The sequence below is a fragment of the Cryptomeria japonica genome, chromosome 10 (assembly GCF_030272615.1).
Source record: "Cryptomeria japonica chromosome 10, Sugi_1.0, whole genome shotgun sequence".
Taxonomy (NCBI): Eukaryota; Viridiplantae; Streptophyta; class Pinopsida; order Cupressales; family Cupressaceae; genus Cryptomeria; species Cryptomeria japonica.
Window position 1 is genome coordinate 264,766,361 of NC_081414.1, and position 288,358 is coordinate 265,054,718.

Sequence of the window (288,358 nt, forward strand, 5' to 3'; positions counted from 1 at the left end):
CTTTGCCCAGTATCGACATCATTGTAGATCTCACAGCAGGCCATGCAATGCTCTCACTAATGGATGGTTTCTCAGGCTATAACCAAATCAAAATCGCCCCAGAAGATCAAGATAAAACCGCGTTCACCTGTCCTTGGGGAACGTACTGTTGGAATGTTATGTCTTTCGGCTTAAAGAATGCAGGGGCCACTTATCAAAGAGCAATGACCACAATATTCCATGACATGATGCACACATTTATGGAAGACTATGTGGATGACTTACTAGCTAAATCCTTCACCAGAGTAGAACATCTTGGCATCCTAACAAAGATTTTTGATCGATTGAAGAAATTCCAAGTCAGGCTTAACCCTAAGAAGTGTGTCTTTGGGGTTACATCAAGCAAGTTACTAGGCTACATAGTCTCGGCTAAGGGTATTGAAGTAGATCCAGCAAAGGTACAAGCCATCATGGACATGCCACCACCAAAGAATATCAGTCAACTCAGATCTCTGCAAGGGTGACTTCAATCAATTAGGTAATTCATCGCTCAGCTAGCAGATAAAAGTCTACCATTTAACCATTTACTACACAAGAATGTACCATTCAAATGGGAGGCTAAGTGTGCAGAATCTTTTTACCAAATCAAACAGTACCTGATGAATCCACTAGTTCTAGTACCTCCAGTCGTAGGAAAGCCTCTTATTTTATATATCTCAACCACAGACATATCACTAGGGGCATTATTGGCACAAGAAGATCAACAAGGAAAGGAACGCGCCATATATTACATTAGTAGAACATTGAATGGCTATGAACTCAACTATACATTCATTGAAAAGGCTTGCTTAACAGTGGTTTTTGCATCTCATAAATTCTAACATTATATGCTAGCACACACCATCAAGCTAGTGGCAAAAATTGATCCTCTCAAATATCTACTCAACAAGGCAGCTCTTACAGGCTGATTGGCTAAATGGGTCATGATTCTCAGTGAATTTGACATCCAATACACAGAAAGACGAGCCATCAAAGGACAAGCAATTGCAGATCAGTTAGCCGAAGCACCCCTACCAAGAAAACACACCATGGAGGTTGAATTTCCAGACAGAGATGTTCTTGCTCTTTCTACCAAACAATGGACCTTATACTTTGACGGATCCTATACACAACATGGTTCCGGTGCTGGCATTTTGTTCATCACTCTTGAAGGAAACACTATACCAAGATCATACAGACTTATGTTTCCATGCACCAATAATGTGGCTGAATATGAGGCACTAGTCATAGGCATCAAAATGGCCATAGAATGGAAAATCACAGAGTTGAAAGTCTATGGGGACTCGCAACTGGTCATCCATCAAATCAACAATGACTATCAAACAAAGGACGACAAGCTCTTACCCTACAAGCGAATGGTGGATGACTTCAAACAGTATTTTGTGCACATCACCTTCGAGCAAATACCAAGGTTGAACAACAAAGCAGCCGATGCAATGGCTACTATCGCTTCATTACTACAAATTCCAGAGCAACAGAGTCGTTATGAGTTCCTGGTAGAGCAACTGTTCTCTCCCGCCTATGACCACTCTGAATCCCATGTTATCTATGCCTTGACTGGTTCAGATTCTCCGTTATATGGACCAATATACGACTACCTCAAACACAATATCTTACCCATTGACCAATCCCGCAACCAAAAACGTAACTTTATCCGACAAGCTACCCGTTACACCCTTACCGCTGATACTTTGTATCGTCGAGGTCTCGATGGCACTCTTCTTCGTTGTCTTGATCGTAATGATTCCGATTCTGCTTTACACGAGCTTCACGAAGGTATTTGTGGCACACATTCAAGCGGCACTACTCTTGCTAAAAAGCTTCTAAAGATGGGATACTACTGGCCTACAATGGAGAAAGACTCATATCACTTTGCCAAGAAATGTCCTAAATGCCAAATCCATGGTAATTTGATACATGCACCAGCACAAGAACTGCAGCCATTTACAACATCCTGGCCCTTTTGTCAGTGGGGATTGGACCTCGTTGGCAAAACTCATCCTTCATCTTCAAATGGACACAAGTACATTATCACAGCAACAGAGTACTTTACCAAATGGATAGAAGCAGTTCCCATGACCACAGTAACCGGGAAACAAATTGCCTCTTTTATCTTCAATTATCTGATTTGCAGATATGGTATTCCAAGTTCAATCATTACAGATAATGGACGACCCTTCAAGAATCAAGATGTACAGGAACTATGTGAAAAATTCAAAATCCAACATAGGTTCTCTACACCATATTACCCACAGGGAAATGGTCAAGCAAAAGCATCTAACAAGACAATACTAAAAATCCTCAAGAAAACTGTGAATGATGCAGGCAAAGATTGGCATGTACAACTCAATCCAGCACTTTGGGCATACAGGACCAGCATCCGCACACCTACAGGAGCAACACCATACTCATTGGTATATGGATCAGAGGCTATTTTACCCCTAGAGGTAGAGATTCCATCTCTTCGAATCTCTTTGAAAGGCTTAATCCCAGATGAAGAGTATCAAGTTAACCACCTGCAAGAACTTGAGCTATTAGATGAAAGACGTCAGCATGCTTATACTCATCTCAAAGCATATCAACAACGCATGTGCAGGAGCTACAATCACAAAGTCATTCCCCGCAACTTCAAGGTTGGTGACCTAGTCCTTAAAGAAAATCCAAGAAATCAGCAAGATCGAGAAAAGAAAGGGAAATTTGAGCTTAATTGGTTGGGTCCCTATGTTATCATATCAGTTTATGGATCAGGTGCTTATCAGCTAACAAATTCTGAAGGAGATGTGCTCAACGAACCAACTAACAACATCCATCTGAAAAGGTACTATACTTAAAGTAGCCTAGTGCACGGACAAAGCCCAAAACAAACAAAAAAAATCAAAAAATCCAGAAAAATAAAAAACAAAGTACAATAAAAACAAAGGGTGAAAACCTAGTAAACAGGCGGTCTTGTGAAGAATGGCTCCTCTATCTATTTCCATACCATGTTATCCATACAAACACTATCGACCATCGCTCGACACTTAGCAAATATCCATTCAGGACATACTTAGCATAGTCACTATCCTGATTTGTCTATATATATCCTCCTACCACTAATACACCATGACTTGGAATCATTGTATATATTCACATCAAGAAGCACACTCAGCTAGGGGCCTATAAATCATATCAATATTGCAAACACTTAAGACATCAAGACTAGATGCAAAACTCAACAGCATGACATCCAACAAATCACTACGCTTCATCGCCAAACAAAACCAAACAAATCAAAAATAACAAGGATGGATGATTTTCTGAAGTACTAGATGTTGCACTATAGCATAAAATCTTAACTAGTTTTGCATTTTGAACTTTTGGCATTATTGGATTCTCTTCCTTATCTCACTAAATGCTTCACAGCTAGAGGTCAAGGAGAACTTCCAATATTTTTTTAGTCTTCTGTTTGGGAGGCGATCACTTGTACTGTGTGAATACTTGCCTCGAGACGTGATACATCGAATATCATTGAAGGCCTGATTCCACTTCACACATACAAATAATCAAATCTTGTCTATTTACGCAATACGCACTCAGGTCATCCTGGTTTAATTATACCTTGACGCTTGTGCTATCTTGCAAAATTAAATATCATGTAAATTTTTTTCAGGTCATTATAGTTCAATTATACCATTATGCTTGTATAAATTTTCAACATATCCTAAACAAATCAATGCTCAATGATGATATTTACAAAGAAGCAAAAATATGGTTCTATCGGATGGCCAATATAGAATAAGGGATGCTCCAAAAATAATTAGTTGCACATCATTTTACAATTAATTGCATATCATTATTGCATGTCATTTTACAAATAATTTGCATATCATTTAACATCATTTACATATCACGATACATTTAGCAGCATATTAAAACATACATCTCATTTTCAAGATACATCTCACAGCATATAAAAAGCATACATCCTGCATCATGCATTACATCATATATTGCATCATCACATAAAATACCTCATATAACATGCATCCATATAAACACATCACATAGATAAAAAATGGTGTCGTATATATATCTCAAAAATGATCAAAATCTACAAAATGTGTCCAAACACTATGTCCAGTACAAAGTATAACAATGATCCAAAAATACAACAGAGACCCTGTCTCTCAAGTATGACTATCTCCTAACAGAGATGGTCTCGCTCCAGATACACCCGCCCCTGGATCTCCAGGAGGGTCCTGTCTCGATGGCCCCTACACACCTCGGCTCTCCGACCGTGACCCAGTGGCTCGAGATCAACTAGATCTCGACTGTGCAAAACTCTCCACTCGCCGATCCCTGGGTACTGCAGCCTCATAATGCCGCCTATAATACTCTGCCTCCTACACTCTCCGCGTTAGCTCTCTAAGGGTGTCTCTCAGCGAACCACCTGCCGCTGCTCTCAGTACACTCGCCACCACCTCCTTCGTTTGTCCTCGCCGCTCTATCTCAGTATCTCTCTCAGTGGTCAACTGAGAAATCTGCTGCTGATAGGTCAAAATCTGCGCCTGCAAATACATCATATTCTGATTAACAAAACACGTTGATATCTGTACATAACTTGGAAAATTGCAAATCAAAACAAGTTATACAAACACTCATATTGGATAAATTCATCAAAACATGACAGGCAAACAAAACAAATTTCCAAATCGGCAAATACTGCAAAATTTTTCTGATGCGCTAAAACAGATATTCAATGCGTTAAAACACCCCAATGCGCTAGGCTGCCTCTACTACGCACTATTGTATCTAACCTATGCGCTAGATTATGTCTACACGCTAATTTTTTCACCCAATGCGCTACCTAACCCACCCCATGCGCTAGACTCTTCCTACACGCTAATCTACCTCTCCTAGGTGCTAACCTTTTAGCCCTATGCGCTAGGTTAGTCCTACGCACTACACCCCCTTCCCTATGCGAACCCCTGCGGCCCCTATGCGCTAGGTTAGTCCTACGCGCTAACCTATTGACGCGACGCGCTACCCAACACTTTCCATGTGCTATTCTACATGCACGCGCTAACCTAATAAGTTTATGCGCTAACCTATCTTTTTCAGACGTGACCCCTAAAATTGACCTCGATGCACTACTCTACACTTCGTATGCGATACTCTAGACCTTATACGCGCTAAATCGTTAAACCTGAACTTTAAAATTCAAAAACTGACTAAAAACGACAAAACAAAAAATCAAAAAAGGGTCAAAAACATTGACTTACTGGTGGTCCACGCGCCACAGGTCTCCGGTACCTCCGGACGCGCTCGAAACGGTGTCGGTGATAAGGAATAGGCATTTTCTCTCCAGAGCAAATTCTCTTTCTCAAAAGTCAATAAAGCACAAATGAACCTAAATCAAGCCCTTTTCCCCTCTTATAGGAGGAAAATGAAATTAGGGTTAGCCGACTAGACCTGTAATATGGTCGCGGTCTCCCCTATACCATAAAATTTGTAACTTATCGGGAGATGAATCAATTCACACACATTTTACATGCATGAAATCATACACATCATACGCAACTCATCAACTTAAATAAAAAAAAATTATTTTTTTCAAAATATTGATTCATCTCCCGAGGGGGCCTCATCATCAAATATCGAATTTGGGGCATCACATCAAATCAAAGTCGGGGCACGATTGACAAATCAAAAGAACGACACAAAAATTGCATTTGATCATAAATCATGATAAGGCATCATTTTCTTTGAAATAACATGTGCACACACGTCACTTCACAGAGGGGCAAAATGTAGACATATAAAAATGACCATATTCCTAAATGAATATTTTATGTTCATTTCTCTATTTAATTAAATCCAATTTAATTAAATTATCCACATTCTTCTATTTAATTAAATAAATTACTCAATTTATTTAAATTAAATTCACTATACCATTTATTGAATAAATCATTTTATTCAATTAAATCCCCCCTATCCACTTTTAATTAAATTCAAAATTTAATTAAATAGTTATCCTAAATTGAATAAATCAAATTTATTTAATTGCAACCAAATTGAATGAATTAAATTATTTCAATTAAATCCTATTATCCCTCCATCCACTTGCAAAATCCCAAACCCCTTTCTAATCCCTTCTAGAATCTTCTAATCACTTCTAATTAACCTAACCCCTATTCTAAACTTTGTCACATCCCTAAGCAAAGGGAAGTCACTTCTCAAACCCACAAAGTCTTTGATAACCATTAAAGGCTTCAAGTCTTCAACCACTAAAATCCTCAAAGTCTTTGATAACCATTGAAGGCTTTCAACCTTCAACCACTTAATCCCCAAAGCCTCCAATAACCATTAATGGTTAACTCAAACCCTCCCACATGGTTAAAACATTTGTTTTGACTCAACCTCTACCCAACCCAAAGGTCTCATCAGGCCATTAATGCTTTGACCATAATTATCTCTTAATCATTTGCACAAAGGTTTATCCTTGGATTAAATCTTAATCCATTGGGTAAGCCTAATTTAGATTCGAACCTTAGCCTTTAGATAACCATGAGGTCTTCTCAGGCCTTTAATGCCTCCAACCTCTTCTCTCAACCCAATCCTATGTTGACACTTGTCACCATTTCATTGGTGACAATTGTGCACATGGATCCCCAACTTTCAAACTTGACCCTTGATTAAACCTTTCAATCTTGACCATCCATTGCCCTGTTTATGCTATAAATAGAGCTCTCATTCCTCCATTCTTAACAATCATCTTTCAAATTTGAAGCATCACACTTATGCTCAAATTCTTTCAAGCTTTCATATCATTTGTATGCTCATCATTTAACCTCTTTTAAATTAGAAATTAGACTAAATATGCATGCTTAGAATAATTTCTTTATCATTTAGCTCAATCATAGATTAAATATAGTATGCTAGGATATTATTCATACTAATCTCGTCAACTTATCATCTAGTTTATTGCATTTCTAGAGTCATACATAGCTTACAACACATCTCATATTGAAATCAATCAAAGCATCCCTCGTTCTTACATTTGCCATCCCTAAACCATTTTGCTCAATGATCTGAGAGCAAAAACATTGGTTTGAGGGACATTGTGAGATAGAGAACCATGAGACCCCCCTTGGGAAGTTGAGTAATACGTTATTACTCAATAGCTTGCACCAAGAAGTCTTGTGTGTGTGTGTGGACTAGTATTTTGAAATATTTTCACATATTTAATTTTATCAGCCCACTTTTCCCGCATACACTTATGACTGAGTTTTTTTTTTTACACAAAAAAAACTCATGGCAACATTGCATTTCCAACACATGTATTCAACCACTCAATTGGCCCTAACGTCAAGGGAATGGATCCAATTCAATCCACAAATAAAAATTTCATATATAATATCATCATTCCACATAATAATTTCACATTTAAAACATCAGATTCACATTTTTCCAAAAGTCTAAGGAGACCAATAACCATGTTTTGGAGGCCATCCACCATTGATGGATCTTCAAAAACTCAAAAAATTAAAACTTGCCAAATCAAAAATTCCTTAAAACCCATTGGTTGATGGGTGCACAATATCACACTTTTGAAATAAAATTCACTTTCTAGGTATACATAAAAATTTGGGCAACATTTCCCTAAAGCAACTCTCATTTAAAAAAAATGAAGCATACAAATTCAAATCTAAACTAAAATCCAAAATTCAAGTTGGAGAAAGGTTTCTAAATCCATTTTCTATGCATTTGCAATGAGAATTACACAATTTCATAAAGAATCAACGGAGAAATCAAATAAACTGTTAGGATTCCCAAAGATACTGAGAGGGGAGGGGGGGTGAATCAGTATCTAACCGGTTAATGAATTTACTTGATTTAAAATATGTAAAGCATATCAATACAGTGTACTGGTAAACCAGAAATAATGCAATAAACAAGAGTAACAACATCAACATGAAAAACACACCATAACACAAAAGTTTAACGAGGAAACTCGGTGTGGGAAAAACCTCGATGGGATTTGTGACCCACAATATTCACTTACTGACCAATAAGGGAATACTATTGTTTTATAAGAGGGGCTTGCACATACAGGAAGGCCAAGTGCCTAGAGCTCACTGTTCAATTACAAAGGAAGTCACACTGACTTACAAAAATGGATTATACAAATCCAATGTCTTGTACTATTTCAAATTAGCATCTACTATGCCAAATCCAGTACCGGTCTTAGCTTTGCTTCATGCATAAACCCTTAACCTATAATTCGCATATTAGGTCTACATAATTTCGCCTATTTCCTTATTACAAAATGTTCTACAATGATCTCATATATATATATATATATATAGTCATTCTACAACTCTCCATGTCGGCTTACAATGATTTTACAATTAATTACAAAATATATTATAAACAAAATTCTTGTCGGCCTGGGTGCCGGTATCCTTCCTTTCACTGTCGGTGTTCTGTGTGCCGGTGTAGAGTTTGTTGTTTTTGGTGCCGGTAATTGTCTTGTTGGTATCATATGATTTCAAGGTTTCCATCAATGACAAAACCTTCAATCACCTACAATTTCTCATTGGAGTGTGCATTTGCCAACAATCTCCCCCTTTGGCATTGATGGCAACACTCATGAGAAAAATCCAAAAAGTGTCGTCCAAAAAGAATCTGCCAAAATTTTCTTACCAAAAACTATGTGCCAAACATATGTGCTCCCCCTGAGCTGATGGTGTCTTCTACTAATCATTTTTCTCATTACCACTACTCCCCCTTTGGCATTAATGACAAAGGTTGTCAAAGTGTCAACTGAGTGTGGTTTCCAGCTTCATCCCTGTAACCGATTGGTTACAATCTCAAAAAAGTCTGCCAATACCAGATTCAGGCTCTCAGTAAACCGTTCACTGTCCTTTAATGTGGCCTCTGTCCTCTGAATTGTATCGGTGAGGTGTTGCATTTGTTGTTTCGGTGTCTTCTATCCTTGAACTAATGCCTCATATATCTCTTTTCTCAAGGAGGTGAGGTAGTCCAATTTTGGACTAAGTCTCCATTTCAGATCTTTTGTCTTTCCTTTTATTCTTTCCTTCTCTCTTTCAAATTTCTGAAGTTCCTCCTCAAAACCTGTTATTTTCTGCTCAAAAACTGATAATCGTTTAGATGAATTAATGAAATTGTCAGCTAATTTATTTATTTCTTCCTGTACCATACTGATCTTCTTGTCTATATCTACTGTCAAAAAGTTTGTTTTATATGTATCTCTGTACAACATTTTAAATTCTTTTAGTGTTTTACATAGTGTCGGTAAAAGAGTGTCAAATTGTCTCATGCACTTCTTTATTTCCTCTTCAAAGAATTTATGTTTTTCTTTCTCATTTTTCTCTTTGAATGCTTCCTCATTTATTTGTTCAACTGTCACAATGTTGTTAGTAATATACTTAGACAATGTGTCAAGTTGATTTAAAGAATCTTTATTATCCACATTACACTTGGGTGCTATCATTTTCAAAATTGGGATTGTATCATCAATAGCTTTGTATGCTTGTGCACTGCACTCTGTTATTTTCTTAATTGAATCCAATAGAACTTCTGTCACATTTGTTGGTCTGAATTCTGCCATGGAAGAAGCAACAATCTGTATTCCGCCGGTGTGAGTAACTTCTTTGCTTGTAGTGACCTCTGGTAGGTCAGTTTGTGTTTGCATTTCTCTAAGCAAAGGTTTGGGTTTCTTAGCTGTTGTCGGTGGCACTGTCTCTGCATGAACCTGTTCCTGTTAGAGAGCCTGTTTCTCAGTGTTGTCCACTGCCAGTTTTTCTTCTATGCTGCCTGTTGCCAGTGGCTTAGTTGCCACATCTGATTTCCCAGTTGATTCCTTATCTACCACAATATTGAAATTCTGAGTGTCAATGTTCATTGTATATAACACCTCAGAATCAGGATTTGTATCCTCATGTGGTATGTCCATACTTTCAGTAGCCGGTTGATTGTCAGTAGTAACTACCGGTGGAGTATCTAGAGGCAGTGGGGATAAGTTGTCTGTTATTTTTATACTGGGTGGTCCACCAACCTTACCTTTTCCCTTATCCTTTTGATATACCTTGATGGGTTTAGGGCTTCGATACTCTTCTTGCTTCTCCTTCTCTACAAGGAATATATCCCATGCATCAGTTGTTTCTTCTGTTACCTCATTCACTGTACCTACCATCAGTGCTACATGCTGGTGAGCAGTTGAAAATACTGACCGGTTAGCCTCAGAGATCAATTGATCTATCTCTTCAAGTGAGTTGACAGGATGTACAACAAGTAGTTTTTCAATCTTTATTTTCTTATCAAGCTCAACAATAGCTAGCCTTCTAGCTTCTAACCTTTTATACAGATCTGTTGGTATTTCATCAACAACTTGCATCAAAAATTTCTTGTAAATATCTAAGTGTAAGATTACATCGTTCTCTACTTTCTCCTTATCATTAGCTGACAGTGTGTCATATAATTTGTTAATATTTTTCAACTTTCCATCCTTTGTTATTTCATTGAGAAGTTTATCAATGGGAGCAATAGTTTGTTGAGTCTTCTTCTTAGGGGTCATCTTCTTCTTTGGAGTTAATTTCTTAGCTGGGGGCCTTACTGCCTGTTATTTTTGTCTTGTTTTTCTAAGAGAAGGTGAGGATACCGGTGAAGATTTTCTTTTCCTCTCAACTCTTTTGAATATAGCTGGTATGTCACTTTCTGAAGAAGTTCCAACTGGTGAAAGGTGAGTTTCCAGTTGAAGTGCTTCTAACTCATTTTTCAGTAATACCAGTTCATTTTAGTACATCTTCCTTAATAGCTTTTGCTTTCCTGGTTCCTTTTCTAACAGTTGCCTCAACCTTCTTACAATTTTTCTTGGATTGAATTTGTTTTTCTATAGTTTTAGCATTGCCAAATACTTTTTCTTCAGGTTCCTTAGGTGCTTCCAGGAGGGCTTTTGCATAAGTTTCTATTATGTTTTCATCAGTCTCATACCCTATTTGAATTACCCAGATGGTTCTAGGAATAACTGCCTCCATCCAAATTTCATCCTTCTTTATTACAAAACAGATTTCATCCTTATATTTGTCCACAATTGTTTGTGACAATCTAACTCTAGTTTTCATTCGAGCCTTCAATGCCTGAAAATACTCATTTATGTTCTTTTCCCTGTTCTCTCCCATGTTGTTCAGTAAATCTAACAATTGTTTGCCTACCGGTATATCAAAACCAAATTTTCTAATACCAATACTAGGTACTTGTTTGGTTATGTACAACATTAGACAAACAAGTAGGTTTCCAAATCTGAATGTTCCCTTTTTGTCTTTCTTTATCTTTCCCAAATTATCAATCAGTTTATCTTTAAGCCATTCACACACATCTATTCTTGCATTATCTTTTACCATATCATAGGAACTTTTAATCCATAGGCTAGAGACTGAGGTTAACCTGTTTGCATGTGTAGTTTTGTAGACTAAGATCATACTGATAAATTTGACATTGATATCCGTTACGTCATTTACCCTTAGTGATCTCTTATCAGATGTTGCACCGGTTAGGTTTATCACTAAGTCATTTGAGACCTTCTTAGTTTTGTCTGGTATGTTACCGGTGGAAGGTAACCCTATTACAGCTTTGGCAGCTTCCTTAGAAATCTTGTGAATAGAGTCCAACCAAAAGAATTCACCATGAACCCTGCTTAGCACAATTCTTATGATATCCTTGGGAAAATCTGGGATACTAAGAATTTTTGTAAAACCTAGGGTTTCTATTATCTTGTGTTCAGGTTTGATATTTCTGGATTCATCACAAATTATAGATTTATACATGTTTTTGATTTCATCATCACCCAATTCCTCTATATGATAATGTATATACATTCTAGGGTCTTAAACATAAACTACTCCCTTAGGGATTTTAGAGAATGCACCAATGTTATAATCTTTCTTAGCAATTTCGGGAACTAGTTTGAAGACGGGTCTAGGGTGCTTAACAACCTCAACAACAGTAGGGTTTGAAATGAATTCGGGAGTAGATGAAGGAGCCATGGTTATAAATACCTTTATCTGTCTTAAGGAATGATTGCTTGATTAATTTTCTTCGCTAAGGGTGCCTTCGCTCATAAATTTTCGCGCTCTCGAAAGTTTGAATGCTCAGTGAATGAAAATGGAGCCAAAACACTTGCTTTATAGTGTTATTTTTGCCATCTACCACATTTGATGCTTGTCAGTTAAGTAATGACTTAACTTATCTGCCGCTATAGAAGTAATTTCAACTTCTTACCTTCAATCGAGGGAATAATAGCATGTTTCTCATTTGGTTGCTAAACCCTCAAAGAATTTTCCTTCAGTTAGATGAAGAGTCTCTTGCCGGTGGAGTGTTACTCTGTTCTACCAGTGGAGGAGTATTCACATCAACATTTTGATCTAACTTTCTAATCCATTATTTTGAGAATTCTTGCTTTACCTCTTCAACCTTTTCTTTACCTTTTAAACTAGGACCTTTGTTATTTGTTGGTGGTGCCTTACTTCTACAAATTTTGCAATATGTCCAGTCTTGTTATAGGCATAACAAGTCACATTGTTTTTCTGAATAGCTTTCCCATATCCTATACCAGTATGTGTTCTGCATTGATTAGATAAATGTCCATATCTTTCGCAAACATAACATTTTACATTCATTATGCAATTCTCTGAATTATGACCAACTTTGTTGCATTTAGAACATTGACCGGTGGGTGTATTAGTGTTCTGATAATTTCTAGATCTACACTGATTTGCTCTATGACCATACTTGTTACAGTTAAAGCATTTGCCATTAAATTTATAAGCATTTGGTTGTCTTACCGGTTTGCTATGATCATGTGTGTTTGTAGTACCAGAGCTTTCACCAACTTCAAAGCCAAGGTCATTAGTGTCACCATTAGGTTTCTGATTCTTTAGCAAGTCACCAAGTTCTTCTGAGCTTTTCTTGAATTTCTCCTTGTGTTGATTTGCAGTAGCTAGTTCTTTTTCCAAGATACCTTTTTGTCTCATGAGTTCATTTGAGTCATTTTGTGCATGCATCAGATCTATCTTTAACATATCATTATCATAATTGAGTCTTGTGTTTTCATTTGCAGCATCATTCAGTCTTCTAGTCAAGTCTTCTTCATTTTTCTTCCTATCTTCAATTTCTTTACAAAATCTCATAGTCATATCCTGTATCTCATTCTTTGTTGTACTGTTTTCTTGTCTTAGCTCGTTTACTAGATCATTAAGAGTTTCATTTTCATCACTCTCATTCTGCATTTTTTCACAAAGTTCTATTCTTTTATTTCTTGCAATTGTAAGATTTTCTTGAAGCGCTTGAATAATATCCTGAGCAGCCTTTAGATCATCTTCAAGTTTGATATTTTTCAACTTTTTTGCATCATAGTCTGAAATGGCTATTTCCAATTGTTTCTTCAAGTTTTCCATCTCTACCGATGTCAAGATCTTCCTCAAGTTGTTAGGCTTCAGAAAATAGAGGACCAAGCTTTGATACTAATTGTTAGGATTCCCAAAGATACTAAGAGGGGGGGTGAATCAGTATCTAACTGATTAATGAATTTACTTGATTTAAAACATGTAAAGCATATCAATACAGTGTACCGGTAAACTAGAAATAATGCAATAAACAAGAGTAACAACATCAACATGAAAAGCACACCATAACACAGTAGTTTAATGAGAAAACCCGGTGTGGGAAAAACCTCAGTGGGATTTGTGACCCATAATATTCACTTACTAGCCAATAAGGGAATATTACTATTTTACAAGAGGGGCCTGCATATGCAAGAAGGCCAAGTGCCTAGAGCTCACTGCTCAATTACAAAGGAAGTCACACTGACTTACAAAAATGGATTATACAAATCCATTGTCTTGTACTACTTCAAATTAGCATCTGCTATGCCAGATTCAGTACCGGTCTTAGCTTTGCTTCATACATAAACCCTTAACCTATAATTCACATATTAGGTCTGCATAATTTTGCCTATTTCCTTATTACAAAATGTTCTACAATGATCTAATACATATATGAGTCATTTCACAACTCGCCATGTCGGCTTACAATGATTTTACAATTAATTACAAAATATATTATAAACAAAATTCCTGTCGGTCTGGGTGTCAGTATCCTTCCTTTCACTGTCGGTGTTCTGTGTGCCGGTGTAGAGTTTGTCGTTGTTGGTTCCGGTAAATTGTCTTGCCAATATCATATGATTGCAAGGTTGCCATCAATGACAAAACCTTCAATCACCTACAATTTCTCATTGGAGTGTGCATTTGCCAACATAAACTCACCTTCAAGTTGAAAATTTTCAAAATGAAACATGGAGCCAAAAACTCTGAAAGAACTCACGAAAACCAAGTAGCAACAAGAGTTTTCCCACTCGAATCCAACAAGATCCTACCCACAAAATCTCTCCAAGCAAATCCTTCCCAATCAAAATTTCAAAAATCCATTGTATGGTTGGAAATCTCCAAAATTTGAAAAATAATAATCCTTGTTTAAAAATGTGCATAACCCCCATTTTAATTCCACCATATGGTAATAAATAAATACTCTAATTTTGCTAGCTTAATAGAATTTGATGTATCAATTTATAAAAACAATGGTCTTATTATTATTATTTTTTAAACAATTACTCAAGCCAAATATAATTTAACTTTCACTAATAATTCAACATTCACTCTAACTTGGACAATTAAAAATAATCAATTAATTAATTAACCACAAAAATGATTCTAATATAATTTATTCTTAATTCCCTTTAATCAAAATGACGCATATTAAATTATCATTAACTACTCAATAAGAGAATAATTAAACACACAAAATGCATAACATGCAACACTCAACTCAAACCAAAATAAAACATGACACACATACCAACATTGGAAAAGTGGCCTACTTGGCGAACCGACAAGGCAAACAAAAGATTAATGACACTCACAATTGAGCAAGGCTATGGTTAACATTAGGACCTAAAAACTACCTCTTCCACTTCCATTAGGTTAATTAGGTACGCTTAGACCTGTGGAGCCAGGTGGAGACAATACCTCGTACCTATACGGTACTTGTACTTGCAATTTTCTGCATCAACGAACCACATATGCATATATATACAAACAAAGTAGACACATCGATGAAGGAGAATCGTGACGTTCGCTGTCTCACTGAAGTGAGTGAAGGAAAATCATCTCCTCACACCCCATACACTTTCACACAACACGCCAACGTGTACATAAAGCAACTCGCACATAAAGTAAATGTGTTAGTCCATCATTAAAAATGCATAAATAAACTTAACATTTCATCAACTATAAAGTACAATGCAGAAGCAAAGTTTACAACTACTCATCAAAAAGCAATAATGTAAATTCAATATCTATTCCTCAAAGTAAAATAATGTATAATCATATGCACCTAATCACATTCCAAAGCATAACACTAGAATAACACACCACGATCACAATAAATCAACCATCTACGTAAGCCACATAAAAGTCAACCTTGATCAACGAGGTCAACATGGATCTGAACAGGGTAGGGGTACTACAACACATATATGTATACATATATGTACACACACACACACACACACGTGTGTGTGTGTGTGTGTGTGTGTGTGTGTGTATGTATACACATGTATATTTATACACGCACACACACGCGCATATGTATACATAAACATATGTATATGTATACATATACATATACATATGTATATATGTATATATGTATGTATACATATATATACATATATCTGTATACATATATATGTATATATCTGTATATATACATGTGTGTGTGTGTGTGTGCTGTTGTTGTTGTACCCCTACCCTGTTCAAATCCATTTCGACCTCATTGACCAAGGTTGACTTTTATGTGGCTTCAGTGGATGGTTGATTTATTGTGATCGTGGTGTGTTATTCTAGTGTTATGCTTTGGAATGTGATTAGGTGCATGTGTGTGTGTGTGTGTGTGTGTGCACATACACATATGTACACATGTATACATATACATGTGTACATATATATGTATACGTATGTGTGTGTGTGTGTGTGTACATACCTCTATATATGTATATACATATCTATGTGTGTGTGTGTGTATACATATCTATATATATACGTATGTGTATATATATGTATATGTATACACATATATATAGATATGTATATACATGTATATATGAATGTATATACGTGTATGTATATATAGGTACACACACACACATATGTATATACACATGTATATACATATACATGTATACATATATATGTATACACATACACATACATATACATATGTATATGTATATGTATACATATATACATATGTATATATGTATACATGTATATGTATATGTATATACATATGTATATATATGTATATACATATATACATGTATAGATATAGATATATATAGATATAAAGTCACACACACACACACACACACACACACACACACACACACATATATATATGTATGTATGTATGTATACATGTGTATATATGCATATATATATGTATATATACATCTATATACATATGTATACATATATATATACATATATATACACATATGTATATATATACATATGTGTATATATATGTATATATACATCTATATACATCTATATACATGTATATACACATACACATATGTGTATATAAATGTATATAGATGTATATATACATATACATATATGTATATATACATGTGTATATACATATGTATGTATATACATATGTATATACACATATGTATATATACATATATGTATAGATATATGTATGTATAGATATATGTATGTATACATATATAACATATATGTATACATACATATATCTATAACATATATGTATGTATACATACATATATGTATATATACATGCATAGATACATATATGTATACATATATCTATAACATATATGTATGTATAGATACATATATGTATATATACATGTATATATATATACATGTATATATATATATAGACATGTATATATGTATATAATATATACATGTATGTGTGTGTGTATATATATATATATATATATATATATATATATATATATATATATATATATATATATATATATATAATATGCTAAAAGAATGAGACATTAAAACTAAATCTATAAAGGACAGTCATAACACCACAGGCATCTAAGGGGTAACAACTATATACCTATATGTCAACAAATGTAGGACTAATTATTTTTTAACACATGCTAGATTGATATTATATACTTATATGGGCGGAAATATGTTTTATAGTCAACATGGTTCAAAATGAATAGTATAAGAAAGCCTAAATGTTTGAGAAAATGTAAATGTATAAATGTATAAGCATTTAAAATGCTAGGATTCGTTACTACATAGGCCGAAGAAGGAGCACCCGAAGGTATGTATGGTTCCAGACCTGACAACTAGCTACAAGAAAGGAATAAGGAGGGGGAGGAGTCAACCTACGATTTGACCTTAGAGAATATACCTACAGGCTTCTAGGCAAAACCTACCAACGGACTACAAATTATCCAACACCTACTTTTTCTTCCCATATACCATCAGCTCCTTGGTTAGCCAGGGAGTCTGTTGTCATATTGCCTTCCATATAGATGTGATTGATCGTAGTATGCTTGAAGTAGTTTAGTAGTTTTGTGGCTCTAAACACCAAATTGTTTAATTTCAAATTTGGAGTCTTACCTATTCTGATTGCATTAATGGTTATAGCTAAATTGCCTTCAATCTCCAATCTTTTGATGCCTAAGTCTTTGCAAAGTAGGAGACCGGTAATGAGTGATTCTAATTTTGCCTCATTATTTGTGGCCAAACCTATAAGTTTTGAAAACGTTGCTACAATTGAGCTATCCCATAAATGAACCACACCCCTAATCCCTAGAACACCTGGGTTGCCTCTTGAAGCCCCATCAAAATTGAGTTTAAACCAACCTTTGCTTGGAGGGGACCATTTGCAGGCTTTCCTCAGGGGTGTTGATTTGTTACCCCCGAGGCCATAAAAGGGGGGGATAATAAGTCCAGACCAATTTTTCCTAATTTGTTCATCCCTAGAGGTAAATGACAGGTTATTGTTATTCCATTATTTAATCTTTCATTAGCTACTCCGATGATAGATGCTTCAATTTTGTTCTAGAGTTAGTTAGGGGACATAGCCTTATCTTTAAAAATCCTTCTATTGCTTTCCTTCCATATCTCCCATAAGAGGATCAAAGGAGAGATGATCCATAGCAGTCCATAAAGACTTGACTTAAGATGGGTTGGCCAACATAACATGAGTTCTACCAAATGATTGGGAAGGGTTGTAACCCAATTTAATCTGTTAATCAAATACATCCAACATTTGCTAGCAAAATTGCAACTGAGAAGCAAATGATCTACTATTTCCTCATCACTGAGGCAAAGGGGGCACCTGCTAGGACCGACATAGCCCAGCTTCTTAAACCACTCTGAGGTCAGAATCCTTTTCTGCATTGTTGTCCATAAGAAAAGGCATGCCTTTGGGAGACATAGTTTATCCCAACATAGTGATATAAGTAGCTCTATTTTGGAAGGGAAGAGCTTACTGCACAGGGAGATATATCCATCCTTGACCTTGTAATCTCTAGTAGTAGAGGTAGACCACATAAGGTGATCATCTTTATTAGTAAGTGTAATTTCCCTTTGTGCTAGGAATTCTATGATTTTATTACCATCCTCGATTGACAAACCCAAATCAGTAGATGATTTCCATCTCCATCCTAGTGATGGGTCTACCGGGTGACTGATGATATAATCCACCACAAATTTGCCAACTCTGGCTTCCATACTGTTTTTTATATTCTGATCATTTAGGATCGTGTGAATTGGTGGATACCCACCCCACAAGTCTTCCTAGAATACTGCTTGATCTCCTTTCCCTATATTCCAAGATAGTTCATGAATGAGGACCTCCCTACATTTGATAAAGAAATTATAGATTCTCGAGCCTTTGGGAGGGTTTAGAATTTTGAAGATGCTAGTGGGGTCTTGAGAGTCTAAATATTTACTGGACAAGACTTTCACCCATCTTCTATGAGGTCCCTGATAAATTTTCCATACTAACTTGGCCCATAGAGCCTTGTTTTGTAAATCCTAGTCTCTAAGCCCTAACCCACTCTATCTTTAGGTCTACAAATCTTGCTAAAAAAAGGTTCTAAGCTTTTGATCTAATTTCCATTTCACTCCCTTCGGCAAGGGAAAATAGGTCATCTAATATTGGGGAAGGGTAGATAGTACTGAATGTAACATAATTACTCTACCAGCCGCTGACAGCCATTTGCCCTTCCACTTTTGGAGTTTTTTTATCAAGCTTGGTTAGAATATGCCCCTAAAGATTGGAGGACCTTTTTCCTTTGTCCACTGGGAGACCTAGATATTTACAGGGTAAAGATCCTAACTGGAAGCCTAGAATATTAGCAATAGCTTTACTTATCTTTGCATCCGTGTTGAAAAGGAACAAATTTGATTTTTCCTTATTGACCACTTGTCCTGAAGCTTTGGAGAACCAGTCTAAAATAAGTTTAAAATTTCTAGCTTCTCCCAGATTGTTTTCCCCAAATAGTAAGGTGTCATCAGGAAATTATTAATGTGTGACAAGGGAGATACTACTAGAAATTTTAATTCCCGCAATGTAACCCAAATCCTGATATTTTTGAATGGTCCTACCTAAGGCTTCTGCCATGATGATGAAAAGAAAGGGAGATAATGGGTCACCCTGTCTCAAACCATGTGACATATCAAAGAAGCCTTTTGGCATTCCATTGACTAGGATTGAGACCTTGGGACTTGAAATGCATTCAAAGATTAAATTAATCCAAGCTCTATTAAAACCGAAGGCTCTAAACATTTGCAAAGGAATCTCCAATTTACCATATCATATGCCTTCCTTATGTCTAATTTAATGAACATAAAAGCTCAACGATTGTGCTGAATAGAGTGTATTACCTCGTGTGCAATGATGACTCCATCAAAGATGGATCTACCAGGTACAAATCTTGATTGTTCCCCCGAAATAATGTTCGAAAGAAAAGGCTTTAATCGATTAGCTAAAGCTTTTGAGAAAATCTTGTAGATAATATTACAAAGTGAGATAGGCCTAAGGTAGTTTATACTATCCACATTCTCCTTTTTGGGAATGAGGGCTAAGAAAGTGTGATTAATTTCCTTAAGAAATCTACCCAATCATCTTGCTCCTTCCAAAGCATCTACCAAATCATCACCTATAATATGCCAACAGGTCTGAAAGAAACATGCAGGGAATCCATTTGGACTAGGGGCCTTATCCGAATGAGGTTGGAATAAAGCCTCTTCTATCTCCTTCTTGGTAAAATTTTGATTGAAGAGTAGATTTTGACTGTCATCGATTATTTTGGGAATGTTGTTAATCAAATTGGTTTGAGTTGCTAGATCAGAGATCAGTTCTTTGCTTAGTAAATTGTGAAAGAAAGACACCACTTCTGATGCTATACTTTCAGGGTCATCAAGCATTACCCCTGCCTCGCTTCTAATGTGGGATGATTTGTTGATTCTACTTCTAGTTTTTGTTGTAGCATGAGTATTTTTGTCTCCTTCAGAGATCCAAGTCGCCCTAGACTTCTGCCTCCAAAAGCATTCCTCCTTTGTCAGAATTTCTTCATGCTTACAGAGTAACTCTTTTTCTAATAGGAAGCTATTTTGGTCCATACCTTCCCTAATAACTTTATCGTTTAGTTGGGCTAAGGCTATTTCTATGTCCCTATTAGAAGCAAAGATATCTCCAAACCAATCCTCGTTCCACTGGAGAAGTTTACTCTTAATATATTTAATTTTAGTAGCAAAACGATATAGTTTTGACCCCAAAACATCTACCTCTTTCCACCATTTTTCAATATTTTCCAAGAAAGACTCATTTTTTATCCACATTTTCTCAAACTTGAAAGGACAATTCTTAGGTTTAAAATCCTCCTAAATGGTGAATTGGACTGGAAAGTGGTCTGAACCTGAAATGGGAAGGATGGAGGCCCTGAAAAGATAGTTGAAGGCTAAGATATCTCCCTTAAATAGAAACCTATCTAATCTTTCCACGATATTGCTAAATCCCTGCCTTCTATTATTCCAAGTAAAGGTACCATTATCAGTTCTTATATCTATCATGTTGTGAGTATTAATCCTAATTCTGAAATATATCAGAGCTTGGGGTTCTCTTCTCATACCACTCACTTTCTCTGAGAGATCTGAGATGGCATTGAAATCCCCTCCTAAAAAATAGTTCCATTCCGGATAGGATGTTAGCACCAGTCCTACTTCATGCCACACGACTGCCTTCTCATGTGTCTGTATAGGACCATAAATATTAAAAAGAACAAAATTTAAGTTACAACTCAGATGCTTGACATAGACACACATCCAGGACTTGTTACTAGCAATTAGATTGATTAAAATCTGCCTAGGATCCCAGATGATGCCCAAACCCTCCGAGGCACCTACAGTAGGTATCGCTTCCCACTCTAAGCAACCTTGTTTCTTTTTAAAAATTCCAATCTCAGATGATTGAGTTTGGTTTATTAGATTAAGGTTAGTTCTTCTTTTGAGGCAAGGATGCAACACTTTAGTATGTGTTGCTTGTTAGGGGTGTTTAAGTCCCTAACATTCCACGTTAGGACCTTCGTGGCTGGGTGGGAAGGTACTTCCCCTTCCTCGCATTCATGATCAAGGTTATTTTCTCTTGCTCCGCTGCTTCTCCATCCATATTTCTAAGCTCAGATATGGATTTCCTACCTTTCTTTTTTTGGATTGAGCCACCATCTATTTTAGTCTTCCTCCCTAGACAAAAACCTAACCCTAGTTTGTTCTCACCTAAGGTTCCACCCTTAGCCTCAAGGGTTTGACTCCCTAACAAAACTACTTCACCTTCTTCCAGAGCTGTAAATTGGTCAAAAGGATAATCAACCCCAAAGGCAGGATCTAATTCATTCATAACCTGGTCATTAACAACATTCTTATTAATCTCTATCTGTTGTTCCAATAAATCGAACTTTTCTTGGACATCTGCTTTGAACTCCTCTGCACCGATTAGCAAATTTTGTAGCTCTGCTCTATTATTGAGGTCTTCTATCTTATTATCCCTATTCTTAGTAGAGTTTAGGCTTCTACTTGTACTACAAGCTCTGCCACCAGAGATTTCTTGAGTCAAGTCCCTATCTATTAAAGAGAGGGTGATTTAGCTAGCAAAAGAGAGGTTTCATTATTAGGGTTCTCAGTTGAATCTTTCTTGGTTTGTGAACTCCTTGAATTCCTATTTATTGGGTGAGACCTGCTTCGAGACTTGCTTTGATTTTCTACTGCCTTTTCAGTCTTTGAAGGAGCCCTAGGGGGCGACTTAATATCTACAAGATTCAAGCATGACTTTCCTTTCTTGTTTGGGATATTTGCATTTGAAATAGAGTCCCCATTATCAGAGACCTGTTCGTCCACAAGGGATTTGCCTAGGAAAATATTGGAAGCGTTGATTTCCCCTTCATAAAAGGAAGGATTAAAAGTCCACTTGGTTGCTTCTGTAACTAACTCAATCGGTCCCAGAAGTGGGTTTTGAGTGTCAAATTGTAGGAGAAGCTTAATATATTTTGCTAGGTCTTTATACAGACCTTCAACCCCTATAAAGACTCCTAATTGCATGCCTATAAACTTCATGATTGTAGGGCAATGGAATTCAACTGGTAGAGGACCTGTGTTGACCCATCTAACAATTTTCTTGGGTTAAAAATTTTTAGGATTAAAATTTGGCATCCATTCAAAACACTGAAATACATATCCTTCAATCAAATTCACTTCGCGTTTCAAAATTTCTTTTTTAATTTCATTATTAGCACAGGTAATAAGGAAGAAATTCAAACCTAGATTTTTTATCCATACTTGATTAGGAAATTCGTCTTTCCACCGTTCTTTCATGTCTTTGAAAAACTGAGGTTGCTCGTTCCATGATACAATGATGCCCTTATTATAGAAATAATCACAATATTCAAGCAATGGATTTGAGGGCATCCTGCTACTCTTCTTATTTAGCAACTTGTCTTGAAGAACTTCATAATCGGAAATCCTTGCCTTCATAGGAGTTGGATTATTTTTTGTATTAAACGAATGAGCAGAAAGGGGTTTTCTGCTAGGGTTGGAAAAAACCCCAGGGCTATTACGGTTGCCCTGCAAATGTTTATTCACCTACCAATGAGGGATTGGCTGACGTATGGAAAAGCCAACATTGTTTGACCTTGACCACCTATCATTCAAGATCTTTCTATAATTCCGGGCGTTCCTCACAGAGCTATTGACAATGCCAAATGAGTTGGGGAGAGATGATGGGAACCACACATACTTGGTGCCATACAGAAGAGGACTGTCCTTGTTTGCATTCGCAGTTAGATGGTCTCTCTGTGAATTCAATCTCCTCTTAGTTTTTTCCCCCATAACAACCCGCCACTCTCCTTCCTCATCGCTCTGCGTCAAAGCATGTTTGATAGCAGGAAAACTCGAAATTCACATGCTCACTTTTTTTAGTTATTAATATATTAATTAAATCTTTTAAATTTTTATATAAATAAATAAACATACATATAATATTAAAAAACATAAATTAATAATACTATTTAAGTCATCCTAATATACAATAAATTAATTATATAGTACTATTATATATAATAATAAATTAATAAAAAATAAAAATAAATTAAAAAACATATAAAAATTTATATAATAATATTATAATATAGTTATAATATATTAATAATATAATAATTAAAATACTATATTATAAGAATCCTAATGTTTGTCTATATGATTGTAATCCTAACTTAATCTTAAATCTAACAATATCTCTAAACGAGCCTTAACATATTTAACCTAAGTCTAATCTAACACCAACTTTAAACATAACTCTAATTTAATCATAATCCAAACTTAATTTTTGAATTGTATTTAATATATAATGTATTTATTATTATATAATTAACATATGTTAATAATATAATAATATAAGAATCCTAATGTTTATTTGCAAATTTTTTTTTCCTATTAAAATAAAATTATTTTTATTATTTAAAAATAATATAATATCTAGAATAACAATATATTATTTATTGTACCTAAAAAAATAAAAATGAAAAGTTGAAAAATACGTTATTCTCATTGGGTAGCTCAAAATAATAATTGCATGTAACAGATGCATTAGTAAAATAATATATTATTTTTATTTATTGTAATTTAATATTATTTCAATTATAAATGAAAAATAATTAGATAATATATCTTACTATTTCTATTTTTAAAATCTTATATACTTATCTTATTATTATTATATTTATTACACAAGTAACAAAGTTGATTTTATTCCAAATTAGTGATGGTGAATAAATATAAAAATTAAAATTTCATAATTAGCTTATTAGCTAGTAGACGTTATAAAAATTTCTATCCTGAGAGCACTTTTCTCATTTATGGGGTCAAAGTTAGTAACAGACCGAATGCCAAATGGCTGCCTCGTTCGTTAGAGGCGCTTACCTATATTTACCCACTCTTGTCACAAGCCGAACGTTCTTTTCTCCAAGGACGAACAGGTTAAGCTTCTGGGGTCAGCAGCAGAAGAGACGAACGACGAAAACAATAGTAAAAATGTCCTCAGCAGCAGAGAAATTTGAGGGGCGATCGGGGAAGACAACTGCGCCATATGGCTCATGGAAGTCGCCACTCTCAGCAGAGATTGTATCGGGAGCAGGCAAGCGCCTCGGAGATGTTGCCATCGATGGGGAATGCCGCCTCATTATACTCGAAGGTCGTCCTGCTGAAAACGGGCAAGTTTCCCACCCTAGTTTTGTTTCTTCGAAGTAAGCTTTGGATTGCTTCATGTTGTTAAACCCTGAACCATAATAACGAATTCCCTAAACTTTAAACCCTATATTCCAATTCTTGGGAGATGAAAATTAAATTGAAAACCAGTGTGAGTTGTTGCAATGTCCTTTGTGATCATCCGCTTAGTTGGATTAGGTTCGAACGTTTTGGTCTATCTATTGAACAATGCCGTTAGTGTTCGATAAAATGTTATTTAGCTGGAGAGGTTAAATAAACACTTTGTAATCAATGTTTAACAAAGGTACATAGATGCTCGTGTACTGCGGTCAGAAATGTGATGCCGGTATGAGCGTATTTAAGCTTTTTAACTGTAAAATAGGTACAATCAATTTTTTAAAAAGATTGCGTCAAAATGCATGGTGAATTCTATATGGACCGTCCAAAATGGCAAGGGCTTAAAATTAATATATATCTATCCTTTTTAAAGTTTTCATCTTTAACCATGAATCGTTTTGGCATCTGAAGGGCAATGCTGAATTGAGAACTGCAATAAAAAAGTTGCTCGATCGGGGGGCCAACTGCCAAATTTATCCTCTATCCGGGGCAGGTACGGTGTGGGTGCTCATGCCAATTTTTAAGGTAAGGGTGCAAAGGTAAGCATGGTACGGAGCACCACATTAAAATTAAAAATATTAAACGTAGACTGTGAAATTTGTAACATATAATTCTATTGTAAGTGGGATTCCATCTGGCTGAAGCAAATTTTCAACTTAAAAGTTGAAAGCTGAAACATAAATCACAATGAGAGGAATGGGTGTCTTCTGTAACTCAGTTTTAACATAAAAATTGAAATCTGAGACATACGATCATTATGAAAGAAGTAAGCGCAGGTGTAACCCAAGTTTAACTAAAAATTAAAACCTGCAACATAAGATCGTAATGATAGTGGCATATGTTTGGTGCAAACCAACTCTAAGTTGAAAATCGGAACATAAGATCCTTATGAAAATGGTGTGTGTCAGGTGTGTGCCATGACTTCTCTAAGAATTAAAGCCTGAAACATAAGATCCTTATTGAAGTGGTGTGTTGCTGGTCTAAGCCAACTTTGGTTAGGTACATGCACTTGGACAACCTTGGTTTAACATGAACATCCAATAGGATTTTTCATTTTTAATTCATTGGCCATTGATCAGGAGAAAATATGGAGTGTACTTGAGATGGATTGTGCAGGCCAACAAAATACTTGTAATGTCCCCTTTTGTTAATTACCCTAGTTTTTGCCCTAGATTACTATTCATAGTCAACAAGGCAGGGTTAGAGAGAGGGTACCTTTATCTTCTTATAGGGGAAACCTGCAAACAAGTTAGAAAAACAACCTACAATCATAGTACATAAAGTAAATGTTAAGTTCTTTCAAAATTCTGTGATTAAAATAGAAGAGATGGAGATATGATCTGAAAGTTGTATTTTATCTGCTATAGCGTGTTTTGAAGATGCACAACACTTATTAATTTCGGTGTGTCCATCCTCCTCAATGTAAGCATGCTATATAAGTGGATAAGGGGTTATGTAGTGAAGAGATAAGTCTTCCCACGTGGGAAGACACATCTCTTCCCTACGTACCTCTCACCACAGTATATAAACTAGTCACCATTTACTTACCCGATTGGAAGGAGTGCGACTTGTTTGAGAATCACTTTACCACCCGATACCATGAACAGTGTAAATATATATATATATATCGGAAGCATGAAATAGTACAACCAACGTTACAAAATTTAACAGTAAATACCATTTACAAATTAAACTATTCATGTAGAGATTGTGAACACAAATCACAACTTGCTATTTGATTGTAAGATCACCAAAGCTGATTAAAGCAACCTCTAATCATAGTAAGCTAGGATGGACAATATAATAGGGTGTCCTTGTTACCCTCTACCTGTTGTGACCATTTCACACATCGCCCCATCGCAAATGGGGACCCCCTCTTTTTGCTTGTTTTTGTTCGTTTTCGCTTTCGTTTTTAGGGTTTTGTTAGTTAGTTAATTGTCTGGATTTAGGGCCAAGCCTTAGGGTTTTAAATTTTGCCTTTTCAAGCCAAAATCCAATCGCTTTTGAGAGCTTTTTGAGCTTCTTTCCTAGAAGCAAATTTTTTGAATGCAATGAATTCGCCAAAATGGTCTAATTTTCAATTGGAATGTTCATGCAGAGCTTAAACTTGTCTAAAGGATGACCGTCAATGTGAATTTTTGTCTGATTGAATATTTTGACCAAATTTTGACTTTTTTGAAGTTTGATCCTGGGCATTGGAATTGATTTGTTTTCGCCTCGTGAAGTGTTAAAATGTGAAAAATCTTGTTATTTTGGCCTGTAGGAGCAAAATCGCTCCTGTCCCTCAGTGAAGGACGGGAGCTCAATTTCAAATATCTCATTGTCCTTGCAGAGCCCAGACAAATTTTACGTTTGAAGTGATGAAGAACGACGAGATCTTTTCATTGAATATAAATTGAAGATTTTCATGAGCACAGAAAGGTCTCCAGAAGGAAAATCGCTCCTGTCCCTCAGTGAAGGACCGGAGCTACAATTCAAATTTCGCCATGCCCATGCAAGATTTTGATAGCTCAGCAACTGGAGGACGTCCGAAGGAAGATACTTTGCCAAATGAATATAATTTGAGATGCAAAAAATGGAGAAAATGACCTATATTGACTAAATCGCTCCTGTCCCTCTCCAAGGGACCAGGGCGAGGTACCTAGTAGCTCTCGTCCCTCTCCCAGGGACCAGAGCGATTCCCTCCATTTTGCAAAAACCAGACAAGGGTCAAGACAAGTTTACGTTCAAAAACGAAGGAGAACATGGGATGAACGCATTGAATATAAATTGAAGATTTTTGGACGTCCATAACAGTGCTAAATGCCTAGTTCGCTCCTGTCCCTCAGGAAGGGACCAGAGCGATTTTTGATATAATTGCTCTTCTTGCAAAGTTACAAATGATGTCAAGGCATGAACGAATGGAGGGAAGAAGGACGAGTCCGTTGAATATAAACTTAGAGCATGGCAAAGTAAGATGAAAGCCACAGGGGAAAAATCGCTCCTGTCCCTCTCCAAGGGACCAGGGCGATACAAGGGTGAAGATACGTCCCTCTCAAGTTCAAGGTCGTCCCTCCAAGGTTCAAGACCGATCCAAGCCAGGACAAAAGGTGGCGAGGACATTTCAAGGCATTTCCACCAGGCGCAAACGTTACAAAGGTCATCACATGGAAGGATTTGTACTCTAAAGACCTAGATCGCTCCTGTCCTTTGGTAAGGGACCAGAGCGATATCTACATAATGGCGTAGATTTCAAAAGGCGAACAAAGTTTCGAGCAACCAAGAAGGTCGAAAGGACGTCATTTCACGCAATGAAGTTGATTGCAAGTTGGTACAAACAAGAACAAGCATATAATGATGAACTTCGCTCCTGTCCCTCAGGAAGGGACCAGGGCGATGTTAGATGCATTGCCCATTTTATGCAAAATTTACGTAAGGACAAAACATTGCAATGTTCTGGAGGGTCCATGGTATGACAACAAGGTGATAAACAAGAGAGTTGAACGTCCAAACATCGCCAAATGGTGTAAAGGCCCCACATCGCTCCTGTCCTTTGGACAAGGACCAGGGCGATCCTATCAAAAGCGCTCATATTCCTCCAAAATCGAAACAAGGCGAGGTTAAGCAAGACAAAGGAAGGCGTTTGGAAAACATCACAATGAAGGATCGAAGGTCAAAATGCATGTTGAACGTGAAAAAATCAAGATCGCTCCTGTCCTTTGGACAAGGACCAAGGCGATGCTATTAAAACACTCCCGTCCCTTCAAAGATCAAAGCGAAGCAAGGTTAGGTAAGGTGAAGGACGACGTTTGAAGGACATTACCATGAAGATCGAAGTACAAAGTTGACAAGGCCAAGGAAAACATGTGGATCGCTCCTGTCCCTCTTCAAGGGACAAGGGCGATGATCCTTATAACATCGAAAGTACCTTGCAAAAGCAAGTGGAAATAAGCGCAAAGGACACAAGCAATGATATTTCGAAGGTCAAAGGACGCAAGGTGAATGCGAGATGGACATGAAAACAAGAAGATCGCTCCAGTCCTTTGGACAAGGACCAGGGCGATATGCACTTAAAGGACACCCATATGCGCACACAAGGCGATCAAATTCGAAGGACCATCAAGGTGATCGATTTTTAACGTGGAGATGAAGGAGTTGGACGTAAGAAATGCAAGAATCATGCCAAAGATAGTGAATCGCTCCTGTCCCTCTCCAAGGGACCAGAGCGATGAGGTACGTCCCTTTGTTTTCCAATTTTGGCGCCAAACAAACAAATTTAAATTTCCTTAAATGCTAAATCGATTAAAAAATTGAAAATCCATTTTTATTTAGCATTTAATATGGCGTTATCTTTTATTAATTATATTTTGCCTTTATTAAAAATCGAAATTCTCATTTAAAAAAGCGCAAGGCATTAATAATTAATTATTTAATTAATATAAAAATCGGTTTGAAGCGCCCAATTAGGCAAGTCGGCCTTGTTATTTTATTGCAAATCATTTAAAAAATGGTTTTATTTGTCAAAGTCGGCCTAAGAGGTGAAAGGGTATGAGCGCTATTTATAAGGGGAGTGAAACGTTCATTTTTACATAATCATTTTTACCTTCCTTCATGCGAATCAAGAAGAGGCGAATATAGTGCGAAGTGTGTTCAAAGGTGGTGCGATTTCAAACCAAAGGTGGCGCTAGTATCATCTTGTGTGGAGTGCGAATTGCGTTGAAGGCCAAAGGTGGTGCGAATTTCATTCATCCAAGGGTGGCGCGTAGTTATCAAAAGGTGGTGCGAATTTGAAGACCACACCAAGGGCGAACTTGAAGATCCATCTAAGACCACACCGAGGGCGAATTTGGAGATCATTTAAGACCACGTCTAAGGCATTACTTGAAGATCACGTTCTCTCCAGAGGTGGCGAAGTCAATTTTGAGGGGATCATATTGAAGATTATCTTATACCTCAAATTTTGACTAGGCAAATTTTGTTTTTGCATTCTAGAGTTAGCTCTCTATCGAGGTATGGCGATTTAATTATTATTGTTTTATTCATTCATCGTCATATTTCAAATTTTGAAATTTTGATTCTTTAGATCTCTTAGCTCAATCGTTGTATTTTAGGAAATGATAACTCTAGGGACTTATCATGAGGTTTCCTAAAATCTATCTCTCTTATTTACGTTATTTATTGCAAAATCTATTTCTTATAGTGAAATGTTGTGTAGGTATGGCGACCCCAAAGGCGGGAGCATCCACCAGTCGCTCGGCCCTCATGAAAGAAGATCAGAAGACCGAAGAAGTGGAGACCAAGATCGTGTCCAAGTGGAGCAACATTGGAGATACAAACTTGGGGAACTTTAACACGAAGAAGTTCCGAGAGGTCCCTTACATCGGCAAGCCATCACCTGTCGCCCGGAGAATAATAGAAAGTGGCATCATTAAGGCGGCCGGTTTTCCTCCAGCCATTCAGTGTCACGAGTTGATGATCGAGTGTGCCCGTCATTACAATCCACAGTCCAGGACCATTGTGTCCAATGAGGGAAATATTTTGGCGTACCTTTCAGAGGAGGCCATCAGTGAAGCCTTCCATCTTCCAGAGCACAGGGACATGATATACAAGAGCATTGAAGGAGCCAGATCAGTGTACGATGATGATCCAGATGCTTGTCTAAGCATAATCAACAAGAACTGGCTACTCAAGAGTCGTCCCCGTCTGAGCAAAGTACCGAACACACCACACCGGATCGATTTCCAAGAGGAGTACAGAGATTTGATCACCATGCTCAACAGAGTCACAGGAGCACCTCATGCCTTCTATTTTGAGAAATGGATGTTTTATTTCATCCAGGTGATTGTTCAAGGGAAGGGTACAATACATTGGGCTAGGATAATTAGCCATTGCTTAGACGTACAGTTGAGAAGACTCAGGGCCACTAAGTCCTTCCACATGAGTTCATATGTCATCTATGCCTTAATCAGGAGCGTTGAGTACGCAGGACTACCTCACAGAGGAGTGATTGGAAGAGGACCCGGTGAGGTCAGAGTTTGTGAATCCTATACCTACTTGCATCATCCACCAGGGAAGAACTACAAGTTAATCAATGATACTTTCACGATGAATATCACCAGGACGTTGCAAGGAGGGATTCACAACAGATTATCTCAGGATGCCCAGGAGTTAATCAAGAGGTACGGTGCTTGGTTCATTCAGTTTCCTAAGTTCACTTACATTAGAGTGTATGGATGTCCTTTACCTCCATACATGTTGCCGAGGTACCCGACAGATAGAATTGTGTTACTTGAAGTAACAAGGCAGTTGGCAGCATATGTGAAGGCATTCAGACACAGACATCAGAATGGAGTTCAGGTACCTATTATTTTGGGTAACTCAGTTGAGGTATGTCCCAATGTCTCAGCCATGGATGACGCAGAGAAGGAGTTAGCCTTGTATCCTTTTTCATCTTTTGCTTGGAGGAATAGTTTTGATCCTCATGGACATTTAGAAGAGACAGTCGGTAGAAGATTTAGACATGAATACCAAATTGAAGATTTTATGATGAATCTCCTAGATGATCTTGAAGTGAAACGCAAAATACATTCTAGATTGCCTTTGGATTTCATCAGGAAATGTAAAATTTACAGAGTAGCCGACCAAGCTCAGGACAACGGCAGGCACATCCAATCTTCATATGATAGAGAAAGTAAAACAATTAGTTTGAATTGGAATGAGCCCGAGGCCGTGGATTTAGATGATTTGATGGCACCAGTCTTGTCTTGTACTCGCAGATGGGTAGACATTCAACATCAGAAGTTGAGAGAACAAGGCATAGCCATGTCTTTTACTTTGGAAGAAAAGCCAGCCGAAGGTGGAGCCAGTGTTAGTGAAGGCAATCCTAATCCTAGGAATTCAGGTGAAGGTAACCTTCGATGTGCCAGTGAGGGCAATCTCCATCCGAGAGGTTCAAAGAGAAAGGAAAGATCAGAAAAGAAAGAGCCTTCCAAGAAAAAGCAAGGTGCTAACAGAGATCAAACACCAGGTACTTCTTCCAGGCCAGAAGATAGAACAGTTCGAGTGGAAGAATCCATGGAATCGATGGTACAGAATGACAGGCAGGAGGAAGAACAGGCACAGCATGTTTCATCCGATGGATCTCTCCAAGACTATGATTTAGAAGAAGATAATGAAGTAACATCTCCTCCCAGACAAGAAGAAGTAGTACACAAAGAAATTCAAGTTCAAGAGACAAGATCAAATATCCCAGATTGGTTGAAGGAAAGATTGACTAAGGTGATCGTAATTGAGGACGAAGACAGTGCAATCGATCTAGAGAGCCTTGTTGGACGTTCACATATGACAACAGAGAAGAAAGAAGGCTACAAAGATGTCCAAGATGATTCGAGATGAGACTGGATCTAGAAAACTGCAGGTAGCTACACCGGCAGCAGACAAATATGAGGGTGAGATCCTAGCGGAGGACTATCATATACAGACTATTGAGTTAGGACCATCCACAGCAGAGCAGACTTTAGATGATGCCACCGACACATTTGAGGCATTGAAGGATAAGTTCAGAGAAGAAGTAGAAAAGAATAGAAAGCTTGAGAAAGAGGTCGGTGCATGGAGAACATATTTCAGTCACATCAATGAACCTTTGGGACGTCAGGATCCAGTTAGATCACCATTGCAGGCATTGCCCCTTCAATCAATCAATGAAGCGGAAAGATTCAGGAATATGGTCCAGCGTACATGTAATTGGATGGATAGATCTCACACGGTGGCCATTGAGTTTATTACAAGGATGTCGAAGATCACCCACCAGGCTATCCAAGTCCTTGAGATAATCCACAGACTGATGGCAACAGTAGCTGCATTTGCCCACACCAAGGACGTTGTCATTCCTGTCTTGAAAGTTATAAGACATACATCCAGAAGAATTTTAGCACAAGAGAAGATCTTGGAAGGCGATTCTCACAGTTTGTTTCAGTGGTCAACCTTACTCCATATAAAGAGTGTTCTCTTTGAGGACATCAGTGTTAGATGTGGTCAAGTTGAGGAGGTGATCAATCCGATCCAGGACAGAGTATTTGAGGTACTTCGTACCATTCTTGGCAGAAGGATCGAGGTCGAGACAGATGTGGATTTACAAGAATTTGAAGATAGAATCAAGATCATCTTTCGCAAGGACGCAGATGTTACAGATGAGCAGTATGATCAGATGTATGCCACCATGCTCCTAATTGATAGAACTAAGGAACTTGAACCTACCTGGGACACAGCTCTTCTAGATGCATTTGATCAAGTTATCCACTTAGAAGAGAGTATCAAGAATCTTCCCGAGATTCCAATCACAGAAATCGAAGGAATTGTGACAAAATTCATTGCATATGCTAAGAAGGAAAATTGGAAAGGGAATAAGATTCTAGATGAAAGGTTGTTACAGATGACATGACATCTTATTTCTCATTGGTTGATACCTCCTAGATTTTCGTGCCAAATTTAATATTTGGCTATGTATTTAATGTTGTTCAGTAAAAAGGAGGTCATTTGTAACAAACCCTAATTAGGGTTTAGGTGTCATGATCTTGTCCATTGATTTACTTTCAATCTGGACCTTTCATTGTAACTGGGGATGCTATTTATACCCCCATTTTTCATTTCATTTATATCAGAATAGTCAATAGAGAAATAGAGAATAGAGTTGTAAGCAATTTTTATGTTGTAGCAAGATTGAGTCTTGAAGAGAGAAGTTCAAGCAATTGTTGTATATGATGACTTGGAAATCAATAAAATATTGAAGTTATGGTGTTTTGTTGCAAGTTTCTTGAGTTATCTTCATGGTTGTTGGATGTACTTGAATCACGCTCAATCAAAGTAGTTTTGAAAGACTAAGTGTGAGATTTGATATTTGGTAGGATTCGCAATCCAAACCACTAGCTTCTTGCTGATTGTAGGAACGCCTTGCGTGGTCGACTGGAAAACATTTTGAGTCCTTAACCTTCAAGCATTTTCGCATCTAGGATATGTACCTTCGTAGTAGTGTCCTTGACCTTTGATGCATTGAACACCATTATTACCTTAGAAGATCGCACTAATTTCAGTTGAGTTGTTATCTTATGGCAAAATTGAAATTGGTTGAGTCTTGCCAAATCTCATTCATGCTAAGTCGTTCATAGGGTTAGACTAGATTAGACCTCTTAAGCCCTATCTTTTCCATTTTTTTTTTGAAAGTTCTTTTTAGATTAGTGAAATCTTCGAGCTATTGAATCCGTAAGAAGCCTTGAAGGAAACAGCAAATCACATCATACCACTAAAAAGCTTGTCCACACGTGGAGACCCCACTAAAAGAACCTTGGAGTCCACCTAACTGATCCTTTTTTGCAGATCTTCAGCAGTTAGAGACTATTTTCTCAAGAGAGGATAAGATGCCTAATGGTATTTTATTCTGTGTATGATTGTGTACAAAATACACGTCAACAGAATTGGCGCTAGAAGGAGGGCTCTTTAGTTTCAAAGTTCGAAGTCCGAAAATTTTGAAAAGAGAAAAATATTGCAAACATGATCATGAAGTACGATGGTGTTGCCGAATGAAGGACTGAATCAAATGGTGCAACCCAATTTGCAAGTAGGCAGTACCCAAGAAGACATCATTTCCCAATTGAATCAAGTAGCTTGGAACGCAAGGAGAAGCCAAGTCGAATATAACAGAGTCAGAATCATCTTAGAGCAAGAGGAAGATATAGCCGAAGAACATCAAAGGGTCATAGCTAGGAATCTTCGCAATCAAAGGAACGTACAATAATCCTTGCAAGACTTCACGCTGGATCGCATTGGTTCATTCTCGCCCGAGAAACATCAAAGGTTGTTGAGGTCCACACCAGGCATCAAAGATCTAAGTGAACTTCAGTTTACTTCCAAAGCAAAGCGAGCTAAGAGAGAGGACACTCCCAAAGAGTTCGAACTAAGATTGGAAGGATCTCCTGAGTCATCACAAGTTCTCCAAGAACAAGTCCAAGCGGCGATCCAATTTAGTATCCAAGCAATTTCACAAACAAAGAGCCAAGCTAGTTCATCAAGTTCAGTTTCAAGAAATACAATGGCTCATCGTGCTCCACCACCACCTCCTCCTCCTCATGTACTCAATGGCGCGACGTGGCTAGTCAACAATCCATCACCATTGGAATTTGCAGTTTATCATGATATGCCAAAGAATCCCGAACACTTTTGTTCCAAGTTCAACGTTAGTGATTTCCATCGCACAGCAGAAGATCACATCAAGATGTTCGAGGACCTTCTCCGTAACAGACAAATTGAATATGGAGATGTGGCATGTAGGCTTTTTCCCTACTCATTGGGAGAAGAGGCATACTTTTGGTTTATTCATTTGCCTACAGGGTCCATCAGGACTTGGGACGCGATGAAAGACGCATTCATTGCTAAATTTGGCATCCCAACTACACCAGCAGAGTTATATAGACAGTTCGTTGAGGTTCGAAGGAGAGAGCATGAACCTATTACTTCCTTCAACGACAGATTTCACCGAGCATACACAATGCTACGTCCTCCTTATCTTATTGCAGATCCAAGGGAAATTTACTATGGAGCCTTAGATCATCTCACGGCCATGTTCGTAAGGACACACCCAGCTCCGAATGATCTAAATGCGGCCTATACTAGAGCCATTGAAGTGAGTAAGCACATGGGACAAAACATCACTGGACCACTACTACACATGGGATCCGTCGCAGCACCTAACCAGATGCAAGCAGTTGGCACGGCTTTAGCCAACCAAACTCCAGTCATGAATCCAATCCCGCAAGCGACCTATCCAAACGTACAGCCGGCGAATCAGTTGGTCCTTCACCCAGGAGCTCCAATTTCTCAAGCTCCACCCGCTCAACCTGTGTTCCTGCAAAATGCTACAAATTCGTCAAGGACACAAGAAGAGAAAGATGAAATGAAAGAGCTGATTGAGCAAGTCAAGAAGTTATCAACTGAGGTCACCCATTTGAGGAACCAGAATAATCAACTCCAGAGCATGCAGAGGGCCAACCATGGCCAACACGCGAACAATCAGAATTTCCAAGGGAATAATAATCCAGGATTCAGAAACAATTATCAAGGAAATAACAATCAAGGTTTCCAAAGAAGACCATGGAATACAGCTCCCAACAATGGAAATGTGGTGACGCCCTTGGACAATCCACCAAATGCGCAAAGTCAAGAGAACCCCTCTTCGGGCAAAGTGTTTTTAGCCGAAGCAGCCTTGTCTAGTTGGTGTAGACTCCACAACACGAACCAACATTCCGAATTGCAATGTCCTGAGTTTAAAATTGCGGCCGATATTTTCCAACAAGAGATGCGCACCACCAATCCACCTGAAAATCCTCCCACCACAGGGTACGAAATTGTTCCAACCACGCAGTATGGTCAAGCCATGATCGTTGAAACCTGCAGATATTCACAAGAAGAAATTAGTCCAGTACAAAATGAGAGATTTCCTCCAGAATCAGCCAATGGACCAATGGTACCACCAGGATCTCAGTTTCCGCCAGCATCTGCAAATGGACCTGTAGAGGATTCAGAATACTATTTCCCACCATTGAACGACAGTGTTTTAGTAGAAGGAATCAAGGAAGTATTCCACCAATCGTCAGGAGGTGCAAACCAAAAAGTTTATCACAGGAATCAGAGAAATCCCGAACCATTGACAACATCGATTCCTCCAAACAATTTTTCAACTCCGCCAGATCCCCAAGCCAGCAACGTCCCTGAATATCCACAAAACACTCAAGAATACAGACAAAGAAGAAATATTTCACCTCCTGCGGGAAATGAAATGAAAAGATTGGCCGCCTTGGTGTTAGATGAACTCAAGAAAGTCAAAGTAAGTTTACCACTCTACGAGTTGCTCAAAGTGTCTGAAATTAAAGAGACAGTGATCAATAGTTTGAATGAACCTAGTGCAACGAGGTCAAATGTTCAAGCCACTATCAATGTGACTCAAGAGGAAGCCGATTCTCAAGAACAACCCGAGCAAAATGAGTGCATGGTTCAAACTATAACCTTCCCAGCTAAAAAGGAAGATATGTTAGAAGGAAAAGTATTACTCAAAAGAGGCGAAACCAAGAAAACTCAGCCTATAGTCAAAGAGAACCTCACTACTAACTTGGTTCTACCCGAGAAAGAAGTTACAATCAAGAAAGATGTGGTTAAAAAAGGAAAATCTGCAAACCAAGCCAGTCACTCGAAAGAGGAGAGCCTAGCGAAGGAAGATTACTCGAAGATTAATCAAGTTAAACATCAAGAACCAAGTGAAGAAAATTCAGTGCCTTCTCAAGGAAAGGACGAACCGGCCCCGTTCCTACTATCAGTCAGAATATTTGGAAAATTATTACACAATTGCCTTTATGATTCCGGAGCCTCAAGCAATGTCATGCCTTTAGCCGTTTGTCAAAGACTGGGAATAACTCCCGCACCTACCAAGAGAAAAGTCACTCAGCTTGACAAGACAGAAGTTCCAGTCATGGGAGAATTGAACAACATTCACATGCAATTGGCCGCAGACCCAAGAGTCCAGAATTTTATAGATATATCAGTAGTGGATATTCCAGATTCATATGGAATGCTCCTGAGTCGAGATTGGTCCCGAAAATTGAATGGATATGTATCGACCGATTTCGCACACATGTGGCTACCATGGAGAGGAGTCCCGAACCAGATTAAAATTGATAGCACCCCAAGGTTGAGATTGATGATAACTGAATATGGAGAGGACAATGAAGTTCTATTTTTAGAGTCCGACCTAGGAACATATAAACCCAAAGTAGAGGAGATCCTAATGATACAAGATATACAAGATAAAAATACCCAACAAGAGGTCATGGAGTCAACCGAGATCGTCATTGAAAGTGATCAAGGATCCGACCAAGAGGACGAAGGGATGTTTGAAAACTTCAGAAGGTTCGTACAAAGAAACATCCAGCAAAGTGTACAACTTGGCAATATAGCATCCGTCCGAGATCTGCTTCTTCCGAATTGGTGTAGAATCCACAATGCCGTCCACTCAGAATTATCTTGTGCTTTATGCCAGACCGCATTGGAGCAAGTGAACAAAAGAATCCCGCAGACACTAATTGTAGAGGAAATTCAAGATTCAGAGAATGAAAGCTCTACAGACACCGAGAGTTCTGTAGAAGATGAAGTCTCGTCCAATACATCAAATGAAAATCATGAAAGTCCAGAAACAGACAATCAAGAAAATCAAATATGGACCCTAAGGTTCGACGGATCTAAGTCCAAACAAGGATCCGGAGCTGGATATGAATTAATTAGTCCTAAGGGAGAAACATACCTTGCCGCTCACAGATTGCAGTTCCCTTGCACCAACAACGTAGCAGAGTATGAATCTTTGGTTCATGGATTACTGTTAGCCATCCAAAAAGGGGCAAAGATACTGCAAGTATACGGAGACTCAGAAATCGCAATAAGACAAATCAGGAAGCAATATGTCTGCCATGACAAAAGGCTAACTAAGTATAGAAATCGAGTCTGGGATCTAATTGAAAGTTTCGATGCTTTCAATATCAATTCAATTTATAGACATCAGAATCAAGTGGCCAATTCACTTGCACAGGCCGCGAGCTCATTGATTCCATTAGCAATGGAAGGATTAAAGAAGTTTACCATCGAGTTGATATCAGTTCCTTCAGTCCCAGATAACATCACCAATTTCCAGGTTTTCGAAGACGACAAGCGCATTCTAGACTTCCTAACCAGCACGGACGTCTTCTTAACACAGATCATAGATGAAGATGAAGTGGGTGAAGCTGAGTTCGATGCCGAAGGAGTCCTGAACTTAAAAACAAACACTATTCCGAAAGGAATGGTCGAATTAGAAAGGATTTTTGATCCTGACAAGTTGAAAGAAAAGAAGAATCACAGTGTAGAAGGCAATATGTGCGACGCGATCAATCTAGGTGACGAGACACAAGTTAAAAATGTTTTCATTGGAAAGTCTTGCACAGCACTTGAAAAGGATGGAATCCTAAAGAACATGAGGGACTTCCCAGATGTCATTGCATGGAGCTATGAAGATCTCAAGACCTACGACACTGCGATTATCACTCACACAATCCCGTTGAAACCAGGAAGCAAGCCATTCAGGCAAAGACAAAGACCCGTCAATCCTTTGTTAGAACCGCTGATATACCAAGAAGTGAAGAAGTTACTCACTGCTAAAATCATCTTCCCAGTAAGACATTCGACGTGGGTCGCCAACCTGGTACCTGTTAGAAAGAAAAATGGAGAGATCAGATTGTGTGTTGATTTTAGAAATCTCAACAGAGCATCAGAGAAAGATAACTATCCGCTTCCATCATTAGATGAAGTACTGCAGATCGTCAATGGATCACAAATGATGTCCTTCCTAGACGGATATTCAGGATACAATCAAGTCCTAGTCGAACCTGAAGATCGAATAAAGACTGCTTTCACCACCAAATGGGGAACATTTGCCTATAAGAGAATGCCTTTTGGACTCATAAACGCCGGAGCTACATTCCAGAGAGCTATGGATATCGCTTTCAGAGATTTAATTGGTAAAAGCATTATTATATATATGGATGATATCACAGTTTTCTCTAGACAGAGAGAAGATCATGTGGAAGATTTGAGAAGAGTTTTCCAAAGATGTAGAAGATACGGTGTCTCCCTTAATCCGAAGAAATGCATATTTGGAGTCACAGAAGGAAAGCTTTTAGGACATGTAATTTCAGAGAAAGGAATATCTATTGATCCTGAAAGGGTGAAGGCCATATCTACTATCAATTTGCCAGCAAGCAAGAAGGAGCTCAAATCATTTTTCGGCAAAATCAACTTCGTCCGAAAATTCATTACCGGATTTGCCGAGATTGTCAGGCCATTGAATGAAATGTTAAAGAAAGATGCAAAGGTCGAGTGGACTCCACAAGCCAGAAGAGCGTTTGAAGAAATAAAGACCGCAATTATGGAGGCGCCAGTCTTGATTAGTCCTGATTATCTCAAACCATTTTATTTATATTCCTTCGCCTCCGAATACACTTGTGCCGCCATTCTCACCCAAAGAAGTGAAGAGAGGGATGAAAATCCCATTGCTTTCATGAGCACCCCGTTGAAAGACGCAGAATTAAGATATCCAAATGTTGAAAAGCAAGCATACGCATTAGTAAAGGCAGTTAAGAAATTCAGACATTACCTCCTGAGAGCCAAGATTTATGCAATAGTGCCTGATGCGGCAGTCAAGACTCTTCTCATGCAAAATGAATTAGGAGAGAGAAGAGGAAAGTGGGTCGCCATCATCCAAGAATTTGATATTGAGATACAACCCATGAAACTTGTCCGAGGACAAGCTTTGGCACAGACATTAGCAATAGATGGGCCAGGATTAGTCCAACAAATTTATGAATTAGAAGATGTCACACCTGATGAATGGTACAAAGACATTGTGACATATTTGCTTAATCACAGATGTCCTGCTCACATGACACCTACACGAAAGAGAGCATTAAGGTTAAAGTGTCAACATTACGTGCTTCAAGGATCTGTTCTATACCGGAAAAATTATGAAGGAGTATACCTGAGGTGTGTTGGCAAAGACGAAGCAAAGCAGATAATTGAACATTTCCATTCCAAGTTTGGAACCGGACATGGAGCCAACCTCGCCACAGCTCACCAGATCCTAAGAGCAGGATATTACTGGCCTATGCTTTTTAAAGATACATTCAATCACATTAAGACTTGCCACACATGTCAAGTCGCAGCTATAAGAGAGAGAAATCCTGCCATGCCACTGAATCCCGTGATTGAAGCCAGACCATTTGCGAAATGGGGAATGGACTTTATTGGTGTCATCAACCCCGCATCCTCAGCACAACACAAGTACATCATTACAGCTACAGATTATTGTACCAGATGGTCAGAGGCACAGGCACTTAAGGTTTGTTCTACTGAAGTTGTAATCAAGTTTCTAGAAGAGAACATAATCACAAGGTTTGGATGTCCCTATGCGTTGGTTTGCGATAATGGATCGGCATTCACATCATTGAGATTCTCAAATTGGGCTTTTGAGTACGGGATAACCCTCAAGTTTTCATCAAATTATTATCCTCAGGGTAATGGATTAGCAGAATCTACAAACAAAAATTTGCTCAGCGTAATCAAGAAATTATTAGAGAGAAGTCCAAGAGAATGGCATACCCAGTTGAGATTTGCTTTATGGGCAGACAGAATCAGAACAAAGAACGCACTAGGCATTTCGCCTTATTTTCTAGTCTATGGTCAGGACCCAGTCTTCCCCATGCAACTCAGGATTCCAACCTTGAGATTCATTCAGGAGTACATAGAAGACACTGATGCAGTGCAGGCCAGGTTGACACAGTTGATGAACCTAGAAGAGAAAAGAGATCAAGCACTGGATAACTTTGCTAAACACCAAGGAGTGGTGAAGAGATGGTTTGATCGACAAGCAAGAGTCAAGGCGTTCCGAATTTCGGATCTCGTCCTGTATTGGGACAAAGCTCATGAGAAAAGAGGAGAACATGATAAGTTTGATAAGCTTTGGAAAGGTCCTTATCAAATTTCAGAGATATTGGGAGAAAATGCATTTAGGTTGCAGACTTTAACTGGAGAGGACATTCCGTTGCCTGTCAATGGGAGATATCTCAAACACTATTTCCAATCCTAAAATGCCGAGGCCTTCCCTTGTACATAGCTAGTTTAGTTTGCTTTCGTCGTTTTCCGTTTGTTTGTTTTTCTCGCGTTGGTTTGCCTTTTTTTTGTTTCTCTTAGTTTAGGTGCTTTTGTTTTTTTAGGTTAGTTGTTTTTGTCCTGAGGGGTATCCATTTGACATTGGGTGATTTTGTTATATAACGCTCTGACTTCCTGCTGGATTGTTGGATGCATTTGGAAAATCATGAGGTCTTTTGGAATTACTGAGGGAGTTTCTTTTAATGAAGCTTTGAGTCAGGACATATTTGCATTGAAGTAGATTAGCTTATTGAACTCACGTATTATTGTCCTCCAGTTATTATATTTCACACACTTATAATCTCCGAGTCATTATGGTTTACAGGCGAAGCTGTGATCAGTGAAAAATCTAAAGTCTAGCTTCAGCGCCACCGCAATCCTCAAACCCTAGTGAGTTTCGTTACTCACAAGCCAAAGAATTGACAGAACTGAAAAGCAGTATCAAAAGAAAAGTTGAAAAGATGAGAAAAAATCAAAAGAAAAGAAATAAGCTAAAAGGAAATATCAAATTGGCTAAAGGGAATATGCGAGTAACTCCATCGGGGCTATAGACGCCTGACTGGCAATGGAGCAATGTTCGTGAGCTTGCGGCGATAACCTCGTCGGGACTATGGACGTCTGACTGGCAGCGAGGCTCTATCCAGGATGCTTTTGGAGTTTAGACGAACCATGTAGCTTATCACAGGGGAACCTGAAGATCATGATTGTCTTGTCGAGGGGAATTAACGCATTTGCACACACATGGGTAACTGTGGACTTGATACTTTGTCTCAATATGATGGTCTCTTCTTGTAAGTGTTTCTTAACTCCTAGATTTGTTGAGGGAGGTTTTCTGAGTCTTCCTTTAGAAGGATTGATTCCCAAATGTTTTGCAACATTTCTCAGTGGTGTCGCCAGATGTTGTGACCATTTCACACATCGCCCCATCGCAAATGGGGACCCCCTCTTTTTGCTTGTTTTTGTTCGTTTTCGCTTTCGTTTTTAGGGTTTTGTTAGTTAGTTAATTGTCTGGATTTAGGGCCAAGCCTTAGGGTTTTAAATTTTGCCTTTTCAAGCCAAAATCCAATCGCTTTTGAGAGCTTTTTGAGCTTCTTTCCTAGAAGCAAATTTTTTGAATGCAATGAATTCGCCAAAATGGTCTAATTTTCAATTGGAATGTTCATGCAGAGCTTAAACTTGTCTAAAGGATGACCGTCAATGTGAATTTTTGTCTGATTGAATATTTTGACCAAATTTTGACTTTTTTGAAGTTTGATCCTGGGCATTGGAATTGATTTGTTTTCGCCTCGTGAAGTGTTAAAATGTGAAAAATCTTGTTATTTTGGCCTGTAGGAGCAAAATCGCTCCTGTCCCTCAGTGAAGGACGGGAGCTCAATTTCAAATATCTCATTGTCCTTGCAGAGCCCAGACAAATTTTACGTTTGAAGTGATGAAGAACGACGAGATCTTTTCATTGAATATAAATTGAAGATTTTCATGAGCACAGAAAGGTCTCCAGAAGGAAAATCGCTCCTGTCCCTCAGTGAAGGACCGGAGCTACAATTCAAATTTCGCCATGCCCATGCAAGATTTTGATAGCTCAGCAACTGGAGGACGTCCGAAGGAAGATACTTTGCCAAATGAATATAATTTGAGATGCAAAAAATGGAGAAAATGACCTATATTGACTAAATCGCTCCTGTCCCTCTCCAAGGGACCAGGGCGAGGTACCTAGTAGCTCTCGTCCCTCTCCCAGGGACCAGAGCGATTCCCTCCATTTTGCAAAAACCAGACAAGGGTCAAGACAAGTTTACGTTCAAAAACGAAGGAGAACATGGGATGAACGCATTGAATATAAATTGAAGATTTTTGGACGTCCATAACAGTGCTAAATGCCTAGTTCGCTCCTGTCCCTCAGGAAGGGACCAGAGCGATTTTTGATATAATTGCTCTTCTTGCAAAGTTACAAATGATGTCAAGGCATGAACGAATGGAGGGAAGAAGGACGAGTCCGTTGAATATAAACTTAGAGCATGGCAAAGTAAGATGAAAGCCACAGGGGAAAAATCGCTCCTGTCCCTCTCCAAGGGACCAGGGCGATACAAGGGTGAAGATACGTCCCTCTCAAGTTCAAGGTCGTCCCTCCAAGGTTCAAGACCGATCCAAGCCAGGACAAAAGGTGGCGAGGACATTTCAAGGCATTTCCACCAGGCGCAAACGTTACAAAGGTCATCACATGGAAGGATTTGTACTCTAAAGACCTAGATCGCTCCTGTCCTTTGGTAAGGGACCAGAGCGATATCTACATAATGGCGTAGATTTCAAAAGGCGAACAAAGTTTCGAGCAACCAAGAAGGTCGAAAGGACGTCATTTCACGCAATGAAGTTGATTGCAAGTTGGTACAAACAAGAACAAGCATATAATGATGAACTTCGCTCCTGTCCCTCAGGAAGGGACCAGGGCGATGTTAGATGCATTGCCCATTTTATGCAAAATTTACGTAAGGACAAAACATTGCAATGTTCTGGAGGGTCCATGGTATGACAACAAGGTGATAAACAAGAGAGTTGAACGTCCAAACATCGCCAAATGGTGTAAAGGCCCCACATCGCTCCTGTCCTTTGGACAAGGACCAGGGCGATCCTATCAAAAGCGCTCATATTCCTCCAAAATCGAAACAAGGCGAGGTTAAGCAAGACAAAGGAAGGCGTTTGGAAAACATCACAATGAAGGATCGAAGGTCAAAATGCATGTTGAACGTGAAAAAATCAAGATCGCTCCTGTCCTTTGGACAAGGACCAAGGCGATGCTATTAAAACACTCCCGTCCCTTCAAAGATCAAAGCGAAGCAAGGTTAGGTAAGGTGAAGGACGACGTTTGAAGGACATTACCATGAAGATCGAAGTACAAAGTTGACAAGGCCAAGGAAAACATGTGGATCGCTCCTGTCCCTCTTCAAGGGACAAGGGCGATGATCCTTATAACATCGAAAGTACCTTGCAAAAGCAAGTGGAAATAAGCGCAAAGGACACAAGCAATGATATTTCGAAGGTCAAAGGACGCAAGGTGAATGCGAGATGGACATGAAAACAAGAAGATCGCTCCAGTCCTTTGGACAAGGACCAGGGCGATATGCACTTAAAGGACACCCATATGCGCACACAAGGCGATCAAATTCGAAGGACCATCAAGGTGATCGATTTTTAACGTGGAGATGAAGGAGTTGGACGTAAGAAATGCAAGAATCATGCCAAAGATAGTGAATCGCTCCTGTCCCTCTCCAAGGGACCAGAGCGATGAGGTACGTCCCTTTGTTTTCCAATTTTGGCGCCAAACAAACAAATTTAAATTTCCTTAAATGCTAAATCGATTAAAAAATTGAAAATCCATTTTTATTTAGCATTTAATATGGCGTTATCTTTTATTAATTATATTTTGCCTTTATTAAAAATCGAAATTCTCATTTAAAAAAGCGCAAGGCATTAATAATTAATTATTTAATTAATATAAAAATCGGTTTGAAGCGCCCAATTAGGCAAGTCGGCCTTGTTATTTTATTGCAAATCATTTAAAAAATGGTTTTATTTGTCAAAGTCGGCCTAAGAGGTGAAAGGGTATGAGCGCTATTTATAAGGGGAGTGAAACGTTCATTTTTACATAATCATTTTTACCTTCCTTCATGCGAATCAAGAAGAGGCGAATATAGTGCGAAGTGTGTTCAAAGGTGGTGCGATTTCAAACCAAAGGTGGCGCTAGTATCATCTTGTGTGGAGTGCGAATTGCGTTGAAGGCCAAAGGTGGTGCGAATTTCATTCATCCAAGGGTGGCGCGTAGTTATCAAAAGGTGGTGCGAATTTGAAGACCACACCAAGGGCGAACTTGAAGATCCATCTAAGACCACACCGAGGGCGAATTTGGAGATCATTTAAGACCACGTCTAAGGCATTACTTGAAGATCACGTTCTCTCCAGAGGTGGCGAAGTCAATTTTGAGGGGATCATATTGAAGATTATCTTATACCTCAAATTTTGACTAGGCAAATTTTGTTTTTGCATTCTAGAGTTAGCTCTCTATCGAGGTATGGCGATTTAATTATTATTGTTTTATTCATTCATCGTCATATTTCAAATTTTGAAATTTTGATTCTTTAGATCTCTTAGCTCAATCGTTGTATTTTAGGAAATGATAACTCTAGGGACTTATCATGAGGTTTCCTAAAATCTATCTCTCTTATTTACGTTATTTATTGCAAAATCTATTTCTTATAGTGAAATGTTGTGTAGGTATGGCGACCCCAAAGGCGGGAGCATCCACCAGTCGCTCGGCCCTCATGAAAGAAGATCAGAAGACCGAAGAAGTGGAGACCAAGATCGTGTCCAAGTGGAGCAACATTGGAGATACAAACTTGGGGAACTTTAACACGAAGAAGTTCCGAGAGGTCCCTTACATCGGCAAGCCATCACCTGTCGCCCGGAGAATAATAGAAAGTGGCATCATTAAGGCGGCCGGTTTTCCTCCAGCCATTCAGTGTCACGAGTTGATGATCGAGTGTGCCCGTCATTACAATCCACAGTCCAGGACCATTGTGTCCAATGAGGGAAATATTTTGGCGTACCTTTCAGAGGAGGCCATCAGTGAAGCCTTCCATCTTCCAGAGCACAGGGACATGATATACAAGAGCATTGAAGGAGCCAGATCAGTGTACGATGATGATCCAGATGCTTGTCTAAGCATAATCAACAAGAACTGGCTACTCAAGAGTCGTCCCCGTCTGAGCAAAGTACCGAACACACCACACCGGATCGATTTCCAAGAGGAGTACAGAGATTTGATCACCATGCTCAACAGAGTCACAGGAGCACCTCATGCCTTCTATTTTGAGAAATGGATGTTTTATTTCATCCAGGTGATTGTTCAAGGGAAGGGTACAATACATTGGGCTAGGATAATTAGCCATTGCTTAGACGTACAGTTGAGAAGACTCAGGGCCACTAAGTCCTTCCACATGAGTTCATATGTCATCTATGCCTTAATCAGGAGCGTTGAGTACGCAGGACTACCTCACAGAGGAGTGATTGGAAGAGGACCCGGTGAGGTCAGAGTTTGTGAATCCTATACCTACTTGCATCATCCACCAGGGAAGAACTACAAGTTAATCAATGATACTTTCACGATGAATATCACCAGGACGTTGCAAGGAGGGATTCACAACAGATTATCTCAGGATGCCCAGGAGTTAATCAAGAGGTACGGTGCTTGGTTCATTCAGTTTCCTAAGTTCACTTACATTAGAGTGTATGGATGTCCTTTACCTCCATACATGTTGCCGAGGTACCCGACAGATAGAATTGTGTTACTTGAAGTAACAAGGCAGTTGGCAGCATATGTGAAGGCATTCAGACACAGACATCAGAATGGAGTTCAGGTACCTATTATTTTGGGTAACTCAGTTGAGGTATGTCCCAATGTCTCAGCCATGGATGACGCAGAGAAGGAGTTAGCCTTGTATCCTTTTTCATCTTTTGCTTGGAGGAATAGTTTTGATCCTCATGGACATTTAGAAGAGACAGTCGGTAGAAGATTTAGACATGAATACCAAATTGAAGATTTTATGATGAATCTCCTAGATGATCTTGAAGTGAAACGCAAAATACATTCTAGATTGCCTTTGGATTTCATCAGGAAATGTAAAATTTACAGAGTAGCCGACCAAGCTCAGGACAACGGCAGGCACATCCAATCTTCATATGATAGAGAAAGTAAAACAATTAGTTTGAATTGGAATGAGCCCGAGGCCGTGGATTTAGATGATTTGATGGCACCAGTCTTGTCTTGTACTCGCAGATGGGTAGACATTCAACATCAGAAGTTGAGAGAACAAGGCATAGCCATGTCTTTTACTTTGGAAGAAAAGCCAGCCGAAGGTGGAGCCAGTGTTAGTGAAGGCAATCCTAATCCTAGGAATTCAGGTGAAGGTAACCTTCGATGTGCCAGTGAGGGCAATCTCCATCCGAGAGGTTCAAAGAGAAAGGAAAGATCAGAAAAGAAAGAGCCTTCCAAGAAAAAGCAAGGTGCTAACAGAGATCAAACACCAGGTACTTCTTCCAGGCCAGAAGATAGAACAGTTCGAGTGGAAGAATCCATGGAATCGATGGTACAGAATGACAGGCAGGAGGAAGAACAGGCACAGCATGTTTCATCCGATGGATCTCTCCAAGACTATGATTTAGAAGAAGATAATGAAGTAACATCTCCTCCCAGACAAGAAGAAGTAGTACACAAAGAAATTCAAGTTCAAGAGACAAGATCAAATATCCCAGATTGGTTGAAGGAAAGATTGACTAAGGTGATCGTAATTGAGGACGAAGACAGTGCAATCGATCTAGAGAGCCTTGTTGGACGTTCACATATGACAACAGAGAAGAAGAAGGCTACAAAGATGTCCAAGATGATTCGAGATGAGACTGGATCTAGAAAACTGCAGGTAGCTACACCGGCAGCAGACAAATATGAGGGTGAGATCCTAGCGGAGGACTATCATATACAGACTATTGAGTTAGGACCATCCACAGCAGAGCAGACTTTAGATGATGCCACCGACACATTTGAGGCATTGAAGGATAAGTTCAGAGAAGAAGTAGAAAAGAATAGAAAGCTTGAGAAAGAGGTCGGTGCATGGAGAACATATTTCAGTCACATCAATGAACCTTTGGGACGTCAGGATCCAGTTAGATCACCATTGCAGGCATTGCCCCTTCAATCAATCAATGAAGCGGAAAGATTCAGGAATATGGTCCAGCGTACATGTAATTGGATGGATAGATCTCACACGGTGGCCATTGAGTTTATTACAAGGATGTCGAAGATCACCCACCAGGCTATCCAAGTCCTTGAGATAATCCACAGACTGATGGCAACAGTAGCTGCATTTGCCCACACCAAGGACGTTGTCATTCCTGTCTTGAAAGTTATAAGACATACATCCAGAAGAATTTTAGCACAAGAGAAGATCTTGGAAGGCGATTCTCACAGTTTGTTTCAGTGGTCAACCTTACTCCATATAAAGAGTGTTCTCTTTGAGGACATCAGTGTTAGATGTGGTCAAGTTGAGGAGGTGATCAATCCGATCCAGGACAGAGTATTTGAGGTACTTCGTACCATTCTTGGCAGAAGGATCGAGGTCGAGACAGATGTGGATTTACAAGAATTTGAAGATAGAATCAAGATCATCTTTCGCAAGGACGCAGATGTTACAGATGAGCAGTATGATCAGATGTATGCCACCATGCTCCTAATTGATAGAACTAAGGAACTTGAACCTACCTGGGACACAGCTCTTCTAGATGCATTTGATCAAGTTATCCACTTAGAAGAGAGTATCAAGAATCTTCCCGAGATTCCAATCACAGAAATCGAAGGAATTGTGACAAAATTCATTGCATATGCTAAGAAGGAAAATTGGAAAGGGAATAAGATTCTAGATGAAAGGTTGTTACAGATGACATGACATCTTATTTCTCATTGGTTGATACCTCCTAGATTTTCGTGCCAAATTTAATATTTGGCTATGTATTTAATGTTGTTCAGTAAAAAGGAGGTCATTTGTAACAAACCCTAATTAGGGTTTAGGTGTCATGATCTTGTCCATTGATTTACTTTCAATCTGGACCTTTCATTGTAACTGGGGATGCTATTTATACCCCCATTTTTCATTTCATTTATATCAGAATAGTCAATAGAGAAATAGAGAATAGAGTTGTAAGCAATTTTTATGTTGTAGCAAGATTGAGTCTTGAAGAGAGAAGTTCAAGCAATTGTTGTATATGATGACTTGGAAATCAATAAAATATTGAAGTTATGGTGTTTTGTTGCAAGTTTCTTGAGTTATCTTCATGGTTGTTGGATGTACTTGAATCACGCTCAATCAAAGTAGTTTTGAAAGACTAAGTGTGAGATTTGATATTTGGTAGGATTCGCAATCCAAACCACTAGCTTCTTGCTGATTGTAGGAACGCCTTGCGTGGTCGACTGGAAAACATTTTGAGTCCTTAACCTTCAAGCATTTTCGCATCTAGGATATGTACCTTCGTAGTAGTGTCCTTGACCTTTGATGCATTGAACACCATTATTACCTTAGAAGATCGCACTAATTTCAGTTGAGTTGTTATCTTATGGCAAAATTGAAATTGGTTGAGTCTTGCCAAATCTCATTCATGCTAAGTCGTTCATAGGGTTAGACTAGATTAGACCTCTTAAGCCCTATCTTTTCCATTTTTTTTTTGAAAGTTCTTTTTAGATTAGTGAAATCTTCGAGCTATTGAATCCGTAAGAAGCCTTGAAGGAAACAGCAAATCACATCATACCACTAAAAAGCTTGTCCACACGTGGAGACCCCACTAAAAGAACCTTGGAGTCCACCTAACTGATCCTTTTTTGCAGATCTTCAGCAGTTAGAGACTATTTTCTCAAGAGAGGATAAGATGCCTAATGGTATTTTATTCTGTGTATGATTGTGTACAAAATACACGTCAACACTACCCTAGGCCCAAATGCAGTGCACCTATGCCCCCCTTTGGCCCCATGTGGTCCATGCCATACATATGAGGTGGCATACCTAGTGAGGCATCCTTATAACCGTTCCCCCTCAATCATGTCACCTTCTCCTTCTCACATGATTCCATCCATCACCATGGTAGAGAGGATAAGGATTTACCCCAATAGTGTGCCCTAAGTCTAACCCTCCTAAGACCAAAGGCAGAGCACCTTCACCCTCCTTTGGCCTCATGTGGACTCCGCCATACATATGAGCTGGCATACTTAGGGGTGACCCCAACACTGTTCCCCCTATTTAGGATTCTTCCCTTCTCTTACCATGATTGAATACATATATAAATTATAGAGAGCCTTCTATCTTTACTCATTACAATTACTGGCAGCCATGTTCTAATAATTACAGAAATGTATTATTGATCTTTAATATCAATGCACTGCTTAACCATTATTCAGTGATTAATTATCTAACTATAGTTGATTACCCTAAAGATCAGATGCTCTGCATAACAAGGAAATGTGCCTGATTGGCCTATGTCTGTTAAAGCAGATAATGGAAAGTTATAACAGTTTTTGCCAGTCCCTGATCTGCTAAAGTATTTCACCTTTGATTCTATTCTTTTATTCAGACCCGAGTGTAGATTCTCCTAGCCTATTTTCTCTTCAAAATCCGGAGGCTATTTATTCCCCCCTCTACCCGTGGTGGAAGGCCACAAACAACAGTAACAACCTTTAGTGGCAGTGACCCCTTTAAAAGGTCATTGCCATTCCTCTATCGTTATTACTCATCAGCGGCAATCATTATTGGTTGCTTACAATTAAACATGAGTATCATACATATTGCAGTCTATATTAGTATCTGCATAAGAACATTATCAAGCTTCATATATCAAGCATACATATTAAGTACATCCCCATGCATACCACCAAGAACAAGGATGTCACTGCCTGTAACTTAATAACAGTTCTGATCTGATCTGATCGATGATGATCTCATTGAAGGCTTTTGATTCCTTTCCTTTATATCTCTATATATTTTTAGATAAACCACTATATATTTTTATATAGCTGCTTATATTATCTCGAAGTCAAATTGAAAAGAGCTATCATTTCACCAACTTGAACATACTTATTGCATAACTTTAAATACCTTTTCCTTGGTATTGGATCGTAGAGCCCAATACAACTTTCTGATGAAAAATTCTTCGGGACATTCTTTAGAAAAGTTGCTCATATCTTCCAATTTGGAGAAAGTCAGTAACTAACTTAAGTTGGTTGAGTCATACCAACAGATTGAAGTGATCTGTCTCTTGAGGTCAACTTCAAATCATTTGAAAAAATGTAGAGTTTCAGTTCATTGTGAATCCTGCTGTTTCTTATTGTCACTAATTGTACATTTACATGTGGCTTAGATGAGGTTAATCTAGCAATAGTTATAGAACTTTCATTAGTCTGGTTGGGTTTAGATAGAAATGACACTTCATGTAAGGATCTCCATAATATTAAAATACTAAATTTACATAAATACACTATATCACATACATAACTAAGCATAAATTAAAGCGGCACACTCAAATACACAAAAATAGAGACATTATATTAGATTTCAACATAATGTTTGAATACAAAGCCAATAACTAGGCAAAACATGAAGAAACTAATTCCTTTACATGAGACCATAAGGTCGAATACAAGAGTACATAGAGTGAAAGACTGAAGACAACCTTGATAGGTACCCCGGACATTTGACCCCCCTCAAGCACAGCACAAGCGAGAACATTGTTGGAGCCTTATCCACCCAATAATGAAGCTTTACGCTTCTTCAGAGTCTTTCCTAACATGAATCGAATCTGACTGGAGTAATTGAATTTGTGTAGCATGATCTATCTACATTCTAATGCTAATGTAATGATATCATGATATGACAGAGTTTGAGACAATGATCAAATTAACAACATAGACTAAAATTACTTGATCTAAAAGGCTTTGGCCAAAGCATCTTTTAAGTCATTTGTCAGCAAATAGATTAGGGTGGAAATCTATCCTTCTTTGTTCCTCCATATTTGGCATCGTCCGATCTCTCATAAAACACATTGATAACAGCACTTCCTTTGCTTAGCCAAGGCATTGACAACTCTTCCTTTGCCCTATGAGATCCACGGACTTCCTTTGCCACCTAAAGCCAATGCAAATCAGACATGAATCAGGCCTGAGACACAAAATCAGACTCAAGATGATGAAGAATTAAGTCAAAAGGAGAGAAATCAGAATTAAAATCAGATGTTTTTATGATCAGAAAATTCATTTTCAGATTTAGAGAAGGGAGTATGAAGCTTGAATAAGTACTTTTGCAATTTCTTGATTCAAATTATGTTTGTTTCTGTTGAAAATAATAGCTAGCTCGGATACCTGACTTTTGCATTTTAATGTTGTCAAAGACAATTAAAATCCACATGTATTATCTCTCATGTAATTCAAACTATTTTGGGCTGGACTCAAACACATGTAACGTGAAGGCAAATAAATGTAACTTAGGGCTGGGGCCAAACATATGTAACGTGTAGGCAATAAATGGAACTTAGGGCTAGGCCCAAACTCATGTAACGTGAAGGCAATAGATGGCAAATAAATAACTTAATTAAAATGCAAGCCGACTTGAGGGTTTGGTGCCAAAGGTTGGATATAAATCAAACATCAAATGAAGTCATTATTCATCATCTTACGCAATTGTTATCTGCTCTCCAAACAGCGATCTCTCCTCCACTTATGCGAACTTGTCCAAGCCTATTGTGCGAATTCATCAAGGCTGATTGTGTGGTGAAGTTGTCAAGATCACCATGCGAACTTGATAAGGACTCTTCTTGTGCGAATCTGGTCAAGTCTTCCTTAGACATCTGCTGCTGATCTTCCTTAGCCATCTGCTGTTGATAAGGACTGCAATCTTCATTGTTATGTAAAGTGAGATCGTGATCTGCTAACTTGCTGATTGGATAGCAATCTGAGATAAGTTCATTGTCTTGTAATTGCCTACATTTGAGATAATACATATTGTATTTTGAGGTTGGGGTTTTCACCTCCAAGAGGGAGGTTTTCCCAGGGTATTGGTGTCTTTTGTCTTGTGTTTTCATTGCTGTTACTGATCATTTACAGTCTGTTATAATCCGATTGCTTAAAATTAACAGTTTCCAGGTTTGATGAAAGTAGGATGAACATGCAAAGGAAGCTGATGAGGATCAGCTCCAATATGAGGACTTATCGGCTCACATACAACATCAAGATTTCATCACATAAGCAAAGACGAGCCCAAGGATGACATTGCAGCACTTCAAGCCTCAAGCTCGTGCAAGGTAGCTGATGGGATCATCATCCCAAACTATAAGTCAAGAGTGGGATTCATCTACATCAAGGGGAGAACAAGAAGACTCTAGGCTTGGAATGAAGGATTTCCACCGCATGAAGAAGATAACATTGTACAGGAAAGACTTCAAGATCAACATAAGAATACAAAGAACATGATCAGCATGATGATATGCTAGCACACTTCAATTGCAACACTTCAAGTCGCAGGCTTAGGCAAGTAAGCTGCTCGAAGGAAAGGATTTCACAAGATCACACAAGGAGGAGTAAGATCAATGCATTCAAGGCAAGAAAGAAGTATTAAGCAAAGCATCACAAGCAGCACTAAGGCAGAATTTCTAAACAAGAAGATGAAAGTGAGATGATCTATAAGAATTACAATCACACACTTGTGATGAGTTACAAGGATGAACAAGCTGAGGTGGCACCTAGTCATTATTCATCCAATTACATCATTTCAAGCTAAGGTGTCCAAATTCAATGCACCTAGCTCATTCATCAAAGAGATAACTACCACATGCGGGCACAACGTTCAATGCACCTACCGTCGTCATCTATTGGTTGAATTTTCAAAGGACATGTGTCCTACATTTTGTAAGTTTATCATTGGTCAAGTATTAAATGCTTTGTAATGGGTTTAACAAACCCTAATTAGGGTTTTTATCTTTCAATCTTGGCCATTGATTGTGAATCAATCTAAGCCACTCAATTGTAATGAGAGCACTATATAAGCTCCACTCTTTCATTTGTAAAGGTTAATAGAGAATATTTAGTAGTTGAAGAATAGTTCAATAGCAGATAGCAATTAGAGTAGAGTAGGAAAAGAAGGCAAAGATTGTTGCCAAGACATTGTTGTAAGAAGCATGTAAACTTCATTGAAGATATGGTGAATTCCATATGTTGACTCAACAATTTGCATGGTCTCTACTTCTCATTAATATTCATGTTGTTTAGATGAATAGAAGAACTTTGTGCATGATCAATGGTGAAATTCATACATACATACTACCAACACCTTGTTGATTGTAAAGTGTCTTGTGTAGTCAACTAGATTCATCTTAGCCAAGCTTAACTTCAATTGCTATTCCTTCATTGATATGCTTCACCTTGAAGGTATCTATGCTTGTGGTGGTGATTTGAAAATCATCAAGCTATCCTTAGAAGATCGCACTAGCCTTGTGGAGATGTTCGCTGCATGTCAAAGCAAAGCTTAGTTGGGTTTTACGAAAGATTGTCCTTTGCTTGTGCATTCCTAGGATTAGTTTAGCTTGCTCAACCCTTATCTCTTTTGCTATTTTTTCAAACCAAGTGAAATTTCCATGTTCTAGTGACATTCAAAGCATTCAAGCATTCAACGTAACTCTGCCTTGTGATTCCAACAATATCACATCAAACAATTGAGTCTATCCAAAAGCACGTCAAGACCTGACATTGAGAACCTTGGAGTTGTTCCATTTGATCATGCAACTTAGCATTTGAGGAGTCTTTGTTCAAGAGAGGATAGAATACTTAGTATTTTATTTTTTGTTGCATAGTGCGTGAAAACACCATCAATAGTATCCACACTACGTTCATTATCCTGCATCTCAAAAATATCTCGATAAAACACTATTTCATGGCATGTAGAAGGTGAAGGAGCTAACAAGCATGACATATGTGTTAAATGTTACCGTGGAAAGTGGTCCCTACTTTAAGTCATTATGCCTAGGCTTTTAGTAAGGGAGTTGTGGGCCCCTCGTCCATTAGTATATGAAACAATACTGATGATCATTCTTTTTTCTTATCTTGAGGTGCAAGTTTAAGATTTGAAAAGATGATAGAGTAGAGGTGGCAATGACATGTTATTCATGGTAGAGGCATATCATTGAAGAAGAGATAAGGGATACAACTTCTGTAAGAAATATAATGGTGGTTGTGAAGTGTCCTTGACAGCAGAAGGTTCAGAGCCTTAGGTTGAGCGATGTGTTGAGGATAGAGCTGCAACTTCTATTGACATAGTTGTAGGATGATTGCAGTGAACCAAGACTGGTGTTCAGATAGAGTGCAGTGAAGGCATTGGACTCTTTGAGAGGTATTTTGAATCACATGACCAAAGTCGACTATCAGAGCTAAGTAGTTCCGAGTCTTGTACAGGCTAATTCCACTGTTGTAATAATATTTCTGAAGATGTTTTCTAATAGAATCTCTCTTTTGGGTTTTCCCCTTTGGGGGTTTTATCCCTGAGCTTTAGCTCAAATGTTTGTGTTATCCATCTTTTTCTGTGGTATTTAAAATTTCTGTGTATGTGCTGAATATGTGGTTTCAGATTTATGTTCAAGATCTGTAGGAAATGTATCTGTGTTCATGTAGTTCATGTTTTTGAATTTCACTGTACATTCATTGCAAGTTGTATCATATCACAATGTTTTCTTTCTGAGCATGAAACTGTGAAAAACATGTGATAACATAGATCAGTTTAGTGTGAGACTATATAGTGCTGTTAAACACAACATTTCCCACACAAAAATCTGCAGGAGAGGCGATTTAGACTTTTGAAAACACGAGAGGTGTGAGAGAATGGCATGCATAAGTAATGCTTGACCTACATTCTTCTTGGCCATGCCAAATAGGTAATAAATAGTCTCACAATGAAGATTGTAAAAGGATTCAGTGTGATGTCCCCTTCTAGTCGACATCACTTGTCAGAGGACATTAGCCTATTATTTTGACCCTCGTAGGCTAATGAGGATGGTTAGAGGGTCTTTTGAGGCTTGTATCATCTCTGGTGTTCAGTGATTAGCAGTTTTGGCTTTTGTTTGAGATCTCCAGGACTCTGTATGCATTAAGTCAGAGTTACATAAAGGGGGACCCTTACTATTTTTAGTAAGGCGTGTGGTCATATGCAGATACCCTCAGCTTATTACCCAGTTCAGACGACATTCAGAGATATTGAGTATTAATGGAGTTATTAATGTTCTAATGGCTCATTTCATAATTAATTATTAAAAGAGGTCATTATAATGTTATAACTTGAGGGTCCTAGTGTCATTAAAGGGGGCCAATTATTAAATTAAAAGGTGGCGCACTTCCCAAGGTAAAATATTAAATGCTAAAGTTAAAGATGTTATATCATTAAATGACATTTAATATTATTAAATGTTTAAAGGTGAGAAATCGACCCTCTTTGTGGGATTTATATAAAGGGCTTTGGAAATCGAACCAAGGCATTATTATGCATTTTGACTTCATGAATTTCTCTCTGCAAGCAAAAGCCAGGGTTTTCAGCATGCAATCTGCCATTGGAGAACGGACAATCTTCATTGTGCCACCATTTGAAGGAGTGGAATATCTTCTGAATTTGGTATGCAAGAGGGCTTCACATTAGGAGCTCTAATTGTGCTCAAATTGCAAGGTATTTCTTCAAGACTATATCGATTGAAGGAGGGGAAAGTATTGAATCGATAGCACATTCAAAATACAAGGAATTTATCATCATTTACAGCTGCTACAGGCCATATAACTTCTTCTCAGCCCAACCATACTTCTTTCTCAGCCGTACCATCTAGGGCTTGGACGATTTTGTATAAGGAGGCATTCAAAAATTCTATAATAATCTTGGGGGCAGCGGCCTGCTATAGGAAATCAAATGCAGCATTTGGGAGTGTAAGAAAGTTTATTTAGCAGTTTGAATCAGCATTTTCAGGTTCCCATTATTCCATTTGTAATTGCTTTTTGCTTCCAATTAATTCAAAGGGTTTCAAGAGTCGGTTCTATGCGATATCTATGAAACTTTATGTAATTATATATGCATCCAGTTGAAATTTGATGTGTTTGAGCATTTGTCTATATTCTGCATTTATCATATCTGAAAATTCTCAAAAAGCAAATAAAAAAATCAGAAAATACAAAATCAAACAAACCATCGCAATAAACAAAACAACAGTGACCAGCATAGAGGACAAGGGGTCTTCATAGTGGTATTAGAGCCTTGATCCTGCCATCCCGAAGGGTTAAAGGCTTCGCATGCAGCCCCAAGAAGTTGGTCCTCATAGGTATTATACACGGAGAAGGGCATTACTACAGAGAGATCGGAATTTAGACATCCTACAGGATACCATGGGTGATGGAAGAGAGAATAATCCATCACGTGATGAGGCTAGAAGTGAGGGAAACCATGAGAGGATTATGAGATGGGTAGCAGTGTATAGCAGATACATTGCAACAACTCACGGCAGCTATACAATAGTTGGCTAATCCTAGAAGGCAGAATTGTGAGTAGGAAGATAACAGGAGTGTGGTTGTGTTGACGTGTATTTTGTACACTATCAAACACAGAATAAAATACCTAAGGGTACCTTATCCTCTCTTGAATAAAGCCTTTGATTGCTGAAGATATCGCGAAAAAGGATCAATCAGGATGACTCCAAGGTTCTTTGATGTAGGGTCTCTACGTGTGGATAAGCTCTCTGTGGTATGATGTGATTTGCTGGAATCACAAGGGGACTTACATTTGATGATTGAACTTTTGATTTGCCTTTGAATATTGCTGGAACACAGGATCTTACTGCCTTAGATTTGAAAAATGGAAAAAAGATGAGGGCGAAGAGAGGATCTAATCCTAATACTAAGAATGTAGGAGCAATGATTGATCTTTGATGAAACTCTAACTAGGTCTTGTTTTGACATCGCAGGACCATCTCCACAAGGCTAGTGCGATCTTCGAAGGGAAGCTTTATGATGTTCAAATCATCACTGCAGGCATAGACACCATCAGGTTGATGCATATCAATGAAGAAGCGACAATTGAAGTTAAGCTTAAGCTGAATGATTCTAGTTGACTACGCAAGGCAAGTCTGCAATCAACAAACTGCTAGTAGTATGGATATACGAATTTCACCATCAATCAAGCAGATTTCTTCCACTCATCTAATAACATGAAATCAAATATGAGAAGTATAAAGACCATGCAAATTGTCGAATCGACCCATAAATTTCACCATTTCTTCAATGAAGTTACAAGTCTTTTACAACAACATCTTGGCAACAATCTTTGCCTTCTCTCTCTACTCTACTCTAATTACTATTCTATCAACTAGCTAACTACTCTCTATTTGCTTTCTAACTCTCTCTCTATTCTATTCTCTCTAACTGCCTTTACAAAATGAAATGCCAGGGCTTATATAGTGCCCTCAGTACAATTCGATGGCTTAGATCAATTCGAGATCAATGGCCAAGATTCAACAATGAAAACCCTAATTAGGGTTTGTTACAACCATTACATAACATTTAATGCTTGACCAATGATAAAATTGTATTGCTTGGACACATTTCCTCTATGAAAAATTCGACCAATGGATAGCCGGGGTAGGTACATCGGAGTTTGTGCCACCTTCCATGAGTTAGGTACATTGAATCTGGACATGCTGAGATGGACCACACTGACTGGAGAAGTGATGACTAGGATGCCACTTCGTCTGACACTTGTAACTTGGTAAATATTCAACTTGATGTTGTTGAGAAGTTAGCTTTAATTAATTCTTCTGGAACTATTTGCTTCTTCAACGAACCCTTGCTCTAACTCCTTGTGTCCTTGATGTGCAGGATGATTGATGTACCTCGCCTTGGAACGCTAGATTGGAAGAGGTCGTCCTTGATGACGTTAGTCCAAAGAAGGCCGTCCTTGTCGATGCTAGGCTGGAGGAGGTCGCCCTTGTCCTTGCTTGATCGTCCTTGACCTGGCTTGATTTTCCTTGATGAGAGCCTTCCGACTTGTAAATCCTTTGAGCTTGGGAGTCGCCATCTTGATACCTACACAACATTTCAAAATTAGTAACATGTTTTGCAACGTGGAAATATAAACTAGAAAGAGGATTTAAGTTTTAAATTAGGAAACCTCATGATAAATCTTTGAATTATCATTTCCTAAATTTAACTAAGCCACTTGAGATTGAAAATTGAAAATTCAAAATTGAGACTAGGAGAATCTCGCCATACCTCCACTTGGAAATTAACTCTAAGAAAAGATGCAAAATTAAGCAAGTTTGCTAGGCAAAATGTGGATCGAAGTCTTCAAAATGTGCTTCTTCTATCAACTTCACCACTTCTAGCCTTCAACGTCTTGAGGAAAATTCGCTCCACCTCTAGCCTTCAACTTGCACTCCTTCATTGCTCCTTCAAAATCGTACTTGGACAAATGATTGAAAGATGGATTAACATGCTCAACACACCCCTCCTATATAGGCGCTCATCTTGATAATTGCCCCTAGGCCGACTTGGAAAATAGGCCCAAAAAACAAATAAAATTTAATAAAAGAGGGGGCCGACCTTGCAAAATAATACCCCAAGCGCTCCCTTTTTTAAAATTTTAATTTAATAATAATTAATTAAATGCCTTTGTAATTAAAAACTTCGATTTTTTAAAGGCTTTAAATTAATTATTGAATGTCCATATGCTATTTTTAAATACCAATTTAATTAAATCTTTCACATTTTATCGAATTTGGGATTTTAATGTAATTCGAAAATATTGGCGCCTAAGCATGGGAGGAATAAGGGACACTAACCACATCGCTCTGGTCCCTGGGAGAGGGACAGGAGCGCTCCTTCATTTTGGCCTCGTTTTTCTTGTTTTTCACGTTCAGAGTCTTGTCTTAGACGTCCAAAATAGCATTTTAATTGGGAATCTTGAGCTTAATTCGTCCCTTTTGTGGAAGGAGTGAGCTTTAAAGTACTTTCGCCCTGGTCCCTTGGTGAGGGACAGGAGCGAACTTGCCTTTTTCCTTGGGTCTTTGTCTCTTTAACCACCAATTTATATCGCAAGGCAAGTAACAATGTTATCCATTCATTCCATGCATACTTTACTCGTCCTTTACAATGCAAATTTGATATTTGTGTGAATATCGCCCTGGTCCCTTGGTGAGGGACAGGAGCGAACCTTTGTTCCTTGTGCTCATCCTTGTTTATATCAACTTGCAACTGTCTTCACGGTGCAAAATGATGTTCTTTACTCCCTTTCGAACACTTGAAATGTGAGTGGCAACTTAAATTTGGACACACTTGAACATTTCGCTCTGGTCCCTGGGAGAGGGACAGGAGCGAACTTGGGCATTTCCATCACCTTTGCGGTCTTTGATACTTTACTTTCTCTCCGAGGCGTTCCAAACATCATTGCCCCTTTGTGTCTTAGCTTGGAGTGATTTAAGCTTGGAGGGAATATTAAATAACCTTGAGTTCGCCCTGGTCCCTGGCTGAGGGACAGGAGCGAACTTTCACTTGTAGGCTCAATCATGCTTTGCTAACTTTTAAAACCATCTTCAGTGGATCCGCTATGCTCCCCTTCACTCATCCTTGACATGAAATTTGCTTCATCTTGGCGAGAGATTTGTCTAAGGAAGAAATCGCTTTGGTCCCTGGGAGAGGGACAGGAGCTATCACTTAAATTCGCCCTGGTCCCTGGCAGAGGGACAGGAGCGATTTTGCTTCTAGGGTCAATTTTCCTCATGATTGCGCTTTCAAATTATATTCAACTGATAAAATGTATCTCCTTTGATCTTCTCAATTCGCGAAATCGTTCAAATCTTTCAAGGACAAGGCAATTTTGGATTTCAAGCTCCAGTCCTTCAGTGAGGGACAGGAGCGATTTTTGTCCTCCAGGCCCAAATGCTTCACTTTTCACCATGAAATGTCTTTGCTAGGGAAGATATCATCCTGCTTCATGCTATGAATAAAAGTTAATGTCCAAAAAAAGGTCTAAAATTGTGCATATAAAGAAAATCGCTCTGGTCCTTCAGTGAGGGACAGGAGTGAATTTGACCTTCTAGGCAAAACCTTCATCATTTCATTGCTTTTGATCAATTTTGGATGCTCTATCATGCTTATTTCGTCCTTCACCATGCCTTTGATGTCTCAATTCGTCCAAACAAGGTCAGGAATGGCTCAAATAATTATTATCGCCCTGGTCCCTTGGTGAGGGACAGGAGCGCTTCGCCTTGGTCCTCCTGAGAGGGACAGGAGCGAAATTCGCTCTGGATCCTCAGTGAAGGACAGGAGCGAAATTTGACTTTTCGAACTCTCTATCAGGATAACTTTTATGGAATATAACATTTAAGTATAAGAAAGACTTTAAGTTATATTCCATATATACTTTCAGGATGTTTGAGAGTGGTTTCAGACCTCCAGGAGTTATATTGCAAAATCTAGTTTTTTGAGGTTTTTCAGTTTCCAGACTTAGTCAAATTTCAGGATCAGGACATTCCAGACTTAGCCAAATTTCAGGATCAGGACCTCACTCAAGCCGGACTTGCTTATCCATGTGATCCCCTGGGCGACACTCAAAATGCAAAGGCTAACTAACAAAACCCTAAAAGACCAAAAAAAAACAAACCCTAAAAAGCAAAAAAAAGCAAGGGTCCCCATTTGCAATGGGGCGATGTGTGAAATGTTCACAACAGGTTGGAACTCCCAGGGCCCGTAGAACTCCTACACATATGGTTGATCGTCCTACTAGGCCTACTTTCCTGATGAATGAGCCAGAAGGAGTAGTAGGGGAAGATGATGATGCTATGTTTGTGGACAATGTCATGACAATGCATGATGAGTGGAGCTTACTACCCCCTGATGTAAGAGAAAATTTGAACTTTGACAGGTTCCTGACTCAGAAGAGGGAGCATGCTAGAGCTAGGCAAGACAGGAGGCCACAAAATCAGAACAAGGATCTGGGATATGCTACCAGTAAATTGACCCTACCCCTATTTGATGGAAGTGGAAAGGTCACAACACGGTCATGGATACATAAGTTGGACACCTATTTCCATTTACAGCCTATGTCAGAAGGAGATGCAATCAAATTTGCTTCATTGCATCTTGATGGAGTGGCTAATGATTGGTGGCATAATGGAATGGTCACCCTGCAGCATAATCTCATCACTTCATATCAGGAGTTTGCTGATCGGTTGGTTGAACGTCTTGATAGAAGGGATCCATAATCATATTTTAGAGAACTTGCTTAGCTTAAGCAGGTTGGGAGCTTGGAGAGCTACATTGGAGATTTTCAGCGACTATCTGTTATGGTTTCCAATATCTCTGAGCAAAGATTAATTGTGTTGTTCATTGAGGGCCTTCTAGAACCTTTGAGAGGTTGGGTAAAAGTTTTTGATCCACCTACACTGCAAGAAGCCATGATGAAGGCTAGGAGCATGGAACATGTAGCATCACAAAGCAAGTTCACGTCTAAGGGATCTTCTTCATCTAGGGACAGCAAGTTCTTCCCTAAGAAGCAAGGAAAATCAGATTTTAAGGGAGATCAAAAAGGGAAATCAGCGGCTCCATTTGACAGGGAAACTATAAATGATTTACGAAAGAAAAAGTTGTGCTTTCACTGCAAGGGTCCTTACGATGCTAACCATGATTGTCCTTTGAGGCCTAAGGGCAAGGTTAACCGTGCTACGTGGGCTTTTTATGAGGATTCCGAATCTGAAAATTTCGACCAACAAATTGATCAAGAGGAATCCGATGCAGAGAAGGTTGAATATGAGCTTGAAAAATTGGAAAAAATGGATGCACATGAAGAGGATGTTAAACTTAAGGAGGCACGTCTCACTAGCGTTCAGCAGGAGGGCTCTTTCAGGATGCGTGGGGTGTTGGCTGGACAAAAGGTTATCACTTTGTTGGATACAAGGGCCACACAATTTCACTGATGCCAGATTGGTTGAGAGGTGTGGGATACAGACCGAAGAATTTGAAGGCATAAGGGTGAGAGTGGCAGATGGTTACACTCTTAAGTGTGACAGGATGATTTCAGGACACCCTATGCATATCACTAATTATGATTTCAAGGCAGATTTTTATGTTGTGACTATGGGAGATACAAATGTAGTTTTGGGAATGAGATGGCTTCATGACATAGGAATCTTCACTCTCAACCTTCGAGAAATGGAGATGAGGTTCACGGTAGATGGGAAAATCCATGTTTTGAAAGCCATCAAAGACAGTAGTTTTAGGATGATATCATTTAGGAGGATGGAGAGACTTATGTGCCATGACATGGTTGAGTGGGCAACAGAGTGTATGTTGATGCCATCACAGGGGGCGCAACAAAAACCAGTATACCATCCAAATATAAAGGAGTTGAGTGTTAAGCATTGGAAGGTATTTAGTGACATTCCACCTTGTAGACCTCCAGATAGGGGCATTGAGCACATCATAGAGTTGGAGGAGGGTGCAAAACCCGTGATGATTACCCCTTACCAGCACCCAAAGTGACTAAAAGATGAAATAGAGAAAACAATTAGGGAGCTGCTCGCTATGGGGCATATTAGGTTGAGTAAATCACCATTTGCCTCATCAGTCGTATTAGTGAAGAAAAAAGATGATACCTTACATTGTGCATTGATTATAGGGTCCTAAACAAGTGGACCATCAAAAATAGATACCCTATCCCACAGATTGATGAGATGATCAATGAGCTTTATGGTGCCTGCTATTTTTTGAAGATTGATTTGAGATCAGGCTATCACCAGATCAGAGTCAGAGAGCAGGATATAGAGAAGACTGCATTCAGATGCCACTGTGGACACTTTGAGTTTGTGGTTATGCCATTTGGGCTAACCAATGCCCCTGCTACATTTCAATCCACGATGAACAGGGTATTTCAGGCACAATTGAGGCAGTATGTATTGGTCTTCTTTGATGATATTTTGGTTTACAACAAATCGTGGGATGAGCACTTGGCACATTTGGACACAATGTTGGGCATTCTGGGTAAGGAGTCATTGTATGCCAAAGAATCAAAATGTGATTTGGGTAATGACAAAATTACTGCATTTGGGTCACATTATTAGTGCATAGGGTGTACGTATGGATCCTGAAAAGATCCGTACCATCATTGAGTGGCCTACTCCAGAGAACCTGACACAGTTGAGAGGGTTTCTTGGTTTGTGTGGCTTCTACCGTAGATTTTTTAATGGGTATTCACGTCATGCAACACCCTTGACGGATTTGATGAAGGGTGCATTTATATGGACTCTTGAGGCACGAGTGTTTTGATAAATTCAAACAGTTAATGACAACATGCCCAATCCTAGCTTTACCAGACTTTAATAAATTGTTTGAGCTCCAGTGCGATGCATTCGGTGAGGGAATTGGAGTAGTTCTTATGCAGGATAAGCACCCTATTGCATTCGAGAGCAGGAAGCTTAGAGGATCGAAGCGTAGTTTCAGTATTTATGACAAGGAAATGTTGGCCATAATGCACGCATTGGCCAAGTTCAAGGAGTATCTCATTGGCAGCAAGTTTTGCATCAAAAGTCAAAACTGATCATAATAGCTTACGACATTTCCTTGGATAGCGGGACCTTAATGACCGTCAACAGAAGTGGGTCAGTAAGTTGCAGTCATATGACTTTGACATTACTTATGTCAAAGGAACTCAGAATGTTGTTGCTAACACCCTATCTCGCCAACCAGATTTGAGCTCTATGGTTCAAATTTCAGAGGATTGGCGGCATCTGATTATAGCAGAGTATGCAAAAGATTCATGGGCTACTGTTGAGAGTACGATACAAGATGACAGATACTCCCTAGTGAATGATCTCATCATTTATAAAGGGAGGATTTATTTGACCCCAGGATCGGAGATGAATAGAGTTTTGAGATTCTTTCATGATGAGCCTATGGTAGACACCTTGGATATTTCAAAACTTATAGACAGGTTTGGGAGCGCTTTACTTGGAAAGGTCTCAAAGCGGATGTTCTTAGATATGTTAGAGAGTACCTTGTATGCTAGCAGAATAAACAAGAGCACATATGCCCTGCAGGATTACTCCAGCCACTATTGATTCCTGATAGGAAGTGGGAATGTTTATCTATGGATTTCATTACAGGCTTGCCGAAAGCCCAAGGCAAAGATTGTATTTATGTGGTTGTTGATCGGCTGACCAAATATGCTCACTTCTTTCCAATAGCAGCTACTTACATGGCTACACAAGTAGCAAAGTTGTTTTTTCGTGAGGTATTCAGCTTACATGGTTTACCTGGTTTACCTCAGAATATTGTTAGTGACAGAGATAGTTGGTTCATGAGCCACTTCTGGCAAGAGTTATTCAGACAGTGTGGAACCGAACTCACTCTGAGTACTAGGTACCACCCGCAAATAGACGAACAGACAAAAATTGTAAACAAATGGGTGGAAGGATACCTTAGAAATTACAGTGCAAGGTAACAAAAGGCTTGGGTAAAGTGGATTTACCTATGTGAATATTGTTATAACACCACTTTCCATATGTCAATACAATTACAGATGACACCATTTTTGGCGTTGTATGGATATGAGGCACCTAGCCTTCTGGATTTACTGCCGAGTGACAGTAGAGTGCCTAGTGCTGGCGATTTGTTGCAGGAGAGTCAGGACATCATGAGGGCTCTCAAGGAAAATATTCAAAAGGCACAGAATTAGTAGAAGCAGTATGCAGACCAGAAAAGGACCGAGCGTTCTTTTGAGGTAGGGGATATGGTGTATATGATGCTACAACCTTATCGTCAGTCCACTCTCAGGAAGAGTGATGCAGAAAAGCTTAAGCCACGCTACTATGGTCCCTTTAGGATTATCAGGCGAGTAGGTGAGGTGGCTTATGAGCTAGAGCTACTGACGGATAGCACAGTACATAATGTATTTCATGTATTGTGCCTCAAGAAGGCGTTAGGCCATCGAGTTATTCCTTTTGCCGTGTTACCACCCTTGGATGATGATGGGAAATTGATTCTGATACCTGAGGCCATATTGGATGTCAGGGAGAGGCAATTGAGGAGGCGAGTTATCAGGGAATATTTAATTAAGTGGAAGGACCTACTGGTTGAGGATGCTACTTGGGAGAGTGAAGACATATTACAGCATCCAGAGTTGATATTGCTTGGGGACAAGCAATTTCAGGGAGGGCGGACTGTGATGTCCCCTTCTAGTTGACATCACTTGTCAGAGGAGATTAGCCTATTATTTTGACCCTCGTAGGCTAACGAGGATGGTTAGAGGGTCTTCTGAGGCTTGTATCATCTCCGGTGTTCAGTGATCAGCACTTTTGGCTTTCATTTGATGTCTTCAGGACTCCATATGCATTATTACTATTTATAGCAAGTCAGAGTTACATAGAGGGGGACCCTTACTATTTTTAGTAAGGCGTGTGGTCGTATGCAAATGCCTCAGCTTAGTACCCAGTTTAGACAACATTAAGAGATGTTGAGTATTAATGGAGTTATTAATGTTTTAATGGCTCATATCATAATTAAATATTAAAAGGGGTCATTATAATGTTATAACTTGAGGGTCCTAGTGTCATTAAAGGGGGCCAATTATTAAATTAAAAGGTGGTGCACTTTCCAAGGTAAAATATTTAATGCTAAAGTTAAAGATGTTATATCATTAAATGGCATTTAATATTGTTAAATTATTAAAGGAGAGAAATCGACCCTCTTTGTGGGATTTCTGTAAAGGGCTTTGGAAATTGAACCAAGGCATTATTATGCATTTTGACTTCATGAATTTCTCTCTGCAAGCGAAAGCCAGGGTTTTCAGCGTGCAATCTGTCATTGGAGAACGCACAATCTTCATTGTGCCACCATTTGAAGGAGTGGAATATCTTCTGAATTTGGTATGCAAGAGGGCTTCACATCAGGAGCTCTAATCGTGCTCAAATTGCAAGGTATTTCTTCAAGACTATATCGATTGAAGGAGGGGAAAGTATTGAATCGATAGCACATTCAAAATACAAGGAATTTATCATCATTTACAGCTGCTACATGCCATATAACTTCTTCTCAGCCCAACCATACTTCTTTCTCAGCCGTACCATCTAGGGCTTGGACGATTTTGTATAAGGAGGCATTCAAAAATTCTGTAATAATCTTGGGGGCAGCGGCCTGCTATAGGAAATCAAATGCAGCCTTTGGGGGTGTAAGAAAGTTTATGCAGCAGTTCGAATCAGCATTTTCAGGTTCCCATTATTCCATATGTAATTGCTTTTTGCTTCCAATTAATTTAAAGGGTTTCAAGAGTTGGTTCTATGCTATATCTATGAAACTTTATGTAATTATATATGCATCCAGTTGAAATTTGATGTGTTTGAGCATTTGTCTATATTCTGCATTTATCATATCTGAATATTCTCAAAAAGCAAATAAAAAATCAGAAAATACAAAACCAAACAAACCATCGCAAATAAACAAAACAACAGTGACCAGCATAGAGGCTAAGGGGTCTTCGCATTCAGTGCATGCAGGTTCGATTATCGATAATCATATATATGCAATGAATCATATTCATGGATTTTGCTTGTAAAAAATTCTAAAGGACTTGTTGAATTGGCTCATCATTTTTGGTCACAAGGTAAACACAATGGGCTTATTTTCACAAAGGATTCTAAATCTGTCATCTATTACAAAAAGATCTAATAACATATGAACTGAAATATCACATGCTAGAGCGATGAATGTTTAGACCATAGCTTTACTGGGACCGTCTCCTCCCTCCTTACCATTCTCTCTTTTTTTTCCAATACATTTTTCCAATACATAGCTACATAGGAAATAAAACAAAAGATCCTTGATAAAAAATTCCCCCTCTATTCATAAAACTAACATATTTTCTTCCTTCACTGGTTTTGAAAAATGATCTCATAGCTAGGAGGAGATTGATATTTTTGTGGGTGTTCATTGGAGGTGCAAATTTTGCAATGTGAAAGGTGCAGCTTCATTCCCTAGGGCTTGGACTTCATGAAACCATGTCGTACCAAACTTTCCCTTGCTCTATATAATTCCCACTAACTAATGTGCCATTATGGCTCAAAGAGTAACTCTCAAATTACAATCCACTATTCTTTAATAAATATTTGGCCTTTAATTTAAAATTGCCAACTTGTTCAAATTCTCTATTAGTTACAAATCAATAAATAATGCTCATTATCTTTCAATGTTGTACATGTTTTCACATACATGCAAACATGTATAATTTATATGTTTATAATAGAGCAATAAATAATTCATAAATACAATATCGCTGAAATTGAATTCATTTTATAAAGGTCAAATATTGCAGTTCCATTTTAACAAGAAAATATTAAAAACATGGATTAGGGTCATGACACTTCATCTTCTTGGAATAGTTGATAGCTTCTTTCAAAATGTTATATGGTCTTTACTATTAATACTTGGAAATGTAGATCTTGACATTCGTTATATAGGCATAAGGACAATAGTGCAATTTGAACTGGTGTCCATGTGCATGACATCAAATCAAATATCATTCCATCATTTGTATTTACATTTCGACTTGTGTCAATCCAAGCAAAATGTAATGTCCCCCTTTTAGCAGAGATGAATTTTTGGAGGATTAGCCTATTGTATGGCCCTCCTAGGCTAATGAGGTTGGTTAGAGGGTCTCTTGAGGATTGTTTCATCTCCAACATTCAAAGATTTATGGATTTGGCCTTTGTTCGATATCATTTGGACTCCGTTTGCCATACTTACTATTTGTAGTAAGTCGGAAGTAATAGAGATGAACCCTTTCCATTTTTAGATAGTGTATTTGGTCACATGGGGAATTAAGAGGAGAGACTACTACTTCAGATGACACGTTAATAAATGGTGTATTTAAGGAGATATTGATATTATTGTGACCAAATTAATATTAATTCATTAAATGGTTAATTATAAAGTTATAAATAACTTTATAATAAATCACTTAAGTTGAGGGTCTAAGCATCTTGAAGAGGGGGACCAAATATTAATTAATTTAAGAGCTCATTTTCCAAAGTTTGGCGACATGATTATTAATTGCAAGTTATATCATTTAATATCATTAAATGCTTTATTGAGGAATTCGAACTTATTGGGAGAATATAAAAGGACTTCATTGGTGAAAATCGATTATTCTTGACTTGGCATTTTGATGAAATTGATTGAAGTTCTTGAGCTTTGGAAAGAAGGCTAGGGTTCTTGCAGATTTCAGAGTTTTGGCATTGGAGAACAAGCAATCTTCAGTGTAACAGCCTTATGAATTGGTGGAAGACCCACTGAGTTTGGCTTAAGAGGAATGGCTTCATCCAGGAGTCATTGTTGAGCATATTGATATAAGAATTGCAGGGTTTATTCAGTTTTACTTCAGATTTTCATTGTAGTTTTTTAAGGCAGTGAATTTTTTTTTTTGAATAAAGGGGTAAAAACTTTATTGAAATAAAACCAGAAGAATTACAAAGAGAGTCAGAGCCCAGAGGCCCCAGCCCGAGGCCACAAGACCAGCCCCATCTTAACCAACTTCAAAACCATCCCTGTCCTCTGTAAGAATCTTCTGCAAGTCCTGACTGTAATCCCCGGAGAGAAGCTCCCAACCATCAACTTTCTAGTCACTATCGTGATCCGAAGCCCATTTGGCCAAGCAATCCGCAGCTCTGTTCCACTCCCGAGGGATGTGGATGAAAGACACCTGTTCCATTAAAGTACTGAATTGGAGAATCTGTTGGACAATCCCAGCCAACTGCCACTGAATCCCACTAAGCTTCTGATCACAAATCACTTTCCTTTGACCCCTCTCCCAAGCCCTCTCTAGTGCATAGAGAATCGCCAATCCCTCCATAATGTTATTGAACTGCCACCCTCTGTGCACCAAAAAGAGGAACACAACCTCCCCCCTGTTGTTCCTGCCAACACCACCAACTCCAGCCGGGCCTGGGTTCCCCCTTGAGGAACCATCAGTATTAATCTTGAGAATCCCCTCCGAGGGTGGAATCCACCTTCCCACCCTTTGCACCTTCTTCATAGCCCCTCTACCTCTCCTGACACAAGCTGAACCAGAAGACATCTCCTGTAGACCAAGCCTACTCACCAAATCATTCTCCTCTCTACTCAGTGGAAAATTCACCTCACATTTAGCTTCCACTGTCTCCCGGACCATAGCAACGATCCTATTCCAAACTTGTTGAACAAACAATCTGTCCTCCCAAAAGATCCTCCTGTTTCTCTCAAGCCATATCTGCCACAGAATGAAGATGGGCCCAATATACCAGACAGTCTGGAGGAAGGGGGACAGGATAGGAGGTCTTCCCAACCTGTTCCAGAACTCTACCAGAGAATCTGCATGGACACAAGGATGCTTCCATGCCCCCCACCAGTAATGCCAAATAAGCTGGGAGAAAGGGCATCTAAAGAACAGATGTGAGGAATCTTCTTCCCCATAACCACACAAAGCACAGATAGAGGGTCCCGAAAATCCCCGCTTGCGGATATTGTCCCAAGTTAGACATCTGTTCCAAGCCAAAGTCCAAGCGAAACAATTACACTTCGGCCAAGAAACCTTATTCCACACCTGTTTCCACCAGACCACCTCTCTTCCCTTTAATCTTCGTTTCACCAATTCCCGGTAGCCACTAGCCATAGTAAAAATGCCCTTAGGATTTGGAAGCCAAGCCAGCCCATCCCTACTCTTAAGGGAGCTACAATGTCTACTCACCAAAATGCCCTGCAGCTCAGCGCACTCTTCCTCCATCTCAACAACCGGCCACTCAGTAGGAACCTTCCACCTCTCCAACTCCAGCTGACCACACCTATAAGTAACCTTAAAGTCACTCACCCTAGACCAACCTGCCTCCAAAAACCTCAGGCAAAGATTCCCAAGGTTAGGAAACTGGTCCAGAATGGGAGGATAACCATCCCAAGAGTCGTACCAGAAAAGGGCCTCTTCCCCCCTTCTGCATATCCAAAAGAGTCCATCCTTAATGAGAGAGGCCCCCCTTTTGAGAGTATTCTAGATTGAAGAGCCCTTTCCCTCTAGCGGATATCTAGGGATTTCCTCCCTTGGGATCCTCTGCATATACTTGTTAGCCAGAATCCTGGCCCACCCTTGATCCTGCTCCACACACCACCTCTAGTAAAGTTTAGCCGCCAACGCTTCCCCAAAAAGAACTGACTGCCTTAAACCAAGCCCCTCTACCTGCTTCGGGCTACACACCAAATCCCAATTGACCAGACTCCATTTGGAAGTGGAGAGATTGCCTGCCCATAAAAATTGCCTAGCCAGAGAATCCAGTCCCTTTGGAACCACTTAGGAGCCACATGAAGCATACAGTGGTAAATCGGAAGAGCCTGAACCACTGACTCAATCAACTGAACCCTTCCAGCGAAGGATAGCCATCTATGAGTCCCATGTTCAACCTTCGTGCGAAATTTATCCAAGAAACCCTGCCAAGTCTCCCTAGGAGGGTTGCCAGGAGAAATAGGAATACCCAAATAAATCAGGGGAGCAACACCAACTTGGTATCTCAAGATAAGGGCAATCCTTCTCTGAATAGCTTCAGGAGTGTTGAAAAATAGGATTGAAGATTTATCCTCATTGATCAACTGGCCTGAGGGCGCAAGATAAACATCCAAGACCTTACGCAGATTAGTAGCTTCCCTGATTTGAGCAGGCCCCATCAGGGCCGTATCATCCACAAACTGCAAATGAGATTGCGGTTGCAAGTCATTACCCCAATTCCATCCCTGAATAACACCTAGCCCCACATTATGCTTGATCAACCTTCCCAAACCCTCAGCCATAAGAATGAATAAATAGGGGGATAGGGGGTCCCCTTGGCGAAGATCCCTAGAAGCCCCAAATAACTCCGTATGGTCACCATTGATAAGCATGGAGAATGAGGTCGACTTAACACAACTCATAACCCACTGGACCCATTCATCAGCAAAACCAAAAGCCCTAAGGATCTTCTGAAGAAAGGACCACCGAACTCTATCATACGCTTTAGCCATATCCAGCTTGATGAACATAGCTTTTTCCTTGGATGATGCCATAGAGTGAATGGTCTCCATAGCAATAACCACACCATCCAAAATTTGTCGCCCTTCCACAAAACCACTCTGCTCCTCAGAGATAACAATCCCCAAACACTGCTTCAATCTATCTGCAATCACTTTAGATATGATCTTATACGTCACATTGCAGAGAGAGATAGGTCGGAATTGGCCTAACTGGTCAGCCCCCTCACATTTGGGGATAAGTGCAATGAAGGTTGCATTCAACGCCCTAAGCATCTGCTTATTTCTTTGAGACTCCTGGACAACCTCCAACAGATCAACTTTGATGATATCCCAGAATTCTTGGAAGAATTCAACTGGGAACCCATCCGGTCCAGGAGCTTTTCCTTTCCTCATGTGAAAGACAACCCTTTCCAGCTCTTCCATCAAAATAGGACACAAAAGCTTCTCATTCATCTCCCCTGTGACCAGAGAGGGAATGCAAGCAAGAACCTGATTCTCCGCCACCACTTCCCTTTGTGAGTCCTCCCTGAAGAGGGTCTGGAAAAAATGAAGCGACTCCCTCGAAATCTCTTGCAGGGATAGGCACTGCTCACCTCTGTCGTTAACCAGAACAGGGATGGAGTTTCCATGTCTTCTTGCTTTCACTAAGTTGAAGAAGAAAGCAGTGTTCTTGTCCCCCTCCTTCAGCCAATCAATACGAGCTCTCTGCTTCCAATAAATTTCTTCCCTATGCTCCCATTCCTCAACCACCTTGAGAGCCCTGTCCTCCTCCCTAAGCAAGTCCTCGGACAACCCATGCTCTCTGATTTCACTGGTGATCCCATTCAGCCTGCTCTGAGCAGCTTCCTTAGCATGAAAGATGTTCTCGAAACCCTGACGGTTCCATTGCTTAAGCTGAAGCTTAACAAATTGCAGCTGCTTGGCAAAAGAGTACATAGCTGTGCCAAAGGCCGGCCTCCCTTTCCTCCACCAACCCGCTACCAGATCCTGCAAGGTAGGATCCCGAAGCCACATAAGTTGGAATTTGAAAGAAGGTGAGCGAGCAAGACACCAACTTGATGGGCCAATGATTTGACCCTCTCCAGTCTAGAATCTCAGAACTAGTGGACCAACCCCTCCCAATCCAAAAATTAGAGACCAAAAAGTGATCCAACCTCTCTGCTATCCAAAAATCTCCCACCCTCCTATTGTTCCAAGTGAACAACCCATTACCAGGCTTAATGTCAACAAGGTGCAACAAAGATATATTATCTTGAAATAGGTAGGAAGAGGGTTCCAACCTCATAACCCCCCCCTTCTTTTCACTCAACTCGAGGATTGCATTAAAATCTCCTGCCATAATCCAAGGATGAAAGGGGGCCAATCTTCGCACACCTGAAATATGGGCCCATAAGTTTTGCTTACCCTGATAGTCTGTAGGGGCATAGATGTTAGAAAACAAGATAAGTTCCCCAGTCTCCAGATTAGACATAACTCCGGATACCAAGGATCTAGATGCAACCCACCAGATCGGGCGGACTCTTAATGGGTTCCAAAGGCAGGCCACTCCTCCAGAAGCACCATTTGCCCCAACACATTGACACTCGCCTCGCCCCCATAGCTTTGGCACCTGACCCATCATACTTTCCACTGAAAGTTTAGTTTCTTGCAAAAATAGGACATCAGGAGAATGATTCCTAATCAAATCCCGAACAGCTTTTTGTCTAGGGCCACTGTTCAAGCCCCTCACATTCCATGAAAGCACAATCATTTAGGAGGGTTGGAAAAGTGAGTATCCAAAGTCTTCACTGACCCTGATTCAACCAGGTTCTCCCCCATCAATTTGATCTTCTCCAGATCTTTCTTTCTGCCCACCTTTGAACTCTTCTCTGAAGCACTTTTCTTAATATCCTTCTGATGCAGCCCCAGGTGAACAGAGGGCTTATTACTTCTAGCTCCAGCCGGTTCCATTTTCAGAGCTAGTGGAGACCCCTCCCCTGCGATCGAGTTCACCTCAAGGCCTGGAGAGATTTCCAACTGGGCCTCTACAGGCTGATCCATCTCCATCTGCTGACTTCCAGCCACAAGCAAGGCCTGGGAAGGATTCTCAATTACTCTTTCCGGAGCCCCCCCCTGAAGCACCTTGATCCAAAGGGGTAAACCCCAGATTTACTTCCTGATGGCTAAGGTCATCCAGGACTTCAAATCTGTTGAATGAGTCCCCCTCTTGACGCTCCTGTAATGGCCTCTTCTGTCCTCGGTTCTTGTTCTTTGTCTTAACTGGGACAAACCCATCAGCACCCTCACCCTCGACCATCATTTGAGCTTTCCCCTTCTCAACCCTATCTAGGCTCGGGTCAGACTGCTGAGGTTGGCGTGCAACTAGCTTATATCTATTACATTTACGCTGTAGATGACCATACTCGTGACATAGCCGACATCGGAAAGGTAGAGTCTCATAATCTAACTGCTGAACCCAAGAATAAGAGCCTGCGCACATATCTATAGCATCTGGCAATGGCTTACTAAGATCGATTTCAACACAGATGAGAGCATAGGTCATTACCTTTCTCCCAAGGGTTTGTGTTGGTGAGCCCACAGGCCTCCCGAGTAGAGCGGCAAGCATTCGCAGCACATCCTCCTGGCAGCATTCCATCGGAAAACGTGGTAGCCGAACCCACACTGGAACTTGATTTGGTAGCTCCTTAGAGGGATTAAACCCCGCATGCCAAGGCTTGATGAATAATCCCACCTGGTTGTAAAAATACGGGCCCCCTTCAAAGACCCTATTGCGATCCTCCATGCAATTGAAAGTAACCATGAAGTAGTTATTGGCTAACAACATGATTTCCATTTCCCCTTCCGGTGCCCAAGTCCTCCGCGCCCAGTTTTCCAAAAACTACAAGGAAACCCTCATTCCCAAAAACTTGCAGTACAGCGAGTGTTTTGAAAAATACTCAATATCTTCCGCTATCAACTCTGGAGGGATAACTAACTTTGGCCGCTCGCTACATCTCTCCAGACAACCATTAATCTTCGTCATGCGAGATTTTGCACCACCGCCCAACCCAGAATTTGATGCATACATATTATTGTTAAAGGTCTTCATTCCTTGAGGTGGGGGTTTTGATCCCACCGTTGCACGAAAATCCAAAGTAGGCGCAACCTGTGAGGCCTCACCCCCAGAACTCGACATCGCAGCGACAAATAGGATGAGGATGTCTAAAAAACCACACCCCAACCAACTGTTCCAAAGCGGCTCGGATCCCAAGACCCCACCTTGCCCTAGCACCACCGGAGGTAAAAGCCAGCTGGCCCCCCAAGCACACGGGGGACCCACAAGCCACCCCTATCCGGATCCCCACCCGCAGGCCACCTAAACCCCACCCCTGCACCACTTCAACACCACCCCCACGTAGCCAAGGCTCCACCCCCGCGCAGCCTCTGCCTCACCCCGCAACCCCGAAACCCTCCCCACTGCTTCTGCTCCCCGCCCAGCACTTCCACCCCTGCCAGACCCCCGACACCTGCAACTCCCTCCCCTGCCGCACCAGAGCCGATCACCACGCGCGAGCTATGGCCGTGAAGCCCTAGCTCGGCCGCACGCAATCGCCCAAACAACCATTCTCTATCTAAGATTATGTTAATGACCTTTTAAGGCAGTGAATTGAGAAGGGTTTCTTGGTTCCATTCCCAGCTGGTGCAATCTGATTCTAGGCTGTTCATAGCTGCAGCAAAGGAGGAGTTCATTAAGGGGTTCGATTCTTAGCAAGGGGTTGCATAAAAATTTTGGTCGTCATAGAAGAAGGCGGCTAGCAGCATTTGAGGCTTTGGCATGCATGATCATCACCCATCAACACTTGATGATTTCAGATCAAATCTATGTTGCGTTTTGGGCTGGGAAGTCATAGAGACAACAACTGGTTGCATATCGGGTATGCTTGTGACTATCATTGTAATAGTAATTAATAAAATAGAGGTCCTATATTATTTCTGCTTTATACTCCTATAAAATCAGATTAGTTTCAGATTTCAGACTTTCTTTGAAGTTTACGTGCATTGCTTTTTCATTATTATATAGCCCCAAAACACAAAAAAATTACAAAACTCTAACAACAAACCAAAAACAATCAGCGATACCATCATCCTTCATTGAAAATGGTGTTTGGAGGACAAGGGGTCTTTACACAAAATTAGTCTAGTTAGCATGATTACTAGGTAGTAGTATCCTCCGATTGCCTCTATGTTGTGTTCATTACATTATTATTTTCGGTGTTGAGTAGAATCTTAGGAATGGTCAGAACTCCTTGACGTGTGAATTCTTTGTGTCCTATAAACCCATCATAGAACTTATTGAGGTGTTTTTGTGATTGGGCATTGGTCAATTTGCTTGCTTCATTATGTGTGTTCGAAAAATACTTTTTAAGTGGCTTTTCACTTGACATCTTCCTACTCCTAGTCAGTATTATATCAAAGTTGATTCTCTTTAGGGGAGGTACTCATACTCGAACCTGAAGGTTTTTGCTAATTGCTTCACCTTTTAGACAAAATTCTTGAGGTCATGTCCAAAGCAGACAGATCAAAATGGAAACAGACATCTTCAGTTATGCATTGAAAAGTGAATATAACCAAACAAAACATTATAATACTTAACTAAATGATCAAGTCACAAGTTCCCATTTAATGCACGAACTCCTAAAGATATGAAAAAATTATCACTTTGACTATTAAAATGAGATAATACTTGTAAACATCATTGGGCTTAATATTTTTGAATTAATTGAAAATTTCCTTTGGAAGAACAGATCAAAGCTTTTTATTACCAATGAAATGAAAGACAAATACTATTTTGATTTATTTTTCCTTTCACTACAAATATGAGGAACAACAACGAAGCATTTCCAAACAGCTTTGAAATTCTGAATATTGGTAAGCCTTTCTACTTCAAATTGACTGTGGTACTAATTTAGGAAGGCAATCCAGAATTCTTAGAAGTTAGAAGTTTGTACTTATGATGGTTGAACCTGAAACAGTTTCCTTTCTTATTCCTGATCGTTCAACTCATGTTTTTTTCCAAATTTGATAGTCACAAATTCATGTAATGCTCAGGAAAAAAGTGTGTATGTGTGAGAGAGAGAGAGAGATTCCCTTGGGCATTTCCAATTAGTGCAAGTATGGTCCTAATGTCTTTCATTGTTGAAGTACGGTAATTCTGTCATATTGTATTCTTGAAGTAGTTTCTTGAAGTATGATTCTCATATCATTAGATTGCATATGTTGTTGGTTATCAGCAATTTATGTTGTGCTAACAGATTCATATAACTGATTTGAACTGTATGTTATCCTTGACGGTTCTTGCTTGGTCCTAGATAAATACATGATTAAAGAGTCTCCTAGGTTAATTTTCAACATTTATTTCAAATAGCCTGCAAAATAAATCCAAGTTTTCAGAAATAGAAAAGCTAATCAAGCACCATGTACAGAGTTCATATTGGATGGTGAGCAGCTTCCCTAGATTTCTGGAGAGTACCCATTATGGGATGGCAGAGCAAAGGGCATGCTATTTTCTGGATTTATGCAAGTTTCTTGATGGTGTCAAATATTATTATTGCTTAGATATTTTGAAATATGTTAGTAAGCTGTCTCAAGATTTGTTTTTAGCAAACAGTGTGTTGATTGGAAGCAGATATTCATAATTAATATTTTGCAATTTTGCATCCAGGCGGTCAGTTTTAGTAAGGGAGGCTGCAGTCAAGGGAGGTCCAACAGAAGTTATTACGCCTGATGGATTTAATGTCCGTACGCTGGTCCATGAATATGGCGGAGGTGCATTTACTGTCTCAGGAAATATTATTGTATTCTCCAACTACAAGGATCAAAGACTTTATAAGCAGTCTGTCAAAGGAGGCATGTGTTTCCCCCCTCTTATTCATTTTTGTTCGATATGAGATTAATGTATGAAACAATTTTTTTAGTTTTGATTGGCATGACTTTTGATTGGAAGGCTTGTGAAGGGGATGATAAAGCATTTGGAAAACAAACAGTTTTTAGAAGGTGCTATAATTCTTAGTGGATGACAAACATTTTGAAAACAAAACGTTTTTAGAAGGGGCTGTAAATCAACAGCTGTAGACTGGCATTAGCTTATATACCTCTTGTTAAAATGAATAACATGAGAAGAAAAATAATTCCTTTTTTGATCTTATAACAACTATATTTTGAATTTTGTAACCAGTTCGTACCTATACTAATGCAACTACTTATCTAAAAATGGTATAAAATATATTTTCCATACTCCATACTAATAAAGGTAGCTTCAATAATTGAAACTGGCATTAGGTGTTAATGCATGATATCTTCGGTAAGATAAATGATTGAATGAGAGATAAATGAAGACTCTCATTCAATCATTTATCATATCGATAACCATGATAAAACCTTCAAGCAATTAATTCCTCTTTGATAGCCATTCTACATTTGCATATAAACAACCTATTGATAATCATACTATGTATTTTGTTTATATTCATCGATCTAATAAATCTTGTATTTAGATGTATATCGATTAACATAAATAATGATAACTAAATGATTAATGAAAACACCGATTAATATATATCGGGTTGCATATAATATATCGGGTGGCAATATAACAAAGGTCACCGATAGTTATCGGGTGTTAGTCTACACCGATAGTTATCGGTTGTTAAGGCTAACACATCGATAACTATCGGCTGTTAGCATTAAGCAAACACCGATAGACATTGGCTGTAATACTACTCCCACACCAATTGGCATTAACGTTGAACATGCATTTGTTTAGTATAAACAAAGAGGCATGATCAAGTAATGTCTTGATCGGTCACGACCGATCAAGGCATTGCTTGACCGTGCCCCATTTGTTATATACTTATATTGAGTGGCATTCGTGAGATAGGACATAGAAAATATTAAATGCTCCTCTCACCTGCCACAAACAAGAAGATAGTTAGATATATACATTAAGGCAATAATAAATAGAACAAAATTATTTAAGAGAATATAACTTGCATATTGAATATAAATTGAACATCATTTACATGGTATCAGAGCTATAGTTAAATCGAACCTGAGGCTTAGATAGAGATCCTACTCCTGAGCTTCAAAGGGAGAATCCTGAGGAAACTATGAGTGAAACTCTAAGTCCACCTAGAGAAAACCTCAAGAAAAGACCACTATGGGCCACCAAAACTGTAGAAGAAGCTCAAAAGTTTGCTGCTCCCTTAAGAACCTTTAGAGAAAGCAAAAGGCCTAATAAATTCACTAGCTATGTTGCCCTTATGAATGACCTCTCTAAAGCTGAACCAAACAATGTATCAGATGCACTTGAACATCAAGTATGGAAGGATGCCATGTTTGAAGAGTATCAGTCCATTATGAAAAATGATGTTTGGGAGATTGTTCCTAGGCCAACCAAGAAATCTGTGGTTTCATCTAAATGGTTGTTCAAAATCAAACATGCTGCAGGCGGTAGTATTGAAAAACACAAGGCCAGATTTGTAGCCAGAGGCTTCTCACAAAGGGAGGGAATAGATTATGAAGAAACGTTTGCACTTGTTGCCAGGTATACATCAGTAAGAGCTGTATTAGCCATTGCAGCAGCAAAAAGATGGAAGGTACACCAAATGGACGTTAAGACAACTTTTCTAAATGGTGAGATCTCAGAAGAAGTCTACCTAGAGCAACCTGAAGGTTTTGAAATTCATGATGCAGAGTCTCATGTGTGTAGACTCAAGAAAGCTCTCTATGGGCTTAAACAGGCTCCCAGGGTCTGGTATGAAAGAATTGACAGCTATCTCTAAGGACTAGGCTTCTCTAAGAATGATGCAGATCCTAATCTCTACTACAAAAGAGATAAAGGTGATATGCTAATGTTGATTTTATATGTTGATGACTTATTAATCAGAGGAAATGATCATCTTATAGATCAATGCAAGAAAGATCTATCCAAAGAATTTGATATGAAGGACTTGGGACTCCTTCATTACTTCCTAGGATTGGAAGTATGACAGAATTCTGACAACATTATACTAAACCAAGGAAAGTATACCTTGGATATTTTGAAGAGATTCAGAATGCTTAACTGTAGGCCCATGACCTCTCCTATGGAAACCAATTTACACAAACTTAAAGAAGCAGTAGTAGAGTCACAACCCACTGACTCTACTCAATACAGACAGATGATTGGGTCCTTGATGTATTTGGTGAATACAAGGCTAGATATTTGTTATGCAGTTAATGCCTTAAGTCAGTTTATGTGTGAACCTAAGGAGATACACCTGGTTGCAGTAAAACACATCATGAGATACCTACAAGGTGCCCTAAACCTTGGTCTCAAATATGAGAAAGTTGATATAGACCTACATGGATTTACAGATATGAAGGACTTAGGACTCCTTCATTACTTCCTAGGATTGGAAGTATGGCAGAATTCTGACAACATTATACTAAACCAAGGAAAGTACACCTTGGATATTTTGAAGAGATTTAGAATGCTAAATTGTAGACCCATGACCTCTCCTATGGAAACCGACTTAAATAAACTTAAAGAAGCAGCAGCAGAGTCACAACCCAGTGATCCTACTCAATACAGACAGATGATTGGGTCTCTGATGTACCTGGTAAATACAAGACCAGATATCTGTTATGTAGTTAATGCTCTAAGTCAGTTTATGTGTGAACCGAAGGAGATACACCTGGTTGCAGTGAAACACATTATGAGGTACCTACAAGGTACTCTAAACCTTGGTCTCAAATACGAGAAGGTTGATATAGACCTACATGGATTTACAGATTCAGATTGGGCTGGAAGTGTGACAGATAGGAAAAGCACTTCAGGGTGTTGCTTCAGTCTAGGTTCAGCTATGATATCTTGGATCAGCAGGAAGCAATCTTCTGTAGCCTTTCCAGAGTGAAGGTTGATCACTTCAGAAAAGGCTTAGGTATGTGTTGTGACCATTTCACACATCGCCCCATTAAAATGGGGACCCCCTCTTTTTGCTCGGTTTTGCCTTGTTCTTCTCTCTGCTTTTTAGGGTTTTGGGTAAGTGAGCGAGTCGTCTAGACTAGGGTTAAGCCTTAGGGTTTCCATTTTGATGTTTTCAAGCCAAGGCCCAATCCAATTTTGAATTATTGAGCATCCTCGCGTAGGTTGCAATTTTGAAATAGGGTAAATCTGTCAGGATGTCATATGAGTCTGTCTAGGTTCAGTCGGAATTTTGAAAGCAAGTCCAAATTTTGCCTAAGTGTTAATGATGGAATTGTGAATTTTTGTCCGGGTGATTTTTGGCCAAATTTTGGAAATTTTGATAATTGATCCTAGGCATTGGAAATAGCCTAATTATGCCTTGTGAAGTAACTAAAGTCCTAAAACCTTGATATTTTGGCCTATGGAAGCAAAATCGCTCCTGTCCCTCTGTCAGGGACCAGGGCGAAAATGATATTTTATACATCTTGGTCAGTGACTTCTTTCATTTGTCTTGTGCAGGGTCGCCAGGAGATGCAGTTGAACATGAATTGAAAGTTTTGAAGATTTTGACACTTAAAATTGGCAAGTTTTTCAAAGTTTAAGGTCAAATCGCTCCTGTCCCTCAGCTAGGGACCAGGGCGAAATGACTTACTTAGACCATTTTGGACCTCATTTTGATCAAGTTAAAGTATCAAGGACGCAATGGAAGGTGAAATAAACATGATGGAGCGCCAGGATTTAGTCGTTTGCAATAAAAAGTTGAACTTTTGACCTCAGGGACAAAAATCGCTCCTGTCCCTCACTGAAGGACCGGAGCTTGTTTCTCAAAGTTGCACTGTCCTTGCAGGACCAAGACGATTTTTGGATTGGAAGAGATAAAGGAGGGCATCTTTTGTCCATTGAATATAATTTGAAGTAATTTGCAAGCAAAAAACATGCTATGATGACAAGTTCGCTCCTGTCCCTCGCTGAAGGACTGGAGCTTGAAATCCAAGATCACCTTGTCCTTGCAAGATTTTAATGATTTCGCGATTTGAGGAGAACAAAGAAAGTGTGTTTTATCAGTTGAATATAACTTGAAAGTGCCATCATGGAGAAAATCGACCCAAGAAGTAAAATCGCTCCTGTCCCTCAGTTAGGGACCAGGGCGAATTTTAGAGATAGCTCCTGTCCCTCTCCCAGGGACCAGAGCGATTTGCTTAAAGGACATGTTTGTGGCGAAGGTGAAGAAAGTTTTAAGTTGGAGGCAAATAAAGGAAAGCATAATGAATCCATTGAAGACAAATTTGAAAGTTGGTAAAACGCAGATGAGCTTATAAGTGCAAGTTCGCTCCTGTCCTTCAGTTAAGGACCAGGGCGAAATCTTGGTTATTTAGCCTTCCCCTCTGAATTTTAATGAATCCAGGCCAAGGTGCGTGATGGAGATGATGTTGAAGGTGCTTCGAGGGAAAGTAAAGTGTCAAAGACCATGAAAAGTGATGAGAATCGCCAAAGCGCTCCTGTCCCTCACCAAGGGACCAGAGCGCAATGTCCAAGTATGCTTAATTTTGAGAAGCCACTTCCGTTTCAAACGTTCAAGGAGTAAGAGACACCATTTTATACTTTGAAGGCAATTGAAAGTTGATATGAACAAGGATTAGCCCAAGGAACAAAAGTTCGCTCTTGTCCTTCAGTCAAGGACCAGGGCGATTTCTATTAAAACAATCATTTTCTTCCTAGACCACATCAAAGCAAGGTTACACAAGGTCCGAAATGTCTTTAGGAGGATAATAAACAAGAAGTTAACGTCAAAATTTGACTAATTTGAGCTCAAATACAAAGTTCGCTCTTGTCCTTCAGTCAAGGACCAGGGCGAAAATCCTGAGAAGGGCTCATTTGGTCTTGAAGAGATAAGTTTGGCATGCGTAGAGCAAACAAAGGTGATCATTACCTACCTTACGACTCGATTTGGCAACTTGGAAAACAAGGACCAAGGAGTAAAAGCAAAAATCGCTCCTGTCCCTCACCAAGGGACTAGGGCGAAAATGGTCTAAAAGGCATTCCTTCCAAAGATGAAATAAGTCACACTCAAAATACATAGCGAGAACCTCATTTTGGACGCTGGGGATGAAGTTTCAAATGTGAAAAATGAAAGATGGAGAACCTAAAATCAAAGTTCGCTCCTATCCCTCTCCTAGGGACCAGAGCGATGTGGTTTGTATCCCTTACATCTCTCATGTTTTGGCGCCAATAAATGTTGAAATACATTAAATGCTAAAATTCGATAAAAACTTTGAATTATTTGATTAAAATGGCATTTGAAAAATAGCGCATAAGGCATTTAATAGTTGATTGGGCCTTTTAAAAAATCGAAATTATTAAATACAAAGGCACTTAATTTAATTAATTATTAAATTAAATAAAATTGGAGCGCTTGGGATTTTATATTTCCATATTTTTACAAAGTCGGCCTCCATTTTATTTAAAATTTATTTATTATTTGCCTTATTTCCAAAAGTCGGCCTAGAGGTAATTAAAGAGGTGAGCGCCTATAAAGGAGAGGTATGATATCGCATTTCAAATCATCATTTAATCATCCTTTCACATGCGATTTTGGAGAAGAACACAAGGTGCGAAATCTCATCAAGAGGAGTGCGAATTTGGTTAGAAGTGGAACGAATTCTCTATCAAGATGTTGAAGACCCCAAGGGTGGTGGAATTGACAAGGAAGGCGCCTTTGCTAGAGGAGGATCACGTTGAATACTTCAATCTTCGTTTTTGCCTAGGCGAATTTCATAATTTTGCATCTTTTTAGAGTTAGCTCTCAAGAAAGGTATGGCAAGATCTCCTTTGTTCAAGTTTTGAATTTCAAAAGTCGTCCTAGTCTCAATCTTGAAATTTTGAATTTTGAAATTCTAAATTTCCAGTAGCTCAATCGTATTTAGGAAATGATAATTCAAAGACTTATCATGAAGTTTCCTAAATTCAATCTTTAATCTAATCTATATTTATACATTGCAAAACCTATTACTTATTATGAAATGTTGTGTAGGTGTTACAATGGCGACCTCGAAGGCGGGAGCATCCACCAGTCGTCCAGCCCTCATGAAGGAAGATCAAAAGAATGAAGAATTGGAGACCAAGATCGTGTCTAAGTGGAGCAACATTGGAGATACCAACTTGGGAAACTTCAGTACGAAGAAGTTTCGAGAGGCCCCTTACATTGGCAAGCCATCACCTGTCGCCAGGAGAATAATTGAAAGTGGCACCATTAAGGCGGCCGGCTTCCCTCCAGCAATCCAGTGCAATGAGTTGATGATCGAATGTGCTCGCCATTATGATCCACAATCAAGATCGATCGTGTCCAAGGAGGGAAACACTTTAGCTTACCTTTCAGAGGAGGCTATAAGTGAGGCTTTCCATCTTCCAAAGCACAGAGATATGATCTACAAAAGCATAGAAGGAGCCAGATCCATGTACGAAGATGATCCAGACACTTGCCTAAGCATCATCAATAAGAATTGGCTACTTAAGAGTCGTCCTCGCCTGAGCAAGATTCCGAACACACCACATAGGATCGACTTCCAGGAGGAGTACAGAGATTTGATAACACTACTCAACCAAGTCACAGGAGCCCCTCAAGCCTTCTATTTTGAGAAATGGATGTTCTACTTCATCCAAGTGATAGTTCAGGGAAAAGGAACAATTCATTGGGCTAGAATGATTAGCCATTGCTTGGACGTACAGTTAAGGAGATTGAAGGCTACCAAGTCCTTCTACATGAGTTCATACATCATATATGCCTTGATCAGGAGCTTTGAATATGCAGGACTACCTCACAGAGGAGTGATTGGAAGAGGACCCGGCGAGGTCAGAGTTTGTGATTCCTATGTTCACTTGCATCATCCGCCAGGAAGTAACTACAAGTTAGTCAATGATACCTTCACGATGAACATCACCAGGACGTTGCAAGGCGGAATTCACAATAGGATGCACAAGAGCTTGTAAAGAGGTACGGTGCTTGGTTTATCCAATTTCCGAAATTTACATATATTAGAGTCCATGGATGTCCTTCACCTCCATACATGTTGCCGAGATATCCGACAGACAAAATAGTGTTACTTGAGGTAACTAGACAGTTGGCAGCTTGTGCGAAGGCATTCAGACACAGACATGGAAATGGAGTTCCTGTGCCTATCATATTAGGGAATTCAGTTGAGGTATGTCCTAATGCTCTAGCCATGGATGATGCAGAGAAGGAGTTAGCTTTATATTCATTTTCATTCTTTGCCTTGAGAGAGAGCTTTGATCCTTACGGGTACATAGAGGAGACAGTCGGAAGAAAATATAAGCATGAGTTTCAGATAGAAGATTTTGTGATGAATCTCTTAGATGATCTTGAAGTGAAAAGAAAAATGCATTCTAGATTGCCTTTAGACTTCATCAGGAAATGCAAGATTTACAGAGTGGCCGACCAAGCTCAGGACAGTGGCAGACATCTCCAATCATCTTATGATCGAGAAAGCAAATCAGTGAGGCTAGATTGGAATGAACCTGAGGTTGTGGATCTAGATGCTTTGATGGCTCCAGTCTTGTCTTGTACTCGCAGATGGGTTGATGTGCAACATCAGAAGTTGAGAGAGCAAGGCATATCTATGACTTTTACTTTAGAGGAAAGACCAGCTGAAGGTGGGGCAAGTGTAAGTGAAGGTAATCCTAATCCCAGAAGTGCAAGCGAAGGCAACTTCAGAAGCGTAAGTGAAGGCAATCCCCATCCTAGAGGCTTGAAGAGGAAAGAGAGACCTGAGAAAAGAGAGTCCTCCAAGAAGAAGCAAGATGCTAATCGAGATCGTTCATCTGGCACATCTTCTCGGCAAGAGAAGAGGACACTTGAAATAGAGGAGTCTATGGAATCGATGGTACATAATGATAAACAGGAAGAAGGACAGGCACCTCGAAGGTCACCAAGTGGATCTCTACAAGCTAACGAGCTACATGAAGACAAGAACGATAACGAAGTAACATCTCCTCTCAGAGAAGAAGAAACATTGCCTAAGGAGATACAGGTTAAAGAAACAAGATCTGCCATCCCAGATTGGTTAAAGGAGAGACTAACAAGGGTGATTGTGATCGAGGACGAAGACAATGTGATTGATTTAGAGAGCCTTGTCGGAACTTCTTAGGAAGTGACAGAAAGGAGGAAGGCTACTAAGATGTCCAAGATGATCAGAGATGAGACAGGATCCAGGAAATTGCAGATAGCTACACCAGCAGTGGACAAGTATGAAGGTGAGATCCTCGCAGAGGAATATGATGTAGAGACATTTGAGCTTGGTCCACTCACAGCCGAGCAGACACTAGATGAGGCCACCGATTCATTTGAAGCATTGAAAGACAAGCTTAGGGAAGAAATGGAGAAAAATAGAAAGCTTGAGAGAGAGGTCGGTGCATGGAGAAGCTACTTCAACCATCTTAATCAGTCTTTGGGACGTCAGGATCCAACAGTATCTCCTGTGCAGGCACTTCCCCTTCAATTAGTTGGTGAGGCAGAGAGAGTCAGGAGTTTGGTCCAGCTTATGAGCTCTTGGATTGACAAATCTCATACAGTTGCTATGGAATTTGCAACAAGGATGATGCAGACTATTCACCGAGCTATCCAGGTTCTTGAGATCATCCACAACTTAATGATAACGGTAGCCACCTTTGCTTATACTAAAGATGTTATCATTCCTGTCCTGCAAGTAATCAGACAAACATCAAGGAAGGTCCTAGTGCAAGAAAAGTTAATGGATGGAGGACCTCATAGTTTACTCCAGTGGTCAACCTTACTCCAGATGAAGGAAGTTCTCTTCGAGGACATTAGTACCAAATGCAATCATGTTGAGGATGTCATCCACCCGATCCAAGACAGAGTGTTTGAGGTTTTATGTACTATTCTTGGCAGGAGGATCGAAGTTGAGACAGATGTGGATTCCCAGGAATTGGAAGAAAGGGTCAAGGTTATCTTTTGCAAAGATGCGAATATTACCACAGATGAGCAACGGGACCAGATGTTTGCTACCATGCTCCTGATTGAGAAGACCAAAGAACTTGAACCTGCATGGGACGCTGCTCTCCTCAAGGCTTTTGATCAGGTCATCCACTTGGAGGAACGAATGAGGAATCTTCCCGAGATTCCAATTGCTGAGATCGAAGGAATCGTATCCAGATTCATTGCATATGCTAAAAAGGAGCATTGGAAAGGGAATAAGATTCTAGAAGAAAGGTTGTTATAGATGACATGGCACCTTAATTGTCATTGCTCTATGTCTCCTAGATTTTTGTGCCAAATTTAATATTTGGCTATGCATTTAATATTGTTCAGTAAAAAGGGGACTATTTGTAATAAACCCTAATTAGGGTTTAGGTGTCATAATCTTGGCCATTGATCTTCTTTTTGATCTGGACCGTTCATTGTAATTGAGGATGCTATATATACCCTCATTTCTTTTCATTTTGTAACTAGAGATTTAGATATCAGCATTAGTGATTAGAGATTAGCAATTTGATAGAAGCAAGTTACTTTGTAGCAAGATTGAGCTTTGAGGAAGGAATTTCAAACAATTGTTATTCATGATGGCTTTGAGATCAATAAAATATTGAAGTTATGGTGTTTTATTGCAATTCTTGTGGTTATCTTCATGGTTGTTCACTTTCTTGAATCATTCTCAATCCAAGTAGTGTTTTAATTTGAAGGACAAAGTGTTGGGCTTGATCTTTGGTAAGATTCACTTTCCAAACCACTAGCTTCTTGCTGATTGTAGGAACGCCTTGCGTGGTCAACTGGAGAAACTTGAATCACCTAAACCTTCAATCGTCTTTGAATTTTGGATATGTGCCTTTCTGGTAGTGTCCATGATCCTTGATGAATTGAAAGATCATTTGTTACCTTAGAAGATCGCATCAATTTCAGTTGAGTTGTTATTTTATGGCAATATTGAAGTTGGTAGAATCTTGCCAAGTCTCGTCCACATTGAGTCATTCTTAGTCTTAGATTAGAATTAATCTCTTGTAAGCCCTCCTCTTTTGATCTTTTTCGAGAACTTGTTAGTATAGGAAATTCTATTTCGGAACGTAAGGCCCCTTGATGACACAGCAATCACAATGACCACTGGTGCTTATCCACACGTAGAGACCCTACTTAAAAGAACATTGGAGTCACCCTGATTGATCCTTCTTGCGATATCTTCAGCAATCAGAGACTTTATTCAAGAGAGGATAAGGTACCCTTGGGTATTTTATTCTGTGTATGATTGTGTACAAAATACACGTCAACAGTATGATAGAAAGGTAATGTGCTTTGTAATCTATATTTGTATACCTATAAGATGTTTAATGTGTAAACCTCTTTGTCATGTTAGGACAATTTTTGGATTCTATCCCCTAGGTTCACATCTAAGAGGTGACGATCTCTCAAGATAGTGAACACTTTAATGGGGACATTATAAGGTGACGATCTTATAATGTCCAAACCAGTTATCATGTTGGATCTCTGGTGTGTCATGGATGTGCCATGATTGTGTTGTGATAAAACATTTGTATAAAGTGTTAGTGCACATATCACAACTAGGATAAGGTGAGAAATTAATCTTTCTCATATGATTATCCTTAAGTATTGCGCGTGTAGGCAATACTGATATCACATGCTTAGGTGATATCCTGTCAATCACAAGATTTATGTGATGAACTTCAGTATCACGTGTTTAGGTGATACTTCATTCCAAATGATTAGGTGGTATGATTTCCCATGAATGTCTAAAATGATTACTATCAATTTAATTGTGATGCTTGAATATATTGTCTACATTCATCTTACCTAGCTAAGAGGGAGTGTTAATGCATGATAGCTTCGGTAAGATAAATGATTGAATGAGAGATAAATGAAGTCTCTCATTCAATCATTTATCATATCGATAACCATGATAAAACCTTCAAGCAATTAATTCCTCTTTGATAGCCATTCTACATTTGCATATAAACAACCTATTGATAATCATACTATGTATTTTGTTTATATTCATCGGTCTAATAAATCTTGTATCTAGATGTATATCGATTAACATAAATAAAGATAACTAAATGATTAATGAAAACACTGATTAATATATATCGGGTTGCATATAATATATCGGGTTGCATATGATATATCGGGTGGCAATATAACAAAGGTCACCGATAGTTATCGGGTGTTAGTCTACATTGATAGTTATCGGTTGTTAAGGCTAACACATCGATAACTATCGGCTGTTAGCATTAAGCAAACACCGATAGACATCGGTTGTAATACTACTCCCACACCGATTGGCATTAACGTTGAACATGTATTTGTTTAGTATAAACAAAGAGGCACGATCAAGTAATGTCTTGATCGGTCATGACCAATCAAGGCATTGCTTGACCGTGCCCCATTTGTTATATACTTATATTGAGTGGCATTCGTGAGATAGGACATAGAAAATATTAAATGCTCCTCTCACCTGCCACAAACAAGAAGATAGTTAGATATATACATTAAGGCAATAATAAATACAACAAAATTAGTTAATAGAATATAACTTGCATATTGAATGTAAATTGAACATCATTTACATTAGGAACTATATTTTAAGTGTATTTCACAATTAATGAGGATTGATCTTAAGAACTCATTGTAATTATCACTAGTTGATCAATAAACAAAATAAAACATGTAAATAGATAATATGTAAACATAGTTACAAGACTTGGACTAAGGGCAGACTCGGCAAGCTGATTTTTGATGTGGACTTGGACTTGGCAAATTGAGAAAACAATGAATATTAGAGACTTGTAAGGATTTACAACTTGTATTATGCACCCTTCAGTAAATAAACTTTAAAGACATAATAAACTAATCAAATAGAAGCTACTTTGATCAAATACGCAAGTATATATTGATCATGAGTATAAAAATGGATCTTAGCTAAAGGAAACAGCAATTTTAGATAAATAATTGTTTAAGGTGTAGGAAACTCATGTATTATGATATCAATGGCATCAAAAACAAAATTCACAATATGGAGTCATGAGCTATGGTGGAAAGGTGTTCGTATCCCTCAACCCAGTATTGCCATTTCTATGTGGAGTAATACGTATCTTAGACAAGTTTGCAAATGTTACTATAACCTTAGGAGCATTACTTAGGATAGGGTTTGACTTAGCAAATTAGAAGTATAAATGTAATTTAATTTCTAGGAATTTATTTGGGAAAAAAATGGAAAAAAAATGTTGCTTTTTCATCCGACATGACCTAAAATATATCATTTCTTTGTTTTTTAAACTTGAATAGGGATTCATAAGTAGTGCCTATTGTGACGTTTTCACACATCGCCCCATTGCAAATGGAGACCCCCACTTTTTGCTTGTTAGCTTAGTTGTCTTGGTTAGGTGTCAGTCTGGAGGTTAGATTGAGTTGTTATGGTAAGTCAGGGTCAAAGTTGAGCTTAGGTAGCTAACGTTTTCGGCATTTTGCTTAGGTTTCACATGGTTAGTAAGTCTAGATGAGACCAAATGATCCAACGACCATTGAGAGCTTAACGGGCAAAATTGCCTTGGAGAGCATGTCATTTAACATTTTGTGCAAACTAGGCTAGATGTTGCGCCCTGGGGAGTGAAGTGTTAGGCTTTCAAGGTTGCCTTCTGATGTTGAGATACATCCAAATAGCAAAGAATAAAGGCAATGGACTCATGGAAGTTTGAAGAGAGAAAATTGGACTAAGTCAAAATCTTGTTTAAGTCGTGGTCTTAATCTTAGCTTGCTCACCAAGAGCAGCTTGTGTAATCGAGCCTCAGTTTCGCACCTTCACCATTGGAGTATCAAGGAACACCATATTGTGCAATTGAGCATTAGATATGCGCTCATGCTAACAATCAAAGAAAAAGGTTAGTAAGGTGGTAAAATTGATAAATGTGGATGTAAATTCCAAATTTGACTAAGTTCAAATTTTGCCCAAGTCATGCCCCCTTTCAGTTCTTGCTCACCAAGGGCATTTTGTGCAAATCAACCTAAGATTTGTGCCCAATCTAGAAGGGGTATCAAAGCCTCTAAGTCACCTAGAACTTCACAAGAACTTAACAATTTAACTAAGTATGAGTCTTGACAAGGACCACCTAACTCTCAAAGTTTTGCAAATAGGCATGAACAATGCACCCAAGCAAGAGTTGTGCAAATGGAAGTAGGAAATATGCCCTAAGTTGTACAAATGACCCCCAAAATTGTGTCCTTTAAATCTTGTGCAAATGGACCCTCAATTTGCACCTTCATTAGTATAGTTGAACATGAAAAATGACACCCTCACTTGTGCAAACGACCATCAAAAGGCTGCCCTAGCAAGAAAGTTTTGTGCAAATTCATGGTAAGAATGTGCCCTAGTTTGTGCAATTAAAGATGGAAAACCTGCTCAAGCAAATAGGGCAGGTCTAATGCAACAAAGAGGTCCTAGTTTGAGGCATGTGAAGGATCACAAGAAGAAACGCATGGACTTGAAAGTGGTAGCGAGGAGATAGGGTAGGTCTAGACAAAGCGTGTGGACCCAAATTCTAACACATAAAACATCAAAACGCGTGGTCCTATCTTTAAACAAGGTGTGTGAAGCAAAGTGTAATGTGTTGAAGAGCAAGGTAGGCGCAAGGGGATAGGGTAGACCTAGATGAAACGTGTATAGTGAAGATCCGCCCAAGCAAAGAGGTAAAACATGTGAAGGATCACAAGTTAAAACGTATGAAAACCTAAATCAAACGTGTGGACTCAAACATAAAGGTGGACCTAAATCATAGAATGCAAATCAATCACAAAACATGTGGACCTAAAGAAGAAATGTGAGGATCTAAACATTAAACGTGTGGAGACCTTAGTAACATAAGGTCTTGACTAACAATTTTGAGGGAGGGATTTTGAAATGACGGAGTGTAGTGGAGGAAGCGGCGATGGGGTTTATAGAGAGGACAAAGACGAAGATGGGGATGGGGAGACGGTTGTGCTTGATGCTCCTGCTGCTACGATGGAAGGAGATCTTGTGAATGGGGGTGTTTTGACCCTCCTTTGTCCTCATTTTGCCCGGTTGGTTGCTGTTTTGACTGCAACGAAAGCCTTTTTGGTTGCTTCGAGAGCAATTGTGAGGGTTTTCTCCTTTTTGGAGCTTGAGTGCGGAGGAAAGGCTAGGGCCTTGAGTGGCGATGCATATGCTGGGGAAGATGGAGTTCTTAATAGACTTCTTGCTTTTGTGGACTCTGTTTTTTCTTCAGTGTGTGTTTTTGTTGGTGACCCTTTCTTCATGTTCCGGGTTGTGGCTCAGGAGGGGTCTTTTTTTACACTTGTTTGCTGGGAAAGGTGGATGCAACTTCGTGACTTTTGGCGGAATCTTGGTGGCTGTTGGTACTATTTCCTTTCCTTGCTTGGCCTTTGCTTTGTGGAGGGTTTTGTGCCGTTTGCACTTGGCTTATCCTTGGTTCCCCAGGGGGTTGGATTCTTTCTAGTTTTGAGATCCTTGTGCTTCTCTATCTCCTTGTGGCTTTGGCTCTTTTATTCTTGTTTATGTTTGAGAGCCTGTTGTGGGGGTCTGTTAGGGTTTGGTTCTCTACCCATCTCACTCTAAGATTCCGTATTGCTGGTTGTGGGTATGGCTCCCCTTTCTAGAGCATTGTCTTATGGATATCAATGTTTTTATCTTTTGGGGTAGCAACATGGTGCTTGCTAAGGTCTCTTCTTTTGGTCTTCCTATGGAGGTGGTCCTGTTTCTCTTCGTGGAGGTGACAGGTTTGGCTGGAGAAGATGTGTCTTATGGATCTGGGGTTGCTGATCCTCTTTGTTTTAGTGGTGCTCTTACTGTTGTCTCCGAGGGTACTTTTGAGGTGGAGATTTGGGAAGTTGGAGATCTTGTTCTAATTCCCAAAGCTTTTGTTTTGTCTTTGGAGGGTGTTGTTCGTTATTGCTTCTTTCATTTCATCACCCTTTCTTGCTTATTGTTCTTTATGTGGGGACGGTTGAGGGGATTGGTCCCCTTTGTGCCATTTGAAGTACCTTCTCTATGGGTAGTAATGGATGTATCTATCTTTTTTGGCTCTTTTGTTGGCTTATCCCTTATTTCTTGGCTTCTGCCTCAGCATCTGTGGTTCTTCCTATAGAGGTGGCCCTATCTTCTTTAGAGGTGAAGATGGATGGTGTTGGAGATGACCTATCTTCTATTGAGGTGGAGGTGGATGTTGTAGTTGATGCTGGGAAATACTGTTGGGGAGCTGATGTTGTGCTGACTTTTGGCTGGTTGGGAATTGAGATTGGTCTTTCTACTGATTTCTTTCCTTTATCTCCTATTGAGGTGGAGAGATTGGAGAGTATGATATTCTCAGTGTTGTTAATCCTCAAGATTAAGGTTATGGGAGCCTTGTTAAAACCCATTATTAAGGTTATGGGGGCCTGGAAAACCTCTATGGTCATGGTTATCTGAGTTTTTAGGAGAATGGCTTCGGCCTTCTTTTTTATTCAGCTAGTACTTCCATGATTTCTATTTTGATGCTAGGCTGATGGTGGGTTGCTGGTTGTTTATGTTGTATTCTATAGCGGCTTTCTTTTTTGGGTTCCGGATCCGTGAAAAATCCGAGGGTTTCAGGTCCGTTGAAAACTTGTTGCAAGGGGTTTTGGGTTCCCTCAAAACCTGTTTGTTCCTTAATCAAAAACATAAGGTCTTGACTAAGTCAAGCGTGTGGTATAGGGGAGATCCTAATCCAAGCGTGTAAGGGCTAGACCCAAATGAGGTACGTGGATTCCAATTTGAGCCTTGACCTAATTCAAACATTTTAAGGGAATGGATAAAGGTCTTCACAGAGTGTGTGAACCTAAATTGAGGTCCTAATCTAAATTAAATGTGTAAAGGCAAGGCCAGACCTAACAAGAAAGCATGTGGGGACTCAACATGTAACATGCAGATCTTAAGGATGAAGCATAAGGAGGACTAAACATAAGGTCAGACCTAAATGAGACATGAAGGCGTAAAAATGAAACATATTGGCTCATAGGGATTGACCTTAAGGTTAAAAGACCCAACAAACAAGGCATATGAAAGGAGAAATAGGGTCTACTTGAGGCATTGGAGTCAAGAAGGCATGTGGGGACTTAGGATGTAAAATGAAACATTAAGCAAATTGCACCAGCAAATTGATCAATATTAAAGGATTTCACATGAAGATAAGAAGCGGGCTATAAAGGGAAAAGAGTTGGTTGACAATACAAGCAATAGCAACAGCAGTCACAGCTGTGATGAAGTTAATACCAGCACGGGAGCATTTCAAATCAGAAGCAAAATATAGAAACCAAACTCTAATCAGAGTCTTATCAGGCCTTGAACATCACATAATCAGACATAAAAATAAGAAGTAAGAGTACTCAGAGTAGAATCAGATATATTAAGTATGTTTAATTGCATCTTTGTTTGTTTTGCCGGTCACTAAGGAAGATATGAATGAGTAAACTATAGATGACATTATGAACATCACAGCATGAATATGTGAAACAAGAATTCGAGTACAAGAGGACTTCATCACACAGCTAGCGCGAAGCAGTCCAACAGGGCTACATCTCAAGAACAACAGTCATACAAGCAAGATGACAGACTTTACAGTTTCAGCTAGGCAATTGCAGCAGGGTGATCGGCACACTGAAGTCTAACGTCTGCAAATGATCAACACTTCAAGGTACAGCAGGGTGGATCGCTCAAGGCAAAGGACAAAGCTCTCAATATCATGAAGGAGTTAGGGAGGACAATATCAGGACCTGCCCATGAAGAGGAAAATGTTTAGTACTTCAGGTGAAGGACTTCAAAGTGAAGGAGATTCATGATCAAACATCATCAAGAAGTCAGCTAGCACAAAGGCAAGTTGTTAAAGACATGTTAATCAAGGCAAGATAGGCAAGCAAGGGTAAAGGGTTGACTCGACCAAGATGATGCTTCCCCATCATCATCACACCAAGCTTGGAGATGTTGAGTATCAAGAGATATTGCTCAACTATTTACACGTGATGAGGTACCAAGTCTACGGAGCAAATTGAGGTGGCATCCTAGTTATGTTTCCACCAACCAGAGGACTCCAAGTTAGCACATCCAGGTTCAATGTATCTAACTCATTCAAAGGAAGAGTGCAGTTTCTGGATTTGATTGTGTGTAAGATTTTTGCATCAACGTTTCGTATCACACTCCGTGATCCATCATCAGGATGAAGAGAGTCAGTCAAATCCAGAAACTGCACTCTTGTATATGGTGGATTGTGGAAATCTCTTAGAACTCATTCAAAGGAGGCAAAAAATTCAAGATACCCAACCCTAGTTTCTATTGGTTCACATTCAATGTTGGACCTAAATGTAATTTTCTTTGGCCAAAAGGGAATTGTTGCAACAAACCCTAATTAGGGTTTTATTGTAAGATCTTGGCCATGATTTGTGAATCAATCGGAGCCATTGTATTGTAAAGAGCTCTCTATGTAAGGCTCAAATCTCTCATTGTAAAAGGGAATAGTTAGTAGTGGATCGATACTTGGTTAATAGATAATAGTTAGTAGCAGAAGCAATCGATAGTTAGCAATTAGAGTAGAGTAGGAGAAGGCATAGATTGATTCTAAGATCTTGTTGTAAGAGACATTGTTTTCATTGAAGTTATGGTGAATTCTCTATGTTAATTCAACAAGTTGCATGGTCTCTACTTCTCATTTGCTTAAAAGTTGGAGATGAATGGAAGATATCATTGTTGATGAATGGTGTACCTAATGTTCATACTATTTGTAATTTGTTGATTGCAAATTGCAGTGCGTAGTTGACTAAACTTGTGTGAAATCTTAACTTCTATTACTTCATGCTCATTGTTCGTGTGGCTGATGTGCATTGGTGACATGAAAATCATTCGTTTATCCTTAGGAGATTGCTCTAGTTTTGTGTAGTTGTTCCTTGATGGTGAAACAAAGCTTGGCTTGGTTACACCTAATCAACAGTCAGATTCTATATTCTTAGGATTAGATTAGCTTTCTTAACCCTTAATTCCTTTTTCTATTTGTTTTCCAAGTTAAGTAAGTCTTCATGTTCCAGTAACATTCATGTTCAACGTAAGTTCCCTTGGATTACTAGCAATCGCATCAACCATTGAGCTATCTACAAGTCAAGACCTGACTATAGAAACCTTGGAGTCATCTTGGTTGATCACATAATTTAGCATATGAGGAGATTTTGATCAAGAGAGGATAGAGTGCCTTTGATGTTTTATTTTTTGTTGCATAGTGCATAAAAACACATCAACAGGGCCCTAGTTGGGTCAAGAGACAGTGCCTCTTGTAGGGGTTTGGAGGGTTTTGCTTAGCTTGCTTGGATCTAAGATCTTGTGTTCTCATCTCCAATGTAGGTGAATCGTATATGTTAGTCATAGTGTGAGAAGAAGCTTATTCAAACACAAAAGAACACGGGTTTCAATAGAGCTTGTGTTTTGAAAGCTTTGTCTTCAAAGTCAAAATGGATAGTACCATTGTGTTACAAGTGCAGCAGAACCCCTAGAATGATTCTCCATTTGCCAAATTTTAATATTGTGAGAGAAAGCAAGATAAATGATCCTAGGCATGCACCTTGAGGTTGTATAGACATTGTAGCAATACTTTGTAATTTAAATTTTGTTTTTTTGAAGCAATACTCTACAATTTTTTTGATTTCGTTGTTTTCAAGAAGCATAAAAAATATATATTAAAGGCTATTTATAGAGTGCTGGTCAAATGCTGGTAGTAACGCTTTCGATTCAAAGTTTTTGGGGCTAGGAGGGCCTTACCTTGTACCTTGCTTAGTTTAGTTGACATACCATCATATTTGTGTTTGCATAGACTTTATTGGTGGTACAAGTATAGCCTTGCACTCAATGGCTTTGTAGATATCACATTCTATATGCGACATACAAGAGACATGTGCTTATTGAATGCAACCTCTGTGTGGTGTATCAAAGCTAGGTCGTAGCCTTCAAAGCACATCCACCTCCAATCTTCGCATTACCAAAATTTAGCAATTTGTTATGTGTTCCCAATTTGTTATCCTCTTTTTCAATTTAGAAAATTGAAAACTTTTTGGGCTTCTCAAGATGACATGCATCAATCGATTTTTCTTCTTGAAAGTTGCTTTAATATTTTAAGTTGTTTGTGAAAGTTCCTCATCATTTAAGTTTAATTGAGTTGAAGATTGTTAATTTTCAGCTAGTGTTGTAAGTGACTTGGGGTCATACACATTAATCTGAAAGTGTCACAAGATTGTCTAATTTGAGTTGTTACTCCCTATCAACCTGGTGATTTGTGCAAAGGTGATGAAATGTTTGATCAAATCATTAGTGGTAGAAATGCAGGGTTCACATGTAGTTTCATAGGTTTGTAGTTTTGGGTTTTCTCTTCCACAATTCATAGTTTTGTGAAGTTGTGAGATGCCTCAGATAGTTTGACAATAGTTATCTAGAGTTTCTGCACATGGTCACAAATTCTCACACAATACATGTTCTTCTCAGCAATCTTGACAAAGGGTTAGGCCGTGGTCACAATTCACAAATTGCATTTGGAGATTAATTGGTCAGTAGGAATATGGAGCTGTAATATGAATTGACGTATGCCATGAAGTTTGAGCAGATTGGATTGACATCATTGGCAAAGAATTGGGTTTTAAATGCTCGACTGCAAGGCAAAATATTAAGAAACATGAAAAGGCAGAAATATGGGCTTGATTTACACAATCATACACAAGTTGCAAATGTGCATCAGGGTTCCACAATCTTGCAAAAATGCAAAGAGATGTAAGATACGCTTGTAGGTTTGAAATTGTTAATTTTAAATGTTTGAAAAGAGTTTTGGGTTTGATGCACAGTTTTTTGTACAATTTTGTGAGCATGTGCTTGATTCCCATCACTTCGCATGCAATGGAAGATATAATCAAATTGACTCTTTATATATGGTAATGTGGAAATGGGAAGAGAATTTGCCTAAGTTACCTGGGGACATGTCCCCGGTTTTTTTTCCAGCCGTCCCCGTCTCGGGGACAAGGGACTCCTAGGGGACGTCCCCATAAATTCTGCATATAGACAATGAATTTTGACAATGAATTCTATAAGCAATTTGACTTTGACTCTCAATTTAACACAAATTTGCCATAAGAACTTTACTAGTTCTTATATGTTAAGGTTCTATAATGGATATGTGCATGTTTTATCCATGTTTTCATATGAATATTTAAAATTTCCCTCTATATTTTAATTTTCCCTACTTTTATATAGCCATCCCCTTTGCCGTCCCCAAAATTGGCAAAAAAAATCACCATCGCGGAAACACGTACATAGGAATTTGCAACTTGCATTTGCAAAATAGCAAATACGTGGTCTGGTAGAAGTATTAAATTGACAAAAAAGTTATATGCCCACACAACTAAGAAGCCCACAAACTTAGCTTAAATTGTGGAAGTGCGGACTTAGCATTCAACCATGCGCAAATTTCAATATGCTATTGTGTGGAAGGGAAGAATTCAATGCATATTTGCAAATAATTGCTTATTGTAATTGTGCTTACCATTTGCACATTCCCACCACTATACACAAAGGAAAGCTAAAGGGCTATGTTGATTGGTAGAGGTGTGGAGTCACAGTGCAAAAATGCAAAGATTGCAGATTGCTTTAAACTCCTAGTTCTTGCATACATTAAAAAGAAAATATGGAGTTCAAAAAGCTCTTATTTATTATTGCAGCAAAGTGGAGGCCCAATGTGCTCAAGCAAATTTACAAATTGCATTATTTGCTCTTATATTTTGAAGTGGAAAAGCGGAGTTTCAAAGCACTTTTGGAAATTTGCACGCTAGGTTGGCTTATCTGCCATGTGAACACAAGGCTATGCTTCATCACAACCTGCACAAGGAAATTTGATTTCAGAGAGCATGCTGATTGTAGTAATCTGTGCCTTTATGGATGCATAGGTATGCATGCAAGCTATGTGACAGAATGCCACAAAGAAACGTGGTCTCATTGCTGCATATACAGAGACTAGGCTTATAAAAAATTCCTTAGAAAATTGAAGTGAATGCTACAAATGGCTAGAAAGCCCAATTCCATTCACTTTGAAAACACTCTATTTGTCTATACCAAAATGGACAGTTTGGAACAAGTTATGGACAGCTGTTGAAGCATAATGGAATGGAAATGTTTAATAATGCGTTTGACAGAAATGTAGAAGGCATTTGAACTGGTTTATGTAATGTAAATGTCTCAAAGAGATGTCATGTCATGGAACTCCATGATCATAGAAAATGTATGCAAAACATGGAAAACATAGATAAGGTGCATTGGCTGTTTGACAGCATGGAATACAATGATTTTTACAAAATGAATTTGTTGAAAAGGTTTTAGAAACTTTCATGCAAATGGCATGTGAAACCAGCTTCCACAACCATTGCTAGCATCCTCTTTACCTGTATGAATTCAAATACATATAAATTGTGGAAGCATAGACAAGGCATGTAACAATTTTATAGAGTGCCGCAAAGAAGTGCAGCCTCATGAAACACAATGCCTACAGAAATGCATAAAATGGATTTTAAGTGCTGATAATAACAAACTGTTGTAACACCCCACAATAAAGCCAAGTACCATGAACCAAACACCCTAACAATGAAATAACAATGTGATACCTTGTTTGAATGATGAAGAATGCTCGTGCAGGTCTGATAGTGCTTGAAACCTACTGCAATAGGTCTGGACAGCTAGGTAATTCACCCAGAAAACTCACCTACTCACAAAGCACCAACTCCTAACTCACCCAAACTTAACCACAACGAACTAATAAGATGCCATAACAATCTGATAACTAATTTTAGGTTTAATCAGGTTAGTAACAGCATACAATGTCACTGTAAGTGCAAGTATAGGAGTTAGAAAACATCACCAAACTCATAAAAAACCTATGAAGTTTGCCTAAGTAATTATTGGCACTTATTTGCAAATCCTAGTCGCCTCCATCCAAGGTGGGAATAGCTCAAAACCCTAAGCACCTCACTCCATTTCCTACACCCCTTCCATAGGCACAAACCATCATAAGGTGTGGCTCACCATCTCTATCTTGCCCATTTCTTGGATTGTATGTCCTGCAAGAATGGAAGAGTGGCTCAAAAACCTAAGCACCTCACTCCATTACCCACACACCTTCCATAGGCACAAACCATCATAAGGTACGGCTCACCATCTCTATCTTGCCCTTTTCTTGGATTGTATATCCTGCAAGAATGGAAGAGTGGCATCCAATATAGCATTTAAAGGAGATAAAAACTTAGAAATTATATCCACAAAGGCAGCCAGCAAGGAGGTGCGGCCCAACTACAAACAACTCCTTCAATCACCCTTTAAACACAACAAAATCCCTAGTAAATATCTTCACACCAGCAACAAACTATTAGAGTTTCAAAAGACATCAAAAACCTCCATGATTGCAATAAACTTGAAAACTCTTCTCTGCAGCAATTTTCGAGAGATATTTTGCCCTCGAGAAATTATGGAAGAGCTCAAGTTCTCTCTAACAACAAAGAAAATATCATTTGAAGCCTAACCTTGCAAATGAGCCCTTGACCTCTTTTTATAACTTTTGTAGTGGGAAATAACAATAGTTTGAAATGTTAGAATAATAATTTCTTATATCGTTAATTGTCAACTTAGGTTGTTAGATTTCATTAATGTATCTATAGTATTAGGTAGATAGAGGTAGGTAATATCATTAATTTCTACAGTGTTTTGTATTTCTATAAATTGTAATCTTTACCAGTTAATATGAACTAAGATATTTTACCAGTGAATCTGATTTTCACATGGTATCGGAGCTAGGGCACGGAACTTGTTTTTCTTAGAAAATCTGCATGGTTTTTAACAACCTAGGGTTTCTGCAACTTTGCCTAGGGTTTGACCCTTTGTTTCAAGGCGATTTTTTTTTCGATCGCAGATTCTTGGTGGGTTTTCCAAAACATCAACTGGGTCACCATTAGATTTTTTTTGGTCTGCAAATTTTTTTTCGCCTAGGGTTTTGACCCTTTGTTTCAAGGCAAAATATTTTTCCGGTTGCATAATCGTTGTGGGTTTTTCGAGAGCTCAACTGGGTTGTCGTCGGATTTTTCTGGGTGCATCGTTTTTCGTGTGTCGTTTTTTGAGCCCGTGGATTTGACCCTTCATTTTCAGAAAAATTATTGTGATTGCAGATTCTTTCTGAGTTTTTCGCAAGGATTTCTGGGTCATCATCGGATTTTTTTGGGTCAGTTGAAAATTTTACCTCGAAAATTTCCTTTGTTTCAAGCCAATTTTTTTTTTTTTGGCATAATCTTTGTGGGTTTTTCGAGATCTGAACTGGGTTGTCATCAAATTTTTCCGGGTCTTCTGAAAATTTTTTGCCTCAAAAACCATGCCAGGGTTTCAGTTTCCGCCTCTGAATCTGACTTGCAAAATTTGTTTCTAAAAACCCTCTGTTTTCATTTTTTCGTGCATTTGTGCCTTCACCAGTTCGACCTTGGGGTATGTGATGGCATCGCTGACAAACATTATGCTCGAAAGTAGCTTGAAGTTCAATGGTCGCAACTACAACTCTTGGAAGCAGCATGCAGTTGTTCTAGGCACGTCTCAATGTCCAGACACTGCGAGAAAAAGATTAGGACAAGTGTGATGAGCGCAATCGGAAGCAGTCGTGGTCATCAAACTCTCTGTTATCGATGAGCAGCTACCTTAGGTACCGTCCAACAAAACTGTGAAGGAAATATGGGATCATTTGAAGAGTCTTCATGAAACCTCTGACAAGAGCAGAGTGTTCTTTCTTAAGAATATGCTCTTCATGATCATGATGGATGAGAAAACATCTCTTTACGAGCATCTGACCAAGATCAAGGATATTTGCAACCAGCTGGAAGCCATTGGTCAAAAAATGGAGGAAGAAGATATGGTAGTCATTACTCTGAAGAGTCTCCCATGCTCGTATGAGCATTTCATTGAAACACTCAATATCGCTTACACTGATGTCGATTTGAAGTTTTTCGATCTTTGTAACAAGCTTTTACAGCAAGATCGGTGGGGACAACAGTTTGGAAGCAAATACCAGTTCTCCCTCCACCGAGCAAGCATTCTCTGTCAAATCTTTTGCTAAGAACAAAGGGAAGGCTCAATCTTCTCAGCAAAAAGGCTCTGGTTCTTCTCAGGACAAGAAGAAGAAGAAGAACGTTCAGTGCAATTATTGTCACAAGCTTGGTCACATGAAGGTCGAGTGTCGAATTCGATTGGCTTATGAATAAAAGAAGCAGGGAGGGCCCAACAAAAGGCAAACGTCGCAGAGCACTCTTAGCGGAAAGAATCTGCATTTATTTTATGCTTTTATGGCCAAGAGAACATGAGATCCAGTACACTCTTCTGCCTGGTATATTGATTCAGGGGCTTCGCGGCATTTTACTCATCCTCGAGATTGGTTCACGAAATTTGAACCATTCTCGGATTCAATAATCTTCGGAGGAGAAGAAGAGTACACAGTTGCTTGTAAGGGCATTGTCCAGATTCACTCAGGAGGTAGAAATTTAATTTTTCTTGATGTCTCCTATGTTCCAGGCATGTAACATAATCTCCTCTCCGTCAATCAGATCATAGGCATTCTCCTCAATTAGATGTCTTCAGTTCGTCCATCTGCAACATCGTTGATAGGGAGACTCGTACTACAATTGCTATGGGACTTGAAGATCATGATTTGTATAGACTTGCTCATTCTGGTGATTCTCAAGAGCATGCTTTGGTTGCTAGGAGTACATCCATCAAAAAACTTTGGCATCAGCGTTATGGGCACTTAAACGTGCACTATCTCTCTCAGTTATATCGGGAGGGTTTGGTTGCTGGTCTACTTGAGATCCAACCTCAAAATCGTGGAGTTTGTGCAGCCTGTCAAGCTGGGAAGCAACATCGGACACCATTCTCTGATGGTGATTCTTGGCGAGCGAGCCTCCAAGGTTTCAATTGGTTCACACTAATGTATGTGGGCCAATGAACACTCCATTTGTTACTGGTTGCAGGTACTTCTGAAAAATAAATCAGATGTGTTTAGTACATTTCAGCAGTGTAAGGCCTTAGTTGAAAAAGAATCCGGTTCTCAGATTGTCACTCTAAGGTCAGATAATGGGGGGGAGTTTTGTTCCAATGACTTCTCTACATTTTGTGCTACACATGGCATTAAGTGCCAACTCACCACACCATACACCCCTCAGCAGAATGGTGTCATTGAACGTAGGAATCGCACCATTATTGAAATGGCTCGTTCTATGATAGAGCATCGCAATGTTCCTAAGAAATACTGGGCTGAAGTAGTTTACACTATAGTCTACCTCTTGAATCGCTCACCTACACATGCCATTAAGAAGATGACTCCTGAAGAAGCCTGGTTAGGGCGCAAGCCTAAAGTGGGCCATTTGAAAGTCTTCGGTTCTACAACTCATGTATGGATTCCAGACGCTAAGCGTGCTAAGCTAGATTCAAAGAGCCAAACACTTATGTTTACTGGTTATAGCAACAACCATAAAGCCTATAGGTTAATTGATGTGGAGACAAATCGTCTCATTTTCAGTCGTGATGTTGTGGTTGATGAGACTACTGGTCCATTCATGCCTTCTACTACTCCTAGTCCCACGACACCATCTACGAAGACTCCTGATGTTGGTTTTCATCTTCCTCTTGGCTCCCATGATGGGAGGCCTTCAGAGCATTCTGACTCTGAAGATGAGGAATCTACCGGTCCGGCACCACCTGATTTTCCACAGGATTTACATCCAGATGACTTTGTTCCAGAAACTCCAAGGGATGTTGTTCCTCCAATGCCACATGTTGGTACTTCTACCCTTAGGCCTAAGTGGTGGGCCAAGACTATTGGAGATCTTCATGATGATGAGCTTATTGAGGGCAGATCCGCTCGCAGAAAGAGAAAGCAACAAAGTACAATCAACTTTGCACTTATGGCCAACATCCACAGCATCCACGAGCCCCAAATGTATTTCGAGGATAAAGGCATTCCTGAGTGGGAAAAAGGTTATGGAGACACAATACCATAGTCTTCTGAAGAATAACACTTAGGTTCTTTGTGATTTGCCTCTTGGGTAGAAACCTATCAGCTGTAAATGGGTTTACAAAGTCAAGTATCATGCAGATGGTACTTTCGATAAGTACAAGGCCAGATTGGTTGCTCGGGGCTTTACACAGCGAGAGGGCATTGACTACGAGGAGACTTTTGCTCCTACTGCCAAGATGAGTACCATTCGTCTTCTTCTCGCCATTGCAGCTCAATTTGGATGGAAACTTCACCAAATGGATGTTAAGAGTGCATTCCTCAACGGTGAGTTGCTGGAAGAAGTTTATATGACCCAACCCCCTAGCTTCAAGGTTCCTGGTAAGGAACATTAGGTTTGTAGATTGGTAAAAGCCCTATATGGCTTGAAGCAAGCCCCTTGAGCTTGGTACTTCAAGATTGATCAGTATTTGGTTGAACATGGTTTTCAATGCAGTCCCTTTGACACTAATCTATACGTCAAACTTTTTAGTGATGAGATCCTTTTTCTTGTTGTCTACGTGGATGACTTGATCATTACTGGAAATTCAGTACATTTGATTGCCGCAATCAAACAAGACTTGTGCCAAGCTTTTGATATGACAGATTTGGGGCTTCTCCATTATTGCTTATGTGTCGAAGTGTGGCAGACTGGTGACAGTATCTTTATTTCACAGTCCAAGTATGCCCACATTTTACTTGACAAGTTTCGAATGCAGGATTGTAAACTTGCTTCCACACCTATGGAGAAAGGGTTGAAGTTATCAGCCAAGTCTAGTTCATCTGCAGTAGATGAAACCAAATTCAGGCAACTAGTAGGCAGCCTCATCTATCTCACTGCCACTAGACCTGACATCAATTTTTTTGTCAGCTACACCTCTCGCTTCATGATAGCCCCAAAAGCTGATCATTGGATTGCAGCGAAGTGAGTGCTGCGATATGTGAAAGGCACTTCCGACTATTGCATTCTGTATGGTAGGTGCAACGATCCAAAGCTGATTGGTTATACTGACTTAGATTGGGCAGGATTAGTGGATGACAAAAAATCCTCTTCTGGGTATGTATTCAGTTTGGGTACTAGTGCCGTCACTTGGAGCAACAAGAAGCAATAGGCCGGGGCTATTTCCTCGATTGAAGCCGAATATCGGGGAACAATCAAGGCCGCATCTAAGGCAGTTTGGCTCCGAAGGATTCTCTCTTACATATAGATGCCACAGACATGACCTTCTCCCTTGTATACTGATAGTCAAGGGGTGCTCAAACTGGCCAAAAATCTAGTCTTCCATGAACATACCAAGCATGCCGAACTTCATTGTCACTACCATTAAAATAATAATTTCTTATACTGTTAATGGTGAAATTAGGTTGTTAGATTTCATTAATGTATCTACAATATTAGGTAGATAGAGGTAGGTAATATCAATAATTTCTATAGTGGTTTGTATTTCTATAAATTGTAATCTTTACGAGTTAATATGAACTAAGATATTTTACTAGTGAATATGATTTTCACATGAAAATCATAATTTCATTATCCTTCAAAATGACCTTTTTGAAAAATAACAATATTATCATGTGCAAAAAGCTACTTTCCCTAGTCCAACTTGAAACAAAAATCCTTTCTAACGGGCTATTACACTACGTTGTCTATTTTAAATATTTCAACATTAGACAACTAAGTGAACAATTAATTAAATTCTCAATAATTTACCCAAGTTGAAGAAAGGACCAAAATGATGTAACTATGCAATTCTGATCATGCTAAAGTGATCTTGAAGTCCTAGGATAATAATGATATAAAGCAGCTGACCGACTTACCAAAAATAGCATGCTCCTTTAAGAAGTTCGGAGAGCTTCTAAGAGGTCAGAAATCAATTTTGGAATTGACACATGGTTCACCAAGTGTTGTAATGTCCCCTACTAGGAGGCTGCCTGTTTCTCGGTAATTAACATTCATCATTCTACATCATTATGCCATGAATTAGATTATCAATACTAAGGAACAATTGATAATCTTCATACAAGTGATAATTACCATATTTTAGCTCCCAATCCTTACTCCCTTCCTAATTGTTCATCCTAATAGAGAATGGGGAATTACTTGCTAGGGCGGAAGGAAACTTCCTCCACCAATAGGCCCAAGGGTTTCAGGATTACCCGTCCATTCCACTACTTGGAATCCCTAAGGGTTTCAGGAAACCCGTCTATACCACCTCTTGGGGTTCACCTATTTTGGGATGGAATTACTCTGCCTTGCCCTCAATAAAACCAACCTACCTTCATGAGGGCAATATATGAATGACTAAGGAGTAGGTCATTATTATGATAATTTCTCTGGTATTATGATTTTATCAGTAGATTAATGAAATTAAATATAATTGTTATATATAGATCTGGTTACACTATATAAATCTATTGAATTTATAGATATACAAACAAATGAAATATGTAGTATCATAGGCTATGTATATGCCATTATTCCTAACTAAATTCTAATGTAATATGACTAAAGTAAGTCCTTAATGCATAAGTAAGACACAACATGCCAATTTGCTGTCTCAATTTTGATAGCAATAATCTGCTTGTAGATGAATACGATCTGCAGAGAGCCTGTTCAGCCAGTACCTAAGTCATGAATCTCTCCCCTTTTCCGATCTGCCTTATATACCCTTCGTTGGTGTAGAGGGTGACGTCTCTTCAAGTGGCATCTGTTTGTAAGGGCAATGCCCCTAGGTTCATCACATCCTTTCCCCATAACTAATCCGTATCTTTTCTATTATTATTATCATCAATGCTAACTAATACTGTCTTATCGACCCAACTAATATGAGATATTATTATTAATTCAAACATTTAAATAATCAATTATTATTATTGATTGAACACTTATTGACTAATATCAAGTATTGATTTGCTATGCTTCTGTTGCTGAAGGTAGGGGATGGTAATCAATGAAATTGCTGATTCATCTGTTGACTGGATGATCACGGGGTCATGGCAGTCCGCCCCTCCCAAGATTGCTTGTCCACAACAAATTTCAAGTTTGGATGATTGAAGATTTCTTCTCCTTCCCATGTAGCATCTTCCTCTAGTAGGCCCTTCCATTTGATCAAGGATTCGAGAATAGTCTTATTCCTCAATCACTTTTCCCTCATATTGAGAATTGTTTCCAGTTCTAAGATCAGCTTACCCTCGCCATCAAGTGGAGGTTGCTCTACACATGGAGTAATCTGCTGTTTAAGGACCTTTTTTTAAGTTCAGATATGTGAAAAACATTGTGAATTTTGCTACTCTGTGGCAACTCCAATTCATAAGCTACCTCGCCTATCTTTCTTAGGATTTTGTCTTATGCTTTTTTGCTCCACTAATTTTGATTGAAGACTGTTTATATGGTTGTAGCCTTAAGAAAACCAAATTTCCAGCTTTAAATGTTCTTTCTGTGCGTTTTTGATCGACATAGATCTTTTGCTGGTTTTGGGCATGGTGAAGATTGTCCTTGAGAATGTTCATGATATCCATACTTTGCTGCACGAAATCCTTGGCTCTTGGTACTCGGTTTTCTTGGAGAGTCAAACTTCCAAAGAGGTTTCCGCATAACTGTATAAAATTTTAAATGGACTCATCCCAATTGACAAGTGGTGAGTTGTATTGTAGCAATATTCACCAAGGTGCAACCATTTTGTCCATGCGTCTTGTTGGCTGGTGACAATTCTTCAAGTATCCCTTGATCCACATGTTAACAATCTCTGTTTGACCATCGGTTTGAGGATGGTAACTAGTGTTGGGTGTCAGTTCAGTTCACGCTAATCGGAAGAGCTCTTGCAAAATAGGCTAAGAAATTGGCTCTCTATCATTAATGATGTTTCTTGGTAGTCCATATAATCTGAACACTTCGTTGAAGTAGACTTCAGTCACTTGAGGTGCCCTATATTCTGCATATACAATCTTTCCTTTGAACTTTTAGAAGCCCTATCATGAAATCCATAGAGATACTATCCCACTTGTGATCCGGTATAGGAAGAGGTTGGAGGAGGCTGACTGGATGAGTTTGGTAAGTTATGTAACTTTGGCATGTAATACACTCTTGGACATGTTTATCTTTCTTAAGGCCCTTCCACGAATACTTTTCCCTCACTTGTTTTTAAGTCTTGAAGTAACCTTGGTGTCCGGCTAGGGGATTATCATGGTATTCCTTAATGATTTTTGTTTTCATCTTTGAACCTGGTATAAGATATATCCTGTCTTTATAAAGGATAAGTTCTTCTACTACTTTATATTCTTCATCTTGTATGTTCCCCTCAAGGATATCATTTGCATATGGGTCTTTAGCATATTCAGCAATAATGGAGTTCCTCTAGTCTGCTGCAATACTTGTTATAGTGCACACATAGGGCTTACGAGATAGTGCATCTGCTACTATATTGTTCTTCCCCTTTACATATTATATATCAAAGTTATAAGATTGTAATTTGCTAACCCACTTTTGCTGACAGTCATCTAGATCTCTTTGACTTAGAAAAAATTGCAAGCTGTTGTGATTTGTTTTAACCACAAATTTCCCACAAACCAAGTATTGCTTAAATCTGGCCATTGTATGCACAATGGCCAACATTTCTTTATCATAAATAGAATAAAGTCTTTCAGTTGTAGTCAGTTTGCGATTTTCAAAAGCGATTTGATGTTTATTTTGCATGAGAACTGCTCCAATGCCCTCTCCAAATGCATCACATTCCAACTCAAATGGTAGTGTAAAATCGGGAATGGCTAGGACAAGACAAGTCATCATCTCTTTTAGATTCTCAAGGGCTTGTTGAGCTTCTTCATTCCAAGCAAAAATTCCTTTTTTGGTTAGGTTTGTGAGGGGGGCTGCAATTCTTGAGAATCCCTTTACAAATCTTTTGTAATAACCCACAAATCCCCTTAAATGAGTCAGCGTTCTTGGTTTAGGCCATTCTTTAATAGCCTTGATTTTCTCTTCGTCCACACTTACTCCCCGTGCACTGATATTATGTCCAAGATAGAGAATCTCCTCTAATCCAAATTCACATTTTGAAGCTTTAGCATATAAGGATTCTTGCTCAAGAATCCCAAAGACTTTGTCAATATGCTTTAGGTGCTCATCCCATGTTTTGCTAATAGATTAAGATATCATCGAAGAATATTAGTAGGAATTTCCTTAATTGTTTCTTGAAAGTATGGTTCATGCATGACTGCAACATAGCTGGAGCATTTGTTAATCCAAAGGGAAGGACTGAGAATTCGAAATGTTTGTAGTGGCATTTGAAGGCTGTTTTTGGAATGTCTTCTTCTCTCATTTGTATTTGGTGATATCCCAATCACAAATCTATCTTGTAGAAATATTTGGCTTTGTGAAGCTCATCAATGAGTTCATCTACTCTAGGGATTGAGTAATGGTTCTTAATAGTTTTCTTGTTTAAATCTCGATAATCTAGAAACATTCTCATTGTACCATCGTTCTTTTTAACAAGTACCATTGATGATGCAAAAGGGCTTGAACTTGGTTGGATATGGCCTATCTTTAGAAGTGCATCAATAGTTTTCTCCCTTAAAATTTTTGGGGATGTCTCTAAGGAGTAGTAATTACCGGTTTGGCCCCCTTTTCCAATTCTATAATATGTGCAAATCCTCATTTTGGGGGTAAAGCTAGTGGAATATTGTCAAATATCTCTCAATGCTTCTTAAGGATGGGTTGCATATCAATGTGTATGTCTTGGCCTTGTGGAGTAGATTTGTCAAGGATCATACATTGAGCCGCCCATTCTCCTTGCCCACGCCTGAAAATTCTTTCCATTCTTTTGCAAGAGACTACTTTTGGGGACCCATTGGGTAACCCTTTCAAGATGACTTCTTGTTCTTCATGTTGAAAGCTAATTGTCAAGTTTGGGAGGTCAAACATGAAGCATCCTAAGGAGTATATCCAAGGAGTGCCTAATATCACATCGACAACTAGTGGTACTACATAAAAAGTCTTCTTTAAGGGGATGTTTCCCTAGGATCATTTCTAGTTGGGGAACTATTTTAGTGCATTGAACCATATCTCTTGTAGCCGTAGCTACTGTAAACCCCTTAAGTTTTTAGTTTCCAACTTCATTTTTGCAACTAATCTCTCATCAATAAAATTGTGGGATGCCCCACTGTCCATGAGGGTGCTAACTTTTTGCTCTTTGAGGGTACTTTTTATGTGGAATGGATGATGCTTGGAGGTTTGGGTGATGGTGGCTAAAGTTACATACTCATCATCTTCATACCTTGCTTTCTTGCTAGGATTCTCTTTGATCTCTAACTTGGTGGTTGCTTCTATCTTAAGGGCCTGACCCTTCTTTTCACATTTATGCTCTGGTTCCCATTTCTCCTTACATTTGTAGCATAAATTTTTCTTTTCAGATTCTCTTTTATGGCAAATGTGCCCACGTTCCCAAGGTTCCCTGCATTTGTAACATAAATTTCTTATCTTAAGTTCATCTTTGGAAGAAAAGGCTTTGTGGAATTTATCCTTCTCGTAGAAGGTTTTGTATGTTCATTTGAGGTTTTGTTATTTGTAGATGATGTTTCTATTCTTAAGGCCTTTTCAATGGCATCATCTAGAGTTATTGGATTAAGGGCACTTACCAATGCTCAAAGTGAATCCCTCAATCCTTCAACAAATAAATAGGTTAACCTATCTTCATCAACCCTTTAAATCTTGACTGATTTTTTTTGGAATTCAGCTATGTAATCCTGTACTGTTCCTTGTTGCCTTGATTGAGTCAGTTCTTTAAAATCTTTTTGGGGATGTTTCCACTCAAATCTTTTAATAAGTTTTTGTGAGAATTCATCATAGGAAGTTACAATTTGGCACCCTTGTGTGTGGATTCCATGGTGCCACCATTCATGGGCTAATTCTTCTAAATGTAGAATAGCAAATTGGACAAAATCTTTTTCTCTCATTGGGCTAAGGGTAAAATAAGTGTTCAACTTTTGTAACCATGCATGGCCTGTTATTTTATTAGATCCATCGAAGTTTGGAAGAGTTACTTTACTGTATCTTATGTCTCAAGTGTTTACTTGGATGTCTCTTTTCTTTTCTAGGTGCCTCATGTTTCTTTGCTTCACAAACTTCCCTAAATGGTATGGTTCTCCTCACCTCAAGGTCTAAACTTGTGTAAGATATAGCAATTTCTTTGGTGCTATTTGTGGGTGGATTAATTTCTTCTTACCCTCTTGGTATATCATCCCTTGGTAGGAAAGAGGGTTTTGGTATCCTAGATGTAGAGGATAAATTATTATTTTCTAAATGGTTTGAGCTTATGTCTCTCCCATTTGTGGAATTGGTCTTAAGACTATTGATTGAATTACCCATGTTTTGTAAGGCTTGGAGAAGTACTTGGGTTGTTCTTTTATTTTGATCCATTAATGCTTTTGTTGTCATCTCCACGAATGTTTTCAACTCCTCTCCCATTGGTTTATCCATGCTATTGTTTTGAGTGGGTTATAGTTTGCTACTAGTTTCTTTCTTTCCCTTTTTAAGGCTCTTTGTGCCCTTTGGCTATCTTGCATTTACTTATCTTTCATAGGATGACAGGATAAAAGCTTTAATACCAATTGTAATGTCCCTTACTAGGAGGCTGCCTATTTCCTAGTAATTAACATACATCATTATACATCATTATGCCATAAATTAGATTATCAATACTAAGGAACAATTGATAATCATAATACAAGTGATAATTACCACATTTTAGCGCCCAATCCTTACTCCCTTCCTAATTGTTAATCCTATTAGAGGATGGGGAATTACTTGTTAGGGCGCTAGGAAACCACCTCCACAAATAGGCCCAAGGTTTTCAAGAACATCTGTCTATACCACCACTTGGATTTCCTAAGGGTTTCAACCTTTTAGGAACACCTGTCTATACCACCTCTTGGGGCTCACCTATTTTGGGATGGAATTACTCCGTCTTTCCCTGAACAAAACCAACCTACCCTCATGAGGGCAATATAGGAATGACCAAGGATTAGGTCATTATTATGATAATCTCTCTGGTATTATGATTATATCAGTAGATTAATGAATTTAAATATAATTGTTATATATAAATCTGATTACACTATATAAATCTATTGAATGTATAGATATAAGAACAAATGAAATATGTAGTATTATAGGCTATGTATATGCCATTATTCTTAATTGAATTCTAATATAATATGAGTATAAGTTAGTCCTTAATGCATAAGTAAGATACATCATACCAATCTGTTGTCTTAGTAATGATAACAATAATCGGTCTGTAGATGAATACGATCTGCAAAGAGTTTGTTTAGCTAGTACCTAAGTTATGAATCTCTCCCCTTCTTCGATCTGCCTTATATACCTGTTGTGACGTTTTCACACATCGGCCCATTGCAAATGGGGACCCCCTACTTTTTAGGCCCTCTTGATCTTTTGGTGTTGGCTTGTTTGGTCTTTTCGTCGCAGTCTCTTCGGTCTCCTCATTTGTGAGTGTTTTGGGGTCAATTTGATCAAGTCTGCAAGTCGTTTGAGTGATTTTGGTTAAGTTTGGAACCTATTTTGTCCATTTTAGGGTTTTGCCCTTCAAACTTGGATTTGAGGCCTTTCCTTTAGGGTTTTGGAAAAACTAAGCGTTGCATTGGAATTAGGACCCTTCAAGGAACGTACACGTGAAATTTGAGCGAATTCTGAGTAACTTTCTATCTTTAGAAAGTTCCTATTTTTTAGGGATTTCATTGCCTCCCGAATTGGTCTAATTTTGCCAAAAATCAAACTTACTATTTTTTGTAGTTTCTATTTTTAGCAAGTTTCTATTTTAGTAAGTGCTTTCTTGACCTGTTTTGCCTCGATGCTAACATTTTGAAACACTTACTATTTTGGGAAAGTCTATTTTTGGCAGGTTTTTCATAGGCAGACATTGGAGACTGAACATTCTTGAAGAATCGTCTAAATCTGGTAAGTTGAGAAAGTAGGCTACTTATTAGAAAAAAATGGCGCTGCGTGAATTCATTCCAAAAGTGGAAAGGCATTGAAAAATCTTGTAAGTTTGGCAGAGAAATGCACTTCAATCCAAAATGACATTTTGATCCGGAAATGAGCTAAGTCAAGAAAATCCTTTGTCTTGGCAAGACAACATGTAGGAGGTGGGGTGCCAAAATGATGGTTTCCTCCACAACACAAATTCCTTGACCAACTCAAAATTCCACCCAAGATCCAAGTAGGATGCTAGATTGGGGTCATGGAGGAAAATTCCTCCATGGCCAAAATTCCACGCCCTTGGTGTTTTAGCACCCAAATGCTAGATAGAGCGCTCAAGTTGGGGTGTGGAGGAATTTTCCTCCACACCAATTTTTCCTTTACCATGCCATTCTAGTGCCCAAAGCCAGTTCAGGCACCAAACAGAGAAGGTGATGGAATTTCCTCCTCGGCACAATTTCCTCTAGGCTATGAAAATTCCGCTCGAGTTAGGTGATGGGTGCCAAAACCAAGGAGGCAAGGAAAAGTGATCAAATGGCAAAATTCCTCCTCAAGCAAGAAATTTCTGCCCAAGGCCAGCTTAGGGCACCAAACAGAGGGGGTAATGGATTTTTTTCCATGGCATGAAATTCCTCCAAGGCATGGAATCAAGTCCAAGTCAGGTGTGAGGTGCCAAGTGGAGGGGGTCAAGGAAAAACAAGAAAGTTGAAAATTCCTCCTCAAGGTGAATTCCATGCCCAAGTTAGAAGATCAAATTCCATGGCATGGAAAATTGGAGTCAAGGAAGAATTGAAAATAAAATTCCGCCCCCCCTAGGGAAAAATTTTGAAAAATCCATTTTTAGGCATCCAAATTTCAATTTTTTTTCAGATTTGGCTAAGTGAGAATTTTCCCTCTCCTGGACCTTGGAACCCTAATTTGAATTTTTTTTCTTAAAAACTAAGAAATGTTGAAAATCAATGGAAAAAAATTCTCCAAGGCAAGTAAAGTTCAAAACTTCAAGAAAATTCTTCCCAGATAAAGTTTTTTCTCTCCGGAAAGTTTCTCTCTCCAAGGTTTTTTTGCCAAGTGGCAGCCAGGTCAACACATGTTGAATCAATGGAGCATCTTTTTGCATGCAGCATCATGTTTAGGGCATTATGGGAGATTCTTTTTGCATGCAGTTGTTGCGTGTGGAGATGATGGTGCATTTATGACATAATGGGACGATTTTTGCATGGAGGAATATTCAGTGCATGATGGGTGAATTTAGTGAAGAAATGGTGCATTTAATGCATTTTGGATACCAATTGTGATGGGCTGGAATTAATTGTATATAGGCATAGTGGGCATTTATTGTTGATTCCCACCTTGTTGCATCATGTGTGGGGAATCTTTTAGGGAAAAACCCTAATTAGGGTTTTGCAAGTAGCCAAGGCTTGAAGCCTATATAAACGGGTGACCCCTTCATTAGCAAAGCAAGGGAGATTTGTATGAAATTGTTGGGATAAGTTTTTGAGATAATATCAGTGAAACATTGTTCTCTGATGGTGTCCACTTAAGTTATTTTTCAAAACTTGCATGGTTTCACTTTCCTCACTTATAGTAGAAGTCATATAGTGCTTTGATTTCAATGGAGAATGTAATGGTGTTTGATGAATTTCCATGGTTCATACTTTTTGCATCTTGTTGATTATAAGATGCAGTGTAAAGTTAGTTTGAGCCACTAAATTTGTGCTAAGTTCGATTGTGAATAATCGTTTGGATTGCGCCGTGTTGGGTATTCAAATGCACTTTCTCAATGTGAAAATCTTTCAACATCCTCAAAAGATTGTACCGATTTTTGCGGAGTTGTAGTTAAACTTGGTGAAGTAGAGCTTGGTTGGTTTGGGATTTGTCCACTAACGCATTATCTATTGATATCACTGCCCTTAGGAGTAGATCTAGATCCTTCTAACCCTTTCACCTTTAATTTCAGTTCATTTTAGTTTAGTTCGTTCGAAGCAGAAGCATCACAAAATCGCCATATCCGATGATGAAGTTCCAAGCCACAACAAAGGAGTGAGAAAACGATTCAAACGTAAGTCCCCTTGGATTACTAGCATATCACATCAAGCCAACTGAGTCACGTCCACTGCATAACTGAAACCTTGGAGTCAATCGTTTGAACTTATCGCAATCTTAACATACAATTGGACTTTGATCAAGAGAGAGTAAAGTGACCGTCTGTGTTAGACGCTGTCATAAAAAACACGTCAACAATACCCTTCGTTGGTGTAAAGTGGTGCATGTTTGTAAGGGCAATGCCCCTAGGTGCATCACATCCTTTCCCCATAACTAATCCTTCCCTTTACCATTATTATTATCAATGCTAACTAATACTGTCTTATCGATCCAACTAATATAATATATTTTTATTGATTCAAAAATTTAAATAATTAAATATTATTATTGATCGAACACTTATTGACTAATATCAAATATCGATCTGCTATGCTTCCGCCCCTGAAGGTAGGTGATGGTAATCAATGAAATTGCTGATTCATTTGTTAACTGGATCATCACAGGGTCATGACAAGTGTTACACCCCTGCAAATGAATACAATGGATCTTGTATGCAAATGATATGGATGATCTGTCTTCAGAAAAAGCAACAGTTTTGTGATCTAGCAAGTTTTGTGGTATGCAATGTGATGATATTGTTTAATATATAATCAATCTGTTATGCATTTTTGATATAGTTAATAATGAGAGTTGCCAATCTATCTAGATTCTTTAATTATTTATTTAATCTATTTATTCTCCTACAAACAATCATGCAGGGGTTAAGACAACACGATTGGGTGGGCAGAGACAGGTTCCCCATCTAAGTAGCCCAGACCCCACTCCATGTTGGATGGACAAGGGTTTCTGCCACTTGTGGGCCAAGGGGCGTTATATCATGCCCTTGGGCTTAGTTGCACTAAATATTCTGGGCACCCTATCATGCTTTCCTCTCCAATCCTTACGATGGTTGGTTGTTGGAAGTGAATTTAAATAATAGAAGCAATCATGTATGGGCTAGTAAGGAGACACGATTGGGAGGGCAGAGACAGGTTCCCCATCTAAGTAGCCCACCCCATGTTGGATGGACAAGAGTTCCTGCCACTTGCGGGTCAAGGGGTGTTGTATCGTGCTCTTGGGCTTAGTTGTGGTGAATGTTCAGCACCCTATCGTGCTCTCCTCTTCAATCCCTACTATGGTTGATTATTGGAAATGAAGCTATGGATTAGATCCAAGTATGTAATGTTATTTAACTTTTGCTTATTTACTTTTCAAAGTTCAATAGCTATTATATGATTTAATTATAGTTTACTATTTTTAAAACAAATTATGTTGTGAAATTATTACTTAGTTTTGGATTCTATAACCTATTTAGCATAGCTTTTTTCTTAAGATTATTGGTATTTTCGTAACAACAATCCTAATCTTGGGGAGATTATTAAAATAATATTGTAATATCTAGTTGTAATGGTCAATTAAGTTCTTAGGATAGACTTTTGGTATATTCCTTATTCTCTTAGTTGTCTTCTCCTTTTCTTAGTTGTTGATCTTATCCTTATTGGATAGATATTATGTAATTTCTTATCTAATGGGCCTTTTGCTCCATTGTTAATATGAAGATCATACTTAATACTAAACATCTTGATAATGATTCTTTGTCATTACTTTTCCTAATATGGTATCAAAGCTCGGGAAACAAGCTTGGGTTTGGATGGAACCTCAAGATTGGTGAGAGAGAATTTATCAAAAGGGCTCATACGAATTTGTACAATGTTGTATGGATCTACCAAGGAAGGAAAAATCTTAGATTTTTTTCTTGAAGTTTTGGCAGATTTTTTTAATAAATTTGTGTGTATTTGTTTTGAAATTTTGGCAATTTTTTTGATAAATTCATGGGCAATTATTCAGTGAATTTTTTCGAACAAAATTTGTGGGTTTTTTTACCTAAATTTTTTGAAGGGTTTTCAAAAGCTTGAAATCATGTCGTTCATTTTGGAAGGAATTCAGTGTATTTTATGAGAAATTTATGAAGGCTTGTTTATCTGAAGTTCACGAGTTTTTTCGAAAAATTTGTGTGGGTTTATTCTTAGTAAATTGTGCTTGTTTACGACTAAATCACATGTGTTTTTTGTGTATTTAAGCAAGCATTTTCTGGGTTTCAGGCATACAACCATTTGCTTTAAAAAAACTGATTTTTTTGGACTTGTTTTAGACCTGCAACAGAGGTGACAGGTTTGTTTGGCATATTTTTGCAGATGTGACTAATTTACTAAACATTTTTGATGATTTTCCTAGGAATACGAGTTTTTTTTTTTTGTAAAATCTTAGATCAGAATTTCGTCTGGTGCAGAAAATTGCGAATTTCTACCTTCTTTTAGACATTTTTTTTCAAAAAACGTGATGTTCTTCAGATGGCTAAGGTTTTTAGCCAAGTTTTTAGACAATTTCTGGCAATGTTTTCACAAAATAATGGGCTTTTTAAAAAAATTCAGCAACTGTAATTTTGCAGCTAGGTTTTGAACGATTTTTCCAAAAAATCATTGTCTTGTTTCTAATTTTTTTGACTTTTTAAAAAAAAAACGTGGGCTTTGTATGATTTAATGCAATGTTCCAAGATTGTTTTGCAGATTTTTAAATAAAAATCTCGGGTTTTGTTCGTTGTTCGGGTTTTGCAAGTTTTTGCCTAAAAATTTCAGTGTTGTTTTCAACAACAAAGGGTTTCTCATTTTTGTGACTTAGGATTGCAGGACAGATGGCTAATTTGAAGGCTATCACATTAAAATTATCAGATTTCCACAATCCATAATGATAAATCTATTGCTGCTTCTGGATTTGATTATGTGACTTTTTTGGCATCAACATTTCGGAACACACTCTGTGATCCCTCATCAGGATGTTTAGAGAATGCCAGGATATTAAAGAAGGTGAATTACAGACTAAGACAAGCTCAAGGCAGTATATGAAAGACCCAAGCACGTAGAACAAGGAGTGGGAAAAATAAAAATAAAAAATAAAAAGACAAGGTTACAAAGATCACTAAAAAGACAACAAATACCGCAAATAAAAAGTACAAACCAAATAAGAAAAATGCAAAAAGGAGAAACCTAACACAAAGTAACAAAACACACACACACACACATATATATGATTATTCAAATATTAATATATGAATGCATATATATACATGCATGTGTATATAATGTATATATGCAAATATATATTATATATGTATGCATATATATCTATACATTCATGCATTTGTATTTGAATAATCATATATATATATATGAATATAAAACTAAGAATACATAAATGTATATAATCATTATTCTTATGATTATATGCATTTATATAATCATATACATATTTTATATACATGCATGCGTATATAATATATTATATGTGCATGCATGTATATCGAAGCAATCAAACATTATATATATATGCATGTGTATATAATGTATATATGCAAATATATATTATATATGTATGCATATATATCTATACATTCATGCATTTGTATTTGAATAATCATATATATATATATGAATATCAAACGAAGAATACATAAATGTATATAATCATTATTCTTATGATTATATATATTTATATAATCATATACATATTTTATATACATGCACGCGTATATAATATATTATATGTGCATGCATGTATATCGAAGCAATCAAACATTTTATATATATATATATATATATAATCATTATTCTTATGATTATATACATTTATACATTTCTAAATGTATATGATTGTTTATATACATGCATGTGTATATGATATATAAATATATGTAAATGTATATTATATGTGCATGCATGTATAACGAAGCAATCAAACATTATATATATATATATATATATATATATATATATATATATATATATATATATATATATATATATATATATATATATATATATATATATATATATATATATATATATATATATATATATAAGCTAAAGAAGGTAAAATAACGATAAAAGTGCGACAAAAATAAATAAATAAGCATGAGCTAAAAACTACATAAAGAAGAGAAGAGGACAAGAAAGATACATAAAAGCCGAAAAGATTGCGAAGCAACAAAAAACAACCAGGTGGAAAAAGGTGGGGAGGGGGGAAAGGACGACCACAAGAGCAACAAGCTAGAGAACTGAAGGGAGGGAATCCAGAGGAAAGGAGCACAAGAAGAAGAAGAAAACAAAAGGGGATGAGGACAGGAAGGAGAGGAGGAGAGAGGGGAGGGGGTGAGAAAGGACACAAGAGGGGGGAGGAGAGGGGGAGGGGGCAGGCGAAGGAGGAGCAAGCCAAGGGGGAGAAAGAGGAGCTCAACCCGAAGTATGATTGAGGCCATTGATGAAGGACAAAAGGGGGGACCAAGAAGGACTTAAAACCCATCCCTCATCGTAGTTGAGGTTGGTGGGGTGGTTGCTAATTTCTATGGCCTCCTTTAGTTTCCTTTTGTAGAAGTTGTCCTCCTTGGAAACGATCTGAGCATTTTCCAAACAAATGTGGTGTTTGGTGGAGGAGGAATGCTCAGCTAAGGCCGATTTGTCGACACTATGTTCTTTAAATCTGGTGTAGAAAGAGCAACCTGTTTCGCCTATGTAGGGAATCCCACAAGAACAAACCACTTTGTACACACCCGATTCTGAACGAATATCCTTGGAGTCTTTAAGAGGGGGGAACTTATTCCTTAAGACTGAAAAGGGTTTGAAGGCCACTCGAAGACCCCTTTTTATAAGGATTTTAGAGATTCTCTGAGAGATGCCTTCAACATAATGAAGAGAAGCACCTAAAGCAAGCGAAGGATGGGAAGAATTGGAGTTGGAAATTGAATAGAAATAGGATTTGGCTTGGTTGAGGGCCCTGGATATTTGTTTGTTAGAATACCCATTCAACTTGAAGACTTGGTGAAGATGGGATAACTCTTGATTTAAGTGATCATTGTCACAAATCCGATAGGTTCTTAGGGCTAGGGTTTTTAGGACACCAACTTTTTTGGCTGGGGTGGTGGTGGGAAGAGGAGTGGATAAAGAGATCAATGCGTGTAGCCTTACAGAACACACGACGACCCAGGGTGCCATCTGGCTTCCTAATGAGCAAAACATCAAGGAAAGGTAATTGGTTATCTGATTCGAGCTCCTTGGTGAATGAAATGCAAGAGGCCAAGCTGTTGATGTGTGCATGAAATTCTTCCAATTTGTCAAGGCCATGAGGCCAACAAACATTGGTGTCATCAACATAACGCTTCCACCAACATGGCTTAAGGGGGAAAGACATGAGGGCCATCTCCTCAAAAAACTCCATATAGAGATTAGCGATAACCGGTGAGAGAGGGGATCCCATAGCTACCCTGTCCACCTGCTCATATATTACTCCTTGGAAGGAAAAGAAGGTAGATCTTAAGTACAACTCGACCGAAGAAGCAATCTCGTTACTCACCTTGCGCTTGATGATCTCAATAGAGTTTGGAATAGGAACCTTGGTGAAGAGGGAGACAATGTCGAAGCTCACCAAGATGTCATTATTATCCGATTTGGTGTCCTTGATAAATTGGATAAAAGGAGAGGAATCCTTGACGAAAGAGTCAGATTTACCCACCAAAGGCAAGATGAATTTGGCAAGGGAAGAGGCTAAATTATACATTGGTGAGCCAATGGTGTCAACAATAGGTCTTAAAGGAATGTCTTCTTTGTGAATTTTTGGTACCCCATAGATGCGAGGGGTGATTTCTTTAGAAGGCAAAAGTTGCCTCTTGGTGTCAACATCAAATGAGGAACTAGACACTGCGACTTTGACTTTTTTAACGATTTTGGAGTAAGGGAGAGGATCTTGTAGCTATTGGCATCGAAGAGAAGATCCAACATCTTGGAAACATAGTCTTGCCTATTCATAATGACTGTGGTATTTCCTTTGTTGGCTTTGGAAATAATCAAGTCATTATTACTCATAAGATTGTTATAGGCAAGAATCTCAGCTTTAGGAATGTTGTGAGCGGGAGGTTTAGCATGTTTGAGGATTATGACACAATCTTGCCTCACCTCCTCAGCAACACCCGACAAGAGAGAACGGATAGTATTCTCGATTTCAATGAGGAACCCAATTTGGGGGATAGTACGAGGGGCCACAACAAAGTTGAGTCCTCACTTTAAAAAATTGAAGGATGAAGGGTCCAAGGAGGCATCCAATAAGTTGACCACCAACTTACTCTCCCAATCACGAACAACATGAGGGAACGGGGAAGGCAAAGGGGGTACGAGACAACTGCAAAGGAGCTGGGGGACAAAACAAAACAACTAGACGTGGGGGAGGAACCTGAGGAAGGAGAGACCAATGACATCCCAACGAGGTGATTGATGCGAGGTGAGAGAACGGAAGGATGGACCGAGGTTGAGGAGACAACCTCTGAGGGTGCCACGAAGTGGCATTCATATGGGCAACAAAGGAAGGGAGGGGCCGTGATCTCCACACAAGACAATCCGGATGGTAAGGGAGACACGTGTGAGTCAACGACATAAGAAAAGTTAGAGAGAAGGCAAGTCTCAACGGGCGAGGCTCGAGGCACCAAATGCTCAGAGCAATTAATAGTGGTAGAAAAAACATGATGAGAGAGGCAAGTAAATGAGCACGTACCTGGCCGATTTGGAGACGAGCCATTGGAGTCTAGAGTACTATGAAGAGGTTTTGTAGAAAGAGGTTGGCTGATCAGCAATCCAACCAGGGAGGGTCTCCACAAGAGGCTCATGTCATAGAACATTCTGAGCAAGAGCCAACATTTTGTGCTTTTTGACCAATAGATCATTTTAAGCTTTTGGGTTTGGCTTAGTGTAGTTAACAAATTGATCATTGAGGGTATTTAAAAAATATTGTAATATTTAGTTATATCTGTCAATTAAGTCGTTAGGATAGGCTTTAGGTATATTCCTTATTCTTTTAGTTGTCTTTTACTTTTCTTGGTTGTTGATCTTATTCTTATTGGATAGATCTTTTGTAATCTCTTATTTAAGGAGCCTTTTTCTCCTTTGTTAATGTGATGTTCATATTGAATATCGAATATCCCAATAATCATGCTTAGTCATTATGCTTGGTGAAATGAAGGTTTTGTTTGACATAGTTAACCTACCTTGGAAGTTCAAGGTGAGCACATTTAGTCTATTCAAAGGAGGTGGGAGAAGTTGAACTCTACCCTGCACATGGCCACTTATGCACGGAATTTGAAGTGGTATGTTGAGAAGCTTGGTAGACTTCTCCTCATAGATAATGGAAAGGTGAAATTGAATGTCAAATTGCTTTGACATGAGTGGACTAGATCTTCCAATTTAATGGGCAACGTAGGCTCAACAAAGATAGGAAAACTTTGGCACTAGAGATGCTGATGGGTTGGTGGCAGTTGTATGAGCCTCTATTATTTATAGATACACTAGCCATTCGACTCTTAACACAGCTTTGTATTTCATCTGTTGCTTAGAGGAATTGCTGTACATGCAACTTAATCCCCTCTTTCAAGGGGAACATACTTAGCTGTATGAGAGAAGAGTAATTTGTGGCTGTATGTAGTGCTTTTCATCTCATGGATCATAAGACAATTGAGTTCAAGGAGAGTCCAACAATTTGGTAGGACTAGAGCCTGAGGAGTCAATACAAATTAATGAGAATCAGCTAGTGTATGTAGGGATGGTTGACATTTTGTTCTAGGGGCATGCTGTGACATTTACGTCAGACAATTAATTAGATTAGCCATCGTCTTGTGCAGAATTTGTACTTTGTATCTTGAACTAGATTATTAGTATAAATAATATAATATAGATGCTTATTGTTGATCATTGGATCAATTGATTGTCAAATTATCAATTCTACTTTAACACTTTGTATAAATTTCAGCTTCTTTTACTCATATTATTTACATAAATGATAAATTGTAGTTTCTTTTAATATTTTTCATAATTGTTTCTTCAAATATTATTTTTTATATAATTTTTAAATGACTGCCCTTTGCTATCCCTAAAATCCTGAAAACTTTTGGTCTCACCAAAACCATATCTCCATGTACCCATCTTCCTGTTCTCAAAACTTGGAGAAACATTGCATCCAATATTATCACTGTCCAAGAAAGCATTCAATTGTTGCATTGTTATTGTTGACCTGGTACAATTATTGAATTAGATATGGCCAAATCTTTTGACCAATCCAATAAGAGGTGTTTCCTGCTTATTTAGTCTTGGTGGCACTTGCTAATTTTCATGTGTTTGGAATGTGGCAGTGTGTTGTACGCTGGGTTCCTTTGTAGTAACTACACTGTTGTATAAATGCACACAATAACCTTAGTGGATTAATGGGTCTTTCTGCTGTTCTCTTTATAAAAAGTATATTGTCTTTCCAGCAACATTAAAAAAGAAAATTGTGCGTGAGCTGCTAATTTGTCATTTGATCACTTTTTAAATGATCTGGTATCAAGGAACTTGTCTTTTTTTGACTGTACGTTATAAAATGTATCCATGTAGCTTCAGTTTGTGATAATATTTATGCTTGCCATATTTGCAGATCAATATCCAGTTCCACTTACACCAGATTATGGAGGGCCAACTGTTTGTTATGCGGATGGAGTGGTGGATTTGCATTTGGACCGCTATATAACTGTGAGAGAAGGTTAGCCAATTGATTCCTTATGGCAGTTTTAAAAGAATTTCACTTGGGTTATGCCATGGATGATTCTTGTGTTCTGTCACTTGCATGATATGTTTGTGAGCAGATCATCGAGAAAGCAAGACAAATCCACCTACAACAATAGTTTCCGTGGAGCTTAGTGGGGATCAAATAAAAGGTGTCTCTTTAAAGATGTCAAATCTCTCATATTTTGCTTAGGTTCATATTACAATTGGGGTTAGTTTTCCATTCAGAGTCAAGTTAATTGTCTGGTGTATGTTACTCATAAATAAATGTGCAATCAAGGCTATCTTAGTATGAATTTGGTAGTCCAATAAACCAATGTGGAAATCTGCAGTCTTCTGATTGTGACTTGTTGATTTTTTTTGTATGCTTAGAGCCAACTGTATTGGTCAGTGGTAATGATTTCTATGCTTTCCCCCGTTTGGCACTCGATGGGAGAAGGATGGCATGGATTGAATGGAGTCATCCAAACATGCCTTGGGACAAAGCAGAGCTTTGGGTTGGCTACCTGTCTGCAGATGGGTGAGTTGTCAATTGATCTTGTACATACTTAAAAAAAATATGATAATATGGGATAGAGTTTCTTCTTAGCTCCTGTTTATGGAGATTATTTCTGTTGGAAAAGTCACACCATGTGATTTCAATGAACTTTCAATGTTAATTATCTGGATTCCTTTTTTAAATTTATTTGCAGCAAGATTGAGAAACGGGTCTGCATTGCTGGAAATGATCCAAATTTGATAGAATCCCCAACTGAACCAAAGTGGTCACCACAAGGTACTGTTGTTGTTCTATAATAAGAACTAGTGAGCATAATTTTTTTTTTTGAAACCTGAGCATCGCTAATATATATGGTGTCATGATTTAAGCTACAAAAACCTGTTATTTGATGTAGTAATGAAATCAATGGACAAATAATACCATCATCTTTTTATATTTAATGTGAGAATCTGTCATGTTTGTTGAAGATGCATGCACTAGGGGAAAATGTCATTTGAGATTTGTTTTGGCACCTTCACCTAGTGAGATTAGCAGTCAATGTTTATCATAATTATGAATACTAAGAGTAATTCCAGTGTTACAATAAATAATATGATGCACATTAACCATGAAAATATTGTTGCAGATCTTTACTTTGGCATGTTTGAACTTATCTCCTACGTTACCCAGGGATGCATCCCCGGGCTAAGATCCCCCGTCCCCGTACCAGGGACATTTCGAGGACTTGGGGACAGTCAGGGGACGTCCCCTTGCCGTCCCCAAAATTGCAAAATCTGTGGGAAACGTCCCGGAAACTTGGGGACGGTAATGATTCTCAAGGGGGATGTCCCCCCGTCCCCATTATGGTTGGGGACGTCAATGATGTCCCCTAACCGTCCCAGGGACAGCCAGCCGTCCCCCTTTTCCCAGCACATTCAAAAAAAAAACTCAAATGCTCAAAAAAAACATTTTTTAATTTCATTATAGGTCTATTAAATTGGATTTTCACTAATATGACAGGTAAACATGTCTGAATCATATCCATAATCACTTAGAAATAATGAGCAGCAGCCTGGTAATAAATTTCACAAACACTTAGAACTCGGTAGTGTTGACTTGTCTAAAGTCGCATTGCTACAACTCTATTTGGCCAATGTAGAATAGAAAGATCTCGGCGAGTATCCTATCCTCTCTTGTGTAAGGAAGCCCTAATGCTGTTTTTAATTGATCAAAGGGGACAACCTCAAGGTTCTCAATGTTAGTTCTTGATTGCAGGATAACTCAATGGTCGATGTGTTTTGCTGGGAGCACAAGGGGTCTTACGTTTTTGCAACAAGCTGGTCTGCTGCGATTCCCAAACCGCGAAATAAAAAGCAAAGAGAAGGGTTTAGGAAACCTAAAATCAATAAGGATGGTATGCGGGTAGACGGATTCAACATAACCAATCCCTGCTTGGCCAGAATGGCTCACAACCTTGCAGGAATAGTGCAATCTTCAAAGGGACTTGGAAGATTTTCAGACTGCAGGAGTATGGCTAAACACCCAATTCTGGCGCAGCTCAAACGGACACCTGCAATTGAACTAAGCACGATTCAAAGGCTCAGGTTAACCATACAAAAGGATACACAATCAGTATATCCTCAATGGTATGAGCCTGAATCCATCAAATACTTACACACCCAAAACATAAAAATCTATCTAAAATCTTGAAAGAAACCATGCAAACAGGATGAAAACAAGATTATAAACACCAAATCGATGTCTATATATTGATTTCAGCTTCCTATTACAACAATTTCTACAACATCTCTATGCTACTAAAATTTAACCTTCTACAATCTAGCATATTCTAATTGCCTAAAAATCTAACAATAATCTAACTAAAGTCTACTAATCGAACAAAAAATCTCTAACCCCTTACAATGAGAGGCATCCTGCCTTTAATAGATTTTACATGTCAAACCAGTGGCCAGGATTGACTACATCCAAGGGCTGCAACCTGCCTTCTAGAAGTTGGCAGCTTTAACCCCATGCCCACTCAATTTTCAGTTATCTATCCAACCACCATTCCAACTACGCTACCTACAACTGTTTGGCATTAATTCGGTCATCTTGGTGGTTGGGAATAGTTGTCCACAACTGACTTGTTTCCCCTTTGTTTCAAAATATCTTAAGTGGGGCCCACAAGCAGTTTTACATTAAAACAGTTTTAGGTTTTAAAACTGAGTTTCTAGAATATCTTTCCAGCTGTGCATTTCTGAGAGTGCATAATTACTGCATTTTGAATGTTCTTTGGCCTTTGGTCTCAGTGGTGGACTTCAACTTCGTGGTTCAACGACACGCTTCCCAATGCTTGGTTCCAATCTCGCACTTTGTGGTGTGATCCTGCATTTCTTCTTCTTTGCTTCTCAACTTCGCTTGCCATCGCACCTTCAATCTGAGCCTTAGGTTGACACTTTTGCTCTTCCTTGACGTCGTTTTCTTGCGAACAATCAATTTGGACTTTAATCAATCAATTTGAAAAATTAATTAATTTAATTTAACAAATATTAAATTTTGAATGCCGTTTGGCTACGTCTCGATGGAGTTTGGGGCTTGAGAAGCTCTTTGTGAGACATATCCTTTAAACGTCTCTTTTCTAACGTGGACTCCGATTCTTCGTCCTGATTTGTTCTCCAACTTCAGACAAAATTCAGGCATTTGTTTATGATTTCCGGGATTGAGAAACCTTTTGGTGCGACTTGACAAGTTTAATTTTGGGTCGAATGACGATTCAGAGAGTTTAAGTTGTTTTCGAAATGTCTCCCTTTGTCATTTTGAGCAAATTAGCCAATTTGGAAGATTTAGAATTTTTTTCTTTTTTGGCTAATTGGCCGAATTGCGCGACTCTTACCTCCCTTAGTTTTTTGGTTTATTGAGCCGATTTTGAAGCTTTAATGGTTTAATGGGGCTTTTGTACGCTTTGAAATTTTCAGCTAAAAGGGATTTGATGAATTTCGGGTTTCTGGGAGGCAATTGTGCCTTCCCTGTTTGAATTTCGGCCTTTGGGGCCGATTTGTCAACCTTGAACTCTCATTTTGGCCTTCTAGGCCGATTTTAACTTCATTTAAATTCCCCCTCAATTGATGGACTCCGGGCTTTGGGAGGCATTTGCAGAGGTCAGGTTTGAGAGTTCTAATCTTGCGATTCGGGCAATTAGGCCGATTTTGAAGTTTTACGACCAAACTTGGGACTTGAATTGAGGATACGCGAGTTTCTCCATCGGGGCAGATAGACACATAACACAGGGGTCCCTGTCCAGGACGGGGATGGGTATGCAATACGCACAACAGGTAATGCGTAGAAAAAAGTGGTTGTGGGTCTGCAATATTGGACTTTTCACCGATATGAAAGGTAAACAAGTCTCAATTATAGCCACAAGCACTCAGAAATATGAATAACAACTTGGTAACGAATTTCACAAACACCCAAAACTTTCTAGTGCATAAAGAAGTGGTTGTCGGTCATAATAGTAATGGAAGACTATCAAAATATCCTCCAACCAAAAAGAAACAATAAACTACATGCAAACAAGTGCTGGCATATTGACAATGAATTTTCAATTATGAATGCATATCCAGTATTGACAATTAATTCTGAATTATGAATGCATATTGAGTATTGACAATGAATTCTGAATTATGAATACATATTGAGTATTGACAATGAATTTTGAACACAAATGTGGTATGTTAAGGTTCTATAGTGTACATATACTTGCTTTTTTAACATTTTCATATGAATATAATGTATATATACATGCTTTATCTATTTTTCATATGAACATTTAAAATTTCCCTATATTCTATATCACCATCCCCTTTTCCGTCCCCCCGCCGTCCCCAAAATTGGCAAAAAAATTTGCTGTCCCGGAAACTCATCTTGCCGTCCCCATCCCGGAAACTCGGGGTAACATAGCTTGTCTCACAATTGATCTCAACCGAGCTCCTATCAATCATTAGACCAAGCAAACTGTCAAAGATCTTTTGTACTAGTTGTGTTGACGGTATCCTGCACTATGGAAATACAGTGTAGAATAAGGCAACCTATGATTTGGTTCAGCAGCGCCTTCATTTCTTAATCTTAAGCATTTTGTCCAAGTTAGCTTGTGACAACTTCTCAGTCCTAACACCTGCATCTCCATAAAAACATTGTCATGTTGCAACATAACCTGCCAAAAAACTACAATGAAACATTCTATTGAATTTCTGCACTCTTGCACAGGCTTAAGGGATCTAATCAGCATTCCACATTGTTGTGACGTTTTCACACATCGCCCCATTGCAAATGGGGACCCCCACTTTTTTTTGCTTTCTAGGTTAGCCTCTTCAGGATGGTTCATTGCCTTTGATGGTCAAGATCAACGAATAAAGGGGTTTTAATTTTCAATCAAGTTTGAAGCAAGTCTGATTTCATTTCCTTGGAATGTGGAGGTGCGATTTAATCATCTTGGGCGATTTCTTTGCTCAGCAACCTAAGGCATTTTCCGTCCCTTGGCAATGACCACGTCCGTCCCTTGGCAATGACCGCATCCGTCCATTACAATGTGTGACTTAAGGATTTAATTCGTCCTATACAATGGCAGTGTGCGACCTAAGGCATAGGCACTTCTGCCACCCAAGTAGAAGTGCAATCTAATATTCAAGAGCGAATGAAGTAGCAAGCTAAGCAATCAATGAAGAAATCACTTCCAGTACCCTTGCAAATAGCAAACTTTCACCTCACATTTCCCCTGATTGGTGATGATCATGACCATGCTAGAACACCTCCAAGGGAAAGTCTGATCCACGACAAGAGAATGGAATGCCAAGTCAATTGGTAAGTGATTCATCACTTCCTTCCACTTCCTTTGACCCTTGCAAACCAATGCAAATCAGGCCTGAGACACAAAATCAGACTTAAAATTAGATGTTTCCATGATCAGAAAATTCATTTCCAGATTAGAGAAGGTAGTAGGAAGTTTGATTAAGTACTGTTTGCAATGTTTTGATTCAAGTTATGTTTGTTTCCAGGTTTGATGTAAGTAGGATGAACATGCAAAGCAAGTGATGAAGATCGGCTCCAAGATGAAGGCTTATCAGCTCACTTACAACCTCAAGATTTGACCACATGAGCAAAGACAAGGGCCTAAGGGAGACATTGCACTTCAAGTCTCAAGCTCATACAAGGTAGCTGATGGGATCGCCAAGCACAAGGCACTACAATGCAAAGGGGCGGGTCAAACTTCACAATTAGGATGTAGCCACATAAAGGAGTGCAACATGGTGAAGGACATCACAACTGCAAAGTAACAAGAAAAATATCAAGATCAACATAAGGATGGCAGCGAAGGCAAATAACGTGATCAACATGATGATACGCTAGCACACTTGAATTGCAATAGATGATAGGACATACATAGAAGGCTTTACCAGTGGGTAGAAGGATACAAGGAAGCTGCTTGAAGGAAAGGATTTCACATAAGGAATATTGGAAGTCGAGCACTACAAGGCAAAGAGTGGCAATCAACATCAAGCACTCAAGGAAGAAATTTACATAGTCTTGAATTTCCTCTGGAAATCCAAGAAGTATTGTTAGTACAAGAGAGTAATCAAGAAAGGTAAAGAAGATCAAAGACAATCAAGACGAAGGAATTTCCACACAAGACAAGGGGAATGCAAGTGATCAAAGCGGAAGTTAGTTTTATAAGAGTTAATCACCGTTAGAGGATTGATTTGAGCAAAGTCATCATCACATCAGGCGCTTGATAATGTTGAGTATCAAGAGATATGCCTCTTTTATTTACAACTTGTGATGAGTTACAAAGATCAAGCGAATTGAGGTGGTGCCTAATCATCACTTATCCGATTATATCATTCTAAGATAAGGCGTCCAGATTCTAAGTACCTAACTCATCCAACAAAGAGGATAACTATCACTTGCGGGCACAAAGTTCGATGCACCTACCGTCATCATCTATTGATCAATTATTCAAGGAAGGACATGTGTCCCATCAAATGTAATTTTGTCATTGGTCAAGCATTAAATGCTTTGCAATGGGTGTAGCAAACCCTAATTAGGGTTTCTATCTTTCAATCTTGGCCATTGATCGTGAATCAATCTAAGCCACTCAATTGTAATGAGAGCACTATATAAGGCTCCACTCTTTCATTTGTAAAGGTGAATAGACAGTAGTTCAAGAGTAGAAAATAGCAGATAGCAAGTAGTTAGAATAAAGTAGGAAGAGAAGGCAAAGATTGTTGCCAAGACTTTGATGTAAGAAGCATGTAAACTTCATTGAAGATATGGTGAAATTCATATGTTGATTTGGCAATTTGCATGGTCTCTTCTTCTCATTTGATGTTCATGTTGTTTAGATGAATGGAAGAACTTTGTGTATGATCAATGGTGAAATTTGTACATCCATACTACTAACACCTTATTGATTGTAAAATGTCTTGCGTAGTCAACTGGATCCATTTTAGCCAATCTTAACTTCAATTATCGCTCCTTCATTGATATGCATCAACTTGATGGTGTCTATGCTTGTAGCGGTGATATGAAAATCATAAAGCTATCCCTACAAGATCGCACTAGCCTTGTGGAGATGTTCACTGCATGTTAAACAAAAACTTAGTTGAGTTTCATCAAAGACTGTCCATTGCTCTTGCATTTCTAGGAGTAGATTAGCTTTCTCAACCCTATCCTTTTTCTTTTTTTTTCAAATCAAGTGAAATCCCACGTTCCAATGACATTCAAAGCAGTCAAGCATTCAATGTAAGTCCATCTTGTGATACCAGCAATATCACATCATACAACTAAGTCTATCCAAGAGCACGTCAAAACCTGACATTTGGAACCTTGGAGTCGTCCCATTTGATCACACAACTTAGCATTTGGGGAGTCTTTGTTCAAGAGAGTATAGAATACTTAGTATTTTACTCTGGGTTGCATAGTGTGTAAAAACACCATCAACACGCATCTATCTAAGAAAGAATTTTAAAGTATGATTTCCTAATATTGCAGTTGAATGAGTTCAACATTGGTTTCTCAATTGCCCATCTTTTCTATATGTTTCATATTTCACAATGCATCAGTATAACGCTGTTTACTTTTTAATATTAGAGAAGAGGTATGGTCTCCTGGAAGTTGAACTATAGTCACATTTTCCATTAATGAAATATGGTTATTCGTTCCAATATCATTTAAGTGAAGAATGTTTTTTCCCAATTTCTGCAGCCCCTCATCTTGCATTCACTCATTGTTATGCCTAAACATAGGGTATCAGAAATAATTATCTCTTTTGATCTGTTGGAAAGAATTGGAAATAATTCAACAAATATGAAGAACTCTATGTCCTTGTAGCTGTTTATTTTTTGAAGAACTGGGTATTTATCCTTATTGCTAATTATAATGGAAAAAGATCTGAAGATATTATTCTGTTATTTGCACTCTTTAGCATCTTTGTATTTAATCCCTTTATTTAGTAACTTCCTTTATGTATTGCAGGAGAACTTTTCTTTGTGACGGATAGGAAGAATGGGTTCTGGAATTTGTACAAATGGGTAACTTATTGATTCTGTTTCGCTACTTTCCATAAGAATTCACATTCTTTGTCTTTTAACTTCAATTCTTGGGTTGTTGAGCATCTTGACCAGATGAAATCTGTTCTTTCTCAAGTATTCTTTTTACAGTGATTGTTTGCATTTACTTTTAGCACTTAATTTTCTTTGAGACCCTGACATTTTAATGGCCAAACCTTCCATAATGTGTCACTCTCATATCAAATTCTACATCATTATGGAGTATCTTTCCAATGTAGACTTGCAAAGTGTGATATATTTTTCATTGAGTGCAGGGGAATGCCTTTTATATTTTTGTTTGTTTGTTTCAGGATGTCTGAGCATATGATGGACAAGAAACCAAGAAAAATAACTGAACATGCCAACATCTACTATTCTTTTCTTGAATAGGTTTTGTTAACACATGTACAAGTGTTTGAAGAAGTGTGAAGATTTGTTGGTCTAGGAGGTTGCTGTATTTTATGAGCACTTTGGGCCCAAATTGAGATTGCCATTTCTTTCAGGAGGCCAATTGGACAAATTTTGACTATAAATTTGTCAATTTTGGACAAAGTTGTTTTTGGGGCAAAGTTGATGTTGCCTAGGCAGGCATACCGCCCCTAAGCGCAATTATTGCATCTTATTTATTTTGTCAGAAAATAAAATTCAACTTTCTGCCATTTGTCAAAAATTGAAAAATAAAATCATGAGCCGGGATCCAAATGATCCAATTCACAATTTCATATACTAATTCCGTCATTCCACATAATAATCAAACAATATTTGACACTGATTCAACTTTGTAACACTTTTCCAATTTTCCTCAAAACCAGTTAACAGTGAATTTCACCATTAAAATACCTTCAAGAACTCGAAATTTTCAAAATTTAAATTTCAAAACTCAAAGTACCGTTTGGTCTCTTGGCACCCAACACCTGATTTTCACGATAAAATTCCTAATTTGCCCATTCTAATGAAAATTGGGCATGGTAATGGTTTAAAAATGGAGTTGTCCTCAAAAATTGAAATGAAATGATTTACACAAAGAAAATGCTTCTTTTAACACATTGATTCATTTGCAAACAACTAAAAATGAAAAGAATGACAAAAGAGAAAGATACGAGGTTCCTACCTCGATTTTGCACCGAATTGAAAATTTAAAATACTTCCAACAAACCAAAAGAAATCACGAATCCACGGAGCAGCACAATCCTATACCCAATCCTATTCTTTTGCAACAAACCCCATCAAATTCTCCTCACAATTCACTCCGCAATTCCCATTTCGAAATCCAAGCATAGTGAGGGTTTTGAGCACTCCAAAAACTCCAAAATAGATTAACTGTAAAATGAACTAGTTTTGCCCTTATAAAATCCCATTGACACTTAACCTTTTGAAAATAATAAAATAAATAATATTTTTAATTCCCCAATTTCATCTATATGCCCTAATTATGCAATGCATATAATAATGAATACACATAAGACCCATTTTGCTTTCAAAGTATTAAATCGCCAATTAAAACTATGAAATCCTTTTCAACATTAAAATTTTACAAAAACAAATTAAATAGAAACATATAAACACTCTTTACTGGTCAATCGCAAGAGGGATTAGGGTTTTTCAGACATTATCTATCATGGTATCTGGGTATATATTGGTTATAACATAGGGCATCATACTTGACTAAGTACGAGGGGTAAGGTATAATGGGAATTTGGCTAGTGTGATATCTCTTTTTAACCATCGTCGGGTACGATTAGACCTGTGTACTGAGGTGAAGTTGATATCCTATACCTGCATCAGTCAACACACATCAAGGGTACTTGTGCATATATTTATCATAGCCGAAGCATGTACAATTTCCTCGAACGGGTTCAACATCATAAACATAATCGGTCACAAGATCATACATGCATAATCAACTGAAATAATCAACAACATAATAAACCCACTATGATGATGCTATAAATGTCTAGTAAAGTGCACCATTGAAAGGTGCTAATTGAGATATTGGCACAATCTGATTTGTTGTTTCAATCAAGTTCTTTGACCAACGAAAAATGGTTTGGTTTTCAATGCAAAGTTTTGTGCTTTTGGATTTTTTGAGGTTTATGCTTGAAACTTTGACAATTTTGAAATGAATACAAGTGCAAATTCATTAAGAATAATTGACTGAAATTAATTTGCAGACTTCTGATTTTATTTAACAGCAAAATGGAAATAAATAATTATTTTTCAACAATCAAAGCCAATAATGGTCTACCAGGCATCCAACGCTAGTGTTGAAGGAGAATTTTTGGTCTGAATAGGTAGAAAGAATGATAGAAGCCCATTCAACTGCAGCTAATAACTCCAATGAGCTTTATTCACCTCCAAGATAATTAATAAAAACAAATCTATGAAGAAATCTCAAGTTCTGTGCAATTTCTAGAATCTTGCCAGGCAGGATCTCGAGGAAAGACCAATTTTCCTCACTATTTTGTTGACATAGCTCCAGAATGATGTAATATCACCAAACAAACCTTTGATATCTTCTTATTAACCGTTGACAATAATTTTTGAACAATAAAACCAGCTGCAAACCCCTCTATTTATTTTTATTGAAACTCCAGGCCAGCTGAAATGGTACGGCTAGCTGAGGACTGTATGGCTAGCTCCAAAATGGCACAATTTTCAATGAAACATCTCTTATTCCTGCTCAGATCTGAAAATCAGACCCTAATGATGTTGTATTACTCCAATTAGCTCTTGAATTTGGTTCTAATAACATGATAAGAGCTTCCGTTCCTGAACAAACTGCTGATTGGTGCAAGGGATTTCGTCCTAGCACTAAGAAATGGAGCTTTTCGTCCCCAATTCCACTCCAAAACTCGACCAAACTCGTTGCAAACCTGTAGAAGATAATATTCTCTAAAAAAATAAACTCAATACCAAAATGATTGTCAAATTCACTTGTTATTTCAACTCTAACCCTAATTTTGAATTAGGGTTTCATCTCCCCTTTTATTAATAAAATAACTTTATTTTATTTATGCTTGCTTATGAAAATCGAACCACAAGGGGCCTCCATTATTATTTTAATTTGGCCCCTTCATTAGTATAGTAATATTTGCTAAAACGCCTGGGTAAGAGGGCCAATGAATTATTATAACTTATTTCCCCATAGAGTGATTATAATATCACTTTATTATTATTTTATTAAGTCCAAACTTAGAAAATATTAAAATATTTCCTTATTTATTAATAAAATGAAATCCGCAATGCAGATTTGAATTTTGTCTGAAGTACTGCGATCACTGATGTTGCCTGAGACTTGCGGGCCAACTGACAGTTCCTCCTAAAAAGTAGGGACTCGCCCTAAAAAATAGGAACCTCTCTCCAAACACGCGACTGCTCAAAAGGATCCTGCTCTGTTTCCTGGTCCCCCGGGTGGTCATCAAGTCAACTGCCGGTTCTCCCTAAAAAATAGGAGACCTCCCTAAAATGTAGGAACTGTCGTTTGAAGGTCCAAAACGGTTCATAGAGCCCCTGCAAAGCTCCATGACCCTCAGAATGAGTCCCATAACCATACCGTTGACCTACAGGAACTCGAATGATAGGTCAACCCCTGCTCATCTCATGTTGCCTAGAAAAGGGGACATTACAACCATATAGATGCCAATACCAAAAGAATGGTGGTATGCACAATCCATAGTAATCATATATAATATCTTTATACAAAACATAACTCAAAATAATAATGAAATAACGTAAATGTGGGAGGTGTTACAGATCACTTGGCCCTTTCTAGTACAACTTTTGATTATGTTAGTCTTGGGTATGAAGAGGTGCAAACCACCTTATTGTCGAAGGATAAAAGATTTAGTAGAGGCATCATTGGGAGTAATCAAGGATGCATAGCCTGAAAAAGGTGTGTCCATAAGTTTTGATGAATGGAAAGATTGCAAAAATAGACCATTGATCAATGTTACAACAGTGTCCCTTAAAGGGGCAATGTTTTTAAAGACAATGGATTGCGAGGGGAAAGTATAAGATGCAAGTTTCATTGCCAATATCTTAATAGAATCCATTGAAATGGTGGGCTCTGAAGCTATTGTCCAATTCATAACAAACAACGCTAAAAATTGTAGGGCAGCAGGATCTATAATTGAAGTAACATATAGGCACATTTTTTGAACACCATGTGTAGCCCACTCACTCATTTTGATATTGCAAAAGACTAGCACACAAGTTCAAATAAATCTAAACAGAGGGCAGGTGATCCAAATGTTTGTGACCAATCATCATGTCACAGGGCAACATTATGACTTTGTCCAAGTTGGAGTTGTCGAAGGTAATTTAAAATTTATTTTTTAGTATACTTTTTAATTTTTTTTTTTTTTTGTTGATATGTGACATGTATTTTTTTTATACCATGTTTGGTTGCTGAAACTCGATTTGCATGTAATGTCCCCTTTTGGGATCTTCTCTGATTTTGCAATTTATTGATCCAAATAGGCTTACAGTTCTTATGGCTTGATTACTATGTAAGGTTTATATCAAAATTAACTTAAAGTAAAGGTTATTAATGAGACTTATGAGAACATGAACTGCCTTAATAAATAATAATATAATCCTCCTTGTTTGATGTGAATTTCAATATGCCGATCCAAAGAATTTTTGCAATCTAATGTAGATTCTAACATACAATAGGTCTGATACTTATATATGCCAAATGTACCACGATTTTTGTGCTTCAGCTATTTGAAATCAATATAAAAATATAACTTCTGATCTCTCACTGATAAGATTGCTGTGCCTGAAAGGTTTCTTTATAATCATGTGATGGAGTAACAATGATCCTGATCTGAAGAACTAAGTTCTAATTTCTGATTACTTTTCCTGATATATCCCCTGTGGTCATGTTATCTTCTTGATGTTGTCTCTGTCTATCTCATTCTTGTGCATGCATTCTTTTACTTTGAGGTGGTGGATGACCTCCCTCTTCAATCAGCTGTTTAGTGCTCCTTGAGCGCTTCAAAATATGAAGTAAAATATAAAACACCAAACCTTATGCCCTGTCCTTTCAATTTTCAAATATCATTTATATCTCCCAGTTTCTCTCAAGAGACACCTTTCTTCATATAAGTAGTCACCACCTTAGAAGTAAATTATACCTCTTCATAGTGACTTGCTCCTCCTTGCTTAATTGAATCACACCTTTTTGATGAAGTCTCATTAATTATTATTTACCATTGGATGTGTCTCTTATTTGAATCACACCTTAGCAATAGTTAATGTAAATCGCAGTTGTTCTTGGATAATGAATCTCTGCTATTAATTATGAATTGTTTTGTCCTGTAAATATAAGTTGCATAATGTTAACCACCTTACTGGATCAGTCTTTATTAGCTGGTTTGTCAACTACCGCTGTAAACAGTGATATTGTTGCTTTGTTGTCACAATGGATAGGACTGCACATTTGGACCAGGAACAGAACATACTCAGACGTGGGTATTATGTTTAGGGAACTAGTAACACAACTAAGTATAGGTGAAAATTCGTAAACATATGGAAAACATGATTTATGTTATTTCAAGCCGAATAAAAGGAAAACAATTGCTTTTATTTTTACAAAAAGAAAATTGGCAATACCAAAACTGACCTTTATGTTTTGCCTTTAAAAACTAGAGCAAGTGTTGAGGGTTAGTGACCTTGGTATGTTCTCACAATAATTGGCATGGTCGATGGATGAAGCCCTTCCCACTAAACTCAAATTCTGGCCCTGGAGACCATTAGAACTTTCATGTTTTATGTTATTTTTTATAATTTTATATCTTTTTGATTAATAGTAAATGAATTCGTTCAATTACTTGACAATCAATTCATAATTTCCTGCGGCTAAGATCCTGATTGCTGAAGATAAAATCAAGGTGTGATGAAGAGTCTGCAAAATCATTTTAGCAGCAGAGTTTGCAGAGATAACTTGCAAACAGGTTGCAAGTTGCAGGAAAAACTTACAAGTTTGTTTGTAGTACTTGTCTAGCATTAGTTTGCAAGCCATGATTTGTATAAAGTGGAAGAAAATTCATAGAAGAGCACAAATGTGTTCATGTGTGTTTAATGTTACCAATCCTTGTTTGACCCCTTGGGACATTAATTATTGATGTACATTTTGATGCTCATGTTTAGGGTTATTATTTACACTAGACATTGCATTGTGGTGTTCCATAGGATTACCATTTACAAGATCCATTTGGTCACATGTTTGGGGTACTTTGGGATTTAGGTGTACTTGGGGTTACCTTGGCATGGAATTCTTTGAGGCCTTCCACTATTTAAATAAGGAGGCCGGCAAGTGTTATAAAATATAAGTTGAGGTAGTTTCACATTTATAAATGAGGGTTAAGCTTCATGTAGATAATTTGTGCTATCTTGTGGTACTCTCTCTCTCTCACTCTCACACACACACACACACACACACACACACAGAGAGAGAGAGAGAGAGAGAGATGTGAACTTAATTGATATTGATGAATAAAGTAACTTGATCTCGCAATGCTCTGAAGGCATTAAAGACACTTAGGTGAATGAGCTCTGGGCTTCTAGTGTGCTTGCTCAAGCAATGATAGAAAGATAGGACATTTAATTTATTTGGCAGTTGAAGGTGAAGGTAAGAAGAGTGTAAGATTCCGGGCTGAGACCTTATTCAATCTGCTGATTTTTGTTTCCAAATTTGTCTTTGGTCAGCGAAGGGGTTTTGTTTGATTTTGTTTTGTTTTTGATGTTTTTTGATGTTTTTTGTGTTTCTTGACTTTGAATAAATATTGAATGCAAAAATGCAAGGAAATAATTGACTGAAAAATTATTCCAGAATTCTGAATTTTTACAACAGCAAACTGCAATTTTAAATAAGAGTGCTTATTTCACTAAATGAAGACATATATCATACCAGAAATCCAACGCCTAGCCTGGAAGTGCACTTTTTTATTGATGGATCTCAGAAATTGATAGTATGGGGGCTTCTAGGTTGTGACAATACCTTCAATGAGGTTTATTTGCATCCACTAGAATTATCAAAAACAATTATTGAAGAATTAAGTAAATCTGCTACCAATTCTACCAGGCTCCCAGGAAAGACCACTGAAATTGCTCTGTAATCCTCAAAGAATTGCTCACACTGCTCATATAAGCCCGAGAAAGTCTGATAAAACAATTTATTTGCTGATTGCTAACACCAACAATTGATTTCCTTCAATTTTCAAACACTTATAGCTGCTAATTTATTTATTCAACCTTGTTGATGACATCATGATGGTACGACCAGCATAGGAGGTCCACGTGGGGCTTGAAAATGATATTTGCTGCCCTCAATTACCTCCAATAACTGATCTCCTTGCTGTTGCAGGTCTGTAAATGCTGATAAACACTGAATTTTGAAGCCCAAATAGGAATTCTGAGTGAATTCCTCTAATATATGGCCTAGGGTTTCATCCAAGCTTGCCTAGAATTGAAGTGTTTTTGTTCTCCAACACCTGAATGCTACTAATCTGATCTCAGAGCTGCAATTTCCCAAAATAGAGATGAAAAAAATGAACAATAGAATGCCAAAATGTTTCCCATACACTTTCCTTCATGCTTTTCCAAAACCCAACGCCCAAATTAGGTTTCCCATATGCCAAATGACAAAGGAATATTCCCTCAACTTGGGTGCCCAGCTTTTGAGAGTTATAATCATCATTTATGGGACCACTTTTTAAAATAAAGTTTATTTACCTTTCGCCTAGAAAGATGTGCATAAGGGGAAAACTTTATATTTTATCATTGACATTTTAATTAACCCCTTTTACTTTATAAAATATGTCCAATTTTAGAAAAAGTAACTTTATAATGAAATATTATAAAGTTTACATAATATATGCTCACCAAGGCCAAGAAAATGACTAAGTATAAATCACCTTGGTCAGCCAATCATCTCCTAACCTTTGAACTTGCCTGTGGAGATACATTACAAAGAGATATATTCACGTTCTAACTTTGCACTGTGTTTGATTTGGAGCTAGATTTTTTGGTTGTATTTTTCAAAACCATCTCTAGATTTGAAATCCTTGCAAAAACTGGTTGATGTTATATTTTTTTCACTTCTACCAGAACGGTGTATAGCCCCTTCATTGGAGCATCATGTGGCTGGTCCAACAATTCATTGAAACTATCTTGGTCGATCACCATAGGCCAAAATTTGCTTCTTGTAGTACAGTTGACTAGCTTAGTTGGTATGATCTTACTCTTGGGTGAGCAAAGCTGGGGTGATAAACTAGTAATTGGACAATGCAAACTGGCACATGGTGGTTGTGCACTTAAGGGAAACTTGGTGTGAAGCTTGGAAGAGCCACTAATCTCATCCCATAAGTGTTGTTCATTGTTTTTACAAAAGTTGGCAAGGGCTCGGTGGTGTAAAACATAGTAGTATTCCATTTACATTTCATTGACACAACTTGGCAATAGTGTAAATGGAATTCAAGTACTTGGGTTTCATATAGGCAAAAGTTGGGAAAAATTTGTGAGATAAAAAAATTACTTGTAAAAGTAGAGAGGAAATCAAAATTTTATATTTCATGTCAAATATAATATGTAGAGATAATGTTAAAAAAATGCTAATCATAATAAATTGCATAAAATTGAAAACTATTTTTTCATCATAGAGGTTTAATGTTGAAAAATGGCTGGCCCTAAAATGTTAGGAACTAACATTGAGTATGACTTACCATTTCATGGGCAATCAAATATTTTTAAATTCAACTTGTATTAGGATATTGTTAGAGTTATCTTGTATTAGCTAATAATTATTTATTTAATTATTAGTCCATTATACTCTACGCTTAAGCTAAACTTAGGCATTTAATAATATTTCAGGTATTTAATAATTATTCTAATTATTAAATACACATTATCCCTTTAGGGTTTCTTTAGGGTTGCACATATTTAGGGTTGCACACCGTTAGGGTTGCAAATATCCTTTTATAAGGATTGTATTGTATTTTTTCATTAAATTGATTCCCTCTCTGAATAATAATCTTCTTCTTCAGAGCCATTATTGCCTTTTGCCTCCATTCTTCTCTTGTGACAGGTATTTTGTTTGCAGGTGTTCTTGGGATCTCTGAAGTTGTATTTTCTCAACTTCTTCATGGTATCAGAGCCTACATCTGTTGCTGCTTGTTCCTGATTTTTCATAAGATTTTTTGGAGGAGGGTTTCAAGCTTTTTTAGAGCCTTTTTACTGGATTTGGGGTAGCTATTTTGTTTTTGATCATTTTGAGCTCAAACATACCTCACCGTTGAGCTCATAATGCCTCAAACACCCCCATTTCGATATAAAATTTGTCAAATTTCGACAAATTTGGGTTTTGAACATTTTTTTTGGTTTTGCCTTTTTTTTGGCACGGATTGTTAAATTTAAGGATCAGAATTAACATCTATCTTGTTCTATGTATTACTGATTAAAATATAAATCTGACTATCTTCTTTTGTATGGCAGGTGAGAGGAGCATTTATTATATTTCTATATCCTATCTCACGAATGCCACTCAATATAAGTATGTAACAAATGAGGCACGGTCAAGCAATGCCTTGATCGGTCATGATCATTACTTGATCGTGGCTCTTTGTTTATACTAAACAATTGTTTGTTCCACGTTAATGCCAATCGGTGGGAGTAGTATTTTATCCGACTGAAGCTATAAATCATCAACACTCCCTCTTAGCTAGGGAGGATAAAAGGTATTGGGAGCAATATTCATAAATCGTATGATGCTTATCTTGGGACCATAGTTTCAAGATGTGAATTGCCTCTGTCAGCGATTCTATTCACAAACTCTTGAGTGGATTGCCTTTGTCAGCGATTCTATCCATAAGCTCTTGTGTGGATTGCCTCAGTCGGCGATTCTATCCATGAGCTCTCATGTAGATTGCCTCAGTCGACGATTCTATCCATGAGCTCTTGTGTGGATTGCCTCAGTCGGCGATTCTATCCATGAGCTCTCACGTGGATTGCCTCAGTCGGCGATTCTATCCATGCTCTTGTGTGGATTGCCTCAGTCAGCGATTCTATCCACAAGCTCTTACGTGGATTGCCTCAGTCGGTGATTCTATCCACAATCTTGAGTTATTGTAAGATCGTCACCTTCCAATAATCTCAAAATACAAGTGGAAATCATTTGGAAGTTGTCACTTCCTTATGATTTACATAGGGCCCATAAAATAATTATTAGTATTAATAATAATAATCAATATTTACAATTTTTACCTTAGAAGTGCTCAATCTTTATTAGTAAGCTCCCTCTCAATCACAAGGTATCTTGAGTTTCTTCTAGAGAACATATTTTCTGAACATACGTCTAAATTTTTGACTTTAGCAAGGGACGCTTGTAGTTTAAGTTTGAGACACCTTCAAGTCTGTCTTCGAATCTGATTCCATTCGTCATTTTAATATACAAACTTTCAAGGAGATATCAATCTGATCTTAATCGGATCTTCCTTCAGGTGGTTAGGCTTTATAGAAGGAAACTTGGTTCTGATAACATGTTAAATTTAAGGATCAGAATTAACATCTATCTTGTTCTATGTATTACTGATTGAATTAACATCTATCTTGTTCTATGTATTACTGATTAAAATATAAATCTGACTATCTTCTTTTGTATGGCAGGTGAGAGGAGCATTTATTATATTTCTATATCCTATCTCACGAATGCCACTCAATATAAGTATGTAACAAATGAGGCACGGTTAAGCAATGCCTTGATCGGTCATGACCGATCAAGACATTACTTGATTGTGACTCTTTGTTTATACTAAACAATTGTTTGTTCCACGTTAATGCCAATCGGTGGGAGTAGTATTTTATCCGACTGAAGCTATAAATCATCAACACGGATTTCGATAAATTCATCAAAAAAATCATTAAATTTTTTTTAGAGCAGTTTGGGCCAAAAAAAGACCTCACTGTTGGCTTCCGAAGGGTGTTTCCTATCATTTTGATATATAATTTAACCTATTTAGGTGACAAGGGCATCTGACCCATGTTTTTTCATTGACACACTTTACGAGGCACACAAATCCGTACCGTTGTACCTACAAATGTGTCAGAAAAAAATAAAACCCTCTTTATGCCCTAAAGGAGGGTTTTTTTTCTTTTGGTCGTATCTTGGGTTCATGGAGGCGTTTTTCGACAAACCTTATATCGTCAGAAAGCTCTTTCCGAGCTCTATCCAAATTTGGAGGTTTGAATTTTTGATTTTGCTTTTTTGATGGTGTTTTTTGCTGTCAAAGCTACAGGTTCTTTTTTTGCACTCTGGGAGACATAACTTGAGCATCTGAACTCCGTTTTTCTAAAACTTTATATCATTGGAAAGCTTGTTCTCTGTACTTTCCAGTCATATGAGTTTTCTTTTCAGATTCTGCTTCAGGTACATTTTATTTTGTTTTTTGCTTTTCAACACTCTGGTGAATATCTTGGATGTTTCAGGTCCTGGGATCTCTTTCTTTGAATAGGATGTCTCGTTTTTGGCTGTTCTTTCTATATTTCCAGCCTTATGTCTCTTTTCATCTTTGTAGATCATTTTGTAAGCATTTCTTTTTTTGCAAACGCATTCAGATAAAGTGCCACTATGCATTGTATACTTGGGATCTTGCACATCTTGTGCCTTATTGTACATGCACTACATTATAAAGTGCTGTGGGGGGTTGATGTTTGCATTGTTTGCCATCTACCTTTTGAGTGTTCCTTTCACGACATTAGGCTCATGATGTGTGTCAAGTGAGTGTTCCTTCCACGACACTATCTACTTTCTTTGCACCTTCGATGTTCCTGGTTCTTCGTCATGCAGTTCTTGTTGGCCGTCCTTTTCAGTGAACCTGTCCCTCACCCTTGTCCGCATTATGTGGGGGTTTCTCCTGTTGTTCTAATACTTCTTTGGTTCGTTGGATCAGCTCTTTAGGCTTTGGTGTTTTATGCCATCTGTATCTTCGAGTTCAGTTGTTTGCCTTTGTTTGCCATTTGATTCGAGTAGTGTTATTTGAGGGCACTCATGCAGATTACAGTCTTCTCTACCTGATCATCTTCTATTTCAGTGGAGGTTCTTCAGATCGACAGTGTTTGCAGGTTCTTCATGCTTCAATGATTCTTCTACTCTTCTTTTGTTCCTATCTTTTGGAACACTCTTTTTTGGAGACTTCTTCAGTCCTCTTGCTTTTTCCATCTCTTTTTGAAGTAGGTTTTTTCCCACGTGGTTTTCTCTATTTCTCTGGTTCATGGAGATTTGGTTGTGATTGGGTACCTCATCAGGCCTTGTTGCCAGGACCCAAATTTTTTGCCTTCTCATGTACTTGCTTTATTTTGCTTCATGCATTTAGTTTTTTTAGCTACTCTCCAAGTTCATCTTAAGGGGAGGTGTTAGAGTTATCTTGTATTAGCTAATAATTATGTATTTAATTATTAGTCTATTATACTCTACGCTTAAGCTAAATTTAGACATTTAATAATACTGTAGGTATTTAATAACTATTCTAATTATTAAATACACATTATCCCTTTAGGGTTTCTTTAGGGTTGCACACATTTAGGGTTGCAAATATCTTTTTATAAGGATTGTATTGTATTTTTTTATTAACTGATTCCCTCTCTGAATGATAATCTTTTTCTTCAGAGCCATTATTGTGTTTTTGCCTCCAATCTTCTCTTGTGACGGGTATTTTTGCTAACAGATGTTCTTGGGATCTCTGAAGTTGTATTTTCTCAACTTCTTCAGATATGATGTAAAAGGAAAACATTCATTATGGTTTAAAGTTTATCTTTTGTAGAAAATTTGTTCAAAGGAAAACATAAATAAACTTTAAAATACCACAATGTACAAATAGTTGTTCAATTTACTGAGTATGACTTACTATTTCATGCGCAGTCAAATATTTTAAAATTCAAGTTGTATTAGGATATGATGTAAAAGGAAAACACTCATTATGATTTAAAGTTTATCTTGTCCAAAAAATCTGTTCAAAGGAAAACTTAAATAAACTCTAAAATACCACAATGTACAAATAATTGTTCAATCTACCTATACTTTTTTTTGGTCCTTAATTATTAAAAAAAGGTATATATAAAAGAATATTAGACACTTTTTGAAAACCTCTGAATGGCATGACAAATGTTGTCGGTTATGATTAGTCAGGATTAATCAGGAGTTCTTGAGTGTACACTACTATGGTTTAAAGTAGGTATTTTGGTGCTAGGTGGTCGATACCTAACAGGGGTTGTGGACTCAAACATTGTGCATCTGTTTGTTTATCGAACTGTCAATTTTCTGTACCATTGAGTTGGAAATTTTCAGGTTGACATGCCTAAATGTCATTGGGTAAGTTGAAACCATTTTTTGATATTTATACATGTTGGTCAGCAAGATAGACAACAATTTCTTATTCACTCACTTTTGTTGAATTTGATAGTGACAATACACTCAGGTCAGTAGCTGCATTTTCAAAATTGTGCACATTATCCATTTTAAAATTATTTGCTGTCTTCCGATAGTTATTTTATGACATCCTTGGTCCATCAATGAGAACTGAATAGAGATATGTTCCATGGACCAGCACTGCCCCAATAGATCAAGGACAAAACCAATGGAATTATGAAATGTTAAGTGTGGTCTTGTTAGGAGGTGGGGTTCCAAGCCTTTTCCTCCTTGAACCTGGATTTCCAGAACTTTGGAGTTCCCGATTCCTCTCCCCTTGCAGCAGGGCCCGATGTTCGAGTTCAGATGACTTGTGACACTTCCAGATGACGTGATCAACACTCAAGGCTCTTAATGCTCCACCAACCTTTGCGACTTGTCTACTTTCATTCATGAAGCTACAGGAGTGCATTTAATGCTTTTTTGCAAGATTGCCATTAGATGGAGTCCAGGGGCATGCTTATTTATAGTTACTTGATGACCTTCATGTTAGGATTGCATGCTTTGGCTTTGGAATTTTAGGCAATTCACCTTCTAGTACTTTTCTTCTTGGGATTGCCTTGTTAGGGTATGGCTAGGTTTCTTGCATACACGCCATGTCATGTTTGTGCACCTCCTTGTCTTCCCTAATTGACATTCCTTAGGGTCAAGGCTTCCTCTCCTTGACCATTGGTCTCTCCTTTGTGACCAGTTTGCCATAGATAGGCTATTGGGCCTCATTGTAAAGGGTTCTCTCCTTGCTAGCTTGGGCTACTCTTTTCTCTTTCACTTTCTCGAAGATTTGTATATTTTCTTGCATTTCTGCAACTGTAAGTTTGGCCATTGGCCTGAGAATGAATTAAGAGTATCATTCTTGCCTTCTTCAACTTATGCATGTTGTGAATGTTCTCTTACCTTTATTGTAAGTGTATGTTTTGTGGCTTTCTCTCACATATATGCTGTGTTCTAAGTCACCAGGTTCGAATTTGAATTCAAGTTTAGCAACCATAAAATTCGAATGAAATTTGCAAGGGTAAAAATTCGGGAAAAAAATTCGACATTAAATTTGCCTTTTATAATTTTATTTTTTAAAATATAAGTAATATATTCACAAACTTATAATTTATATATACTAAAGTCTAATAAAATATAATATTAAGTTGATAAGTTTAAAAATTTATTTTGGATATTTAAATATGTTTAATTATTAAATATTAAAATTAAAAAAAATAGTCCAAGGGGTTGAGCTTAACTGGCTAAAACACTGGGTTCTCACTGTGGAGACCCAAGTTCAATTCCCAATAGGGACATCTGAAGTGGAATTCTAAGCTGTGACTTTTGGCCTTCCATAAGATGGGGAAGGTCTTGGGGTCAATCTAATCAAACATAATAATAATAATAATAATAATAATAATTCAAAGATACGTAATGGGGATGGGGCCACCTACTGTGTTCCCACTGGTTCATAGCTCCAGTCAAAAGTTATTTAGGCTTCGGCCAATTACCGATAAAAAAAAAGTAAAATAAAAAATAAACAAGTAAAATTATATATAATCGATGATGGATTATCGCCCCATCTCGCTATGCAATACAATTTACAAAATTATCTCCAAAGCCATGGCGGAAAGACTTAAGAAAATATTACCAAAACTCATATCAGAAAACCAAAATGGTTTCAGCCCCAGGCGGGAGATTGCCGATAGCATCATTTTGGTCTCAGAAGTCATCCACTCAATTTACAAAGAGAAACAGAAAGGTATGGTTATTAAACTTGATGTTGCCAAAGCATATGATTGGGTTGTATGGGATTTCTTAATATGCGTTCTGAAAAGATTTGGATTTCTGAACAAATCGATTGAATGTATCAAATTTTGCATCTCTACTGTTAATTTTTCGATGATTGTCAATGGAAACGTGTGGCTTCTTCGGAGCCACTAATGGCCTGCATTAGGGAGATCCTTTATCTCCTGCCCTTTTTGTGGTAATGGCTGAAGTTCTTGGGAAATTGATTCAAAAAAGACATGCAGACAACAAATGGAAAGGGATGTAAGTGCACAACCAATTGGATGCTATTACTCATTCCCAATTTGCTGATGACACAATAATCTTTGGGGAGGCCTTGTTGGTCGAAGCTAAGAACATTATGAGCACACTGAATTTATACTCTGAACAATCCGGGTAGGTGATGAATAAAGGCAAGTCGCAACTATTCTTCTTCAACACCAACATGCAGGTTCAACAAAGGATCTCTAACCTTTTGGGAATAAAAGTTTTTGAACTTCCAATCAAATATTTGGGGGTTCGAATTGAGAAAGGATGTAGGCAGTCTCAAATTTGGGAAGACGTTTTGAAATCTTGTTCAGCCAAAACAAAGCATTGGAAGAATAGATGGCTAACACAAGTTGGCGGATTGACAATGGTCAAGTCTGTCCTATCGGCCATTCCTATTTACTGTATGTTGTGCTTCAAGATACCCTTTGCTGCTGGTAAGAATATTGATAACCTGCTCAAGAAATTTGTTTGGGAGGGTGCAAAAGACACAAAAAAGATACCACTCATTAATTGGGATACCATGTGTTTACTGAAAGAGGATGGCGGAGCCGGACTATGGAAAATGGAACTACAGAATATTGCGTTGGGAGCCAAGTTATCTTGAAAGATGTACATAGAACCGTAGAAACTATGGTGCAAAATATTCACGAAGAAATATTTGGACTCCGAGAACCCTTGCTGAATTCTCACTGTGGCAAACGCAGAGTAGGGATTTGCCACCTAGAACTTTCTTTGGGATTGCAGATTCGTTATAACTGATCACATTTCATGGCACATTGGTAATGGCAAATCTGCAAAATTTTGGAGGGACTCATGGGATGGTGCACCTGCACTATCAGATAGTTTTAATCAAGACCGGATTGATCTTGTCGAGTCTACTTATGGTGTGTTTGTCGAGGATTACTTCGAGCAAAATATGGAACAGGATGGGAAGAGGGTATGGAAACAAATATCCATTGGCAATCCGATTCTATGCGAATCTCTGAAAGATGTACTAAAAAGTAGATGTATCCCAATGTCTAATGATGAGGATAGGATATTCTGGTGTGTTTCCAAATCAGGAGAATATACTGTCAAATTGGGATATGAGGTACAAAGACAAAGGGGTACGTGCACGGATTGGCCATATAAGCTATGTTTGAGGAATAAGCTTCTCCCTAAAGCGGGGGCATTTCTTTGGCTGGCCCTTCATAATAGGATCCTCACTGGGGACAGACTAAAGTCAATTGGTATCTCCGGACCCAACATGTGTGTTATGTGCAGAGCAGACGAAGAACCCGCCAATCATTTACTCTTCAATTGTCCCATGGCGGAGGCTTGCTGGAATTGGTTCTTTGAAAATACCAATCTTAAAATCGTCAGATGCGAGTTACTCAAGGACTTCCTCATTTCATGGCCGAGGATCTATAATTCAAGATGGAGTGACCTTTGGCTGGTGGGACCTTCATTAATTGTTTGGCACATTTGGAAAGAAAGAAACAGGAGGATCTTCAAAGAAACCACACTCTTGGTTAATAAAGTAATTGAAAACATCAAAAGTGCTGTAGAGGAAATGATAAATGGGAAATCAGTCACGAGGAGAATCAGAACCTATAACGATTGGGACCATAGAATGGAAAAGATCTGGCTCTTCAAACACCCTCTAATCATAAACACCAAAAACAGAGTTAATAGGATGAACATCAGATGGATGGCTCCACTGAAGGATTGGGTGAAATTAAATTTTGATGGAGCTAGCAAGGGTAACCCAGGAGATGCTGCATTTGGTGCCGTAATTAGGAACAATGCCAGTAAGATAGTACACAGGGTATATGGTGGACTGGGCATGGCTACTAACAACGAGGCTGAAATTAGAGCATTAGAGGCTGAATTAAATCTTTGCGTACAAAATGGTATCTCCAAGGCGCTCATTGAGGTAGATTCTCAAGTAATTATAAATGGCTTTATCAAATGGAATTTCCAATGCTGGAAGTTAAGCAAATGGCTCCCCCGTATAAACCATCTGTTGGAATTGATCGACACTTTTGAGATTAAGCATGTGTACTGTGAAGGGAACCGTATGGCCGATTACCTTGCAAACTTGGGAGTGGTATGTAATGATAACAAGATTAACTTTGATCAACACTCTGCAAGTAATGACATAATTAATCACATCAAATTGGATTCTTCACGTGATGGTATCGACTGAGATCTGTTCGATGGATGACTACTTGAGCCCTGGATAGAGGTGGCACTAGATATGTAATTTCCCCACTTTAGCAGTTGACCAAGTGTATGTGCGTTAGCCTAGCTCTACATGGTCCCGAGGGCTAACGAAGGGTTTAAGGGGATCCTGGAGTGTTTTGGCCTAGTCATTTCCAGTTTGGGCCAAAACGGAGTTGATTTACTTAGTTTCAAGCATACTTACTATTTTTAGTAAGTCAGCAAGACACAACGGAGGCTTGTTTTGGTGATTGGATTCGATATTCCTCGACGAGAGCTTTTCGATGAGCTATCACTCACCCTATTCGGAGTCCGATTGCTAGTATATTTTAATGCCTGAAGTGTTATTAAAGTAACATTTAATTTAATTGTAAAATATTAAAGTGTTACTTCAATATTTATTTTATGGGGATGTGTGCAAATCAAAGGGGCACCCAAGGGAGACATAAGTGAATATTTTAATATGTTTTATATTGCACATCTTTTATCCCACATTGCTCAAGTGAGTTGGGTCGACCCTTGGAGAAAGAATAAAAGGAAGCTTTTGTGGCTTCATTCAGCATGTTGAATATGAGAAGAAATTGATGTGTGAGTTGCAGATCCGTTCTTGGCATTAGCGGATGTCTATCCTCTCTTGTGACATTCTAGACGTCATTCCCTTGAGGTTTGGCCTTTGGAATCCATTGCTATCAGCTTCATTAACAGGCAGATTGGGTGCATCTCCAGCTGCAGGCAGATTTAGTGTTTTGCTCATACCTTCTTCACTTCTTGACCAATGCTTATGCCATTCTGAAGGGATGATTTTATGAAGATATTGGACTGATTAAAGACTAATTAATACTGTAGCAGCACTGTAGCGCAGCACTATTCACGTTACTGTAGCATGACACTATTCACGCTACTGTAGTGCGACACTATTCACGTTACTGTAGCATGACACTATTCATGTTACTGTAGCAGCAAGATGGGAAGTCATTGTTGGAACAATATGTCAAAAATGTTGGAGTATTTAGTGAGTTGAAAAATCTGCTATGTATTTGATTTTATTAATTCTGGAAATAATATCATATCAGCAGTAGTTCAATCTTCATGTTGCATATTATTGTAATTTCTTTCTAGTTCATGTTATGTGATTTCAAATCTATGCAAAGACTTAAAAACAAACAAACATTTCATTTCCGAAGCCATAAGAGGTTAAACATTAAACGGAGAAATAAGAAGTTGGATGCAAACTGTTTGACTAAATTCCTATCAGCAGTTGGTTTAGTTTTTGGGCATTCTAGGGTGTCCATTACAGTGGTATCAGAGCTTGTTTTTCTTGCCATCCTGTGAGGGTTTCATGCGTCCAGCACATCAGTATTACTTGAGGAGAAACAAGTCAAACTCAAACTTACAGAATTCACCAGAGATTGAAGAGGAGGGTGACCCTTTTTCAGCACTAGCCATGGGTGACAGAGATGGGGAAAGGGGAGAACCTAGCACTCGGGAGATGCTCAGTGATCTTGCTAGGGGTCAGAGGGAGCTCCAGGCTACATTGCAACAGATGGCTATAGCCATTACACAACATTGGACGAGAGCAGATCGAGGCAATAATGTCAACCAAGGTAATAATGGCAACGAAGGTAATAATACCAATCAGGGTAATAATGCTAACCAGGGAGGTGGATAGGGTAATGAAGGTAATGGAGACGCATCGGTTAACAGGGGAACCAGGACATATGCTAGAGCAGGTTCTTCTACTACGAGACCACTCATGCCACAGTTTCCTCCGAGACAGAATGACCAGAATAATGCCGGTCCTACACAACAAGAGATTCAAGATATGGATGATTGGAGGGACTCTAGCCCTGAGTTACGGGCTGAGATGACATTAAGGGAATATATGGATGTTAGACTCAAGAATATACCCATGAGAGGAAACCGACAACATAATTATGAGATGAGGAAGAAGTTGGGAAAGTTGTCTATTCCATACTATGATGGTACAGGGAAGGCTTCAGCACGGACATGGGTCCAAAAATTAGATACTTATTTCCAGCTTAATCCCATGCTTGAGGAGGATGCAATTAAGTATGCTACATTGCACTTGGATGGGAGTGCTCACGAGTGGTGGCACCATGGTATGGTCACATTGGGCGATAACCAGATAGGCACATACGCAGAGTTCACTGAGAGGTTGATTGACAGGTTTGATACGAAGGATCCAAAACTCCATTTCAAGGAGTTAGCCCAGTTGAGACAGTGGGGTCCTATCAACAGTTACATCTCAGATTTCCAGAGTCTATCAGTGTTGGTTACAGACATTTCGGAGAGGAGGTTGATTGTACTGTTTGTGGATGGATTGTCAGAGCCTCTTCGTGGTTGGGTGAAGGGACATGATCCCCTCACATTGCAGGATGCCATTCGGAAGGCGAGAGATCTTGCACCTTCCGCTTCTAGGAGTAAGTTCACTCCTAAGGATCTACACTTCAAGAAGGATAAGGATAAGAAACCTCTACATAAGGATTATGAGCCTTAGAAAAAAGAATCAAAGAGGTTAGACGATGAGACACTAAATGAGTTGAGGCGGAAAAAACTATGTTTTCAGTGTAGGGAATCGTGGGATTTATCTCACAAGTGTCCTCTGAAGGCTAAGGCCAACCAGATGGAGTACTTCTCTGCTGAGGAGTCACAGTCAGAGGACGAGGAGCAGCAGTCAGAGTCTGATGGTGAGAGCAGTGCCACTGAGGAGGGTTCAGGTAATGAGAAGTCCGTAGCTAGATTGACAGGTGCTCAAAAGGCAATTACTTTTAAGGTGCGTGGCACCATACAGGGACAAAAGGTGGTTGCTTTGTTGGACACTGGGGCCACACATAATTTCATAGATTCACAATTAGTGGCTAGGAGAGGGTGGCAAACTGAAGAACATGCAGGATTTCGAGTCATGGTAGCTAGTGGTCACAAGTTACTATGCACACAAAAGATTACAAATCTTCACATCAGATTGGGAGATGGTTATGAGCTCCAGGATGAGTTCTATGTTGTGGACATGGGTGATTATGACGTTATCTTAGGGATGACTTGGATGACATCGTTGAGAGAGTTTACTCTCAACATGGAGAGAGTAGAGATGAGGTTCCAGCATGAGGGCAGGACAGTGGTACTCAGAGGATTATTAGATGGTAGTTGTAGGGTAGTTTCCTTGAGGAGGATGGAGAGGTTGTTCAGACATGATGATGTTGAGTGGGCAGTGGAGTGCTTGATTATGCCAGCATCACCAGAGCCACAGTTTAAGAGTCATCCGCCTGATATGTAGGACATCCTTGATAGACATGCCAAGGTATTTGGCAGTATTCCACATGGCGTTCCTCCAGATAGGGGGATAGAGCACGCCATTGAGTTAGAAGAGGGGGCTAAGCCCATTATGATCACGCCCTATCGTCATCCAAAAAAACACAAGGATGAGATAGAGAAAGCCATCAAGGAGTTGTTGGAGATGGGGCACATTAGGCCAAGCAAAAGCCCTTTTGCTTTAGCAGTTGTTTTGGTTAAGAAGAAGGATGGAACAATGCGCATGTGCATTGACTACAGGGCCTTGAACAAGAAAACCATTAAGAATAGGTACCCCATTCCGAGGATAGATGAGCTGATAGATGAGTTACATAGGGCATGCTTCTTCACAAAGATAGATTTGAGATCAGGGTATCATCAGATCAGTATGAGGGCAGAGGACATTGAGAAGACAGCTTTTCGGTGTCACTATGGTCATTTCGAGTTTCTGGTTATGCCATTTGGGCTAACCAATGCTCCTGCTACTTTTCAGAGTTGCATGAACCAGGTGTTCAGGGGGCATTTGAGGAGATTCGTTTTGATTTTCTCTGACGATATTTTGGTCTTTAGCAAGACATGGGAGGAGCATTTGCAGCATCTTGAGGAGGTGCTATCTATCTTGGAGAGAGAGTCACTGTATGCCAAGGAGTCTAAGTGTGAGTTCGGGATGATAGAGCTTTTGTACCTTGGTCATATTATTAGTGCAAAGGGAGTTCGGATGGATCGTAAATAGATTAGAGCTATTGTTGATTGGCCCACGCCTATGAACCTTACTCAGCTTAAGGGGTTCTTTGGCTTATGTGGTTTTTATAGGAGGTTTGTTAAGGGGTTTTCTCAGACAATTGCTCCCTTGACAGATCTTACTAAGAAGGGGGCCTTCATGTGGACAGGGGCAACACAAAGGTGTTTTGAGCATTTCAAGTAGGTGGTGTCTTCATGTCCAGTCCTAGCTCTACTAGACTTCGCGAAGCCTTTTGAGCTTCATTGTGATGCATCGGGTGATGGGATTGGAGCAGTATTGATGTAGGAGAAGCACCCCATCGCTTTTGAGAGTAGGAAGCTCCGAGGTGTGGAGAGGAGCTATTCTATTTATGATCATGAGATGTTGGCCATCATGCATGCCTTGGCCAAATTCCGATCCTACTTGGTTGGAGGGAAGTTTGTGATCAAGACGGATTACAACAGCATAAAGTATTTCGTGAGCCAGCGAGACTTGAATGACAGGCAGCAGAAGTGGGTCACTAAATTGCAGGCTTATGACTTTGACATTGAGTTTGTCAAAGGGAAGAAGAATGTAGTAGCTGATGTCTTATCCAGAAGACCTCACATTTGTGCTCTTGCAGAGATTACAGGAGATTGGAGGGATAAGATTATAGCAGAGTATGTCAGAGATACTTGGGCTTCTGGTTTGATTTCAAGTACTATACAGGATGATCGCTATGAGGTGATAGATGGATTGATCAGATTTCAGGACAGGGTTTATTTGATTCTGTCATCACAGTTGAGAGAGGCGATACTGAGGGTATTTCATGATGCGCCTACAGCTGGGCATCCGGGGGTCTTCAAGACCTATAGGCAGATCCGAGAGCGGTTCTCATGGAGAGGGCTCAAGGATGATGTTCAGAGGTATGTCAAGGAGTGTGCAGTTTGTCAGCAGAATAAGGGAGAGCACACGTTTCTTGTAGGTTTACTACAGCCCTTGCCCATTTTGGATAGGAAATGGGAAAGCATTTCTATGGACTTCATCACAGGTTTACCACGAGTGCAGGGAAGAGATTGCATTTATGTGGTGGTAGACAGATTGACGAAGTTTGCTCACTTCTTTGTTATTCCTTCTTCTTACATAGCAGCTCAGGTGGCAGATTTGTTCTTCAGAGAGATTTTTAGGTTGCATGGACTATCGAGATTTATTGTTAGTGACAGGGATAGCAAGTTCATGAGCGCCTTTTGGCAGGAGTTGTTTAGGTTGTATGGTACAGATCTTACACCTAGTACGAGCTACCATCCTCAGACAGATGGGCAGACGGAGATAGTAAATAAATGGGTGGAAGGTTATTTACGGAACTATGTGATTGTGCAGCAGAGAGCTTGGGTCAGGTGGTTACACATGGGGGAGTATTGTTACAATACCACATATCACATGACCATAAGATGACTCCATTTATGGCATTGTATGGGTATGAAGCACCAAGCTTCAGGGATTTGGCTTTGGGGGACAACAGAGTGCCAAAAGCCAAGGATCTGTTGCAGGATAGTCAGGATATCTTGAGAGCGCTCAAGGAGAATATACAGCAGGCTCAAAATCAGCAGAAGTTGTATGCTGACCAACATAGGGTAGAGCGCAGTTTCGAGGTGGGGGACATGGTGTATTTGAGGCTACAACCATATAGGCAGTCATCGCTCAAGAGGAGCGGAGCATAGAAGCTGAAGCCTAGATTTTATGGTCCCTACAGGGTGATTCGTAGAGTGGGCGAAGTCGCCTATGAGCTTGAGCTTCCAGAGGGCAGTTGGATACACTACATTTCATGTGTCTAGGCTTAAGAAAGCCATTGGTCAGAGTGTAGTACCTTTTGCAGATTTACCCCCTTTGGATGAGGAGGGGAAGGTCGTGTTAGTACTTGAGGCTATTCTGGACACCAGAGAGAGGAAACTCAGAAACAGGATAGTGAAGGAGTATTTGGTCAGATGGAGAGACCTGCCAGAGGAAGATGCTACATGGGAGAATGAGCAGGTGATACAACAGGCTGGACTAAGATTGCTTAAGGACAAACAATTTCAAGGGGGGCGGACTGTAATGTCCCCACTTTAGTAGTTGACCAAGTGTATGTGCGTTAGCCTAGCTCTACATGGTCCCGAGGGCTAATGAAGGGATTAAGGGGATCCTGGAGTGTTTTGGTCTAGTCATTTCTAGTTTGGGCCAAAACGGAGTTGATTTACTTAGTTTCAGGCATACTTACTATTTTTAGTAAGTTAGCAGGACACAACGGAGGCTAGTTTTGGTGATTGGATTTGATACTCCTCGGCAAGAGCTTTTCGACGAGCTATCACTTGCGCTATTCGGAGTTCGATTGCTAGTATATTATAATGCCTGAAGTGTTATTAAAGTAACATTTAATTTAATTGTAAAATATTAAAGTGTTACTTTAATATTTATTTTATGGGGATGTGTGCAAATCAAAGGGGCACCCAAGGAGACATAAGTGAATATTTTAATATGTTTTATATTGCACATCTTTTATCCCACATTGTTCAAGTGAGTTGGGTCGACCCTTGGAGAAAGAATAAAAGGAAGCTTTTATGGCTTCATTCAGCATGTTGAATATGAGAAGAAATTGATGTGTGAGTTGCAGATCCGTTCTTGGCATTAGAGGACGTCTATCCTCTCTTGTGACATTCTAGACGTCATTCCCTTGAGGTTTGGCCTTTGGAATCCATTGCTATCAGCTTCATTAACAGGCAGATTGGGTGCATCTCCAGCTGCAAGCAGATTTAGTGTTTTGCTCATACCTTCTTCACTTCTTGACCAATGCTTATGCCATTCTGAAGGGATGATTTTATGAAGATATTGGATTGATTAAAGACTAATTAATACTGTAGCAGCACTGTAGTGCAACACTATTCACGTTACTGTAGCATGACACTATTCACGCTACTGTAGCATGGCATTATTCACGTTACTGTAGCATGACACTATTCATTTTACTGTAGCAGCAAGATGGGAAGTCATTGTTGGAACAATATGTCAAAAATGCTGGAGTATTTAGTGAGTTGAAAAATCTGCTATGTATTTGATTTTATTAATTCTGGAAATAATATCATATCAGCAGTAGTTCAATCTTCATGTTGCATATTATTGTAATTTCCTTCTAGTTCATGTTATGTGATTTCAAATCTATGCAAAGACTTAAAAACAAACAAACATTTCATTTCCGAAGCCATAAGAGGTTAAACATTAAACGGAGAATTAAGAAGTTGGATGCAAACTGTTTGACTAAATTCCTATCAACAGTTGGTTTAGTTTTTGGGCATTCTAGGGTGTCCATTACAGGATAAGATTCTGGCTCAGTCCCATTGTATAGTGGCAGGATTTTATTGCCTTCCATATCCCAAAAAGCTGATAGTAGTATGATTTTTACGCAGTAGTGGCGGCACAATCGCATTATTATCTCTAAGCAATCTGGTAACATTATCAAAACATTGTTTTTTTTGGGAATTTGGAATGGAATCTTCCAGAGGCATCCGAATCTATAAAGATTAATGCTTCACAAAATGATGCTGCCTGTATTTACAAGCTATGATAATGGCACACTTTTGGAACATTAGCTGTGTCAACTGTGAAAAGCATGTAAGCGCTCAAATTCGAAATCTATTTGAAACGGAGGAGTATGTGTATGAGGCAATTCAGGGGCTGATCAGGTTTAGTCAGAATTTCGACATGCTTGTTAATATAGGAAGAACAATTGCTTCATTGAGTCAATGATGTTTCTAGGGTATTTCAATTGATTCTTTGTGTCATTTCGGGGTGGGGAGAGGAACATCCCTTATCTTGGTGCATCACCTCCTTTCGTTTTAGTATTTCTTTCTTCCCTTTTCCTCTGCAAGCTGTTAGGATAGGTTTAGAAGTAGAATTTGGAGTGTTGAGTTGGTTCAACACCTGCACTTGGATTGAGAAGGAAGCCGGCCTTTTCCGGATATTCAACCCCATTGCATAAGGTCACACACTTCAGGGTTGTTTCCATGTTTCACGAGGTTGCTGCATTGATAGCTTGGCAAGGGTGCAAAATTTTGTGACAATACTTCCATCTTGTTTGAAGCGTTAGAATTGAGTGTACACTACTATCGTTTAAAGTAGGTTTTTCGGTGCTAGGTGGTTGATATCTAACAGGAGCTGTGGATCAAACATTTTGCATCTGGTTGTTTATCAAACTGTAAATTTTCTGGACCATTGAGTTGGAAATTTTGAGGTTGACACATGCCTAAATGTTACTGGGTAAAAGTTGTAAGCATTTTTTGATATTTATACATGTCCAGTCAGCAAGACAAGTATCAATTTCTTATTCACTCAATTTGGTTGAATCAAGCAGTGACACTTGATACACTTAGTCAGCACTTACGTTTTCAAAATTGTGCACATAATTGATTAAATTTTTTGCTGTCTTCCATCTTGTTTGAAGTGCTAGAAAGCTATTGAAAAGCTCTACAATTTGGTGAAGGTTTTTGCAGGTCTTGAAAATTTGTTAGCCAATTGAGAGTTAGTTTGGCATACAGTTCAGGTTTAACCATCCCAAATGGGCAAAACAAATTTGTTTTGGAGCAAGATATGGAATAGAAAATCTAAAGAGTAGCAGTTTAGGTTGGACCACCAAGTGTACTGAAAATGTTCTTGATGTGGAGAAGTTATTCAAATGCGACAATTATGTCGATGAGGGTTCTGAAGAAATTAATTCTCATATTTCCAAGGAGTTAAGATCTCACATTTTTGGGATGGATTCTCCAAAGGAAGCATGGGGCATGTTGAATGAACTTTTCAGTAAAACAAATTAATTAAGGGTTGTCCAATCAACTAATGAACTTTCTCTCCTTGATCCTTGGGTTTTGATATGGTAGAAGATTGTTTGGCCAGGAACACATCAATCTGATCTCAGTTGGAGCAATGGAATTATTCTAAGATCAAGGGTTACAAGTGATTAAGATTATTCTGTCTAACTTAAGATTCTCATGATAACATTCATTCATATTTCTTTCTTCAAGTGTTCCAGTAAAGAAAGGAAAGCACAATCTTAGTTCTGATGAGTCTCAGTCTCCTCATTCATCAACAAAAAATATTATTCAATATGGGAATCGAGCAAACTTATCTCATCAAAGGAAACATTAGAAGAAGTTTAATGGGCACAAGAACTATGAGAACTGCGATGAATGTAGAGTTGAGCCCAACAATTCAAATCAATTGAACAAGAAGGCTTGTTCATAATGTGGCAAAACATGACATAATGAAAGAACATGTTTCAAGATGTATTACACAAGGTACTGATTCTTATTTGGCCATACACTGTTTTTGAGCTCCCATCTACCCCCAAGTCATTCATGCTACCCACTCCTCACCTCACCAGATCTCAAACATAAAATTAACTAGTGGTATCAGCTCCCTATCATTCAAGGATTGATTGGGCTTCAAAATAGCTCTTGAGAGGAGGCCATGACCTCCTCCGGAGCCTCTCATCAAAATTCAAGCGAATGCAGTCTAGATTCATGAACCCAGTACTATTAACATAACGTAAAAACTTAGGAATTACTGAAACAGTTCAGTGATTCACTAGTTTCCTACTGGTTACAGTCTAGATTCATGAACCTAGTAATATTACCATAACAGAAAAATTCAGAAATTACAGAACCAGCTCACTGATTCACCAGTTTTCTACTGGTTACAGCCTTGTCAATGCTTCTGATTACAGGGTTCCTTCAGCTTTTCCCATACTTCTAAGCTTAGTGATCCACCACCTGCATTTATCATTTCATCATTATTTTATTTATAACACTTGCCTCTGAAAACGCCTGTCCAGATCAGCATTGCAGACACCTTAGTCACTCACCACTTGACCAAGATGCTCTTTCCTCCTAAAACTAGTATCACACAGGCCAGAATGATTAAGAGCGGGAGATTGGTAACAGTTGTCAGTCCAACATCTCACTGAACATTCCTTGTTTCACCTGCCAGGTAAGTCCTAGCGTTGAATAGAGCATGTATCGCCCAGCAGATAGGTCTAACCAGGTCAGCAGAAAGGTTCTTGTTTTCATTCAAAATTATGCCAACAAAAACATAATCAGGTCATTATTTCCAGCCAAAAATGAAAATGGATATTATCTTAAGATGGAAAAATACCCTAAGGGTCAGATTTGCATGGTAGATACGGAAATCAGATTCTTGGAGATCAGTGATCACAGATTGAAAATGAGCAAGGAAGAATTGGAGCACCTCCAGGCCCATGCTTTGAAGACTTACAGGAGAGTTGAGATCTGTGATTCTTTCCATTTGTTTAGTGGCTTATTTGGAGGATCATTTAAACAAAACTTGAAGTTTTCTTCACCAGAGGAGTAAGGGATTCTCCATGAGTATTCATGTTAACTCTCTTTGGATACACCATGTGAACACAAAGCCACTTGTAACAATGATCTAAAATTGAGGCTTATTGTCTTCATGTCGGAGTGGGTTGGGCAAAAGTTATCCTTTAAGACCGCTCAGAAAAGCATGGGTTGGAAAGGCATTGGAGCAATTGATGTCAAGAAGACAAACCGGCATTTAAGACTTTAGGCAGAGGAAAATTATGAGTGTGATGATGTTTCAAACTTGGAGTTGGAGTTAAGTGAATAAATTCTTAAGGATTGACGAGGAAGTTGGTGATGGTTGTAGTGAGAAGGAAACCATTCTAAGGATGTAACGCTACCCTTTTTTAAGTTATCTGTTGGAAAGCCTTGATTTTCACAATGTTTGGACTTTGGAGTTCTCCATGTATGAGTCTTTCTAATTCTTCTTTGCCTGTTTGAGTATCTGTGTAAGTTTACCCCAGGTTCAGCTTTTGTGAGAGCTGATTCTGTAGAAATCACACTCCAGGGAAACAATAATTAGCATAAATCTTTCTTGACTTTCTCTGCTGTGAAAATTACGTGACTAGGATTGGTGATCTAGTCCTAGGATTGTTGCCTAATAACAGAAAAGACATTGCAGCCTCACAAGGAATAATCAAACATTGCTAGCTTTAATCAAATTAATGTGGTCAATGGGTGGACAATATGCAACGAAACATGCAATACACAAAGCTAACAATTGCCTAAAGAAAAAGCAAGGAACCCCCGATAGCATCAGGATATTACTTTGATTTATCACTTAAATTAGTATTGTCTGCTACAAAATTGAGAAATAATGTGATTTTTGATCTTTGTATTATTTCTCAATTCGTATCATGTTTTAGAAAACCCCTCTTAAAGCTTATTTCTTTTAGTATGGTAGGATTCTAGATATTTTTATGTGCTTTGACCTATTTCTCTAATTGGATTAAGGGATTGTTGACAATTCCATTTCCAGGTGGAGTCAAAGAATGAAGTGCAAGCCTTGTATCCTTTAGACGCGGAATTTACAAGGCCAGCATGGGTATTTGGTAATAGTTCTTATGCTTTCATCAAGAATAAGGGACAGGATAACTACATTGCATGCACGTACAGGTATATTTACGTGTCTAGAAGTCCCCTTTTTTATCACTAAAGTAATCCTTATTGCTTTGCCCATGTACCTTCCATTTATTTATTATTGTTATAAAAATTACCAATCTGTTCTATGTTCAATATAATTATCATATTTGTATTGTTGGTAATTGTGATATTTATCTATTTTGACTTACAGGCAAAAGGGGAGGTCCTATTTGGGAATTCTTGATCATACTCTTTGTTCCTTGTCCTTAGTTGATATTCCTTTGACATATCTCAGCAATATTGTGAGTTAATATAAATTATTCCTTTGTTTACTCAAGGCTGCGACTGTAAAGTTGTTAACCAGGCAGTTGCTATTGTCACTTAAAAGAAGTGCTGTTGATTTCTTGCAAACATAGCTATATCATATTCTTAAATTGAAAATAAGGAGATAGGAGTTCTTGTAGATGATTTTTCAGAGCTGAAGAAACTGATAATATAAATGCTTTGCTAGGTTAGATCTCTATGGGAAGTATTTTGTACGTTGAAGGCTCATCGCCTAAACATCCAACGTCTATAGCAAAGGTTTTCCATCGGTTTCCTTTTCTTTCCTATTGAATTTGCATGTGTCACTATGACACAGTTTGTCAATGAGTAAAGAAAGGCAATTCACTTCATACTATTCATTCCGTTTTTTGAACTTAGAGATTATTGTTTGCTTCCTCAATTTATTTAAATGAGTAGCTGCAATTATTACAGATCCCTTTGTAACCTTGTTTGCATTTTTTAAGTCAGCAATATTTGAGTGCAGGTTGCTTTTGAAGAAAATTGCCTTGTAGTGAAAGATATGTCTATAATCTGGAAATCGTCTTCTTTAAGCAACACGGATTATAATCCATTTTTTAGCTCACCAGAACTCATTGAATTTACCACGAAAGTACCTGGACAGACAGCATTTGCTTATCTTTATATGCCTGTAAACAACGATTACCAAGCTCCTGAAGGAGAAAAGCCACCACTACTTCTAAGGAGTCACGGTACGTAAAATAATTTTTGTGAAACAGGGTGTTTCAACAGAACATCTATTGCTTGGGAGGTATAGATTTATGATGATTTCTGTTCATGTCAATGGATTGTTGTTTATGAGCATTAAATATTAAGAAGATCAATTCGTTTTTATTGAAACTGATTTATGAGTGACCGTTGAAATTACAATTCTGCTCTTTCTTTTTACATGTTAGTCTGATATTATTCTCTAGTACACAAAAGGAAAGAGAAGATAATCTAGTAGTACACTTACACTGTAATGTCCCACCCTATTCCGGAACACTGAACAAACTGTAGAACTGAAAATAACCTGCTTGTTCCCTGTATTATTTTTTGTTTGGTTGATTTTATCTTTCAGAATTAGACAGAAGTTGCAGAAGGGGTTTTGTGTTTCTGTTTTGCAATGTTTGAGTTGATAATATTGAACAACAATATATATTTGCAATAGTAAACAATTCTCAAACAACATCAAATACTATGCAACTTGAGAGCTTTAAATTTCAGATTTCTTTGTAGTCTCAGAATTGCAAAATTTGTTGATAAAGAAAATGACCTAGTTCAGAAATAGGTCTTACAAAGCAGATTTAAGCATACCTAGTAAATGTCCTCTGAATCTTGATGAATAAAGGCTCCTAAACAGTAAACTTATGGGTCTGAAACACCAGGCTAGCAGCTACATAGGTCACTGAGAATTTTTTTTTTCCGCACCTTCAAATCTGCCCTCTACAACGCAAAATACCTCTCAATAGGGAAGTCTGATTTGGCTGCTCAAGAAGTGCAAAAATGTGTCACCAAAACCTATGCGACTTGGCCTAGAATCACCGTGTCTTCTAGGGAGCTGTACGGCCTGCTTTGAATTTAATTTTTGATATTAGTAACCCTTTAGTCTGCTGAAAATTGTTGAAAACCTGCTCCAACCTGCTGAGAATGAAAAACGGATGTAGCCCAATACTAAATAGCAGTTGAGTGGCTTTTCCCAACTCCAAAATGACTAGAAAGGGGTGTGGCCAGGCAAGCAAGCTCCTCACTTAGAAAATAACCAGAGAACTGCTCCAAAACTGATTTCTTGTTGCACAATTGATACCTTTGAAGTATGATTTCTTCACACACCCTAGGAAGATCTTCCACTTCTGCGGATGTTAACTTTTCTGAAGGGTTTCATCTTCATAAAGCTGCTTTAAACTTTCAGGTTCAGCTAACTCCTTAGGAGGCAAGAGAGAAATATTCAGCATGACCTAAAAAATGACCTCAAGTTGCCTTTTATGGCCTCCTATTCCTATGCCCTAATTAGGGTGTCCTTTCCAAGCGCCCACTTTTGATTACACTTAATTTTATTCACTTTTAATCTGTCACTAACAATCCTCTTTCTCTCTCCTAAAGGGGCACCCACTCACTCTTTATAGACCTTTTTTTTATAAAGTAATAAAGTTCACTTTTGGAGGAGTGTTTCTTAAGGTTAAATATTGATTTGACTTGGGCAACTTGAGATATTATAAATAATTAACTGATACCTCCCAATGCACTCTAGCAAGCTGTTTGAACCACGAGAGAATCAACCCTATCATGGGTCCTCTATCCATCTTGTTAGACTACGAGGACTTGGTGATAGACTAACCTTGATAACTGAACAGGCTAGGAAAGGGATATTGCATACACAGATTGTAATGTTCCCTTTTATATATGCCCTAATTTTTTCCCTAAAATCCTATTGGGGTTAGGAACATTAACTTAATCATAAGATATCTCTAATTAATTGGAAAAATTCAACCATAGGGAAGCTAGAATAAGGTGACTTGATAGGGTGTTGTTGACGTGTTTTTAATGACTACGTTGAACACAAAATAAAGTAACCAACAGTCACCTTACTCTCTCTTGATCAAAGTGCGATTGCATGCTAAGATTGTAGGAAGTTCAAACAATCAACTCCAAGGTTCCTTTATGCTATGGACGCGACTTAGTTGGCTGATGTGATTGCTGGTAATCCAAGGGGCCTTACATTTGGATCATTCTTTCACTTCTTTGCTGTGGCTGAAACTCCATCATCAGATATGGCAATTTTGCGATGCTTCTACTTTGAACGAACTAAAATGAATTGAAAATAAAGGGGAAAGGGGTAGAGGATCTAAATCTACTCCTAAGGGCAGTGAGATCAATAGATAGTGCTCTAGTGGACAAACTTCAAATAAACCAAGCTCTGCTTCGCCAAGTTTAACTACAACTCTGCAAGAACCGGTGCAATCTTCTGAGGATGTTGAAGGATTTTCACATTGAGAAAGTGCATTTGAATACCCAACACGACGCAATCCAAATGACTATTCACAATCGAGCTTAGCATAAATTTGGGGGTTTAGGCTAACTTTACACTGCAACTTACAATTGACAAGATGCAAAAAGTATGAACGATGGGAATTCATCAGACACCATTACATTCTCCATTGAAATCAAAGCACTTTATTTAACAACTAAGAAAATAAAATTCTACTCTAAGTGAGGAAGGTGAAACCATGCAAGTTTTGAAAAATAACATAAGTGAACATCAAAGAACAATGCATCACTATTATTATCTCAAAAACTTATCGCAACAATTTCATACAAGTCTCCCTCCTTTACAAATGAGGGGGGTCACCCCTTTATATAGGCCTTAGGCCATGATCACATGCAAAACCCTAATTAGGGTTTTCCCTAAAAGATTCCCCACACATGATGCAACAAGGTGGGAATCAACAATTAATAACCCATCATGCCCTTGTACAATTAATTCAAAAGTACCCAAAATAGCATCCATTTGTGCATTAAATGCACCATCTTTACCAAATTCGCCCACATGCATTGAATATTTATTTTACATGCAAAATTGCCATGTTGTCATAAGTGTCCACCTTTCTCGCATGCGACGACTGCATGCAAAAGGAATTTGCTATAATGCCTTAAATGTGACGATTGCATGCAAAAGGAATTTGCCACAATGCTATAAATGCGACGGCCTGGTTGCCTCTTGGTGAGAAATCGTTGGAGAGAGAAAACTTCAGGAGAGAGAAACTTTTGATTCATGAAGAATTTTCTTGAAACTTTGACTTTTCCTTGATCTAGGGAAGCTTTTTCATTGTTTTTTCACAACTCCTATTTTTTAGGAATTTGAATTCCGGGGTCCACGAGAGAGAAAATCCTCTCACGATTCCAAATCTATCATCATTTTGAAATTTGGATGATTTTGGATCCCTGAAATGAGGCTTTTCAAAAATTTTCTTGAGGGGAATTGTCTCTTTCTGTTCATCTTTGATTCCTTGCTTTGGAATTTTATTATTTTATCTTCAATTCATCCAGGGCGTAGAGTTCATGTGATGAAGGAAATTTTATAATTTTCTTCTAGGTTACTGGGTTCGCCTCTGGGCACCCCTGGTACGAGTCCTGGTTCAACCGAGTCTGTGGTACGGGTCCGGTTTGAACAGGGTTCGAAAAACCTAGAGTGGGTTCGACCCTGGTCGAACCCAGTCAAACCCGGGTGGACCCAGTCGAACCTGGGCGGCCCGTAAAGTCAAAAAACAATGCAATGTTTTTTTTTCAATTCCGCCTTGTAAAAAGTGAAAGTTATAACCTAAAATTGACTTCTAAAACATTTTATTGACTCATTTCACCTCATTTGTGTTGCAAACAAAAGTTTTATGAGAGCAGGTTGAAGAAAGGGTGAACAAAATTTGGCTTCCAAGATCAAAGAGGAGGAGTTGAAGACTGATTTTTGAAGCTTCAACAAGTGTTGTAGCATCATTTCCATACATTTTCAAGCTTCCATTGGCTGCAAGAGGTAGGTTTTTAAACATTTTTTTCCAACTATTTTTGTTTCACATATTGTCAAACATGAAACTTGAATTTTTTTTCATTTAGTTTTTGTTTTTGAATATGTTTATATTATTTCTTGCCATAGGAACTAGAATGGCATCTACATCTTCCTCCATTGGCAATGAACAAATAATTGCAAAACAAAGAAATGATCCAAATTCTCCCTTATGGAAATATGTGGACACTATAAAACAACTTCCGGGAGGTGGGGGACTCCGTTGGAAATGCCATGGATGTGATATTGAACGTAATAGTTCATATTATCGGGTGGTAGGCCATTTGTGTGGAATAAAAGGAAGAGGCATCAAAAAATGCTCTGGAAAAAATGGTAAACCTATACCAGATGAGACAGTGATGAAATATATTAGGGAGCATGAGGCGGCAGAAGAGAGGGAAGCCCGTAGATTGAACCAAACCACATCAAAGAAAACAAAGGGAATGCAAGGCCCTTCTAATCCCACTATTGTAGTAGAAGACCACCCCTTCTTTGCCACAAATGAACCTCAAAGTGAACCACCCTTGACACGTAAAAGAACAAAGGGGCCTTTAGAAACCGCATTCCAAAATGAGAGTAGAGACAATGCTGACGAAGATATAGTAAGGTGCATTTATGCAAATGGATTGTCATTCAATGTTGTTCGCTCCCCATATTGGAAGCAAATGATAAAAAGTGTTAATGAGGCTCCAAGAGGGTATAAGGGCCCCCGGTTATGAGAAGGTACGTGGAACATTATTGGAGAAAGAGGTGAAGAGGGTTGAAGTTGCATTGAAACCCATAAGGGATTCATGGGTTGAGACAGGTGTAACAATTGTTTCAGATGGGTGGAAAGATGCTAAAAACCGTCCCTTGATCAATGTCATAGCAGTGTCCCCTAAAGGGGCAATGTTTTTGAGAGCTGTGGATTGTGAGGGCCAAATAAAAGATGGCCAATTTATTGCAGAAATTCTCATCTCTGCCATTGAGTCTGTGGGACCCCGCAATGTTGTCCAAGTCATAAGAGACAATGCAAAAAATTGAAGAGCTGCTGGTTTGTTGGTTGAGCAACGCTATGATCACATCTTTTGGACACCTTGTGCTGTACATTCACTCAATCTTATGCTACAAAGGATTGGGCAAAAAATAAAATGGATCAGAGATGTGTATGCAGAGGCTGAGGACATCCAGATGTTCATCACAAACCACCACATGTCTCAAGGGATTTTTAGAACCTATTCGAATTTGGAGCTATTAAAGGTAAGTGAAATAGTAATTTAATTTTACATTTTCTGATTTTTTTTTAATTTTCAATGTTCATAATATCATTGTGTAAGCTATATTGTGTATTCTTCTTTAAAGTTTGGCTTTATTTTTTAATCATTTGGCATTAATTTGTGTTATGGGTTGCTGAAACCCCTTTTGCATCAAACACAATCGTCTTAAGATGACTTGTGAAAGTTAGAGTGGCACTATGCAATATGGTGATCAACACCAATTGAACTGTATGGAAGCAAAGTAGCATTGAGAGGGCAGAAAAAATTAGGGATAGAATATTGAATGAGAAATGGTGGGATCTTGTTACATATCTCCTATGTATCACTGAGCCCATCATGAGCATGATTCGCTATACAGACATGGATAGGCCTTGCATAGGTGAGATTTATGATGGCATTGACTCAATGCTTGAAAAAATAAAGGTCACTATAAATGAAAAAGAGAATGATCCTCAGGAGAAATTCTTCAAAAAACTGGAATTAATTATTGTAGAAAGGTGGAATAAGATGACCACTCCTTTGCACCTTCTTGCCTATGCCTTGACACCTAAGTACTATAGCAATCAGTTTCTTGATAAACCAGGAAGGATTCCACCATGGAGAGATCTAGAAGTATCTGATGGGTATAAGGCAGCATTTCTTAGACTATATCCCGATGATGATTTGCGAGATGTTGTTACAAATGAGTTCATAGAATTCGCAAATGGGAATAGTCTAAGTGTTGATGCACTTCGTCATAGTGGGAATTCTGCTTTTTCATTCTATTTCTGACCCTCAATTTCCCCTTTGCCTTGGAAAATTTTGAATTCCTTGATTTAGGCTCTAATTCCACTTTGTGATGGAATTCTTCATTTCATCCATTTTCCATGCTCATTGCATTTTGGCGCCTTAATTCTTCCTTGGGCGAAATTTTCACTGGGTCATGGAATTTGGAAATTTTTGAATTTTCCTTGACCCTTGCATTTGGTGCCCTTGAGCTAACTTGGGCGGGATTTTCTACTGGTCATGGAATTTGGCTTATTTTGGATTTTCCATGACATGGGCATTTTGGCTCCCTAGATCATCCTTGGGCGGAATTTTTCACTGGGCAAGGAATTTCATCGTTTTCCCTTTTTACATGCCTCCTCATGTTTGGTGCCCTTCTCACCTACCTGGGCGCTATTTTCAATTGATGGAGGAATTTTGCTTATCTTGGATTTTCCATGATACCTCTGATTTAGTGCCCTACCTGGCAGTTGGGCGTGGATTTTATTAGATGAAGGAATTTCATGACTTTTGTTTATTTCTCCAGACTTTTAGCCAATTTGGGAGATTTCCATTTTTTAGGATTCCATTTTGGGGAATTCGAAGAGCTTTTCCATGCCTTGGAGATTTTCAGCTTGCCACTTTTAGAAATGATCGTGAAAGCTCAGTCTTAAGTGTCTGCCTGCGAGGAACTTGCCACAAATAGACTTTCCAAAAATAAAAAGTGCTTCAAATGTCAGAGTTAGAGCCCAAAACAGGATGTAGAGACACTTTCTAAAAATAGAAACTTACTAAAAATAGAAATTACTAAAAATAGTAAGTTCGATTTTTGGTGAAACGAAGACATTCTGGGAGGTAGTGAAATCCCTAAAAAATAGGAACTTTCTAAAAATAGAAAGTTGCTCAGAATTTGCTCGAATTTCACGTGCTGGTTCCTTAGAGGGCCTTGATGCCAATTCTACGTTCAGTTTTCGAAACCCTAAAAGGAAACCCCTAAAATCTAGGACCGAAGACAAAAACCCTAAAGCTGAAAAAAATGAGCCCTAGACTTAGCCAAATTTGCTCAAATGAAAAGCAGATTTGATCAAATCAACCCCACTCACTTACAAACTCAGAGAGACTGTCGAGACCGCCACAAAAAGACTACAAAAACCAAAACCAAAGGATCAAGAGGGCCTAAAAAGTAGGGGGTCCCCATTTTGAATGGGGCGATGTGTGAAAACGTCACAATAGGTGCCCTAGAGATCCTCTACCCTAGGCCCAAAAGTGGATATAACATCCCTCTTGGGCTCATGTGGCTCGTGCCATCCATATGAGGTGGTGTACTTAGTGAGGTGTCCTATAACTGTTCCCCTTCATCATGTCATCCAGTTCCACTTCCTATGATTGGACTCCTTAGTATGTTGATCCACCATGATAGAGGGATGAGGTGTATTTACAATAGGGTGCCCCGGAAGTCCATCCCTTCTAAAAGCCCAAAGGCGGTACCCCTTGTACCCCCTTGGCCTCATGGGATTATTTGGTCACCACCATGAGGTGACGTACATAGAAGAGTACCCCATCACTATTCCCCTCCTTGTAATCCCTCATTGCCCCTATCATGCCTGAATATAATAATTAAGCAAGATATATAATGAATCCTAGGCAGTCATAAACATACAGCATATTATAAACAGTCATAAACAGTCAGATATATATTATAAACAGTCATATATATTACAAACAGTTATAAACAACAGCATATAATATTCAATGAGCAGATAATAGTCATCATGCTATGCATAAAGAATTCATACCCAAACCCAAAAGTACATTAGAACTGTTGTATGTTTAATTATCAATATTCAATCTGATTTCATTCCATGATCCTTAAATGCTTGGAATAATCTCTCCTTTATACTTTATTGGTGGAAGAGTCACCACCTTTCATAGGAATTGAGGCATCACCTTTCATAACAATTGAGCCACCACTTTTCATTTCTTCTTTTGAGAATAATATATCATTCTTTAAATTGATCTCCCTCGCATCTCGTTCTCAAATGAATCTTCTTACCTTTATATCTTCCCAAGTGAGGGAGAGGTCACATCTCTTCATCATGCCTGCCCCTTGGCAAGAGACACAACTTTTCACAATTCGCACCCTTTGGAATAGTACAACCTTTCATAATTTATGCCCTTTGAAAGATACACAACCTTATCTACTTCCCATTCCTTTCGTCCTCCATTAATCCTTCCTTGATTCCCATGCTTCATTCATTTCTTCCCTTCTCCTTATCCCTTTTGAAATGATCTTCTCTCTCTTATATCTCATGTTTGAGAGTCACAACTCTTCATTCCATGCCTTTTGACCATTCATTAATTTAATTACATTTTGATTATATTATATTATATTTTTCCTATTTATGTCTCTTATTATTTATTATTAAATCCCATTTCAGAATGGTGACATTACACAGATAAGAATCATGACTAAGAACATAGGACTTTTATTATAGGAGACTATACTAACGATTTAGGTTTGTCCGAGCATCACAACTTACTAAGATGTAATCCTTAAGATCTAAATCTTTAGGTTTGTCCGAGCATCTCTGACCAATAATTGTTACCGACCTCTAACTAGATATCAGACTATTGTGCTATCCTCAGAATCTTACCATGCATGCCATATTCCTTTAACTATTTAGTTAATTGCAACTTGATGTGTCCCACCGAAGTGTACAAGCTTCCGTCCCTTGATTTATCACCATCTGGTACTTAAGAGCTTCTAATGAAGTCAAGGAATTGTGTATACTAGACTCTTTTGTATGATTGATCTTCTTGATGAGATGTTTACTTTTGTATTCTTCCATACTAGATCTTTTTGATAGGATCTTCTAAATAGAACCTTTCTCAAGGAGACAGTCTCCAAATGTGTAGTTGACCGTTTCCAACATAATGACAATGTTTGGTCTTGATAGCTTTTCCTCAGCTTTCTAAATTCTTATGGTTGCCTTCTTAAGAGCAAAGCCTCTCCCCATTTTTGACATTTTTTTTTTTCTTTGTTTGATTTATAAGCTTTTGGGACTTTTGTAGTTTCATCTTTGCTGCTCCAAAATTATCCACATGGCTCCATAGGTTAGGAGTTATTAAGGAGTTGGTAGACATCAGTCTAGTATCAACAATGCTTCTCCTTAATCCTACTTTAGCTTTTTGACTCTAGGACTTAGGTAGTTTTCTAATACCTCTTAGGACCTCTAATGGTTAATTTTGGCAGGTCGCAGTGGGAGGGAGGTATCCTTTGCATGCACAATGCTACTGTTTTAATTGCAACATTATGGAGTGGACTGGCTTTTGAGCATTGAGTGTGTTGCATTTAGTTTGCATTTAGGTATTTCTTAACATGCATCAAAGCAGTGTAGCCATTTGGGATTTGGGTGTTTAAGTGATGCACTTTCTAATACTCTCGTTATTTTACAAAATAAAAGAACAAGAATTGAAAGAAGATAGCTAGTTGCATTAGGTAAGGCCATGGTTTCACCTCTGCCAATTTCATTTCTGCATATACTTATATTTCAAACAAAATTGCTAGCAGGCTCCCTTAAGAAAATAAGCCTCTTATTTTCATATCATTTGGGATCAATCCTTTATAAACATAGACTACAGATAGTCTAACTAGCATTTAACTCTAAAAAATATTAGCATTTCACTTATGCATGACCATGGATGCAATGTCCCCTTTCTAGGTGACAGGAGATGAGCAGAGGGTTGACCTATCATTCGATTTCCCGTAGGTCAAACAGATGGTTAGGGGACTCATTCTAAGGGACATATAGCTTTGCAAGGGCTCTGTGATCCATTTTGAGTGTTTACACGATAGTTCCTACTTTTTAGGGAAGCCTCCTATATTTTAGGGAGAATTGGCACTTGACTGGATGACCACCTGGGGGACCTCGGAGTAGAGCAGGAGCCTTTTGAGCAGTGTTGTGCATTGCACATGCTCCCTGTCGTCGACAGGGTCCACCTCTTTTTGTTTTTTTTTAGCCTTCGCCCTATTGAGTTCTGCGCAAGGCGTGTTGCGTCTTTTTTGAGTGCCCGTAATCAGTCTAGAGGATGATGTTGTCATGAGCGTAAGCCTGGGAATCTGCAGGGTGAGTTAAGTGAGAGATAAAAGCTTGCAAAGTCCCATATTTTCCCGAGCTAAGGTGTAAAATCGCGGAGTTTCAAAAGTTTGTGAAATAGGCAAAAACCCCGATTTTCGCTAAAAAGAGGAAAATCACGAAAAGGTTAAAAGTTTGCAAAAGTGTAAAAAATCGCCGAAGTTCGCCCATGAAGGAGGTCGAAAATGTTGAAGTTAAAACTTTGCAAAGATAGCGATATCGCCGAACTTCGGCAGCATAAAGAAGAAAATCGCGAAATGTCCAAACCTTGCAAATAGATCTCAATCGCCGAAGTTCGGCACCAAGGTAAAACACAGAATTTATGAAGGGTTTGCGAGAGGCCATAGTGCCGATTTTTGCTAGCGTAAGGTAAAGCGCAAAACTTCCAAGTATAAAACCTTGCAAAGAGGCCAAACACCCCATCTTCGCATCCAAGACTAAAACCGCGAAGTGTAAAAGTTTGAAAGAGGTCAAAAAACGCCGAAGTTAGGCACCAAGCTAAATCGCCCAACTTCGACAACCAGGGTCATATATCGCTAAAGTCTGCAAAAGAGGGTATATTTTTCCGCAAACCTCAAGCGTAGAACAAGAAAGTGTCCAACCATTAGAATTTCAAAATCGCGGAGACCCTACCAACCGCGAGGTAAATTTCAAACTGAGGGAAAGCGTCATTCTTCTTAGGAATCGCGAGTTGTGTATTTTTTCAAAAAACGCAAGGCATAGGAAGGGGCATTTTCAAATTTGGTTTATGCAAAATTGGTTAGATGTGTTTATGCAAAATTGATTAAATGATTAAATCCCGTAGACCGCATCTTTTCTCGTTTGAAAGGCATCAGACAAAGCAGTTAAAATCAGAGTCTGTCCAAAGTTAATCAGGAATGCAAATTTCAGACTTTAGGAATCTTAAACCTCATTCATTTTTGAAAAACTGAACTTAAAAGACTAAGTGCAAATTTAGCAATCAAAATCGCCTATGTCCTTGAACCGCAGCCGAATAGTAAATTTTTTAATCAAAGAGCTTAGTAATATTTCATGTCCAAATTAATCAAGCTCTTTTGCTGAAGTATCATGCTTTCTTCAAATTTTAGTTTTCTGTTAATCCTTATGTGCTAACGTATCCCTTTTATCTAACCTATTTTATTTCCTTCATCTAGTCTCATAATCCGCGTTCGGTTGTGCAGGATAGATGCCTAAATCTGTGGTAGAGTCCTCAAAGACACCTGGTGCAGCCGAAACGTCCCGAGCTTCTAAATCAGACATCCCTCGCAAAGGCGAGAAGATGAAATACCAGTATCAGAGAGGAGGACCAAGGGAGTCAAAGGTCCAAAGCATATGGGAAAATGTATGTGATACTGACCTGGGCCCCATTGACATTCAGGACTTTAGAGACAGGGTATTCTCCCTTAACGCCTATGGCAGGCCTAGGCGGATGATGGAAAGTGGTATCGCCTAGGTAGCAGGATTTCCTCCATCTGTGCAAAATTATGAGCTGGTAGTTGAGGCTGCCCGACATTATCAGCCAAATACTAGGTTAGTGGTTCTTGAGAATATGGTCCTAGTTGACTTCACTCCTGAGGCCATTGGCGACGCATTCGACATCCCCTTCTTGGATAACCCCATTGCGACAACCATAGATGAAGCACAAGTTGCATATGATATGAACCCTGCTAAATGTAGGACATTGATAAATGAGGAATGGTATAAGGAGAGAAGGCCTTCAAGTATTAGAATTGGGAAAAAGACCCCTAGAAGTGACTTTCACAATGAGCATGGAGATATGGTCACCTTGCTAAGCCGGGTTATGGGACTCCCTCAGTCTAACGTTTTTGAGGAGTGGATGTTCTATTTTACAGAGCAGGTCTTCACTGGGAAATCCAAGTTCGATTGGGCCCAGATCATCAGCAACAATATCCATACCCAGTTGGTCGAACTTGAAGGGAAAAAGCACTTCACCATGACCTCTTATCTAGTCTATATGTTCACTCGACACCAGCCACTGCCAGGATTGATCAAGAAAGGGGAAATCGGGAACGAGCCCAATCAAGTAAAGGTGTACGATTGCTATCCTCAACTGCATTATCATGACATAGCTCAGAGGGAAAAGAAAAACCCTGCTTATACTATTGGTCAATATGAGTGTGTCAATGACGCCTTCACAATGCGCCTAGTCAGGCTAATGCAAGGAGGATTACACATAAGCCTCTCAGAGCAGGCTACCATTTTGGTACAAAGGTGCGGCGCCTGGATTATTCAGCTCCCTAGGTTCTCCTATATCCGGATAGCCAGCTTTGAAGGGGCTCCTTTCTGACTTCCACGATATCCAACCGACAAAATAATTCTTCTGGAAGTTGCAAGGCAAGCTCGTCCAGTGAGCAGTTTACTCAGAGACAAGAAGCAGTCCGGATTCACCTTCCCTATGGTGGTGGGTAACCTTGATGTACATTTAAAGAATGCAACTCATGCCGATGAATCACTTGCTGAGTTAGCCTCTTATGGCCTACGAAACATTTCCCAAGGAAATGTTTTGATCATGACAATTTGGCAAAGAGAGCCTACGACAAGCTCTACAGAGCAAAGGAATCAATTGAAGACTATTGGAAGAATTGTTCTGATGACTATGAGGTCTGACGACATGAATATTCTAGGTTAAGTGTGCAGCAAATGCGACTTTATGAATACCGTCGGGTCCCGGATCAGGTAATAGATTTTGGAAATTGCTTACAAGTTCGGGAGTTTGAGGTAGTAAGACATCTCTTGTCGGGCATCGATTGGTCACAAGATCCAATCACTGATTTTGAGGCAGTTATGGCAGCCCCAGGAAGGTACATCGATCATTGGCTACACCAGCAGATTGAGCGGCTAACTCATGAAGGAGTCCAGTTCACCTACCATATGATGGGTAGTCTTGATTCTCAGTCCTTTGAAGATGAGGGAACCTCAAGCGCACCTAAGGAAGAGGTTGAGAGACCCGAAAAAAGGAAGAAAGCCAAAGCTAGCAGAGGGACTCAGATGTTTAAAAGGACTAGAAGGGAGAAGTTCCCTATTAGAAGACCATAGGTCACTTCATCATCAAAGGACCCCAGTTCCGATGATGATGTAGTTGAACTTGATTATATACATGCTTTGCCTTCCCAGAGCGATGTTGATGCATTCAAAGCTGATAATCCTCCGGTACAAGACAAGCTAAATACAGAGGTGGGGATCATTGACTCTAGCGAACCTGAAAATCAAGTTGAGGAAGAAGAAATTCTGTCCAATCAAGGGGCTGATATTCATGAACTCACCAAAGGGAGTCGACACAAGTTGCATCTGCATAGTACTGACAAAGATGACACCACCATTGAAGGAGAACGAAGGGCAGATGAGACCCACGAACTTGACAGAACTGAGGAACAACCATCACATGGGGATACCAGATAGTTGTTCAGCGAGGTAGGTGTTGTGCGAATTGCACATCCATCCCCGTCTTGGACAGGGACCCCTCGGTTTGTGCCTTTTTGTCTTTGCGGAAGAGGAAAGGGATATGAAGGGTCAAGTTGGTGAGTGATGGAGTCTGGAATGTCATCTTGATCTTCAAATGCCCTGAAATTTGGCTAAGTCTGGAATGTCATCTTGATCTTCAAATGCCCTGAAATTTGGCTAAGTCTGGAATGTCCTGATCCTGAAATTTGACTAAGTCTGGAAAACTGAGGAATCCTCCAAAAACTAGAATTTGCAATATAACTCCTGGAGGTCCGAAACCACTCTCAAACATCCTGAGAGTATATATGGAATATAACTTAAAGTATAAGAAAGAAGAAAGATATATTCCATAAAATGATCCTTCGACGAGAGCGAAATGTTGCAAAAGACCCTAGAGGTCCGAAATTCACTTTAGACCTCCAAATTCGGACCCTGGGGCAAAAGGTTGAAAACGCGAAATATTGCAAAAAGTGGATTTAGGTCCGAAAATCACTTAAAATGCCCAAATTCGGACCCTGGGGCTAAAATGTGAAAAAGTGAAAAAGTTGCCAAAAGTGCCTTCAGGTCCGAATTTCACTTAAAAACACCAATTTCGGACCCTAGGGCCGAAATTCGAAGTTTTTTTTTAAATTTGCAAAAAGGTGCTTTAGGTCCGAAAATGATAGAGTTCGCAAAAAGGGTTCAAATGCTCCGAATTTGCCAAAATGCGTTTTAGTCCGAAGTTTTTTTTACAAATGGCGATAGGGTCCGAAAACTTTCTAAGTTGCAAAGCATCCAAAAACTCTGAAGTTTTTTGCAAAACGTCTAAAGCATCCGAAATATCCCCAATCGCGAAAAAGGGTTTAAATTCATTCAAACACTCCGCAATTTGCAAAGGGTGAAATAGCTCCGAAATCTCAAATATATATCAAATTTGCCAAAACGCGTTTAGCTCCGAAAATACTCCCAGTTTGCCAAAAAATGCTTAACAGGTTTGTAAGAAACCCCAAGAGCTCCAAATTTTGCCCAAAACATCAATTTCGGACCATAGGGCCGAAATTTAATATTTGGAAGAGTTGCAAAAACGTCCAAATGATCCGAAAATGCCTTTGGGCACCAAAACGCCTTGAAACTCCGAATTTGCAGAAGTGTTTAATGGTCCGAAAATTACCCTTTAGCTGGAATAAACCCCTCCAAGGTCCGAAATTTGCCATAGTGCCCAGAATCCCGACGCATAGGCCCAAATATAAGGAATGCGAAATTGATAGATCCCCATTAATCCGAAGAACGCAGCACATAAAGTTTATTAGACAAAACGCGAAAACGCAAAGTTCATAATTTAGAAAATGGAGATGTGAAGTTTAAAGTCTGCAACTCCCCCCCCCCTCCTATTCTCTGAAATTCGCCAGAAAAGGCATGAGTGTTAGGATTTTAAAATCTGCAGGAGCTCTTCAAACCTCCAGAGTTGCGCTATAAGAAGTTTTCAAACGCCCAAGACTCCGAAGGTAAAATCATGCAGAAGTAAATCCCCCAAACACTATCAAGACCAAGGATCAGATTTCACATTCGAAGAGAAAGGAGAAGCATTTTCAAGATACATCTCACAAAGAGCTTCTCAAGCCAGACGTCGTAATTAAATTTAATATTTGTTAAATTAATTTAATGAAGTGAAATTGGTTGATTGATCGCAGGACGTCATCGAAGAACCAGGAGAAGGCCTCAAATTGAAATCAAGGAAGGATCGCAATCCAAGGCCAAGCGTTGGAAGCTGGAGGAGAAAGATGCAATGTAGGATCAAAGCGACGAAGCATTGGGAAGCATGCCACAACTTGGACCACATAATTGAAGTCCACCAGCAAGATTAAAGACAAAAAGCAAAAGAACACTCAAAATATGCATTCTCAAGAAAGCACACAACTGGATTTAAGTCCAGAAATTCAGTTTTAAAACTGAAACGACTTTATTGTAAACTGCCTATGGGTCCCGTGCAAAGATATTTTTGTGGATAACTATTCCCAACCATCAAGAAAACCGGATAAACTTGAATTAAAGCCAAAGTGGCAGGTAGTTGAGATATTTGTTGGTTGGATAAATAAGAATTAATTGGGCATAGGATAAAGCTGCTAGCTTTTGGATGACAAGTTGCAGCCCTTGGATGCAGTCCATCCTAGCCTTTGATTCAAAATTCTAATATCTATAAAAGGCAGAGGCCTTTCTTTTGTAAAGTGTTAGATAATTGGAGATTGTTATGATGCATTTGGGGTATATGATGCATTTCTGGTTCATACCTTTGGTGGTCTGCTGATTGTAGGTCACTGTGCATGGTTAGTCTGAACCCAAACTGTGCTTAGTTCAACTACTGGTGTTCGTCTTAGGCTGCACCAGAATTGGGTGCCTAAAACGGGTGTCTTCGGTCTGAAAATCCTTCATCCCTTGGAGCTTGCACCGTTTTTGTCTAGCTGTGAGGGTATCTCTGGCGAAACAAGAACTGGTTTATCAAAATCTGTCTACCCACTGCATCAGCTGTCCTTGTCCTTAGGCTTCCTGAACCCTTTCCTTTTGCTCTTTATTGCGTAATTCGAGAATCACAGCAGACCAGTTTGTTGCAAATCGTAAGTCCCCTTATGTTTCCAGCAAAAGCACATCAAACCACTGAGTAATCCCGCAGTCAAGATCTGACAAAAGAAACCTTGAGGTTGTCCCCTTTGATCAAATATAAAAAATAGCATTAGGGACTTCCTTATCTCAAGAGAGGATAGGATACTCAGCTGGTTATTCTATTTGGCGTTGGCCGTATGGAGTTTGCAGCAATGCGATTTCAGACACGTCAACAGAATTGGTGCTAGAAGGAGGGCACCTTAACAGTTCCTTGCAGCAAGTTGAGTCTAATTGACCTTTTAAATGCTATATTCGGGATATGCAAGATTCCTGTTAAAACAGAAAAGCCAAAAAAAATCAGAAAACTTGAAAATACCAAAAATATTTTTGAGTCAGTCGCTTCACGAAGGTTGTTGGTAGTTTGAAATTTTTCAGATCCATCAGAGGTTGAGTTTGCAGTTCTATCCAAGGCGGCTGTCCGAATTTGCATCTTCAGCTCGCTTCAGAATTCATGACACCACAATGCACGATGAACTGAATTGCTTGACATTTTTGTCAAGGGTCGAGCTCGCATTATAGGGGCAGATATTCTTTTGGGATGTCCCCAAACCAGAGGCAACTTTACAGTCGGATATCCCTAGTCCTCCGTCCAGCATCGAAGAATTTACAAGATTCAAGAATTTGATTGAGAATCAGTTTGGTCTCGAAGAGGAGTTATGCTTGGAGAACGTGCTGTCACCTTGGTGGTGCAGAATTCACCGCACCCCACATTTAGAGTTCACCTTCTCGCTATGCATAGAACCAGTCAGTCAAGTCAAAGCCCAATTTGGATTGCCGGAAGAACCAGAGGAGAGCATCACCAACAAAGTGTGGAGTGCCTACCTTGCTACAGACGAGTAAAGACAAACGCAAAATCAATGCAGCGCTGCACTCCTCGATGATGAAAGGATGGAGTTGCCAATTGCTAAGCAAGATGAACCGGTCAATCAGACCAAGGCAGCAGATGAATTTATTATCCCTGCAACTGATGAGGACAGTGTTCAAAAGGACAATCAAGTGAGCTTTGTGGATCAGCCACAGGGTGAAGAACAGTTTGCAGCAACCTCACCAATGGACGATGCAGCCCAAGAGTTCGTCGAGGATGTTTTTGAGGGCCGATCAATCAAAGAGTCCCTACTGTTTAAGTACGTACTGATAGAAGTACATAAGGCTGGATTGTTCACACAATATGAAGATGCACCCCTCTTTCCTGAGTTCGAGTTCGGTTTTGAGATCAACTATCAGCTTGCGCCACCCAATGAAAAATCTGATGCTGATTTGCACACTTTGGATGCTATCGAGATGCTGCACCACCAATGGCGACCTCCTGATATAGTTGCTAAAGCCTTCCCGCCGCACAACCCACCGTGCAAAACTCTGCATGACTCGAAAACCTGCCAGGTTGTTTCTTTCCCTCCTATTGTTAATTTTGAAAATTTTCCGTTTAATTTTGAATATTCTGGAAAAACGACCTGTAAATGGATTAATCACGGACCTATTGAACTCCCTCAATTAATAATTCTACCCGACGTCCTGGTTAAACCTGAGAGTGGCCAACTGAAAATTTTCTTTTCAGAATATAAAGACAAACAGGCCAAACTAAGAACTATTCCCACTGCCCTGTTACTGCTGCATATACTGAGAAATCATCATGGATCGGGAACGCATATATATAACCCGCCTTTTGTACAATTGGTCTCTTCTTGTACATAGTTAGTTTAGGTTTTTTGTTTGTTTTCAGTTCTTTTAGCTTAGATTTCCTGTTTTTTGCTTTAGTTTAGTTTGCTTTCCGTAGTGTAGGTGTCCTTTCGGAAGGGGTTGTCTCCTTGTCATTTTTTGAAGGGGTTTGTTTGCTTTTCCCAGCTCTGGTGTACGAACTTGGAAATTTTTTTCCAGCTCATTTCTTGGATGCCGACTTTGGTAGAGCGCCTAATTGACGGTTGCCCCCGTAGTCAGTCCATTTTGGTTTAAGGCTTAGTTAGTCTAAAAATTTAGTTTCTTACTGTGTCTTGTCACCAACGTTGTGATCACTGCACTTTTAAATGCTTAAAAACACTTAAAGTTTGTCGTTTTATCAAAGGGAGGTCACTGCAAGTGAAAAAATTTAGAAGCTTTGCTTCAGCGACCACTGTAACGCTCAATCCCACGTAGGCTTCACTGCTTACTAGCCAAGGTGAAAAAGTGAAAATAAAAGAGAAAAATCAAAAGAAAAGAAATTGAAAAGCAAAGAAATATCAAGTTGCTTGGCTTTGGGAATGCAGACACCTCTGTCGATTTTCAACAAGAAAATTTATCGGAAACAGAGCAATCTCTGTGAGCTTATAGGCGATAACTCCGTCGAGGCTATAGACGCTTGCTGGCAGCGGGGCTCTATCCAGGTTGCTTTTGGAGTTAGAGTCGCTCTACGTAACTTGCATTAACTAAACAATGATATCTTAACCTTCTTTAGGCTTGAATGAACTTCACTGCACACACTCGATTTCTCAAGGTTGGTGACTTGATTCAGTTTGCGACCTCATTTTTACTTTGAATCTGTCTTCTGTCATTTGGGTTGTTTTGTGGAGTATATACCAGAGATTCTCGGGTTCGATCCGGATAGTCATCCTTGGAATGTTCAGGAACATTTCCTAGCCGAGTCACCATTTGTTGTGCGAATCGCACACCCATCCCCGTCTTGGACAGGGACCCCTCGGTTTGTGCCTTTCTGTCTTTGCGGAAGAGGAAAGGGATATGAAGGGTCAAGTTGGTGAGTGATGGAGTCTGGAATGTCATCTTGATCTTCAAATGCCCTAAAATTTGGCTAAGTCTGGAATGTCCTGATCCTGAAATTTGACTAAGTCTGGAAAATTGAGGAATCCTCCAAAAACTAGAATTTGCAATATAACTCTTGGAGGTTCGAAACCACTCTCAAACATCCTGACAGTATATATGGAATATAACTTAAAGTATAAGAAAGAAGAAAGATATATTCCATAAAATGATCCTTCGGCGAGAGCGAAATGTTGCAAAAGACCCTAGAGGTCCGAAATTCACTTTAGACCTCCAAATTCGGACCCTGGGGCAAAAGGTTGAAAACGTGAAATATTGCAAAAAGTGGATTTAGGTCCGAAAATCACTTAAAATGCCCAAATTCGGACCCTGGGGCTAAAATGTGAAAAAGTGAAAAAGTTGTCAAAAGTGCCTTCAGGTCCGAATTTCACTTAAAAACACCAATTTCGGACCCTAGGGCCGAAATTCGAAGTTTTTTTTTAAATTTGCAAAAAGGTGCTTTAGGTCCGAAAATGATAGAGTTCGCAAAAAGGGTTCAAATGCTCCGAATTTGCCAAAATGCGTTTTAGTCCGAAGTTTTTTTTACAAATGGCGATAGGGTCCGAAAACTTTCTAAGTTGCGAAGCATCCAAAAACTCCGAAGTTTTTTGCAAAACGTCTAAAGCATCCGAAATATCCCCAATCGTGAAAAAGCGTTTAAATTCATTCAAACACTCTGCAATTTGCAAAGGGTGAAATAGCTCCGAAATTTCAAATATATATCAAATTTGCCAAAACGCGTTTAGCTTCGAAAATACTCCCAGTTTGCCAAAAAATGCTTAACAGGTTTGTAAGAAACCCCAAGAGCTCCAAATTTTGCCCAAAACATCAATTTCGGACCATGGGGCCGAAATTTAATATTTGGAAGAGTTGCAAAAACGTCCAAATGATCCAAAAATGCCTTTGGGCACCAAAACGCCTTGAAACTCCGAATTTGCAGAAGTGTTTAATGGTCCGAAAATTACCCTTTAGCTGGAATAAACCCCTCCAAGGTCCGAAATTTGCCATAGTGCCCAGAATCCCGACGCATAGGCCCAAATATAAGGAATGTGAAATTGATAGATCCCCATTAATCCGAAGAGCGCAGCACATAAAGTTTATTAGACAAAACGCGAAAACGCAGAGTTCATAATTTAGAAAATGGAGATGTGAAGTTTAAAGTCTGCAACCCCCCCCCTCCTATTCTCTGAAATTCGCCAGAAAAGGCATGAGTGTTAGGATTTTAAAATCTGCAGGAGCTCTTCAAACCTCCAGAGTTGCGCTATAAGAAGTTTTCAAACGCCCAAGACTCCAAAGGTAAAATCATGCAGAAGTAAATCCCCCAAACACTATCAAGACCAAGGATCAGATTTCACATTTGAAGAGAAAGGAGAAGCATTTTCAAGATACATCTCACAAAGAGCTTCTCAAGCCAGACGTCGTAATTAAATTTAACATTTGTTAAATTAATTAATTAATTTTTCAAATTAATTTAATGAAGTGAAATTGGTTGATTGATCGCAGGACGTCATCGAAGAACCAAGAGAAGGCTTCAAACACAAATCAAGGAAGGATCGCAATCCAAGGCCAAGCGTTGGAAGCTGGAGGAGAAAGATGCAATGCAGGATCAAAGTGATGAAGCATTGGGAAGCGCACCACAACCTGAACCACAGAGTTGAAGTTCACCAGCAAGATTAAAGACAAAAAGCAAAAGAACACTCAAAATATGCATTCTCAAAAAAAGCACACAATTGGATTTAAGTCCAGAAATTCAGTTTTAAAACTGAAACGACTTTATTGTAAACTGCCTATGGGTCCTGTGCAAAGATATTTTTGTGGATAACTATTTCCAACCATCAAGAAAACCGGATAAACTTGAATTAAAGCCAAAGTGGCAGGTAGTTGAGATATTTGTTGGTTGGATAACTAAGAATTAATTAGGCATAGGATAAAGCTGCCAGCTTTTGGATGACAAGTTGCAACCCTTGGATGTAGTCTATCCTAGCCTTCGATTCAAAATTGTAATATCCATACTTGCAAAACTCGGCGAGCAATTCAAAAACTCGCGAGTAATCGCGATCTATAATGCCGCGCGAGTTAATCGCGAAAATACTCGGGGTGATTTTTTTATATACTCGCCCCGATTTTTTTGGCAAATACTCGCCGTTAAAGGCCAAAACCCGCCCGAAACGCGGCACAAAATGCGAGAAAAACGCGACTTAAGTCGCAGGCAAAATAAAAACCGAAGTCTTTATTCCATTTCGCGGCTCGCGCGACTCCAGAAGGCAAAAAACGCCACGCGATTTGCAGTAGGGTTTGCATTTGCACGCGCGACCAGGTTTTTACTTGTTTATTCATGATCTTTTTGTATTGTTTTATTTCGAATACACAGTCATTTTGACTGTGTAATACACAGTCATTTGAAATGACTGTGTATTACACAATCAAAATGACTGTGTATTGTTTGCATTTGCACGCACGACCAGGTATCTTTTTGTATTGTTTTATTTCGAATGACTAAGACTGTGTAATACACAGTCATTTGAAAATGACTGTGTATTACACAGTCTTAGTCATTTCAAATGACTGTGTATTACACAGTCACAGTCATTTCAAATGACTGTGTAATACACAATCATTAGTAATTACAGTCATTTCAAATGACTGTGTATTACACAGTCATCAGTCATTTGAAATGACTGTGTAATACACAGTCATTTGAAAATGACTGTGTATTACACAGTCACAGTCATTTCAAATGACTGTGTAATACACAGTCATTTCAAAATGACTGTGTATTACACAGTCACAGTCATTTCAAATGACTGTGTAATACACAGTCATTTCAAATTTTCAAATGACTGTGTATTACACAGTCATCATTACACAATCACAGTCATTTCAATTTTCAAATGATTGTGTAATACACAGTCATTTCAAATTTTCAAATGACTGTGTATTACACAGTCACAGTCATTTCAAATGACTGTGTATTACACAGTCACAGTCATTTCAATTTTCAAATGACTGTGTAATACACAGTCATTTCAAATTTTCAAATGATTGTGTATTACACAGTCATCATTACACAGTCACAGTCATTTCAAATGACTGTGTATTACACAGTCATCATTACACAGTCATAGTCATTTCAAATGACTGTGTAATACACATTCATTTTCAAATGACTGTGTATTACACAGTCATCAGTCATTTGAAATGACTATGTAATACACAGTCATTTCCAAATGACTGTGTATTACACAGTCATTATAGTCATTTCAAATGAGAAATGACTGTGTATTACACAGTCATTTTCAAATGACTGTGTAATACACAGTCATTACAGTCATTTCAAAATTTCAAATGACTGATGACTGTGTAATACACAATCATTTTCAAATGATTGATGACTGTGTAATACACGGTCATTTGAAATTTTGAAATGACTGTGTAATACATAGTCATTTTCAAATGACTGATGATTGTGTAATACATTAATCATTAATGTACATTGTAATTAATGACTGTGTATTACACAGTCAATTGTGAAATACTCATAGTCATTTGAAATGACTGTCAACTGTGTAATGTCAATGTGTATTAAAGTATTTCATTTAAATTTAAATTTGAAGTTAAAAACTTAAAAAAATACACAACCAATTAAAAATTTTAATTTTAGAGAGTCATCTATTAATAGATGACTGTAAATAAAATACAGTTATACAGTTATTGTAATTTTTGGATGTTTGTGATTTTTTTTGGTAACAATGTTATTTATCTCTAAATGTTGCCTCTCTTTTGCTAGGTTCTTTTCCACATCTTTTTGAAAGAAAATGGATTCAGCTTCTACAGTTAAAGTTGGTGGCAAAAAGAGAGACCCTTGTTGGAAACATGGGAGACCAGGTCCAAAACGAGGAGATGTTTTTTGCAACCATTGCAAAAAAATTGTAAAAGGTGGCATTAATAGGTTCAAATATCACCTTGCAAAAATTCAATGCCGAGATACCACAAGCTGTACGGAATGTACTGAAGAGGCTACGAGAGATGCAATAGCAACGCTTGAAGCATATGATCAAAGGAAGGCAACAAAAAAGAGAACAACAGAGGCAATGGCAGCCCCAAGGGCAGATTTGAGTTCCATGGGGTCACATACAGATGTGGGGACATCTGGTTCTTCCCTTGGGCCACGGATACGAGCAAAGGGAACTTTGGACAGCAACATGGAAAACTTCTTTATTCCACGTAACACTCCTGGTGCACAACCTGGATTGCTTGGCACTGCATGGAATAAAGAGGCTCACCAACAAGCCAAGGTGGCGTGTGCTAGATTTTTTATCTACAACGATGTTCCGTTCAATGCTATTTCTAGTCCATCTTGGGACCAATTGGTCACCGCGTTGACTGTGGCAGGTAAGGGGTTCAAATCCCCTAGCCGTTACGAGGTAAGTGGACCGTTATTGCAGGATGAGGTCCAAAACACTCATGCATTAGTGGAAGAGCAAAGGACTATTTGGGAAAAGAATGGCTGCACCATTCTTTCTGATGGATGGACAGATGGTAGGAACAGGACACTCATCAACTTTCTAGTTGCTTCAGGAGGACAGTTAGTATTTTTAAAATCAATTGATGCCTCCAATGAAGTGAAGAATGCGGAGACCTTGTGCAACATGTTGGATGAAGTGGTGATGGATGTGGGAGTGCAGAATGTCATCCAAGTTGTGACTGATAATGCAGCTGCATATGTGGCAGCCGGCAAACTTCTAATGGCTAGACATCCGACATTATTTTGGAGCCCTTGTGCTGCCCATTGTCTTGACTTGCTCCTTGAGGACATAGGGAAACTAAGTTGGGTAAAGAAAGTGGTTGAAGATGGAAGGAATATCACCAAATACATCTACAATCACACATGGGTCCTGAATCTTATGAGAGAGCACACTGAAGGTAAGGATCTTGTGCGGTCGGGGGTCACACGCTTTGCTACCAATTTCCTCACCTTGCAGAGCATACTTGCTACATTGCCCAACCTGAAGCGGATGTTCGTGAGTGAAAGATGGTTGGGGAGTCCTTATGCTACAAAGCCTGAAGCAGAGAAGGTTTTGATTGCCATTTTTGATACTAATTTTGCCAAGATAGTGGAGGAGATCATCAATGTAAGTTTTGAAACTTTAATTGATGATTTATTATTTAATTTTCTAATATTTCAATCTGCTGATTTTGTTAGATTTTTTATATCTAGGTGTCGGAACCGTTGGTGAGGGTGCTACGAATGGTGGATGGGGATCATAACTCCATGGGGTATCTATATGAGGCCATGGATAAGGCCAAAGAGGCGATTCAACACTTGTATGGGTCAAACAAGACCAAGTATGAACCCATATGGCGCATAATTGATCGGAGGTGGAACCATCAACTCCACCAACATATTCATGCTGCTGCCTACTTCTTGAATCCCAAGTTTTTTTACTCTTCGAGTTTCAGAGCAGATGCAGAGGTTAGAATTGGCCTTGACACATGCATTCGGAGATTAGTTGATGATGAGATCCTTCGAGACCTGATACTTGATGAGTTGCAGAGTTATAAGAAGGCCTTAGGGGAATTGTTTTCTTCACCTGATTGCAAACGTAGGAGAGCCACCTTACGACCAGGTAAAAAAAAGCATATGTTTAATTTTTACCATTTATTTCTCTCTTTAAGATTATTGAAATCTTTACAAGTTATAAATCACATTTTGTATCCTTGCAGATTTGTGGTGGGAAGATTATGGTGCCACAACGCCTAATCTTCAAAAGCTTGCCATCCGCATATTATCACAGCCTTGTAGTGCTTCTGGTTGTGAGCGCAACTGGAGTGTTTTTGAGAACATCCACACAAAAAAGCGCAATAGGTTGACTCAACAACGCTTGAATGATCTTGTCTATGTGCGGTACAACATTCGATTACATGAGAAGAAGGTGCTAGGGCAAGATTCACATGAAGCACTTGACTTGGATGACATTGATCCATATGCAGCAGAATGGGTTGCTTCTCCTGATGATGTTGATAATGATTTGGATCCATTCCTTACTAATGAGCAGCTGAGTGAGTTGGAGAGGGCAGGAGAGGAATGGGATGCGGAAGTGGCAGCACGTGAGGAGGAGCAGGAGGTTGATCATGCAGCAGAGGCACCTGTTAGTGTTGAGGATGTTGCCACTACTTCAGCACCACCCACCCAGCGGCCACAATCTGTTTTGAGCTTTAGTCGTAGACGCAATTTATGATTTCTTATTTTCATTGATACCAAACTTTGAACTTGATATGTAATCAGAATTTCAGAGGTTCTTGTTTTGTGGTTTATGACTCTATAACTCTATGAGACTGTCACTATGATACGTTGATATGTATTGAACTCTTATACATATGTTGCACTTGGTTTTTGGTTTATGCTATGATACTTGCATTTGTTGCTATGTATTACCAAAAAAATTTGATTTATATATCATGGAAATCATATATGTTATACAAATTTGGTGTAAATGTGTGTTTTTGAATTATATATAAAAAAAAAATGTATTTTCAAATGTTCGATAAAGTTGCCGAGTTTTGCCGAGTTTTGGCGGGTCCCGAGTTTTTTAAATTTTTTGGCCTTGCCGATTTATTGCAAAATCCGAGTTTTTCAAGCTTGGTAATATCTATAAAAGGCAGAGGCCTTTCTTTTGTATAGTGTTAGATAATTGGAGATTGTTAGAGGGTTAGAGGGTTAGAGATTTCAGTTAGATAGTTAGATTTTAGAGTTAGAATAGGTTAGATCTTAGCAGTAGCCTAGAGATGATGTAGAAATTGTTGTAATGGCAGTTGAAGCAAATATATGAACATTGAAATATGGTGTTTGTTGTCTTTGTTTTGGTCTGTTTGCATGGTTTCTTTCAGCTGTTTAATTTTAGAGTGCAGGGATTTTAATGGTGAAGTGTGGAGGCGTATTTGATGCATTTTTGGTTCATACCATTGGGGGTTTGCTGATTGTAGGTCACCGTGCATGGTTAGTCTGAACCCAAACTGTGCTTAGTTCAACTGTAGGTGTTCGTCTTAGGCTGCGCCAGAATTGGGTGCCTAAAACGGGTGTCTCCGGTCTGAAAATCTTTCATCCCTTGGAGCTTGCACCATTTTTGTCTAGTTGTGAGGTTATCTCTGGCAAAACAAGAACTGGTTTATCAAAATCTGTCTACCCATTGCATCATTTGTTATCATCCTTGTCCTTAGGCTTCCTGAACCCTTTCCTTTTGCTCTTTATTGCGTAATTCGAGAATCACAGTAAACCAGTTTGTTGCAAATCGTAAGTCCCCTTGTGTTTCTAGCAAAAACACATCAAACCACTGAGTAATCCCGCAGTCAAGACCTGACAAAAGAAACCTTGAGGTTGTCCCCTTTGATCAAATATAAAAAATAGCATTAGGGACTTCCTTATCTCAAGAGAGGATAGGATACTCAGCTGGTTATTCTATTTTGCGTTGGCTGTATGGAGTTTGCAGCAATGCGATTTCAGACACGTCAACAGTAGGGGAGAACTCAGCTATAAGCAAAGGACTGGACACTTCCTCCACTCCTCCCATAACAGATCAGTTAGATATGCAATGAACCACCTTAAACATTTAAAGGGCAGAGTGGGAATTTGACCATAGCATCCAGGCAGACCATACCTTAAGATTGGTTAGTTGCTCGAGCACAGCGGAAGGCAACCACCAAGCCACCTATTGACTTGGAGGACATTTTCTCTCGCATAGGGGAAACAAAGTCCAAAGGGAAGAAAAGGCCTAAGACCTACTCCCGAATAACCAAGGACGAGCAAAGGAACTGTACCATTCATATCGCTACCCCGCCTGTCGATAAGCCAGCAAATCAAATTGCACTGGCCGATTATAGCATTACAACCGTCCCGATCGGGCGAGCCACCAAAGATTAGGAAAGGGAGGAGTTCAAGGACTCCGTGCAAAACATGCTCAGGCAACTCGAAGAGATAACTGCTGAGAGAAACATGTATCGAGTTCGTGCTGAGTAGGCCGTGGGGTATATCGATCAGTTACTGAGACTGTTGCATCATGCCCCTGAATCCCATGTTCCCCCATCAGCATTGGTGCAAAGGACAACAACAGATTTTGAAGGAGTACGGGATACCACCAAGGCTGTCAAGGAATGGATTCGAAGCATTAAAGAAAGGGGAGAGCTAATCATTGAAGATGTAAAGGAAATGGCAAACCATCGGGAGACCATTTTGGTCAAGCTGTTCGAAGTGAAGCGGGAATGCCTCAGGGTTCATGAGGTAGTTGCTACAACTCTTCCCCTCATAAGGGCTCTTTTTTGGACCCATGCGCAAATTCCTACATTGTCCGCCATCCTGGATCTCTATAACATCAACATTTTTAAAGAATGGTATTGGACCATCACCATGAAGAGCGAAACAAAAGATACCATTAACAAAGAGTAGGTGGAATGCGAGGAAATTTTGAAGGACATGAGAGACCTTGGTGGGACAATCCTCCGATCAATGGTTTTGGGTTGGAAAAGTAGTTTGTCTGATGACGTAATGCATCTGGACTGGGAGGATAGATTGAGAATGGATAAGATTGCCTACTCCACGGAGGACCTGGATTTTGCCAGTAAATTGCATTCAGATATTTTATGTTTTGAGGCTCATCGGTCCGATTAGAAAGATGGTTTAAAGCACGTAGATCATCATTTAGAAGGCATGCAATATAAGATATGTCATCCTCCTATGCCTTAGTTCATGGTGCTGTTCCAGCTGTGCATCAAGTTTCAAGAGTATGTTCGTGCAGAACGAGCGGCAGGTCGAGACCTTTGGAAGGACTATTTGAGTGCCGAGGATGAATTTCTAGAAAAGGGATTTGCAGCTGAAAAGGAAAAAGTGCCTTCATAAAATGCATATTTCCTTCTAAAATCTAAAAAGGCACTTTTGCCCATAAAGTTCATGTTTAACTGCCAAGTTAGCTGTAAATTTTGAGCTCCGTGCATGTGCACTTTTTGAGCTGCTGTTGGTAGTTATTAATTACCTTTTTTTAGGTAGTTATTGTTCCTCCTTGGGTGGTTGTTGATATTTACCTCTTATTTATGGGCATGGGTACTATTTTGTACAGATGAATCTGGGCCACTTGTTTTGTTTAAATCTTGGCCATTCATCTAATTCTGAAACTCTATTTAAAGGAGCTGGTTTTTCCTTATTTTTGTAAGAAGTCTAAGATTGTTGCTGAAGCTCTAGCAAAATTTATGCAGGATTAATGGAAAATTAAAGCTGTTTCATTTCTTTGTGAGTGCATGGTCTCCTTCTTCACCATTTAATTATTCTTGTTATGTCTTTTATTTTCAGATAGTATTATTAGGATAAGCATTTGATAGAAGCCTCGGTGTTCATACCATTAAGGACTGGCTGATTGTCACTCCCCCTGCATGGTTAGTTTGAACTCATTGATATGCTCAGTTCAGTTGTTAAACATCAAGTGAATGAATGTCAAAATTCTGCATTTATGTTTAGTAGCATGAAAATTTAGTTCCCTTTGAAGATTGCACTAGATTTTTACAACATTGTGCTTTAATAGCTGATAATGTTAAATCTGTTTTTTTGGAGGTTTCTATCTGTTTTCCTTAACATGTTATCTTAGATAATTAATCTGATTTTCTCTCTCTCTTTTCCCCTTTCCTCTTTTTCCTTTTTTTTACCAAGAAAAAACCATACAGTCAAGCTGAGTTAGTATCAATCCAACTGAAATCAACGGATATAAGACTGTTAAACTTTAGGGAACTCACTCGAAAGTCGTTCATCTAACCTTTAGTCCCCTTTGTGTTTCCAGCAAAACACATCAAACCACTAAGTTATCCTGCAGTCAAGCCCTGACAACCGAAACATTGAGGTAATCCCCATTGATCAATTAAAAACAACACTAGGGATTTCCTTATTTCAAGAGAGGATAGGATTCTTAGTATTCTATTCTGCGTTGGCCGGATGGAACCGTAGTGATGCGATTTTAGACATGTCAACAAGCAGTTTCTGGAGTTTGGAGTGAGGTTCTTATTTTTTAGGGCGAGTTCCTATTTTTAAGGAGGATTTGCTAGTTAGCCTGCAGGACTCAGGTGGCATTGGTGACCTTAGTGCTTCAGACAGAATTCGGATCTAAGTCTCGGATTGCATTTTATGAGTGTGATATTATAATCACTTTATAATAAAATAACTTATAATAAGCTGGGCCCCTTTTTCCTAGGCGTTTGAGGCATAAAATGTTGTAATAAAAAGGGGAAAACATTATAATAATAAAATATAATGCCTAAGGGGTCGATTTTTAAAGGAAGACTTGTATTTTATTAAAAAATAATAAAGTAAAATCATAGAAACTCTAAAAGTGACGACCTAGGGTTTGGAGCCTTTTAAAAGGCATTTGGATGTAATTTTTCATCATTCTTGGTTATTTTTCTTCATTACAAATTGAGGCAGAGCTCTGGTCACAGAGATTGCAGCAGTATTCCTCTTCAAGAACGAATACTCTTGAAGAATTTTCAGGTTGGGCGATACCCCAGCCTGTGTGTGGAAGAAGTTACATTGATTTATCAGCTTTTTGAGCAGATTGGTGGTTGAATTTGTTTTGATAATTCATATTGGTAAGTGAGGAGGCAGAAATCTTATTCAGAAGATACAAATTAGATTTGTTGCAATTGAATTGGGGTTTCTTACACCCTTTATGCCAGCTGTACCTCCCTAGAGGCCCACGTGGCACCTGCAGCAGCAATCTTCAGTATTTAGGGTTGGAAAATGGTTGAAATCTCATTGTTAGCAGGAGCAAATAATTAAATAAAGGTTTCTCCAGTCTCAATTTGGTCACCTTGCTTGGCTACTTGGAGGAATTAGCTTCAGTTCTACCTGTTATTGCAATAAAAGTTTTTGATAATTATAGTTATAGCTAATAAATAGCATTGGAACCATTGTCTTCACTTGGAAGCTCCTGTATTGCTCAATTCATCAGTTTTGACAATAAATAAGCCCTTCCCAAATCAGTGCAGGACTCTTGGTATGCCACTTCTGATTCTGGATGTTATAAATTGTTCAAATTTTGGTTTTAGTGTTTGCTGCAATAAAAATCAGAAGTCTGCAATTTATCATCAGTCCATTGTTAGTTTATGTTTTTTATTCAAATTTCATATTGTATTGGTAAACAACAAAAAAAAATTCAATCCACCTGTTTGCATACGATGGTCAAAGACTAACATTCAAACCTAAACTCAGAATTCAGGGCAGAAATAGAGTTGGGTATCTTACAATGGAATCGTTACAATGGTAGTAGAGTGTAAAGAAATTAATTTGTATGGAATTGTGGTAACTGGTAAGTATAGGTAGCCTTGAAAAAGTTAAAATTTTTTCAGTTCATGTCTATAAAACTGTAGATTTTCTAATGGTGAAATCACCCATTAGATTAGAAAGATATAAAAATAGCTGAAAATGTTCTTTTCTTTTCTTTTTTAAATTTCGTTATTTTGTAATTATTATTTCTTTCTGCTGATAATTTTACTGGTACTGTTTTCGATCTGGGAAACTTTGTTGGAAATATTTTCAGCCTTCTCTGAGTCGAACAATTTTGAATTTTGAAAATGCTAACAAAATTGGGACAACTTTTTTCTATAACTTGAGCTCAAATATACATATTCAGCTGCCAAAAAGTTTTCAACAAGTCATTTGTCATGGATTGTGACTTTTTTCTGCAGGACTCAAATTCTTAATTGAGTTTGAGACCATTTGTTTTTTAAATATGTACTGATCTTATTCATTTTAATCCGTTTCTGTGTAAATGGTTACATTTTGATTTGAGTACTGCTTAGACATGCATAAGGCATAAACAAGATGTGTTTACTTTATTGTCAATCTCTTGGCATATGTTGTTGGTTATGAGCTTTATCAGCTCATGCTGACAACTGAAATGCTCCATAGATATATATTAAGGAATTGGCACAAATATTCTCAGCCATTGCAAAAGATATAATGCTTATGCTTTCTTAGATTATTTGATGTATCAATGACATGGTTTGGATTTCTGGTAGCACAAATAGTCAATTCTGATTATTCATTTGGCCATCTCAACATGTATGTATAGTATATTATTTGATGGATCAGTGACATGGCTTGAATTTTTATTAGCACAAAAAGTGTTACCATGCAAGTTTATTTGTCCATTTCAAAATGAATGTATAGTAGATTATATTGTCTAATTATATTAATTTAAGACAGCTGCTATAACTGAAGCTAGGATTGCCTTTTCTTATTCTTATGCAAGTTCTCTTCTGACTTTGCACTTAAAGCAATACTCTAGTGACAAGGATATGCATTTAGAAGAATATATGTGAGCATGTCAGTAGTTTATCAATATGGTTTCTGCCTTTTCATTCTAACTTGGAAGGGAGCTGTTATTAGATATTTATATTAGAGCTGGAGTTATAATGTGTATAAGATTTCTTGTCTAGTTTGTAATTTTGCGTCGTTGCATTGTAACTAAAATATGTTTTTTCTAGTTTATTTCAACAGTAAAGGGCTATGGTGCTTTTCAGTTCTCTTTGTTCTGTTGCTAACACACAGCATTGCATTTTATGTTTAAGGGGGTCCAACATCTGAGGCACAAGGAGGATTGGATTTGGGAATCCAATATTGGACAAGCAGAGGGTGGGCATTTGTTGACGTCAACTATGGAGGGAGCACTGGTGCTTTCTGCCTCTTTGTTTGATATGTTGAAAGATTTTGTGGTGTACTAGTTTTATTGTACTGACTTTGCTAACTCATGATAGCATCCTTTATGCTAAGCCCTAGTAGGGACTAATCAATTGACTTTTTACACATTCTAAGTTCCCAACGCTCTTATTAGACTTATTTGTCTGTGAATTGTTTTAATCTGACATCTTGTACAAATTTTTGGCTAAATGCTTTTGAATTGGTTTCAAGAAAAGATCCTACATTAGTTCCTAGACATTTGTTATAGTTCTCCTTTCTTATCCATATAGATTTGGGTAAGTGAGAAGTTGGAAAACGATCTTGGGGAAGGATTCAAGTTTATTAGTAGCAATCTTAATATTCATCTTGCATTTGTACTTGTTAGGAAATAGAGAATTAAATAAAGTTAGGAATAAGGAGTTAGGATAGCAGTGGATCTTAAAATATGTAATGCTTAGATATAAATAATTTGATGTAATACAATATGTACCCACCTTAACTTCCCTATAGGGACAAATCTTGCTGTGTTACAGAATGAACTTGTTTGTTCTCTATTCACTTATCACCCTATTGCAGTCAGCCACTGTGTTTATTTCTATTAGGAAATATTGAAACTTGTAACCCATCTCCAAGGTTTCTCTAATTTAGTTCTCGTATTCTTGCTTGATGACTTATCTTGATGGTCTATGTGGATTGTTTTTTGTGGCTCCAAAAGTTTGACTTGACAGGGCTTATTTTCATTGCACAATTAGAACCCATGGTTCATCATCCTTTATTTTGCTCATTTCAACAACATTTGGATCCAAGAACATCTTTCTTACATCTTAAATCTCTTCATTTTCTCAGTGGATACAGCCCAAGCTGGTACACTTATTAGATGTTATGATTATTGGAAGACATATAATACTCTTTCTCCTAGCAAGATCTCGTAAGAATATGCAAGAACAATCAGCATGTACCCATATTTATTCTCAACGATCCAGCCAATACTAAACATGCCAGTTGAACTGAGGTTGTTTTCCTTGCTAGATGAAATGCCCTGTGAGGGGCAAAGTGGGTCTGTCTGCTCTTGGCACAAATAGTGAGCCATGCCATACTATTATTTCAGAAGAGGAAAGCATTGCAAGATGATAGAATCAGAACAATGGTGCTATGTTATGTAAAAGCAATCTGCTTTACCAATTTTTATTGTTTCTGTCTTGGAAATTTACTGTGGGAACCATATCAACAAAAAATGTAAATTATGTATCAATAAGAGTGAGCAACAAAATGAGAATCGCTAGTAGGAATGCCCTTGACAAGGGAGCAATTAATCACACCATATTATATGAAATAACAGGCCAACAATGGAACTGTAATGTCCCCTACTAGGTTTAGACCTGTTTTAACCATAGTTAATCTACTTCTGTGTACTTGTGACTTAAACTGACTTGATTAAGAGTCAAGTGTTGAATTTCAGATCAGAGATGTAAGCCAACAGAAATGTTAACTGGGTGCTCGTTGAACCACAGGCAACGACTCAGATCTGTTGCCTTCCCAACTGTAGACGATATCTTGTTATCGTCTCCCCCGAGCACATTTCCTATGAACAGACCTACTTGTCTTGGTATGCTAACGACTCTTCTATTATTCGATCTGCTCTGCTATTTACTTCGACTGCTCTTGTATTCAAATGAATAATCGAATCATTGAGTGAATGAGGTCACACCTCATATATATATACATGAGTGGTACCCTTTAACAAAGGGTCGACCCTTAACAATATGACTCATGCATTAATTAATTAAATTCATTTCATATTTAATATATGAATTGCTTCATCAAGGTCAGCTCATCTAGCAAATATAAAACATAGTGTATTAATAGCTTTGGGATATCTCCTGCTGCTAACCACATACATCAACACTCCCTCTTTAGCCAGGGAGATATCCTTCTTGATATCTACAAGTCACATCACCTCATCGTAATGACTAACACAATGACTACACTCATGTGTATGAAAGAAGCTTATCATCTCATCGTGATGTTGTCATTTCATCATGCAATTCACCGTGGCTACTCCCAGAGGGTGAATAAACACAATTGCTAAGTCATGGAGTCTCTCACATGACATCTACCATGCCTACTTGCAGAGGGTGGATCCACCATACTTAGAGGGTGGAACGAGGGCTGGAACCTCAAACTTCTCTCACAGAGAAGAATGCACAACAAGGGCTGATACCTCAAACTTCTCTCATGGAGAAGAATGCACAACAAGGGCTAATACCTCAAACTTCTTTCACAGAGAAGAATGCACAACAAGGGCTGATACCTCAAACTTCTCTCACGGAGAAGAATGCACAACAAGTCTTCATGATGATGTGGCTCCCTCTGAAGCTTCAAGCTCTTGCATCAACCTCTTGAACTCCTTGTCCAAGGTTGCCTACAATGCTTGCCTTAGAGGAATGGTTTCCAACAAACACCATCGGTACTACTGAGAGTTCAGGACTGTCCTTCTCGACCTTATCCCAAACCACTCTATTTTAAATAGGTTTGCGGAGCTACCAATGTCAAATTCAGATTGACTGTCTTATGCAATTTTGTTCTCAACAGTTGAAGAGGTCTCTCAAGGATTTAGCACTTGACCTTGCAACATTGCAACCTTCACTTCTTCTTAGTGAGTCACAAAACTCCCTCTTCATCCTTGCCTCAAAGATTGCAATGAAGTCCCCTAGAAGTGAACTCCCCTCCATAACCTTAATCCTTTTCACGGACATGCTCTCAACTCAAGCCTTGAATCCTTGGATTTTAATTTCCTCTTCGTAGTAATTGATCACAATGACAACCTGGATAGGTTCTTCCTCTTCAAGAGATGTCTCTAGCCACCAACTCAGACCCATGGCTGCAAGCTATGACCCCAAGTTTGATCATTCCTTCAGTCGGCATGACTTCCACACAGGGTGCCTCAAGCTCTTCCTCTTATGTAATCTCTCATCACTCTCTTGCTCCTCGATCCGTCCTGGAAGCATTAGAGAGAGGTTACTAATGGTTCAAACTATCCCAAATAAATGTCAATGCTATAAGTATACAAGATTCACTATCTCAATGTTATAGCAAGAATTAATAACTACATAAAAAATCATGAACATTATTCAAGCATGAAATACTTATCTCTTTACACCACAGATCTGAGGAATATAGCTTCGGATTGATTTTTCTGCATACTCAGATCCTTCAAAACAATCATACCACTCTTATAGCAGCTTTAACATATTGCAATCTGTATACTCCTCTTTCTTTCAGAGTCCACTCCATTTTAAAAAACACCATTCAAGAATGCGACTCTTGTTCAAGACCTTTGAATCAGCTCTCAATACGCATTGCAGCTAGTTCATCTATTCCTATGCAATAGGCTCCGATTGGTGAGTGGTGAAAGCGGAAGGCTACCCAACCACGAGCAAATTTGGAGTCACTCCAAATGATAGTCGCTATACTCAGGTCCGAATATGGGTGCGAACCGAAAACTTTCATAAACAGATAGAATTCCCGCTAACAACTGATGTAGGCCATAGTTTGCCCAAGCAATGAAATCCCGTATCCGCTAATGAATCGTCAAAGCATAGAACAACGTTGGTGTTAGGTTCCGACTCCCTCCGCCAGTAGTTGAAGTGCTCAAGTGGACATGATCTCGGTAGCGGAACTCCTCCATTTGCTTCTATTGATAAATGAATTCATCAACAATACTCATCGCAAGTATATTCCCGTAAAAGGCAATTTCAGAAATAAAATTATCGCTACTTATAAATCATGATAGCCCAATAATCTCCACGAGAAGTCAATGTTCATCCTCTTTCACCATGATTATGCATTCACTGTTATCAATTGTACTATATATTTTAGGACTTTGATATCCTCTGAGAGTATTTATTTGAACCTCCCTTAGCATAGGCCCGAACGAAATATATGAATCTGAGGATATAGCAATGACAAAGGATATTGTATCTCAAGGTAATATATGCCCGAACGAAATATATTTATTTGAACCTCCCTTAGCATAGGCCCGAACGAAATATATGAATCTGAGGATATAGCAATGACAAAGGATATTGTATCTCAAGGTAATATATGCCAATAATGGACTCGACCAGAATACAGAAACAATGAGAATTCATAAGTGAAGCCTTCCAAGTGATTGCGGTGAAAAGGGTATTATTTCGATTCCAGTAGTGCCAATTCAGTCCCAACAATACCTTCGTCCGCCTTCACTAGAGAAGCAACGCATCAAGAAGGACTCCACACAATTTTTGAGGAATCTTCACAGTTTGCATATTGGACTATAAAACTGTCATTTCCTTTTCTCTCTGCAACTACCAGATATGGATCGCCTAGCCATAGGTTAATGAACTTCTGCAATTTTGTGACAGATTAACCTCATTTCATCTGCTTAGCCAAATCTGATCGGAATTTCCCCTTGAACCTGGCTTTGATACCATGTTGAGTTTCAGATCAAAGATGTAAGCCAACAAAAATGTTAACTGGGTGCTCGTTTAACCACAGGCAACGACTCAGATTTGTTGCCTTCCCAACCGTAGACAATATCTTGTTATCGTCTCCCCCGAGCACATTTCCTATGAACAAACCTACTTGTCTTGGTATGCTAACGACTCTTCTATTATTCGATCTGGTCTGCTATTTACTTGGACTGCTCTTGTATTCAAATGAATAATCAAATCATTGAGTGAATGAGGTCGCACCTCATATATATATACATGAGTGGTACCCTTTCACAAAGGGTCGGCCCTTAACAACATGACTCATGCATTAATTAATTAAATTCATTTCATATTTAATATATGAATTGCTTCATCAAGGTCGGCTCATCTAGCAAATATAAAACAGTGTATTAATAGCTTTGGGATATCTCCCGCTGCTAACCACATACATCAACATCAAGTCTATCTTAACATGAATCCAATCTGTGATATTCTTTCTTTCTATAGTCTATCAAGTACTTGCTAATTTACCATACTAGATAATTAATCTTATTCTGATTCATTTATAAATCAATTACATATTTATTAATTACTAGTTTTATGAATTATTATGTATTACTGCAGAGTAGTTTCTAAAAGGTATTATAATAATTATAATTATTATATTAATATCTATATTTATAACCATTATATTATTCCTTTTCCCTTTCTGATCTGCAGTGGCTTCCTTTTATATTCCTCTTCTTATGTCATATTACTTGTATTGAATTAACAATATTATATTACATTATCAGCATCATCTTGTAATTGTATTAACAATATTTAATTATATGAATAACCACCTATTGTATTTAATAATATTATATTACTAATTGAGATACCGGTTCTTGGGGAAAAAGGTTGGGTCCGAGTCCTGGTCCGAGACTGGTCCTCCTTGGGTTCCACCCGGTCTTACCCAGGTGGCCGGGTTCTCTGTGGGTCCATGGCAGGACTCTGTGGGTCCGTGGCAGGACCCACAGAGAATCTGACCACCTGGGTAGGACCCGGGCCATGGACCCACAGAGAACCCGACCACCTGGGCAGGACCCGGGTGGAACCCAAGGAGAACCCAAGCGGATCTGGGAGAACCAAGGCTCGTGGGTTCCCAAAAATAGGGCCCACGGATCATAAAAGTCAAAAAAACAATTAAAAAACAACTATGTATCATTTATCTATTATCATTTATGTATCATTGTATGGAAAAGTTACATTGTATGTTTCATATTTGTATGTTTGAACATATATATAATATATGACATATATATATATATATGTGTGTGTGTGTGTGTGTGTGTGTGTACGGACGTACCCGTACCCGTACCCAAGAAAAAAAAACTTTGCCGAATCTGCGAATCCGTATCCATACCTGAATCAGTAACTTAGATTAATAATATTAAGTTGTATTAATGTATTAAATCATATTAATATTATAAAAGTGCATTAATAATATCACCAGCCTCATATTATTACCTGGTCAATGTGACTGCTGATGTACTCCTTATTTCCTCTTTCTCTATCTTCTCTTATTCTTTTTTTTAATCTTCCTTCCTCTTTTCATGTATTTTTCACAAAATCTGATTATACATCTCTATTGCTCATACATTCTTCTTTGCACCAAATCAATGCTGGTGTATGCTAATATTCTTCTTTATTTCCCTCACACACTCACCCCAGCATACTCTAAAATTTATCTCTATATAAATCTCTATATCAAAGGATCGTAACATTTTGAATAGAGAAGACATAACTTAATACTATCCCTTTAATTGCATAACTTCCCATTTTAATTGCATTCCTTTATTAGAAGAAATCATTACTAATCAATACCATAAACCGCATCACTTAATTAATTGTTATTTGCAAGATTTGTTTTCTTTCATAAGTCGTATATTAATCTGCCTCTCTATTAAAAGAAGAGTTACTTCTTTAATAAAACAGATCACACCCTTTAATAGACATCCGTTCTATAAACTTTAACATACTCTTTCATTACCGCTGCTTTGATTAAAATATAATCACTGCACATTGTAATTAGTTGTGATATTAATCACTTAAAATATGAAGTCGCTAGGCTTGCTTGAAGAGAATTCGCTTATGGTATGAGATCATTGCCTTGCTGCTATGATCAGGCTTGTTCACGCTTCAACTCCCTTAACTGTCACTATCATGCCATATAATATTATTGTCTGAACTATTACAGATCTGTGAGAACTCTGATTCAATCATATTATCAAACTCTTGTCTTAGACCATGGAATCGCTGCCTGTCTATAACATGAATCGCTGTCCTTTGTCACTTCTTATTTCTTACTTTATCTTCGTCAATTTACAACATACTCATTCTTATGAATCTTTGGCAATCACTGTAATATATGATTTATTCTTATTTGAATATTTTCAGAATCTTATTATTAATGAATATTAATTAATTAATAAATAAACAAGTATTTAATAATTTCAATTAATCTTTCATTAATAATTATTATATTAATAATAATTATTTCATTTAGGTTTTATATATATAATGATCAAGTAGGGGACATGACAGGAGCTAATATAGAAGATTGTTGAGCCAAAGCCTATTTAGATAGTGGGAAATTGCATTGGCAAAAGGGATATTATGAAGTTCCTTCATGTGCATTTATTTGGGTGGATATTGTCTGTGAGCAGCAGTCCTCAACCACTATCATTAACGATAAACAATTTTCGTTGACTGATGTCCCGAGGGAATTTTGACAAGAAATACTACTTTTGAGAATAAACAGAGCCATCAAAGAATATATCATCATTTCAGAGATTACTATGAAGCCAAGGGTCTTTAACTATGCTACGATCTATGTGAAGACAGATTACCTGACAAAATGATACTGGAAGTACACTCAATAATATATGTAACAGCAAATTGACTATGAAAGCATTCCGTTCAGATGCAAAATACATCATGAACATGGACATCTTGCAAGAGTGTGCCCAAGACAAGAATCAGCTAAGAAAATTCCACAAAGACAAGACTCTTTATGTTTGGGGATGCAACAACCTTTAATGGAAATCTACACCTGTATATTATTTATTATTATGTTTGTTTTTTGCTACTAAACCGTAGCCCCTTCATGGAAATAAATTATATCCTTGTTGGGAGAACAAGGGTAGAGCCCACATAAGCTAATCAATCAAAAAGAGGCACTACGTTCATCTTCTTTTTGACATTTCTTTTTGTTTCTACCCTTTTTAAAATTTTCTAGTCTCATTATTATTTGGCTGATTAATAAACTGAGTTTTTTTTCTTATACTTTCTATGTTTCCTTTGTAGTAGCATATTTGCACCTAGATCATTTTTTATTTCACCTCTCAAGCTTTGCTTGTTTTCCCTGATGGTGAATCCATTAGTGAGGCTCAAAATGAATAACTCCATGCAGTTAAATCCAGAAATGCTTCACACAAACGTGGAGTTATCATTCCTTCAGTCTATTATAAATTAGCTAAAATAAGTCCATCTCCTTTTAAAATGCCTTTAAGAGTGAAAAAGAAAAATGTTTTAGGGAGTGCTCCTGCCTTTTTGTAACTTAGGTTATCAGCTACGATAATGAAATGAACTTGAGAATCTTTGTTTGGTAGATCCGGTTTCAAATGAAGATGCCATATGGCATACATGAACATTTTTTGAACTCGGCATCATTTATCTTCTCATTTTACCTTATTGACTGATATTAATGAAGTACTTTTCTGTTTCAAGGTTATGGCAGGGCATATCGAGAAAGGCTTATTGGCTCCTGGGGTGTTGTTGATGTTGATGATTGTTGTAGCTGTGCAGAGTTTCTGGTAAAATTCTTTTGAATTCTCTTGATCCAGAGTGCAGTAACCTTTTCCATTCAGATTCTTTTTTGTAGTTTATACGTATTCTTGTTGCTCCTGGCATTTGTCTAGGTGACTACTGGGCGAGTAGATGGGGAGCGGCTATGCATAACGGGGAGATCAGCTGGAGGCTATACAACTTTGGCTGCACTTGTGTTTAGGGAAACATTTAGAGCTGGGGCTTCTTTATATGGAGTAAGTGCTTTGTTCTTGTTTATTATCTCTTCAGTTAAGCTGTGTTATAGGATTACAATTTATTTTCCCTTGATCATTCAATTCTGTTTGCATCCTCTCTTTTCTGATTTCAAAAATTCCAGGAACCAGTCTTTTACTGCTGTCCCTATTTTGATATTGAGTATAGCTATTTTACATTATCAAAATTTCATAAGTATCAACATAATGTAACAAAGATCATCCACTAGGTGGCATGACCGAGCACAGCTGAGAAGTGAAGTTTATGAGTGGTATAACAGTGTTCTAGAGTTCAACTTTTGCCACTAAAAGTGGTTGTGATGCAACAAAGTTGAGGATTCGATAATAAGGTTACTTCTGCAAATTCACTTTAACCATCACTGCAAAAAAGCAAAGTTGCCGATTTGGGTACAGAAACTGGAAGTACGGTGGCACGGCAAATTTTATTTTTCCTTGGATATGGAAAATTTATCTGACTAGTAAACTGAGTCACCATTTAAGTGCAGACAGTGAGTAGACATGGAACTGCCACCATTTAATTGCTTAGTCAATTGAACATCATTGATTATGATTTTCTGAACACTTCTGAGGTTCATCTCAGTGAATATATTTCTAATCCATGCATCCAACATTTTGCTGTTGAATAATCAAATAAAATGGAATGACAATTGATATGTCTGGTTTGAATGTTGGAAGAGCGATGAAAACTATGATACTAGGCCCTGCTGGTATACCCTCTGAACCCAAACCAGTCAGCCTGGGCTCAGATCTCAGGTCAGATATGGCTTGGGTTTTGGCAGGGCACAACTCAGGTAAACCAGGAGGACCGTGAAACAAATAAGAGAATTTAAAAAAAATATATTAAAGAAAACATTTTCATTTGTTAAAACAACAAGAAATGTCAAAAAAAAAAAGCCCTAGCTAACCCAAAAAGTGCTTGTTTCTAAAAAGAATTTGGAGTTTGGTTAAAAGTGGTAAAATTATGAAAATTGGCTTTTCCTAGATCCCAACTCTGCTGGGGCCTGTTGTCTCCAATGCTCCATGTTTATAATAAAAAGTGAAAAAAATAAAAATTGTTTTGGGCTGTGCCAGGTCGAAAAGAATTTGGAGTTTGGTTAAAAGTGGTAAAATTATGAAAATTGGCTTTTCCTATATCCCAACTCTGCGGGCCCTGTTGCCTCCAATGCTCCCTGTTGATAATACATATAAGTTTATTTAATGTAGAAGCCACAACAGAAATCCAAGAGCCACCACTGGGAATTCCAACTTAATATGTCACTTTAGGGATTTGAACATGGATCACCATCTTTAGAGCTTTATGGACTTGTCATTTAAGCACAACCTCATCCACACACACATGTGAGCGCACACGCACACACACGCACGTGCATTCGCACACACACGCGCACGCACATGCATGCGCACACACACACATATGTATGGTATATGTATTTATATATATATACATACATATACCATACATGTATGTAGAATACATGAATACATATATACCTATATGTATATGCATGCCTATATGTGTGTGTCTATATACATACATACATAATCAGTGTCAATCTGTCACATCAACATCAGGTTTCAGGTTTTTCAAAAACCTGCTCAAATCTTGAAAATTTGATTTTTACATATAAATTCCTGTTTTTTGTATTTTAGCACTTTTAATTCACCTTGTTTTTCATATTTCAAAAAACAAGAATTGAAGAATTGGACTGTTTTAAAATTTTTAATTAGTACTATTTGTTTTGCCGAACATGTAAACTCTTTAAAATTGCATATGCTGAAAATTAATAGTAACATTTTTCTCCGTCAATACGTTGTTTAGATTCATATGCTTTTCTTCTCTTGTGTCTCTCACTGATTTCTCCAACCTTGTCTCTACTTGTATTTTTGCAAATAAGTTTTTTTTAATAAGATGACATTCAATATCCAATACCACTTTGAGCTAATCAAATGACAATTATGGAATAGGTTGCTGATTTGTCACTGTTGAAGGCTGACACTCACAAGTTTGAATCATATTATACTGACAGTCTTGTTGGTATGCTTCATCATCATCATTTGGTTAAGAGTGATTTTTTTATTTTTATTGTTAAGTTGGAATTCTTCTGCATCTGTGTGCACAAAAATATATGTTGCTTACAATTTTTCCGATTAACCATGTTCTAATTGTCAGGTGAGGATGAATCATTACTCTATGAGCGATCACCTCTCAATTTTGTTGATAAACTTTCATGTCCCATAATCTTATTCCAAGGATTGGATGACAAGGTATGCCATAATTCCTTTGATTGTTTATCTTCTTTCTGTGTGGATTATATAGTTATGTGATAAGTTTTTTGCAATTTATCTCGCATCTGTTTAGATAACTCTGAATACTTCTGAATTATGAGAATCTTACGGTTGGATTGGTGGAAAAATACTTTTGTAATGTTTGAGATAGAATGGTTTTGCAAATTCATTTCTACATTCTTTCTGTGCTTTGCATTTATGTCTTTTTTCTGGACTTCTCAGCAATTCTGTCATGATTGTATTTGCCAGAAATGATGAAACACTCTGACTGTAAGTTCATAAAACTAGAATATCTATAAATAATTTTTGAAATTATAAATTGAAAGGAGATAAGAGTTGAGGTATTCCTATTCTTTGAGGAACTCTCCCTCTTTTATTGAATGGAGTTGGGCTGTTTATTTTACTCTTTCCATTTTAGTTCACTTGAGATTGTCTACTTCTTCAGTTTTTCAGCAAATCTCATAATTTTGATAGCATGACAAGAATGAATAGTCTGCAGTATTGCAATTAAGTTATCCACCAATAGTCATTATTTGGAAGCAACCAGCAAGAAAAAAATCGCACCAACATTCAGATGTCAATATAAGTATTCTCAGAAGTCAGGAAATTTGATCATTGAAATGGATAAGCATACACACTTAAAGCAAATTTTTTTTTGCACGATGCATGCTTTTGGTATGTAAAAAATGTTTGTAATTATGAGGCTAGAAATGAGCTACGTAGGAAGAAGCTACGCTTTTCTTGCAAGGATTCTTGGGGGCTTTGCCACAGGTTTTTGGAAAAAGGGAAAGTACGTTACGTAGAGGTAGTTTCAGATGGTGAGGAGGAGAAGTTAGGAGGAGCTAATGGTTATGAGAAGGGTGACTCAGATGGAGAGCAAATAGAGGCAGATGAGCATTCAACAAAGGAGGTGAAAGGAGGGAGCATTCCTACACTTTCGAGTACTTCCAGGTACAGTTCCTTCAGATTATGGGGAGTCTTGTAGGGGCAACAAGTCACAATATTAGTGGACAATGGGGCAACTCACAACTTCATCGATTCAGCTTTGGTGGGAGAACTTTGAGGGTTTTAATGTGGTAGTAGTAGATGGCTTCTCTATGGCTCTTATTCAAATTAATTTCATAGCTGAGCATTGTTTTAGGCAATTATACAGTCACATATGACTTTGATGTTGATATTAAGGATACCAATGCCATTTTGGGTGTCCAGTGGTTGCACTTATTAGGGAAGTACTAATAAAATAAAATACTGTTAACACACATTCTAATTTGAAGTTGCTTGAGGACAAGCAATCTTGAGTGGCGAGGGTTTTAAATGACCCTTATATTATGTTCATATATATATATATATATATATATATGTTCATTTTACGGATTACATTAATCATATCAGTACATTATTATTATTAAAAAGATTATTATTATTCCCAAATTAATATTAAAGAGTTATCAACAATTTATTATTAATATCCTTGTTTATTAATGTTTGTATTTAATATCTTTGTTTAATATAAATTGCATCGATTTTAATTCACAAACACCGATCTGCATTAAGAGTTAATACGTTGAATTGGAGGGACATGACCCAAGGAACAACTATCCAAGGAATCGTGTCCCCTTGGAAGAGACATAGAAAATCGATGGTTTAAATACCATTGATTCCCTCCCTTCCTGGAGCATATAACACACACAGAGGAAAATAAGATAAGAGACACACGGGAGATAATAAAAGAGAATAGGGAAAAAGAGAGAAAAGAAAGGTAAGACTTTCACCAGCAACCATCACAGTTGCCACGGTAAGTATAAATCTGTGATAATACGTAGGGAACTGTTTAATATTTATTTACTGGTTAGAATATAGCATTTCATTAATATGATAATAGGGGCTGTTCACAGTCTAATACAAGTATTAATATAATAAAATAATGTTAACACACATGATGCTGTTAAATAAAATACTATTAACACACATGATTCTGTTAATAAAATAAAATACTGTTAACACAACATGAGGTTGTTAATATAATAAAAGACTGTTAATACAATTAGTAAAATGAATACAATTTAATAGGTTTAATACAATTTGATATTGTTAATACAATAGATACTAATAATTTCAAAGTATCTACATATTTATATCTATACATCCTATCTATGTATATGTATAGATACATATATAGATGTAAACATGTATTTATTAAATAATAAAGCACTTCAATGGATAGTAGCTTATGTACAAACAAATATATTTATATATATCTATATTCGAGAATATATATAAAGAAGAAATAACGATTACATGATTACATAACTAAGGTACGATACCTACTCAAGCAATACCCTAGACAACAAGGTATACACTGACCAACAACTGGCCGACAAAGATGAGATGATCAATTCTTGAACTAAGTTGGCAACCAACTAGGAACACAACTTATCTCCCAGCTCAAGGTTCAATGAGAATTGTTCTTTTCCAAAGTCTGCAATTCTCTCCTTGATGACACTCTTGTAGTGCCCCTACCCTAGTCAGCTTTGTAAAACTGGTTTGACCTTGGTTGACTTTTTATGAGGCATTCTTGGATGGCTGATTCACCATTAAGTAATGTTGTAGTCAGATATTATGATTATTGTGCGTACCTGTTAATGTGCTTTCGCATCGATTCTTATGTAAGTTTAATTGTTCTCCTGATTCTTGTTATTAATCTCGAGCTAACACCTTCATTAAATATATATATATATATATATATATATATATGCTTGTGCGACTCTTGGTTGCAGGAGATTGCAGGTACAGTACCGCCTAGGTGCGAGGTTCGTCTTCACCTGGATTTGCAGGTTTGAGTAATACCTCTTTCGTCCTTAGAGTTTGGATTAGGTGGTTGTAAAACCCTCATTTTACCCTAGTCATGCTCAAGTGAGCGTCGTCTGTGGTCCGTCAGTTTCCCTTTTTGTTTGGGTTTGCAGGTCGTGTATTTGGTTGACTTTCTTGGGTTGCGTGCTTTGCGTGTGGTAAAATTGAGTATTTAATCCTAAGTATTTATTTTGATTTAATGTGTTCATTTACGCATTAGTAATTGAGGAACTAAATTAAATAGGTTTGTTTTATGTGATTAATCATTAATTAAAAAGATCGCTCTATTTATGTTTGTAGCAAGTTCAATTTAATGGTTAATTTTAAATAATGAATTTATTCAGTTTATGCATTTTGAAAGGGAAGATTTAAATTCATTCGAAATAGAAATAAATTTAATCTCTTTCACATTTTGGAATAGAAAGGTTAATTTTAATTATTTAAGAAAACCAATTTTAATTAGAAAAACAAGTTTTATATATATATATATATATATATATATATATAATTGATATAGTGTGAAAGATTGATTTTGGGATTTTATTTTAATTAAAAATATTTTACCCTCATTAATATTGTGAAATATAAATGTTAGCTTTGTTAATATTGAGAAAATTAAAACTAAATGAGGGAGAGAAGCATTTTGATTTTTAATTAGAAAAACAAGTTTAGAATATTTGAATAGTTGAAAAGAATGATTTTTTATTTTATTTAAAAGATGTTTAAATTCAAAAATAAGGGATTAGCTCAAATATCCTTCCATTTACCTTAGTTTTAAAAATATTTTTGGGGGATTGTTTTTGGAGGGGCATTTTTGAAAACATTTTTGGAGAAGGATTTTTGGAGGAGATTTGGGCATTTTGGGAAGGAAGGTTTTCTTGAGTTGCAGGTTGGGCTCTTCATCAGATCTTGCTAGGAATGCGAAATGAGGTAGGATTCGAGTGCATCTCTTTGATTTCTTGTGTTATTAGGTTTGTCTTCCAAAAAAGAAAAAAAAAAACTTTAAAAAAAAAAAGTGGGAACCACTGCAGGGCCCACCTCCCATCACAAGAGAGGTGGAAGCCACCGCAGCCCCACGCGGACACGACTGTGGATGCAGGGTTCCCTGCGACCACTTTGTGGTCACGACCCTGCACAATCCCGCGGGGAGGAGGGCACAGGTAGAGCCTCAGCTCCTCCGCCCTCCAACCCTAATCCGTTCAAACGAATTTAAAAAAATAAACTTCGTTTTTAATTTATTTATTTTTTAAAAACCAAGAAAACAATAACAATAAATAAAACCCCAGATTTCCAAAATCCATAGTTTCATACAGAGACTAAAACGAAATTAAATTTCCAAAATGATCAAGAACAATAAATATTGAGAATTTTTCCAGCATGATCATGGTTTTCCAAATACACAATCTTTGTTGAACAACTTTCAAATAAGCAAATTTTCTCAACCACCAAAACCATATTTGGCAAACTAAGATGGATTTACAACCATTTATCTACTCCATTTAACCAATCTTGACCCAAAAGCAACCAATATTCCCAAAACTAAAATTTAAATTTAAGAACATTCATGGAGATTTTAAGCAAGAATCATCAAGAACAACCATTCCCCAATATTTTTTTTTTTTTTTTTGAAAGACAAACCCAATAACACAAGAAATCAAAGAGATGCACTCGAATCCTACCTCATTTCGCATTCTTGGCAAGATCTGATGAAGAGCCCAACCTGCAACTCAAGAAAACCTTCCTTTTATAATTAAAATTGATTTCCTTAAATAATTAAAATTAACCTTTCTATTCCAAAATGCGAAAGAGATTAAATTTATTTCTATTTCGAATAAATTTAAATCTTCCCTTTCAAAATGCATAAACTGAATAAATTCATTATTTAAAATTAACCATTAAATTGAACTTGCTACAAACATAAATAGAGTGATCTTTTTAATTAATGATTAATCACATAAAACAAACCTATTTAATTTAGTTCCTCAATTACTAATGCGTAAATGAACACATTAAATCAAAATAAATACTTAGGATTAAATACTCAATTTTACCACACGCAAAGCACGCAACCCAAGAAAGCCAACCAAATACACGACCCACAAACCCAAACGAAAAGGGAAACTGACGGACCACAGACAACGCTCACTTGAGCATGACTAGGGTAAAATGAAGGTTTTACGACCACCTAATCCAAACTCTAAGGACGAAAGAGGTATTACTCAAACCTGCGAATCCAGGTGAAGACGAACCTCGCACCTAGGCGGTACCGTACTTGCAGCGAGATTTCCTAGATAGTTCAAGGGTCCTGTAGCAGTACCTACTTCTAGATCATTGCTAACTGAAATAGCTGAAGCATATGCTTCCTTTAAATTGGCTGGGAGGGTACCTTTTGTTTTTACAAACATGGAAGTGAGGCGATCTAATGCTACATAGTAAACAGGCAGTACGGCAACATTGTTCAAATTGTAGGGATCTCTAGCCTTGTATAAGCCTTGTGAAATGTATTATTGAAAGTACTAATAGGCTCATGTTCCTGCCTTATTATTTCCACAAACTGTCGATATAATTTAGATGGAGAAATTGGTGATCTGAATTTTTCTAAGAAGATATCTTTCATCTCTTGCCAATTATGAATGGAGTTAGCTGGCAGGTGAATATACCAGTGAGATGCTTCTTCATCAAAGGTGTAAGGAAACAACCTATAGGCCACTCAGGTCACAAATCTTGATATGTTCATTATGCAAGAGATCCTCAAAAATCTTGATATGTTCATCAGCTGAGCGACTTAGGTCACAACTATGAAACTTAGAACAGAAGTGCTCAGGACTCTTTGGCATTGCATTATAGGATGTAAAGACCATAGGGGAGGCATTGGTTGGATGCCAAGCCATTGAGATGCTTGTTTGGGAAACTACGGGTTGAACTTGTTGGATAATTGGTGGAAAGGACACTGAAGGCGGAGTGCTTGGGACTCAAGCAATACCCTAGACAACAAGGTATACACTGACCAACAATTGGCCGACAAAGATGAGATGATCAATTCTTGAACTAAGGTGGCAACCAACTAGGATTGCAGACTTTGATCCTCTCCTTGATGACACTCTCCCTCTTGTTGTGATGTTTTCACACATCACACCATTGCAAATTGGGACCCCCACTTTTTGCTCGGTAGTGTAGTTGTTTAGTTTACTCGTCTAGCTTGGCAATAAATTTGGTGTCTTTAACCTCTTGCTTGTGAGGGGATGCAATGCCTTGTCGTCAGGATGTGATCAAGTCAGGCAGTCTAGTAGTAGACAGGTCCCCCTCTAGACTATTTTGGAGTCTTGTCAGCTCTAAGTGCTCAAGTGATAGATGAGAGCCAAGTGATAGGTGAGTGTCAAGGTAGTCATTGGGTGATGCTTCACAATGCAACTTCTAGGTCAAGTCAAGGTGAGTCTCATGATATATAAGTAGTCAAGTGAGCAGGACACTCTTAGGTCAAAATGAAAGGACAAGAATTGATCAAGTCTAAGTGGATGGAGAATGGATTTCAAGAAGATTATGAGTGAAGATGAGGAAAGTATAAAAAGAATACAAGTTAGGTTTCCTTGTATTTCCTAAGGGAAATTCAAAGATGGAACCCTAACAGTGACCGAGTCAACCTCAGGAAAGGATGAAAGTTTAAATGCAGTAGTGATTCCATGAGTGCTCAAATCCATGACTTGGATGCCTTTGATCGATGTGAGTCAGTGATGATGGAGTGCAATGTTTATCTTTCAAATCCACACTCAAGATGAGGTGCTTAACCATTCAATGAATGAGGTGAAGTGCTTGGTGAAGGTGATTTTGTACTTAGATTAATTTTGGAGAAGCAATGCAACACTAAGTCAATCTTTTAACAATACTAGCTTTCACTTGGTGAAATCGATGGACTTGTGATATGCAAATGAGTTTTGTCTACCACCTCATGAAATCCACTAGGCAAACTGCACGCCCAGACAAAATCCACGACTTGGTGACCTTGAGGTGATGGTGAACAAAGGTTGCGCTTAATTGATTTTAGCCTTAGAATCCTCCAAGTTTGCAGGCAAAGGTCTTGATGATCAACTTGAGCAAGGAATGACGAAATCAACTTGAAGTGGAAGTCATTGGGATTACCATGAGTCACCAAAATCCATGACTCATGAAAATCCACGACCTTGCTAAATCCATGACCTAGTGATGATGACTCCAACTAGTCTTAGAGTGCAAGGAATTCATAGCCGAGAGTCATTGAAGGTGTTGATTGAGTGAGTTGCATCATCCTCAAGTGTTAATGAACAATTTCGAAGTAGGTGAAGTGAAATGAAGATCAAGTCGAGGTGGAGGTCACACTTGCAATGTTTGTCCTTGAGTTGCTTAAATCCATGACCTAAGGGTGTGGTGATGACTTTTGTCCTTGGGTTAAGGGTGTGGTGATGACTTTTGTCCTTGAGTCGCCAAAATCTGTGACTTGTGGAGATCCAAGGCTTGAAGATCTTTGAAGGCAATAATGATTGAGAGTGATGCTATCCCAATGCGTTGATGAACGATAATGAAGATGCCTTGAAGGGAATTGGATGAAGAGATCTTGATGTTGAAGGTGAGTGATGGCGATCAATCCATGACTTGAGCATCCAGGATCTGCTAAAATCGACACCTCAAGCATGAAGATAACAAGGTCGATCCATGAAGTGAAGAAGAAACGATGAACTGACTCAATCCTTGCTTGGAGAATGAAGATCAACATCATATTGAGGGTGAATTGATAGACTACATGTTGGAGTTGACGAGATTGAATAGTGATTGTCCTTGAGTTGGCAAAATCCACAACTTGATAAAGGTAAGTGCAACATCATGATATTTGATCAACTGAACGACTAAGTATGATGCAAGACTGAAAGTGATCAAGACAACCAACTGCTTGGAAAAGCAAGTGAATTATCCTTGGGTGATGAAAATCCACGATCAGCAAGAATCTACACGTCTCTAAAATCCACAATCAGCAAGAATCCACGGCCTTCTAAAATCCACGACCAAGGTGAGGTGTGCACTTAGCATAGCAGAAATCAGATCTAATTCGCACTAAGAAGAGCAGAATGATATGTTTTGAGGTATGAATTGGGTTGGTGGAAGGCAGAATTCACCTTATACTTACATGCTTCAAGGCAGTCAGCCTTAACCTAGCTAACCTAGGGAAAAAATAAACACTGCTGACTTGTATTTGTTCATAATGATATGAAATTGGCACTTTGAGCTTGTCTTTTAACCTTCTAAAACCTGCCTAAGGTGAAGAAAGCTCTATGTCGGTCTTAAAGGGAGAAAATTCAAATTTTTTTAAAGACAATAAAAAATCCTAAGCTAGCCGACTTGAATTTGGACTCAAGTAATTCAATTTCAGAACATATATTGTGCAAGTCGGGCTAAATGAAATTAAGGTGTTAAGGAACCCTATAAGAAAAGATCAAAATCCATTTTAATGCCATTTTAATTCAAATTCAATGTGCAGTGTAGAAGGAGCAGACCTGTGAGTAGGGGCAGAGCAAGATCAGGCTTAAGGGCATAGGGATCAAATCTGGAACATTGAGAATCATGAACCTAATCAGAAGCGAAATACAGAAAGTAGCAGCCCTAAATTAGAACACTCAGGAAGCAGATCGCAGCATATTAAGAGCAGATTGAGGGTATTTTTGTCTTTTCATCAGACCTGGAGCAGACTATATACCAGACAAGTGAAGTGATTTGTACCGAATTTTAAGGCAAATTCATCACCAGACTAAGTTTTATGACCAGACATGAGGGGTGAATTGCAGACCAGCAATGATAAGGGGCGAATTTCGGGTAGAAATCAGTGAATGAGGAACAGAGAAGTATGAACTAAGAGCAGATCAAAGTGAAATCAGACTTGCAAAACTGAGAAATCAGACCTATAAAGTGGATATCATAACTGATTCGTAATTGAAAATCAGACCAGAGCATCAATTCAGATCTCCAAACATGAGACACAGACCTGGAAACTCAGTAATCAGACCTCGAGACACTGCAAAATCAGACATAGAGTAACAGAAGTTAGGCCTAAATCAGGCATGGAATGAGGGCAACACAATCAGGACATTCAAAGGCTAGCATTGCAACTACTACAAGGGATGAAAGTGCTGGAGGAAGAATAAGATCAATGTATTCAAGGTGAGGAAGGATTACACAACCTTGGTGGTGCAATCGCTACATGATATCAAGAGATATTGCTCAATGACACCACTTTGTGATGATCTACAAGAGGAGCAAGTAGCTGAGGTGGCGCTTAGTCATCACCAACCTACTCACCTTCATTCATCAATCAAAATCAACATTTCCAAGCTCAGCGAACTTGACTCATTCAAAGGTGGAGCAAGTGACACTTGTCACTTCATCAAATATTGTTTATCTTACCTAACCTCAATTTCTATTGGTTAGAATTCAAGGAAGGACATGTGTCCTAAAATGTGATTTTATCATTAGTCAAGCATTAAATGTAATACAAAGTTAGTTATAACTAACCTTAATTGGGGTTTTATCTTGTGATCTTGGCCATTGATTTGGATTTGATCCTGGCCATTCATTTGTAAAGAGAGCTCTATATAAGGCTTGCTCTCCTCATTTGTAAGGTTAATAGTTGGTAGCCAGATAATTAGATTAGAAGTAGAGTAGGAGGAGAAGGCATAAATCGTTGCCAAGACATAAATAATCATACTTTTCATTGAATTTATGGTGAATGGTGGTGTTTCTTTTACATATGGTATGTTTTCTTGTTATAACCTCATGTTAGATGAAGTTCATTGATTGTGATGGAGTAATGTGCGGATGTTGATAATTCCTTGGTTCATACTATTTATGGTTGGATGATTTTCAATTACAGTGCATAGTTAGCTTAAATAGTAAGATATACTAAGTTCAGTTGTGGATATGTTTATTCAAGTTGCGCGAGTGTATTGGGTATTTGGATGAATGTTCATGATATGAAAACCTTTCATTTCCCTTAGAAGATTGCATCGGTTTTGTATAGTTGTTGGCAACATGGCAAAGTAAAGCTTGGTTTAAGGAATGTGTCCATCCAAGCATGATCCAGTGCTATCATTGATCTTAGGAGTAGATTAGATTCTTGTAAACCTTCAATCCCTTTCGTCTTTATTTTTCCAAATCAAGTAAATTTCCACGTTCCAACTGCATTCAAGCATTCATATACAACGTAAGTCCCCGTTGTGATTCCAACAATATCACATCAAACCATTGAGTTACATCAATACTTGACCATATAAACCTTGTAGTCACCTTGTATGATCACATAGCTTAGCATTCGAGAGGATTTTGTTCAAGAGAGTATAGAGTATTCAATACTTTATTTAGTGTTCGAGGTGTCATAAAACACAAATCAACACCTCCCTCCTGAGGGTGTCGTGTATCTTGCATCCACTTGGTTACATGAAAAACCAGTTAGTCAAATCTCAACTATTATAAATGAATACATGAAACATCAATATCAAAATAACTTCCTTGTTCAATTTCTAAAATCTTAACCATTATAATTGAATACATGAAATGTCAATATCAAAATAACTTCCTCATTCAATTTCTGATCATTAAGAGTTTTCATCCACATGTGAAGACAAATATAATATGATTGATTAACTAATCACAAAAGCATAATAAGCATAATTCCAAAGTCAGAAAAGAGGAATGTAACATATTCCCCCCCTTGTGAATCATCGTCCTCGATGATTATTTAACATCTTCCATAACATATAAATAAAACTGTTCAGTTCTTATCACAGTAATTCAATTGTTTTTGAATAGATAGGGAAATTTTAGAAGAATTTCCTCATAATCCTCCCAAGTAGAATTATCTTCTGCATACCGGTTCCACTGGACTTTGCATTTCATAACCTCGTGGTTGCATAAGCGTAGCTTACATACCTCGAGTACTCTGAGTGGTTCGATCATAATCACCACTGGACCTTGCACTTCCAAGAAATTTCAGTCAATCATATGGTCAAAATCTGCAACTTACTTTTTAAGATAAGAATGTAATGTCCCCTTTTCCGCTCTAATTTGTTTTGGGGATAGTTAGCCTATTCCGGAGACCCATAGGCTAGTCGGAAGCACAAATTAGGGTTTCCTATCTCTGGGAGGATGTTTCTGCAGTTTCAAAGGCTTGCATGTTGGAATTTATTTGTTTAGATTTTGGATTCCTTCTGGGTTTTCAGAAAGCTTCGCAGTGAGGGCACATGCATAGCAAGTTATGGAGTTTGACTGACTTACTATTTTTAGTAAGTGGAGGCAGAAGCAGTTGAGTTCTCTGGGTTTTTCTAGGTTTTCCGAGAGCTCTACGATGGTATAACATGCAAACCAATCTGAGGACTTTTTCATGATTTACTAGTTTTAGTAAGTTTGGCAGCTGCTCAGAATGTGGTAAAAATCACTTTGGAAACACTTACTATTTTTAGCAGTATGCTATTTATAGTAAGTACTATTTCTGGCAATATTATTTTGATAGGATCCTGTATTCACTCAGATGACTATTTTTAGGAGTTTAGTTTAGAGCCCCAACTCAGTTTAGTTTTGGTGATTTCCAACACTTCAGTCTCTGGCTCAATTTGGCAATAATCAGTATTTGAGGAGAATTTATTTAATATATATTAATACCTTAGGCATGAGGTACTAATATTTGATTATTTTATGGATGGACAACTTAGGAAGGGAGAAAATATTAATTTTATCCTAAGTCTATTTGGGCAAAATTTGCATATGAGTTCAAGGGGGTCGTCATGGTGTTAATGATTAAATTATAACTCAAGGCAAATGGGGCAATTTTCTAAGTATATTGCCTTAGTAATATTTTTTATTTGGAAGTCATAGTTGGACGCCCACTTTACACTTTATTTTATGACAATTATATTTATTAAAAAAGGCGATTTTGGGTGAATGTGAATTGGGCAAACTTGTGCAAGGAAATGAAATGAAATGCAACGCCGAATGTGGATGAAATGGAATGACATTTGGTTTGGGCATATTTGGAGTGCATTTGAATTTGAATTTGGTTTGCAAAAAGTTATAAATAAGTGACTTGGGCTCTCATTTTGGTATCCAAGATTTTTTATAATGAAATGCTGCCGAAATGTAGAGTGAAAGCTTCGGGGAATGCATACCTCCTAGCCATAGCTTGATTTCTTTCTTGCAATACAGCAACTAGTCGAGCCAAAGACTGCTCTTCATTCAGAGGAGTAGATTGAAGAACAATGTTGTAGAATTTGTGTCAGTTTCATATGTTTTGGTGTGTTTTCTTGAGTGTTCATGTTGCTGGTTGTGGTGTGTGCTGAAGGTGTTTTTTGCTTGTGGCTCCTTGTGTGTTTGATGTGTGGTTATGGGTATCGACTCCATCTCTTTCTATGCCTTGGGCGATATAGTTCACCATTTTGCGGATCTTGAAAAGCTGATTTGGATTTTATGTAGCAATTCGAACTTCCTAGCAGAGCCGTCCCCTTTCCTTGGCTGCCTCAGGTTGCATGCTGAATGTTTGTGGTGTTCGCGGTGCAGGTTTGAGGTTCTATTTGTGTTGTCTATGTTATATCTTTCATTTGCTTTTGGTTTGGTGCAATTCGGAGTTGATTTGGGGAAGTTGTGGACATTTTAGTGTGTCCGTAGCTTGCTGGTCTGCGCATTTTCAGTGTGTTATTGTTAATTTCAGAATTTGTATTTGGTTGTGTGAAGAGCTTGTGGTGTTGGGAGTTGATTTTGGGGTGTGTAAGTTCATTGGTGTGGAAACAAGGAACTTGGTTATTATTTGCAGCTGTTGGTTCTCTATTCTTTACTTCTAGGATTCATATTGTAATGCTGCTAGTAGTACTAACATCAATTCCTATTGTTCTTTCTTGTCCCACTGCATAAGTGGAAGAGGCTGGCTATGCCACCTATCTTGGAATAGTGATATCTCTTAGTTTGTAATCCATATTATACATTGTAAGATGGTTAGTAGTACTAACAACCATCTGATTGGATTGTTGCTTTAAGTCCCACTGCATAAGTGGAAGAGGCTGGCTTTGCTGCCTACTTTGAATATTGTAATATTGTCCTCCCGCTGCATAAGCAGTAGAGTTGATTTGTAATCTAATTTTCAGTCCTCCCATTTAATTAGCAGTGGAGTTGATTGCTATTTCATTTTTAGTCCTCCTGTTGCATAAGCGGTAGAGTGATTGTTTAGTTTCTTGTATTATCCTTGGCTGGTTTACTGCCAAGTGCCAAGTGATCTTCAATATTCTACATATCTTGCTGAAAAGTGGAAGGGGCTGGCTTGCCGCCTAGATATTGCAAGCAATTTTCAATTATTGGCATCTAACGATCCCCTCAACATTGTATGCTCTCACCCTCCCAGATTGGGTTCTCGGTGTTCAAAAAGTGGAAGGGTTACTTTCAACAGCATTTGGTTTTCATTTCCTAACCATAACAAGTGTTGTGTTGAATGTAATTGTGGAAAAAAATTGGGAAAAGATTAAGGGGGATATTACAAAGAAACATGGAAAACATTATGTAACCAGGCGAGAGTTGGTGGTAGAGCAATTTTGTAGGCTATTGGATTGATAACCTCAAGGACTTCAAAGGGTCCCACATATCCCGAGGCTAGTTTGGAGGCCTTTCCAAACTTGATGAAACTTTTTTGGGGTTTAACTCGTAGGAGAACCTTCTCTCCCACTACAAATTGTCTAGGAATTCGCTTTGCATCAGCATAGCTTTTCTGCTGATCATTATTTTCTTTTAACCTTTGCTTGATCAGCTTAACTTGTTCTTCCATCTCCATAAGCATTTCAAGGCCGAGGGTTATCCTGTTCTCAAGCTTATCCCAACTGATAGGAGTTCTGCACTTCCTTCCGTATAGCGCTTCAAAGGGTGCCATCTTAATGGCTGATTGGTACGAATTATTGTAAGCAAACTCTACTAGACGAAGCTATTCTTCCCACTTATATTGCTAGTCCATACAATACATTCTTAAGAGATCCTCCAATACTTGATTTACTCTTTTTGTTTGATCATTTGTCTTAGGATGGTAAGCTGAATTGATGTTTAATTGTGTTCCTAAGGCTGCAAATAGGGTTTGCTAAAATCTGGATGTCATTTTGGCATCCCTATCTGAGATAATCTTCTCGGGTACCCCATGCAATCGAAAAATCTCCTGAACAAATTTCCGAGCAATTATATGCGATACATCGGTTAAGTTCCCTGGTATGAAATGTTCTACCTTGGTAAGCCTGTCCACCACTACTAAGATAGCATTATGTCTATTCCTCATCATGGGTAGACCTTGTACAAAGTCCATATTGTAATGTCCCTTTATATGAAATGCCCTAGTTTACCCTAGATTTCGATTCTTAACACCTATGGGTGGATAGAGAGGGAATACTTTTATCTCTTTAAATAGGAAACCTTGCAAACAAATCAGAAATTTAATGTATAAGTGACTAAACATCATAACTATGATAATAAAATACAGAATGACTGATTACGACCATAAAATAAGGAAAGACTAACTATGATTCATGAAGTATAATAGAAAGAATATGAAGTCAAAAAAGATTAGTTATTGATGAAGCTAAAATCAATTCGTTATTACAAATAACTTTAAATTTAAAGTTCAGAATTATAGATTATAACTAAAGGAAATCCAATCATATCAAGATAGAATAGGTGACTTGTCAGGGTGTCTTAACAACCGTTCTCCCTTAATAAAGATACGCTTGATAGGATGTCCTATCCACTATTCTCCCTTGATCAAGCCACATTAATAGGGTGCCTTATCAGCCATTCTCCCTATTGCAAGTTATATTGATAGGGTGCCTTATCAGCTGTTCTCCCTATTGCAAGTCTTTATAACCATGGTTGATTCTAAAAATCAGATATAACACGGATAGATGATAACATCATATTACATCGTATTAATCAAAATAGATTACATAGAATGTGGAAGAGATAACATGCAGTGAATAGTCTTAAAGATGATCTGCTATCCATAATGATATGCAGAGAATATTAACAAAGTTATGCACATAATTCCATTCCAGAATATTGTCTTATCCTAACAGTAGTTGCAGTTTCGATCTCTTTATTCTGTTCTCCTCTAAGGTTGTTCGATTTTCCTCTTCAATATTGTGGAGGGTATTTATCCTCCCCGATCCTTAGTAGAAAGACCACCATTAATGGTCACGTCCTTTAGTGGCAGCCACCCCTTTGAAAGGTTGCTGCGTTTCCTTCATCGTGTGCTCTCAACCACAAAAACCATTCATAAATTGTGAATACTAATAAATGCTTTAATGTGGATACATTAATGATAAAAATTGGTTAATAATAATAATCACTAAATAACGAGAATATAATTAATATCATTAATAATTGCTAGATAACATTATTGTTTGTACCTGTACTTGATAATAGTTTTGATGGGATCTGATCGATATTATCTCTTTATACATTAATAAAGCAGATTGATGGGCAATAAACCAACCAGATTGAATAGATCACGTTGATAATCTTACAATAAACAAATCAAATTAACCATATAAAGCGGATTAGGTAAGGCTCATGACACATACTGATGATCTGCCACTTCCAATCTGGAATGGCGTGTGGTTGTAACAGCCCTGTTGGATGTTGGTGTTTTGTTTTCACCTTCTGTCATTCAAATCAACCTGCCATGAATCTTGCAGCATACCTCTTCATTCCTTCCCTAGTACCTTTGTAGTCCATCCAACTTAATGTTGAATCCTTCATATGTGGGATCTTGGAGATTGTTTCGTACAACCTTTCATACCTGGTTGTAGTAATTATCACCTTCAAGGTTCTGTAGAACTCGAGTTCTAAAATCTATATTCAGAGTCACTATAGATGACAAATGTCTTCGATGACTCAGGGCATCTGCTACTCTATTCTCTTTCCCTTTGATATAGCTGATTTCAAAATCATAATTGGCAATTAGCTCCAGCCATCTTCTATGACGAGTGTTCAAACCTTGATGATCGGATCGAAGTCCAAATGGTTTTCCCATTAAATAATGTCGCCACATTTGTAGAGTTGCACTATGGCTGCTAATTCAAGATCATGAGGTGCATAATTCTGCTCATAGTTCTTCAACTTTCTAGACTTGTAAGTAATTACTTGTTCATCGTGCATGAGGACCCCTCCTAATTCTTCCCCTGATGCATCCATAACTACCATGAATTGTCCCTCCGGGTTTGGTACTTTTAAAATAGGCACAGCAGTGATTTTCTCTTTTAAACACTCAAATGCTTTTTGACATTTCTCAATCCACTCAAACCTTTTACCTTTCCTTTGAAGAGTGGTGATAGGATATGCTATTCAAGAAAAATTCTTCACAAACTTTTTGTAGTGCCCTGCCAATCCCATGAAGCTTCTTATTTCTTGTACATTTCTCGGGACAAGCCATTCCACTATAGCTTTTATGTTTGTTGAGTTTACTGTTATTCCCTCTACGGAAATAATGTGCTTTAGATACTGCACTTCCTTCTGGAAGAAGGTGCACTTAGATAGGTTCCCATACAACTTGTGTTCTCGGAACCACTGAAGGACTATTTGCAAATGCTGAAGACGTTCTTCTCATTCTTTGAATAAATTCATACAGACAACCCTTAAACACACTGTTCATCAAATTCATGAATGTCGTTAGTGCATTGGTGAGCCCAAAAGGTAATACAGTGAACTCATAGTGACCATACCTTGTTTTGAATGCTGTCTTACGAATTTCTTCCTCCTTCAACCTTAATTGATGATAGCCAGACCGTAAATCTATTTTGGAGAACACTAAAACACCTCTCATTTTATCAAATAACTCATCAATTCTGGGTAAGGGATACTTATTTATGATAATGAGCTTGTTCAACATTCTATAATCTATACATAGATGTAGAGTCCCATCTTTCTTCTTTTACAAATATCAGGAGAGTTCCCCATGGCGACATGCTAGGTTGTTTTCTAATAAGTTCTTACAATTGTGACTTCAATTCTGTGAACTCTATCGTTGTCATGTGGCAAGGAACTTTGGATACAGATTTGGCTCGTAGTACCAAGTCTATAGAAAAGTGAAGCTCTCTTAGGAGGTATTCTTGGGAATTCCTTAGGAAATACATCCTAATAATCCTGTATGGATATTTTTTTGCAAAGGTTTCCTCCTTTCTGTCTTTTTTAGGCACCTCTTCACTATTATGCTTGGTCACATCATACATCATCATGTCATCGTGGTATACGACCTCCTTAAGTTCATTAACCTCTTCCAACTTAATGGCATACATCTGACAACCTTTCTTTTACATTGTTTCATTTGCATGGCGTAGATTTTCCCTACTTTAATTTCACGTTGAATTCCTTGAAAGCATACTCAATTACTAATCATCTAAACACTCTACCCTCTTAGAGAAACAATCCACTATGGCTTTATGCCCCTTTAGCCAATTCATCATCAAGATCACATCGTAGGAGCTTAAAGGTGCCACATATAGGCTTACTTTTGTAGCGAATCCTAGTAGCTCAACCCTAGCTTCAAACAAACATTCCTGTACCCGAACTCTCGTCTGGTTGGCATATTCTACAGTTCCTGAGTTAGCCATATAGACAGTTCTCTTAGGAAATCTATTTAGTAATCTAAGAGATATAAAACATTTTGTGGCACCAGTGTCTATCAACACTGCTATGGAATTATTGTAAAGCATACCTATTGTTTCTATAAGTGTGACTTGGTATTCACCTTGCTTATTGTCTACTGCTGCATGGATCCTCTGTTGGAATGCTATATGTTGAGGGGGCAAGGGATTTCGTTGTTGCTGACTACTTTGACTTTTCTTTGGTCACTGGTTTGCATAATGATCTCCTCCACAAGTGAAGAACCCTCCAAGTGGTCCTCGTTTTTCTGCCCCTTTGTTGGCAAAGTCTCCCTCCTTTTCATGATTGGTGTATCCTTTCTTGTCCTCTTTGAAGTCTGGTTTGTTTCCCTTGAATCCCTTTTAAAATTTGGAGGGGCTGGTTCCAGTTGACCTTCTTGCGATGTTTTTTCTGGTAGGAGTCGTCTCTCTTCAACCTCTGCTCTTGCCTGGCAACCTTTTCACAGGCCTCATCCATTGTTTGTGGCGTGAACACATCTATCTCCCCTTCGATCTGATGATTAAGTCCCATGACAAACTTCTGAACGCGATAGTTCTGATCTTGTTGAATATGGGGCATGCATTTAATTAATCTGGTAAGCTTCTCCCAAGATTCGTTAATAGACAACTCTCCTTGCCTAAGGTTTTGGAAGTCTAGCAATTTTTGATCATAAACCATTTGTGAAAGCCATCTTTGTCTAAAGACTCCCACAAACTACTCCCATGTGATCTTAGTTATTTTTAAATCCAGTTTTGCCTTCTTATTCTCCCACCATGTTGCTACCTGTCTTGATTGTTGGTAGGCCCTCCATACTACTTTAGAGCTGTTGGAGTAATTCTGGATCTCAAAATACTTTTCCATCTCTGTGAGTCATGCTTCAATAGCGTTTCCAGATGTAGAACCCTCAAATTTAGGTGGTTTAATTTTCTTCATGTCATTTGAAAGATCATTCGCTAATTGGTTTTTCTTGTTGTTAAAGTCTAAGGCCTTTGATTGCTCTTCTTGTTGTCCACTTAGTCTAGCATGTTCTTGCCTATCAAAGTTACCCTTGGATTGGGTTTTAGATTCCCCATCTCTTGATTCTTGCTAACATTTGAATCATAAGGGTCATTACACATGCTGTGCGATTCCTTAATATGAGGATTTAACATTTTTTAATTTAAGGTATTCAAATCAGAAAACTTTATTACTGCCTTATCTAACGTGCAGTAAATATTTCATGAATTTCTTGTCATTTAATTAAATTCCAAGACTTTGTTAATCTGCTCTGCATTACGATGGTAAGGCGGATTGACAAATCTCTAGAAATGCAGTTCAATAATAATGCAAGCTCATCTAATCGAATACGTATTCAATGATTGAAAGAAATTGCATTCTAGCTTCATATACCCACACCCACTATAATAGATTTGCATTGACATAAAATAAACACAAAAACATATATAAAGACAATGGTTCATGCTTGAGAGAAGATGCCTTTGATCATTATTCTCCAGTCAATGCACTGACAGAAAACAATATTTGATGCGATCCTGGGGAACAAACAAGAATGTGATACTACCATAGATTAAAGTTTAATCTCTATCCTTCCTCTCAAAACCAGAAACAATATGCTACTGACTGTGAATACAGAAAGTGAATGCTATATCTCGTCTTTTTACTAAATGCTTCCCAATGAGTGCTACTTCCATGCAAAATGATAACCCCTCGACTGGCCAAAGGAAAGACTATTTGTAATAAATTCATTGTGGTGACTATCATTCCAAGAACAGGGAGCACAAATCAAATTAAACTGAAAACATGACAGCTCGTGCACAATGGTGGTAGCGCTAATGTTTGTAGAGGTAAGGAACTACGACTTCATACAAGTGCTTACATGAAAATAATATCCCTCGACTTACTAGTCGGTGAATAGTTAAAGTTGAATGAAACATCTGATAGCATTAACCCATATGATTATGTTCACCCAAGTTATTAATATATCATTAATACATTCAAAGTATATACGTATTAATATATGTAGATCCTATCTATGTACATGTATAGATATTTATAGAGATGTAAATATGTATTTATTAAATAATAAAGCACTTCAATGGATAGTAGCTTACACCCATATATGCAAATGATTAATTATTGAAATTATTTGATAAAGAAGAAATAATGATTACATAACTAAGGTACAATACCCACTCAAGCAATACCCTAGACAACAAGGTATACATTGACCGAGGTGGTGTAACCAGGAACACAACTTGTCTCCTGGCTCAGGGTTCAATGGGAATTGTTGTTTTCCAAAGTTTGCAATCCTTTCCTTGATGTTACTCTCCCTCCCTCCCGAGGGTGTTGCGTATCCTGCTTTAACTTGGTTACTTGAAAAACCAGTGAGTCAAATCTTAACCATTATAACTGAATACATGAAACATCAATATCAAAATAACTTCCTCATTCAATTTCTAATCTTTTAGAGTTTTCATCCACATGTGAAGACAAATATAATATTATTGATTAACTAATCACAAAAGCATAATAAGCATAATTCCAAAGTCAGAAAAGAGGGATGTAACAAACTCCTTATAGGCATCCCAAGATGTTCAGAAGGAGGTTAAATAAGCGATTAAGGAGTTGTTACATATAAGATACATCAAGCCTAGCTTGAGTCACTTCGCTTCTTTAGTTGTCTTGGTGAAGAAGAAAGATGGAACTACGTGGATGTGCATTGATTGTCATGCATTGAATAAAAAGACCGTAAAAAACAGGTATCTTGTTCCCATGATCGATGAGTTACATTGTGCAGTGTATTGTTTGAATATTGATCTTCATTTGGGATACCATCAGATCAACATTTTTGGGGTCATTATTGAGTTTTTGGTCATGTCCATTGGGTTGACTAATGCTCCTAGTACCTTTGAGTCTTGTATGAGTCACATTTTAAGAAGTAGCTGCAAGAGTTTTCATGGTGTTCTTTGATGATATTTTTATTTACAACAAGACATGGGAGGATCACATCAGACACCTTGATTAGGTGGTTGGTATCATGCAGGCTCAATCCTTGTTTGCCAAAGCTTCCAAGTGTGAGTTTGGGCTAACAAAGATACTTTACTTGGGGCATGTGATTACTGGAGATGGAGTGAAGGTTCATTAGGGAAAGATATGGGCGCGAAGACACTAATAGAGTTGAAGGGATTCTTCAACCTATGGAGCTATTATAAGAGGATTGTGAAGGGTTTCTCATAGCTCGGTGCACCTCTTACAATCTCACTATGAAGGGAGATTTTAGATGGTCAAATGAGGCTCAATCTACTTTCAACAAACTTAAGGAGGTAATGAGTACTTGTCTTGTTTTAGCATTACCAAATTTCTCTTAGCCTTTTGTTTTGGAATGTGATGATTTAGCTTAGGGGATTGGGGCAATAATTATGTAGAATATGCATCCCATTGCTCATGAGAGAAAAAAGCCTTGTGATATAGAGAGATTATACTCCATCTACAATAAGGAGATGCTTGCCATCATGTATGCATAGATAAAATTTAGGTAGTATTTGGTAGGTGGAAAAGTTGTGAGGATAGACCATAACAATTTTGAACATTTCTTAGAACAAAAGGATTTGAATGAGTGACAACAAAGTTGGGTTTGCAAAATCTTGGTATAGGATTTTGACATCGAGTAGGTGAAAGGGAACAAGAACATTGTAGTACACGCCCTTTTTGAGAAACCCACTATTTGCTCCTTGGCATAAATTTTTGCTTATTGGAAGGCTCATCTTTTATCTCTTTAATCTTTATTTTTCCAAGCAACGTAAGATCTCACATTCCAATAGAGTTCGTAAACTTAAGTCCCCTTGTGATTCCAACAACATCACATCAATTTCATTGAGTCTATCCCGAGCATTAGGTCACATTGTTCGCATTGTAAAGGAGTCATCTCATTTGATCATGTTTATTAGCCTATGAGATTTCTTTGTTCAAGAGGGGATAGAATACCTTGGTATTTTATTCTGTGTTCAAGGTGTCATAAAAAACACATCAACACCCACCACTAAATAAGTGGCCATAAATGATGTAACCATTCACCTCTGAATAAGTGGAAAAGCTTAATTGTTTAGCCCTGAACATTGTATGCCCATCTTGGGAACTAGGTGATTAGAAAGTGGAAAGGACATTGCATTGTAACTCATTTTCAGTTGGTAAAAAATTCAAAAAATTTAGGGGTGCTTATTACAACACACCTAACTATCATTGGACAAAACCACTTATGCGAAACTAAGAAATCTTAGCATAGTTTATATTGCAAAATTTTATGCTTTATTGGATTTTCTAACACCTAATCCGTTTGCTTGCAATTTTGTTGATCAATTTAGTTTTTAAATTTGTTTATTCATAGCACAATTTCACTCCACACAGTACCATAAAGCATTTCCTTTCCATTCAAATTTGTCTAACACACTTGAATCTTGTCGGAGTTTTTCAATTTTACTATCCATGTCCTTTTCCCACTCATCTTGTGCTTCATTTGCTCAATTTTCTTGTAATATGGAAATGACATACATTAATTAACTGTGGCTTCATCCCTTCTAGATAGAGTATTAACCACAACATTCTATTTTCCTTTCTTATATATGATTTTAAAGTTATCCCAGCATCTTTGTGACCCTTTTTTGTTTTAAAGATGACAACCTTTGCTCCAAGAAATATTTGAGACTGTCATGGTCTCTTTACCTTTAATTGTTTCCCATGAGATAAAGTCTCCATTGATTGGTTGCATGCATGATAGCCAACCTTTCCTTCTCATAAACAAGCTTCAACAAATTCTTACCTTTGAGTTGGCAAGTCTCGATTGATATGGATTTCCTTTTTGCATGAATACTGCTGATATATCATGTTTTGAAGCATTAATTCATAGGTGTTTTAGAAAAAATTGGGACAGCTAGAACTAGAGTTCTGCACATGTCTCCCTTTATGTTCTCAAATTTGTGGTTGTTGCCTCGTTTCATTGGAAGGAATCTTTCTCCAACAAGGCTATGAGAGGTGATGATATGCTACCATAATTCTTTATAAATCAACAATAGTAACCAGTAAACACTATAAAAATCTATGGGTTCTTAAGGGTCATAGGCGTTTACCGTTCTACCACAGCCTTGATCTTGTGAGGGTCCACTTTTACTCCCTCATGTGAAACAATATGACCTAGTTACTGCACTTCTTTGACATCGAACATACACTTGGATGTGTTAGTATAAAGTTGACGTTGTTTAAGAATGTGCAAAACTTGATTCATATACAAGAACAGTTCCTCCCATGTTTTGCTATATACCAAGGTGTCTTAAAAAGTAACAAAAATAAAGTTTCATAGAAATTGCCCAAAAATATGGTTCATTAAACTTTGAAATGTAGGTGGTGCATTTGTGAGGCTGAAAGGCATCACCAAAAATTCATAGTGGCCCTCAAGGTTTCAATTGATGTCTTATATATGTCCTCATCTCTAAATTTTGATTCGATTATAACTAGAAGGAAATTAATCTCATTTAACAAAACAACAATCATTGGAATTGGAAACTTATCTTTTATGGTGTATTTGTTGATTAGGAGATATTTGCTTGTTTTCATCTTTCTTGTGCACCATTATCACTAGAGAGGAATAAGCACTTTGACTATGCTTGATAATACTTACCTTTGGCATCTCATATACCATCTTCTCAATCTCAATTTTTTGTACATATGGGTACCTATAGGGCTTGATGTTGGGCAGCTGTCTCTTTGGTACTAGCTGAATGGCATGATCATGATCTGTTTGAGGAGGCAATCTTTTTCAAATGCCTCCAAAAGCTAGAGTGACTATCTATAATTGCTTAGAGATCTAGCAATGTTGGAACCTATGGTTGATAGGCTTTTAATGAACACATTTGGGCCACAAACACACTTAACCCCCTTGTTAAGCATCTTCTTCATTTGATGATACCTAATGATTTCTCCAAGTTTTTAAAAAACCTAAACAAATTTGAAGAATTCCAAAAGCTGTAGCCTATAGAGAAAACTTGTGAAAAACCTTAAAATTGTAATAACTTACTCAAAACAACTCCAAATGACTTCTAGTCCAGAGTATAGGTGGATCAATTGCTCTTGTTTAACCCCCTAGAATTTACCAAAAAATTGCTATTTTGCAGTCTCGAGGATGAATTTGATGGAAACCTTAATTTTGCAACTCCCTCAAATCTTCTCCAAATAACTTCAACTCTAGACTCTGAACAGCTTTAGTATGTCATTGGTTAACCCTCCAAAAATAAGAAAAAAACAATCACCAAATTGAGAGAGATACGTGATTCACAATTTTCTCCTAAATCGAAAAAAATCGCCTTAAGAAATAATTTGCACAAGAGAAAAGTATTATAGAAAATATGCTGCAATATGCAAATAATTTTGATAATACTTGAGAATGAAAGACCACTTAAATGGGGTAAACCTCCAAAAGTTGCCAATAAAAACACAATTTGCAATGTGAGATCATAAACTAACCACTTATTTGAGACTATATAAATGATTGCTAAGCACAAGCTGGCTACACACATCTCAATAAAATCAATAGGTTAAGGGTGTAGTAGAATGATAATGTTGTTTGAGATTTGAAGTTACGGTGGGTCCTTTTTTGTTTCAATATTGTTTTATCAGGCATTTAAATATGCAATTATTTCTCTAAATAAGATGATTGCAGATGGAATAATTGCACTAATGCAAATTGTGTGCATTGGAAATGCTGTAGTTAATGATGCATCCATTGGCTACCAACCACTTCATTACAATCTAACACCAAAAGCATCTGAGCTTGAGGGAATTCTACACAATTTGAAATGCCGCAGTTGGTGATATATTCATTGGCTACCAGCCACTGTTAAATCTATCTCTCTCTCTCTCTCTCTCTCTCTCTCTCTCTCTCTCTCTCTCTCTCTCTCTCTGTGTAAACACACACACACACATTGGCTATATATGCAGGGGTTGGCAGCCAATGAATATATATGTGTGTGTATAACATATATAATGGATATGTATATGTATATGTATATTTATATATACACACACATAAATATCTGAGCTTGAGGAACTCTAAATCTGTATTGTTATACTAACTATTTTTTGTTTTGTCATATTTACAGAAGATGCTTCCCTACATTTAGTTGCTTTGTGACTACAATATGAAAAAGCTCTCACCAGTTTATGCAAATTTTATGTATTGCCTTTAGGTTGTCCCACCTGAACAAGCACAGAAAATTTATTCAGCAGTTAAGGAGAAAGGATTGCCTGTTGCCCTAATTGAATATGAAGGAGAACAACATGGCTTTCGAAAGGTACATTTATTATAGGATTAATCTTAACTGAATTTTATATGAATCTCTTGTTGGTTTCCAAAAAGACTGGGTTCACAAAACTTGCACTAACAAACTGATTTTACAGGCTGAAAACATTAAATTCACTCTTGAACAACAGATGGTCTTTTTTGCACGGTTGGTTGGAAAATTCAAGGTGGCTGATGATATTGTTCCTGTACATATAGAAAATTTTGATTAGTAAGTCTTCAAACACATTTGGAAGTGTTGCTGGATCAATTCCTAGGAGCACTTATGCGCAATCTCTGGTTAAGGGACCACAAAAGTGATTGAGATCAAATCCGTATGCATTGAGTTGTGAAGTGTATGACTGCAAATATCTGCTTCTGGTTATATTCCATATATTTTCATATAATGCCCTACATATTTGGAATTAGCAGCATGATACAAACTGTTGAAATTAGCACCAACTCCAATTGTATATCAAACACGTTTTATTATTCCAAAGAAGAAATACCAGTCTTGACTACCGCCCCGGCTCCTTTCATTCCATCAACCCACCCATCGTCTATAAGATACTGCTTTCTACGGCCTTCCTGCCTGTAAGGCCCAGCCCTTGTTTGAATTCCTAGTTGGGGTGGCAAAAGGAGTGAATTGGAACAGTCCCCTAACCAAAGGGACATGAGTATTCTCCCCCTTGCCAGTGAATTGTCCTTTCCACAGCTAATCCCACACAGCCTGTCCTTCAAGGTTTTTACATTGCTTCTCACCCAGACATTTTGGTCTAACTACCTTTTTGATGAATGCTCACTGGATGCTTAAATTTCGTAGTGTCTCCCATAAAGCGTATGAGCACTTATAGCCTATAGGTATCTCTTTGCATTATATTGCTTTCCATTTCAGTCAATGTTATTTCATTACTCGATAAGTAATAATTTTAGTGTAATTATATTGAGGGAAACACATGGCTATGGGATGTGTTACATATGAAGGCACACGATGATATCTTTGTTGGAAATGTTGTCATTGATGTCAAAGTTCAGAAGATGAAGTTATCATTGATGTCAAAATCATGTCAAGAAGGGTTTAAGCATATTATGATTAATATAAGGATGAGCTTGTTAAAGGATTCTTCATCATGTAATAAGAATGTGAAACAGCTAAAGGATAGTGTCAACCAGCAAAGAAAGAAATGCCAAATCAGTAAGATAATAGAGAATGTATTGAAGATGTTATGAACTTATGAATAAAAAACTCTCATGAAGGATAAAGATCATAAAGAATAACGACATTAAACAAGTTGAGATAGAGATTATAAGATGTGTACATACCAGCATACTGTCCCAATTGAAGTAAATATTTGAGAGGAAATTCACTTTTTACAAGGGGCATATGAAATACAGAAGAAGTTAGAAAAATCCATATGAAAGTGTAGCCCTTTTAGAGAAACCTTAGCAATGTAATGGTAATTATAGAGTTTGCTTCCTATTGTGGATTATCAAACTCATACACTAAGTTGAGGTATCTTTAATGCATTATGGATGTGGCCACCCCAACAAAAGATTGCTTTGATCTTTTATATGAATTGCTTGTCCCAATAATAAAAGCTCAGGATGAGAACACTTTGAATCAATAAGAGGAATGAATGTTGGCTGACAGTGAAGACATATGGCAGCGATTAAATTAATATTAAAGGAGAGATTTATGTGCAGTGATTTCATTACTGAAGGCTATGATTAGTATCAAATACAACGTACTATTACAAGATAAACACACAGCAATGGATATGGGGTCTATGCTAATATGGACAGTGATATATATACACAGCAGCAATCTAGAGGGGTCTATGCTAATGCACAGCAACAGTCTATTATTGTTTTGCTTTTTTGGTTACCATTGGTTTACTTTTGCTGATGTTAAAACCTATTTATTAAACTTAGGTGAGGTGGAGTAGATGAGTGTAAACAAATGATCCGTAAACATAGGGCAGCTATTCCACACTTTGGTACAACACATATGTTAAAGGTGAAGATGCTTAAAAACTACCTTTACATGCATTTAACCACCTACGATGGCTAAGTAGTCATATTATGCCACACCACTAGCAAAATTAGAGGCTTTCTAAACACCAATCACAACATCAAATAATAGAATGTTAGCGATTGAGTGAGTCAATGAGGGAGGGCCAACTCAAAATAAGAAATAATAAATAAAATGTTTGTAATTATTAAAGGGTTGACCTAGGACAAAATAGGGAGGAATTAATCATAGGAAGGTGGCTGACCCTCATAATAGTAGCACCTAAATAATTAATAAAGCAAACATAATTAATATATGGTTGTGCCTAGAAGTGGCTTACCTTCTTCATGGTAGTTGTGAAATTAATGTTGGCTAAGATGGGAAAAATGGGGGAAATGGATAAAAGGGAGAAAAAGCAATAGAAAGTGTAGATAAAGTATGAAGGAATGATTATTAAGGCAACAATCTGATTTTAAGAGGTAGAAAGGAAGATATATTGGACCCTTTTAGAAGCAAAATTTTTGAGTATAATAGCAGATGCATATATACATGTTATAAGAATATTTGAAAGGGGGTTCATGCAGTATTGTAATAGAGGATGTACATAAGAGTAGATCAATTTGCAAGGCACCAAACCATCAAGGCAATCAATCAATCAATCAACAAGATGAATCATTTCCCATAAGATAGAGTTATGCATAATAGAGAATGTTTAAGTATATATTCATTTGATAGAACATAAGGTGTGCTTGATTGTTTGAAACCCAGTTGGTGGGATGGGCTTGGGGTGTATGCAAAGGGCAATAAGAGGGCTAAGTAAGTAGGCTGTCCTAGAGTTGACCATAATGGCTCCTAGGTGGAGGGCACTTACATAGAAGAGCCAAAGAACTCCAATACATTCTTTGCCCAACTCTGCAAGATGGCATTTGTCTTTTGGAAGATGAGACATTGATGGAGAAAGCGGGTACAAACTGCTAAGCAAACAAAGATGGCTCTAGTAGTCATCCACTCTTGGGCTTAGTGTAGAAATGGCTTCAGGCAGACCTATCATGTCTTTTCCTGCAAAACCTAATATGCATGTATAATAATATTATGGATAGTAGTTGAATGCAATGTGATCTTGTCTAACCCCAGTAATTAAATACACATATTTTATATGTTTCTTATGTCATGATTGCAGGATTGGAATTTGGAATCACATTATTTAAAGATAGATTTTACTTGATAAGATGTAACTCTAATCCTAATTTGTTGCAATTGCAATTCTAGGGCAAATTTGGAAGGGGCCAATACAAATGGTATTAGAGCACCATTCTTGCTAGCTTGTAGGACAAACATACTTAACTGCCATTAGGGTTACCTATTCTTAAGTGGATTAAAATCAAATGGGCCAACATTGCACTTATGTGTGTGTGCCTTTGAAATGTATGCTTCATGCATGTCATGCATTTATATGGCTTCATGCCCTATGCGTATTTATGCTTCATGTGTACACTTCATGCCCTATGCGTATTTATGCTTCATGTGTACACTTCATGCCTTATGTGTATCTACATATACTACTTCATGCCTTAAATGGATGCTTTATGCCTTGCATATTGCTTCATGCCTTACATGTATTTATGCTTCATGCCTTGCATGTATCTATGTATATTGTTTCATGTTTTACATGTATACTACTTCATGCTTCATGCTTTATGCACTACATGTATTCTTCATGCCTTAAGTGTTTCATGCTTTATGCACTACATGTATGCTTCATTCCTTTAGTGTATTCATATGTATAATTCCTGCTTTATGCACTACATGTATGCTTCATGACATGAGTGAATTCTTATGTATACTTCATACCTTATGCATTGTGTATTTACATTTATACTCCCTAATTTAAGTAAATTCATGTGTATACTTCATGCCTTAACTTCAAAAACATTTTACAACCAACTAATTCAATATCAACGCTTTAATCATCATCACATAAAACAAGAAAACATAAAGACGTGAACATTAGATTTACGCGGAAAACCCAAACAAGGCAAAAACCACGGTGAGAATCTAACTGACAATATGAATAACAATGTTTACAATATATTAGGATTGTAGCCAAGGAGCACCAACACTTGAAGTACTTGCAACACTAAGGCGCATTACCTTAGACAAGATACATAAAAACTTGTTTAGCTGAAGAACACTTCTTCAGGACAAGATACAAATTGCTACTGAATGACTCACTGTCAATAAACAATGAATGAAATAGTTGAATTGAAATTGAGAAGGATTCTCTTGATCATGAAATTGTCCTTGAACAATAATCAAGCGACCAATAACATGGTAAACATCTCTGATGATATCCACTGCCACAACAAACTGTTTGGTAGAATATATCTGCTTCAAAGCTCTTCGCAAACTAACTTTGCATCACCACAAACTCAAATCTGCTTGCAAATCATGCGCATACACTTCACACAATTCATTTCTCATCCATACTAAATTCATCCATCCTCACATCTTATATATGAGATACAACATTGAAATCCTAATCAAGGGTCGTTCAAAATAGAATAAGCAATATTACACAAAAATAAGCCACCTAGACCTAAAGTACTTAGATTGGTCTGCTCCAGGAGAAGGAGGGAACCAAAACATATCATAATACATTATCCCATGAATGATCCGACACACCACACATGCTAACACATATCTCAAAAGACGTTATAAAGCATAATGTGTAGATATAATCAACCAGTCTGCCACATAACCACTTATGATGCAAAATATTTCATGCGGATCTCCACAAATCAGAGTGATATTTAAATAAACATCTCAACACATCTTCCAATACATACCTGGACCAAAAGAACATGATCCACTAAACCACAATGCAATTAACATATCCAAAGGGCACCAAAAGCATTCTGAACCACCCTGAATATAGGATGACACAAGCAAAACCAGAAGAGTATCTAGACCAAACTCCATCCAGATAACAAAGGTTTGACAAAGCATGTCCGAAGTAATATCTATTTGGATAACCAGGTTTGACATCAATGACAACCATACAAGCTCATGCTAACAACAATCTCCAACAATGTATACTTCATATGTGTGTACAAATCATGTGTATGATTCATGCCTTACATGTATTAATATGTATTCATGATTCTTGTCTTACATATATCCATGTGTATGATTCATGGCGTATGTGTATTTGTGTGTATACTTAGTGTTTTACACTTTATGTGCATTTGTGTGTATGATTCATGCCTTATGTGCATTCGGGTTCATACTTCATGCTCTACATGTATGATTTGTATCTCATGCGTATTCGGGTGAATACTTCATGCTTTACATGTATGATTTGTATCTCATGCGTATTCAAGGGAATACTTCATGGTTTACATGTTCTATTCATGTCTAATGTGTTTTTAGCATAGTTACTTCATGGATGTATGGGCCTTCCTAATGTATACATTGCATGTTTGATGTGTCTTCAAACAAGTTTAGTCCATGAGTGTTTTATGAGTACTTATAACTATTGAAGAATCATATTCTTGCATCCATCCAAGTTAAAATAGAGTGCCTGTTATCAAGATCCTACTTTTTGCAAACGCGAATCTCACGGTCTCAAAACATGGCAAGGCAATATGAGAGATTGTCAAACATGACAATATGTCTTTGAGTGTATGATTCATGCTTGCATATATTAATGTGTATGCTTCATGTTTTTATGTATATGCTTCGTGTTTGGATTCATTTCTAATGTATTTCCAGTATTTATACTCCATGTATGCCTATGATTACTTTATACTTAACAATGTTGAAAATGATTAGTATAGGATTTCTAGATGATTATATTGCCTAACAAAAAAATAATAAGACACTTGTCATAAAACAATAGTCTTGAATTCATGTAAAGAGAAGTTTGTGATAACTTCCTCTAAGGCACATTGGTGACAAGAGACGTTTCAGAGTATCAGAAGGAAAGAAAAATAAACAGTGAATCCATGATGAGGCATTACAAGAGCATTTGTGATGATTTTTAATACCCATAATCAACTTTCGATTTGGGATGTGTTGTCAAATGTTACATCAATAAAACACAACGGTAAGAGTTAACACAAAGGTTTGCTACCTTGGACACCTACATCTTCACATTTTTGATTCATCTAAGTTAAACCATAGTGAGTGGATGTAACTTATAATTACCTTTACATATTCAATTAACTATGTTGATGGATGACTTTGGGTAAAGTTTGCCTAGATAAGGACATTGAAAATCAGACATTAAGTTCATTAGGAATACACACAAGTTTCAAGAGGTACACACAACAAGTTTACATTGCCTAGTAGTCCATTCAACTTAAATGCCAAATCACATAGCACATTCAGGTTGAACCTATCACCTTTGCAGAACATATTGATTTGAGAAAGAGTTGTGTGTGTATCTTAAGAACAAACAATATAAACATACTTAAATATTCATGGTTAACTATTATACCAAATTGTTCAAGACTCTATAAGAGTTTTCAATGCTACCCTAAAATTTGACATTATCAAGAAAGTAAATAGATGTCCTTGGACTAATATTTCGTGGTGTTTTACAAAAGGCCTTCAATTAAGATATCATTTGCCATAATGTTATGGGGAAAAGAGACTAGCATTAATCAAAGACATCACCAATTAAGGTCATAGATGTTTGTCATGTTTCTAATCCTCATCTTAATGTATGGAAAGCTCTCCATTGCTTCAAATTAAAGAGATAATCATATGTTGGACTAAGAGAAAAATCAATTTTTAGTTGATAATCTTTTATCTTTCGTTCTACGATGAGAAAAAAACTGGTCTAAATCTATTAAGATACTTCACTTATGTGGGTTCAAACATGTATCTCATGATGATATTAGAGTAATGCAAAAAAAGATAACATTAGAGTAATACAACCATTTTTGGGAATTGTAAGCGTTATTCCTTGGGTATAAGCAATTTTTGAGAGGGGCGGATTGTCATACCCTTGCCGAAATTAGGGCTTTCTAAACACCAATCACAACATTAAATAATATAATGTGAGCGAATGAGTGAGTAAACGAGGGAGGGCCAACTCAAAATAAGAAATAATAAACAAAATTGTTTGTAATTGTTAAGGGCCAACCTAGGACAAAATAGGGGGATATTAATCATAAAAAGGTGGTTATCCTCATAATGGTAGCTCTTAAATAATTAATAAAGCAAACATATTTAATATATGTTTGTGCTTGGAAGTGATTGACCTTCTTCATAGTTATGAAATTAATGTTGGCCGACAAATTAAACATACACCTCCCTTTTGGATGCCTTCTTTGAGGAATAATCGCACCATTTGGAAGTGCATAAAACGAAAGATAAGATGGGAAAACTAGAGACATGGAGAAAAAGAACTTAGAAAGTATAAAGGAATGATTGATAAGTATAAGGCAACAATCTAATTTTAAGAGGCAAAAACGAAGTTATATTAGACCCTTTTTAGAAGCATAATTCTGAGTATAATATGAGATGCACAAACATGTTATAGGCAGATTTGAAAAGTGGTTTATGTAGTATTATAATAGAGGATGTACAAAAGAGCAAATCAATTTGTAAGGCATTAAACCATCAAGACAATCAATAAATTGATTGGCATGATGAATCATTTCCCATAAGATAGACATCAACAATCATGAAGGAGACAATTCTAGTTTGTCACAACACTTTTCTAGTTATCATAGATTATTATTACCAAAGCCATGTGTGTGTGTGTGTGTGTGGCGTATGCATAATAGAGAATGCTTAACTATATATTCATATGATAGAATATAAGGTGTGCTTGATTGCCTGAAACTTTGCTTGTAGGAAGGGCTTGGGGTGTAAACAAAAGGGATATAAGAGGGCTAAGTAAGTAGGTTGTCCTAGAGTTGACCATAATGGCTCCTAGGACTAGAGGGCACTTAGAAAAGCCAAGGAACTCCCTTATGATCTCTGCCCAACTTTGCAAGATGACACTTTGGTGCAGGGGCACTAGGAAATGTGTCTACTTCATTTTGACATGTGTCTACATCATTTTCATTCATGGTTATGTTAGGAGTAGAATGTGCACAATGTGTGTTTGGAGGCCTATTGATTAGGCCTAGGCAGTGTAATAAGCCTTAAGGCCCCAAGTTGTGTCAACTTGATCAAAGGCCTTGTATGGGCATTTTATATGTATTTTCGGTGTTTAGGGGTCTACAATATGTGGTAGGTTCATTGTTGACCTTTGGTGTGAAGGCAAAACCGAATTGTAGAAAGTTGACAAAAGTTGCAAAGTTGCATTATTGTCTTAAGCAACTTTTCTTTCAAGATTTTGAAATGTGGTTATCCCAATAGTTAGTTGGTTGATTGTATGCGTTGGAGGTAGTTGGAGGAGCTCCTTGGCATGATGTAATCCTAGAGGAACAATGCCTACTAGTTAGAGATGATATTGAATGGATTTCTTGTCTTCAAAGCAAACGGTTATTGTGATTTCCTGCATTTTTCTTGAGTTTTTTATTCTTGCATAATTCCCCGCGAATGGTGGGGATGAATTAAACATCTGGCAAGTTGTAGCAGAGGTTCACCGTCCATTTGGAGTTGATTTGAGGTCCGGAAGCCTTCGGATTTGGAAGAAACTGAATTTTCTATCCCACTAGCCTGACAAAACCCTCAAAACCAGGGTTTGGATGCAAACAGTGACACAAATCAACATCTCTTTGTGAGATCAACCTGAAACCTGGGAGGATGCTGATTTGACATGTATACTAGATGTTCCTGGTGGTTTTGGAGACATGAAATGCCATTTGTGTTTCCTAAGATGATGCCCTAGGCTAGACATCGCTCATGTGGCAAGCCTGTGCAGCAGGAAAAGAGGGTGGAAACCTTGAACAATAGATTGAAGGATGGTCAAACCTGGCATGAGAATGACCCTTAGACAAGTGCAGACCCTTGGTAAGTGTTGTTCTTTCATTCCTTTGTGACTAGTGAAGCTTTTGAGAGCTCAAAACCCCAATACCGACTAGAAGAGGCTAAATAGGGTCAGTAGGGTTTGACCATCCGTACTCAAAACCTAGATGTCAAAGTTTGAAATCTTGTAGAATGCTCGTATTCGAATATAAAAATTATTCAGGGGGTTGTTCAGGTAGGTTGTGAGACAAATCAATAAAAGTCCAAATGGAGGGCTAATTGCTTGTAGCCCTATTTCCTAGGTCCAAAAGGGGAAAAGATACAAAGGGCTAGTAAACACCCATCTAAGGGGTCAAGAACAATGCAAATGCCATATAACACATGTAAACACTCACATAGGTTAGATTCCACCTTTTGTGTAAAGATCCTATTGCTTGGGGTTTGGGGTTGTTAGGTGTCCTTGGTTGAAGGGTTGGAACCTTAGGGGTAGGAGACTCCTTGTCAGTTGTGAGTTGTCCTAACTGAAGAGATCCTTGGGAAGGATCTAGGGAAAGCTCTAGAAACCTTGAGAAAGTTAAAGACATTCGTCCATTGGATGGTACCAATTGGAGACCCTTTTTGAATAAAAACCAAGAAAGTGATATATCATCCCAAACCCTCTGCATCATATTGGTATCAGAGCTATACAAAGGGTGGAATAGTGTATGTCAGACTCAGAATTTGGAGAAGAGGCTGCTACAATGCCTCCTAAGGCAATGAACCCAAAGGCCATCAAGAAGATGGTAGAGGAGTTGCTTAAAGAGAAACTCAAAGAGATCGGACAGTCCAAGGGAAAGGACAAAACTTGTGATGATGAATCAGAAGAGGAGAATGAGGAGCAGGAGGCCATCCCTCAGAATATGGCACTTGATCAAAAGATGTTCTTGGATGCCCTAAAATCAGTAAACAAGGATAATGTGGAAAGTCTACATATCTATAACGGTAGCCTGAATGGAGAAGAGGTGCTTGAATGGATAGAAGCACTCAATAACCACTTTGAGTACAAAGAGAACCCAAAGGAGAAAAGAGTGAGTTTGGAAAAGTCTAGACTCAAGGGGTTTGCCTTGTTGTGGTGGACAGTTTTGCAGGAAGAAAGGGTGAACATAGGGAAGAAGAAGATATCCTCTTGGGAGAGGATGAAGAACAAAATCAAAGACCAATTCCTACCAATAGACTATGAGATTCAGATGTATAATAAAATGTAAAATCTTAGACAAAGGGAGTTGATGTGAATGCATATATCGAAGAATTTCACAAGCTAAGTCTTAAGTCCAAGAAGCATGAAGAAGAGCCGGAGACAATGGCAAGATACCTGAATGGGTTAAGGAAAAACATCCAAGATGAGATCAACATCATGGCTCCAGACACTATGCATAAGTGCTTCCAATTGGCATTGAGGGTGGAAGATAAGATAAATAGGAGAGAAGAACAAAATAATAGAGGAAGAGGTGGTAGAAATTTCAGAGGTAGAGGTGGCTATGGAGGAAGGAATACTCCTTTAAAAATAGTGATTCTAACCAACAAGAGTCCAATGGAGAGTTCAATAACAAGAATGGAGGCTTTGGAGGAGGAAGAAGACCATTTGGAAGGGGTAGGCAAGGAAACCAAGGCAGAGGACCTGGTGTTTTCACTGGTAAATGTTACAATTGCAGCCAAGTGGGTCACACTATGAGTAGATGTCCGAAGAAAGCTTCTAGCTCACATGTACCGGAAAGGACTCAACTTGTGCAAGAAGATCATGGGAAAAGTGTCAATTCACCCATGGGAAATGCAGGTCCTACCTTGGATGGAGAAAGCCTTATGCTAAGGAGAACGTTGTTGAAGGTACCCCAATGCAAAGAGCCCCCACAAAGAAAGTCACTCTTCAAAACTACTTGTAAGTCTCATGGTAAGGTTTGCAAAGTGATTGTTGATTCTGGATCCACAAAGAATATTGTTGCTTTAGAAATGAAAGATATGTTAAAATTGAAAAGGTTACCACATGTGAGTCCGTATAGAGTGTCTTGGCTTAACAAAGGGCAACATGTAGTAGTAGATGAACAAACTTGGGTAGATTTTGAAATGGGGGACTATAAGGATAGGATCTTGTGTGATATCCTTCCTATGGATGCTTGTCACCTATTGTTAGGTCGCCCTTGGCAGTATGATGTCAAAGCACAACATGATGGTGAGAAAAATGTGTATGTCATTACCAAGAATGGTAGACAGTTTAGGATGGATCCTTTACTTGATCAAGGGGAAGAGAAGATTGTTAGTCCACATGTCATGTTGCTTAGTGGAAAGGATTTTTTGGAAGTCCTCAAACAAGAAGAGACCCAAGGCTATGCTTTAGTTTTACACCCAAAAGATGAGTCCAAGCAAGGAAATGGTGAGAAAGGAGAGATTCCTAGGGAAGTGCAAACCATGTTGGATAGATATAAGGGAGTTGTGGCCAAAGACATGCCTGATAACTTGCCTCCGATCAGAGAAATTAGTCATCAAATTGATCTAATCCCTGGAGTGACCTTGCCTAATAAAGCTGCCTACAAGATGACTCCTAGTCAGAATGAGGAGATAGCAAGACAAGTGCAAGACCTTTTGGATAAGGGGTTGATTAGGAAGAGTTTGAGCCCATGTGTTGTACCCTTTGTGTTGGCACGAAAAGAAGATGGAACATGGAGGGTGCGCACTGTTTCTAGAGCCATCAACAAGATCACAATTAGGTACCGGTTTCCTATGCCTAGGATTGAGGACCTAATGGACTATCTTTGAGGATCATGCTACTTTTCAAAGATTGATTTGAAGTTAGGTTACCATCAGATCAAAATCAGACCTGGTGATGAGTGGAAGACAACCTTTAAAACCAATGAGGGCTTATATGAGTGGATGGTGATGTCATTTGGCCTCACAAATGCACCTAGTACCTTTATGCGCCTCATGAATGAGGTATTGGCAAAGTTTATTGGCAAATTTGTTATTGTTTATCTTGATGACATCTTGGTGTTTAGCAGGTCCAAGGAGGAGCATTTGAAGCATTTGGATCAGGTTTTGAGGAAGCTTCATGAGGAGAAATTGGTAATCAATCTAGAGAAGTATGAGTTCATGAAAATTGAGTTGGTGTATCTAGGCTTTGTAGTTTCAAATGGATGTTTGAAAATGGATCTTTCTAAGGTTGATGCTATTGTAAATTGGCCGACACCTAGGACAGTAGGTGATGTTAGGAGCTTTCATGGATTGACTAATTTTATAGAAAGTTCACCAATTGCTTTAGTCATATTTGTGCTCCCATCCTTAACACTATAAAAGGAGGAATAAAATGCAGGTTTGAATGGACAGAGCAAGCAACCCAAAGCTTTGAGATTTTGAAGAGGAAGGTAGCAGAATTTCCCACCTTGAGGCTCTCTAGTTTTGATCAACTTTTTATAGTTAAATCTGATGCAAGCAAGCAGGCAATAGGTGCAGTCCTTAGTCAAGAAGGACATCGGGTGACATTCTTTTCAGAGAAGTTGAATGAGGCTAAACAAAGGTATTCAACCTATGATTTGGAGATTTATGCCATGGTGAAAACACTCAAAAAGTGGCACCATTACCTACTTCCAAAATAGTTTATTGTTTATACTGATAACCATGCATTGAGTTTTCTTAATGGGCAAGAGAAGTTGAACCAAAGGCACATCAAGTGTGTTGAACAACTCCAACCTTACACCCTTACCATCAAGCACAAGAAGGGTGTGACTAATAAAGTTGCAAATGCTTTGGGCAAGAGAACCCTGACTGTCCAAGAAATTCAGTTGCAAAGTGTTGGTGTTGATTCTCTTAAGGCCATGTACAAGGAGGATCATGATTTCAAGGATGCATATGATGTATGTACTAAGTTTGCTCACTCTTTTCATGTTGAGTTTTCTGATTTTATGTTGCAGGATGGATTGCTCTTCAAGGGGCATCAATTATGCATTCCTCAATGTTCTATGAGGGAGAATATCATTAGAGAGAAACACAATGGCAGTCTTGGAGGTCATTTTAGTTTGGACAAAACCTTAGAGCATGTATTAAGGTTTTATTTTTGGCCCAAGATGTAGGCAGAGGTAAGAGGATTTGTGGAGCATTGTCTTATTTGTCAAAGGGCAAAAGATGTTTCAACCAATGGTGGTTTGTATCAGCCTTTACCGATTCCTACTAGGCCTTGGGAAAGCCTTAGTATGGATTTTGTACTTGGATTGCCCAAAACTCCTAGGGGGTTTGATAGTGTCTTTGTAATTGTTGATAGGTTCAACAAGATGGCTCATTTTGTGCCATGTAAATGCACAAATGATGCATCTCATATTGCAGGTCTGTTTTTCAAAGAAGTTGTAAGGATACATGGATTACCTCTCAATATTGTCACTAATAGAGACTCCAAGTTTGTTGGTCATTTTTGGAGGACTCTTTGAAAGAAATTAGGTACCAATCTATCATTTTCATCAGCATACCACCCTCAGACTGTTGGGCAAACTGAGGTGGTTAATAGATCCCTTAGCAATCTCCTTAGATGCCTTACCAAGCCACATGTATAAAGTTAGGATTTAGTGATTGGACAAGTTGAATATACATACAATGATTCAGTCAATAGGAGCACAGGGAGAAGTCCATTTTAGGTTGTGTATGACCTACACCCCAGGGGGATACATGAACTCAGAGATCTTGGAGGCATGGACAAAAGGAGTGCCCAAGGAGAATATTTTGTTGTCACCATGAAGGAGATTCATGAACAAGTTAAGGCTTCACTTCAACAAAGTGCTAATAAATATAAACTCAGAGAAGATGTTAAGAGGAGAGATGTTCAGTTCAATGTAGGGGATTTGGTGATGGCTTACCTAAGGAAAGAAACGTTACCTAAAGGCCAACCTTCTAAACTGCTCATGAAGAAGATAGGTCCCCTCTGGGTGGTTCATAAATTTGGCAACAATGCATATGAAGTTGAACTTCCAGCAGACTTGGGAGTATCTCCCATCTTCAATGTATGTGATTTGACAACCTTCAAAGGATCCTTGACAGATGTAGAACCTGATTCATCTCTTGAGGAAGAGGATGTAGAGTGGATGAAGGATCTACCGCCTAGCAAGCCATTGGAATTGGAGTGCATTCTTGACTCCAAGGTAATCAAACAAACAAGGAAAGGTGTGTAGAAAGACTATGTGGTCAAATGGAAGGGCCTTCTTGTGTCTGAACCTACTTGGATGAGTGAAAGTGATATCTTCAAGCATGGAACTACCATCAACTGGTTGGCAACTCAAGGGACTTGAGTTTTCTTGTCCAGGGAAGTATGGTGCAGGGGCACTAGGACATGTGTCTACTTCATTTTGACATGTGTCTACATCATTTTCATTCATGGTTATGTTAGGAATAAAAAGTGCACTGTGTGTGTTTGAAGGCCTATTGATTAGGCCTAGGCAATGTAATAAGCCTTAATGCCCCAAGGTGTGTCAACTTGGTCAAAGGCCTTGTATGGGTATTTTATATGTATTTTTGGTGTTTAGGGGTCTGAAATATGTGGTAGGTTCATTCTTGACCTTTGGTGTGAAAGCAAGACCGAATTGTAGAAAGTTGACAAAAGTTGCATTATTGTCTTATGCAACTTTTCCTGTAAGATTTTGAAATGTGGTTATCCCAACGGTTAGTGGGTTGATTGTGTGCGTTGGAGGTAGTTGAAGGAGTTCCTTGGCATGTTATAAGCCTAGAGGAACGATGCCTACTGGTTAGAGATGATATTGAATGAATTTCTTGTCTTCAAACCAAACAGTTATTGTGATTTCCTGCATTTTTCTTGAGTTTTCTATTCTTGCATAATTCCCTGTGAATGGTGGGCATGAATTAAACATTTGGAAAGTTGTAGAAGAGGTTCACCGTCCATTTGGAGTTGATTTTAGGTCTTGAAGCCTTTGGGTTTGGAATAAACTAAATTTTCTATCCCACTGGCTTGACAAAACCCTCAAAACCAGGGTTTGGATGCAAATAGTGATACAAATCAACATCTCTCTATGGGATCAACCTAAAACCTGGGAGGATGTTGATTGGACATGTATACTAGATGTTCCTAGTGGTTTTGGAGACATGAAGTGCCATTTGTCTTTCCTAAGATGATGCCCTAGGCTTGACATCACTCATGTGGCAAGCCTGTGCAGTAGGAAAAAAGGGTAGAAACCTTGAACAACAAATTGAAAGATGGTCAAACCTGGCATGAGAAGGACCCCTGGACAAGTGTAGATTCTTAGCAAGTGTTGTCCTTTCATTCCTTTGTGACTGGTGAAGCTTTTGAGAGCTCAAAACCCCAATACCAACTAGAAGAGGCTAAATAGGGTCAGTAGAGTTTGACCATCCGTACTCAAAACTAGATGCAAAAGTTTGGAATCTTGTAGAATGCCAAAAAGGGTATTCAAATATAAAAATTATTTAGGGGGTTGTTCAGGTAGGCTATGAGACAAATCAAGAAAAGTCCAAATGGAGGGCTAATTGCTTATAGCCCTATTTCCTAGGTCCAAAAGGGGAAAAGATACAAAGGGCTAGTAAACACCCATGTAAGGGGTTAAGAATAGTGCAAATGCCATATAAAAGATGTGTAAACACTCACATAGGTTAGATTTCACCTTTTGTGTAAAGATCCTGTTGCTTGGGGTTTGGGATTGTTAGGTGTCCTTGGTTGAAGGGTTGGAACCTTAGGGGTAGGAGACTCCTTGTTAGTTGTGAGTTGTCTTGACTGAAGAGATCCTTGGGAAAGATCTAGGACAAGCTCTAGAAACCTTGAGAAGGTTAAAGACATTGGTCCATTGGATGGTACCAACTGGAGACCCTTTTTGAATAAAAACCAAGAAAGTGATATAACATCCGAAACCCTCTGCATCAGACTTATCTTTAAGAAGATGAGACATTGATAGAGAAATCAAGTACAAGCCACTAAGAAAGACAAGAGCTCTTTAGCAAACATCCACTCTTGGGCTTAGTGTAGAAATGACTTTAGGCGGACCTAGCATGTCTTTTCCTCCAAACTGTAATATGCATGTATAATAATATTATGGATAGTAGTTCAATGCAATGTGATCTTGTCTAAGCTTGGTAATTTAATATACATGTATTGTATATGTTTCTTATGTTATGGTTGTAGGATTCAAAGTGAAAATCACAATATTTAAAGAGATATTTTACTTGGTAAGATATAACCATAACCCTAATTTGTTGCAATTGCTATTCTAAGGAAAACTAGGAAGGGGACATTACACATTAATGGTAACATTGCCAAAATCCTACCCGTCAATTGATTGTTAATGCAATATTCTTTTGGTTTAGTATATAATAATTACACATGTTTCCTTCTTTATGTCTTCATTGCAAATTGTAGCTCAATCTTGATATTTTTTTTCAATTTTTTTCCTTGGTCACTCTACTTTACCTTCTAGGGAAATAATTAATTTTATTTTATATGTGGGTGTCTCGTCTCATTGTGCTCCCTTAGTTTGTTCCTTTTGTTATGTTGTAGTTTCCATGTGCATGTGCGAGAATTGTCAATCTACCAACAACTAGGTCCAAGAAGTGCACATGTTCCTTTATCTACTTGGCTTGTCTATTTGGAAATGCCTCCACAAAAGAATTTAATATTTCATTTATGTCATCAAGGTTTGGTCCTTTGACATACTCCATTTTGATGCCTTGAGAACATGTGGATTTTTCTAACTTCTTCTGTATTTCTTTGATGCTTTCTAATTCTTCTTGGAATGATTGTAGTTTTGCCTTTGGATCCATCATTCCATTAATTTATTCTTGAGAGACGGGATTGTAGTGATTATTTGAAAATTCCTAAGCTGTCTTTGTTGGTGCCCTCATTGCTATAGGTGTCTCTTAAAGGTATAGGAAAGGTTACCAGTGAATTCTTTGATTTGGGTCAACACCTTATCAACAATGCTCTTATTCTTCACCAATTTATCTTTACATTTTTTTTAAGACACTAACGTGAAGTTGAATTGCTTTCTAGTCATTCTTTTGTCTTATGTTGGTCTTCTTTATCAAGGACAATAGGTTTGAGTAGCTCCTCTATGCTTGTAGACTCATCTTTCACAAAATTGAGGCATATTCCTCTCACATTATTAAACCTTCTTCAACATCTATTTGTAGTTGACATGCTAAACTCTCCTTGTCACTAATTGAGTGATTAGCTTTTATAGACTTCTTTATCACTTTTTCTCCTAAGGTTCGTAGGTTTTCTATCCATTCTTTGGTAGTTGATAAAAAGCTATTAGGGTTTAGATGTTGAGCATCCTTATTTAACGCTATTTGGAAACTCAAACGAGTGGCAAAATCAATTGGATCCACTAAGTGATTTGCATATGTTATGAGTTGTGCAACTTGAGTGTTCATCTCTTAGTAATCTCATTCTTATGCATTCTTTTAAAGATGTAGCTATTTCCTATTGCCTATTGCAAGGATTGCTTTTCTTTTGCTCTAGTTTGTTTTCCTAAGTCAATTTCTTGTAGTTGATAGTCACCAACTTGCATTTCTACTTTAGGTTTATCTACTAGAGCTCTTGTTGATCAATAGTTATGTTGGACAATCGTCTAGCTTTCTTCCTCTTTCTACCAGGAGTTTTAAATGCCTCCTCTAAGACTGTGAAACCTTCTTCTTGAGTTTGAACATCTCCTTTGCCTCTTCTGCACAGTCTAGTTCAAACATACAAGAAGGCTTGAAGTATCTGTTAGAAATTAGTGTTCACATGAATAGCATTTAATATAGAATTATGTACGTTAATATTAAGTTGTTGAGAAAAAACTTAATATTAAATTATAATAAATGTTTATTTGTGAATTGTTGAAACAACTCACAAATGTAAGTGGTTATAGGAGGTACAACAACCTTCCTATATAGGTTATGAAAAAATATGTGTATGTAATGTGTATTATGAAGTGTGAGAGCGGAATTGAAATGACATATTACTTTGTGTGCTAAAATTGCTCCCATTTTCCTATTATGGTATCAGAGCGGGTCGCCTAGATCTGAGTCGAGCTTTCCCTTCCAGTACTCTTTATTGGAATTAGTTTTGAAGTTGTTCATCTGAAGGAACAAGATACCGGTCTTCAATGGATTGACTTCACTAAATCGATCAACGCCTCCGATATATGATCATAATTTCTCAGGCACGATATTGAAGATCTTATGCAGTGTAGCGGAAGGTTTGGTGGATTTCATTGTTGATTCTATGCAATAGAAAGAGGATGATTCCTGTGCACTTGGATCTTTTCACATTTCCTAGAATTTCAAGATGTAGTATCTGATTTTTGCTCATGATTGATGCGAGAAAAATAAGATACGGATTTCCAGTCTAGTTTTTTGGGTATCACAGATCGGACGCTTTGTGGCTTGTATTTGTAATTCTCAACAATTACATTTGAACGGGAAAAGAGAGTGCGGAGGAGTAGTGACAGAGAATAAGTATTCACAATCCAGCAGTGCAACCTTCTTCATATCTGTTGGGATGTGTGAGTGAGCAGCTCACTGCCATGTTCATGAGATAGTTGTAGCCTTCTTTACTGTACATTGCATATTTTGCATGTGTGCAGGCCCGAATTCCTTAGAAGGCGATAAACCGACATAGAGGAAGCCATGATATGAGTTTTTGTGGTTTCTTTTTTCTCAAGTCGAAGTCATCAAAGCTATTCTTTCATTTTATTTATTGGCTGTGAAACAACGCAGTTGCATCATTGATTTTAGCTTGAGAAACTTCAAGATTGAATGATAATCTCTGATAATGAGGCAACACTTTACAATGATACTCTGTTTCGGAAAGTGAAAAGAAAGTCTGCAACGTTCCTGAATGGTTGCCTGGTAATCAAAATAGTAACTTTTCCAAGATGCGGGGATTACGGGTCTCGCTAGAGGTGAAGACCGTCAACACCTATCCATATGTGTTGTTCATAATAAACTTGACAACATAAGTCATTTTGTTTTGAAATTATTTTAGAAGATAATGTTTTCTTTGACTTCACCATTTTCCGCTAATATCATCTGCAAGAAGGCCAATATTGATATGAGTAAAAGGGTTGGAGAGCTGTCAGCATAGGAATTAGAAACTCTTATAATAAAGGTGGTAGGTGGTTATTACATATATACATTAGTCTAGTTATTGTTTGTTATTATCAAAAGTATCTTAGTAATTTGGTTTCTTTTGTATGGTTAGATATATTGTGTCATAAAAGTCAAAGGTGTATTATCGGTGGAACCTGACACTTTCTATATTGTTTAGATTGGGGGAGACTAATAATCTTTCTTTAAATGGGGAAAAATAGTATATTCATAGAAAAGTTTCAAAGTTCAGAGTTTCACACATGGTAGATCAAGTTACAATTGATCCTTATTGAAAAGGATTTGTGGGATATAGTAAGTGGAGCAATAACAAAGCCAACTGATCTTGATGAAAGCACAAAGTGGACTGCAAAGGATCAAAGAGCAATAACTCCGATTGGTCTTGCACTGCTAGATGTATACCTCCACCACATTGACTTGTCAAAGACAATTCTGCTAAGTAGGTAGCAAACTGTACTGGAGGTTGGAGGCATAGGAGGCTGAAGGAAATTTAGCGACCTCTCGTTAGTCACTAGCAATGGGGTCGTGGAACTGCATTAGTGACAAAACAACTTGTGCCAAAACGACTAAAGCCAAGATCGGTTTCCAGGTGGCAGCGACAACCATGTCATGTCATTTTTTATTAGTGGCAATGATCTCAAATGGTGGCTACATATGCACCAACAAAGACTTGGTTCTCAAGCTTTGTAAGTTGTGGATGGATGTGTTTGTCATCATTCACAAGATGATGTAAGTGATTGGATGTGTTTGTCCCCAATCACTATTGTTGGTTGTTTGTGAATGGATGTGTTTGTTCCCATTCACAAGCTGATTGGATGTGTTTGTCCCCAATCACAAGAGTTGGTAATTATGATTGGATATGCTTATCCCCAATCATAATAGTTGTGAGTAGATGTGTGTGTTCCTATTCATGACTGATGGATATATGTGTTTGTCCCTATCCAAATTTGTTGTAATACTTTGGGTAGATGTGTTAGTCCCTATCCTTGGATCCATGGGGATATGCTTGTCCCTAACCTTGGATGAAAGTACTAAGCATAGTGAGGCTCCACTATTGCTTCTCATGAGTAGATGTGTTTGTCCCTACTCTTATCTTATAGTGTTTAGTGAGCTACTATGTGTGGTCATCAAGTATTGTGATGTACTTTCACCCCATGTTCACACTAAGAGGGAGTGTTAGAAATTAGTGTTCACATGGATAGCTGTAAAGCGGAAAATCGGTCGAACCCTAGTTGCTCTCCCCTCTTCCAACTCCAAGGAGAGAGAAGGGAGGTTGCTAGGGTTGATGGTTTTCACTTAGGGAGACTTTACATTCAAAAGAGGGGTTGAAACCCACAAGATCCAATCCCACACAATGCAAGATTGGATGTCGATACGGCGCTGTCTTGCAAATTTGAGCAAAAGTTGACGGGACGATGGCGCCCGACGTGCACACGGTCCTCCGAAAAATCCATGAAACGAAGGGGGATCTGTTCATCTCTGCACAAGGATTCCAGATCTTCAATTTCAGCCGCGTACCTGCAACCTACACACAGAAAAGCGAAGACGATTGGGGGGTTAGGGATTAGGGGTTTGCCTTTAGGTCAAACCCCGGTTTTGGAATTAACCAAGAAATGAGAAATTGCTGTAAATGATTGTAATGTAAAACAAGTACTAATACCTTGTTGTAAGGATGTTTGTATCCTTATGTGCGAAGGTATAGATGTTGTTGTTTGTTGTATGTTGTATGTTGTAGTATGTGATCTCCTCTTCAATGGTTGAATCCTTGTCTTGAATGCAACACTTAGCCTTGAATGGAGACTTGGAATGATCAATAGCTTGAAAGAATGCTTGAATGCTTGAATGCTTGAATGTCGCTTTCGCCTTTTTTCCATCCCTCCTCATGAGAGAGGAAAATGTCATTTATATACTTGTCAATTAGGGTTAATAGACTGATTTTCCCGACCTTAGGCCGACCAGGAAATGATAATTTCCAATTTGCAAACAAAAGGACCCGAAGTCCCATAGGAGACCGGGCCCAAAATAGGGCCAGGGACCAGGGCGCTGGGCGCTCTGGTCCCACCTCCCGGGACAGCAGGGTGCAAAGGAGGTTTAGGCCAGGGTGCTTGAAAAATGCAGTTTTTGGTGTCGTGGACAAGTTTCGGGGTCTCCATTCAGGTTCAGTGTTGCGTCACCATCGTGAAGACCGAAATGCAGTCGAAATTGCAAGTGTCGCAATTTTAGGACGCTACATTTAGCCCCCACTTTAGCGGGATTATAGGCGTACGCTCATACTTCCGGTAAAGTACAAGGAAACAACATTGAAAGACTTTCACCACGTCAAGGAGGCAAGATACACCAAGCCTCCAGTGGACTAAGGATCTTACGACTTCGATTGACAAAGTAAAAGGGAAGATCACGAGGGAGAACCATGACTGTCAGTAGTAAGGTTCCCTCACTATGAGTCATGCAAAAGAAATACCAAAAATTTTCAAGGCAAAGCTAAGTTCGCCAAGAAATTTTCAAGTATCCTGAAGGGATAGACAGGGTGTATGCCCCCCTACGTTAAAGCGATCGCACACGCCTCAACGGGGGTGATTGCTTTAACATAGTGATACACATAAGAAATGAGAAAGGAAAGGAGCACGTTATCACAAAGATTTAGCCCCCAAGTGTGAGATAAACCCAAGGATAATAAACACAAAACACAAAGCACGAGGTGACTTCGCTTTCCTCGGGGTCAGTATGCTGTATGATAATTCATGTATATATATCATATGTATGTATGCATAATTGTTCTTCATTCCCCAATCAAGGAAGGTCACCTAGAAGAAGGGAACACATGTGTCTTTTGAGTCAACATGAGAGAGACCAAAAGAGATCTCAATGCTTTGCATCGTCCTCAAGTAGACAACACTAAGGACAACAAATAGAAGAATGAGAATAACACATAGAAGAAGTAACACAAGAGAGGAGGAGAGAATCTGCTATGCTAATGTAACTAGTCTAGCATGTCATCTACCCCCCGATCTTGCTGATCAATGTTTCGGGAAGGCAGGGAACACGCTAGAGGAGGAACATCCAACCCAGCAGATGGAGCTATCACAAGATCCAAACAAGGGGTATGTTCATGTCCCGAGCCACGTTGTTCTTGTCTAGGAGTTAGGATAAGTGCTTTAGAAAATTCGTTAGATAAATGGTTATCAATATCAACACGTTCATATTCACTATCAGAAGCAAGAGGAGTAACATTTTCATCATGAATAACATTTTCATCATCAAGATTTATAAAAATAGGATCTTTAACCCGTACAGGATCAAGACCATCATGCATCTTATGTTTAGGAGATTTTGGAGAAAATGGAATAATGCTTGTTGAAGGTGTTTTTGGAGATTGCAAAGTTTGAGAAGCAGCTGCTTGAGCTCTAAGACGACACTTTTGTCGGCGTTCATGTGCAGAACGATTTCGTCTAGTCTTAGTAGGAAGTGGAGAAGATTGAGGAGGAGGAATGTTCTCATCCTTATCACTTGGGTGTTTAGGTTGTGGTCTCTTAGGCTGAATAATAGGAGAAGAGGAAGGTCTCTTCTCTCTATAAAAAGAAGGAGGAGGAACTGCTCCATATAAAGGAGGAATTTTTGGTTTAGGAAGAAGACCAAGTCCATCATGACGAGGAGGTATAGGTCTACTTTTAGAAGGTTTATTAGGCATAGACATAGTCACATCCATAGGGATGGGTTGGGAATCTTCTTGAGGAAAGACATTAGTTTTATCTTTCAAAGGAAGAACTTCCTTCTCAAGAACGATAGGAATATCAAGTTTGGGTGTTCTAGGTTCACTTAAAGATAGGATCATATCTGTTTTCCACTTTTGATAAGATTTGAAAAGATGATCACTTCGCGGAGGAAGAGATTGGAATTGTTTAGGCCAAAAATAATCAATAGGAACACTAGAAGTTCTTTCAGCTGGTTTAAAGAGACTATGATTGACAGTAACAACTTCACCATTATGGGGAAATTTTAAACACTTATGAATAGGAGAAGCAATAGCTTTCATGGAAGATAGCCAAGGATAGCCAAGCTACACACGAAATTGTTCAGACGAAGGAATAATAGCAAAGCTCACATCAAGGGATTTGTTATGGACCTCAATAGGTAATGTAATAGAACCAATTGCAGGAGAAGAAAATGCATCAAATAATTTCACAATCACATCTGTTTTGTCATAGATCACTTGATTCAATTGCAAAGTAAAAAGAAATTCTTCAGTAATAACATTAACCATGCATGAAGGATCAATAAGCACTCCACGGCAAGGTGTATTCTTGACTTTTGCAACTATGTATAAAGGACCATCAGGTGCCCTGATAGTTTCACTAGAATCAAATGTGATGGAAGGTTCTTTAGGGTTTTCTTGCTGCTCTACAAAGTTAATCACATTCGGAGTCATAGACACAAGACCATCAGATGAGAGAGAGGAATCATTAGTCTCAATCACATTAGAGGTATGAGAAGGTAATGGATCAGTAAAAATCTGAAGATTTTGGTTAGGAGGAGCTACGGATGTATTGCCTTTATCATTCACTCCGGAAACAGAGATAGTATTATTATCAGTCAAATCTTGAATTTTACTCTTTAAAGAAAAACATTTTTCAGTATCATGCCCAGGCTGACGATGAAATTGACAAAAAGATTTGCTATAAAAATAAGGTGAAGTAATCTTTGCAGGATCAATTTGCCTTATAGGAGGAAGAGTAAGCACATTTTGTTCCAATAACTTATTCATAATACTATGCAATGATTCATTCAAAGGAGTATACTTTCTTTCTTTCTTGAAAAATTTAGAAATAGGAGGCACACCTGATGCTGCATTCACATTGTTGTTGATGATGTTTTCATTGAATTTGATAGAATCTCTGTTCGGTTTAAACTTTCCAAATGGCTGTTGACTGCTATCACCCTTATCACTTGGAGCCATAGGATGTGATTGTTCCATTTGACTCACAGTCAGTTGATAATTGTGAAGAGTTGCACACAACTGTTGGAAAGAAGTAATCTCAGAAAATAGAAGTTTGTCTCGAATATCTTTTTGTAAATTAGAAATAAAGATTCTTTGAATATCATTGTCAGGCACTGGCAAAGAGATTTGAGCATACAAATGCTTATATCTACCAATGAAATCAGTCACTTTTTCTTTAACACCTTGTTTACAATGCATTAAATCAATCAAAGTAACTTTAGGACTTATATTGTTTTGAAATTGTTGAATGAAAGCATTTGCAAGTTGTTTGAAAGAAGTAATAGAATAAGAAGGCAACGAGCAATACCATTGTAGGGCTTTGTCTCTTAATGTTCTAGTAAACAGTTTTGCAAGCAACCTTTGGTCATAAACAAAATCGGTACATATTGTTTGAAAAGTCTTAACATGTGTTAGAGGATCACCTTTACCATTATAAAGCTCCAAATGCGGGATTTCAACATGTTTAGGAGGGATAGCTCGAACAATGTCAAGAGAAAGTGGGCTCGCAACATCAAATGTGGGCACACTAAACTTAGATTGATTCATAGAGGCAATTTGTTGTTGTGAAGAAGAGACAGTTTGTGCAAGATTGTTAATGGTTGCTTTAGTCGAAGAATTCATATTAGACGTGTTAGATTGAGATGGAGGTGTTATGTTATTGAAAGAAGGTAGAGAGTAAGGTGGTGGGACACTATGATAGTTAGTCATAGGAGATGATTGGACAGGAGGAACACTACAAGGAGGAATGGAATGATTGAATGAATTGCCCCCTTGCGCCATGTTCATTTGTGAAGGTGTAATAGGAACACTCATTGAAGGAATGAATGAAGAAGTCGGATTGAATGAAGGAAGAGGGTTAATTGAAGAAGAAGGATTGCCCCCATGACTGGTGATCACAGGAGGAATGTCTTGTATAGAAGTAGTCATTATGTTTGATGTAAAGGTAGGTATGCTAGCAATAGAAGTTGTCAAAGGAATAGAATGATTGACTTGTGTAGGAGGTTGTGTATAACCTAAAGTTTCGGCACAACTCTTTATAGGCATCACATTCGAATCCACAATGTGTGCAATACCACGCAAAATATCAATTCCATTCTTATCACTTTGAAGCATATGTTTTAGACCCTCAATTAAAGGAAGAGCTTGACTATCAGGGTATTCTTGAGACATCCATTGTCGAAAATCGTCAAATTGATTATCCAATTTCAAAGTTGTTCTATAGAAACCTCATGGAGAGCTTCTTCATCATTAGGAGGATTAGAGGAATTACCCATGTCCTCGTTAAAAAGGCTATTCAAATTAGGTTCCATCTCCTCAGTAATTAAACCTTGGAAAGACTTAATTCTATGGCTTTGTCTAACGGGAATAGTGTAAGTAGGGCTTATTGTTGTAAAACTCATGCACTAGAAAGAGAGAGAAGATTTTAAATTTAGAGGTAACAATTTTCAGTAAAATCAGCCAATCTTCTAGATTTAAGCTGTTAAATATAATCAGGACAATCTCCCGAAATTTCAGAAAAAATGTCAGGGACCGTGGCGCTCGGAGTGCACACGGTCCCGGCAACTTTTTTCGAAATTTGCAGGGATGAAAGTTATGATGATTTTAAAGCTAATCTGAAAAAATTGAGTGATTTTACGATCTGTAGATAGGCCAAATTAAAGTTGCAATCTCAAAATTGAATCCTACCAAGATTGTCGAAAAATGCAAAATTTGAATTTTGAAAAAGAGAGGGAAACTGAAATTTTGAATTTTATGATTTTAGAGGGAATACCAAAAGTAATGCAAGTTTTGAAATTGAAAAGTTGTCTCAATTTCACGCAAAATTCAATTTTGAAAGCGGAAATCAAAGTTGTTGTAATTAAGCACTTAATTTCAAAAGTCACAAATTGCAAGAATTTGAATAAAGCACTGAAATTTTGAATGAATGCAAACACACTTTTCAGATTTAGGACAGTAAGAACACAATTTTGACACAAAATTTCAATTTCAACAATTTTTGAATGTTTAGAAGCCTTAAACCAAGCAATCACAAGACCAACTTTGACTGTAATTTTGAAAGTGTTATAATTGATAAAATCAGCCAAAATTCTGGATTTTAGCAGAAAAATACAGTAAGATCTAGCTCCCGAAATTTCGGAAAAAATGTCGGGGACGATGGCGCTCGGAGTGCACACGGTCCTCGCAACTTTTTTCCAAATTTTCAGGGATGAAAGATATTGTGATTTTATTGCGGAATCCAAAGTTACAGCTGATTTGGAAATGTTTTGATCAGTGAAATTGTCGGACAAAGGTTGAATCAAGAGGGTTTCAAAAATTAGGGTTTTGACACTTAACCACTTAATTTTCAAAAATAAAGCACAGATATGAATTGATAATTTGTAATAGAAGGGCAGATCTGAAATAAGCATTAACAATTAAACATTTCACAAGTTCAATTACCCAAAAAGAAAATTTTAGGGTTTTTATGCAATCAACCTCTAAAATTTTGCAAAAGATCAAACATGAAAATGTAATCAAGGAATCCAATTTTCAAATCTAACCATGAATAATCAGAAAGGATGTTCACGTCGGGTTCACCAAAATGTAAAGCGGAAAATCGGTCGAACCCTAGTTGCTCTCCCCTCTTCCAACTCCAAGGAGAGAGAAGGGAGGTTGCTAGGGTTGATGGTTTTCACTTAGGGAGACTTTACATTCAAAAGAGGGGTTGAAACCCACAAGATCCAATCCCACACAATGCAAGATTGGATGCTAAATGAGTTTCAAGGGTTAAGACAACAAGGCTACCCTCTTTTGTAAAGAATCTTGATAAGAGAATTAAGCTAGGAATGCATAGAAAGTGAGAAAGATTCGCTTATAAACTGAGATAGGGATATAGGATGAAGCTGCGGACCTGGAATTAGCAGTAAAATGTCGATACGGCGCTGTCTTGCAAATTTGAGCAAAAGTTGACGGGACGATGGCGCCCGACGTGCACACGGTCCTCCGAAAAATCCGCGAAACGAAGGGGGATCTGTTCATCTCTGCACAAGGATTCCAGATCTTCAATTTCAGCCGCGTACCTGCAACCTACACACAAAAAAGCGAAGACGATTGGGGGGTTAGGGATTAGGGGTTTGCCTTTAGGTCAAACCCCGGTTTTGGAATTAACCAAGAAATGAGAAATTGTTGTAAATGATTGTAATGTAAAACAAGTACTAATACCTTGTTGTAAGGATGTTTGTATCCTTATGTGCGAAGGTATAGATGTTGTTGTTTGTTGTATGTTGTATGTTGTAGTATGTGATCTCCTCTTCAATGGTTGAATCCTTGTCTTGAATGCAACACTTAGCCTTGAATGGAGACTTGGAATGATCAATAGCTTGAAAGAATGCTTGAATGCTTGAATGCTTGAATGTCGCTTTCGCCTTTTTTCCATCCCTCCTCATGAGAGAGGAAAATGTCATTTATATACTTGTCAATTAGGGTTAATAGACTGATTTTCTCGACCTTAGGCCGACCAGGAAATGATAATTTCCAATTTGCAAACAAAAGGACCCGAAGTCCCATAGGAGACCGGGCCCAAAATAGGGCCAGGGACCAGGGCGTTGGGCGCCATGGTCCTGGGGGACCAGGGCACTGGGTGCCCTGGTCCAGAAGGACTAGGGCGCTGGGCACTCTGGTCCCACCTCCCGGGACAGCATGGTGCAAAGGAGGTTCAGGCTAGGGTGCTTGAAAAATGCAGTTTTTGGTGTCGTGGACAAGTTTCGGGGTCTCCATTCAGGTTCAGTGTTGCGTCGCCATCGTGAAGACCGAAATGCAGTCGAAATTGCAAGTGTCGCAATTTTAGGACGCTACAATAGCATATAATTATGTACGTTAATAATTAAGTTGTTGAGAAACAACTTAATATTAAACCATAATAAGTGTTTGTTTGTGAGTTGTTAAAACAACTCACAAATATAGGGGAGTGGTTATAGGAGGTACAACTATCTTCCTATAATATAGGTTATGAAAAACACCCATATATATGTCTATGTAATGTGTATCATGAAGTGTGAGATTGGAATTGAAATGACATATTACTTTGTGTGTTAAATTTGCTCCCATTTTCCTATTAGTATCAATTGTATCCTTTGGATGGGCATGGGTAGTGGTCTTAGATCTCTCCTATCACCCTCTTCCTCATGTTTTCTTTTCTCCTATTGAAGTTTATTTACATCCTTTTCTTCATTGTCTCCCCCTTGTATTTTTTTGCTATTTCTTACATTTCCTTCTTCCTCTTCTTGTGCACCTTTGTCAAGATGAACTTCTGTGTCTTGTGATTCCTCTTTTTGCTTTGGTGGTATATTCTCTTCTTCATTTCCTCATCTTTGTCTTGTATATTTACTATTGGAAGGAGTTCCTTGTCTTGGGATTGTAACTCTTGAGTTGGATTAGGGTGAGAGGGAATGTTAGAATCCCTTGGTGGACAAGGATGAGGTGTTGAAGGTAGAGGATAGGAGCTTTGGGTGGTGGTGATGGAGAATATTGTGAAGTCATTGAGAGTGTGGTGATAGTCATCCTTATAGGATCCTTTCAATACTGTCCAAATCAGTGACAAGTAAGACAAAATTCTCAGTCACACCTTGGGTGCAAGTGAATGATATTACATATACTTTTGGGATTAACACTAGTATTGAGAGTCATAGACCCAAGTCAGTCTAAAAGGAAAGTAACTATCCATTCCCATGCTCATGCATACTTACATGGCTAATTTTGCCCTTGTGTATCCTAAACATCGGAGAGACCATATTTGACTTGCCTAATCAATGTGGTTGTTGTCCTAATATGACATACTGAGTTCTATCGTTGCCTCTGCATCAAACTTCTCACATCATGTTTCTTCACCAAAACAAACTATTCCCAATCTTCCTCAATACCCTCAATGGTTAGGCCTCAAGCATTAGGCCTCAATACAAATCAACTTGCTGACCCAACCAATCTTCCAAGAACAATAACTTTTCCTACTCAATTCACTTGAAGTCACAAATCGGCCTCACAACTCTTGAACAACCTTGTATTCTTAGGACAACAACTTTACACCTTCACTAACAACTCAACAACCCTTACAAAGACAACATGACACTCCCTTCAGTATAGTGTAATCCATGAGTGTCTAATGTGAATTCATGATCAATGTTGTGAAGTCATCGAGAGTATGGTGATAGTCATCCTTATAGGATCCTCTCAATACTGTCCAAATCAGTGACAAGTAATACAAAATTCTCAGTCACACCTTGGGTGCAAGTGAATGATATTACATATACTTTTGGGATGAACACCATTGAGAGTCATAGACCCAAGTTAGTCTAAAAGAAAAGTAACTATCCATTCCCATGCTCATGCATACTTACATGACTAATGCTGCCCTTGTGTATCCTAAAAATTGGAGAGACCTTATTTGACTTGCCTAATCAATGTGGTTGTTGTCCTTATATGAAATACTGAGTTCTACCCTTGCCTCTGCATCAAACTTCTCACATCATGTTTCTTCACCAAAACACACTATTCCCAATCTTCCTCAATACCCTCAATGCTTAGGCATGTATAATGGTTTCAACGTACAAAGTCAATGATCATACACTCCATTCTTCTAGACACCCTTGGATACATTACTTGGCTTCTAGGCTTGGGAAAACTAATATGAATTGAGCCAACACCATTATGATAGGGTCAAGTATCATGGCAATTGATCATAATTTGTGAAGACAGGGTTCACACCTAAGTGTTGGCTCTCAACAATGCCACACTTACAAAATTGTTAGTCTCAAGACTTCTCCTATTGGGTCAACACTCATTGATGGCCACAAGGCCAAATCAATGTATCTAGGCTTCAAACTCCTTACTCTAGGCTTGGAGGACCCTACACAAGGTCTATGAACACTCACTTGGTATTACAATAGAAAGAGCCTTCCTCTAGAACTTTGTTTGCAACGCACACATCATTGGTAATCATTGTTATGATGGATGGTCTATTGGGACAGTAAATAAAATGCTTATTCTTTTTCCACCCTTGTAAACTACAACAAGTTATTTGACTTGGTAGGGTCCCCACACATCACTTCAACACCAAACATTAGGCAATTTAACCTTTTGCCTTCTCAATGCATTTTTTTTTGTCTTTCACTGGTTTTCTCAGTCTGATACAAAGGGATATCAGACCTTTCATGGCATCATCACACACACAAACTTCCCCATATGTTCCTGTAAGTCTAAGATATTAAATACATTTCACTTAGCACTATCTAGTACAAATTCTTATGTCATATCCATATAGGATGTTTGCACGCTGCACTATCATCCTTGACTCATGTGTATGATGCAGAGGTAGAGGCATGTCATCAAACCACAGTCCCCATTCAATTTAGAAGTGATTCAAAGAATGATCTAGTATTTATTACTGATACTACTATATACTCTAGCTAATGCTAGCCTCTATCTTGCTAGTATAGATAGTAGCAGCCCTTTTCAATTTGCTAGAGCTTCTAGAGTAGATACCATTCTTCTGCCGAGGATCCCAACCTCCCCCGAGAGAGGGTAGTAGGGGATAGGATAGTCAACAGGTGAAACACGTCGAAGTTTCTCACTGGGCAGCTTAGAGGAATTGATAAGTGCATTCCCGAGTACAGATGGCTAGTAATAGTTGTCCAATGCTCATCAGTAAGCTACTAGTCCCCTCCTTTATGTGCTCACTCGCTATCTTGAATATCCATAATGAATCAAACCCCCACTATTCTATGGCCCTACTATTATAATGGGGTTTGTTCTTCATTATGAGATGAAAGGGCCTTGTGTGAGTAATATGATATGCGCTTCTCAATCTCAATCCTAGATGTGGGATTGGACAAGAGAAGTGTGAGGAACACCATATGAGTGTGTGTCGATGTATAGTTTGTAGGTGGCATGTAGGGATAAAGTTTCCTTGCTTAATTATCCTACCTTTTTCAATCTATGTATGTGCAACAAGTCCAAAATTCATATGCAAAATAAAATCGATAATGTGCAACCCCAAAATGAAAATTAATATGCAAAATTCATATGAAGTAGAGCCTAACCTTTTAGTTGTTTTACGTGAAATGCCTAACTCAACACAGGAGATCGCACGCAGGGTTGCTTTGGGTTGATCAAGGCCATGGGTCGACGCCAAGCTTGCACGAGATTGCTTTGGGTTAAAATGAATTGCGGTAGTTTTTTTTTTTTTTTAAGTAATGCCCGTGTTCGTCGGAATTTCGATGAACACGAGCACTTTTTTTTCAAAAAAATCAAATTTCATTAGTAATGCCTTCTCTGTCGAAACCAAATGTGAAATTATTGTTGGAATTTCGACAAATTCGGGCATTTTTTCAAAAAAAAAAAAATTTGGTCACAATATATACCTTCTATGTCGAAAACCTCCGTCGGAATTTTAGGCCAAATGTATTAGTGTAATGACACTCTTCCCTTATGGTCACTAGTGTGTATCCTTGTTGGTATCACCTGAGTTTTGTTGTGGAGTCATGTTCTGTGAGTATATGCTTTTTGTGAGATTCCCAATGTCATGTTTGGACCATGTGGCATACCTTGTAGGTTGCTAGTGGGTCTTATTTCTATCTCCTAGCATGGTGAGGTGGTTCTTTTTGAGCCACATGGTCAGGTGGTAGTGCCACTTTCCATCGGGTATGTTTGTTTCTTCTTGTCGGAGTTTGCTTCATAGGTGTTCAAGTTGCTCTTGGATTCGAGCGTCTTGTTATTTCAATTGGATCCTATTTGTCATCTTGGATCATTCCTTGTGTATCATGGACCTTATATGGTCAGTTGTATTATTTGATATGTATGCCTTCATGGAAAGATGAATTGTAATGTAAACATTATGTGATCTTATGAGACTTAGTGATTTAGTGCAATGAATATTATTTCAATCATGTGATGCAAATAAATGTGTAGATGAGAATTAAATGGTTAATTGTATATCTAATATTAGTATTTTTGATGAAATGTAATGGAAATAATCCTCATGAATGGAACTTAGACATGTTAATGATATCTCATACTATTGAATGAATTAATCATTGTTGTAATTATGTCTTTATGATTAAATCATCTTAATTGGATTAATTAACGTTAATCAATATTTAGTTTAAATCATGAAAACCATGTTGGGAAACCCTTTAGGAGCTATGTTAACTTTTCTGTTGTGTAATTTAAATGTAATGTTAACTTAATGCATCATTTAACTTATTATAGTTTTTTTAAAAAAAAAATTTACACTCTTTTCAAGTGTTTTAGTTTAATCCTTTCAGGGTTTCTTGGTGGGGCGTTACAATATGGACCTATAACATCAAGTGTGATTTATTCCAGTAGATAGGGAGGACCCAAATACATCATAACACAGCCTTTCCAATTGATTCCAATGAACTACACATGCTAACACATCCTCCAAAGTTGGCACCAAGAGAAATGTGTAGGTAGACAATGAAGCACGCCAACCAGTCGGTCCCAAAACGTTCTTCAATGCACACAACATGGTGTGGATCAACAAATGCCATGGTGAGACCCATATCAATATAAAAAATTAATTACCAAAATGTGTTCGAACCAAAAAGGCATGATCCAAAAAGAACACATCACCTCAGTCAGTTGAAACCCAAATCAACTGACATAATTGAACTTAGAACATCATAACTTTGCTTCCAGACGAAACCATTATTATAAAATTGAATTGGAACATTGTACAAATCAATAAACATGTCCTTCGAGTCATGGCATAGAAAATCACATATCGGAGAACCGCCAAGCATTCTCCGAATTAGTTTTGATAGATATTCCACTTTTAGAAACAACAATAACTAACTCAACCATTTGAGCAACAAAAGACCTATAAAATCGATAGTACAATATACATAGATCATAAACATTATATCCAGAACCACACTCCATAATCTTCACACACTAGAGGAATGCACAAAGAATTCTTCCATTTGGACATTAAATACTCTTTCCTGCATAAATATTGTTTCTTTCATATTGAACCTTCTACTACACGAATCTTCCAGAAACACGTCATCCTTACTCAATGTCATTATTAGACCATTCAACAACATCACACCACCATCTACAACACATGGTGACATTCAATATGTACCACAAAAACTCATCTGCAACACAAGGTACATAGTGACATCCAATATAACACAACAACTCATTTGTAGCACAAAGTGGCATCCAATATAACACAATAACTCATGTTTCTAATAAATATAACATTGGTTTTATAAAAACTACCTATACCAATGACATCATACATGAATTAAGGAACAATAATATCACTATTTATTGGAGAGAGAGAAAAGTTATTGAAGTTCAAAAGAGTGAGAGTAGTAAAAACTTCACAAGGTATTGCAACATTTATACTTATAATATAAAGAAAAAATGGAAAGAATGAAGATGATATGTATGTATATATCATTTTTAGTAACCTTGAGAAGTATTTTAAAATACGAGTACATGTTGTAAGATAAGAATGGATATGACAAATGTCTTAGAGAAGTTGAGATAACATTTGAGAAATAGATTTGCTTTTGAAATGATATTGAGATAGTGACAATAATGTATAACATAGGACAAAGAAGGAATAATTTGGTCTAAATATGAATTTATATTAAAATTGAAGAGCTCACCTTCAAAACAATTTTTTAAAAATGGCTTATCAAAGAGTTGATACCAAAATACACATACAAATTTATATTGGGACCACTTCTAATGTGAATTGACACAAAAATATGAAAATAAGTTGAGAGTAATATGAGCATAACAACCAATGGTTCATAGGGCGCGGACTCCAACCAAGAGAATAAATACTAATCTAAAAACAAATCAAGAAAATAGCAATGACTTGAAGAAGGACAATATGATCATAACTTTTATAATGAAGGTTTGATAAGTATGCTTAAAGAATCAAAAACTTCAATGTTAATAAGTACAAGCAAGAAGTGTGGTGTACAATATGTTGAATAGAGGTGCATATTAGTATCCGTTAGATTATATTAATTATTATTTGAGGTATATTGAGTGAGTGACGATCAATGAATTGTTTTCATATAATTTTAAAAACAAGAAAGTGCAGTAAGTGATGAGTACGAAAGCCTAAGTTGAGGATGTTGTTTAAGAAACCAAAAAATAGGAATATTAATACAAAATAGATATTTATATAGATGGTCATTCAATACCCCAATCTTTGTTTAGATTTATATTTGTTCTCTTGGTTGGTGCCTAGGCCCTACGAGTTAGTGTCTATTATGTTGGTATTACTCTCAACTTATTTTCATAATTTTGTGTTAATCCACATTACAAGTGATCTAGGTATAAATTTGTATGCGTGCTTTGGTATCAAACTCTTTGATAAGCCATCTTTTCTCCAATTGCTTTCAAAGTGAATTCTTCAATTTTAATATAAATTCATGTTTAGACAGAATCATTCCTTCTTTGTCTTGTGCTATAAATTATTGTCAATATCTCAGTATCATTTTGAACTAAAATCTCTTTTCAAATGTTCTTTCAATATAGTATAGAGATAAATCTAATGTGAACTTAATATGATTATAATTTTATGTAATATTGACAAATTAACTTAAAGAATTAATAATCTGACATAATGATTCCTAAATCAAATTAAAAAACAAACAAAATGACCTATAACCTAAAAATCTAAAACCTAAAAATCTAATAAAATAAGAAAATCTAAATGGAAATACCAACCATCTATTCAGAACAACTCTTGCGTGAGAAACAAATGAAACATCCTTATTATGATTATATATTTTATGCTACCCTTTACAAGATCTTGCAAGCCCCACCGTATATGATGAAAATACAAACATCAGTAGAGCAAGAAAGAAACTGTCTTAAACCCTGAAGACATTGATTATGTATATATTTGATTGTGTGCATGGACATTCTACGAGGGATATTGATGATCAATAATTTTAGGCTCTACCTCGAGATTCAATGTGCTTTTGGAGAGATCTGGAATGACGTTAGAAAAAGAAAAAAAGAAGACATTCTGGCAACTCAAACTTTGATTAGTAATGGGAAATCTTGCTGGAAATCACTCTCAATGAATCTTCGTAGTGAAGTTGACTAAACGTTGCAATATCATTGTGATATGACATGCTGTTGGGCTGATTACAGATGGAAAAGACTAAAATCTCAGACTAATAATTAAGAAGAAGATTGCTCTCTTATTACAACAAGAAGATTTATAGTTCAACATTCAAATCAAGATATAAGTCTCAATTAATGATATTATACCATCTAAATCAGAGCATTAGGCGCTGTCAGATGTTGACATAATCAGATTGGATAGGGTCCTAAAACTAGAGCGTTACTTAGCACAAGAATAATACTCAAACTCTGTTGTATTCTTCAGGGTTCTAAATAAGCTGTTTGAAGATACAAAACTTCACAAAATTTTAGGTTTCTTGATCAAGATTTATAACAGAAGAGTCGACAATAAAAAGACCTTGAAAATTGTTAACAATGATACTCTTGATTTCATAAACTGATGATCTTGTGGAAAACAATAGAACTTGCTCATTCACCCATTCATTCTTTCATTCATTAAACATGGACCCATATAAGAAGAAAGAATTCAAATGCATCCAAAATGGCTCACTCTGTAATTGTGCCCATTGCCCACTGATACCCTGTACCTTACAAATATGTACAACTGCCTTTTAGTCACTTTCTATTCTAATTGACTCCTCTATATGCAGTTTATAATTCCTTTAGAACATTTAACTTTTTCCATAGGTTGGTGAGTTCATTTGCAATCACATCTAAAGGAGTTGGAAGGCAAGATTTTATATCTGTGTCTGTGATTTGTCTTATGCAGTTGCTCTTTTAAGCTGGGTTTAATTATTATAACTAAATATACTGCTATATATAGCTGTATATTAATGTTTTTGATTAAAAAAGCAGCGTTAATTAGGGCACCGACCTTTAATATAGTCGGAGCCTATCAAAAAGACAAAACAAACCAAGGGAGCAAGCCCCTTTACAACAATCAGATCAATAAACAAACTAGACTCAACTCAAGGAGGGGAAGAGATACCCAAGCCTTGAGAGGGAGAGGTTAGGACAAGGGGGGAAGACCTCCCCTTCTGCCTTCAACGAACCACAGTCCAGGTTGTATATTAGTGTTTGTTTCATGTTGAGTGAGAATTTTTGAAAGAGGAAATCATTCACTATTAAAATAATAGACTACATTTATGATTGGTTACAACGGTCTTAATTTGTATGATTTCATTTAAACTACTGTAGTGTACATTATGTTCAGTTAAGAACTGGGCTGTAGCAGCTTATTTGCTCTCCTTTACTTTCTCTATTTCCTAGTATTCTCGGTTTTATAATCCTTAATCAGACATGCATTGTGAAAATGATTAAAATTTATCAAACAAGGATATATAATATGATGTATCCACTATTATGGCCATTGATGAGATCACACCTCTTTTACTCATGCATAACAATAGTGTTTTTGATGATATATCTCTCACGTGTCATGATAGTCATGTGTCCATAGATTTATGTAATTAGAACAAATTAGCTCCTTTTATACCTGATGAGTATGGTCATATGTTCATTCATTTACATATCTTATCAAATCTATGAATATTTATGATAATCCTCTCGATAGTCTTATCTCACATGATGGTAGCTTATTTGATTTGATGACAATTAATTAGATTCTTATGCTTTCTTTATTCATATTTCATTATCTTATCTTATATTGTGCAATTGGATTTTGTGGTGGGGCTATTAATACTTCCTTACATGTGAAATTATTCCTACTTACTATCTATGAATACTTAGATGATGATATCTTATTGATTAGTGAGTTTTTATTATACTTTGAGTGATAGACATTTTCATTGGTTGAACATCTTATTTTGTCTACACTTTCTTTATTAAGTTTGACCCAATCTTTCATCATATTTTTTTTCCTATCACTAGTTCATACAAGGATAGCATGACAATGGATTGACCTCTTGTGATCTATTTTTTTTCTCCTAATTTATCATCTATCAAATGAAATATATCTCTTATAAACCATACTTGTATGTTATCCCTAATTTGTAATATTTTAACTGAGGAAGACGACAAGGTGTTATTTATCACCACCAATTTTACCATTTAATGCACTTAATATTTACCTCCTACACCTTAAGTAAGATCTAAACCATAGTTTGACATTATTAACAATTAAAAAAAAATAAGGCAAAATAAAAATCTATGGGATTTAACATGTACATCATCTTTTTATGATTATATAATGCAAAATGGCTTCTAGATATAATCTAACCTTGGTTGCACAATACTCCATAGTTACAGACATATTTGATTGAGTCTGCTAGACACAAGGAACATCTCATATCACTCAATAATGATGATATCCACCTTGAAAAGGTGATTAAAGAAGTACTTATTGTACACATTATGGTGAAATATTGCAAGTTTTTCATTAAACAATAATTACTTGGTAATATAGATATATTCTATACAAATGTACTAAAGATTTTTTAAGACAATTGTAACTAGAAATGTTAATACAATCATAAAACCTCATTATTAGAGGATTGCATAATATGCATATACCTTGCATGGTGGTATCATTCTTCAATTCATGTTGACCATGAAAATTTGACATATTGTTTCATGTGATATCTATCAAGTTAACTTGCCATATTATTCATGAAAATTGATTCTTGCATGCCATGAAATTTTGTCCTTCTATTTTATATTAATTAAAAAAAAAATCATATAGAGAAGCTTGATCATATACCTATAGATAATCAACCATATTAAAAATGCATACTAAAGAATATCTCTCAAAATTATACTACACAAAATAACCATCTAGATCATAACTATAGCACTTTAGAGGGTGTTGGTTGAGATCCACTTGATTTTACACCTTGTTGTGCTAGTGCATATTGTGATGAACCCAAAGCTTATAATATACCACATCTATATATGGATCTATTTGTTTACAAAAAAAACTCAAAGCATATCATGATTAGAATGAAGCATGTAGGTGCAAAAGTGATATTAAAAATAATACATTTATAGAAATAAATTACCACCTCCTACATTATCATTTAAATAAATTATGGTCTTGGATAAGAATTTACGAGAAAAAATAGGTACAAAGTTACATGAATAGGAAAAACGAAAAATAATATATTAGATGATACAATAGTGTAGACTATCAACCCAAAAAAACTGACACAATGGTTGGAGGGAAAAAATGAAAATGAAATGATCTTGGCATTCCCCCTAGTGTAGATCCTAGTGAGACTTTTATTTATTGGCTAACATATGATATTTCTTATGGGATTCTTTTTGAGCCTTTTATTGATTTATATTTTTGGGTTCCATTACATTATTTAAGTTCATTGACTAATGAATTAATGTATGTACATTAATCATGATACATTATTCAGAGACACATACATATACACATGAACCTATAAACAATTAAAAAAAATACACATACAAGTTAATGTAAACCATGTCATCTCATCATGAACATTATCTTATATGATACAAATATATCTAATATCACCACATAATCTTACTGTAGCATTTTAAATTGTACACCCTTATTAGGTTGTCCAATTTCGCACTTAGTTGGTACTCACCTTAGTATATCCCATTGCATTATACATTATAGGACTTATTTAGGCATTTGATTAATAATTTAGTTAAACCTAAGTCCTCTTTTATCAATTCACATATCATAAAATCGGGCCTTTGATCTGAGGTGTGCCCCTTTTTATTTAATCATAATCTTACCCTAATTTCAATCTTCAAAGCACATCTTGCATAGCTACACATTATTGTTTGAGTCACCGAGATGGATTCAACACTAAAACCCCATTATCTCGCATCCCGAGAAATTTATAAAAAAAAAGTTCATAGGACCAAGGCAAATCTATACTACCCAATCCTGAACTTTTTACCCCAAATTTTGGGAGGATAATCTAGTGGTCTTTAATAATTCAAATCCCACTTTGTGTCAAATATTATCAATTCTAGGGTGGCCTTTTATTAAATTTAAACCTAGTGTTTAATATATAAAGAAAATCTTTTCCTCATTTGGGGATCCAATCTAGCAATTTGAAAGGCTCAATCCTTGTGAAGTTAAAGTGTTGCTTTTAGGTGAAGTATCAAACCTTAAAATTCATCCATCAAACCTTCATCAACCATGGAAGCTTCAAGAGACATTGGAGGATAATAAGGGAATCACTGATTGTTGATTGGCTTGTACCTCTTCCTTAGGATTTGGCATTATTTCATGTTGTTCTTATGCATCTACATTGAGCTTTAGATCTACATCATATTAGTTTCTAGATTTACATTATTGCTTTATATTTACATCCTAATTGTGATTTAAAGCATTTTCATTACAATCATTTAGGGTTTTCTCTAACACATTTTGGTAGAACTCTTGTTTGCATTCAGCTCATAACAATCTTACATACACATAAGATTCAAGAGCACACACATTTTTTTAGGAACAATGTATTGCCTATTTGTGCAGGTGGGAATCACCAAAATAAGGGGGTTGAATAAGGCAAACCCCTATATAGCCACAACCCTACCATTTTCTATTGCAAGTATAGCTATAAGTATTAGATATAGGCATAAATCTTCAAGAGATTTCAGGAAATAGGTGCAGGCTCTTAGTCAAAGTTTCAACCTAGTTCTCAAGGACCAGGGCACCCAACACCTTTATCCCAAGACCAAGGTGCCCAGTGCCCTTGTTCTAGGACCAATGCACCCAACGCCCTAGTCCTCCCAGTTCAGTCTTAGATTTCAAGGTTGCTACTCAAACTGTGTCAAGATTAAAACCCCCAATTCATAGATTAGTAGACCAGGGTGTGCAAAGCCCTAGTCCTGTTAATTTAGCCTTAGATTTTGATCATAGGTGCACAATCAACTTTCCCTTTCAATTTTGTACTTGTTATCTCATTTTTGTTACCGTTTAGTTTGTTGCATTTGCCTTTTATATGTATTTTCCTTATACTTTCATCATAGTCTTGCATCTTCCTATACTTTGTATATTCATTTCCATAGCAATGAAGGAATAAAAATCATGGAAGTATCCCTTGACTCTCTTTCATAAGAGTTAGTCAAAGAGGATCACTCATTTAGGCGCTCTTGTATTCTAATGTTTGTGTGAAAGTGGGTTTAGTTCCTAATTCTACTCAATATCATTTTCATCCAAAACACTAACATACACATCTTATGGAATAAATAAAAATATTTTAACATAACAAATGTCTAGACATATAAATTAAACCAACATAATTTAATAACATATAGGCCTTAGGGGAGGTTCTCCCAAATCCCTTCACCACTCCACTATGATGATTTTTATGGTTCTTAAACTATGATCCCAATTATGAACTATCCTAAAATTAAATAACCATGCCATGTAGTCACTCAATCTCGTCACAATATTGTCTATCTCTACATATCACTCATAAATGATATCTTGAGAAAGGATAACTCAATTTCCAAATTATTCAACAACACATTATTAGAGGGTGTGGTAGTTTTTGCATTGCACCTCCCACTTTTCTATCTCCCTCTTAAGTATGGATTGATACACATTTATCATAGATAGACCTAATTAGATCCTCATTACCCTCTAGCACATGCTACTCCTTTTGACCATAAAATATATCTATATCAACATCCCTGGTATTCTTATTTTGAGTTAGTGAGGTGTACTCTACCATTGATTCTCTATAGGATACCAAAGTCTATACCAGAGGATAAAAATTTAAAGAATACCTTCTATTATGTGAATGCTATTTAATAATCTAGTTCACTAGTATGGTTGGGACACCCTATGTGATATGCACTAATATTATTGAAATTAGTGAGAACAATCATGACCTACATATCATTATTGTCACCAATCATAAGGGATATAAACTAAAAACCAAAATAAAAAACATTAAGATTTTAATAAACACAAAAACTACAATATACCCAACTTACCACTCTTCATTGGATAGGAGTTGAGCTATGAAGATACAATATCAATAGAACGTTTTTTTCTCCTATAGTATGTTTCACAAAATCATTTGGTGCATAAAATAGAAAAGGTATCTCCCTATCCCACCATGCTAAAAAATTAAGAAAAACCATCATATCATCACATGTTTGCTAGTTATACAAGCATATCCTCCTCATTGTTATCTATATACACATATTTTATTAGTACAAGTCTAATCCTCTCCACTCTTCTAAATGGAGAAAGTTGATGATACTTATAAAGTATGGTTCAAGGGCATTGTTGTTTTGAATTCAAAACTCATGGATGCTCAAACTAAAACAAATCCATCATAATCATTTATTGAGTAAATAATTGCTATGATGACTTATTTTGATTTAGCTAAAATTTAATATCATCATCTATATTGATATGTACTCAAATGGGTAACAACACAAAATTGTGTCACGTTTCAAGGTAACTTATCAGCACAAGTGAATTTAAGTAATTCTAACTAAAAATTAATTTTAGTCAAACATATGGTCTATATAGATTCATTACAGCTAAGTTATATATGGACCACAACTTTTCCAATTGGAAGTGTCTACTAAATGTATATTTTATACCACTTTGGGTCTAATTGCCAAAAATAAATTTAAAAAAAAACAAAAAAACTCGATGTTTCAACAACTCCTACTTGTATAAATAATATTTTTTTTGAAATGTAAAAATACCCTTTTATATATCTATAACTGAATTTTCCAAAATATATATCTTTTAATATCTAAATTAGTTTTTATATTTTATATTTTATTTTTATTGAAAGTAGGTCATCAACACTAAAATATAAGGTTGATTATCCTATTAAGGAAAAATACTTAAATTTATTTAAAAATTTTGAAAAAAAAATGATGTAGTAGAGAAAGGAATCTATGTCAAGATGATATCATTATTTTCTAATTTGGATAAATATTTAAGAAAAAAGAAGGTGGGAATTGGAAAGAGTTATATTTTAGCACACACAACTTTTCAAATTTATTGAAAAATATATATTTATTAAAAATTGTAAAAAATATATCCATGCACTAAAGTTTCAAGTTATCAATATACACAAAAAAATTGATGAAAAAAAAGTAAAATTTACTAATTAAAGTGTGGTGGCTTGTGTAGCTTCAATTTCGGTATTTTATCAACAACTAAATTATAATGTTTACTTTATTAAAAACTACATTCAAATAATTTTTTAAAATTTTGTTAAAATTACAAACATAAAATAGACAAAAGAATATAAATTTTGTTATTTTACGTCATTTCAAAATTCAAAACATAAATTTTAGTTTCTGTTGATTTACTTTAAAAATTTGAATCAACATTGACCATTTCCTTTATAAAAGTGTGACACTACTTTGTACTTTTACCCAAATGTATATCAACTACCACTTATCAAATATTTATCACTTGTTCCTAAAGGTATGACCTATATCAGAGCTAGGTTGCAAACACTAGGATCTTTGGTTTCACTTGTGCCCTTAGTTGGTGTGTGGTGTATCGACCTTATGTGTATGCTTGTCCTCCTTTTTGTATGTGTGTGATTGAGCAGACCTTAAATTGTGTGTAACGTGTGTGTTCACACCTTGTTTTTACCTTCTTGATGTTGGTGCTTTGGAGTGATTATATGTGCTTTGTCTGCTTATTGAGGTCTTGGTCTACGATTTCTCTTATTCTGAAGGAGAGTCGTATGTACCTTCCTTATTGATTGTTGTACTCTTTTGACTAATCCATTTGGGTTGGTTAGTGTTGTCTTGAATCAAAAAGTACGAAATGTGCGTCTTTAAGAGTATGATCTAGCTTAGTGTTGTCCACTTGAAGGACTTGTATGGTAAATATTGAATGCTTATTTTGTAGTAAAATGAATGATTATCATCCTTCCTCTTCTCTCTCTCTCTAGAAATTAAATGTTTTTTTTTTTTATATGTGTATTTATCTCTTATGTGAGCTTTCTTATTGCAAGAGAAAGGTTGTGTTTTCTTGAGCTCTTGTGTGAGCCTATAACGTTTATGTGTTTTTAGATTATAAAAGGGCTTTGGTTTGAAAGTGCATATTGGATATTGAGAAAAATTGTATGTTTACATTAAAGAATTCTCCATGTGTTTTGTAGGAGTAATATAGTTAAATTCTATCTTAATTAAGGTGCATTAATATGCAAATAGTTGATTTTGTGAAACTGCTTAGGTTGTAAAAGAAGTATCAAAAGGGAACATGTTATAGTAGCTTCGAGAGTGTATTAATGTGTTCCATGAAAGGTTGTTTTATGGGTTTCTTTAAACAAATTTGTTTGAGGATCTATTTTAGCAATGCTCCATTGAACTTGCCTTTGGATATATGTAATTGCCTTATTATGTTTAGAAAGTGCGAATGAAAAGCTTGTTTGATGTGTATGCATAAATGTGTACTATTTAGTTGATAGCTCCTCACTTAACTTCTTACCGTACCTTGAATCTTCAATGATAGGTTGCAAATTATGATATGCGATTGTATTGTATTAAAGTAGTGAGTGTTCTCAAGAGGTCTTGCATTATTGATAAGATTACCTATTTTGATCTCTGTTGTTTGGAAAACTAGAACATTCTGTTGCAACCATAATAATTGGAAATGTCTTGTTAGGCTGTTTGGCATCCTTCTAAAACAGTAGCGAAATGAAAACCATGCAAATAAATGATAGATTTATAGTGAGAAGTTTTAGCTTGTAGTGTGATCTTGTTAATCTTGTGCCTTTGTAGGAAATAGTTTGATTATCAAACTCTCTTTCCCTTCTCTTTGCCTAAATCATAAGATATAAGATTTTAGATTTTAGTAATGCTACTAAAGAGTGTATTGATTTAAATAGAGTGTTTATAAAACATGTGAAATTTTACTTTTTGCATTTTTGGCTTTTTATGGAAAGATGAAAGTCTTGAGCTTCATAACGAAATTTGCTTAGTTAGTAATGTGGTTGTGAATGCTTAATGGAGTTAGAAAATATATTGGAATGATGTTATTTTCTTATGTAATGGTGAATTGTTAAGAATTTCGATACTAGTGTCCAGAGTAAACTTTATTCAGTGATTCATGTGGAAAGCATACGTAAAACCTTTCTTGAGTAGATGATAGCGTATTGAAAAGTACTCCTCGTAAATGTGACTAAACCAATAATGATGCTATTCTTTGTGTATTGTAAGAAACTCGTGCTTGCTATGTGTACCCATGGGATGGTGAAGTAATCAACCATGGAGGATATGTTTGCTTATGAGTATGGGAAACCATATTGTTTATGTGATGCTGTTTTTTATGTTTCCTTACTGAGTGCCAACCCATGGGTTGTTGATAATTCAGTATGTGAAGGGGTAGTATTAGAAGTCACCATTCCTTGAATAGTATGGAACGACGTACGAGTAATGTCGACGCGAAGCGACTTTAGCTTCTCTATTTCGAGGAAAAATATAGTTATGTAATGAAACTGTATTATAGGTGTACTCAATACTTTCGCTTGTGATGAACCGATTTATAAGGTTCATGTGTGCCAGCCTATTCCTATCCTTTATTTGAGCATATTGATGTCAATTCTTGAGCAAAATGATGGTTTTATTGGAGGATATTTTGCCTTGTCTTCATGAAAGGTATGTTATTTTTCACATGAGCTGCCAATTGTCCAGCGTTGGTAGACATGTGGGTGGACCTTAGCCATGTATACCTCTGGCTTACGGTGAGTATCCTGAGAGGTACGTCGCTATGTGGGGTGTGACCTGCGCATGCCCTTTTCTGCGAGGTACATTGCCATGCGGGATACATCCATTGCATGCCCTTTCCACTTGGAGTATTTCCATTTCGTGCTGAGACACTATGTGGGATGTAGTAGACATTTCCATGCGGGATGCGTCCATTGCGTGCTTTTTCCGCTTGGAGTATTGCCATGCCATGCTGAGACATGATGCAGGATGTAGTAGACATTGCCATGTGGCCTACCGATAGGTTTAGGGTAGAGCCATGTTGCATGACGATGTGATGCGGGGTGATATCGAGGTGCACACTGCCATGCCATGTGGGTAGTGTGACTATGTCGCACCACATGATGAGCTACTGCGATAGCTAGACGATTGTTCCTTCCTTCGTCGTTGGTGGCTAGATGCTAGTCACATAGTGATGTAATATATATATATTTTTATTTCCTTGTGGGCCAGCAATTTATTTTATTTTGACTTTGAAGGTTTAGCCACGATCTTGTGATCTTTTACATACTTGATTTGGTGTTGCAAATTCTGGATTATTTTCTTGTCTTACTATTGGAATTGGTGAATTATTATCTTTATTCTTTTATACTTTGGTGGCTAAACTGGTTTATCCTTATTGTTTTCATATGCTGGTCTTGTGTTGAAATGTGAAATTCCTCTCCAAGGACGTATGAGACAATCTTGGTTGAGTGTGTATGAGGAAGTAGATGTAAGGAACCTTGAGGATGGGGGTATGTGAGGCTGTGAAACAACTAGTATCCACTACCTACCTATGTGTGGTGACTATCTCTTGGAGGCTAACCACTTTACTCAACAAGGGATGTTCACGAAGGTCTTGTATGGAAGGTAGCATTGCTATGGTGTGCCCTAGCACCATCAAGCCTTTGAGTGAGATGTTGGATATTTATGATCATATTACTGTTCTGAGATCAGGCATAGAGATGTTGATCATGCATGTTATCTTTGACCGAGCATTAGACATGCTCACATGTGGCCTTTTGTGTTGTGCATTCCAGTTATGTGGATGATTATTATGTGTAATCATGGAGTAAATTGTGTTAACAAGTCACTATGTTATGGGACATAGTCTTTGGAAAGGTTTTTATATGCCTGGTAAGTGTAAACAATTGAGTTATTTACGTTGCTCTTATTTCATGAAAGTTAACTTGGTTGTAGAATTTGATATTTGAAGCTAGTTCTATGCGATAACATTTTATGAAAAAGATGGATTGGTAAAGGAAATTGATCATGATGGCGTGTTTTTTTGTCATGTTTGATAGATGAGTATAGTAATTGTTGCTTACCTCTTTTAATGCTTTAATTTGGTGTAATGAAAGGAAGAAATTTTTTATTTCTCTGCTATGATTGTGGATAAATCCTAGAATATTTTAAGAAGTGTATGATTTTAGATGTATCTTGCCAATGGATAATAACATTCGTAGAGGATTTACCAATAATGTTTCAATTGTTGAGAAAATATTTATATGTGCAAATTAATAATTGTTAAATGAGTTTTAGGGCTAATACGTGTTGCATGATTTCCGCTTAGCCTTACGACTTCCGGGAGTAAGTCGGAGCCTAGGGGGGAGGATGTAGTACCCCTACCCTAGTCAGCTTTGTAAAACCGTTTTGACCTTGGTTGAATTTTTATGTGGCATTTTTGAATGGTTGAATTACCATGAGGTAATGTTGTAATCAGATATTATAATTATTGTGTGTACCTGTTAATGTGCTTTCACATCGATTCTTATGTAAGTTTAATTGTCCTCCTGATTCTTGTATTAATCTCGAGCTAACACCTTCATTATATATATATATATATATATATATATATATATATATATATATATATATATATATATATATATATATATATATATATATATGCTTGTGTGACTCTTGGTTGCAGGAGATTGCAGGTACAATACCGCCTAGGTGAGAGGTTCGTCTTCACCTGGATTCGCAGGGTTGAGTATACCTCTTTCGTCCTTAGAATTTGGGTTAGGTGGTCGTAAAACCCTTAGTTTACCTTAGTCATGCTCAAGTGAGCATCGTCTGTGGTCCGTCAATTTCCCTTTTTATTTGGGTTTGTGGGTCAGGTATTTGGTTGGCTTTCTTGGGTTGCATGCTTGGCGTGTGGTTAAACTGAGTATTTAATCCTAAGTAGTTATTTTGATTTAATGTGTTCATTTACGCATTAGTAATTAAGAAACTAAAGTAAATAGGTTTCTTTCATATAATTAATCATTTATTTAAAAAATTGCTCTATTCATGTTTGTAGCAAGTTTAATTTAATGGTTAATTTTAAATCATGAATTTATTTAGTTATGCATTTTGAAAGAGAAGATTTAAATTTATTCGAAATAAAAATAATTTAATCCCTTTTGCTTTTTGGAATAGAAAGGTTAATTTTAATTATTTAAGAAAATCAATTTTGATTAGAAAAGTAAGTTTTATTCATATATATTTTATATAGTGTGTAAGATTGATTATGAGAATTTAATTTAATTAAAAATATTTTACCCTCATTAATATTGTGAAATACAACTATTAGCTTTGTTAATATTGAGAAAATTAAAATTAAATGAGGGAGAAAAGCATTTTGTTTTTTTAATTAGAACACCAAGTTTAGATTATTTTAATAGTTGAAAAGAATGATTTTTCTTTTCTTTTATTTATTTATTTTATTCTTTTTATTCAAAAGTTGTTTAAATTCTAAAATAAGGAATTAGGTCAGGAGATTCTTCTATTTAACCCTAGGTTTGGAAATATTTTAGGGGAGGATTTTTGGGAGAGCTTTTTGGAAAATATTTTGGAAGAAGGATTTTTGGGAGATTGCTTTTTTTTGTTTGGAAGAGATTTTTGGAAAATATTTTTTGGATGGAAAAATTTGGGGGTTTTGGGGAGGAGAAGGAATTTCTTGAGCTGGAGGATTGGGCTCTTCTTCAATCTTGCCAGGATTGCTGAACCAGGTAGGCCTCTAGTTAATTTCATTGGCTTCTTTGTTTTAAAGAAATTGTTTTGTTTTTTGAAGAAATTTGTTTGTGAAGATTACAAAAAAAATGTCATCTAATTGGGGAAAATAAAACAATTGTAATTTTATTTCCAATCCAATCCCCTCTTGTTCTGTTTGCATTCCAAGTTTAGATTATGGTTGCTCTGGTTGTTTTAAAATAAAAAATAAACTTGAGATTGGCTATTTACAATGAAAATTTATTAAAATTCCAAATAAATGCTTTCAATTTCATGCTTTAATCAGTGAGATCTATTGTGTTTGGTTAAATGGAAATGGAAGTATGAAAGAAATTTTACCAGTCTCAATATTTGGGGTTTTCTAGTAGGTTTTGTTTTTTTTAAATAATATATTTATGCTAGTCTTTTGTTATTCTGGAAAATATCCCCATTTTGTTCTCAGAAAATTTCTAAGTATTGTGTGTGTATATATATATATATATATATATATATATATATATATATATATATATATATATATATATATATATATATATATATATATATAACTGCTGGTCCAGTAGCTGGGGTTTTAGTTTTATTTGTTTTTTTTAAATAATAATAAAACTCAAAAAAAAATATAAAAATGAAATTTATATCTATGATTTTTAGTTTTATTTGTTTTTAAAATAATAATAAAACTAAAAAAAATAAAAATAAATTAATGCCCCTTCCCTAAGGAAGAGGGGACCACATGGTTCCCACTTGGGGCTCGTGGGTTTTCCCATGGGAGGGGGGTTAAAAGTTTTGTTAAGTTTCTTTTTTAATGTTAAAATAAAAAAAATTAATTTTATTTTAATAAAAGATTTTTTTTTAATATAGTTTTTAATTAATTATTAATTATTATTAATGAATATATATATATATATATATATATATATATATATATATATTTATTGAAATTCGAATAGTATTAAATTATTATTAATATATATTTTATTAATGAAGATTAATATATATATATATATATTAATTAATATTTAATTGGATTTTTGTGTGTTTTTTTTTTTTTGGGTCAAGTTCTGCCTAGGGGGCAGTACCCATTATATTTCCTTCAAAAAAACCTTACAAAGGGTAAAGGAGATGAACTCCTTTGGCTACATCCCACATGGATCAGTTATACAAATACTTAATCTCATTGCCCATAGCCACCAACCTATCCCCTACTCCATCAGGAAAGAGATCAACATTTTCTTGGAGGAAAGCTTCAAACCTTTCCATGCTATTCTCCTTAACAATGCCTGCCTTGAAAATGGTCTAGGCCTTCTGCATCTTCTTCTTCTTCCCTTCTGCTTGCAAGCCAAAATACCCCAGCATACAACCATCTGCTGGGCTAGAGACTATTCCATCCAAGGCTCTCATAACTTCAAGATAAATGCCTTCATACATTGTCCTGCATGGGATACCATTGGTTGAGATGGGATGGCCCAACACTTGAATAATCGACTGAAACAGATCCTCCATCAGACGACCGTCATGAACATGTCCCCCGGCCTAATAGTCGGGGCCCAAAATGTCTACCATTGTGACTTTCTCCTACTCGTTGGCCTTTTTAAACAACTGCTCCACCTGTTCTTTGGGCGTTTCCTCCAACCCGACGATCTTGCTGCATTTACAAACAATTCTTAAATGATCCGCCATTCTTCCGAGTGCTGAAAATGAATCCCTGATTGATTCCATAAATACTGTTCTTGATGGACCTCCGTCAATGCTCCCCTTCCAATGAAGCTTGAGGCGATCCGACTGACAGTAAAACTTGCGTATTGGTTGTGAGGGACTTACCACTACCTCTCCTGGATTTCCTTTCTATCCACTGGGTATACTCTATCGAGCCCAATACCCTCTGCCAACATCGTCAAAGCCATCCTGTCTATCCAACTCAATGTCGTGTTTACATCGTCCAATTCGTACTTCGCCAAAGTTTATCAATTTGCCACTACAATACCCTGGCAGCCGATGGGGACCAAAAGGTCATAGCCATGCTATCCGATCCCTTGTCGAAGATATCTATTGCAGTCCTTCAAGCATTGTCCTTTGATATCCTCCATTGCAGAAATCATTTTTAGCACCTGAGCTAGCCAAAACACAAGCGTTGCTTCACACACTCACCTCAGCATCTATATAATCACACAGTCTGCTGACCCCCGAAGCTAGTTTCCCAATCAATAGCGAATCTGGAAGTTGACAGACCTCGAACACTATGTGCAATTGTGTCACTAATACCATATCGCCTATCCTCGATGCACACTTCCTATCTCAGAGAAGATCTCTATTATCCGATTCCAGATCTTGGAATCCCGACTTTATCTGCAGCAAGGACCGAAAATAGATCATCCGGCAATTCCTCCACATTAGACAGCTATTTTGGTCCATCACAATCAATTCCAATGTTTGTCAGCCAATCCGCCGCCGAGTTGCCCTCTCGATATATGTGTTTGAAAGAATATTTGTCTAGGCTATCACATAAACCTTGGATCTTGGGATGGCATGCCTCCAATTTCCAATTCTTGAATTTCTGTTTGATTATCCCATTCAAGAAAATTTGAGAGTTGCCTTCTATTTCTAAGGAGTGAAGTCCTCGGCCCAAACTCCATTCCAATCTAGCTAACAACCCTGCAATTTCTGCTATATTGTTTGTAGTGATTCCTAAGGGACCGAAATTTGCACCAACAAAATTACCAAATTCGTCCCTTATAATGGCACCATAGCCCGATTTACCATGATTGCCGCAGGATTTTTGTGTATTATTAATTATTAATTGTGTATATTTTATTAATCATGGGTTAATAAATATATATTAATTAATATTTAATTTTGGTATTTGTATTAATGGGGAAGTATCTTTTTGGAAAAAGATAGAATATTATTTTAATCGGAAAATTGTTGAAATAAAATATATTTATTAATTGATAATTTTTAAATAATATTTTATTTAGGAATATATTATTTGAGTAATTGAGAAAAAGAATGAAATATTTTATCATGGATATTTTGAAAATTTAAACGATATGCTATTGGAATTATTGGAAATTTAATAATGTGTCGTTTGGAAAATTGGTAAGTTAATGAGATTTTCATTTAGAAAAAATAAATGGTTTAGTTTATATTTTTCCTCTGTATTGAGACATAGACAAATGGACTATTGCAATTGTGGTGTTGTATTCACCTTGTAATGGTGATTTTTCTATTAATGTATTTTTTAAAACTTAGATCATTTAGAAAATTGGATCGACTTTTATTGTTTAAACCAATAGGAAAGAAGATTATCCTTTTCCAGTTATTGCCTATGTAAGTTTAATTTATGTATTCACTTTTGTTTAAGTAATGGCAAGGCCTTGGTATGTTTGTTTGGACGCTGTCGTTTGGTTGATTTGGGGTACCTGTTTATGTCTTCGGTCTCTAGTTTGGTTGTTGCCTTGTGATGGTGTTATAACTGGTCTTGTCCTTTATGTGGGTGTCAAGTGTTGATTTGTGCTTGACCATAGCGGGTCAGGTCTCTAGTTAGAGTACTATTGGGAAATGGACCTTGTATTAGCTTTTAATATGTTTAGTTGGTTCCGTTTCTTTGTAGGGATCATTTATGTAATTATTGACCGATGTCGTCGATTGTTTATTGGTATGATTCGCCTTGATGGCAGGAATGTAAATGATGTGGAACTTATGTACCCTTAACTTATTTAAATGATCAGAGGGGTCTTGCACTTGAGCAGACCCAGAGATGTAGCCCTTTAGGGGTGAACTCTGATATCAATTTGGTGTTATGTGTTGCTTTTGTTCTTATGTTTCATGTTTTAGTGTTAGCATGTATGGATGACATTTTGATAGAATGTGTAAGTGGATTAAATGAAATTAATTGTAAATGCATGTATGCAGTCGTCTTTTAAATGTAGTAAATTGGATCATGAAAGAATGTAGATTAGAATAATGGAATATATTTAGTTATTGTTAAGGAAATTAAGTATGCATGGAAAGATCTCGTTAGTTTATGATGAAATTCAAGTGTGTTATTAAATTAGATGCATGACTCAAATTTTAATGAAAAGTATGAATGAAAGGTATGAATAAACCTTAATGGATGAACTTTATCTTGTGATCTATATTTTGTCTTGCTGAAAGAAATTATCCTTGTTTAAGAATTTTCTCGTTATTAAGACAATCGGTTTATTGGATTAATTAGCGTAAGTTAAGTTAAATGTGGAATTAAGTAATCGCATTGGGAAACTCTTTAGGTGTTAGTTGATGTCTTCCACTATGTAATATGTACTTTGATATCTTATTGTATCTTTATGTTGTGTCTTAATTAAAAAAAAATATTTGCACTCCATTTGTGTGTCTTAGCTTTATCCCTTCGGGGTTTCCTGGCGGGGCATTACAACCTGCCCTCCATAAACTATATTGTTTCTACCCCAATGGGATACTAATTTCATACCTATTATTGTTGTTGCTCTAGATAGGAAATATGGCATATGGAGTGTAGAACTGATTTTAATCTAAGGACATTGAGGATATCCTTAGAGTGGGGTTATCCTCATCCAAAAATTAATGTACTTCATCATATAATTAGGTCTATTGGTTTTCAAAGTTATAGATTGTCAAATCTCTAAAGCTAGATGATTCTTGAGTGTTGGGAGTATCAAACTCAAGGTAAAAGAGATTTATCTTATGATTAGGTAGAGACAAAAGTGGACCTATTTGTTAAGGTGGGCAATTCCTTCTCTTTCTTTACTCTTTCTTAGGCCATACGGGTATTCATTGAGTTGTATTAAAAAAAATTAAAAGGAATGAAAATAAACCAATAGAACTAAATATGCTTTTAAATGCTTCACACTCCTTGCAGTTACCTAGTGTTTCCAAGGCACCTTAATGGTTTTAAAAGGGAAAATCTCAATCCACTCTCCACAATGACTCCTAAGGTTGTTAAACACCTATTCAACCCAATCCAACAAGATTCAACTAGTTTCAAAGGTTCAAGTCTTCACCATGCTCTTAAACCCCACTATGTCTGCTACTAGCCCTAGAGCCTCAATTAGGCCACCTGAGGCTGAAATAAATTGTTTTCTCCAACTTTTCCCAAATAACTCCAAAAAAAAAATATATTTTCAGACACCCTTTTTGGCTTAATACAACATATCAAAGATTGAGGGTAGGTTGTTTTAGACCGTGCCTTTGCTGTCCTAAGATTGGGACAAATTTGCTTGCCAAAAACCCAAGTTTTACAAAGCAAGTGTAAGAAATAATTCTTCCCCAATATTGAAACTCTCAACAGTGTTTAGTTATGCCTCAAAACTAAGTAATATCCAATAAAATTGGTTCTATGTTCTCTTTTAGTGTGCAAACCCCAAAACCCTCACCATTAGGCTCGAAAATCGAGGATTTTCTAATTAAGACCTTTCCATTCACTTCCAGGGATCATTAAAAGTCCCTACACCATCTCCTTGGTCATATTAACCAACTTCAATCATCAAACTACCCTCTCCAAGAGGTAGATCTTCTGCTGCTATAAGTTTGCTATGCTTCCTACTCACTTCTCCCTCATCAAACTCATGGTGTACACCTATTAAAACACACTTCCTGCAAATGTTTTGGTTAGGATCATAATGTACATGTTAGATAGAGCCTCCTCTATGAGAAACAAGACCTTACATCCATAGAAGGGCTCCAAATTGCATTTTGGGACTTCAATGCCAATGATACAACTCAGAAAATTTTAGGACAGTTAGCACAAATGACAAAATCTGAGCAAAACCTGCTACAAAATCATTCCAAATCACTTATTACAATGTTTAATGACTTCCCAAGGCTTATACCATGAAAGATCAATCACTTTCAAGCAACAAAACACAAAAAATTGCAAGAAAATGAAGGTTTTATTCACTTTTTCTGTTAAATCCGTACAACATCCGTACTATAGCATCCAACCACACCAAAATGGAATTAAAAGGTTTTATAATACCTTCCCCTAACTTCCCAAACCAAAATCCATCAGTTATTCATGATTAAAATGCTTAACAAACAAGTTTTTAGCTTTTCCCCCCAAAATGACACTAGCCACTATTTTCAAATTTTTGAATTTAAAACTCTTATGAAATGGACTTCTACGCCAACCTAATGACTTCTAAAGGATCAAAATGATTTATCAAATAGTTCTAAACATCTTTGAGACCCTTACCAATTCTATACCCATGAAATCCTATATTTGGTCCTATGGCCTTATTAGGTCCATTAGGACAATTAATCATTACATTAGGATCATTACAATAAAATGCCATAATTGGCTTCAAGACATCATAATTGAGTCTATTAGACCCATACACCTCCTTGTCATGCTTCCATGGTGTCCTCCAAGTTGTCTTCATGCCTAGTGCCCCTGCACCATTATCCTCATCCAAAAATTAATGTACTTCATCATATAATTAGGTCTATTGGTTTTCAAAGTTATAGATTGTCAAATCTCTAAAGCTAGATGATTCTTGAGTGTTGGGAGTATCAAACTCAAGGTAAAAAAGATTTATCTTATGATTAGGTAGAGACAAAAGTGGACCTATTTGTTAAGGTGGGCAATTCCTTCTCTTTCTTTACTCTTTCTTAGGCCATACGGGTATTCATTGAGTTGTACTAAAAAAAATTAAAAGGAATGAAAATAAACCATATCCATTTCATAGAACAATCTTATTTGTTTGTCAATAAGTTCTTATATGTTGGGTTGAGAATAAAATGGTTTTTCAACTTCATGTACTAGATGAAAAACCATGTAAAGAGTTTAAAAATATTTCTTTGTTAACCCCTAATTATAGTGCACACATGTAGATATCGAATAAAGATAATAAAATAAACATAGTTAATAAGTTTATTTTTTAATACAAAGATGGGAGGCCAAGAATAGAGAACATGGGTGTCTTTATCTAGTAGGGGTAACAAAATCTTAAGTTTTATGAACACAAGGGAAATATTTATGAATACCCACACTATTATAACTTAGTGAAGTTGACAAGGATTGTACCTCTCATTACACACATAAGAAGGGGTTTGTGTATGTAAATAAGAATGTAAATAAAATTGTAGAACATTTGATTGAACATACCTTTGTTATCCACAAAAGAATATATACATTTATTGTGTTATTTTGAGAGGATATGTTGCAAAATATTTCCACGAAATTTTACTTCCTTCCAATTGACAAAGCAGTAAAAACTTACACTTAAATCAATAAATGTACCTAAAAAGATCAATAAGATTATAAAAATACATAAAAATATTCATGAAGATATTTTAAACATATCAAATTATTCCTTAAAAAAATCCTTTAGAATTATAATGTGGTGTACTATTTTTTTTTGGAAGAAAACATAGATAATTACAACGCAACACAAAGGAATTCCTTACTATCTATAACCCTTTCTCTTTTATTTCAGCTTTGCATCCTTTTTTTCATCTTGATTTATCAATGAAAATATTTCATATATTTGTATTTACAATGATCAATCAATCGTAGGGGAGAAAACATGTGGTTATCTAAAATAGTTTAAACCACCCATATTGCTTGCATCATATTTGTATGGCCAAACACCTAAAACCATGACCTTTATATTAGCAAGCATGTCCCTTTGTGCATAAATCATGTCTTTGAGAGTTCCAATAGTACTAAGAGGAATTTGAAATTATTTTCGTATCTAATCACATCCATTTCAAGACTATTAATGACATATTGTGTCATGTATAGAAGTAGGTAGCTCTATCTAGTGGCTTGTGGGAATTTGGCAGAGAACTAGAGATCATAAATATGAAAGACAAATGAAATATAAAAAAAACATTATTAAATGGAAAATTTGAAATAGTCTTGAAGACCATCAAGAATTGGAAATCAACTTTTCATTAATGGCAACATTGTCGCACTCATCTTCCACTATTTAAATTACAATCTAGCAATTGCACCTTGGTGTGCAATGGGTATGCTGAAGAGGTATGGAGGCAAAGAGGGAAAATTTTGATCTTTTTTTTGCATATATTTATGTAGCACATCATGGGGTAACGAGATGGAGATAGAGAGGAAGATAGAAATAAATATAGAGATGGAGAAGGAGAGGGAGAGGTAAAGAGATAGAGAAGAGAGGGATATATAGAGAGGGGTAAAATGAGAGTATGAGAGATAGAAAGATAAATATAGAGATAGGAAGTGATATATAAAGAGGTAGAGAGAGGGAGAGATATAAGGGTAGAGAGAGGTGGAGAGATAATGAGATAGATAGATAGAGTGAGATATGGAAGATGAAATCTAAAGAGTTTGAGATAGATAAGCAAAGAAATTTAGAAATGGTGGTTTAGGAAGAGGAAGATGGAGAGAGATGTATGGATGGAGAGAGGGAGACATGTCTAGAGATAGAGGGGGAGAGAGGAAAATAGAGGTAGAGATGAAGATATAGTAACAAGGGAAGAGGGAGACAAATCAAGAGAGAGATAGAGATAAAGAGGGTGAGATAGAGAGGAAGATATATAGAGAGATATAAAGGAAGAGGAAGAGGGAGATATAGAGAAAGATATAGATGGTGAGATAGAGTGATAGAGATAAAGGAGATATAGAGAGGAGGATAGGGAGACAAATATTGAGAGATAGAGAAAAGGGGAGAGAAATAGAGGGTGATAGAGAGAGAAAGCAAGAAATATGAAGAGATAGAGGTAAATGGGAAAATAAAGAGAGATAGAGATATATGGTAAGAGAAAGGGAAAAAGAGATAGAGATATAAGGAGAAAGAGAGAGAGAGAGAGAGAGAGAGAGAGAGAGAGAGAGAGAGAGAGAGAGAGAGAGAGAGAGAGAGAGAGAGAGAGAGAGAGAGAGAGAGAGAGAGAGAGAGAGAGAGAGAGAGAGAGAGAGAGAGAGAGAGAGAGAGAGAGAGAGAGCAGAAAAGGGAGATATTAGATAAAGGGTGATAGAGATCATTATGTAGAGCAATAGAGGGAGATATTAAATAAAGGGTGATATAGAGAGGCATAGATGGATAGGGAAAGAGATGATGCAGAGATAGATAGATATATGTATGTAGAGAAAGATATAGATAAAGGAATGAGACATAGAGCGTGAGAGGTATAGAGATTGAGGGATATAGATGGATTGGGAGAGATAAATACTAATAGGAATAAAGAGTAAGGACATGCTACCCTAAGCATAAATCCATAAGGACACATGCCATCCATACATTTTTGGTACGACATAGCTAATAAAAATTTATTCTCTATTTGAGGAGAAAGTTCCAAGGGAGGAAGTTGCTTGGAAATAGCATATGACATGTTATTTTCCTTGTACGGTCCATACTTGATTTGCATTAGTTTCATGTACAATCTTTATGACAATAAATAAAATTGGAGAAAACAAATTTATGGGCCATAGAGATTAGGCCACAAAAGCTTCATAATTGAGTGCATGCACACTCAAATAACTTGATTATTTTTATGGTAATTACATAAATGATTAATTTTAAATTTGAAAAGTTAAGGTTAGTTACAACAAATTTTTCTTTTATTGGAATGAACAAGTTGCTTATGGCTATCAATGAACATATAATAATTACAAACAACCATAAATTAAATTACTTATAGTAACTTTTAATTATTATTTGTAATTTCATAAAAAGAGAAATAACTAAAATAATTTCTAAATTTCTAAATGGAAAATTAAAAAGTAAAAAGTCTTATCCTTTAGTGGTTTATACCTAACCATCAAAATTGTTATTCTTGAACGTATTCCAAAACGATGGGTAAGACCCTAAATTTTATTTATAACAACATACAATATTGAACCCCTTTTCCAAATTCAAATTTAATTACGAGCTTAGCCTTACTTACTACTAGTTAGTCATTGTTCATTGAGTCAAACATTAAATATTCAATTGTTGATGGTAGGGTATTATATAAAAGGAGAAACCCAATCCAATTGAATTTTATTAACTCATTCACATGTCACTAAAGCATTACTTAAGGAGCATTCCATCGATATACAATATCATAAGGATAGTCATAGGCATTTAACACTCTTACTTGAATATATTGAAACTTGATCAACATCATTGAATAGATCTAAGGGCTTAACATAAAGTAGGAAGCTAATAGAATTCTTGTCATCAAAATGACAAGTTTTGATGGTACTTTTGAGAACTATCATTCTTAAATATTAGAGGTGATCAAGATTATAAAGATCCTAGATGCGAAGTTCAAGGTCATGTACAAAGATCAAACTAATATGTAGAATATAATTAAAGTTTCAAGTGTGACAGACATAACTACAAATTTGAGACTAAAATAGAATAAAGTGCAGGATTCTCAATCTAACAAAGCTTCAAAATTTCAACATAAATAATTAAAAATAAAATAAAATTGCTTGAAAAGTTATAAAAAATATCATTTTAATCACATATAAAACAAAATACTTTTAACCTTTTTATCAATTATCTTACATATTTGTGTACTTAATTATATTATCTTAAATAATAATATATTTATTATTTAATTAATAAATGAATACTTGTCATGAAAGATTTGCCTTGGGCTCACTTTAGTCAAAATGTGAGGTGTCCACTATGTGACATTAACTTGTAAAATGAAGCTTGAGACAATCGACAAATGT

General features: G+C 37.6%; 1 protein-coding gene across 2 annotated transcripts; it reads left to right on the forward strand.

The window, feature by feature from the left end:
- The first annotated feature begins 24,561 nt into the window (after window positions 1-24,561).
- LOC131039098 (uncharacterized) lies at window positions 24,562-233,336 on the forward strand. Of its 2 annotated transcripts, XM_057971752.1 has the most exons (19): window positions 24,562-24,934; window positions 78,161-78,345; window positions 124,134-124,238; window positions 124,342-124,413; window positions 124,634-124,781; window positions 124,954-125,036; window positions 132,267-132,322; window positions 161,425-161,561; window positions 161,740-161,830; window positions 162,045-162,110; window positions 162,337-162,562; window positions 194,030-194,131; window positions 202,382-202,467; window positions 202,573-202,695; window positions 204,679-204,748; window positions 204,884-204,978; window positions 229,755-229,859; window positions 229,966-230,078; window positions 233,127-233,336. In XM_057971752.1, coding segments are annotated over exons 1-19 (2,184 nt in total). In that variant the 5' UTR covers window positions 24,562-24,614; the 3' UTR covers window positions 233,128-233,336. The 2 variants fall into 2 exon arrangements, with proteins under 2 accessions (XP_057827735.1, XP_057827734.1); XM_057971751.1 differs by lacking the exon at window positions 233,127-233,336 and having other exon boundaries at window positions 229,966-230,369.
- Window positions 233,337-288,358: the final 55,022 nt, after the last annotated feature.

Coding starts and splice junctions, on each gene's coding strand:
- LOC131039098 (XM_057971752.1), top strand. CDS start 24,615: ATGGCTGCCTCGTTCGTTAGAGGCGCTTACCTATATTTACCCACTCTT. Junction 24,935..78,160: donor GGTCGTCCTGCTGAAAACGG/GCAAGTTTCCCA, acceptor TTTTGCATCCAG/GCGGTCAGTTTTAGTAAGGG. Junction 229,860..229,965: donor AACAACATGGCTTTCGAAAG/GTACATTTATTA, acceptor CTGATTTTACAG/GCTGAAAACATTAAATTCAC.